The following is a 285692-nucleotide window of genomic DNA, read 5'->3' on the forward strand; positions in this document are numbered from 1 at the left end:
CGACGGTGAAACTTATAGTACTTAATTTTCTTAAAGTTAGATAATTGATGCTAGTATTGAGCTTGTTTTTAAAGAAAAAGAATAGAAAATTGAAAAGTCCACAGGGTTTGAAAAAAAATTACCTTTAAAAAGTTACTATAAATAAAAATAAAAATTAGAATTTTAGGTTCAGTACCTGGAGAAATATATATGCATAAAGAAGAAAACGAACTGTGCTAAAATTGACTAGTTATAACTCCGTTATTTTTGCGAATTAGACTTTGCAAATGTAAAGATTTTATTTTTGAAATTTACTTTCGATTTACAAGAATAACGAACGATCGATATTTTTCAACTTGTTACACGAGAAGCCCCCCTTAAAGATCAGTTTGCACCGTGGATAACGTCGGTGTCAAGTCAATTGGCTTTTCAAATTTAGTTTTGTAAATACTATGGAAGAATAATTGCTGTTATTTTGACGCCGACGTTACATTTAAGCGCTATTCGGATGCCCCAAAATCGAGCTTTTTCTACGACGAAATGTCGGTAATATCGTCAAGATATCGTTGAGCCGAATAAAAGTAACCGAGAAGAATGCAACGCATTAATTATAGGAAAATTATATAAAATTTATTTCTTTTTGTTACAACTTATCACGGATAACATATTTGCATATTTTGGCTGTGATCAATCCTTGGATAAATACTCTCTTGCTATAATTATATAATTTTCGAAAACTTATGGCACCCTGTGTAATTCCACCTATGGTGTTCAGATGAAACCGATACCCGGAACCCAAACCGTTTCAAACACCCTCGACAATCTCGACTAGAGGTTCGAGGTTCGAGATTCAACTTGATCCTACCTTCGATTCGAAGGAATATATTAAAATGACGAAAAGAAATTTAACACACAAATGGAATATTAACTAAAAAAAGTTTCATACTGCTAATCACCAGTAATAATATTTTGACAATTTATCTAGATACAGATTACAAATAAGCACGTATTTGGACGGATAATCATTAAAAAATACAAAACGTAACATCGAATACGGATTATAATTTTCTATGTAATAAAATACAAACAAAAAGCTCATGTCTCGTTGAAGATGTAATTAAAAAAAAAAAATACACACGCGTGTTGTATTTCTGATATATGATCTGCAACATATATTCAGAAATGTTTGCAAATAGAACGAAATTAAAGTTGAAATATGTACACTAATAGGTTGCCCAATAAGTTCAGAAAGAAATTAATATATTTTAAATAATTGTATTACAATTATTACGTTGCAACCTACCTCATTCGCTTGAATTCACCTTATCGATATCTTTATCGATAGCCATAATTCTAGGCGTTTCGAGCTTCAGCCTCGGCCCAAAATAACAAAATGGCAGAGTCGGGTAAAATGTAACACGATTACGTTTAATCACGCTGCAATCACGCGGTAATTACCGTATATTTGCGGTGTAATCATAATTGTAAATCTTTAAAGCGTGTGACAACTGTCTAATTAACGTGTAATTACCGCGTGATCAAGGCGTGATTACGGTGTAATTACGTGTCACGCTATCGTGACGAATATAATCAATCTACATTTTGCCCCACTCCTGTAATGTGATCCTTCGTTTGAAATTTAAATAATATGGTGTTCAACAATGTCTGCTACAAATGTCTTAAGAATGAATTCACCGGTAAACCTGATCGAAACACAAATTTCCTTTTCCTTCCTTATAGCGGCAAATAGAAATTAAAGGCTGCTTGAATCGTTGTCATCTAGTGCACATTCGTATATACCAGAGTTGGACAAATTTTATTCGCAAACTAAGAAAAATGTTAGATTTCTTTGTAAACGAACTTTCATTTACTTTTTAAGCATTTATCGCATTCTGGCGATCCGCGGGCAAAAGTTAGTTTACGAATAAATGTAATGTTTTTAATTATTATTCCCGAATAAATTTCGTCCAACTTTGATACATGCATGCACATACGCGTGCAAACCAGTATCAAATTATTCTTCATTGTTTATGTAATCTACGAATTTTTTACGTACTCTTTTTTTTTCAGCCATAACAATCGTTCATTTTCCGGTGCACTGTGTGACATTGATTCGTTCCATACTAAAGTAATTGTATGAAAAATGATAAATATATCAACGTTTTATCAACCGGTTCTAAACTTCTCGTTCGGCGTTATAAAGAAGCTTAAACAGTTCCACCGCGTTCCCTTAATGGTATTTAAGAAAATGTGTTAAATTTCAATTACGTGGAAGTATCGAACTCGATTATATTATAATCCAAAGTATTCATACGTACTTTGCGTTAATATTAAAGCTACGTGTAATTATCTTTTTTAAGAAGGAAGAAAAAATATGACGGAAACTATATTTGAATGATAACGTGCTCTAAAAGGAAAGCCCTCTTCCGTAATGTTCCTCATGCATTTGAATTAGTATAGAACAATCAGTTTCACAAACTGTGTAATTGTATTATACATTATAAATATCGTATTTTTTTAAAATAATTTCAATAAGTGAAACTTCGTATACATTTGTACCAATGATTATGGAAGTGGCCTAAGTTTTATTCCGTATTTATATGATGTAGATCAACGTAACGCGGATTAAGCGACAAATTCAATTATTTTTTTTCTGATTTTCTTTTTTTTTACACAGATCGCTTTCGTAATCGTTGGTACGTTTGCGTTCTACGTATATCGTAAACTCGAATTACATGAAATCAGCTGCTAGCTACCTGTATTTCTCAAAAATGTGAAAAAATGACAATTTCTCTACAATATTGCCTATTTTAAAGCACACAGCTTTTTCTCATTCTTATCTTCTCTTTCCTCCTATATTTCTTGCCTCATCTTTCCTCTCTTCTCTTTTCATGTCCTTTTTCACCTTTCCTCTCGAAACAATTATAAATTAAATATATATACGCTATGTTACGACTCGTGGCAGTATTATTCTTTCTTTTACATTATTATTACTCGTTTCTTTTTACAGCAAACCGGACAGTTTGCAAAGCAAATATCATGGGAGCTCGTACCAATCATTTAGTCTGAAAAAAGGAATCGGAGTTTACCTGTACCTTGTTAAACTAGCCCAATTATCCTAAATCGCGATACAAGGATGCGAGTTTCAAGTAATGTCCGACCAAATAGCAATCGTTTACGCGCTTGTACCATGCACAGTCAGTAACTTTAATATTCGAACAGATCGCTATTCTCATTTTCGCTTAATAATCTTGTCTACAATTAAAGCATCTCTTTTTATCCAACTTTCACGTTTGTAGCATAAAATAATGTCTGCTTCAGTGTTCTTCCTTATTGAAAGTAAAATAATCGTTTCTCAATTTTGCCCTTGTTTCTTTGGAAAATATTTGTGAAATATTTTTGAGTTTACGTCCTATCTTTACAATTTGTAAAGTGTTACTGTTTCATATTGAAACATAGTTAATTGATATCACAAACCCCACGAAGTTTCATGTACTAAATATAAATTCGATAAATAACGTTTATAATTTTATTAATCAGACTCGATGCTTTAACGCAATATACTCTTTATTATAAACAAAATTACAAAGAGACAAAGCGATAAATGCGAAGTGTTCGAATTATAAAATTACTCGCCGCGTTTAATCTCGATACCTTTTGCCGCGTGATTAAAATGATTAAAGCTGATTAAGAACAATCGACTACTAAAGATAACAACAGGATACCCTTATTTGCTAGAATTCAAATGGGCTGTAAGAACAGTATTTTCTAGAAAGAAAGTAGCACATTATTCGGATCGAAATGTAAATATAGGAATAAATGATTTTATAAGGTTACAATTTAAGATTCTACCGTATCATTTGGTCATAGTTTGTCAAGTATCGTAATGAAGTAGTAAGAGCATTTAGATGATAATAAGGTAGTATCGTCAAAGAAAGGGAGAGAGGAGAAAGAACCGGAAAAGACTCGAGGTTCCCGTAATGCGATAACAAAACTAGTGGCTCTGAGGTCAGCCTCTCATTAAAATTACTTCGGAAGGATGTCGAGCACAACGACCTAAGATCAACTGGTATCGTCTGGTTGCATCTCTTGATATTCTTCGCTCTCTCGGTGCACAAGGACATGAACGACTGTGGCGGCAGATTGTCGTCTAAGGAGCGCCGGCCTCGAGGGTGGCGCAGTATTCTCTGGACTAGGTTCTGTGACGAGTATGCTTACATCAGTAGATTCGATTGGCAGCGGAGCTGGTTCGGGAGTTGGTTGATGTTTCTTTCGAAGGCTACCGCAACGTCTGCTAAACACTTCTTTGATGTCACGATGTAAGGTGTTGAGGGAGAGTGTGGTAGCGCTCGGTGGGAGAGATCTGCGCTTGGTAGGAAGACTGAGAACTTCTTCGTCAGGATAACTTTCAACGGCATCTTGTCTGCCGAGGGTCGGTCCTGCGATCGATCTACGAATCACAATTATACAAATACAAACGTTCCGTAAACATGTCGGTGCGCAATAAAGCTGGATTGTAAATTGTTCATTTAATTGAAATTGAATTTGTATACAGGATGTTCGCGTATTCGCTAGCATTTTCTCGTTAATAATAGTTTTCTCTGGAACTAATTATCAGATGAAAATTAAAAAATTTTGACATAATTTGTAAATTTTCTGTATGAAGTTGATGTACTAGGTATGCACATTTAAACTAAAATTGTTGAATAATTTTGCTTTGAGACAATATATGCGACATAAAAGAGAAAGGTATCTTACGAATAAACTTCAAAACACAACTTTCTAGGCATATAATGCAAAAGCTAGAAGTACGTTGTCCAATAAAAGAGAAAAAGAAAGACTGGTCATTTGATGATTGAATTAGAATCTTTTGGATTAGCATTGAACGTATCGCGAACGTTTCTCGTTAAAATTGAGCATAAGAAAGAATGCAAACCTGGTGTGTAGATCGGAGGAAGTGGGGCTAGCAACGGAGGAACCGGCAAACGCTTGTTGTTCCGTAGTCGGTGAGGGACGGGATACGGTTAGAGCGGGAGGAAGCAGGTCCTCATGAGTACCGGTGGCGCCGGAGAGCAACAGCAAAGGCAAATTTGGAAAAAGCCATGCCGAGGCGGCACCTAGCTCGCTGAAATCGCTGGCGTCGCTGGTCCTCGAGGACTTGCGGCTACTGGCTCGACTACCTCTATGCACGTGTAGAAAAGCCGATACTTTGCCACTCCATCCACCCCCGCCCCTACCCTCATTCCCAACGCCAGGACTCGATGTTTGCGTCTGCGAATCTACTTCCTGAGCCATTCTTTCGCGTTCCTTCTTCGCTCTGAAAGTAACGGTCCTCGTTAGACGATCCTTGATAGTGTTAGACGCGCTAAAAAGTAAACACGTTCACTCACGCTATGTATTCTCTAATAGTGCTTTGTATCAATCTGGCTGCTTTGTCCTGACGCTTCCACATTCTTGTCGAAGAAACAATCTCGAGTTCTTTGCGAGTTGGAAATTGTTTCTTGAATTTTATGTCCATTTGTTCCTGTAACTTTCGGAAATCCTCGGACTCCTCGACATGCCCGAGAACGTGCTTGACAAGTGAGTGGAGAATGTCCAGACAATGAATCTTATTACCCTTTGCAATAGGAAGATTGAAGCTAACCAACGCCACCATGTTGGGCTTCGATATTCCTAATGGTGGGTCTAGGCTCGCTATGAAATCGCTCAACTGCGAAAAGTTTATAAATTGCGTTGCGTGCGGATCGTACCTAAGAACCATCATAATTTTACTCGTTAGAGAAACATTCTAATTAATACGCAGAGAAAAATGGAATGATATTATAGGACTTTTCAGTAAGAGCGACAGAACTTTCAATCGTTATAGCCATCATGTTCGTTATTCGCTTGTTCGAGTCACGTAACATTAAATTCAAGGATCGAAGCCTTCTAATCCTGATCAATAAAAAAAAATGATCGAATTTAATTCTCAGTCAATAATCGAGCAACCTTTGTACCCAAAAAAGTTACCTCTTGTTTTGTTTAAAATGAAGGCGTGACTGTGACAGTCACTGGTGAGCGTACCCATTCAATAATTTTATCTTTTCTTTCATCGTCTCACTAAGACGATGCAAAGATAAAGCAAAGAGCACCATATTATCTTTTGTAGTTTGCATTTTATTTGAATTCAAGTTTCTGTCACTGTTATTGGAAAACCCGTTATAAACAAGATGAATATAATTCTCACTTGGACCATCGGATGTAGAACATTTCTAAATCGTCTTCTACGATGCCAATTTCTTCCTCCTGATGGGCCTGATTAAAGTTCTCAAGAATAATGGCGATATACATGTTGATAACGATCATGTAACTGATTATGATGAAGGAAGTAAAGTAAGTTATTGCCAAGAGCGGGTATCCGCAATTTCCGTTCAGCTGCCGACTAGTAGGAGTTGGGTCGCAATCGGGTGGTTGCACCATGAGCGATTCCAATACATCGTTCCAACCAGCTGATGTCATTAATCGAAACAGTAATTGCATGCTTCTACCAAAAGTCTCAAAATTTACCTAAAGATAAAGAAAATAGGACGGAAAGTGCGAAAAAGTTGCGATCAGTATATTATGTTTCGGATAGTTGGCAGATAAAAAAAAATAGAACTTTAACGACAGAAGCATTAAACGTTCAAGTAATTCTTAGCGCTCACCATGTCATCGAGTGCACCTTGTTTTTTAACGTGGCCAAAGACCGACATGCCGATGATGGCATAAATAAAAGTAATCAGGGCTAAAAGGGCACCGATGTTGAACAGCGCTGGGAGACTGACGACCAGAGCGAAGAGCAGTTTGCGAATACCTTTTGCAGCTTTTATGAGCCTTAAGATTCTACCGATTCTGAACACTCTCACCACTCGCAGGAGCGTCGGGGACACTGGGAAGTCTACCATAATATCCTCCATTAATATTCCTAGAATTGAAGCCAGCACTAGGAGGAAGTCGAACAAATTCCAGGGCACCGTGAAATAATGATAACGGAGTCCTATTATCTTGACGATCGCTTCTAAGCCAAAAACAGTCGTGAAAAATGCATTGGACACTTCAAGGACGAAGAAAATTGGATGAGGTTGATCGTAATGCTCGATTCCCATTGTCAGCATGTTGAGAAATATCAAAATGAAAATTGCTATTTCGAATCTGGAAATATTGCAGTCGTTGATGGATTAGGTCGCGATCAAAATCGTATGGAGTGTAGGTACATTTAAATAATATTTTTTTTTTTTGTTTAATTATATAATCATTAAATAATATTTACTTAAGTAGACAGAATTTACATTTTTTTTGTAAAGATAGATTATTTGAAAAAATTTACCTGCGCGAATTCGATAGGTCGTAAAACATTGCAAGGATTTGGTTCATTGGACGCTTTATCACCTTTTGTGGCTTTTTACGGCCAAGCTTTTTCATGGCAGTGTAGTAGTGCTTTTGACTTTCGGTCAAAAACATTTCTAACACTCCACCTTCGTACTGAAATAAGGATAAATACGGGAAAAGGACTAAATATTTTGTTACGTGTTAGACGCTACATTAACACGTTCCATGCCACGTGGATCACCGACAGCTTTTATTCAAAGTTAGGCAAATTTTATTCGCGAATAACAAATACAAACTTTAGATCGTTTCGTAAACTAACTTCTACGTACGTTTTATTCATAAATTCATTTATAAATTCGAATCTATCGACGAGTTTTTTAACCCAATATTCAGATCAGCAAAGCCGTGGGCAAAAGTTAGTTTACGAGTGTATTAAACATTTTTATTCGTTATTCAAGAATAAAATATGTCCAACTCTGGTTCTCATTTACCATTTATCTAACAATTTCCCTAAGTGACTACACTGAGATCTTGTATATGTATATCTATAGATACAGGTGTCACGTTATTACATAGACACAAGCGAAAGTCAAGTGGATGTAGTAGGAGTAATTAGGTGGTAATACTCAGCAGCCCTGATTTAGGACGTTAACAACTATCTTATGATTGCCATATAAAAGAACAATGTTTAACCTAACGATGGAGTCTGCCTGCGTTGCAATATTCTATTATCTTATACTCTATTCCGAAAGCATTTAGAATCCTAAATTCATTTTCGTCCCTAGTAGCTTTCTGCCTTCACGTTGAAATGTATTTATAATAGGAATTTTAAAGCCTATGAAGCTTTTTACTCAACATTCCTACGAACTGAACAGAAAAGGTCCCAAGGTATCCAGGAAAGCCCATGCAACTGGAAAAAGCTGTATCTCTAAAACAACTAGAGATTCAACAAAATGGCATAAAGCAAAATTAAACGACATCGAATGATTTTATTCATTTTTATTCTTATTTTTATTTTATCGATGTATTTAAAAAATGCAACTGCGTCCTTTCATTAAATGGAATTTTATAATTTTGAATTTTGGTACTTATAAGGTACTTATGCCTCAAACCTAATAGTTAAACCATTACACTATTTTAAAATTTACTAATATAGCGATTAAGAATAATTATTCTCCCTTTAAAAGAGGATGCAATTGCATTTTTCAGATGCATCGATGCATAGAAGTTAATAAAATTAGGCTCAGTTTGTGCATCATTCGATGCCGTTTAATTTTGCCCCATGACATTTTTTTGTATTTCAAATCGTTTTGAAGATATAACTTTTTTCAGTTGCGTGGTAATACATATTTACGTTTGGCCCTCTTAGGGCCCCTGGTCGGTATTCGCGCCATCGCTTGCGCCTGCGCGTCACCATCTTGAATATACCCTCGGCGCAGTGGCGTCGTTACGCTGTGTCGGTCGAGGAAGTTCGTTATGTGAGAAATTAGTGTGTTCTTTCCCCTATATCATTAACATAACTGATTGTTTAAGTAACGTTTCTTTGTTTTGTATATTAAGTGAGTAATTTCTGTGAATTTCGTTCAAATATCGACACTAGAAGGCCAGGCGGACCAACACGACCCATTGGTAACTTTGCAAAGATACTTACTTGCATACCTATATTTTCTATATAAACGAATATTATAGTCTTGTACTTTCTGATTTTGTTTCTTCGTATGTTTACTTGTAGACGTATCGATTAATTATCGATTTAATTATGTTTTACGATTTATGCCCCTAGATGGACCAAATCATTTTATGGCGGAACCGGTGCAAGGTCAACGACAAACGTGACAACAAATCTTCTAAAAAGTGTAAGAAAACAGTACGTGGTAAGTGTTCCCAGCCTTTCTATTACGGTTTACAAGAAAATATGTAATTCGAATCTAATTTTCCACCTTCCTGTATGTCTCCATTTATTTTGGTAAGAATCTTATGTTTGTCCATCACACACTAATTAATATTCTCATTTTCGAGTTCTAAAATGTTCAGAATGTACGTAGAAAAAAATATCATAAGTAGAGACATTAAAAATGTTTAAAGAGTAATAAGGAACAGAAACATACGTCCAGGTCAAAATGCCTAGGAGGTCCTTCTACTGTTAAAATACATTATTTTGAGTTACTTTTATCCCTCCAGTTCTTGTATCCATTTTTTATGTATTTTATTATTATTAGCATTACAAGATAATTCCGTATTTTGTATAAAAAATATTACTTTTTTGTAGTAAGTATTCAAACGTTCCACCATGAACATTTAAACATTTGATTATATGCTTTATATTTCTCGTTACATTCTTAAATTGTGTAGTAGTTACAATCACACAATTAACTTTAATATTAACATTCTTGTCCTTGATTGGAAAAAAATACTGCAAATATGCTTTGCTTCTAAGAAAACCCTAAAAGAAAGAATTGACTGGGTTAGATTTAGAAATATGTTTCTAACGATTACAAGATACGATCGATCAGGATATTTCGCACAATACATTCCTGCAACATTCTGCCCACTTTTATTGCACTTTACAACACACACCGAACATATCACATAGGAAAACTTATCGTATATTGAGTCAATTAATCATACTGTATCTAAAATGATACATGCTTTGGGACCCCTACAATTGGGTATTATAATGTCAACATATGCAACTAACAGTAGCAAAAAGAAATTCATGCTTCAACTTAAACTCTATTTTGAAACTTCAGAGTTATAAAGTTCTAATAGGTACATATTGTGAAACAGTTCATATTGAAAGTAAACAAATGGATAAAAAATAACTATCCAACATACTAAAATAACATACAAACACACTTGGATAAAAAATACAGTGTGGAAATTACAATGGAACATCATATACACTAACATATACCAACACATAATAACTATGGCATACGTCATTCCACCAAACTACTCCATTTGTTATGCTAAACTTAGAAAATTTATAAAACTGAATAGTAAAAGTTAGACAGGCTTTGACAAAATTCTGAATGCGTTTAAATACTACTTTCTCATTATATCAGAGTGTTTGGATTTAAATGGTCAGACTTGAGGGCTGAAAGTAGGACCATAAAGTTTATTTAGAATATACTGTCCCTTAAAGTTACAAGATTTTGGAACAAATAACATTGAAATATCTGTTTTCATGATCGAAAATTACTAGTAAATTTCTAGTAAATTTGTTTATTAATTCTGTTATCAATAGATATAATGCTTGCCTCTTGGTTGGAGGCATTCTTTTATACCACTAAGTTGAATATAAGTTAAACAGATACATATTCCGACGTTATTTGTTCTTAAGTCTTGTAACTTTAAAACGACAATAAATTCTAAGTACATACTTCCAAAGGAAAAATTCATTTGTTATATGGTCCTACATGCATACTTCAATTCTGGTCATTAAATCTGAAACACATATACGCTTTCATGGAATCCAATTCAGACGAGTGTAATTCAATTACATTATATTTTAATTACTCTGCATTTTAATTACACTGATCATTAAAATAATCAGTAATTGAATTAACTGAAAAGTTTGAACTATGCCATCCAATTAGGGTGCAATTACGGCGTAATTGAAATACATTGTAATTAAGCCGCGTAATCGAAATACAATATAATCGAATTAGCACAATTCTGGTTCGAAACCTACGATAGCCGGATAGGCGATAGTGTAAATCGAGTGTATTTGCTGTGATTATATACCCTTAAGAGCTAATTTGGAAGCGCGGCTAATCGGTGTTCCACCCAACGTGAATCGTAAAGTCACATTGAAATTGTCATGGCACAGAACGTGTTAAGAACAATTTAGCCGAGTATAGTTTCTCAGACGGTTATTCATTCAACGCTTACCTTTTTCTTCAGCATGTTAAAGTTGTCTATAATTACTCCGATAAAGAGATTCAGTGTAAAAAACGAGCCGCAAACAATGAATATCACAAAGTAGAAATATGCACAAATGTTTGCTTCTCTCTGAGGTTGAAGGTCAACACCTCTTGCATCTACTGCGTCCTGCATCACCTCCATCCAGCCTTCGAAGGTGGCTACTTGAAACAGAGCCAGATAAGCTATTCCCACGTGATCAAACGTGATCTTACTATTCTCCCACGAGTAATTCGTCTTCAAGCAATCGTCCTTCGTGTTTATCACCTAAGAAGTTAATGTTAATGCGAATAAATCTTTCGGTTTCGTCGCTACGTTATTCACAAGACTCCACCGCGTCTTTTCTTTTAGCACAACATAGAAAAAAAGGACAAATTTCATCTTACCGATATATCTAATAATTCACCGTTTTCGTCAATGCATTTGAAAAACTTGCCGCCGAAAAATTGTACGCCCATAATAGAAAATATCAGCCAGAACACGAGACAGACGAGGAGCACGTTGAATATACTGGGTATTGCATACATCAACGCGTTCACTACGATCTAATAGAAACAAAAGCGATACTTTCTAGCTTTCAAACTTCCAACCAATCTACTTGCAGCGTACATTCTACAATCAGCTCGGACTCACCCTCATGCCTTGCCATCTCGATATTGCTCTTAATGGTCTCAGTGCCCGCAAAGTTCTTAGCGACCTTAACACTTTTAAGTTCTCGTTCTCTTCTATCAATAGGCTAAATGTTGATACCTGTTTAAGAAAATGAGCATTGCAATTACTAAACGAGTCCATACACCATTTTCTCGTACGAAATGTTTATATGCTGCTGAAATATTACAAGTACATCAGCGCAAATGCGTTTTCGAACTGTTTATCTACGAGTAAAAATTATATTATTATGTTGATGCATACGAAACATTGTTTTCCCCGATCTTTTTATTAACCGACCCTGTAACATCTATTTTGATCTACTCCATCATCGATTGTTTTCAACCATAGAAAAGAGGTGTAAGTATATTGTAAGACATGTACATTGAGCGCTAAAAATGTTTAAAATTAAAACATTAAAATCGTATTATCGATAGTCATGAATACTAGTGTTTGAAGAAAGTTATGCGAATGTTAGAACGGTTGGTTTGTAAAATTCAATGTGATTCTTCGCTTGAAAATTGATCAAGAGGAAGGCCAGAAAGTGTCTTAACAATTTTAAGGGGTATTATTGAAGAGAATTCACTATAAACAAGATAAATAGCGTCTCGATTGAAAGTAAGCCATTCATGCATTGTTTTTCGTTTGGCTCGAGTTGGAAAAACAAATGAAAGCTTAGATGAACGAAGATAACCAGCATGTTACTCAAATGAAACAAGCAAGATCCATTTTTAAAACGTGTCGTTACTTGTGACGAAGAATGAATTTTACACGATAATTGGAAACGATCGGGACAATGGCTCGATGAATGTGAAAAGTCAAAGCACATGCTTCGTCTAAAGAAGATAATGCTAACTGTTTGGTGGGCATTCAAGGGTCTTGTTCATCATCATTTTCTACCATCTGGGTCTGTAATTACTGGGCAGACTCTTACTGTAAAGGAACGGAAGAAATGCATTCAAAATTAATGGAAAAACAACCTGCATTGGTAAACAAATGGAAACCAATCTTGCTGAATCTGGAATATTCAAATTGATTAATCGTTGGACAAAACTGTTTCATTTGTAAAAACAACATTTCATATGCACCAACCTAATAGAAACATTATAGATTGAAAAAAGAAGAAAAACAATCCTGCATATTGCAAAGCACTTGAATTGTATCGTAAGTTGAATAGACAATAAATTCCAACACCGCAAAAATTTTAATTTATATCAGACCATCCATTAAGTTCTGTTGGGATGTTACAACCAGACAGAGGGTAATTCTAAAATAAGTAAAAAGAAAAAAGTAACATTTTTTCGTTTGATGTCTTGCCCTCCAGAAAATCGACATTGCAAATTTATGCGGTATAGTGGACGAAATTTCTATAAGAACACTATTGTTTTGAATAAAGAAAGTCAATTATTTTTATAATATAATTAAGCAATGGTTTGCATAAGGACAGTGTATTAAATTATTACAAAAAAGTAAAAAAATTATAATACTAGTAATTAGTATTTTTGTACGTCTTAATGTATATTGATTCTCTTGATAAAACTCTACATTTTTCTATTAAAAATTCGAAAACAATCATGCTTTGTTAGTTTTGTGTTAAATCTATATAATGATAGATGCTTCTATTGTTAGTTTCTCTCCTGCGATTAAAAATTTGTTCCCATAACATTGTTAAAGACGAATTATTTTAAGGATTAGAAACTTTATGTTTCGGTTTAAGTACTCACGCTTTTTATACTGCGGACAATGCCCCTGGCATTAGCGATGAAACAAAAGCGAATAAATACTACTATTCTTATTCAAATGTTGTACTCACCTCAGTTAATATTCCATGTTTTTGTTTAGAAACTGAGATCTCGCAACAGGGTACGACTTGGACTTGAACGCAAGTAGAAAAAGAGATCGATGGTCAGACGCGATAGCCAAAATTTAATTGTCGCAAAAATGAAGGTTCAAACGAAAAAATATTAATTCATTTCGATTTGCTTTTACACGTAGAATCACTCTATGCCCACTTGTACCTCTATCCTGTATATCAGAACGTTGAAAATGGTATGGAAAATATGCAGAATGCCTAATACAGTGATATGTAATGAAAGATCAATTATATTTTCAAGTTTACAAACGTTAAAATAGATAAGACATAGCTTTAGACTTTTTAGGGTAGAGGACCTCTCTTTAGAATTCTAAATTCCATTGTTTCTTTATTGCTGTCTATTATCTTTATCTCGTTTCAAGATTGGCCATCTGGGTATTCTATTTCCACTTGAGACAGTGGCGAATTTAACGAAGCGAGGATTCCTAACGTAATAAATTCAATAGACACTATAATAGAAGAATACGAAAATCTATTATGACTAAAAAAAAAGTGACGAATCGTCGAACTAGAGAATCGATTTTACATGGGAGAGAAGGGAGTCATCCCTTGTAAAGAAGATATTTTCGAACAAATAAAACGACAGTAGTTATCTTCTGGCCAGAAAAATAAGCTAAATCTCATTTCTGAATAGAACGAGTGTTCTCAAAAATAGGATTTAACTTATTCTTCTGGCTATGCTGTATCTAACAACGATGCTGAAGCATCCCTTCGACATAACTAGAACAAAACAAATTGCTTATTTGTCAATCCCACTGCTGACACCACTATCACTTCCCACCAGAGTTGGGCATCAATCGATTAATTTAATTGGAGTAATCGATCAACGGATGCGATTGAAAATTTAGTCGTCAGAAGTTGGTAGCGATTAATATTAGTCGGTTGATGGAATTAATCGCTCATATTATTATATATTAATTCGTCAATTGACGATCGAAGTAATCGTTAGTTAATACGATTAACGATTGACAAATGAATACCGTTTGATCAGTGAACAATTGACGATTAATATAGTTACAAACTGTGACTGATGTGATTGTCAATCGTTAAATCGATTGCGTTTTGCCTAACACTGCTTCCCACTGCTGACCTGAAAAACCATCACCTTTCCATAATTATTCTTTCCTGAGGGCAAGAGATGGTGCATGAATCTTTTCAGGCCACAGTCTTCTCAGAATTTGATTTCGTTGCTCGATATACGATACCCAGACCAACGTTTACATCAATTCTTAGCGAAGAAGTTAAGTAGTGGGGGCAAGAGGCTGGAGTAGGCCTTCCTGGCAATCAGCCAAGTCGAAAACCCCGACGAAACTGATGTTCTCCTATATCTGGATCATTGCCCCGGCAACAGTCTGGTGCGGAGAATTTCGGTGAAGTTGGCGGGCCTACTCTGGTCAAATCCACTCACCTCACCTCCACGCGGGGCCCCTGGGACCCTGAACCGTCTCGATCGGGTCAGGGTGCGAAAGAGTGAGTGGTCAAAAGAACACATGATGTTTACAGCCCGTGAAGTAGTCGATACAAATTCCTTTTTGCCAACTTTGTCCCAACCTATTCTTCGATGACTCAGAAACGAAGAAAGACGGCTTCTAGTGTTGGTATAATTTATTTAGTTTGTGATCACTATAGTGTACAAGTGCCATGTTCAGGAGAGGGACATTCAGGCAAAAATCAGCCGTCAATAATTATCCGAATGAGATTTTGAAAATATACATTTGTACAGCATTCTTTTGAAGTTGACGAAAAATCCATACACACGTATTTCTAGTATCATATACACACACATCACACTGAAAATTTCAGCTCAAAGACTTCGTTATTGTTCGAGTTATTTAAATTTTAGTGAGAATTATTTACACTACGTTGTATATTGGCATACAGTACATGCTGAATGTAAAAATATTTCGTCGGATCTACTATCCTATGTGAAACGCCTTTCAGTGATTTAGAAGTGTATTTCTATCATTTCTATAATAATTACTATATCGAAGAAACTAAATTAAGAAATATTATTTGGAAACATTAAATACTGCAACGGACTGCAATAGTAATGTTTCTTTGCGAAGTTCTAGTTGTGTTTTTCTAATTCAAGATTGTTCTTCTGGCGATACAATACTTGTTCTTTAACATTCAAGCATGAATATAAGAATGCAAGCATTATCAGAAACTACGATCTCTACATATTCTTGTGCTTCGGAAGAAGAAAAACAAAAACGTTTATTCGTGTACGAAGTGTGTTGACTGTGACCAAATTTCTTATACAGGGTGTTTGGCCACACCTGGGAAAAATTTCAATGAGAGATTTTAGAGGCCAAAATAAGACGAGAATCAAGAATATAAATTTCTTGACTGAGGCTTCGTTAAAAGGTTATTAAAAAATTAAATTAAAAAATTTCAAATAATTCTGAAAAAATTAATTTTCGTTGCGGAGGTCAATTACAACCATTTTTGGTGAATACACATGACCCCGAAATCCTACGCACTCTCGAAAAAAAAATTCAGCAAGGTGGACAAATTTCTCGGCGAAAAAAAAAAATTCAAATCGTTCTGAAAAAATTATTTTTAACTGTGAGGGTCAATTACAAACATTTTTGGTGAATAGACATACCCCTGAAATCCTACGCAGTTCCGAGAAAAAAAATCCTTACCGAAAATCTAATGTCTGACCATATATGACATTTTTCCCTGAAATTTCATACGAATGTTTAGAATATCATAACTTCTGAACGGATTGGACGATTTTAATGTTTCAAAATGCAAACAACGCGTCTTTTGGTGAAGAATATGTAGAAATTTTAAAAATATTCGAAAAGTTGTTCCTTAATCCTGTAAAGTGACAAAAACCCCATAAAGATGGTCCAATTTTCAAACGGCCATAACTCCTATAATAGTGAATTGATTTGATTGAAATTTTTTTCTGAAGTAGAGCTCATGGGTACCCACAAAAAAGTATTAAACAACATTTCTGTACAGCGCCAACCAAATTTATTAAAAATAAATGTTGGTGCCTAAATTTTTTGGCGAAAAAAAAATTTCAAATCGTTCTGAAAAAATTATTTTCGGTTGCAGGGGTCAATTACAATTATTTTTGGTGAATAGACATACCCCCGAAATCCTACGCCCTTTCGAGAAAAAAATTCGTGTAGATCGAACAATTTTTCGTCAAAATTAAAATATTTCAAATTGTTCTGGAAAAATTATTTTTAGCTACAGGGGTCGATTGCAATCATTTTTGGTGAACAGACATACCCCCGAAATTCTACGCATTTTCGAGAAAAAAATTCAGAAATGTGCCTAAATTTTTAGATGAAAAAAAAATTTCAAATCGTTCTGGAAAAATTATGTTCGGTTACGGGGGTCAATTACAATAATTTTTGGTCAATAGACATACCCTCGAAATCCTACGCATTTGCAAGAAAAAAATTCAGTAAGGGCGGAACTTTAAACGTTAATAACTTTGTAACGAATCCTCCATCAACAAATTGGTATTCTTGACTTTCGTCGTATTTTGGTCTCTAGAATCTCCCATTACTATTTTTCCCAGGGGTATCAAAAAATTGAAGTGCGTTGAATGTGACCAGATATCCTATACATTAATATTTAGACTTTGGATTTCTATACAATTGGAGAAGGGGATTAACGAATCAAATTCATTGTATATATTTTAACGTTTGCATTAATTCTAGTTATGGAAGCTGTGAATTTTTGCATGTTGGAGATTCGTAACTGGACTTGTAACAAAATTTGAATTTAATATACAATTTACAAAATTTTTTATGTACATATCGAAAGTAAAAACTAAATTTCATGCTACAAAACACGTACCAAGAGAATTAAAACAAACTTATGAACAACGTATTAGTGATATTAAAATTTTCATAACAATAAAAATTCTAATACCGAGCGAAGTTAAATACAAGTCTGTGCTTATTGATTGTTTCATAAAAAGTATCTTCAGCTATTTTTACAATATGAATAAATATGGTGTTTTGAATTTTTTTTTAAATATTCTGGATTCTCGAGTCTCGCAAACCCTTGAACGTCACGGGCACTAGACAATTGTCTTTTTTTTTATTTAGGTATATAATCTACCACTGCTCAGATTGCAAAACAGTGACAGACTTTTCAATTTATATTGTCATGAAAAGTTGATCCTAAGGAAAGTCCCATACATTTTTTAAAGCCTATAATAAATTTTAAAGCGAAAGGAAACACTACATCTACTATAGGGTTGTCCAAATTGAGTGTCAGATCTTTAAATTGACATAAAACAAATTATTCATTGATATAAAAATGGGCCTTATCACTGAAAATGATTTTCTTCTCAAAATTGACGACTTGTCTAAACTCCAAACAGACGCATGAAATAACTTCTTCCACACTGTTATGAATAGCAATTTCTTTAAATTTATCCACGATTACTTGGACCAAAACTAACAAACTCTAACAGAACTTGAACGTTTGTAATAATTTTTATCAATTTGTACACGTTGCTGTGCAGTGTAACGTTCCATGATGATTTGTTTACGTTTAAGAACGACATCTATGAAACAAAGAATAGTCAAACTATAATAGTGTTATCTATTGAAAGCTCTGACACTTAATCTGGGATAACTCTGTACTACTATTACATAAAGGAAACAGTGGCCGAAATAACGATACGAAAAATGCAATCGACGAAAACGAAAAATTCATGCGGCAACGATAGACGTAATATTCTTTTAACATCACATGCACTCGCATGTGCCTCTGCCCGCACATACACGTAAATACACACACGATCCACATCGATGCTGCTTGTTTGAACTTATGCTTCTACTTACGAAAACGATTATAAAATCCAAGATTGTCCAGAAACTGGTGAAGTATTTGCAGAAACCCAGAGCTAGCCACTTGAGTAGCATCTCGATACTGAAAAGCGCACAGAAGCCAAGATTGGTCCAATAGAGTATTCTCTTCAAAAAAGGATTGTCATCTAGGTAAATGTCTTCGAAACAGAGCGTTATGGAAGATGCAAAAATTAAAAATAAAATCATCCATTCGAATCCGGGCGTGTCGACGACCGATAGAATCATTGTGCGGATTTTTATCCACTTTTTGCCGATAGACGTTGCGACGCATTTATCGATGCAAGTACATCTGCACAAATAATACATAATTACGGTCATTAACTGATCGCGTGTACTCATAATTAGGACACTCGGGCTAAACGTTTGTCAATATTTTTATTGTCGTAGTTTCGTGAGAAGACACATTTTAAAGACTGAATCTTCTACTTCAACATTCCTGTATCGACCTCGAAGATCCTTCTATGCAAGAAAGCAAACGAGAAAACTAAGATGATTTCACTTTGGAAAATGCTTTTTTTAAGTAACTAAAACCACCATGAATTTGAAGATTAATACCTCCATTTTGCAACGACTCCTTTATAAAGTGTAGAATACACACATGACTTTCTTTCACGAAATCACAATATTCCAAACATTGAGAACGTTTACATTCTAGGATATCAGGTGTCCAGAATAGTTTTTGCCTTTTCTTATACGACAAATTCAAGGAACATATTTTTATTTTAAAATGAATTCATTCGACAAAATATAAATTACCTTCTATAACTCTTTTTCTAACAGTTTAGTAACTTATCAATGCCATTTTTATAAAATTCTTTTATTTTACCGGAAAAGACCTAGACACTTTGTTTCTTGTTTCTAGTATGGTTATTCATACTGTTGAGTAAGTGAAAATGTAGCAATACGATAACTTATACTGATTAATTTTCAATTATAGAAATCATTAGAATCGTGACCAACAGAAATTGGCAAGAACCTTTCTGGTCACCTAATACAAGTTTGCCACTCCAAATTAAACCTTTTGTAGATCAAATTCACCTTGTGCGTGACTCAAAAGCAAGGTAGGGTGAAGGTAGATATTATGAAACGAGATGAACCGAATTAGTTCATAAACGTGTGTAGGAAGGTATACTATAACTTCGACATCAAGTGATCAACGATTAACGAGGGAAAAGTATTTTAATGAATCTTACTAATCTATAATTTTACATTTCATTCAGAGAAAACGAGACCAAAAAATTGTCGAATGCATGAGTAGCTGCTAGAAGCAAGCCAGCATTTGAAAGGCGACCAATTGATACTGTTAGTGTTAAATATCTAAGTATTTTATGCTGTTTTTGTTTAACTATTATTCTACTATTACATTGGGTTAACAAAAAGGCTAATATGATCTGCAAAAGGGTTGATTCATAGTGCAAAACCAATGATGTTACGTGAGAACAAGTTAAACATGTCTTACTTTTGATAACACTGTCGTGGAAAGCAGTCTTGCGGTTCTTTTCGCCGATTGCTTCTTCCAAATCCCGGAAACGATCCCATGCCGTCTATGTATTTCCCTTTGCTGTCTCTTCTACCACCGACAGTGAGTTCATCGACGTAGCTAACAAGCGCGTGCCAAGGCCGATTCGGTACGCGATTCTCGTGTTTAAGAAAGTGTTCTTCTTGACGCAACATCGCAGTTTTCTCCTCCACGGGCGCTTTAGTCAAAGATGAATACTTGGTGTTTTCGAAATCCTGACCTTCCTCGGGATTACTTTCCTGCGATTCGGATTGCTTGTCTTTGATGGAGTTGCTGTCGTCAGACTCGTCGTCTTTCAGTTGAGATTGAGCGTACACGGGATCGTACGAAAAAACTGGTTGATTTAAACTCTCCTGGTAGGATCTATTGTAAACGTTGTCTTTTGGAAGGCTGAGCACAGTCTCTTGAATAGCGTACTTAGTCTCGTTGTCGGATCGATCCATCACCCGTCGTACTATCTTCTCCAGATGGTGATCTTTCCCTTTCGTCTTCCCGGTACCTTGGCCCATGCGCGAGCATTTGTTTTTTCGTATTATCGAACGAATACGATCGAACGATCTGGCGAGCTTCGAATCCTCGCCGACTTCCTCTTTCTTTTGTTTCAACTCTTCCGAGTTGAAGCTGTTGAGCAACAAGGCAAGGAAGAGATTCAGTACCATGAAGTTACCCATGACCAAAGCTGGCAGAAATATGGCGAAGCAAGTGCCCGGTCCGTCCTCCTCCTCGGCCCTCATGCAATCCCACAGCGGTTCGATCCATTCGCCGCACAGTATACGAAAGATCATCATGAACGAGTGAAAAAAATCGTTGAAGTTCCATCGTGGCACGGGATCCGGATAGAACTTGTCCAAGGTATAGTCTTTGCTGAATAATTGCATGCCGATCACGGCGAATATATAAATTACAATTACTAAGACTAGGGTGAGGTTCCCGAGAGCGCCGATCGTCGAGATGATTATGCTGAGTAGAACCTTCATCGTCGTCCAGGATTGCGCCAGCTTTAAGACTCGTAAAAGCCGTAGTCCGCGTATCACAGAGAGACCGTCTACCAACTCGAAGGCAAGATCTATTAGAGACGCCGATACTATTATCAAATCGAAATTGTTCCAACCGTTGGCAAAAAAGTCTTTGCTAAGCGCCAATAGCTTCAGCAAACATTCGAAGGTGAAGATACTGGTAAACACTTTATTGCCGATGTTGAGTGCCTGTCGTATCGATTCGCTCATTCCGTGATGCTCCATTGCCAAAAAACCGGTATTCAGGACGATGCAAAGTGTGATTGTCAACTCAAATAGCGGATCTCTCACTACCTAGATATGGACCACTCGTCAATCGAGAGTCGAGCATTTTACCCTTTCGCGCGCGCTACACTTCCGAAACAAAAAGATAACACTCTCGTACTGTCTTTAATTTCTCAGGTTGCAAGTACGATAATTTGACAATCTTTATCAATACGTGAACACTAGCTCCTGCAAATATGAAAATTACCCCGATTTCGTCTTCGGTAGTTCTCAACTCCCCCACGGATTCCTTTTGGCAGTCTAATGGAGCTTATGAACGTTTCCTGTGCTATGTTCTTCGGAGTAACTTTTTTAAATGCCAGGTGTTTGCAAAATTTCTTTCTTAAAAAGATATTGAGAATTTTTTTATTATTTTCTTTTAAGGTGTCTAAGTATGCTATCATTTTGTCTCTACATATCTATGCGTTTTGTATTTCTTGACTTTACTGAAATCAGGATAATTTTAATATTCGTACAATTTATTGTTCACGTATTCATGAAAATTTTCAAGTTGTCATGATCGTAGCCTGAAAGATGAAAAATGGCACGTGCGCGCCGAAAGCTTTTTATCAAGGATCCGTGTGTTTAGATTCATTATTCGTTAATGTTCGCGAGCTTCTCTATAAATGCAACGAATATCAAACCCGTTGCGGAAACTTCGCGTTTTCCTTTCGCGTACGCTTTTCTCTCGACGATACTTTCTCACTTCTCTTTGTATACTTACCTTGTACAGGGAATTTTGAAATCTCAACCAGCCCTCGTAATCTACGCAACACTGTATGCACTTTTCACAGTTCCTATCCGGAAGATCATCTGCGGACAAGTAAATCCGTAATAACGCGTTACGTCTGTATCATTTGCTCGGTTACAGTGACTGAAACATTACTGTTTTACCTAAAATAACAATGTGCGATAAATATTCTGGCGGCAGGGTGTACATTTGTTTCTTCGTTTTAACGCCGTTGCATTTAAGCACTCTAATTTCTCGAGTGGTCCCACTACCCAAGGAAACAGGAACGTTGATGGACGCTCGAAGATATCCGGAACGCGTTGTTATTGACTTTTCTCGTTCGCTATCGATATCTGCCTCGGTATCGATACCGTTTCTCACTGTGACTCTGCTATTAGGCTCGACGCCAATATCCGTATTATTGCTGATGGCCGTTTTTTCTTGCCAATCGGACCTCGATTCTTTGGTATCCCGTTTGTCGTGCTCGTCCATGGACGCGACGTCGTCGCCATCGTGGTCGTCAACCACTCCCGAGTCGTCTAACGATGACTGTTGATTACTGTTATTACTTGCCTGTCTAGAATGAAGCATTCCACGATTTGGCGCCAGTCTATGGACCGTGTTATTCTCTACTGTTCGGGGACTGACATTTTGTAGACATAAGTGAGATGGTCGAACGTTCGAATGCCTCGGGCTTGGACTTGGGCTCGGCGTCACCGATCTAACGCGTGAAATGTCAAAAGAATTCTGGAAGATCTTTCTCTTTATCGAAATAGTAATACACGGTTAACTTCTCACGATTCACGCCCCCCCTGATAAAACCTAACTTAGAGTACAAAAATTTTTAACCAACTTAACATACATGATATTAATATATATAACTCGTTTATAGTTTTTGCGACACTATTAATTGCTTGCACATTACAAGACGTTCATTTGAAAACTTTACGTCTGAATATCTCGAAAACAACGTACTTTCAGGGGAAATATTAAATACAAAGCCTCTTTAGTTTCGAGGGGAAAACACGACTATCCTATTATTTTTTATTTATAGAAGTTTATATGGTAAATAATAAAAAGCTTCATGTTCATAAGAACGTCTAAAAAATTCTAATTTATGGATTAGCAAAATATGTAGGTACACATCATGCAATATTGCATACATTAAGTCAATTAAAAATAGTCGAATGTATGTCGTGTTTAGACTTATTTTAATCAGAAGAACTGAAAAATTCTCTTTGTCAAGCAATGTTCGAGTTCAGTTCTACGAAAGATACATTACTCTGCACGCGTAATTGGCACTGTTGGGCCCCAAATCTTCTGACAATTAACCGTGCATTACTGTATTTCTTTTATAATTTTAAATACTTACCTGCTTGGAATAGAGCCACTTTTTTCTTGCCCCGCTGCGCCAGATCCAGCATTACTTCTTCCGCGTCTTCTTCTTCGCGTTTTTTTACGCGTATAACTGCTCAGGAGGACCCCTTTCCTCGCATCTAATTTCCTCTGCTTCTCTTTGGCAAGAGTCTTAACGTTGATTTTTGTCGGGTCGAAACTAAACGTCGAGTCTTCGCGATGGTCGGTTAAATCTTTCCTACGTTCCTACAGATTCGAAACAAGCTCAAAATAGCAGGAAAATATTAACGGTTACAGGCTAATGTTGGGCAAATTTTATTCACGAATAACGAATAAAAATGTTAGATTCGCTCGTAGACTAGCTTTGCTCTTTTGGTTACAGTGGTCACATACCTCGTTCGTGATTTCAGCTTCCTCTTCGTAGCTGAGTGCAACAACCGCGAGCATTAGGTTGATTAAATAAAACGAGCCAAAAAACACGACCACCGTGAAGAACGAGACGCTGATAGGTCCGCACGCCGACAATACCTACGAATCAGATACATTCCGTCAATATCGATCTATGGATCATGTGTAGGATGTAAATTAACGTATGATGAAAAAATTATTTTTGATTGCGGGGGTCAATTACAATCATTTTTTATGAATACACATACCCCCGAAATCCTACACATATTCGAAAAAAAAATTCAGGAAGGTGGACAAATTTTTCGGCAAAAAAAAAAATTTCAAATCGTTCTGAAAAAATTATTTTTAGTTGCGAGGGTCAATTACAAACATTTTTGGTGAATAGACATACCCCAAAAATCTTACGCACTTTCGAGAAAAAAATTCAGAAATGTGCCTAAATTTTTCAACGAAAAAAAAAATTTCAAATCGTTCTGGAAAAATTATGTTCGGTTGCGGGGGTCAATTACAACCATTTTTGGTGAATAGACATACCCCAAAATCCTACGCACTTTCGAGAAAAAAAATCCTTACCGAAAATCTAATGTCTGACCATATATGTCACTTTTCCCTGAAATTTCATAGGTATGTTTAAAAAATCATAACTTCTGAACGGATTAGAGGATTTCAATGTTTAAAAAAGCAAACAACGCGTATTTTGGTAAAGAATATGTAGAAATTCTAAAAATATTCGAAAAGTTGTTCCTTAACCCCGTAAAGTGACAAAAACCCCATAAAGATGGTCCAATTTTCAAACGGCCATAACTCCTACAATAGTGAATTGATTTGACTGAAATTTTTTTCTGAAGTAGAGCTCATGGGTACCTACGAAAAAGTACTAAACAACTTTTCCGTAGAGCGTCGAACAATTTTTAAGAAAAATCGACATGATTTTTAGAAGGAATTTTATATACTTTCAACTGCACGTATTATGTTTACATATAACAGTACATATACGAAGACTGTTGCTGAATAGAGCGTCAAGTTGTCGTACTTTGTGAACTACTTAAAGAATCCTAGACATTTGTCAATAACTGTCAATAGAGAGATGTTAAAGACAAGCTATTTCTGTATCTTCTATATTTTTCCAGTAAACATCCACTGAAACTTGAACGAAGAATACGGAAATAGCTTCGCCTAGGTTAAAATGACCAAGAAGCAAGACAGTGCCGTATTGTGAATCGCCAATATGTGTCGCGAGAATTGTTCAATAACTGTCGCATAGTTATATCTACCACTTCTTGGAACTAGTAGTTCGTAGCGAGGCTCGATGTTATCGTCGACACGCGAGCAATGCTGCATGTTACTAATGATTTGCCGAAGTAGAAAAGCAGAAGCTTTATATATTTTATTTTATTGTTAAAAAATTGCTTTGATCAAATCCACAGGATTCTTGGGATGAAAGTAATACCAAACGTGAACGTATTCAAATTATTTCGAATTAGACGAGGATGTGCGTGCGCGCTGAGCCGACTGAATTCAAATAACGCGCGCTGGATGACAACCCCATACATTTAAAGCCCTTATATTTTGGTAACAAAATCTCAGATTGTAAAATATTGAAGGAAAGAAATATCAAAGAAAATAACAAAAGATACTTTTAAAAATGTTAACTTAATCACTTTTCTTTGATGACATGATATTAAAAATAACATTCACGTTAATGATTATGTTCACAAGTTACTTGTATCTAAATGCATCGATGTCGAAAGATTTTTGGTCGAGATAGGTATGCATGAAACCGCGATAGAAATAGTATTAGATTTCACTTCGTTTAGTCAATAACTCCATGGCACTTATCAATGATTTATCATGTGTACAGGGTGTTTTACAACGTTTGGAATATATTTCAGTGGGGCATAAAAACAATGAGAAGTGCTCGTATAAACATGTGCCCCATTTAACTTTGTTCTCAAGTTATGGTTATTTCTGTGCTCCGGTAATTACACAAACTTACTTAATCACAAACTCTGCTACTACAACTGATACACCAAACCGTATACAATGGTCCATATTTCCTTGCTATCTCACGACCTTATTATTCCGTTGTACAAGTCAGTTTAGTTCAAGCTCTTGAGAAGAGCACTTGATAACTCATCAAGTTGCCGCGTGTTAAAAGAAATAGCAAATAAGTGTTCAAACCAGGAAGTGTCAGGCATGCATTTGGGACTGAAATCCATTTGGAAACAATTGTTTAATTGGTGCCCATTGCTGGAATACTTTGTCAACGCAAAAAATAAGACTGTCATCAATTTTTACTGGGAATCAAAATTTTTGAACAGCCTCTCAATAGTCAAAAGAAAGTATAAAATATTTCCATTTATAAACACGCTCAACTAAATTTAACTTAAATTAACTTACTTATTATATTACGTTTGTTATGTGTTCTATCAAACATGCATTTTTCAAAATTACTTTATTTCGTACTGTTTTATTACTTTGGTTTTCCTGGGCCGATTATCGGAACAAAGTCTGCCTGTTAGTTTAGATAATTGTTTAGTAAAAACGAGGTTAAATGAAGCACGTGTTTATTGGCCCCTTTCAATTGTTTTTATGTTCTCTGTCGAATACTACAAAAGAAGAGAATAGAATAGAAGAAATACCTTATTGTAGACATCTTCCCAGTAATCCAAAGTAATCAATTGAAACGTGGTAAGCATCGACCATAGAAAATTATCAAAGTTTGTATACCCGTGGTTTGGATTCGGGCCAACACAAAGACAAATGTAACTCTCGTTGCAGTGTCTGAAAGGTGAAGCATTCTCACGGTAAAATCGACATATCATTGATAACACTTGACCGTGATAAACGAAGTTTAGCGAACCTTGCGCCAGTTGCGTTACCACAAATTATTGGCTCTTCATCTTCGTCGAATGCCCAGTTGGATGAGTTCCAAGTCCACCTGTGGATGACAGAAGGTATCGGTTAATGCCTTGAAGCTCAACGAGGTGTCATTGTTCAGGTCGATAGACGCAAGTGCCGCACAAAATGTAAATACAAGTACCATGTAGGTACTTCCGTGGATGTTAACTAATACGTACTCTTTCCAATCGATTTGCGTATTATTAGATTCCATACTTTTTACACATTTATTTCGAAGTTCGCCCATGTAAACTTGCAGGGCGAAAAGCGCGAAAACCATAAGACAAAAGATTGTGAGCGTCATCACTTCGGCAAGTTGCTTAAAACTATGTAACAATGCGTTGATGATGGTCTTTAAACCTGAAAGAATATCAGTCACGATTACGTTAAATTTTTCGTACATACAGTGCTAGACATATACCTTACGAACATTTCTTAATTATTTTGGTTTATTTTAAATAAGATAGGAAAGATTACGGTCGTTTTTATGTTTTATTTAACAATATATTTTCGGTGAAAATGTAGTTATTCGCGAATTACAAATAAAAATTTTAGATCCATTCGTAGATCAGTTTCTGCCAGCGTCTTCGCACATCTCCGTACCAATTTTAAAATATGTCGATGAATTTTAATTTTAAGTTCATGAACGAATCTAAAATTTTTATTCGTTGTTCGTGAATAAAATTTATCCAACACTGTTCGTAAGTGTATGCCCATCACTGTAGATTGAATTAAAGAGCAATAATGTACTTGATACATTGTGTATCAAGTTTATATTACAGTTTATGGAAGAATTGTACACGTATTCCCTTTGTGATCTTACCAGGCATAATTGAAACGGTTTTGAGAGCCCTCAATACACGAAATGTTCTCAGCCCAGCTAGATTTCCTACTTCCATACCTATAGTAGCGTATCCGCTAGTGATCACCACAAAATCCAGCCAGTTCCATGGATTTCGCAGATACGTGTACTTATTTAGGACAAATCCCTTAGCTATTGATTTAATTACCATTTCGGCTGTGTATATAGCTAGGAATATATACCTGTAAATAAAATGAGAAGCATGGATGTCGTTTATTGCGGGTTCGCGTATCGCGATACTTACTCGGCTTCCTCGATGGTCTCCGTCATCGCGAGGAAGGCGCAATTTAATATTATCGTAGCCATTACCACATAATCGAAGTACTGATTCGTACTTAGGAAAATACAGTATCGTCTTATGGGATTCCACGGAGAAAATATGAACCAACTGCTTGTCGCTGTAAATCTATGGATGTAGTTTTTACGAAATCTCTTCGACACCACGCAAAACGTCTGAAACATACGAAATCGGAAGTATACAAGTCACAATTTTTTTCCGTCCAAAGCACATTTAGGCGCACTATAGTCTACGGCGAGTAAGATATACTTGTACAACTGGTAATGAAGGCTTACCTTGAAAACAATGTTGCCGTGTGCGAATATAACAATACACCAATTAAAAACCGGTAATAAACGAACGCTTTGTAAAAGATTTATATTAAAGGATCGGTGAACAACGGCCACAATTAAAGGAGGATGTTCGTCAAAAAGGAACACTATTTGTTGGTTCATTTTTAAATGATCCTACAGTCGTCGATAAATGCTCTCCGAACGTTAGGAAACAATTGCAACATATTAACACCCAAAATTTATCAGATCTACAATTCAGGGCTCGAAACTGTCGTGAAAAACTTTTATTCTAAGTAACTAAGTTACGAAGAACCTAAAAATCAGCTCTCGTATAGGTTCTATAATCGTTATTTTTTAGGTTCCACATAAGTTCTGAAACGGTTTTGAATCTATACAGTATAAATTATTAAACACAGAAAATTATTTTGTAAATAAATTTTCGTTAAAATAACGATTCATTTATGCAGTTCAAAGTATGGGAAAATTAATTTAAAATAATAAGCTCGACCTTCTATCTTAAATATTGTTTCATTTTTTATTTTATTATGTTTTAGTAAAATAAATTTCAATGCTGAAAACAGGTGTCCCACGCTAACCTGCGTTGATTGAATCGTTGATATTAATTGAATTAATTCATATAATTTAAACATTTTATTCTCCTGTTTCACTTTCCAGGGTCGAATATGTTTGATTATTTTTTTATGTAATACAAGCATACTGTGCATTTTCAATATTTTGAAATAATTTTTCAAAATCATCTTCTCCGATTTCAGTAGCAGTATCTGTATTTTAAATGTTCTGTTGTAAGTTTGTAGAATCACTGAATTTGTTAAGAGTAATAACGAGAAATAACTATATTATTGAATAATTTTGACTGTTGGTATCCCATATTATTTTTACTTTACGAATATCTTAAGAAGATATCGATATCGGAGACCTCCGAGAAGAGCAAATATTTACATTATGTAGATTCGAAACCATTTCAAAATCTCTATAAAACCTAAAAAATAACGGTTGTGGAACCTATATGGGAGCTGATGCAAGAATTTTAACTTAAATCGATATAGTCCGAAATTTAAGTTTTTTTTATAACAGTTATTCATAATAAAAATTCTTTGTAACTGTTTGAATAATCTAAACCTATATTCTAACAGTTTTCAAGGCCTGCTGCAAATTAATTCGATGCTTTAAGTTTACTCGAAATTCGGATTTTTCGGCCGCCGTTCTACTGTTTGAAAGTGTCAACCTTTAGCTAAAAAAAAACTCGTCATTATACTGCTGGAGAACGACATCACCCTTTTCCGACTTGCTTATGTATGTCAACTCCGAACTGTAGCGAGTATGAATGGTTTTCATTTTCCCTTTTGTATCATTAACCCCCGAAGTACGGCGCAACGTTCAATCTCAAACGGCGGGATAAAGCTTGCAATTTAAATTTTAATGATTTTTTAAGTAGTTACATCGCGCGAGAGATATTTTAAAAAATGGTAGATTTGAAATCTACACGGTCTTTAGGCGGTAAAAGTTGATTCGCGAACATGAAAATACAAGTTTTGGTGTCGACAACTAACGAAGGTATTAGTGCAAATATAATACACAGTACCGACGTCGTACTTGAAGGGTTAACAGATAACTCGCATAACTCCAACTCATTATACGTGGCCTCGTATGCGGTTTCGCAAATGTCGATTTTATGATAATTCGGAGACTTATTATTCGAGGAACGCTCGTGACTCAGATATATCACGAAAAATCTTCCCATATGTTCGTCTTTCCACAAAAAAAAAAAAAAAAGACATTTCTTTCGCTGCCGGCGCCAGGAAAAATGGCAACGACAAAACGATGAGTTATGCCTCGAACAGCTATTCCCTTGTCATCGGACACGTTCAGAATTGTCACTGCAGCCTCACTATGGATAAATCATCCGTTCGTTTGATCAAAAGTAGAGCGAGGCTCTACATCTTTCACTGTTCATTCTCAATGCTCACTTTGGATGAAATGCAGATGAAAGTAATATTTATACATTTCGCCGCGGATGATCATCCAAAGTAAAGAGACGTGAATTATACAGTGAAATTACAGGCTCGGAATGTGCGAATCGATGGAAAAGAATCACAACGTCCTTAGGTTTTGTAAACGATAAAGGAAAACTGCTGTATCGTATGAACGAAACGATAGTACACGTATAAATAAAAATATATTCCGTCGAATACTAACTTACAAATAACTGTTATACCTATTTAATAATTAGCAGATCAATCATTCGATTCAACTTGATTTAAGTTATTTCGCAGTAGCCATCGACAATTTTCAATAACATTCATGTCCGGTGACTTCACGGACCACGATAAAACCGATACATTTTGTAGATTAAAATAGATCTGGCCAATTCGTGAATTATCCTACAGCCTCAGAAATGCTTTCTGCATATTTATTGATTCGTTTTATCGAATATAAATAATTTTTACTCTTCGCTTTTCCAGCAATTAATCATGTTTCGTTTTATGAAAATATCCGACTGTGACCCATATCATTAAATTTTCACCGCCCATTACGCGTTGAATTTTTGATAATTTGTCGTTTCATGTATAGTGGAAGTAATAGCCAAAACCATCGGGACCATCAACATCGAATTTCTTTCCATAAACGTAAACGTTCTTCCTCATGTTGTGGCGTTCATGATGATTAATTTTTTATTTTTGTTCTTTTAATATTCTTAGATGATCGTAGCATGCAACAAACAATTGATATGCTTCGTGGTCTGATCAGAGATGGTGGTCTTTCACTTTTTTTCCAAGCCACGAATTTCTCACATTTTTTAATAAATTTTTTTTAAACATCTGCCAACTATTTCCAAAGTTTCTCGTATAGTTGAACTTTGTTTTCGTCCAAAATTTGTTCTATTTCGAATTTGTAATTTCACCCAGAGTTTCTTTTGTATGATTTCATTTTGCATCGTTTCATTCAAAGTACCAGAACTTTTAAAGAATTCATTACTTTGTTAAATATCTTTTTAAGATAAAAATCTAATAAAAGTGTTCCGTGAAAAAGTTTGTTCCCTTTTTGCTCAAATAAAAATTATAGGTTTCCATCAAAAGAAAAAAACCAAGTTACTCTCCGAATAAACTTGAAAGCGTCCAACGAATAAAAAATAAATGAGCAATGCAAGCAACTTTTATGTTTGATATTTTTACCAAAAGTGTATTGTTTTTCTCTGTTATTCATAAAACCTAGTAACATTGCGATTCTTCTCCATCGATCCGCACACTTTGAGATCACAAACTAACCATATTTTTTGTTGCAAATATAAAACTGTATATGCACTACTGAGATATTAACGATAACCGCATGTATGCTACCTTTTTGGCCGAGGGTGTAGTTTTCTTTTGTTCGATTCACTTCTTTACAGTTCACTTTGCAAGTATAACGATCGAATGGTGTATGATAAAGTAAATAGATGTTATCAACAACAATGGATCTTACGTTATACCAATATTACTCAGCAAATAATATTGCAAAAGGTTACCAAATTAAATGCTTGCGGTTTCACTGGACATTTGTTACAGTGGTTGAGCAGCTTTTTATCTGATAGAACACAAATAGTGAAATATTGTAGTCGTTTCTCTTGTAAAATAAATGTCAAACCGAGTGTAACCCAGAGATCACATCTTGGATCATTACTCATTACTCTTTTTATAAATGACATCTACACATATTTTGAACACAATCTAAAATTCCTTCGTACTGCCAATTATCATAGCCATTTACACATACAAGATAATCTAAACCATCTATATAAGCGGTGTATTCAAAATAAGTTATTTTTAAACGTGTGCAAATGTTTCGTAATCCGTTTCTCGCGTAAAAATAACGTTTCAATAGACGACTATATCCTTGAAGATTCTATATTATCATCTAGGAATAATGCCCACAAGCCTGGAATTTATTTCTCGTCCCAGCTCTCTTTCGAGGAATATATCATGCATATAACTGGCTCAACCTTTAGGATACTTGGCTTTATCGACATGGTTGCCAGGGATTTTAGGGATTCAAGTTTATCACGATGTCCGTAATGTACCTTCGATCGTTCTAAATTAGATCGCGGCTTTTAAAGTTGGTCTTCTTATTTTAATTGTCACGATTATACACTGATAAAGGTTCGATGTAGGTCCATGCGATTAGCTGCCCATTATATGGGGATTCCTTTGGCATTACTTATCCATGACTGCACAAGATGCAAATAAAACTGAATTTATGACCGCTTCGTATTCGCCGTATGAAATTTATTTTAATTTTTGTTTACAAGGTGTCCCGTAATATAAAAACAATAAAAAGAAGTTCGTATAAACGTGTATCCCGTTTGACTTTGTTTTTGAAATGTACCGAGTTCCTTTTTTTACTCTTTTTTATATCTATCGTGTCACAAAAACTCTATGCTAATTTGTGTCATCCAACCTATTCTAGTCGTTTTAAAAAATTCACTTCTCTAAATCTGATGGACAAATTTATTGCCTGATTCAACCTATACAGTATCAATTTAAAGTATAAACGAAGAAAAATTTTAATATATTAAACGTCTTATCAGTGCCTCGCATGTTTATGCATTTATGGGAAATTTTAAGTTTTCAAAGAACTACAGAATGCACTCAACGTGCAAAAATATAAGAAATACGTAAGATACGAATTATTGTATCTAGGGGTTAAGACAACCCTCTGGAAAGCTCCAATTTCTATTAATAAAAACATGAATTTGCATAAAGATCCGCAGTCTAATTATTATCTATAACGTCAAGCAATCTATTCGCGTTCGTATTAAAAGCTGGTTGTAACAAATAATCTTGGTCCAACACTTTTACACACGCTCAGTTTCAATATCGATAAACATGTGTGATTGCCACGAAGTCGGAATTTCATTACTCTCGTACATTAATACCTTGCACATCGAACACCGTTCGCGTGTTATGAAATTCTTTGTACGACTTTAAGAAAAAGCTATTGCAGGCCGATAGTTCTCCACGGCGGTGTACGTTACCTTTTTGAAGCAAGTTCTGTGTTAATCATGGTGAACGTACAGAGAAAAAGGGAACGAACCCGTTAAACGAACAATTATCGTTAAGTTATAACGTAATGGGAGAAAGGACTTACCTCGTCGTATATAAAGTTGTCGATTTCTTCGAGCGGCCTACCGTATAGTTCGGTCGGGAAGGGTTCATATTTGTTTGGAAGCACCGCGCCATCCTCGACGGACATCCGTCTCTTCGGTTGAAAGCCATAGTCCCTCACGAGCTGCACCGTTCTATTTTCCAACCTGTCGAGGCTCTCTTTTGTGAAGAGTTTCACCGTTTGCTTATTCCCGGTAGGCGTTTTAACAGCCGACTTGCTACCGTTCTCGATGTCACGCACAATCCTCTTATCGTGGATCTCACCGACGGTCGTTGTCCGCGGAGTACCGGGCAAATCTACTTGGATCTCGGCGCTACCCGAGTCACCGGTGCCGGAATCGGCCGACGTTCCAGCGGTCGCGATCAACGGCGGTCGTAGCCTCGCGACGTCCCTGGACCTCGAGGCACCCCCGTTCTGGGATTTCTCGAAGTTACCATCCGGTTCCGTGGACTCTTGGTACCGTCTCTGCCTGGAGGAGCTCGATCTGCACGACGCAGCGGCTATCTCCGACTCGGTGATCGCCGACTCGAATCTCTCGTCGGCGTTCAAACGATCCTCGTACGCCGTGAACTCGAGCTCGGCGTCCGAGACGGACGATCTTCCATGGCCGTGGCGCGTTTCCTCGGCGTACGACGCCAACGGATAACTGGGGAATATCGGCGACGGGGTCTCGGTGTTCTCGTACTCGTGCCCTATGTACTCCGGTGGGCTGAGACCCGCGTACGCCGGCAACGAGGATTTATCCGGCCCCGTGGGCGACGCGCCGCGGCACTCGCCGGTCTCGCTCGCGGGGGAAATGAGTATCGAAGCGGATGCCGAGCCAGCTTCCTGTCCCTTCTTACCGATAAAATCGCGGCTCGGAATCGACGCTCTGGCGTCGTCGGCGCCCGGGTCCATCCACGACGTCTCCTCGGTACGTGGAAACTCGAGAATAGATTCTCGTAGGGACCCGGCAATATGTCCAGCGCGTTCTTCCTGCTGCTGATGCTCCCTCGGGCAAGTCCTCTCGGCAGTCGGTGATCCATTGCGATCGCGTCTCGGGAACTCCTCGAATCTGGATCTGGGCTTGTAACGCGGTGACGCGGACGCCTCACCTCTTCTAGACGGTTGAGGTGTCTTCGAGATACCGATTCGAGAGCGATCGCGGAGCTCGAACTCCTCGGCGATGCCTGCGGGAAGGTTTAAACTTCGTTGGCTTCCAATTTCTCGCGGCGATCTTTCAAGAATATCTCGAGCTGGAGCACGGGATCGAGTGGTCTCTCCGGACGAGAACCGAACGAGCTCTTCTCTGGAGAGATTCGTTGCGTAAAGGCCCACCACTCGAGGTCGATTAGTGAAGCCATTGTCCTCGGAGCCGTTGCTCGGAGGGTTCGGAGAACCTTTACATCCCTCACGGCCACCTTGCGAAGGTATCATTGGAATCTTTGGTTCCTCGGCTTACCGAAATTTGTACCTTTCATCGTTGCGGCTCCAGTCAGAGCTTCTTTCCCTTGGTATTTCGCGCGAGAAATTCGACAGTCTGCGGCGTGTAAACCAGTTACTTCCTCTTTTCGACGTTGCGCGGCTTTGTTCCGAAATTCGTTAATACTGCGGTAAACAACGGAACACTGCGGTTCACCGGTGGTCCGATGCCCATGGTGCGTTCCACGCTCATGGATGATGCTTTGCGCTCGTAATTCGTTTGAAAATTTAAAGGATGTGACTGCTATTGACTGAGCGCAAGCGAATGTATGTCGCAGATACAGTATATAGATTCTTCTTTTTTCGTCGATGACGATCGTGTCGCTGTGACGCGTTTCACCCTCGAGCGGTAAGAAAGTCGGGAAGGAAAACGAAAACGAGAGAAACGGATAAATAGAAACGACAAACGAGGAGGAAATAAAAAAAAAAGAGAGAAAGGAGAAAAGAAAAACAGGCGACGAGAGAGAAAGGAAGAGTGTATAGTACGTTTAGAAAGAGTCGTGTGTGTTTATTCGATGTCTCTGTATATCGGACGTATCCCTAATCTGGCCTGTCCTGCAACAGCTCCTGAATATCGCTCACACACGATTCTGTGGCTAATCGCATCGCAGTATAAAAGTAGAGAACGACGTCGTATAAAAATGAACCGGATCAACGGAAAAGTCGCACGAAAACTGGTCGGTTTCTTGCTCGTCACTTTGTACAACACTCGCGAGCCATGGTTACAGCTTGTTTTCTCTAAAGGAATACGAGGGTCGCGATGTAGAAACGTGCGAGATGACAACGACGTCCCGATAAATGGTGCGAGGAGAACGAAAGAGATAGAGAAGAGAAGAAGGGTAGAAGTGGTGCGTGAGCGTGTGTACGGGGTTACGATGAGAAATAGAGCCTGAGCAAAGAGGAAAAGTAGCACGTATGTAAGCACAACGGGCACAGGAAACGGCAAGTAAAACGAAACTGACGGAATGGGGAAAGAGACCGTAGCCGTGGATAGAAAGCTGGAAAAGAGATAGACGGGAAACGGAAACGGAAACGAGGGAAAATAGAAAAAAGGAAGCCGTGGTACACCCTCGTGTTCCAATAAATTGTAACTCGAACAAGAGTGCAAAATCACGGACGTCTCCGACGAGAACCGTGACGATACTATGGACGAAGTCGATTCGTTTCGCGCGCGCGCGTATCGAACGGTCGAGGAAAACGGCTTTGAGGTCTCTCGTTCTCTGTATAAGCGAATTTATTCCAACACATTGAAACGTCCACGTACACACGCGCGTTCCGGGGTGATATTGCTGCCGTGAAACTAACTAGCCAGCCACCAACCTGCACGAATGTTCTTCATCGCCGTTCACGCTAACCCCCACCCCGGGCACAGCTGACTCCTGCACGTGATATCGTGGTCAGGGAACGTTGCAAATCCTTCTGTTGAGCCAACGTTCCCCTCGTGAGGCAATTTTACCGACGGAAACATGGTGATAATCGAACAGGTCCCTGGGAAAAGGGCGTACGTTACGAATGTTACAACTTTACTGCTCTGATCAGTACTATGTGATCTTCAGTCGATCGCGTTCTCCTTATTTAGGATTATTATTTACTTTTTAAAATAGACAAAAGTTGCCCCATCTCGCGAAGATCCTACTTGCCCGAAACTATTCACGATTAACATTTTTTGTTCGATTGTTCTTTGCCGATCTTTTATCCCGCCGTGGCAAGTATTATGTTCATCCGTTCCTCCATTGCTCGATTCTAAATATCGAATAAAATTTAAATTCCTCGTCTCGTACAACGATAACCACTGGTTTACGCGAAGATTACAAATTCCAAAAATGGAGCGTCCATCGGTCGAAGAATGTGGGTCAACAACGATGTTAATTGTTGCTCCCTATTCAGAAATGCGTAGGTACTTTGGTTCTTCATCGATTTTTAACCACGAATTTGCCGGCGATTATTTTTCCCGCCTTCCTCCCGCACGTTTGTGTATCTTTCAAAACGTCAGTTCTTGAAGGAAAGTAGAAATTGGACCGGAATAAGAGTAAAAAGTTTTCAACACTTTTTCGTAAATTCTAATGTAGCAAGTATTTATTTTTATATTTGTACTTAAATACTGATATATTACATTAATATCAAGATACGTTAAAAAGGAATGAAAATAAAAATAATACCTTTTTCTAGATTTTAATGTAGTACAATATTTATTTTTACATTAATACTTCGGTATTGGTATGTATTGTATTAATATCAAGATAGACGGAATCTCGATACTTGTAAAACAAATGATTACACTTATTGCTAGAGTGGTCCTTAGCTACGAATAATCGAAACTTTTTGGTTCAATCCCTCAACCTAAATATATAAACTCAGTCAGATAAGCCCGAAAGTTTAATCAGTGTATCGTTGAGGAAAAACCTGATTGCATTGCTCGAGAGGTAGGCATAAATCTATTGTATTCCATTTTTCATAAGAATGGAATATATTTTTAAATATTCCATCGTCTCTGCCACTCTTCTTCTGTGAATATATACCAGGAAACATTGATTCGTGCCGTAAGGGTGGAAATTTACTAACTTTAACACCAACCAAAACCTCGACCCCTTCGTGCTGGCGTCACTATTAGTACCGAAACTAGTAACTTTTGTGGCACGAATCATTGCCACTAGGTGGAAAACTATGAATGCGTAGGAGGCATTCAATTCCAATAGCTTTTGCACAGAACTGGGTGAATTTTATTCGCGATTAACGAATACAAATTTTACATTGAACATTTATGAATTAGAATTCCTAAACGGATCGTTTAAACTGACATCCAGACTAAATTGCAGATTAAATTTAGTTTTGAGATTAGATCTAGAAATTTATTCGTTACTCGTGAATAAAATTTGCTCGACTCCGCTTTTGCATTTAAAGCGCGTATTTTTAGATAATTTTAATAATTTCTGACTGGAGAACTATACAACCTTTTTCATCAGAATTTCTCGCATATGTATATTTATTGATATTTATGAAATACGTACAAATTTCTTCAAAGTAAAATATTAATAATTGACTATTCTGTATCTACTAAAACGTAGTGAAAAAAGAAATCAGATGGTTTCCATGGTTTCAGCCATTCTATGCATTTCAAATGAAAAATTAAAATAGGTTCTTAATTAGGACGAATTTAGTTATAGCAGGTACTAAAAGAAAAAAGAATCGATAATTAAAAAAATGACGACACTCTGAAACTTAATTATCAATTTTTTAATGATTCTTATTACTTTCACAGATTAAAAGTGTTTAAAATAAATAAAACATTTAAATAATAAAACCTTTTTATTATTTTCATGGACCAAACAAATATGAAACGCACAAAGAATTTAGACCAAACCATATTTCAAAAAACAAATTGATTTTTTCAGATTAGAATATATAGCCTTTGCAAGCAACTTCGTTCGCCTAATGTGAATGTCGGTTTAAAAAATCCGTTAATGGATTCTAATTTACAAATGAATCTAAAATTTATATTAGTCCTGATCGTGCATGCTACGATACTTCTTGAACGTAAATAATCGACATTTTTTAGGCCTGCCCCCCTCCCCTGCTCCCTAATCAATTAAATAACAGAAAAACGGGATTCATAATCTTTGGGGTAGCTTCAAATGGCTGCAAATCTATTGAAATCGTTCGAATACAGTGGCGGATCCAATGGAAGGGCGATGAAGGGGATTCCCCATCCAAGAATCGAAATCTTTACACGTTGACTGCTATGGCGGTTACTGATGATCGGCACTTTGAACGTACAACGCGTTGCAATATTGTTTACAAATAAAAAAAAACCCTAACACTTGTAAAATAACAGATATACCATTGAATCGTCGAATATTTCTGTTTCATTGTTTGAGGATATCTTTAGACATGACAAACTGACGTGGCAGTCAACGTGTTAATATATTTATTATTCATTTTATACTACATTCTATAAATTTTTCGAGCGTACACTTATATACATAAATAATTAACGCGTACTTAATTATTTAATCTACTGTTCAATATAAATATTAATAAATAAATTATAAACACGTTTCGAATCGTACCCAAGAAAGTTCAAAAATATATACTCTTATATGCTTCGCCCTTCCTTCTTCAGCGCAGCTTTTTGGACCGCCACTGACCGAAAGAGTATTAAAAGAGTGACTATACACCAGTAATTAAAAAAATATATTGATCGAGTAGATGAATAATTTTGTTATACCACGTAGCTTTTTTGCGTGTTAACCGTTCAAAAGGCGAAACAAACAAAATTCTACGCCTACGATGTAAAGACCACTCTAATATACATACATGTATACACTTGATATAAGCATCAATGATCATATACAAGTTTTTTGGTTTATGTTATAAAATAAGAAAAATATACTATCTAATTATTAATCGTTTTATTACATTTCGAAAATTCTCATATGTCGCACTTCGTGTCAGCCAAAATATATTAATATGTATGATGATAAAAAATTCTTAGCTTTCTTTTCGAGACAGAGAAGCCATACGAAAGAGTTTGTTCTATTTGAACTATCGTATATGATAGCATAGCTAATTCTTCTAATTTGTTAAGTGGTAAACTCATTAAAAAAAAAAGTTTTAAATAAAAATACATACACACACATATACGCATGAACATGTATTGCTTATTCAAAGAGTTTTATAAGGTGTAGTATATCCGAAATATCGACGATTTATAAAATGAAATTAATGGTCTTTTATATTCAAATATTAACTATGTTTATAAATCTTGCTCGTACGTCTAATGTATATGCCTTCATTTGATCTAGTGTATATTTGTTGATTATTTTAAACAACTACTCGATAATGAAACAAAAAAGTTATTTTCATTATGGACGCACGGTACATGTAGCATACCATAATCAGCTAAAAATGTTTCAGCTACATGATTCCACGCTTGTGATCGTTGAACTTTTTGTAAGATGTATCTAATTTTTCGATTGATACTACATCATTATAAAACACTTTTTCTATCATTTTCTGATACAGGATGTTTAAATATATGTGCCGTTCGTAATAATTACCAAACGATAGGAGATACGAGAAAATGCCGCAAGATTTTCATCGTTGCTCATTAACGCGAAAGAAAAATTTTCCCTGAAATTTTCAAAATCATACTAAGGACTACTTGTGTTTTTAAACGGAACGCTTTCTGTTACCTCAAAAGAACAGGTAAAAGTTTAATTTTTAAATTAAACTTAGTTAATAATGTTTATTGTACTAATTCGAATAGATCATGATGCGATCGAAAATTATAGAAATGGAGAAATTGTTGGAATGCGTAGAAATTACTTTCCGTGCTACTCGACTTACTTCATTTATATAATATGCTCGAAATATCCATCATCAACTTTCATCGACGCTTTGGCTGTGGGAAATTCTGATGCAAAAAGCATCGTATCTTCTACCTTTTAATAATCATTTCATTTTTTTATAGACTCTCTCTTTTTCTCTCTGAGCGCGAGCGCACGTGTGTGTGTGTAGACGAGCGCGTACGATTTATACGTATATACAATTTAATTAAACAATACGGAGTTAGGATCTTCATTGTCAAGCTGCTTTACGTGTCTCAATACATCCTTTTTCGTGATGACTCCCAGAAGTCGGCTATGAGAATAAATGAAACAATATAAATATAATTCACATATAAAAGAGACATCGATATACCGTAAAACCTCAATTAATGATCAGATTATATGTTTAATGGAATATTTCTATTGCTCATTATGGTTCAATAAAAATACAGAAATAATTATTAATAATAGTAGTTACTATTAAATAACATTAAGCAAGGTTTTACTGCAATAAAAAGATAAAAAATAGATACCCATTATGCGTGACGAGTGTCTGCCTCAATCCCAATTTTCTGAACATGTCGACAACAGTTTCCATAGGCGTCTGGTCCGTAATTGTAATCGGAGCCATATCAAGAATTCTCTTCAATTTCAGTGGCGGAGGAGAATGACTTTGAATGTTGTTTCCATTGGTGAATATGACCAACGATTGTCCGGTTATCTCTTCCGTCATACGTTTAGCGTTTGCAATCGCAAGATTCAAGTCTCTCCGCAATACAAAACCGACAAGATATTGCGATTCTTTTGAAACTATTACAGGGAAACCATTATGTTCCGTTTCCTTTAATAAATTTTCAACGTCTTCGACCGTCATTGAATCCTGAGTGAGCACATGAAGGGCCTCATTGCGCCTGGAGAAGGTTAATTGCGAATCAATTACGAACGGGAAGACAAGCATAGAACGCATACAGTGACAAGCAAAACTGAACACACTGTAAATACATAAATAATACAATCGAAATATACGATAATGCGCTTACTTAGGTTGCATGACATCGGCTGCAAGAGTTGTGTGTTGAACTTCGTCTTTGCTATCGAGAAACGGATATCCGTTCAAGGCGATGTGAGCATCGTAGATACCTTGTTTCCCAAGCGCGTCGCCGACCCATTTGCTCGCCATTGCGGCCGCCATTAAGGGCACGATGTATCTTACACCGCCAGTTAATTCGAACATTATCACGACGAGAGAGACAGTCATTCTAGTGACACCGCCAAGAACAGCCGCAGCGCCCACCATCGCGTATAAGCCAGGGGTTATACAATCTATACCAGTCGAACATTCTTCGCTGAACATCCAGATATGTGGATAATTGTATGCGAGTTGTTCCATTCCAATACCAACGATACGGCCCATTATTGCTCCCAAACAAAGCGAGGGAATAAATAATCCACAGGGTACTTTCATACCGAATGTGAATATTGTCATAACAAGTTTTAGTATTAACGCTAATACAAGAAGCCATATGGCCTTATAAACCCCGGGCCCCGCTGCTGCGATTTCAATTGCCGAGTTTACAGCGCTGAAGTTTCTATTATAATCGCTATGAGAAAAAAAGATGGAAGATTGCAGGATATTGTAATATTGTGGAATGCTAAAAAAACAAAACAAAGATCGTACGAACCATAATATATCCGCATTGGACACCCCGCACTGACTGAATAATAAATAAATTAGTTGACTCGTACTCATTCGTGTATATGGATTCGGATATCCGATGACGGCAGTCGCAACCGTCACTATCAAAACTTCGGTAACCGGATATTGACCTAACTTTGAAGTTTTACGATAACGACACCAAAACAGATTCGCCTTGATGAATAAAGTGGCAATCACTCCCTATAAAAAAAAATTAATAAAATAACAAGATTGAAATGTTCTTAAGCTACAAAGATTGACGAAAAGAAATACTTACGCCAATTACTCCGAGCATAACGAAGGGTATCAACTCAAAAAATATCCAAGGCTTGTTGTATTCAACGTAAAAAAGAACCGAATGCTCGTTACCAAAAGGATTTATCGATCGCAAAATGAAAGCGGCTATCAGAGCACAAAAAAACGACCGCCACAACGTCTTGAGAGGGAAATAATAGCTCACCTGTAAAACAATTGCTACATATTTGTGCACTAACAGATAATTTTTACTTGTTTCTGTTCCTCCTTTTCTAGATCCCTAAAGAAACTCTTTTCTTTAATCACTTACTTCTTCGAGGCTGAAAAGAACACCTCCGATCGGAGCACCGAAAGCTACCGAGACACCCGCAGCGGCGGCGGCTGATAAAATCTCTCTCTTCTTAGCTTCGTTTCTACCATATTTTGGAAATAGATAAGAAAATATATTTCCTATGCAACAAGCTATATGAACCATTGGTCCTTCCTTGCCCAAGTTTAAACCTGCTGAGACCGACAGAATCAAACCCACTGACTTAATTATCAATGTCCATTTTCCCAAATATCCACGAATAATAAATCCACTTAGAATCGTCTTAATCTAAAACACCGTTTTTCAAGTATAAGTAACAAATTAGTAGTCTTTACTTTCTCTTTTCTTTCTATATGTACCTCGGGAATACCAGAGCCACAAGCGTACGGAGCAAACATTCTTACTAACGAGGCAGAAAGGGAAGCAAACAGGAGTGCCCAAGCTATGTAAAACATGTACGAAATCATGTAAGGTCCTGCACCGTCTTTCGATTGGCTAAATACCTCGGGCCACGTCCGCCACTGAAACAGACAACGAAAATCGAAAATTCAAGCATCGAGAAACAGCAAAACGGAAAGAGAAAAAAAAGCACAAATCAATTGTGTACCTGAGAACAATTACCACCGTCGAAAGTTGTTTCATTGTAACTCCAACAACATTGTTCTTTATTCAGCCAAAAGGCTTGAGGGCATATACCAAACTTTAGATCGGTCATCCAAGAGGCTCCTATATCTATAATACCTGCCGCGACTCCTGTAAATAGACCAACAAATAAAACACAGAGCCATCCAGACCATGCATCATGTACCCTCTTGATTAAACGCCAAATGGAATCATGTTTTTTCTTCACGATATATCGATGGTGCATTCTATCGAGGGCAATATCTCGCTGCCAATCAATCGTGTGAAAGTCATCATATTGAGCGATCCCGAAAATATCATCGGAATCGACCGAAACTGAAAAAACAAAGAACCAAATATAATGAAGATGTTATTTAACGTTATTAACTTTATAAACTGTGTAAACCAAAATATAACTGACATAACTCACTGTGGGAGGAAGCATCATCGATACGAATACAGTGATCTGAGAGAACGGTATTCTCTCCATGGTTTGATCCTATGTTATTAACTTCAAGCATATCGTCGTCACTGCTTAAATTAGTATCGCGTCCAGCTGTTTGATTTCGCGACCGTGTATTCTCTACAAAATACACATCATCCGAGTTTTCCACCTGTAATTGACAAAAACAATTTATTATATACCATTTCTGACATTCTATGACTTAAACCTATTTAAACCTTGCCTTTGTATCAACTGATTGGTACGTTGTTAAAGGATTCTGATAATTCTGTGGTACTGTATTATTTAATAAATTTGTACCCTTCAATGGAAATTTCTCCATGGCATTGCAACCTATGGAATAAAATTGAATGTACACTTTTCACATATATATGATATATTTGAAATGAATGAAATTAAAATTTAACACGATCAAGATTAAATTCTGAAATGACTTCTTTTATTATATAAGATAAGATATGATTTAACAAAATTGTGCTTTGTTAAAATTTTTTATACATATATTGATAAAACTAATAACATAGGGATACTTATGGACTAATTTTGAAAAAAATGAATTATTTTCTAATATAATTACACCAACTAAAACTTTAGGAAGTACAATTGTCTCTGAGTTGCTCTCAAGCGTATTAAAACACTACTGTTCCATAAGGGATTATCTTGCTTTCAGTCTATGTTATGTGTGAGATTACAGTGATGAATAATTCATGTTAATATTAAATATATTTTTTTGTTGAATGTGCCATAATAATAATAGGACAATCGTTATAATTTTGATACAAAAATTTGTACAACTCAGAAAGATTTAATTACATTAATTGATATAAATTATATTAATCATGAATCCTAAGAATGGAAAGAAATATTACAATACACAGGAACTGGACCATTTATTAAATATCCAACACAAAGATTGCCAGCATAATATTACCATACTCTTATAATTCAGTTAATATATTTATGTTTCATTGCTGCAGTTGAAAAAGGGCAATAAACAATTATAAATATATACATAGGAAAATCCATTACTTCGAATAAGTTTGTGGAGAGGTTATCGACATCCACGTAAAGTGCGGGAAAAGGTTCTGGAAAGAAAGTTAAAAGGGAACAAATCTTTAAACAAAATATTAGAAATGTTTTAAATCTTGTTGTTACGCAAAACAAAATGATATTCATTTAATTGTATCCTTATGCGGTTAGGATTAATGCCATACTTTGCCACATTAAGATATTTCAGCTGCTGCTCGTACTTACCATCTTTTTAGTTGGTTTGGTTTTTAACTTCCCGTTCATTAAGTTCCTTTCCTTTTTTCGTCACCTCAACATTGAATCATACTATTTACGTCCTTCAAAGTGACAGATTTACCGAAAAAATACGAATATCTTTTTTCGACCACAGAGAAACTAGATCTGAATGAAACACTTGTCAAAGCACGTTCTTTCTCTCTTACTCACTTAGCTCACTTTCTTCCTTATTGAATTAAAATGTGTCATCAAGCGCCACCTTGCCGAATATCATCGAACAAATGATTTGTTTAAATTATTGCGAAATTTTTTTTAAATCAAACGTTAAATCAAACGAACCTACCGTCACGAAACAACGATGGAAAAACATGATCTCATCTTAACCAATTTTACGTCATAAAAAAAAAAGGTTCAAAAAATGTGAATGTTTTATAAGCATCTGTTCTTTGTAAAGATAATTTTTCAAATCCAGATATTTATTCATCGCTTAAACATATTATACAAAACAGAAACTATATTACGTTGATACTACATTTGATCGATTTGTGGAAATAAAATGTAAATGGTACATGGAAAGAATTTCAATCGGAATATTTAAAAAATTGGGAAAAGACATATTTCTCACGTCTCTTAGTTTAACCATACATTGATGAAAAATGAAAGTATAAAATATTACATATTCTATTCACTTATTTATATTAGATTAATGCGGATTTTAAATTTCGGTGTCTACATCTTTGAGCTCTTCTTTCGTTGTAACATTTGCAAAGCCTTGATACTTGATAGGATATGCCAATTGATTTCCTTTATTCCACGTGTAAAGTTCCTAAAAAGAAAAAGAAACAATATTTTTAATGAGCGTTCTCGAATTGATATTGTGATTTATTCGTGTTCTAAATTAAAACGGGATTTACTTTCGTCTTATGGTTGTAGCTGACTGCCGTGGTTTTGTGGTAAGGATTTGTGAACGATAAGTGAACAGGTATTGTAACGTTTTTATAGAGATCGAAGGCTAATCTGAAAAAATATACAACATTAAACAAGTTCGTTATTTTATTTATAAACTGTTCTTCATTTGCGTATTGATCCGCACCTTATTTTCATTGTTTCTTCGGTGACGCTATGAACGGCATAAAGTACTCCACCAGCAATAAACATTTCTCCAAATTTATGATTGTCGATACTAATATTCCATGCATATTGAATATTCATATTGATTGCATCTATTTTTAGCACTACCGTATTATTTGATGGCAATCCATATATTATCCATAAGCCTATTATCAAAAATAATCCATCGATTTGAATTTGTAAAAGAAAATATTTTTTAAACTTGATTATATAAAATTACCATTTTCATCGACATTAAAGTCAACGTAATTAAAATTATGATTCGGCGTATAGAGATAATTTTTTGTATTTACTAGTAACCCTGGTAGATGCAATTCGCATCGCGGAAACTCCTTATCACATATATGATCAGAAATGGAATGAAGATTGAAGCGAAAAATGGAAGATCGATTTATAGGATTGTAATAGAAAGATCTATTGTATACTATGTGCCCATTACCCTGTAAATTAATTAAATTTAATGTTCTGTGACGTAATTTTAAAAATATCGCAATGTACCTGAAATGCGTAGGGTAATGCAATGGGATATGAACTAGCATTTTTAAAATGATCTTTTGATTTGTACTCGTAAATAAAAGAAGTGTCATTCTTTCGAGTAACCCAAAGTTTATCGGGATAATTATCAGATCTCGATGACGCGTCGTGCATCCAACTTCCGTAATGATCATCCATCGTACCCTTTAATACAGGTTTCCCCAACGCTTCTATCACGCCATCTGCAACGTTAAAAAAACAATTATTAAACAACTTGTCAAATTCTACGGGTATTTGAATCGAAAAAATATTGACATATGTAGTTTACCTGCTAATCGCGATGAAAGACCAGTGAAATTGACGCCTTTCAGTGTTTGAACGTTTAGATATTCGGCAATATCTGTAAAGGTACACCTTAAAACAGGACAAGCCGTGCAAGTTTCACGCGGTGCACAAAGTTCCTCTAAATCAACGTGTTGCGGCGCAGGCTCTCCATACGAAACATGTTGTTCTTTTCGAATAATTAATCTTTCCATGCTATTTACATCGTCTGAAATTGTTCGATACCAGCTTTTATTAAGTAATTATTTTTAAAATATAAATATTAAAAGTGCGTAATAAGTATCCGACCATTGACCACAAACGAGCCCTTAGTGGTATCAATATCGTTTTTGGCAATGCAGTGGTAGGTACCATAATCCCCCGATGTTATTCTTGTAATCTTTAATCGCATTTTAAGCTAAAAATCATTAAATAAGATATACAAATACGTTGATCTATTATACATATGTATATTATCGGGTATTACCTTATATATGTCTCTTTTATCATAAACTTCTAGTCTGTATTTGTCGGACATTTTTAGGCGACGGCCATCCCCGCGTTCCCAGTAAACAATTGGTTCCGGAAATGCCTCGACCTCACATTCCAGAGTGGCAGTACTCTGACTACGCACAAGAATCATTTGATTGCGTATCCGAATAAAAGGTGGAACTAAAAAATAATTCTACCTTTATCTCGAACCGAAGATAAATAGATATAATGAAATGAAACGCGAGCGTGTCAGATTTAATATTTACATTTAACTTGAAGTTTGAATCTTTTGAATGCTCTAGGAGGAACTCCATTATCAGCGATGCAGGTGTATTCTCCCATGTGCTCTCTGTTCACTGCAGTGATATTAAATGTGTGCCCAATGATAGAAGTCACTGTATAATAAATTATATATTTTACGATTAAAATAACATTTATCAAAACGACTAGAAACAATCAAACGTATTTGGGAATACAGTATTATGGCTTTTATTACCATGCCAAGATCCTACAGGAATGACTGTACCATCGGTTCTAAACCATTGAACGACAGGCTGTGGCTTTCCGCTCGATGCGCATCTCAATCTTATATTGGTTCCCTCATAAACGGAAATTAATCCGGTAGAATTTAACGTTGCTGGTAACATTCTATCGTCTGAAAGATGTCATAAAAGAAAGTATTGTTTCAGGATAATATTTTCAAGGGGTTTATTTTTTAAAACTACTTACCCAAGATGGAAGGAGGAATTAATAAATCGTTTACATTATAGTCATTCATGTTCACCTTCCAGGCTGTTATCCCTGGCCTGCCATCTTGCCCTGGTAAGCCGGATCTACCAGGAGGACCCATTTCTCCTAAAGTTGTTCACATCAACAACGTATCTTTTTTTTCATCCATGCGCAATTAGAATGAGGGAATTTGAAATAAGGTTAAGTTACCGCGCAGTCCAGGTGGTCCTTGTGGTCCTATGTGACCTGGCCTTCCTAAAACAATAGTATATAGGGAGTTTCTTGTGAGACCCATTTTGTCTATGTACAACAGACATAAAGTAATGCAAAAAGGTTGTATTATTTTGGTTGAGTGCATACTTGTTACATTGTTTTTGTAACTGTTGTCTACCACCAAAGTACAGCAGTGCCCGCATAAGTGACCACGCTCGGGCCCGGTCGCGGTCATTTATATGGGCATGGTTACTTCTCAGAATTCAACGGAGATAAGGAAAGAGGATAAGTGCGAGTTAGATACAATAGCTAGTACCCGAAACCATATATACAATGTATCGATAGCGACCGGCGTTGAGTTACGCTCGACACGCTCGATGTTTTAAGCCGCTTGGCTTCTAAGAATTGGTAGAGATAACCACGGTCATTTAAGAGGGCACTACTGTAGGCTGTACATGTTATGAAACACCCTGTTGTAACAAATAATATTACAATCCTGAAGTATTAATATGTAGTTCATACCATCTGTGCCATTCCGCCCAGGCCGACCAGGAGATCCATTTAACCCTGGTTTACCATTTATTCCCGGAAGTCCATCTAAGCCACTGCGTCCAGGAATTCCATCAAGACCAGGTTCGCCTGGTACTCCATCTCTGCCATCAAAGCCATGAGATCCTACATCGCCTTTCGGCCCACGAGGTCCGGTTAAACCAGGCGGTCCTTTTGGACCAATCATTCCACGCAATCCTGGAAGACCTGGTTCTCCAGGTGCCCCCGGTAATCCTGGTGGACAATATTTCATTGAAGATCGACAAAAATTTTCAATTGCATCGACCTAAAATATATAATCCCTTTTATTAAAATTTTACTTCTTTTACGTTAACCCTTTCGATACTGACGATAAATCAAGCCACTCGTTAAAATTGAAAAATTCTACATCTTTCGTTTTCTGTAAGTAATAAGTTTACTTATTTTACAATAAATAAATAAATCAAAGATATTTTCATGAGAATAAATAAATTTATATTGAGAAGAAGAAAACATGAATCATAATATTCTTGGCTTTAAACCAAACAAATTTTTTGTAGGAAAAATAACAAAGATATTAGGATATTAGCTCGCCATATCGAAAGGATTAATTAATTAAAAGAAAGCAGAGAAAGTAACCTGCACACGTGTGTCCGCGTTTAGCCACACCCAATCGTGTTCCATGGGAGTGATTGGAGAAGAGGATAATCCTGACATTGCTATGGGAGGTAAAGTCACCCTTTTAGACTCTTTCAACATATCCTTTTCCTCCCAAATCTAAAAGATAAAAAAGAAGTACAAATATACAGCATATCTTTTGTTCAATGTATACAAATGGTATGTACTCTAGAAGTATCTGAAACTTTATTATCTTCAGTTACAGGCAATGCACTATTCCGTTTCCTCCGTATCAATTTTTCAATCTCTAAAATGTCATGGTCTTGCATGATATGAACATCAGTCTCCACGCGGGCCACGTAAGTGTAAAGATAAATAGACATAAAAAATTGTATTAAAAATTGGATCAGTATAAGGGTAAACAGACTCCATGGTTGCAATATCCAGTACGTCGATTTCATCGATATCTTCCTCTGCATGATTAATATTCACTGTGTCCCTAAAAATTAATACATTTATTCCTTTCATGAGAGATCTCAAAATTATTAAAACACTCACCAGAAAAAAAGTTTGTGTACCTAGAGAGATCTGTTTAGAGATTCTGAATCAATTCTCTGGAAAATTGATTTCTTTGGGGAGACTTTTGATTTGTCAAATCGATTCCTGTACGTCCGTTTTAAACGCGTATCGATCTTTTTAATCAAAAATCGATCATTGATTTATCCAGCCTCCCTTGGTCCGCATATCCACCGGCCGAGCAAGTCAACGAACGCTCGACGCGAATACACATTACGTATATAATCAGAGCGAGTAGGGAACAATGAGAATGAGTGGGATATAGTTAGCATTTTCAGCAAACGCTTGCGACTGCGTGGCTAAGCAGATACGCTGCCGTAAAACATAGATTTTGTTCATTCGCCATTATCTTCGAATTTCACATAAGTTTCGTTTTTCTTTCATTCTCTTTAAATTCCACAAGGATTTCTATCTTCTTTTTGTGATGCAAGCAAGTATTTTTTGCTGAAACTTTCGTCTTCTCCACATTAGATATTAACTCACTGTCAGTGTCGGCATTCTGACGATTTGACGGACATAGTCGATTTTTAGTACTCTTCCCCCCTTAAAAAAGTAGGTGGCAGTAAAGTCCTGCAGTCATCAGGATCCCAATTATTAAGATCCAATATCCTTCTTTATCCTTTTTGCGGTAAAATTATTTTTGCTGAACCTTTCAAATTTATTCACATTAGATATTAATCTACCGTCAGTACTCTAACAATTTGAAAAAAAAATAGAATTAAGTCCGTTTTTAAATACCAAGAAGAGAGTTGGCATTACATAAAAGATTGCGTTGTTGGATTGAAGTAACGTGTTTTGAAAATAAATAATATGTTTCTTTTGCATTTTTACTAATTTTTACGGTGATATTTTTACTTATAAGTAAGTTTTAAAGAGATAGTTGACAGAGATGTGGACTAGGTATTAACGTAATATGTATTTTTAGGAATATCTCTAAAGAGCAGGACGATTAGAAAGAAATCGTTCAAGAAGATGAATGGCAGAATGCCACCAAGTGACTTCTACGCAGAAATTAATGTCGATAAAAACTCGAAGTCAGTGCCTGAATAATAAAGAGACAATCAGGTCGTCCACATTCATTATTCTTGACAAACATAATTACAAGTGGGTGGTTGAAAAACGCACCCGAGACACAGAGATTTGCTAAACGTATATGCATCTACCTATGACTAAACTTAAAGGGACATTATTAACGCATTGGTAGTTGCTGGAAGCTAGATACGGAATAGGAATGAATAAGACTCTCATAAATAGTAATAATCAGTTTATTAACAAATTAAATAAGATATTACTACAACATAACGATATAAAAATCCTTAACGGTATACACGCAAAAGTCTGGTGACCTAGATGTCGCTATCTTAACCAGTGTAGTCATATACAATAAAGAGGATTAGATAGAATGGAAGGTAAAAAAGCGTGTACGAGTTTCAGTGCCCTCTGATGTGTCGGATACTTTAGAAGGTACATGAATACCACTTTGTCTAATCCTCTTTGATATACAAACACAGAAGCGTCAACGTTCGTTTCAGCTAGGGGAAATCTAAGAATACAAGGAAATCTCTCGACTCAAAAAATGATGCAAAAATTGTATCGTATTGTTTAGTTTCTTCATAAAACTAATTAGCTTTTAAAAAAACGTCTCAAGTAGAATTCAAATTTCCCCATCCCACATTTAGTTCCGACGCATCTCGCTTATGGCGCTGCAAACGGATCAGTAAAATCTCAAATCCTTTGCCCTTATATAGATGCAAAATGTAATAACCACAGAACGAAACAAACCTAACCTAAACCTATTTTCCATTTTACAGTAAAATTATTATATAAATCAATGTTTAATTGGGTAATAACTCATTTATTATGGTTATGTTATTCATATCTGAGCTGCTTAGAACAATTAGGATTGTTTTAATTATTGTTTGAAGTCAATCACTTTTATTATCCAGTTTAAACAGAAATTATGAGTTTGAATAATGTATGAAAGTGTTTAAAGAAATATACTTTCAAACAATTTAATATGATTTGCACTCTACAGAGGTATTCATAATTATCGAACTCAACATGATGTTTTTGCGTTTTTTATTATACTATACTGAAATATAACGAAGTTGCGATTATATATCTGAGAATTTTGTGATATTAGAAATGACTGGAAATCGCGGGAGGAGATTTAGAAAATATGGTTTTCCGATTAATTGCTTTATCAGTCAATGATCGACTGTTGTCTTAAACTTTTTATTGTTACCATGAGTATGCGTGATATTTACTGTATTTTAACATGTTTTTATATTTTATCCATTAGTTTCGTTTTAGTCGAAGCTTTTGTCGATATCGATTTTGTTCGCCACATGAAATTAAGGTTATCGCATGTTATCATAAATGACTTATCAAAAAAATAGATATAAAAATGAAAGTCCATAAAAGAAATTTAAATAAAATGATATTTACAAAAAGAAACTTGTTATTTATATCTTTGTAGCTTGATACTAATTATTTGAATACCTTTGTATTATTTTCGAATGTTAAGGTTTACATAGTTTTGTATAATTTCGCACAAAATTAAATTCACGTACTTTATATTCTGGAAGTTTGTTCTGTAAAGTGTTAACTATTTCTATATTCATTTTTAAATAGTATCGTGCTTATATTTAAACTGTTACGGACGGACATTTTGAAACAGATAATAGCAAACTATCGTGTATATAAACATTACTTTCTCCAATGTATAAGTTTCATTATAATTCATTTAACCGTTCCATGCTTATTAAGCAAATTAATTTTTATTAATTTGTGGCGATGAGTTTGTCAATAATCTATCAATTGTACGTGAAAAACGATAATAATGTTTTGTTCAATATATCGTGATATCCATCTGCAAAGGGGTTAAGTATAATTTTTGTTTGTTTATAACTGGCAAATAAAATTGTGGATAGAGTTAGTTGTAACTATTTTTAAATAACTTTGTTATTATTATTAACAACGAACATTTAAGAATAAATAATATCTTTGTTTATTAGAACACCCTTAAAAAAGTATATATCTAGCATCGAAAATGGTCACGCTACAGGATATTAGTATGCAGCTTATGAAACCAGCAAAAGATCTTGCTGATTGGAAATTTCCATTGTCGCAGGTATATAATGTTGCAATAATTACAAGTACAAAAGAACATCATTCTATTGTATTTTAGGTTTTAGAAGAATATTATGCATTATTAGAAGACCCGTGTAATATAAACTTTGGGGAAGCAGCACTCGTTCTCCAAAATTCAACTAACGTATACGTGCGCAGAATTGAATGTCTTTTGAATGAAATAGAAGTTCTAAAACAAATATTTTTTGTCTACGAGTAACTATTGCTCTTAACTACAGTTCAAACTGCACACGTTGTAGTTGATAATCCATGCGTATTTTTTATAGGGAAGAAGAAATAAAAAAGAGTAGAGAAAAGAGGGTTCCAAAAAAAGTGTATATTGATCTTGAGAATTTTGTTATTAGAGATTTAGAAGCACATGTAGGGAAGAACATAAATAAAAGAGATCAATTGCAAACACAAAAGAAGATTAAATTATTAAGTCACCGTTTTACTCAATTAGAAAACAATGTAGCTCAGTTGTGTAATCACTCCATTCATGTGTACGACGTGCTAGGGGAAATAATTGGAAAGAAATATGATTTTCGGTAAGCCGAAATTTGTTTCTTTTTTCTTTTTATTTTTTCATAACAGTTTACTTTTAATTTTAAGGTGCAACCAAGCTATAAATACGAGTGGAATGTTGGTGGATGAATTAACACCTTACGATTTTACTCGCGTGCACAGTTCTCGCGTACAAAAAGGAAGAAATTCTTTATCGTCATATTCTGAACCAAAAACACCTGGTACTGGAACATCAGGATACCAGTCCGCCACGTCGTTAAACGACAATGAATTTCTTACATCTATTCACGAAGAATTTGAAGAGGATCATGATTTTTCTTTGCAAATGGAAGACGATTTCGCGGCGAACGAATCCCATATCGTGGAAAAAGAAAACATAATAAATAGAGATCGTGGAATTCCTTTTGCTAACTCTAATATTTCACCGTTTATTGCCGAGAATGTTGCTTCCAAGAAACAGCATACACAAAATAACTTACCGCAAGATCCTGTAGATATTAATGATGTTAATTGTAAAGAAACCAATCAAACTAAAAGAAAGCATCAGAATGAAAATTCAGGGCAAACAACTCGAATTGAGGAATGTCCAAAGAATAAAAAATACAAAAAATGTGGAGCTACCGAACGAATGGCGAATGATAGCAAGCAGTCGCTAGATCGTATTTCTAAGGAAGATAAACTACGAATTGCTGAAATGGATAAATTAGACAGTATCCAATGGAAGGAAGGATTATTTGGCATGCAGAAAAAAGGGTACCTTTTAAAGTAATATTCGTGTTATCTTTGAAATAAGTGAAATTTTTGCATATATCGATATTTCTACTAGGAATCAATCGACGAAAATATCGATATGTTCTGTAGACGATGTAAATGAATTTGACTGGAAACCAATGCCGTTTATTCAGGGAATGAAAAGTGAATGTTTCGAGGATCCATCCGTTTTGAAGCTTCCAGAATACTTTTCTCTCTTAGAAACAAAATTTGGCTCAGTATGTATAAATAGTAATTTTTAATTTGTTTTCTACCTACAGGGTGAATCCAAACTTATTTTAATTCTAGAAGAAACGCAAGGTCGTGTCAAAAATATACAAACCAGAGTGTTTGACAAAGCTTATTTCATATGAAGCCGGATTACTTACGATTAAGGAAAAAGATTTCATTTTGCGAGCAAAGAAGCAATTTAAATGCTTGCACAAAAGTGAGTTAAGACGAATTATAGTAAAATATAACGTAGAAATACTTCAAAATACGTGTGTTTTTTTTATCAGAGGAATTGGAGGATTTTATAAAAAACTGTGACGATTGTTTAAATATAACAAGAAGAGATTATGATACTTCTGGACACAAAGCTACGAGAAATGTAATTCTCGATTTATTAGACTTTCGTATTGCTCAAAATCAAAACAATTTCATCGAAAATGATACCGAAGAGATTCCAAGCAGAAATTCTACGCCTAGCGACTTACAATTGCAATCTATTTCTCATAACTCACTCGATATCACTGAACAATCCCATAACTTATGCGATAGCTGGTATGAACCTTCAGTCTCGGAAATTGATGTGTCTTATTCGCTACCGGATTATCAGTCGTTGATCGAAGGTAAAATGAAAGAAATTTTCGAAGAATCTAACGTCGCAACCGAATTAGATCAAGCTGTTGCCAAGTGGCATGCCTCTCTGCAGTCGAAACTGTCCGAGGCTGAAATAAGGCCTACATTTCGAATTCACGACTACACTGCTCGTATAATGGGAACTCTACAGGCACTGGATCAAAAGAAGATCAATTTCGACAGCGTCGTTCGCGACAAACCTGCTTGCGAAGTAGCTAGATATTTTCTAGCTTCGTTGCAATTGGTACTGCTCGTTAAATTATAATTTATAATCGTTTGAAATTTGACACGAGGATTTACGAATATTCTGCTTTTACAGGCTAATACGTACGACGTGGAAATAGAAACAAAAAACAGTGATAGTAGTATAGAAATAACGTTACTCAGCGACGGAAAAGAAAGTGAGACATGTTGAAATTATCTTTGCTACCGGTGATACAGTTAATAAAATAATTTTTCAAATACTTGAAATACGTGTTATATATTTGTTTTTTTTTTATACAAAAGTCAATTCTGTACTAAAATATATCTGCTTTTAAGTATGGCTATATGGCCATTTAGGCCATCGACCAACGCCTTACCACGCTATGTCTTGGATAAAATCAAATAACTTCTACCTCAAACTTTCTTTCCTATCTTTGGCAATATAGTAGTTATCCAGGTGACTTGTCGTAAGTGCCCTGATAATTAATAATCTAATAAATAAAGCATTAAAAAAAAAACAACCGTATTAGGCTTACAAATGGTTAGGAAACACTTTGATATTTTTCAATTCGTTGATAAGGAACTGACAATCATGTTTATTTCTCTTGATAAAAGATCTTGCGAAATTCAAGATAATTACAAAGTTGAAATGTTCATTTAGAATATAAAAATAATAATCTTTAATTCTAGCTGTTAATTTAAATTTCAAATGGTTTCTTTTTATCTAATTTATATGAAAACCTTCGTTTCAATTTCATTAAAAGGATCTTAACTTTATTTAATCCTTTTCTTTTATAATTTGGCAATATGAAGCTTTTATAACTGGCAACGTGTAAACATCAAAGTATGTGACTATTCGTAATAAAGTTTGAAATAATATTTTAACAATGATTTAATGCTGTAATCAATTATAACGAGAAATGATGTATGTAAAAGTTTTCAATCAATACAATAATAAGCTACATATTCGACAATCACAACATTTCACGTTCAAAAGAATTGTGTCAGAAACGAATCTTCGTGTATCTCTTAATTAATCCACATAATAGGTCCACTGTAGTATTTTTTGGATCCCCCTTTGTTGTCCGAAACATTATAATTTTTCACACTTTATTCCCCTGCGACGATAGCAAGTGAAATTCAGAGAATTCGTTCATAAAAGAGAAGGTAAGCTTGGCTTTGAAGTACAGTTGTTTCATCGACTTCTGTTACTCTATAAAAGAAAGTAAATTTAGTGTAAAATCTACGTACGTACAGTACAATTTTATTTCGTTATCTTAATGCAAAGTTCTTTTTATCAATGGAAGACATTTGATTTGATTATTGCCGTAGAACATATCATATTATGTTCTCTCTTAAAATCTACAACTTTTGTAAATAACATTTTCCCGTATTGTTAGAAACATCGATGATATATACACTGTATAGTACTTCAGCTGAACAATTAAACTACTTGGTGACAAGCTCACAAGTATCTTAAATAGACCTGAACTATGTGACACACATCAATATGAGTGTGTTATTTGACACCCTTAAAGAAGGGGGTACAATTTTTATAATAAAAGAAAAATACATACCTAGAATCCGAAACATGATACCACTTTCCTGGTGGAGGTTCCACTGTAGACGACAGGTCTGCTGCTGCTTCTTCAGTTTCAGAATCGGAACTTGTAGATGACGAGCTTCCTTTCCGGTCCCCGGTATCATTCGATGGCAAAAAGGACCATCGAGGATCGTCTGACGCTAACGGTTGACGTGACTAAAAAAACAGAAACTTACAGTTTACAAAATGTAAAAACGTGATTGAATTTATAATTATTCACAGCACTGTGTATAGAAAGTATCTCCTGACTTTCGTATATACATGTTGCAACGATATTCTAGTTCACGTCTTTCACTAGACGTTTGCTTTCTATTGGCCATTTCTAGATATAATTTTTTAAAATATATCGTAATAATAATTAAAATAATTTATATTTTATATAAACAGCATATACGGATGTGTGTAGAATTTCACTTCCTAAAGAACTGTCAGAAACTCGTGAATATCCCAAACTTCTACTGGAGAAACTTAATTTTTCAATAGTTCGATATTTACCTTCACGTAAGCAACATAATGTCCTCCATGAATGGTTCCACTATGTTCAACGACACCGTATAACGCATACAGTCGTCCTTTTTTACGACTTTTGCAAACAGGTGCTAAATCCAGCATTATTGGAAATGAAACATGCCTGGTTACTTTCCGAAAATCAACTCGTTGCGCTTGAAACCGTTTCAGATGGAGTATTAAAATTGCCGGAACACGAGAAATAAGATATTGCTTTGTACTCGGAGTGCATATCATCTTACAGTTCTCTGTCACCTGAAACAATAATAAAATACTTCCACAATCTTATAGTTGAATATTTTAAAAATAGTACTTTGCACTGTATATGATATTAAAAAATATGTTTGCACTTTTTAAATTCATTTTATTAAAATATTTTAGACAAAAACAAAAATGTCTATTAACAAGAAATTGTATTATTATACTTCTAGACAAAATCAATATACCTTTCTCTCTCTGGCAGTACAAGCTTCACAGCTAACTTTATTATTACCACTCATTAATTCCAAAGCTGTAAATTGATTTAAGCAGGATTGAATCGAACACTCTCCCTCCTTAGTTGCATATCTACTATGAGACGGTTGCAAATTGCCAAGTTCTAATTTCGATATCCCGAGAGAAACACCATTGATTCCGTTGCAAGCCTCGTTTGAATATTCGATTGCTTTCCATTTTCCTTCCCTGTGTTCAAACAAATCATTACATTTGTAGCGAATTCCAATATTTATTTAAATAAAATAAAATAAAGGGATTTAATTTTTATTCTAAATTTTAGTTTATAATGTTGACATTGTTTATATTAACAAAACTTGTTCCTTAAAAAATTAAAATTTTTTAATATAAGAATGGACAGAGTTTTAATTTTGATTAAAACGCTAAATTATGTAATTGATATGGTAAAATAATGTTAAACAGTACCACTGAACCCAGGTGGCTTCCTCTTCATTATGGGTACTAGATTCAACTAAATTAAGCCTAGATATCGATCTTTCAATTTTTTCCGTATTTGTATCATTTTCAGGAACAAGAACAGGAATGCCAGAGCATTCTTCCGACGTAATCGCGTCGTAGCTGACTGTTGGTTCTTCCGAATTGGTTACATCCGAGTTCGTTGCTAAAGAAACAGGCAGAGGGAACTCGGTTTGAACCCCCATTTTATTTTCTAAACTCTCAGAACTATTTAGTCTATCCAAAACTTTGGTTTGCGATTCGTTTTTAATAAATTCGTCCGATGGATTTGGGCTGGGGGAAAGAATCAATCATCGAATTAAAGAAAATTATTTGACAGAGACAATAATTTCCTTTCGACTGTTATTCTTTTGTGTACCTGTGCAACGAGCCTGCATCGGGAGAGTCTTGAAGTTGCATCGAAGATAGATTATCTACTGGACTAAATTGCATGTAATTATTTAATATCGCTTCATTCATCGTGTCATCTATTTTCACTGGTTCAATCGAGGGAGAAGCAGGGCTTGCCAATGTTGACTGTTTCTCTGAACTATAACCAGATTCGCCGATTTCTGGAAGCAGAACTTCTGCTTCCACATTGTCTTCAACGTCCGCGTCACTTTCTTCTGTAAACAAAAATTCCTATCACCTTATTCAACATACATTTTTCATTACACTGTATACTTAGTATATAGTATAGTCATTAATCAATATTTTATATATTTTTATAACGACAGATCGAATAATGATTTTTGTTTCAGCGTACTTTACCTAATTTAAGTATACTGCCATTGTGTTCTTCGATAGTGTTGTTTCTATTAGACGTAAATTTTTTGTAGTCACACATTTCTTGCTTCTTATTTTTCTGATTTTTTCGAACAGGTTTCTTTTCCTTTTTTAATTGGTACTTTGAAGGTTCATATGAGATATTTTTATCGAAGATATCTTCAAAACCACTGCTTCTCCTTCTTAAATAAATATAAACGTAGCTAAATTATTCAGTTACAATTACTATTATTATACTAATTATACTTGTTTTCAAGATTATTGGGCGGTCAAAATTATTGAGGTACATTTACTTTTCTTTTCCTGTTGATCTATCTACACCACAGTTTGCCTGTGTTAAGTATGCTGATAAAATTTCATAGAAGTTTATTTGTATACATATACAGAGTGTTTGTCCATGAATATTCAAGTAAATATCTCGTAAATGGTTAAAGTTACAAAAAAGTTACAAAGCATGCCCCAAAGAATTAAATGATATTGTATTTCATCTGTAATGTCATCGAATGTACATGGAAATAGTACAAGTGGAATGTGCATAGAATCATTCTTATCCCCACCCCTTGAAACCGTCATGCACGACCTGGGTGCGTAGGATCAACTTCCGTTGGCATTGACCTAATCCAGATCCCCTAGGCACTGGCAGTACAAACCAATCCCTCTATGGGTGGCTGAAACCAATCCCTCTTCAGATTTGTTTTGGTATCTAAGCAACGGTCAGTCCCCACCCGACTCAACGGGAGATAGAGATAGACAAGCAGATTTAACAGGTGATTTAATTATTAATAATTGTTGTTCAATTATATCCTTCATTTCCTCGTACATTTAAAAGAAAAACTTACTTTAACGTTGGCGGCTGTGGTTTGTCAACCATCACTGGCAAACTGAGGTCTAAGAAAGGTTCTGTTCTCTGCGAAGAATGATGGCAGTCTAGACATTCCAGCATGGAGACCAAAACTCCACGAAAAACAAAATCCGGTCCAAGTAATCTTGCGCTAGCTTGATTTCCATAGAATTTCACACGAGACTTGAGGTTGTCTTCCACCCCTTCTGGATTTGTTTTTTCGGTTAAACCAACTTCCTTTAAAATTATACTCTGGTATCTCTAAAATATCAAAATAATTTTCACTCTCATTCATTAACATTAATAAACGGTACACCCTATGATTTGCATAAATGTAATCTTACCCTAAGATCCTCGTTTCGAACTAATTCTAAAAGGTGTCTAAGAAGTTCGTGTGAATCGTGTTGCCCGCCATCCATACATTGCATCGTTTTTTTCTTAAACGAATTTAACAACTCCGATGGGCGGTAAGATTGATTTCCATCAGAGCTTTGCATTTCCACGAGTGTCTTGTATAAAACTGAAGTGAAATTGCCCCAGCCTTCCAAAGTACCCTCTATGGGTGGCTGAAACCAATTTTATGATTTGAAAATTAATTTAAAAATGATTGTTTTCTATTTTGTAAAACTCTATTTGTAGAATTGTTCTCACAAGTTCGACTTCTTCTGAACTATTGGCAAGCTTGTGTTTCCCTCCTGGTAGAATAAATTTCTGTCCAGGAAGACGTAGATCGTTGAGAACTTTCACTAAGAAAGGTGTCTGCGCTAAACATTGTAGAACTGCATTGAAAAAACAAGTGTTTCCCAAATTCATTAAACCCTGGGACAATAAAAATGTGTACATTTTCTTAACATAAATTTCTTTTTCTTAAACGTACGTTCCATAGAAAATGAAACTCTAAAAATTGTTAACCCTTTGATTGCTAATTCATTTCTAAATCTTTCAAATTCGATAAGACTAGCAAAATAATTTTTCTTCTACCCTATATGTATACTAATCGTATAAAGAGCTAAAAAACAATTGCTATCAACATTAAGGATTCTTTTTTACAGAGGCATACTCTGAAGAATGGCATTTCAGAGGTTTCTGAGAAGGGAGCACATTAATTCTACTGGCCTTTCTTCGCTATTATTCCTCATAGAGTAAGTATCCTTATTCAAAGTAAAATAAAATAAGAGATTTAGAAGAGTAAAGAAGAGATTTTAATCTCTAAATCCATGATAGTTTCAGTTGCGTAACAAATCTATTAATATTTCGGGGACCGTTAGAATTAAAAAATTTGTTTAGAACGACACCCTCTTCTTTTCTTACTTGCTTCTTAGTGTAAATGGTTGGTTGAAAAGATTCAACCGAGGAATATGAAAGTAGAAAGTTTAATCTTTAGAATAATTTCATTGTTCACGAGATTATAGTAGTTTAAAGATTGATAATGTTTTAACAATTATTACCAGAGGTGTGCGGGATGCTCGGAACGGGACGAGTTGGGACGGGATCCCGGGCATTTTCGGAAAAATATCCGGAATTTCTGAAAATTTTAAGAATTGCCGTGTCAATATTCATTTTGTTAAATATCGTCGGTCTTGGAAGAGTTGTACGGCATGGTATTTTGTATCTCAGCTCAAAAATTACGTGAACATACTTTTGGTCTTGTTATTTGAGCCGAAGCTAATAACTTTCTTGAGGAATTAAACATCCCGATGAATTCAGTACCGTGTACCCGTGCGAAAGAACCCCCTTTTCTCGATACTGTGCCCATTACAGCTTTACCCTTAATAATGATCATCGAGTGTAAAATTCTCGAGCGGACACGTAGCACAACTATCACGAATTAAGAGCACGATACTCGATAAACAATTACAATACAGTCGATTCTAACAATACTTATTTCCAATTGTTATAGAACAAAATCAAAGCACCTGACAACACACGGTACGAGTTTTATTTTCAGCATCTGCGTGCGCTCACAGCAATCAAAAGATTAACATTCATATAAATAAAAGAATAAAAATATACATACCCCAACCTTACGACAGTTCAATAAAACTTTATCTTTTTGTACATCTGTATCTACAGTCTCTTTCTGGCACCGAGTTAACACCATGTTAGTCTGCGATAGATTACGTATTACCGTGGCAGACCGTTTTATAAATTCCACTGTTTCTTGAAGCTTCCTTCTAACAATTGAAAATATTCATTTAACGTACAATAATAATTAAGCTTACTCTATAATTGTTTAAAGCTTAAATTTTAAGATATAGTAAGGTGTTATTTGTATATTTAAACAGCCTACAACGTTTCAAAATCGTCTACATATTTTAAAATTGCGTTTATAAAAATTTTCAACTTCTTCAATTTCTAGCGTTTTTTTATATGTACACATGGTTGTTAAATGTACACATGGTTTGTAAATTACACAGAATGATGTAGCTACGCTTGAAAGTTTTATCTGTTGAAAAATACAAATAACTTTTTACATATGTATGGAATTTACATTGTACATCTTTGTATACGCACACATCTTTTTTACACATACCTACAGCCAATACTAATTTTTGTTTCACACTGAAAACACCAAACACTCCAATAAAGATTATCTACAACTATGCAATGACAGTCACTATGTGGTTTTTTATAATGTTCTAAAGCATGTCCACATTCCTCTTTTCCACAACCTTGGTGCCCACATTGTAAACAAATCAATGTCACAGAATTTACTGTGCAATCCTGAAACACATGTAGGTATAAATATTTTTTTTTTACCAAGTATCAATAACAGAGAATTAAGATTTAGCATGTTTGTGATATTAATACCTCTTCTTTATTTGTCGAGGACTGGCTTTTATTTTTCATACATGCTGAACATTCTATATTATTTTCCATTTTATTGACATATTTCTTAATTTTGTTAGAATTTACCCCCTTTACGATATGGGGGCATTTACTACCTGTAAAAAGAAAATCAATCTAATTGACTATCATTTTAAAAGTAGAGGCAGTTTGTTACTTAAATTATTATATAGAAATACTTATTCTGTTCCATTCAAAAATCTCTTTATAAGCTTTCTTCACTGCTAATAGTAATTAGAATGGAACAGAAAGCAAATTAAGATTTTTATTTTTTAATCATTGATGTCAAAGAGGAAATCATTTCTCCGGGGCTTTCAAGTTTCTATAATAATTATGACTATATGAGAATACATATAAATTAAAATTAATGTAACTTTCTGCTGATTGCACCCATAACTTCCTTCTTTCCTTGACTTTAATAACCAAATCTGATGGAATTTACAAAAGAAAATCTAAATTACATATTTGAAAGTATTTAAAAAAAGAGATGATTTATAAACTTTGAACAATAACAAATTATTCTTTCATGTATTAATGCTTTTTTTTAATGTAATGCTAGCAATATTTTAGTAAGCTGATACTATTGAAGGTAGTTAATTACATGTAGATGGAACAAAACATTAACAATAACTTAGACCACAATAAATGACTTTGTAATGATAACTTTAATCTTATTTTATAATAAAAATAAAGAAAATATAAAAAAACAAAGATCCTCATTTTTTAATACCACTTCATGTATACTTCGAATTAATTTTTAAAATAATATACCTGTAAAAAAAATTCATATTAATACAGAAATTTAATGTATCAAATGTTACCGATTATTATACTAAATTAGAATTTAATTCTAATGTGGTTCTAATATATCGTTCGCTACACTAATACGCAATTTTCAATATAATCGAAAGGGAAACAATTATTTTTAAGAGGAGCTCTCGGAAATGTGCTACCCTTAACTACAGATATAATATAAATAAGGTTTTAACGTGCTTCTTAAAGGAAGCAAATTCTAACCTGCATTACTAGATTCATCGCAAGAATCGGTAGACCCATCAATCATCTCACTGTTTGCATCTGGTTGACGGCTGCGTTTTTTGCTCATTTTCAATTATTACCAATATGTATCCAATTTAATTGCGATGACTCTCTTGCCTTGTAGGATTATCGAAATCCAAGAATTTAGTACATACACGAAAAAACAAGAAGTGATTTTATTCTACAAAATATTCCAAAAAATATTCGCATTATTCATACTAACCTACCAATATTCAAAAAACAACAATGCGCCTTATCATATTTATATTGTAATGCATTTACAAGTATTTTTAGAAATTACTAAATCCTATAATAATCATTTAAAATAATCTAGGGAAGAATACGAAATTAAAAAATTACTGACACAATTCTTATTGACTTAGTTTACATCGAGCGCGGCAGACGCGTACGTGTACCCACGGACAATGATTCGTGCCGTTGGAGGGGAAAGTCACTAGCGCCTGAGATGACTAGGGAGACCGCAAATAAACCTTATGCCGCAGGATTCATTTTCACGTGGCAACGGAAGTCATGACGATATGGTGACTAGAGGTTACCACTAATAATATACTAGATTAGATTAGCTGTCGAGATGTAAATTAAATAGTTACCGATTAACTGCTTGTTACATTACGGTCTCAAAAAGATTGAGCAATTAGTACAATTGTATCATTCATCGCAATCATTGTGCTAACTTCATAAATGCGCCCCAGACTGTAACTCCCAGTGTACATTTTGAAAATTGATTGTACTCGAAAATGAAATGTTTTATATGGACATACATTTTTTTACATATTAACTATTATAAATATAACTATTATAACTAGTATAAATATTAACAAACATCGTATAACTTTTTCAATTTGCTAAATTTACTAAATAAAGGTTTCGTTTTTATGCGAACCACCCTCGAGTCATTTTGAAAAGTTCTTAAATATTTGAAGGCACCGGAAATGACAAAAAAATACAGACGTCAAGATGGGTATTCAAATCTAATTAACAAATCATACGTATCGAAGTTTATCACGTTGATGGGCGTAAACAGTTGTTAACTAAATTACAGCGAATAAAAAGTATAAGAATTTTGAATAACAGATCGTTCGTAAAACAGCATCCATTTGTTCGAAAATTTTTGTTGAAATATCACGCTGGAAATTATTCACAATACTATCAGAATTGTGGAAGTTGGAAACACAGATAAAAATAATTTGTAACTAATAGATGTTAATGTTATATTTGGTAATGCTTTTATTTCTCTTGATTATTTGTTTATTATACTACACAATTTCTCGTTATCATTTTCGTACTATTGTACAGACATATTAAATCTTATCAATTGAAATGTTATTTTATTTTCATTTTCCTTCCCCTAAATTAAAAGTTCGAATATGACAATAGCTTAATAGAATTCTTTTATCTGGCAGTCAAAAGTTGAGTGATGAAAGGAGGATGCAAGAAGAAAATTTTAAAATTAATATGACCAATGAAAAAGAAAGAAAGATAGAAGATAAAAAGCAACATGAAGAAGTATTGCAATCACGAACAAATACAATGCTTGGACCTTGTGATATTTGCCATCTTACACTTGGAACCATGAAATCTAATTTTAATGAAAATGTTCCTTGTTCCAAAGGTCATACATTGTGTAAACAATGTATTCTGCGTTTTACGCCCCCATCAGGTTAATTAATGTACACTTTCACAATTATATTCTTCTTACATCATAGCTCTAAGAAGAATCAAAAGCATTATTAAGTAATTGCTTATAAATTTCTATTGATACCCATAATCCTTTCCGGGCGAAATTAATTGTTTTGCAACTTTAGAAAAAAATTTTGTTTAGACATTTACATGTTGCAGATACGAGTTGCATTCTTTGCCATTCGGAATCTCAACAATCTAACGTAAGTTTATCGCGAGAAAGCAATACCAGTTTGAATTCCATATGCAAGCAGTCAAGAACACAAATTCTACGACAGCAATCGGAACAATATGTTAATCATCAACGTGTACAGCAATGTACACCGTTTAATGTTAAGCAAGCATATACGAAATCATGGAATCAAAATTGTTTAACCGTAGTACCTAATAATGAGAAAAACGTTTTGGAATGTTATAATGTTCAGAATTCTGACGGGAGCTTTGATTATAAACAAATAAAAGATAAAAGTAATGCTCAAGAAGATAGAAACAAACATAACAGTAAAGAATGGCAACAATATAGTTATTCTAATTTATTTCAAAATGGAAATTCGGACTTGTACATGCCCGAAGCTAAAATTAATGGACAAATTACATCGGAATGCTCTCGTAGACCAATTCGTTGTCCGCGAATTGATTGTGCCATAAATGTAGCCTTTTCAGCATTAACGCATCATTTTATTTTCGATCATCCGGAAGTGCCAATTATAAACGTAGAACCAGGCATTAAGAGTACGCTCACCGTCAGTTTCAATGCATTATCTTTGGATACCAGTTTGTGCTTGGCTCTCCTTTTAGTTTCTGGTAAACTCCCGTGAGTATATATAAATATATAAATATTAACATAATGCAATATATTAAATTACACGCGTCAAAACTTCTCAGAAGTTTGTATGCCCACGTTGATGGCGTACGCAGACACAAATATGTATACGGCGATCGACCGCGAAGGGTTAACAGTTTCTGTTTTTTAAAACTATGTAATTAATTCAAATTTTTGCAATAAGAAATCCTGTTGCAAGACTGTTCAATGGTAATCAAATCAATCCAAAATTCCGAAATCGTTTACCATTACCAGTATTAGTCGCCCGACTACATTGTAGAGATCAACATCTATATGCTGATAAATTTGATAATAAAAAGAACTTTCGTGGAAAAGACATAATTATTGCTTGGGTTGCTGGATTGGACATTGGAAACGCGGGAGAAAAACTTCTATGTAGTATTCAGGTATATTGTTTCAATTAAAAACATTCAGTTAGACAAGTAATTATGTCTATGTACATTATATAAATGATATGCATGTAATAAAAAATGGGCTATTTCCACAACAGGCTGTGGATAAGATCGATGGCGATGGCTTGCGTTCCTTGGCGTACACAGGTCCAGTGAATTCGCTAAGAACAGCTCAGTGTCCTGAAGATATTTTTTTAACAGGTGATTGTATAGTTCTGCATGAAGGCCTCCTTAATCACATCACATCCGATTGCGCTACACTCAATGTTAATGTCACCGTACATTAAATATACTATAAAAATAGTGTAGATGTTTAAAATAAAATTTCAATATTTCTATTATGAGTGTTAGTATAACATACTCACACAGAGAAAAGTGTAATTGTCGTATTTCCACGCTTTTCGGCACTGTTTAAAATGTAGCATTATATAAAAGTACTTTGTTATTTGAATATATGCGTAAAATGTCAGATATACAAGATTATAGTTTGTATCATAAGCTTGTCATAGCAGGAGGACGCGCATACGCCTTCGGAATAAAACCGTATTTGCGGGTTTTGGGTGCATACGCCCACAGCCAACCATCTACCGTTTGATTTCCCAAATCTGCATATATCCAATCAGCCCTCCTCACAGATAAATCATCTGGCGCCTGCGCCTTATAATCGTAAAGTACAACTAATTCTGTACCATTTGTTTCGTCACGAAAATCTCGCAAACCTTTTTGTTGTAATGATTCGTTACCTGGCATTGAGTTACTGCCTTTTCCTTCAAATTAAATATTACAATAAATCAACACATGTTCAAACCAGGATTTACACAAAAACCAAATATAAATTAGACGTAATTGTGTATAATATGATATTCAATGGATATTTGGTAGAAGTCCCAAAATAAAAAGAGTAAATCTCACCTAAACTATGTGTCTCTGTAGATGTTGTAGCTGCAGTGGTAGTAGTGGTAGTTGTAGTAGTTGTTGCATAAGAATGAAGAACATGTCCTGGATACACAAATCCAGATGGCACAAAACCCTCATTACCATCGCAATGTCTAAGTACCCAAAACCAATCGGGATCATCTCTATTGAGAACAGTTACAAATTCTCCCCTTTCCACGCTAACATCATTTTCATCTCTGGCCACAAAAGTATAGAGTACAATGTATCTTCCTGCTGATGGGTCCTGTAATGCATATTACAAATATATTATACTGTATTTAAATTTAGAATTCTTCACTAAAGAATTTATTTAAAAAAAAATATGATTCACCGAGAGCGAAATTTAAAAACATTATTTGATTTTATATAACTTATATTACATACACACCTTAAAGAACGGATGTATATCTGCCTGAGAGGATATAGTTTGAATAGAATTTTGAGACTGTGTAATTTTAGATCGATTAACATTTACATCAGCAGTAGTAACATTACGAGCATAACTTTCACAATCTGATGCTGATCCAGTGTCAGTTTGTTGTGCATCTAATGTTTGTGAACGACCTGTACCAGCAAAATCACAATCAGTCTCGTTAGACCTTGGTAGTTTCTTTTTCACATTGTTCATTAGAGTAGCAAGTGTTAATTCAGCAAGCTGTGATGTGTAAGGTGCACAATACGAATGTGGAACAAAGCCTTCCATACATGTATCAGCTGCTATTACATACACCCAATCATTCTCTCTATATAAAACATTTACAACCTAAAACATGCAAAAAATAAACAAAACAACACCAAAAAAATGCAGTTTACATTCAACGTCAAACAGGATGAAAATTAAAGTTGAATAATAATTTGAACATGTATTATTCATAAATATGAAGCAAATACAAGAAGATAGAACAAAAACAAACATACAATGGGTTATTTACATTTTTTTTTTTTATATCATTCAAAATATTAAACAAAATATTGCTTACCTGGCCACGTTTTACTTGAAGTTCGTCATCAACGCAAGGTGTAAAGTCATGGACAATGACCATTTTACTATCTGGTGAAAGTCCATTTTCTTTTTCAATGCCTACTCTGACTAAAGTTTCAATACTAGCACTTCCTGTTATACGTCCAGGAGGTAATGGTACTTTAGTTCCCAAACCCAATCCTGTACTTCCTGCTCCAACACAATCTTTCTCCAAATTAAAATTATGAACTCCAGCTGTATCATAAATAATATATAATATTATTAATATATAATAATATAACAAATAATATATAATAGCAGTGCATTCTTAGCATATGTTCTAATATAAAAAATGAATTATTGTACGTAAACTTTTCAATAGAATTTTTTTAAAAACTCTGAGCTTTAAGCATTATATACAATTCAGAGAAACACTGTAAATTCAAGATAATCCATGAACATTAACTAACTATACCGAATGATATTATAACAATTTTAGAAAAATGGTATGTGCCTTATATGCATATACATATATATATGTAGACTTTATGGTAATCCAACATTATTTCAAAATTAATTTATTTAAGGCATATTATTCGATATTTTCTACTCACGTTTCTTTTTCTTTCCTCGCCGAATACGCACCGGACATAAAAAAGCCATTCTGTTTTTCTTAAAGTTTATTCAGAATTACATTTTCAGAACATGTATTGTTAAGTGTCAGAAAAGTACCGAAGCAAGCCGTACAACGAAAGTGCACATATTAAGCATATGAATGGAAATGACGAAAGCTTGTTGCGTTTAACAAGTAAATCCTACGTAAATGTTTAGGAAAATTTATTTCTACAAGCACAAATATGTTAAGAATATAACGGTAAAGTCTCGAACCAGAAACCTAATTAGTCTTTCGCTCTTCTAAAAGATTTTGGATGGAACTGGAATTCAGATACCCGTAGTCATGAATGCAACAGGTAGACGGCGCTTCAACAACATACGAATTTAATACAGATAAATAATAAATTGTTTATTGAACATAATTATTCACACGTATGTATAAGTTGTACAAAAATATCTAATCATCTTGTTAACTATTCGAAGTCATTTTTTCCCCCAAAGAAAAGAAACTATATTTTTAAATTTGAATTTTTAACATACAGCTTGATACCGCTATTTTTCATGTTACTATTTAAAGGTATACATTTAAAATTTATTATTTTTGCAAAAATGTGGATATTAAACCCCCAAATTGTTATAAGATTCGAGATTCGAGATTCCAAATCGTATGCCGTTGACTGCAGGTCGGATTTCACTTGTTCAAGAGCGAGAAGGCAAATGTGAGCTCTCTCTCGACTCCCACGAGACGGTTCGAAGTTACTTCGGGTAGGTTCGGAGAATCGAGAAAGAGGGCATGTCAGTTTGCCTTTGTCGGCTCTCCGAAACTCTACGAGTTCACGTAAGACGTAAGTACGCGTATCTGGCATCTCTGTCAATTATGACAGATCTGGCCACACTGCTGTCACGCGAGAATCGTTCGTTACTTTTTTACGCATAGTTCGGTACATCGATGTCAACGTTACTCACCGATGCGAACCGATCGTGCGTTCAACGTGGTCATTGACATCGTCACCGTCTTCGTCACCTTTGTTACGCCGCACAACGTATAAGATGTTTCAGGTTATAGATGTGGAACATTTCTAGCAAACGGACCGTTCACCGATCGGGGTGAGTTATACGTCATTCGATTCGTTTAATTCAGTATATTATTAATATGCATTTCATTATTTGCAGAAATTCGTTATTTTTGTTTAAACTTGTCGGAAAGTTGCAGTAAAAACGTAAGGTTAAGTATATTTTGACAGATTCACAAGTAGAAACAAATGGCTGTCGTTACTGTGTTCATGGTGTAAATTATAAATGCCAGGTAGTCAAATGCAAATTCGTTAAACATGTATGCATAAAAGTCATTTTTTTATGCACACACTATGCAGGAGTAGGTCAGGTAGACAGTATGTGCAGCATATAACTCACCCCGATTGGTGAATGGTCCGTTTACTAGGAGTATACCATAGATATATACATATATGTTTATTTGACACGTTTTAAATACAAGCTTTAAGTACAAGTTTAAGATTGTTAAAGAAGTTCCAGCGCTGGAGGGAAGGGAAAGGTGGAGCCTTGGATGGTACTGAGTGGTTCCTTTAGCAAGCAGCCAGTCGATTCATTGATTCATCATTGTTGTGTCTGGTTTGTTATCTATTAAGGAAGAAGGTGCCCATCACACCTTCATCATCGACGTCACGTCATCGTTTCTCTCTCAAAAAAAGAAAAGATCACTGAAACCGTATGTAAAACAGTAAAAAATTCCGCAGGTACTTGCAGACACGAATCTGCCGAATCTTGGTCGCCAGCAGCAGCAACAACAGCAACAACATAGGTGCCGATACGACACCGGCAGACAATTCTCGCAGGATCGTGAAAATCGGCAATGCAGATCCGCGCGAAACGAAAACTCGGAGGAGATATTCGTGTCGAATTTAGTGGACGGGGAGAGTTTGAGCTACAGTTTAGCGTTGATACACGGCCTCACGTCGACGCCGTGCAGCTCCATCACCGTACGGAACCAGATGAACCAGAGTTCCGAATGGCCGATCGTGGCCGGTGAATTTCGCGCCGTGGTGGAACTGTCACGGGGCCCGAACAAATTGGAATTGGAGGCTGCCGGGCAAACGAAAAAGCTGCTACTCGTCCACGAGCCCAGAGCCACCAAATTACGCGTGACGCCGGTCTACGTGATTTTCTCCGGCGACGACGGATACTTCCAAGGTCCGTGCGGGGAGGATCGTTCGCCGGAGAGCGCCGCGACCAGGATAGGGCTCGGTGCCCGTCTCCTGCAGGCCCTCACCGCGGAGAAATTAAGGGAGGCGGGTTACGGGAGAAAAACGTTTCAATTGGAACGGGACCTGGACGGTCCGGAATGCTTGGTCATGCACAGTACGCTCGACGTCGAGAGGGCGCGCGCGATGAATCAGTGGGAACTCTGGAAACTGATCGCGGTGGAATTGTTGACCGGCCCTTTGTGGTCGAAGGATCGAAAGTATCTAGCGATTCTCTCTTGCACGAGGTATCGTGGCGCGCCGATTCCGCCCACTTACGAGGACACTCTCGCGAGGACGCAAGGCCACGCGGCCCTCGGCGGCGGCGGTTTGGCGTTGTACGGCTCGGCTTGCCTGCACACGTGGCCCACCTGCACGGCGCAAGTGTTGCCGAGATTCCTTGACGCGACGGTCGTCGATACGGAACAGCTGATGGACGACAGTAATTACCGCGGCACGTACGGCGGCTGTCTAGCCACCACCCTCGGTTCGGTCCTCCACGAATTGTGTCACACGTTCGATCTCGGTCACACTCGCGAGGGAATAATGGGTCGGGGTTTCGACTACGTCAACCGGGTCTTCGTCAGCACGTCTGTTCTACGAAGAGATCCCCAGCACACGACGGTCGCGTTGAGCAGACCGCTCAGCGTGACGGTCACGGTGCAAGAACCGTTTCCTCCGTTGAACAGCCCCCGAAAGAGTTGTTCGCTCTCTCGAAGCCCTCCGCGATTACTCGGTAGAGTATCCACGCCCGCTAGTCCGGAACTTACGAGATCCTTCACGAAGATCCTCCTACAATCCGCGTCGGAACAAACTGCCTCTAATTCCCAGACAGACCGGACATTTTGGACGCCTTCGTGCGCGGCGTTCCTCGCTTATCATCGGTGGTTCAACAGCGAGATGGACTGCTTTCCCGCCCCGCAATATGATGATATCGAGTACGATGACAAAAGGTAAAATAATACTCTCCCCTATAAAATATAAATTGAAAGGTACATTCCAATTCCAACTGCACCCACCCTAGTGTGAGGTATTGTAAAATAGTTGCTGATAGTAGGATTAAATCAGACATAAAACATGTAGATAATAAGTATGTGACTCAAGACTCCAGACAATTGCTAAAGAATGAAAAAATCATCTTTTAACCTAATGATTATCTTGACTTGCGTCAGCTATTCCGAAACCAATTACGTAAGTCCGGGCTACGACTGTAAATCTTCCTGCTTTGTTCTTTTACATTTACTTGCTTTCGTTCCACGTTACTAGTAAGACGATAATACTTGTTTTTACGACAGGAACGTTGTACGATCACGTTTCGGAGTACGGGTGATAGAGCTTAGAGAAACATCGACGGAGACAGTGGTTGGGTCCCGGCAATTTCGGGGGTCACGACCGCCCTTGGAAGCGCTAGTTCCACCAGCTCCGCCACATTGTCTTGCCGCTTTGACTCTCGTCGCCGAGGATTCAGCAGGCAACGTACTTAAACACCCTCTTCCGACGACATTCTGAAGTTCCGTGCTTATCGTATTTTGTCACGGTTTTGAACCTTCGAACGAATATACGCAAACGTGCGCGATTGGTGCGTGTGTTAGAAAGATAGACGCATGCATAACCTCGTAAACCAGTCAGAGTTTTATACAATGTTACGAACCCCACATCTCAGAGATTATTATTATTATTACAATATCTTTTGTAAATATCATTCCGGTCGTAGCTTTCCGTGGAAAACCTAGATACATCGACTGAATTTGTACGTGTGACGGACGCATGTATGAACGTAGATAATAACCATTTAGTAAAAGAAGAAACGCTTTAGCTCTGGCATTGTAATCTGTTGCCAACGACTTTGTAAAAATGCGATCAAATTACAGAACAATGCAACTGCCAGATACACGTGTATGTACAGTGTAGGTATCATAGGATTTACTTTGGTAAATATTTCCAATCGACGAATATACTATTTACTAAGTATTGAGTTATTTGGAAGTTCATCCGCATGCGTTTATTCGACAAGTAGCGAACGAATTGAACTTGTCCGTAGAAAGTGTTCATGTTATTTTGAACAGGCATAAGTATCGTCCATTCAAAATGACGTTAGTCTAGCAATTATGTGATACTGATGGACTTCGACAATTGATACTCTGTGCGTGGCTATCTACTATGGAGTTCTGTGTTATAGAAGATGGATTCCAGTTTGAACATAAGTTGTAACATAGTTTTGTCACAAGTTCAATTTATTTAGTTTACTTATATCGTTTGTGCTTATAAATGATTTCATAAATTATTGTTATATCTATTATTGAGTTATTATTAAAATGTTAAAATTATACCTCAAGTCCTTTGGTGCTAAACCGCCCAAGTTTGTCGTGGAATAGTTCGTGTCGTCCACGCTAGATGGATTTCTCGACAAGCTTGGGTGTTTTAGCACCAGGGGGTTTGAGGTTGTGGGATTGTGCTGACTTGCTGCACGTGGTTCGTTTCCACGTATGATGCGCGTGCGTTCGTAGGCCCACCCCTACGACCACGGATATTAATATTTGAAATGACTGAACGCGTGTATATAACAACAACAACAATAACAAGTGTTCTTTATTCACGCTAGGCGTACAAGTCTTTGTTTAACAGGAGTTTTTACTCTGGATCTTTTGGAAGTGCTTCTTCGTGCAGTTCTTACAAAGCAGTGGTTTGAGTGTCCTTGCATTTTGGGGAGGACGCGCTTTCGCCCTGCTGCGCTGCGCGCGCAGCCTTACGGCGGATTCGCATTTAACGGGAACTGCTCCCCTATACTCTTGTGCGGACGAGACCATAAGTCTCGACCCCACAAGGTCGAAAATAAGCGCCATCTATCGTTGAAAATAACGAACTATTTCAAGACGAATTCTGGATCGGACTACTGGCGCCCATACCCATGCTGGCTATCCTAGTCTAAACGTGGTTAATTTTTAATAAAATGTGTATTTGAAATTCATAGAATTATACACGAACACAATTTTTATAGTTATTGGCAGTAGTGATACATTTTTAAATAAAAATTCTTAAAAAATGATTATTATTTAACGTTCCAATTGAAAGGACATATTTAAATTACAATGGAAGCAAACGAGGTTATAATAGAAAAAGTTATTTTAAATGGTAACGCTAATGAACAAATATTAAACGTTGAAGAAACTAACGATGTTCTAAATGTTACTAAAAATTTATCAACACCCGAAGAAAGTATAAATGACAATGAAATAATTTTAATTGGCGAAAAATCTGTAAACAAACTAACCTGCAATGAAGAAAGTAATATAAGTAAACAACAATATGAATCGTTTATGAATAGAAATTATAATAGAAGATTTATTAACAATGATGGTAACGGACAGGGTGTAAGTAATGATTTGCTAATTGAAAATTTAAAACAGAATGATGATGATATTTATATTGTACATGAAAATGATATAGCATTGTCAGTTAAATGTAAGGATATACAATACTTTTTTTTATAAAATTTATATTTACGGTCTTTAATTACAAAATATTAAATTCTATTAATCAATGTTAACAGCAAGCAACAAACTATGTTCTCTTGCTAATATTGCTATTGAATATGGAGATTCTGATTCAGAAACAGAAAGTACTTCTGACTTTAGTAAACGTGAGAATGGAAAGAACATTGTTTTTGAAGAAGTTCAGATGGAATCTTATAGATTAAACAATGGTATGTCATCAGGTGAAGAAAGCAATAGCGAAGATGATTCCATTAGCAGTGATTCTTCAATAATAATTGAATCAAACGAATCAGATAGCGATGACAGCACAAATAAGTAAGTGATTTACTTTCTTGTATCTTTATGTCTATTATATTAAAATTTTAAATAATTTTTGTATGTTTTCAGAAAAGGTAAAAAAAATAACACGAAAGGACCAAAAAATAATGAAATTAAAAGTGAATTAGATGATTTACCACCTATTGAAGATTTAACAATTAGTGTACCTGAAGTACTATGCGATCCATTGGGCAAGGTATCTGTTAATTCTTAGCTAATTATTTACTATTAGTAAATATATTTTATATCAGTGAAATATGATTTAGTATAATGGAACGAATAAAACTTCTAGATTGCATGGATGGTTGAACAATTGGTTGTTGTACGACCAAACTCTGGTAAACCAACATTAAATTTAGATACAATTTTATTTATCGAAAAAGGACAAAGAGCTCTAGGTAAAATATTTGATGTGTTTGGACAAGTCAGCGAACCACACTATTGTATAAGATTCAATAGCTTGGAACACATTCAGAAATGTGATATTAAAGTTGGAATGAATGTTTACTATTGCCCAAATACCGAGTATACATCCTTGGTTTTTTTACATGACTTAATGAAGTAAGACTAATTATAATTATCGCAATGTATTATAAAATCTAACAAACTCAACGCGTAACTTAGTGACTTATAATTATCGCAGAATTAAAGGTATCGATGCAAATGCAGATGAGCCTCCCGAATTTTCCGATGACGAAGAAGAACGGGCTTATTATGAAAAACAGAAAGTAAAACAAACATCTAATACAACCGAAACTGATATCCCTTTTAAACGAAAACGTGCTACAAGTAAGTTTTTTATAGAATACAAATGTTTAACATTGAATCTACGTAATATTTATACTTTTAGGTCCTACTGCTGGTTGGCAATCAAATCATCCATGGAATAGAAATACACAAAGACAGAGAAAAGTACATCATCCGCGAGGAGGAAAGAGACAATTTTCTCCCATGCAGACTGGAAACCAGTCACAAACTCCATGGGTACAACCGTATCAAAATAGTTGGCCATCCATTCCAAGAGGTTTACATTTAGGGAATAATGAACAATATGGATATGCGATGTATCCAGCTGCATTACAATCAATGCAATATATGAACCCTAATATAAATAGTATTAATCAAAATTTTTATAATTCGCAGAATTATTATAATGAAGATGGTATAGCAGTGCCTTTAAATCCTAGAATTCCTTTCAATACATCTCCAAGACTCTCTCTAGGGCATTGTCAAAATGGTCCAAATTTAAGATTTCGAAATGCCAATATGTCTTGGCAAGTACAATCTGCTCCGACAATGAACGTCCCATGGGTATCCTTACCACCACCGCCGCCACCCCCTCCTCCATCGTCTTCATCGCCATCATCATCAGGAAAAAATTGAACATTTGTCAAATTAATAAAACTACACTAAAAATATGATTTGAATAACTACATCTATATTAAAAACAATACAAACAATTAGTTAAATCTGTATCAAATTTTTAATTAAAGATTATATTTACATGCTTGAAACTAAAATGTTATTAATTTTGTAATCATAGTAGATAACAATTTGTACACAATTTAATATTAAATGCTATATAATTATACTACTCTACCAGGAATTTATTATCTTTGTATGCATTCATATTTGGTTGTTCTAATAGCTGATCAGCAGTTGCAATGTCATTATTAATAGCTTTAATTAATTCCTCTGAAAAAATAAAAGTATAATTTAATTAAAGAAAGTAAAACTTTCAACAATTTGTATTGAAGTATATTTACCTATAGAAGTAAAATTTTTTTCTGGTCGTATATAATCCAAGAAAATTGCTTTGATTTGTTTTCCGTAAAAATCGTTTTCAAATTTGTGAAGTAAATGCACTTCCTGTAATAATAATTTATAGATAACGTAAACATCGTTTAAAGTCATGAAGTATTAAATACTGAAAAATATATAGTGCATTCTATATTTTAATTCATACCACTGTTTTTTTTTTATTTTTGTAAAATGGATTCCAGCCAATACTTGCAACCATCTTATAAATTTTTCTATCTATAGAAGCCCATCCATAATAGACTCCAGTATTAAAATCACTAGGTAAAGCATCAATTACCTTATCTTCAAGATTTGCTATGAACAATTAATATTATTACTTACTTATATGTAACATTTACATTATTTGCAAATATCGTTAGACTTTAAATGAAACTTTTTAAATTTAAAATATTTCCCCGTTATTTTCAAAATAAATTGTGATACTTTTTTTTATTTTTTCGTCAGTAAATATCTCTATACAAATTGGTCGTTTGTTCCGTATAAGATACTAGATTCTCGTCAACAATGTTACATTAATTTTCATCTATTTTCTTTTAGTTGCCTGATCAAAATTTAAATTTCGTAACTTACCTGTTGGTACGCCTAAATCTTTGGAACCTCTGCCAAAACCTTTAACCACTAATCCAGAAACATAATACGGTAAATTTTTGACAGACATAATGTATCCTTAGTGTCACGTCAGACTTGTAACTACGATATAAGACACAAAGCCTGAATGTATAATCTAAAGAAGATAAAGAGTTGACAATAACACTTAGTATTAAGTGAGGTTCAATAATAGGTTTCTTGTTTACAATGATAACAAGTAGCGCATAAATTATTTAACTTTATTAGATAAGAGTTATACATAATGGACTCTCTAATATAGTACAGAAAATTTATCCTTAGATCTGGAAGTCATGTGTTATAACTGTGATAGCAATCCATAGCAAAGGTTATTGTAAAATTGTTTTTACTTATGTCTTACTTTGAATTAAATATTATATAATTTTATGTTTCCTTCGACAACAATAATTTTTAATTTGCGGAAGAAAAGTTCAAGAAACAAAATAATATATCCTCTTTACATATTATTTTTCCTTGCTTAGTTTATAGTCCTTATAATTCATGGCAGTCTTTGAATTTGATAAAGTAAATGTACCAATGACTGGCCGCTAATGTAAATGTAATTATTATTAAGCTATATACGCGAAGTTGACTCACTGGTTATAATTATTAATATTATTTAACCATTCAACTTCATGCCTCAAGAATTATTCCAGTAAATATATTGTTTAAGGCATTTTTAAAAATATTTCATACGTGGTGTTAAGATGTGCAGTGAGTTTTTGTAGATTCCTTAAGCTTTTGTTAAGGAGATAGAAGATAGTTATTAAGCAAATAATTATTATAATATTGGTAACGTCGCCGGATATGCGCCCTAGAGAGAACACGTGGTTACTTAAGATACGACTCTCATTGGTCAATTTATTCGCCCTCAAATTTGGTTTCGTAAAAACTGCAACAGTCGTATTACGAGTAGACCTTACACCTTACGGACTTTCGTGGCCCAATTTTTGGTGAATACACATATCCCCGAAATCCTATGCACTTTTGCAAAAATTCTTTACCGAAAATATAATGTATGGCAGTATATGCGTGAACTTCGCAGCCAACTGCTTCTCTCTGGTTTTAGAAACACATCGATGGTTCGCAATAATTTAGTTTAGGTCGGCTATACATATAATGGTCGAAGTATTACTAAAACAGTATTAGTTTTTACGACTTAGGTTAAGGTTGGGCTATAGTTCGCTCCATTGCCGAGCAGAGGGCCGCTTGCGGCCCGGAGCTACAATGATACCACTGATACTACCGTTTTAGTAGAATAAAATGTTTAATATTTTATATTAATGATAGTTACATTTTTTACCATTAAACAAAAGGTGTATTGATATTTGAATTTTTTCATTTTTAACTCTTTCAATATGATTTCCAATAGAATAGACACTCAAATTATTTATAAGCGAAAGTAGTAAAAATAATCATATACGGAATGTAAATTAACGAGGACACATAGCATGTCTACCTCCATCTACAGATAAAGTTACACCTGTAATAAAACTAGCATCATCACTTGCCAGGAATGCAATTGTTTTTGCAACTTCAGTAACATCTCCTGGTCTGCCAAGTGCATGAGTTTCTTTACTGTGCTCAAAAAATTTCTTCAATTGTTCATCTGACATACCACTACTTTTATGAAGATTTGTAACTACAACACCAGGATTCACAGCATTTACTCGAACCTAAGAAAATGAAAACCAAGAATTACTATATTTGTATAAAGATGATACTTTATTTTTATGTATATCACATACTTCCTTTGGTGCAAGATCAAGAGCACAACATCTTGTAAATTGATCAATTGCTGCTTTACTCATACAGTATGACAAAACATTTGGAAATGATCTTATTCCACAAACACTTGACACATTTACAATACTACCTTTAGTTTTCACTATATGTGGAACAGCCAACATTGTTAAATTGTATATGGAACGTACATTTATATTGAACATCCTATAACATTTATATATATATTGCTGTAATGTTTCTAAAATTCAATGTTTAAAAATAACAAATGTGTACCTATCATATTGCTCTATCGAAGTATCTTCTATGCTTCCAGTTTCCAATATACCAGCATTATTAACCAAAACATCTAATCTACCATATTGTTTAATGGTAGTGTTAATAATATTTTTCACATCATCTTCATTGGTTAATTCCCCAGTTACAACAAACGATTTACTAGGTTTACATTTTTCAACAGTTGCATTTAAATTTTCCAAATTACGTCCTGTTAATAATAACGACGCTCCATGTTGAGCAAAATGGATAGCTGTTGCCATTCCAATACCGGAGCTAGCTCCAGTTATTAACACAACTTTTCCTGCAAATGCCATCTGAAAGAGAAATATAATGGTTTTTAAAATTTGTATTGCAATTTTTTCAACACGATATGTGTAAGTAACATTGACATAATAAAGGATCAAATATAAATAAAAAATATTATTTTTTACTGTACTTTTAGTTATTACACTTTCTTTGTTATATAACGTTGAGACCGTTAGTCAAATCGAATTGTCTTTGCAGACTGGAAATTCCAGTTCAAATTTTATACAGTGTTATACCAATGAACGTGGTCACGTTGGTCACGTTGCGATTTGCGATTTTAATGTGCCTTGGACTTTAGAATGTTAACCACTTTACTGCAAATAGGTTATATCCAAAGATAAGATACATAAATTTGAATTTTTGGTGCTGATTTTGTAAAACTATCACCTTATTAAGAAAGAAGTAAATAAAAGGTATTCTAATAAATAATATATAACATTTATTTAAATTATCTACAAATATATAAAATATTGTGTTTAAATAGAAATTTTAAATAGTTTTACGACAATAATTTAAATTATGTTTTCGTCAAGTTCACACGTAGCGCTTCATGTAAATATTTTAAACTTAAATTCAACTTAATAATCCAAAAATAAAATAAAAATCCGTTAATGACAGCGAAAGATATAAAAAAAAACTTGAAATCTAATTTATTAAAACAAATAAATAAATGAACATGTCATTATTATGAAACTTATATTTTATCGGCATATATTGATCGTTAGCTTACTTTCCGAGACGACTGTATACATGTAATAAATATACATTTTATTGTGTCTAATTTGTCAACTTTATTTCTTCTAATTTATTTGTTACAATAGTTAAATATTCTTCAACTTTCTTCAAATGTATAAGAATGTTTTTATTATTACATTCTAGATCTTTAACTTTCTTTACTACTCCTTGAAGAGATAATTTTACACTTCCCATCAATGACCTTTGTTTTTTAATTTCTCTAGTGGAAGCACAATGTAAATTCATTTCTGCTAATACACAACATAATTGCAACACACTTTGAATTGATTCTTCTTGTTGTAACCATTTGGGATCTGAAACTGCAGCACGGTGTGCTTGCTGCAAGTATTGTACTGCTTTTTCATCATCAATATCCGTTTTTTTAAGAGCAGTAAGCTGACCATACATTCTCCAAATATGTGGATTATTAAGTATGGAGGAACTAATTCTTCCAAATAACTCTAAAGCTTTTGGAAGCAATCTTTGTGCAGGATTCCCATCCGAATCATTTATGTTATTTAATATAGCATGAGTTAATATATCAAGAACTTGCACATCTAAATGACGACTCTTCAGATCCAAAATACGATGATAACATCGAATTACCTATGAAAATTCAAAATTAGTATACTGTACGAAAAATTATTACGTGTACGTACCTCTGAAAAGTGGCCTAAATCAATGCTGACAACCATTAAATTATCCCAAACTTGCCAACTATCATAATTGCATTTTATAGCATCTTGAAGGGTTTTCCAAGCTCTTGTTTTATCACCAAGTTTTATATAAGCTTTTGCCAAGTTATTCCATGCCTCGAACGTCTATAATTATTTTATAAAATTATAAAATATTAGATATTCTGTATTAAAATTAGAAATAATACAAAGTTATACAAACTGATGGTTCCAAAGCACAGTAACGTCTATATGCTGTTGCTGCCAATTTCCAATTCTCTGTCTGCAAAACTGCAAATCCAAGCCTCATCCAAACGTTTTCTTGAATATTATTTAATTCAACTGATAATTTTAAATGTGGTATAGCCTCTTCGTACTAAAAACGATTTAATTGCACTACTGTGTAACAAATAAAAATTTGAATTTTGTATTGGTTACCTTTACACTTACATTTTTCTTTGCAAAGTAATACAGTCCCCAATGTCTCTGGGCTCTGCTACTTTTTTCATTAGATAATTTCCATGCTGTCTCATAATGATTTGGATCTTGGGTTGCATCACCAAGTAAACACCATAACAGAACAGTTGGTTTTTTAGATATCTCTTGATAAATTATTTCTGCTGCCTAGAATTAGTAACAAAATATTTATAAAATATCTATTTTGTGTGTATGTACACAAAAAACGTGATATAAATTAATAGATAACTGTACCTTATGTTTTAATTCCAATATATTGTAACATGTAATTACATCTTCCCATAGCTGAAGCTTTAAAAAAATATCTAAAGCTCCTTTAACCAATCCAAGACTTAGCATTAAATGTGCCCATGTTTGTTCCAAGACCCAAATAGGCTTAAGGCCACTTGCAAAAAACATATCCATTTTGTATGCAACAGAAACTTTTGTATTTTTTAATTCATGTATTAAATATTCCATCTGCATCATTGATCTTTCAACAGTTCTCTTATCAGCAGATTCCAATAAACAACGATTATAAAGAGCAGACATTTTTAAAGACCAAATTTTTGTATTGTCTATCACAACCTATTAAACAATTACTCTTAGTAATTTGGTAATATAAGAATCAAATAATTATAATACCTACAGTCAGATAAGGTTTAACTTCTTCATCTATTAATTTATCCTTTGGTAATGATAACTGCAATTGGACACTATTAAAGGTAAGATTTACATTAGAATGTATTTCTTCCTATAAGTATAATTTGATAAAAAAGCTAAACTATATTCTTACTATTTTGTTAATACAATAGCTTCCTCTACTCCACCTAATTGGGTATTATCTACATTTTCTGTAAATTCAATGCGTTCTAATCTAATTTCATCATTTAGATCAAGAGATTTTGGTACATTTTCACAATATCTTGAAGCAAATTGATCTTTTTTTAGATCTGTCTTTAAGTACAGTTGGGCCTTGTTTTCATCTTGATATTTTGTACGCTTACCTAGAGCACCTTCAAGGCTTAAACTTAATTTTGCTGTTTCCTGTGCAAGCTCAAGATATTTTTCTGAATTTTGAATTCTTCTATAATAAAAGTAAAACTGTGCTACTTCAATAAAAAACAGGGTTTTACAGTGGTTGTTTTTTAATATAGATAAATCCCTTATTCTATTAATTAATTGTTCTGTATCATTAAATATTGTCCCAGAACATTCATTCAACACATATTGATGTAAAAGATTTACTCTAAATAACCACCAAACACAACTCTTATAAGTGTTTTGCAATATTTCGTTTGAAAATATTATTTTGGAAAAATAAAGAAGCTCTGGCTTTTTTGTATTTTTATTGCATTCATCGTGCAAAGATAAATATTGAAGTGCACTCTTTTCCTGACTATTTAACCAATCAGTGTCTTCATTGTTTTGTAATCCTGTCCAATTACATTGTATAAAATACAGTAAAGAAGCTATGCCAGCACATAGCCAAGAATCATGCAAGGTAACATCTTCTTCTATGCTGTTATGTATCAGCTTGTAAAAATCAGTATTGTCACACGGTTTAACCAAATTTGAACATAATTCACTATTTATGACATCTTCATATCTCCCATTTAATATATTTTGTATGCAAAGTGGTATTTCAGACACTAAAATGAAGACAATTTTCAATAAAGGAAAATCTCCAAAAATATAAAAGATAGGATATAACCTAATGCTACACGTGAATGTATTCATAGTATTTAAAATCATTTTTTGCTTACCTTCATTTTTAACAAAATTTGTTAATAATAAAATTTCGATTTCTTCGTCCATTTTTTTCGTTGTATTTAACGTATTCATTGTTATGTGAAAAAAACATCGACATATAATTTACGTTCGTTAGTTCATACCTAATAAGAAACGCACGCTGCTAGAACTCATGATACGAATTTATGTATATGTAATATGTATAATATTGTTAAAATTGTCTCAATTAAATAATAATATATTCATAAAATATATGGTATAATTTTGTTTTTATATAAATGGACTTTTCAAAAATTAATGACAATTATTTACAAGTACCAAATAGACCAGTCCTTAAATATTGTCATAAGGAATAATTATATGAAGCTATTATTTCAATGTATTACAAAATAATACGACATTCAAAAAATACATGTATACTAATTATGCAGTGTTTACAATGTAGTATAGATTAGGTTAATAAATTCCTACATACATGTATTTGGTACTTAATCTATATATACATATAGAAAAAAGTTTTGACTTATGTTTTATTATTGTATATAATAAATATCTACAACAGATATTTGTTACAATTTTATTGAAGGGAAAAGAAAAAGACAAGTTTCAAGACACATATCTTATTAATTTGATAAAAATTGTATAAATTGCTTTTTATCAATAATACTTAAACTGTACTATAACATATACAAAATATATCAAATATAACTATTCTTTACAATTAATTAAGTATGTAATATATATTCTTGCTTATGCAATTCATAATTATTATTACATGTTACATGTTACAATATGATTCTTAAGAATCTGTGATCATTTACATGTGAATGTATAGTATATATCAAAAAATATGTTACAATCAACAAACGCATACATTAAATATATACTTGTAAGACTTAGTAATATTTTTTAATCCAAACGAAGGAAGTAATACATTTATTTTATTGTAGCTAGTTTTTTTAATACTGAAAGCTTTAAAAGAAAGAAAACACATTATCAATCAGATAATGCTTTCATTTTTAAATAAATATCTCCTATGATATTAAATAAATTAACTCGCAAATTGAACAGATGAGTAGAACTGATATGTATTAGCATAAAAAAATACATATCTTAAGAATGAAAGGCTTATCATAGCTAGCATACTTTTTAAGGTTTATGCTATCTATTTGACTCACTTTAAGAACGACTTAAAGCATAACAGTTCAAAAGCGAGGATTGAGTTGATTACTTATTTCTTACAAAATGTAGAAACATTTCAAAAGTTTAAGTCATTGTCATTACCATTATCATTAGATTCTTTTTTTGCAGCTATCAAAGTTTCCCATTGTGCTATCAGGGTGCTCCGACGTCGTGGATTAGGCTGTAAATAATTGAATGTCATTTAAATTAGTTACAATGTGCACTAAATAATTCTTTATATAGTGTTCATTTAAAAATTTTTTTCATTTTCTACAAATATGTTAATTTTCTAAAGTAAAAAAAAATACTGTCATATTTATCTTTTAATTATTGAACGTTTTTAAGATTATTTAAAGGTCAGTTTTCGCCGATTTGAATGATTTTCAAATATGTTATAAAGGATGAAATTTTGAATAACTAATTCCTCCGATAACATTTCCGGTCGATTTTAGTTTCTAAGGCATTAGCAAAATTCGTTTTATACTGTTGCATTGAATTCAATGTACTATACGTATTTACATTGCACTGTAAAACTATATACATCATCTACGTTTTTAAATATTTAAGAAGTTAACCATACGAGGTGAAAGGGTATGAAAAATAATGAACTTCAAACGTATTTTATTGTGATTTTCTGTTCATACAACAAAAATACACATGAAACGTGCAAAACTTTATAAATAATGTAATTGTTATTAATTTTAATATTATCATCATTTAATCACCGAAAAAGTAAAAAAATTTCGCCTGCATAACTTAATTTTCCATTCTCTAATTCGGGAGTAAGGGAGCTGAACAAAATTTTTCATTTTATTAAATATATTTTTAACATATAGTCTGATAAAAAAATGTCTCATTTAAAAGTTTCTTCTTCTTTCCCGTAGAATAAGAATCTGTAAATAAAAATACAGGCTTCTATTTAAAAAAGCAAAGTTGACCTTCGAATAACCTTGGAAACGCTCAACAAATATAAAATTGATTGGACAATTGTGTTTCTCCCTTGAAACTGAAAACGTTTTGTATTTAACATTTTCCTCCAAAATGTGTTATTATCGAGGTAATTAGACGTAAAGTTTTCAAATGAACATCCTTATACGCCGTACAATTCCGTTTAACATTAGATCGTAACAATTTAGTAGAATAGTAATTATCGATATCTGTAGATTAGGTACATTACGAATACATTTAGATAATATTAGTGTTAATTCTAGAAAATATTAATACCTTATGTTTTCCTTTGCTCTCTTTCTCTATTTCATCTTCGTTTAACGTATTAGATGAAGTACCGCTTCGTAACGAACTCGAACCATCATAAATATCAGAATCATTGTCATTTCCAATGTCCAAAAGATTCGGTTGAGACTTTGCCAACATCTGCGATCGCATTAATCTATAAATCCAATTCGTTACGTATTATTTTACATGTATATAATTTATTTCAGTACGTATACACATCCATATTAACATAGTGATTTACCTCGACCGTATTTGATCCAGTAATGTTCAATTGGAACCAAAATTCATATTAGAAACATCGTTAACGTAAAATAAAACACTAAAATAATTATTTGATTTTAATAGTCGATAGAGTTGATGTAATTTTTAAATCAGACCTCAACAATGACATTACTCCATGCCATACATTTATCATATTTTATTTTAAATAACAATATAAAATATACCAATGAATTGAATTCGTAATTCCTCGATGTAAAATGGAATATGAAAATTATTGTCTTTTTTTTTAATAGTAAATGGAACGAATACGACTATCGTTGGTTATATTGAAACAAAAGAAAAAAGTAATTGTATATTTAAGAAAGTAAATTCCCACCTAAGTTCATTTTCTCGCTCTTTCATTTCGTGTAGCTCCTTCTGAATTTTTTCTTCTACGGGTACGTATCCTTTTCTAATCGGGGGTTTCTTGGGCTCGTCGTCCGGTTCAAGTTGGATGTCCGGACTTCTGTTGAAGGTCTTGATGCTCAACGGGTTGAGCGCGATGGCGGGTGTCGTGGTCGGCATCAGTACATCGTTCACGGGAGATTTTGGTTTATAAATTTTCCCACGAGTGGCGAGAAACCTGTGCATCAGCCCCTTCTGGCTGGGCGTTGTCGCAAAACGCAAAGGCGTCGGCGTGGTGCGGCTGGATATCACTCCGTTCGTCATCTTTGGCGTTAAGGATGGCGTCAACGGTGTTAGACTGACCGTTTCCAGGATCTGCGGCGTGGACGTTGTCCTCTTCAATTTACCCGATGCTAAAGCTTGCGGCATGCGTCTCACCTGTCACACGATCATTTTTTAACAACCCCATTGAATTTATTATTACCTGACATATTGTATTTTCGATGAGAAATTTTTTCAAGTACGAAATAAATATATCGCGAGGCTTGGTGTCAACAGAGTCACCTGATGTGATATCTTACACCGAAATAGTAATCTTGAATTTAATTTGAAATCTATTCAAACAAATCAAGGATTATTTCATCGTGCTATTCTTGGAATATTTTTACGATAAAGAAAGTACGAAACAACCTTTGTATCTGTAACTGCGCTATTATTATAGTACAGATAGACTGGGCGGGAACTGCATTTTTAACTATCATGTATTATCAGTTACAATGGCCGTCACGAGCCAAAGGCTGTTACGTGGAAAACAGTATCATATTTGCTTTAACATATCAGCAGATAAGATATTTTCATCGAAAAGTCATATTATGAAAACCACGCACAACGGCCAAAATAAATTTATATTCCTCGGGTTTGTTTAGCGAACGTAATATTTTATTTGCAGCGAAACGCTTAGAAGTATTCCTATATTGTGCTCGACAATTGCGTAGCGACAGAATATTTTTATTTTTAAATACAAAGGCACTTTAGTTTCAATTGTTCAGTACATTTTAATGAACAAGAGAATATTAAATATTATAACGCGAACACGTCCATCGTTACTAAAAAAGAAACGAAGAAAACGCAGCTATTTTGGATCTAAATGTTCAACAAAGAATTCTTGTTACGCGTCTAACGAGATTGTGTATGTGGGTCGCGACACTCGAGGAGTCATTAATTCAGTAACTACGTATAATCGTCCTCGTCGTTCATGGGCATGCACGCCATCCGATGCATTTCGTTCCTATAAGGTATACGTAGGCACGACAGCCGTTTACTTTTTCTTTCTTGCGTTCAACGACCTTGAGCATGGCCGACATGAATATATACATGTTTACGTGCACGGTGCGTGTAAGTATTTACGACGAGGTTCAAATGTACCTTGGAATCCACCGTCTCGTGGGATGTGGTCTTAATGCTACCCACGTTTCGTAACTCGTGCTCCCTCTCCGTGACCTCTTCGATCTCCTTTTGTATTCTGTCCGTCGCCTTCTTCAGCTGCTCCAACCTGTGCTCCGCCTTTGTATGCAACAAAATGGAATCGAAGTTAACAGTAAATGTTTATTTACTGTATTTCTCTAAACATCACGATCACAATGTCACTGAACGAGAACCCAACGTAAATTATAATTTTAAACTTATCAATTCTTCCTACTTAACACTCGATGATACGGAAGAAAGTGAATGGTATTTCTTCACTGACCGACTGGTTCTTAATCTAGCTTTATCAATTAATATCACAACCGATAGCAATTCTTAGATTCTGAACTGTGTCACTATAAACGCGAACGCGTAGTAACAATGTGTTCATAGGTAAATAGAGACGTTTAAATCGAAATATTGTAGCATTTTCAATCAGGAATAGCGAGTCAAATATTTTTGGTTGATAAACAGATGTGAGGATGACACTACTTATTCTGAAATGGATGCAGTTTTGCTATTTTATCACAGCTTCAAACGTTCGGAGACGATCGAGCTTAGCTATGGTACGCATGGTCACGGGATCTTTCGATCGCACACACGCGGATCTAAGTACATACATCGACGTTCGGATGACCGAAAAGGAGGATAGAAGACTTTCGTGGCTGACAGAAGGAAGCAAGCTTGCTCAGGTGTTTCGTTCGCACTTCCGCGTAGGAACCGAATATTACTGAAACGGGTTCTCGAAGGGTTTCCAGTTGAGCAGCTGTAGTTGGTCAGCAGTCAGGAATGTTATTCATTGAAAACTGAACAGCAACTAGCGTGGCTGCTTAACTGTACCCGTGCCTGTTTCCTTTCTAAAAAAAATGGGCCACAGATCTTTCTGCCCCTCTTTTCTTCTGCCAATGTAACCCCCCGGGTTTCCGTTTACGCCGATGGTCGACTCGAAATTCCTGCCATGATGATGTACTCAATTTCGACCAGAGATTACGGAATTTTCAGGTCGAGGTTGCCAATGATAAACGGTAAAAATATGCGGATTTATTCGCGGGCAAAAATTCTTTTCTCGTCCTCGTTGAACTGTACGACATCCCCCCCGTAAAGATCGCACCTGGTAATTTGGAAAACAAACTAACTTCGTGAAAAGATCAATTTCTCACCAGTTCGAGTTAAGAGGAAACTCTTATTCGTTACGAACATGATAGATAGTTTGGTAGTTCTCTGAAGAAACCTTGTTGGAACGACCGTGTATCCCATTTCGGTCGTCTCGATGACCGTGATCATGACCATGATCGAAACGTATCGATCTCGACTCCCTGCTTATATGCACGAGACCTTCAAACGCGATAATTATGCGGTTCGAATTCAATAGACATTCGTTTGTTGACAATTTATTAGAGTATCATGGAGCTCCGTATTATAATTGATTACAGATACTTAAAAAAAAAGTGTATCGGTTCCCCTTTACAAACGCGTACGATTGCACGCGAGAGCAGAGTCAAAGTCATCCGGGCGTTCTAACGATCGCAGTGCAACCGAGAAGGTGGTGGTTCCGCGTTTAAAAATAAATAAAAAATATAATATCCTAATATTCGAGTTGTCGACATTGGAAATAGAACTTTCCGCGAGAATATTCCTGCGCGAAAATCACGTACAAACTGATTTAAATAGCCGTCTAACCAGTCTTTCGAGAGCACCAGTACGGCGGCACGTGTGAATTCGCGTATTTTTCATTCGAACGAAGGAAAGATCGAAATGCTCCGGAGGCACTTTTTCAAACGCGTTACGCCGTTTGGTACAGCGACGGTGGATAATTAGAAACGGTGTTTCCTCGAGTGATCGTAGGTCTCGTTTACGTATCTGCGTCCAGTTATTATCTAGAAGTACCGTCGATCGTTTCGAACCGTGATTTACATCGGACGAGCATAAATATTGATAGAACGATATACCTGTCTGGCGAACGGTACACGCGCGTATGTGCACGCGCACTTACCTCCATTTTCATCGTTGCCAGCGAGATTTCGCGCAGAGGATCGAACACGAACTGAACCTATTATCGGATACGTCCACCGATACGAATCGTCGAACTTCGTGCACAATTTCGGTTCGTTTATCTGATCGTGGACGCGAGCGGCTAATATCCGTATGTATTATCATGCCGCGTAGTTACGTCACTCGTCGAATCACTATCGTCTCGCGTGCGCCACGCTGGGAAGAGTGATGCTCGATCGGGATTCCCTACCCGCGAGTTTGTCGCCGAAAAATCAAACGCCCAAACCGACGAGACGACGGGCACGTTCTCTGGCTCGAGATCCCCTTTTCCCTCTCGGGACGTGAAACGGTTCGAGCACTTCGCCCTGTCCCTCTGATCGATCCCCGTCGAGGCGATTTCAACAGTTCCGCGCCAGGTAGTATCTTAAGCGATTCGCGGAATGCGAGAGACCGTGAATCGTTCACGTTTACCGCGACCAGACTCCGGTTTTGGAATACCTGAACCAGATCGTTCGCGACTCGCGGTCGGTGCCTATGCGACACGCACAAACGTCGATCGAAGGACTCGTTTTCGAAACACGACACCTCGAAATCTCGACGTGCATTTACTGTTCCCCGATTAGGCGAGTGTTCCTGTAATTTTTGAGAGCCGCGAGCTTATAATCGAGACGCGGTCGGAGTCCACTCGACGACTGCCATTTTACCTGCGTGACCTTGTTGTTCCCCGGCCGTTCTCCGAACAAAAGCAACAGAGCCGACGACACCGCGATGTATCCGACAGTAGTCTGCCCCTTTGCACCTATCCTGTAATAATAAAAGTATCTCGTAACAGGTCTGATAGTACTTGTCGATTGTTTCGATGTATAATTACGTTTAAATACCTTTCCATTCGAATATAAATCTACCTTTGCCTGGTACGTACGTGGTATTAAAAACCAGTCATCTTTGAATAGGTACAGGCAGTGTGTTTTGAGTCACCAGCATATTGGAATTAAAAATTTTTATCAAGATTTAATTACCCAGTACTTTTCATTAAAGTATCTTTTAAAATGTTGAGATGAACACCTACTTATGTCTGATGCCAACTGGAGGCTTTTGCTGTCAAAAGTTCATTTAATGGAAAACTCTTAATGACTCTTAGGAATCAACACTCTCCGATGGATAGCTCCATCGTAATTTCTGCAAAAAGAATATGATTTCTTCTATGTCATTCTGGACTTGTATTTGGAAATTTTAAAAAAAAGTTACTGTGCAAAACAGTGTACATATTGTCTTCGTTATAAATTGTTTCCATAGGCTCGTAATTTTATAATTTATACAGTGGATCTAGAAAACATTCGTCCGGTAATTATTATTGAATCTTACATGACAAAAAAGATGATATATAATTCATTATTTTCAATAATATTTTCTGTTTGTTAACTTGTTTAAAATTGCGCGAAAAATTACAGTTTCCATTTCGATTTTACCGCATAATTGAGCATGTATCGCAACACGCGCGCCATCTGTATCCTATCGCTATTATATTTTTAAAACAAACAAATTTTTCTACACATTTTGCGCAAATTTGCAAGGTATATATGATCCAAGATTTTATTGTTCGTCTGACAAAGGAAATCTACTCTAAAATGGCATAAGAATTTTTTCATTCTATGCTTATCTTTTACTTTTTATAAGTGAACGGTTAGATATTCTTAATGGAAGCATTATTGTCATTGGTTACTTCTTGTTAAAAATACTGTATTTAATAACAATTAACCAATAAGGGTTTGTTTCGAATATACATGAATATACATGTAAATTGAAAGTTTGATCTTTATTTCTGATCTTTGATGAATATACAAGTCCACAATTGATCATACACATGAATACATGCATGTATAGACACACGTTCTATGTATTGTAAAAATCTCGGGCATGTAACAATTATAAACTGTATGAACCTAAATGTTTTAATTTTATTGCAATTTTTATTATATGCGGATACTGATAGACGTACTCATTCTATTATGTAATTGTTAAATTGTGTTTACATGTATCGTACATATAATTAAAAAATTCAATTTTATCTCAGTGGCCAACATTACGAAAAAACTTTCATGGAAATGATGAGTGAGAAACAATTTTCTCCAGTCAGTAGTAAGCATTCAAACTTTCTAATTTAGATATGTTTATTAGGTTATTTCATATGTTTAAAAATATAAAATCATAATTCAAATTGAACTTGTATTATAGAATCTCTGTCTGCAAAAACAGCTCAAGGAAAAAATTTGGTAGGTTCTGCGCGACATGTGCGAGATTTAGCTGCTGACATTCATGCAAATATACAACAGTGGAATGAAACTCATTTACAAGGAGTGTCATTACTAAAAGATATAACATTGGAGAAACAGGATGAATCGTATTCTCAGACTCTTCAAGAGTTATGTGATAATTTGGAACATGTTTGCGATAAACTGGTAATAGTATTTTCATATTTAAAATAAATAAAATACAGAAAGAAATTTATTTATAGGAGACCATTGTGGAAAATCTTGCCAAGATCGCACATCACATGAAAATAACAATATCTTTAGAGAAAAATATGGACAAATTATTTACAACATGGCCAGTAGCAACATTTGGTACAAATAATTATATTTCATAAATGAAAAGCAATATATATTAAATATATTTTATAATTGATTGATTTGTCTACTTTAAAAGGATTCATTGAAATTAATACATAAACACATAATCACTTATGTTGAATATGTAAATTCTTTTAGGAGAAGTAGCAGAACTAATATACAATGCATATTCTCAGGAGATTAAAGTAAAGCGTAAAATTCTTGAAGATGTAGCACATCATTATACGGAATCTTGGAAAATGCTATTCCTTGCTACTTGGGTACATCAGCCATTGTTGCCATTAAATCTAACAACAGTTTTGGAAGCATTATTGATAGAAACTGGACACAGATAGTTATAATTATTGTTGATACATATTTTGGTAAGTATTTTTCCATTTTAAAAATGATTTGATGTTTATGATTATGTTTTTGTATTATGCAATAACTTAAAACTATTGAAATAAAACAAAGATTGATAGAATGTTCATTTATTTGTGGTTGTTCAAATACCATTTGTATAATTTCACAAAAACGGAAAAAAAAAGTATGGAATTAGTGTGTGTATGTGTGTTGACTTACAATATATACATACATATATTCATAGTGAACAATGAAATTTTGTTTACAATTGGTACCTGAGATCACAAAGAAATATTAATATAGACAAATACAAAGGTACTATAAATTTCTTTGCAAATGCAGATTCTAGAAAATGTATCTTATACAAGAAACAAGAAACCAAACCTGCAAAATTAATATGCATTGAGATTAGTATAGTTAGTTTAATGGTTACTGGTATTATTAATGTTTAATTATATCAATAACTTCTTATACATGTATAATACATATTTACAGATAAATACAAAATTAATCATTTTTGCTGTACATAAATGCTATAACAATGTGGATGGAATTATTTTCTTGATGTTTAAAGTTAATATTCTATATGAAGCCTGTAAACAATCCACTTTAATTCATACATAGTTACTTTTAATTTTCAAGGTTATTGCATTTTCATTTTTCCAATACTTTTTTTTACAGCTATATTGAAATTATTAAATAGAATGTAATTATAATTTCACTATTATTCTTCAATCTGTGGATCCACTATAATTAAATGGTACCTTGTTAAGAAATTAATGCATTCTTAAATATAAAAAGATAAAATTAAATAACAAAGTAATTTGTGCACGGTCATCTTATCTGTAGCACTGTAACTGAACAAGTCACGATAATATATTTCTAATTGACTGTATGACTAATCTATGCAAACTTACATTTACAAAAAAACTTATATCTTTATATTTCATAATATTCAATGTATAATTCTACCAAGTCTAGTTTCTTATTTTCTGGTTTAATAATGTACCATTATAAGTTTCTTTTTCAAGAAACGAATCTGAAATTGAAACTAATAGTTACACTATGTGTATAATTATAAAGACTGTTTACCAAAAAACAAAGAATACTGATGTATCCCAATAAAAATTTCTTTTATACTGAATCAAACAGGGAAGTTAAGGTTATGTACTCCTTTATATAACAATCTTACATTTCTTAAACTTAGTATGACCTTCTCGCATACGAAATATACATTGTATGTAATAAATATAATAAAAACAGTCTTATTTACATACACATACCAGAATATAAGATATTATATTACTTTACTATTGATACTTTTCATTCAAATATGGAAATTGTAATACATTGATTGCGATACTGTCAAAAATTCTATAAAAAAATATCTACACCATTGTGTAATTATATGCATACAATTTTAAATAATTGTATAAGTTCAGTATTTTTATACACTATACACATTATTTCAACTTGTTTAGGAACATGTTGCTTACAAGCATCCAAGAATCAACTTCTGGTATTTCTATTAAACTCTTCGCTTAATGCATCAAAATCGAGATCTGTATCTAAATTTGAATTATTTGGTATTAAATTGTTTTCTAAAATATTATCTGGCATGATGTTTTTTAATCGTTCGGAAACTAGTTCATCAACTAAATTTGATTGATCTACTAGATGCAATTGTTCAACTAATTTTTCATCAATTAATAAGTTTTTATCTATCACTCCACTTGTATTTAAAATATCTAAATGTGCAATATGATCGTAGTGAGCTATTTTTGACATGTCTAAATTTTCTGCACTACCAAATATGCTAGTATCACAATTATTGGAAATTATTGGTACTGTATCCTGAAGTATAGGTATGCTATCTGAAATTTTACAACCAGAAGTAGCAGGCATTATCTTACAAGAACCTGTATCTAATGGTGCTGATTGGGTTTTAGCACAACTTATATCTGAAGAGGTCATAGGAATTATTTTAGACACCAGTTTTTGGAATCCTTTAGCAAAGTTCTGAGATCCATTCTCCAAGTTACTCAAGCCATTTTGCATTTTTTCAAAATTTGGAGTATCTTGTTTTGGATAAGTTCCCATAGCACCGTTTTCTAGCTTAACAAAACCCTGTTCCGTTGGTTCCAATTTTATGAAAGCTTGCTCTATATGCTCTAACTTAGATTGATCGTAATTATCATCAACTTTACAAAAATTTGACGATCTTAAACTATTTCCTAGTTTCGCAAATCTTTCTTTGTGAGGCTCTGTATTTTGATAACTTGAAACTTTTGGCGAATTAATATTCACCTTTTGGAATCCAGGATTATCTGAAATTTGGCTTTGAATCTCTGGATTCGAAATTAAAAGTTTTGAAACATTGTTCGATTTATTATTCTCTGTATTATTTGAAGGACTGGGATTTTTTCGCATTAATGTTAAAGCTGACAACACTTCTGGACAAGTAGGATTTGTTACTGGATCAGTTCTTCTATCAGTTAAAAAGTCTGAGACACTGAGATCTGAACTTTCTGAAAAACCACTAGACATTCGTTCTTCTAGATTTTCTTTAGTATCTTCAGAATGATCTGTTTTTTGGAGTTTAAAAGGAGGTTCTCCAGTATCATATGTGCTGCAAGCAGGAGTTTCAACCTTTTTCAGAGCATCACTGTTAATCCTATATACACCAGGATTAAGACCTAAAGCATCACAAAGTGATTCTTCACTGATGTCGATTAAATCCTTATTTGATTCTTCATTATTATTTGCGATTGTTAATATATTTCCAGCTTTTTCCCGTATTTTACCCATTAATTTTTTTAATTCGTCCAAAAAATTTCTTACATTATTTTCTGATTTTAGTACTAATAAATCAAATAATGACTGTGCGTTAAGTACTGGTTTTGCAGCTATTTTTATTATTTCGAGATCTTCACAGACAGAAATTGCTTCTCTTAATTTTATTTGACGTCTTTCTGACTTAGCTTCTGGCGTGACATAAGCCCATGGGCCTCGCTTTTTCCCTTTACGTTTCAAGGGATCTTGTCCTGTACTTTGCTTTAATTCAGGTTCAGGTGTTGGAGGAGGTAATTGCTCAGGACTCCCATGATCAGGGTGCATTTCAAAATGTCTTGCCATACGAGTACGTCCTAAATAGATTTTATTACACGTAGGACACCTAAAGTGATCTGATATTTTTCTTTTTGGTACTTCTAATCCTGTTAATAATTCTTTAGGTGATTCTTCTTCTTCAAGTTTATCGTTATTAGTATTATAATCACTATAACCACCATCTGAATCATCTAAATCAGGTTGTAGGAAATCCAGATGATGTAAATGTTTGTAATCTCGCACCATGTGTCTAGGGGGTCGAGAAAGTCTACCAGAACGTGTTCTAGCTACAACTTTTTTCCTTTCATCCTGAAGAAAATGTTAACGTGTTAAAATATTAAGACAATTATAGTTTGGTAAAAAAAATTAACTACCTTTAATTCTTCCTGTTCTTCATCAGGAATCGGTGGTGGTTTAGGTGGAAGTAGAGAAGGTCTAATAGCACTTTTTTTGGGTCTACCTCTTTTTCCGCCGCGATTCTTTAACAAGTTCCCCGGATTTCTAAGTCGCAAATCCAGTTCTTCGGGAAATACAACTCTGAATACATATATGGATTAAAATTTAGGTACAAGATTTGTGATAAATGACAAGTGTATACAGGTACCAACCTATACACAACTTTTTCATTCGAGGCAGCTGCTTCTTGACTACGTTGTTGCAAAACATGAGCAATTTGCTTTAATTGTGTTGGTGTCAAACGTTGCATACTAGAATAAATATAAATGATATCAGGAAACGAAACAAGTACTCAAAATATTATACATACATGGATATATTATACTTACCTATGAAAGGTTTGACCTTGTTGAACTATTTGTATTGGATTTTCGCTAGAACCTAATGGTTTAGATGCATCTGTAGACTCATTTATTAGTGCTGTAGATTTAACAGGAGCACTTCTAGTTTTTTTATGCGCTTTAAGATTTGTGCCATTTACTACAAGATTAAGTTTTTGTTTAATAGTTTCATTTTGTACTGATTTGGCACAATCAACCGTACTATTTTGTTGGGTTACAAGTGTTTTTTGTGAATTATGTAAGATATTAGAAACATTTTGAGCTGCAATAGTTACACTTTGTTTAGTCGAATTATTAAATGCTATTTTAGCTTGAGGTTTTAAGATAGATATGGGCATTGAAGACATTTGAGTTGGTTTTAAGATCGATGTAGAACTTGTTGCTGCTTTTAAATCTTGAGTTTTAATAATCGACGTAGTTCTAACTACAACCGGTGAATTAGAACTAATTGTAGTTTTTGGTATTCCAGTTGTTGGTATTGTCTTCCTGCCAATTGTGGCTTTTGTTTTAAGTAACTGAGAAGGAATTTGTACTGATTTTAGAAGTTGTGCAGGAATGGCTGCTGCTACACTGGTATTAGTTAAAATTTGATTAGACTTTGAAACTACATTTGATGCACCTTTTAGCACCGGAGTTAAAAATTGTTGAATATTTCCTCTCTGGAGAGGCTGCGATGTTTTCACAATCGGTGACAAACGTATTTGCGAAGTAACAAGATTTTGTGTTGCTCCTGATGTGGTATTTACTATAGCATTAGTAATATGAGCTGCATTGACAGACTGATTCTGTATTTCACAAGCACTTGTTAAAATCTGAGAAGTATTTAACAGTTGTGCGGACATACCACTGGTATTTAACAACTGAGCCGTTATAGGGGTAGCTTTTATTATTTGCGACGATAAATTATTTAATATTGCAGCTTTTGACAATAACACAGAATTAGGATTTGAACTAGTATTGAGCGAATGTATACTATGAATAGGACTAACTGTTGCGTTAGTAAGTCTGCTCGAACCTTGAAGCAATCTAATGTTTTTAGTTGGTTTTAGTATAGTTTGTGCAGGTTTTATAATAAATTGTGAAGATGGTAAAATCACAGGTAGTTTTTGTAAGATTTGCGCCTGAGAATTAGGTACTGTATTAAGATTTTGTGCTATACTATTGTCGATAGTATATTGCAAATCATTTTCATGGATGTTCTTAACATGTGCAACATCTGCTTTTATCGCGTGTACCTTTGTTTGTTCCAAAATTATTGTCTGTGTACCTGAGTTTTGTTGAATTAGATTATTTTGATGTTGAATTATTTGTTGAGAATTGTGGTTTTGGTTATTCAGGTTTATTTCTTCTAACGATAAATCATTTTCAACTACATGATTTTGAAGCTGTTCGTGCTCGGAAACCTTTTGCAAATGCCATTCTTGGAAATCAATACATTCTGTTTTAATCAAATCATTATCATTACATTTTTGTACTTCTTCTGGGTGATAGTTCAATTGATCAATGGTTATAGAGTTCTGAGGAGATAATGAATTTTGATGGTCTATACTAATGTTATTTTTCGTAGAAATATTTTCTTGCGTATGTAAAGTGGCATTATCTTGATCATGTTGATACATAACCTCTTCGTTCGAGTTTACCTCGAAGGTTAGACCTAAGGCTGCTGCTTGTTCCGGTGTCAAATGAATGGTTTCAGAATCGTTGTCGTCGTTTTGTAAGAATGCGACAAATTCATTGTCGTGATCGTCATCGTCAACAACTTGCTGAAATGCTTGTTGAAGAAGATCGGAAGCTCCAGTAGAGGATGCATCGTTTGTAAACACAGTAGAATTCGAAATTTGTGCCATATTCCAACTTTTTATAACTCCGTGGCTTATGAAATATAATTACACAACAGTAGTACTCACTTTTATGCTTTAAAATGACATTTTAATAATTATATTCTCAGAAAATCATTTTACAATTCGCGTTTATTTCATTTCACTGTACACGTTTTTCGCGCAAACAGAAACACATGATGTACGTGAAGTTTGTCACAGTGCAGCAAAGAAAATGGCGACAGAGCGCCATTATTGTATAGTTGCATTAGTTGCATAGTTGGTAATTCGCATTTCTGTCTACTTTCATCGCATCGTTCATTCAATAATACGATTCGATATAGTATGTAGTATGTAGTTACATATAACGAAATTATAGATCTCGTTGCAATACATCTCTATATATACATTTAGTTTCTGTTATAGAAACATTTAATGTTAAGAGTAAAATTATAATATATAAAAGAATAGAATTTTCTTCATAATACAAATTTGTAAACATTATTTGATTGTGCATCGCAAATATTTATGATTGGCTGTTTCGGGTACTGAAATCATAGAAAGTGAATATTTATTTTTATATGTCAACTTAATCGTATTTAGTGTAATCGTCACCCACATTGATATTGTATCAAACAACAGTTGTGCATCATTTATTACGGTTCTACGTAATTATAAACAAAGATATGTTTCGTTTGTATTGATTGTTGCTTACTATTAATACATACTTTTTTAAATGTGTAGTACACTATAATATTGTGAAAGTTTATGGATATAAAATCTATCTTAAAACAAAGGCACTTTAAATAAATAAAATATCTTAAGTAATACGAATATGGTAAGTATAACAATGACTCAAACTGTTGTATTGATAACTGATGTCATGTTATATGCTGATAAATTGTTCTCGAGCAAATAATATTTTATTTTAATCATTTTATTATTTAAATTTATTCTATTTAATATACATTATTCTACCAAAATTTCTCACTTATATTTATTACTATTTTCTACCATGTTGTACGTGTAGGAAAACATTAAAATATATGTTTCATAATAAGGTGTTGCATTTTTATTTCAAGGTACAATTACGTACATATAGAAATTAATAATTTGTACAAACTAGATTTTGAATTAATTTCAAATGCATATAACATGCTGTATTATTTATATTATTAAGAATTTGATTATTATAGGATGATGATGATCAATATCAAAGTGGCTATGATGTAGGTTCATTTCCTAAAGATTTTGGATATGCACCATTTGATGGAGAAACGGAAGGATCAATGGATCCTTTAGCAGGAGAACAAAAACCTAGGATACTTTTAATGGGTCTTCGAAGGTACTCACTTCAATTTTCAATGTGTTTTCATTTTGTCTGTGTTATCGATTGCTTGAAATTAATGCTCATTCCAGGAGTGGGAAATCATCAATACAAAAAGTAGTTTTTCATAAGATGTCACCAAATGAAACATTGTTCTTGGAAAGCACAAATAAGATTATTAAAGACGACATAAGTAACTCTAGTTTTGTTCAGTTTCAAATTTGGGACTTTCCAGGGCAAATTGACTTCTTTGATCCCACTTTTGACAGTGACATGATATTCGGTGGTTGTGGAGCATTGGTTTTTGTTATCGATGCTCAAGATGATTACATGGAAGCACTTAATAAACTCCATTTAACAGTTACAAAAGCATACAAAGTTAATCAAGCAATAAAATTTGAAGTGTTTATACACAAAGTTGATGGTTTATCCGATGATTGTAAAATGGAAACACAAAGGGATATACATACTAGAGCAAATGATGACCTTGCAGATTCTGGTAAACAAAAGATATATCATTGAAAATAATGAAATACTTTTGTATCATTTGTAATGAATATATAAATATGTGTATGTATTTTTTAGGATGTGATCAAATACATCTAAGTTTTCATCTGACATCTATATATGATCATAGTATATTCGAGGCATTTAGCAAAGTTGTTCAGAAATTGATACCACAGTTACCAACTCTAGAAAATTTACTTAACATACTTATATCAGTAAGAAAAGAAAATATATTTATTTATTTATTTTATTTTTTCATACCATAAATTGTAGATTGTTTTGCAGAATTCTGCGATTGAAAAAGCATTCTTATTTGACGTAGTATCTAAGATTTATATTGCCACTGATAGCTCTCCTGTAGATATGCAAAGTTATGAACTTTGTTGTGATATGATTGATGTTGTTATTGATGTATCTTGTATATATGGGTATGTTTCATTCAAATCTCTCTATGCAAGCATTATATATTTACATTATGATATAATTAACTTTATAAATTAATTTTAGTTTGAGAGAGGATCTAGAGGCTGCAGCATTTGACAGTCAAAGTTCCAGTCTGATTAAACTAAATAATGGAACAATTTTATACTTGCGAGAAGTTAATAAATTTTTAGCTCTAGTATGTATATTACGAGAAGATAATTTTGACAGACAAGGTAACATACTTTTCTAGAAAAAGTGTGTAAATGTATATAATGATGATATTATACATGAATGCTGATTTTTACAAAAATTTTTTGTAGGTGTAATTGACTACAACTTTCTTTGCTTTCGTAAAGCTATACAACAAGTGTTTGAATTACGTAATAAGGCTCTAGCTTCTACAAATGTTAATAATCATTCAATCTCGCCCGTTAACGAAACTTCAAACGCCTCTACGGTATCGCAAAGTGGAACCATGGGTCAGAATGGTACTGTTGTAATTGCACAGAGTTAATTTCTTTATACAATGTTTAGAATTTTTATTTAAACCTTACATAAACAGTAAGGCTTTTATCACAGATATTTTTCCATTTTTATTTACATGTTGGTAATAATGTGTTGCATAATCATGTTATTCATAACTTAATTTCATACATATTTAGTTAAATGCAAAATGTAATTATTTTATTACCTAATACCAATTTTTGTAATAAATTTATATTAAATAGATAATGTAAATGTATATATGTTGTTACTATCTGCTAAAATAAGAATTAATGCAATTATTAACTGATTCTCGGCATGAAACATTTGTATTTTTTTTTCAATTCCATATTATATAACATTAAATTAATCATTATCAATCAATATTTATTCGACATTTTCTGTATGTCAGTATAATTTTTTGTAACTTACATTATATAGAATTTATTTATATTTTAGTTCTATTAAATAATAATTATTATACTTCAGAGGTATCATCATCATTATCATCATCACCATCATCAATATTATTATTATTTCCAATAATGTCTTCCATTTCGCGGTGTAAGATATATGGGGACAAATTAAATGTAACGATATTTTCTTCCAGTTGGTACCACCGTATATACGAAAATGTTTGTTCGTATTCATTTAGACTAATTTCGTTAGGTAAAGAATTTAAACTGAAAAAATTTTAATTTTATTTATTCAATAAATATTTCACAATAAATTTTGTCTTTATCGACGTGAAATGAAAACTTATCAGTTTATCATAGCAAATTTTAACGATGTTTAGTGAAGTCGTATAATATAAGTGTTTGTACCTGCTTCTGTACCAATCCGTTTTGTGTATCAGTTTTGGAATAGGAATAGGTAAGCCTGATGGAGGTAAATGTTGATATGCTAGCTCAATTAGTAAACTGTGACTAAAATTATTGAACGAACAAATAGCTGCATCATCCTCTATGTACACATCTCGCATATTAAATTGATATCGTAACATTAATTCATCTGGAAGGAATTTATAGGAAATGGATAGAATTTTAAAATGGAGGGAATAAATCGAGAGAATCGATTTTTAAATGGTGGAAATAAATCGAGAGAGAATCGATTTTTATTCTACGATATAAATTCAATTTATAACGTATTTAACAAAATATTCAACAGTACAGTTTTTACATACAATATAAGTTTTATCTATAAAACACTTGATAAACTTATACAAATTATCTTATAAATTTGGATATTTGTAAAATTGAAAGGTATGGACATGATTTGTTAAAAAGAATTTAGTACAAATGATTGCAAAGCATTAGTGAAGACAACATTGTTCTTATTAATGAATAGTTACTGGTATTACAGTTTTTTAAAATGTACTATTCTTTAAAAAAAAAAAGTATAAATAAATATAATAATAATCCATATGCACGAAATGATAAAGGTATAAATTACATCATGCTCAGTCTCTACAAAATTATTTCTTTCCGTGTAGCGTTAATTAATAATAATGATACAAAAAGATTTCTAGAAGTAACATAATTTGTTGCAATGTTATTCCTTATAGATACAGGCATTATTATTGGTTTAAGAAATGTAATATGAGAATGCATTAGTATTAAACACACGACATACTCCAGTTAAATTCTGAGCTTAAGCCAGTCACTGTGAACAAAGTAATTTAAAAAAAAACGTGTTAAATTAAAGGACAATGTTAATTGACATGCTATTATGTAAATTTCTGGTACTATTAGTAAGAATTTTTAAAACTACTGAAATGATGAAAATTATTATTTCACGAATAAATAATTATTTAGTAATTTTATAATTCATTATGTTTCTGGTTTCGAAGTTATTTTACTAAGTTTAGGAATATCAGATTGAAATATATTGTACAATGCGGTTAAGAGAATTTCTGACTTACAGTAATTTGCATCTTTATTTTGTATTGCATTGTGCAATGCTAAAGCAAGATATGTGTGATACTTGGTGTAACTGCTTTCTAATACTTCCAACTCTTCACTAATAAACATTAATTTCTTGTAATTCCATCGAGATCGAATGTGACTGCACATTTCAATTAGCTGAAAGATACACATATAAATTAATATATTTGTACAAAAAAAAATGATAAAATTAAATATGCATACATACGTTGTTTACAGTTGCCATTAAATCATCATACTCTGTTGTGAGTAAACAGTGTTCATGAACTTTTCGTAAATATTCATTGTGAACTGAAATTACAATTGTATTAGAAAAGAAAATATTTTATATCCACATATACATCTATTGTACCATACATTGCAAATCCATTGTACCTGATATGATCGCGTCAAGACTATCAGCTTGCATCAACGATTTTTCTAATACGAGGCTCAAATTTTGTAGTACCTGGCCTGATAAGTATGTGTGTATCGAACAAATTGCATGTAATAAAGAAAATCGCAAGCTTTCAATGCGCCTTATATGAAATTGTTCCAATTTATTTCTTTTACACGTTAATTTTGAACCTTCCAAATCTATAAAAAAGACAATTATTTATAATATATTAGTAGAAGCGACGAGTTGAACGTTTTCCAACATTCCTTACCACTGAATCTTAAATTGTTCAATGTCCACAAAGCCCATTTTAACCTTAACTGAAATCTAAATATCTCATTATATTTTATGAAAGTCTCTTCATTGAATATAATATTCATAGGCCAACCTATTGCATAGTGTAATGTTATATTATCCACGGCCACTAATACTTCATTTGTATTAGTACTAGAAACTGTAACAGACCAACGTGAACTCGAATCTGGCCACCATTGAGAAAGTATTTCCTCGAGCATACACGACAAGAAGTAAGAATTACTCCACATTTGATTAGATTCGATCTATTAAAAGAAATTTAATATAAAATATGTATAATATAAACTTTATGGGAGAAAGTAACACACCGTTCAGAATATTTTATATTATACCTCCGTGAACAATTTTTGATAGAATTTGCTCATGATGTGTCCAGCTTCCATCATATAAACAGATCTCATTAATGTTAAATGTAACTCTAATTTATATTCTTCCGACATTATATGTTTAACTAGCTTACTAGCGTTATTATATCGCGAAACTAAAATATCTGCTAAAATACTTTCTAGTATTTTTCTAAATGGCAAAATATAATTCGATACTTTTTCGAGCCTGAAAATTTATATTTTATGTTTGAAAAAGAATATTATTTGTGCGGGATCTTAATTTTATAATGAAAATACCTTTCAAACAAATTATTAATATCTACTTTAGTAATCTTAACATTGGAACAGCAAGCATCAACGGTATCTTGTTTCAATAACTGAGGAGAAATGTAGCCTTCTAAAGCTTTCAATAGAAATGGATTATTGAATTCAGTTAATTTCTCTATGATATTCTTCTCCACATCTTCATCGTTCTCATCATCCATTACTACATTTTCTTGAAATATAGGTGATTCTTCTTGTAATTCACATGTACTATATTTCGAAATTTCCATTTCCAATTTGGTGTAAAATTCATCCACCAAAGTTCTTCTTATTTCTGTAAAGTGTACTTTATTAAATGTTTTAATTCATAACAATGGTATGTAAATTAAGAATAAACATATTGCATACCGCTACGTTCACTGTTTATTTGCCATATGTCCGTAATGCGATCAAAAGATACTAATAACTCGATACTTTGGCCCATATGCTGCACTTTTTTTATTAAAAACTGCATTATCGGATCTGCTAAACATATACTGTCCAAAGGTCTTAAAGAAAATGCTCCATATTGTTCATTATTTTCTGGAACTGCATTGTTTGAAAACCTGAGATGAAAAATAGTTACGATCTACAATCACATTATTTTATATTCAAATATCTATACCTGACAATTATAAATTCCTCCCTCCAATCTTCGAATCGACCGTCGCTTAACCATGTGTCAATTATATTTAAATAAACAGTAAGACTAGATAAATATAAACTGGCACAAATATTCGTTCTTTTTCGATTGTGCGATTTCTGCATCTCAAAATACAAAGACGACAATAACTTGGATGCACATTTCCAATTTGAATGAGCTCTCCAATTACATATGGCTTTTTTATGAACTTCGTATAAAATTTTTATACTGTACAAATGTTTTTTTAGAAGTGTCGATAAGGACAGAAACGTAAAACAATTATCTAAAAACAAAATAATTAGCTACAAAATTATAAAATTTTATTAATTTTAGAAAAAATTTTTTTTATACCTTGTTTCATGAGATTCTTTTCGATATCAAGTATTTTATTTTTAAATTTTATTAAATGTTGCCCAAGTGCTGCATTATATGCCTCATAAGTCAAAGGTGGCTTATTATAGAAATCATCCTGTTCCGAATATAGATCATTTCCAAATTTCTCGATATCGCGTATCATAGAAAAATATTCGCAAAATGGTAGAAGAATGCTATTAAAAGCAACCTAAAATTTTCTAACAATAATATTTTTGAATTTCTTTATATTCAAAACATACATATCACGGATATAAAATGTATATCTTATTAAACTCACAGTAGTTAAGCTAGGTATGGATACATTAGGGCGAATAGAATAATACTCTGAATCTTCATTTTGTTGAAACACTACCATGTGTGTTTGAACATAAAACATCCATAATAATTCTCTGCAGACTAAATATTCGCTAAGAGTTCCAAACGAATAGAAATCTGTCTCTGTCGCTTTATGCCTATTTGATATAAATATATGTATAATATAATATATCATGGTATAATGTCTTTATAAAAAAGAAATATCTACCAAATTTCACAAAGGTATGCATCGCAAAATTTACTCTTGACTGGATATTTCCACCAGTCTAATTCATTCCACCATGTATTTTGAACATTTGACATCAACCAATTTCTAGATTTAAGTTCTTCATTTAAAGCCAGAGATAATTTACTTAATTCTGTTTTAGTGCATGGTATGCATAACGCTCTATCTAAATTGGTATTGGTTATAGGTGTTTGAAAATTCATACTCATGTCAGGAGAATCTTCTGCATCATCTGACCATTCCTGTTAAAAATAATATTTAAAATCTATGTAAACATGACATAGCGTTGATCGAAAGTAGAGAATTAAAGATACTTACGCTTTCACTATCGCTTTTATAATCGTCAAAAAACTTCTCTTGACCATCTTTCAAATACTCTGCCCAATCAATTTCCTCTGTAACTTCATTTTCATTTTCACCTGTCGCGTTAAAAGTACATTCTCCGCGCGTTAACTTTAAACATTCCAAATCTGATTTACAAGTTTCCTTAGATAATTCCAACAATAAAGTTAATAAATACCATTGTAAATCATATTGTGGATGTTGTTCAAACTCGAAACTAGATAAAAATGTATTTACAAGTTCTTCAAATTTTTTTGCTACATTATACTTTCCATGAATTGAAAATTTTGTAATCAAAGAGTTAATAGATTCTTTTGTGGTATTACTATTGACAGACAGATATCGATGATGTTTAATGATCGTTGTACAAAAACGTTCGCAAACGTGAAATCCTTCTTCATTTTGCTATAATTACACGAATAATTATTACACATGCAGTATTTACTAAAATTATTGATAAAATAATATTTATAATTTTAATAAATCAATCATTCAATTAACTTAAAGTAAACGTTACCTCGAATGATGTTATTGTTGTTATCAATTGCTTTATATCATTATGAATATCATTTAATGTTTTTGTACTCATATTTGCTTAATTCATTAGCAGTAGAAAATTGTTATGACACTGAAATACATAATAAATTAAACATAGAGTACAAATTTATCGTTGAAAGTAGTCGAAATTTTTAAAAATTCTAACCCTTTAACGAACTCTTCATTCAATACGAGAAAGACGCTCTTAAACGTTGTTAATATTTTCCTGGTGTGTGATTTCGAATTTACGGACAACAATATAAAAACGCATATTTTGTTATAACAAAATCAGATTTAAATTCTCTATAAGGAAGGATAAACTCGGGTACAATAGTATGTATGCACATCATTTCTTATACATTCAAGCTCTATATTGAATTAGATCCATACACTCTGTTGCTTTTCATAGTATCAAATAATAAAAAGTGATAAAATATGATTCTTTTTGTTAGTAAGATTATACATATTAAAAAGAATCTTTATACACGACATGGACCTAATTCGTAAAATAAATATTATTAATTAACGGAAATATTGTTATAAATTAATGAAATGTTCTTTATTTAAATTTGTACATAATTTCTAATTGACGAGTGACTTTGCATCAATTTACAAACAGTATCATGTATAGTTAAATATTAATTTAAAAAGTACTATTTTTCCTCAGTAGTTCCTTATTTTGCCGAGTTGTCTTAAACGTTTTTACGGGAATTATTGTTTATTTATTAATAGAGGAATAAAATAAAACAGAAAGGATACTAGGGCGTACAATTAATAAATTATCATGTTGCAAAATTTATTTTGATAAAAACGTAAAGTAAGATTACAATTAATTAAGTATAAATGAGGAAGTGATTATTTGAAGTTTTGATATATGTATAAAGATATGTTGCATTGTTGTAATGTTGCATGACATAAATTTTCTCTTGATAATTATGATGGAAGACTACATAACTCAGTTAAGTAATGAAATTTTTAAATAAACATGAAGACCAGAAATATGTACCATAATAAAAACCATATTTTGGTCCCATTGTAGGGAGAACCAAAGATCTTATGGAATGCATTAACATCTTATACATTAGTGGTAATTATTTTATGTTTACAATATTTTCATAAAAAAGATTTAGTTTAAATACAATCAGAGGACAAGTATATACTTTGTTTTCACTATGAAGTTTTACAACTTCGTACGATCTACTATCATTTAAAAAATATACAAATAATTGCTTTAAAGTATTTAGATACATCCCCTGATATTGTACCTGTTTCTTTATTTTTGTACAATAAAAGCGATGCGAGTTAAACTACATTCGAAATTTAAGTTATACAATAATATCGTAACGAACAGATTAAATTTTGTAAAATTGACTTCAATGGAAGAATTGTTATCTGAGCATTTAATTTAATATACTTAAAATTCCTGAGGATTGATGTTTGAATAACAGAATGATGATACACTTCAGCTGCAAATAAAAAAAGTATTCTTGATACTATGGCAATGACACTATATTATTATTGTACATTAATATGAAGTTGTTAAACATAATAATTTAATATAAAAAAAAAAAAGTATCGAACTATTTTAAATAATACATGATGTATGATGTGCATACTTTTCTGGGAAAGAATTGGGTTCTGTAATTACAGTTCATCCTTCTCATCTAGGTTTATATCGCTAAGATCTATTTCTTCTTCTTGCGGTGGTTCGGCGTCCTTGCCATCCCATGGTGTTGTTTCAAGGATTTCAGGTAATTGAGAACCTTTCAAAGGAGCTGTGCCTCCCCGTCCATAGCTCAAATCTCGTAAGAATTCATTTATACCATCATAAGAGAAGCTTCCTTTTAATAATGAGTATTTCATTTTTTTAATATTTACAACTGCTAATGCAGGATAGCCAAAACCTCCTATTTCTAATGCTTCTTCGATGTGAGGCTGAGCGCCAGCTTCAGCCCAAACCCATCTATTAAAGCAAAGGAGAAGATGTTTTTACAATCTAATACCGGAAATACACTGCTGTTCGTGAACAGCTCGCGAACTGTTCTCTCCAGTGTTTATTCAGCATAAAGAGTCTAAAAAATTAGGAACACCTATTAAATTTACTAAATAATGACTAGACTTTATACATACCCCCACATCTTCTGTTTATATTTTTCTCCAAGGTTGTTTAATGTTTTCAAATACTGATTTCTACAATCTGACTGACAATCTAAGATATGTGGTAAAACAGATACAACACACAGAGGCTTATCTTCGCACGCGTCTCTTAAATTTTTTTCATTTACAATTTGAGCTACTTCCGGTGCCGGTATATTTTCTGCTAGTTTCTCCAGTGCCCAACTTACAATATCACTGCTTGTGCGATCACCATCGTATTCTTGCACGGAATCAAAAGATTTTTTGCCAGGTGCAAAGTATTTGATGGTAGGGTATCCCTTTATTTTGTACTGACTAGCCTATAAAATTAATATTTCGTTAAATATGTACAAATATTAATGCAGCAATTTTTTTTATGCAATCTGTCAAGATAAAGCACTTACTTTAACTCCATTTATAGTAGCATCAATAGCACCTAATTTGACTTTTCCTTTCAGTTCTGTAGCTGCTGATGCCCAAATGGGAGCTAAGTTTTTACAATGGCCACACCAGGGTGCATAAAACTCAACTAACCACAGATCATCCGAATTCATTACCAATTTCTCAAAATTTTCATCTGTTAATTCGACGACATCTTTGGAATCTTTAGACTATAATAAAAAGAAAGTTTTGTATTATTGATGTGTAGTTTCCTTTTATACTAGTTACACTTCATACATCATCACACTTACCTTAGAATCTCCACTGCTTTTTTTACCACCCAAAGCTCTCCGTGCTTTTTTACTGACTGCGTTTATAGCGGTGTCAACAATTCCAGCTGCAGTCCTCGGTCCATTGTAATCTTCCGGTTTATTATCAACACCAAAAATTTTAAGTGTTGGAAAACCTTGGATTCCATACTTTGATCCAAGGGATTTATGTTCATCTGCATTTACTGCACCAACTTTTACAACACCCTATTAAAAATGTATAGTTGGTATAAAAAATTGACTAAAAAAAAAAATAACAAAGAGGAGGAAATAAACAATAACTATTCAAGTACAAAAATTACCTTTAAAGCAGTAGCAGCTTTATCATATTCAGCTGTTAACTGTTGACAATGTCCACACCATGGTGCATAAAATTCCACAATCCAAACATTATCACTGTTTGATACTAAACTGTCAAAATTGTTTGGTCTGAGATCTATAACATCTGAATTGGAGGAATACAAACAATGGGATCCAGTAACCAATATCAAGAGACCTAAATGAAACAAATAGAACAAATATTAAATTGCACGTAAGTAGTATCTGAGAAAAATATTTAAGTCCATAAAATCAAATAATACGATGACAAAAAAAAGCATTACAAAAGTATACATCTGCCGGTCAGGATATAATAATAGAAAGACATGAGAGAATTATCAACTATTAACTTAGAGAACTTACCTAGTAAAGCTTGCATTTTTCTCAACAAAGAACCGATAAATTTACAACCTTTTTAGAAAAACATTCACTGAAAATTCGCTTCTAAATAAGAAATCTAATCAAATACGAGTTGTACAGTTCAATCGTTCTATGTTCTATCCACTACCCCACTCTTTATAATCACATACAACTTTTCGTGGACCGTTTTGATTGGTTCTCTATAATCAACAGTCATACGCATGGACCTGAAGGATAGTGCACTCTACCGTTGGTTGAAACTACAGACGGAAGGGGAAATAACCCTAAAAGATCTTTCAATCATTTTACTATGATCTACTAGTTGCTCTATCTATGACAAGTTAGTGACTTTGTCATAGTTTGTACAGTTCTAGTGACTAGAGAATGATGCCTAGAAACATAGGTGGCTTTGTTAAGCTAGGGAATTGTCCTAGCGTACTAGTTAGCCGTTATCCTATGTGTTGCAAGTCTAGTGTCGCGTATAAATGTCGAATATAATATTTGATGATGTTTAAAAGCGGTTTCCACAATCTAATTATTTGCTATCTGGTAACTAACTATACGCAACGCGATGACGAAGGGTTAAAGTGGGGGAAACATACGCCACGCGGACGTTACACTAGCAACGATATATCTTATGGTGTGAAAATAGCCATGGAATAGAGAGACTTTAAGATTCTATAGGCAGCAACATTTGAAGGATTTTTTATATTGCAATGATATTTATATCAAATAACATTACGATACGGGCTGTATAGTTGGGAAGGAGTTTAAGAACCTGAAACAAAAAATAAGAGTTAATTATTAAACCCTGAAACTAATCATGCGTTTTAATTTTAGTCACGAAACCTCTTTGCCTTTGTTAGCCTGTAAGAATATTAAGGGGCTTCAAAAGAGCTCGACGTGTTAAGAAATTGCTGCAGTAATCCACAGGCGCGAAATTCCTGTTGGTTCAGAATTTCCCTATTATAACGCACATTTGAAATATCTAGTAATTTTATATTAAGTCTATGTTTGGTTCCCCTGGGTATATTTGTTGCGGCTTTTACAGGTTTTTATAAGTAACGAACGTTGCTAACTCTGTTCAACGAGTTTGTGTTCAACGATCGAAAAGGTATTCGAAGATAATTTTTCATGTTAAAAAAAAATCGTTTTTAGTATACGTATGGATTTATTGTGACAAGTTGTATCCATAAATATAATTTGCATTATATTTTCCTTCACTTCGTTCTTGTTACATAAAGATTAAGCTGAATAACTTTTCGTGTCGTCATTATATTCGTGACTGTTAACTCTACTTCAAAAAATATTAAGCATCTATCATTTGTTGTATCATTTGTAAATATATTTTGTTTCAATTAATAATTTTTAAGTAATAATTAATAAGCGTATGAAGATATATAAATTTGTATCTTTGTAAAACGAAAAATGCGTCGTATTTAATAAATAGCAAATTATGTCGTTTTAAATACTGCATGTTTATTTTACAAGATAGAAGCACAAGTTTATCGTTCTCCTTGTTTTATTGTTTAAGGACGTAAATATATATACTTATACGAAATACTTTCAAATAATGTAGGTTACTTATAGTACAATGAATCTAATGTAAATAGATGACTTAACAATTATAAATTAAGAGATTTTAAGTTTTACTTTTTAGACACAATGTCAAGAGCACACACGGTTTTTAATGGAACAGCTGACAACTTTTATGACCCAAATATTAGTTGGGACATTAACAAAAAGATGCATGTGCCAGAAAGTATTCGTGTATGCGATGACTGCACAGAGGGAGAAGTAATTGGTACAAATGGATCAGAATGGAATCAAGTTGCAGCAGAAAAATTTGATATGCATGTTCCAGATAGGATTTTAGTTGTTGGTAAATATATGACTTTTTGACATTTATTTCTACATTATAACTATTAATTTGAATTAACAAAAGTATTGGTGCATTTGGTTGATCGATTGAACAGTTGATTCCATAAAGTAAATGCCCATGAGCACCCAAGATTTGTGTTTATTTAATAGATTAAAAACTGTTTCTGCATAGCATGTAATTTGCATCAAAGACATCCATTGCATTAATAACTTTGATATAATTGAATTTATGCAGGACAAGGTCAACATATTGGAACAAGAGCACCACCTAGAGAAATTACATTGGAAAATGCTATCTTGCCATCTGACCCAGACACAGTTAGATTGCAAGTAAATATCTACTTTTTAACATGTATATATATTTAACCTAAATATTTAAAAATATTCAAAAATATTAAACGTGAGATAATATATCGATCTTTCATATTTTTCGTAGACTCCTCCACGAATTTTGACACTGGATAATCACTATTTTCCGGCAGTCGATGAAGACGAACCAAATACTTGTCCGACGGAATTTAAGGATCCGGTACCTTTTAGAGCTCATAACCAATATTCCACGGAAACACAAATAGTTAGACACGCTAGGTACCAATGTTTATAAATATACTTGAATGTGGTATACTTCTTTGGAAAAATACGTGTATTCTTTTTGTTTTAGAGAACAAACGCCATCATTTAATACGCTCGATGTTTCTCATCAATCTAGCGAAGAAATACAGCATTTACGTCGGCAAGTAGGGAAATTAAATCGTCGAGTAATGGCTATTGAGTTGGATATGTTACAACGTCAACAAAAAAACAAAATTATATATGCAGTAACATTAACATACTTCATTCTAAAAGCTTTGTCTTGGTTAACAAGAAATTGAATTTGTGTCAAATAAATATGATAGGTGAACATCTTGTGTAAAAAATGGTTCTGCTAAACCATATAAATGCAGGATGCTCTGTAAGAGTCTTACTCCAAGAGAAAATTTTGAATCAAAGACTCTACCGTGGATGCATGAATTTATGATGATGTTCAAAATGAATGTATCATATATGTTCAAGATCAAATTATTAATGCTATTTATGTAAAAGTATTGTAATCAAATTTTCAAATACTTAACTTTACAAAGCACAACATTTATTATTTTTTTGTCTGGTGACATGATAAATTAGGATATTTATCTTTTTAATTTAATATAACCAAAGATTGAACATATACGATACTAGTTTTTTAAAGTAATTGCATTCAACATTTAAATAATATATTTGTAAAGTATATATTGCATTATCAACTAAGAACTAGAACACAATCTTTTTCGATGTTCAATTAAAGATATATTTTATGTAAATGTTATTGCTTAGTAATTAAAACCATTAAGAAATATTAGATATAGCAATAACATTGTAACAGATAGTTGTAAATTTCTAAGAGTAAGACATACAATGTTGCGATCTATTCATTTTGATTTTTATAATTTTCTTAATTACTGTATAAATAGGAATAATACAGTAAAGTGATACATTGAGTAAATTGTTAAAACTGATTATTATAAATACTTAGAATTTTTCGTGGCTTGATACTTTTTGTGGCCATACGTATTCTTGTCTATTTATATAAGTACTCTTACGAAAAATACATAATAAAGGTATACAAGTTTTCTTCTATTGATCCATAACATATTTTGATGAAGTATTTACGATTTATATAATCCAAATTTTCATGTCCTCGCTCCTGTTCATGTCCAGTACTTAAGATTCGAATAACGCAAAAAAAAGACCGATTCTTTATTCTCGAGAAAAAAATTCCTTACCGAAAATCTAAGTGCCCAAATTTTTCGACGAAAAAGAAAATTTCAAATCGTTCTGGAGAAATTATTTTCGGTTGCGGGGGTCAATTACAATTATTTTTGGTGAATAGACATATCCCCGAAATCTTGCGCATTTTCGAGAAAAAAATTCAGTACGGGCGGAATATTAAACGTTAATAACTCTTTAACGAAGTCTCAATCAACAAATTGGCATTCTTGATTTTCGTCTTACTTTGACCACCAGAATCTCCCATTAAAATTATGTGTAGTATAGTATATCTCCAATAACGATATATCGATCATATTTCCATTTATACCGGATCAAATGGACGTTCGAGACAAAATAAGGGAAACTAAAAGTGAAATAATAGTTACCCGATTGTGCTCGTTCTTGTCGAGCGAAGGTAAGAAGTGTCAATTACAGAATGCAGTTCACTGCAGTACAATTTCATAGTGAAAATGAATTGAAAAGACAACGCACGGAATCCGTAATTAATGTCACGTTGCTCTTTTGACGCGTGAAACAAAGAACGACTATTTTGAAATGGATCTTGTTACAGCGAGTTCGCAGTCAGTACACAGGGATTAAAGCAATTTTCAATTCTCCCGTTTACGCTTAACGTTTGGCTGAGCCTTTGTGCAAACGGAGGGTCGCGAAAGCTCATTGAAATTCATTAAAATCCTCGTTTCATCTATCCACCCTTACGGGCTGCAATAATCGATTTCTTAATCATCGTTCTGGTTTGATCCGAATTCAATAACATCCTTTATGACGCAACAATAGAACCGTATTTTTTAATCTCGATTGTAGAACAGATAAAAGTTAAAATATAACCTCGTCCGATCTCTACGACAATCAACATTGAACAACTACCAAGCACTTCACCGAATACATTTGGTTCTGTACAACGCAAATGGTCACACGAGCGAGCCTACCGAAAGAAGCCGAAGAGATAATTTAGAGATTGCCTCGAAACCCGTTCTGCCTCGCGGACGATGTATCCGATTACATACGAAACAGAACCAGCGGGAGACAGTAGAAAATTAGGCACGGGTTCATCTGTCATTTTAAACAAGACGGCAGAAAGACGCTATTAATTTTGTCACCCGACGTTCCCCGTTTGACTCACGAATTACAGGAGTCGTTTGCGAGACGATATCTCACGGTTTGATGAACGATTTCCGAGAAAACAAAAACTTACAGCGTCGCGTTCGTCCCTTCCCCTGGTTGAGGTTCCGTTGCCCCGCCAACGATGGACGAATCTTCAGAAATAGCAGGACCAAGGAATCGGGTAACCTTCGTGGAAAAAAGGGGCGGCGAGAGAGCTTTATGGCGTTACCGCTTCGCGGCGATGAAACAACGAACAATAACATCGTGTATCAATCAGTTTATTGTGCTCGTAAACGCCCGCGATTTGTACATTATATATGTAGTTTCTCGACCACGTCGCCTCTTCTTCGCTATGTACATAGATTTCGGCAAGTCGAGCGTGCGTCGAGGGCACTCTTTATTTATAGGTAACGCGCATGTATATGTATACTGGATCGCTGGAGAGAAATGCCCTCTGCATGGAAAATACAGACTTAGCGGTCAGAATTTTTGGCAACGATTATCTCACTATTGGCAATACCAAAGTAAACGAACAACAGATAAACAATAAAAACCGACGTGCAGCGTATTTATTTGCGACGTTTATTCGATCGACAACAATTTCTTTGAGGTTATAAATAAAAATATCGAAGTTTCGATGATCGATCAACGTTTGTCAACGAATAAAAAAGAGAGTGTAGGCTACTACTCGGGTGGTATGTACTTTTATTTACTTTTTATGGAAAGTTTAAGATCGAATAAGAAACGTATGCAATTTAAAATCGTGAAAAGATGTGGAGTACGTATTGTATAACAATTTCCATTCTCTTTAGCTTGAAACTTTCTAGCTGAATCGAGCATACGTATTACACTCGGTCAGGTACGTTCCAAGTTTTACGGTAATAGCATTACTGCTGTAAAAACGTATTTTACGATCGAAAAAAGCGGATTCCTCTCACGTTCTTGCAGATATCGGTTAGGGGCATTCCTCGCAGCTCGTTGCAGTAAGTATGCATGTAAATATGTACAAAAATACAAAAAGGGATATTGGCACACTCGAAACACTCGCGTGGCAAGCGAAACGCGTATCGCATCGTTCGAAATTCATCAAGGGGACTTTCTACACCGTACCGTGTAACTGAATTAAATCGAAATCGCAGTTTACGATGACACAGGGAGTTTGGCAGCTGTTTTTTTATTCCTTGGAAAATATTCGACTATCTTCTACGGATAAATTGCGAACACGTGTCCATTCCGTGGACTATTCGATTCAGTCTTAACGTTTAAAGTGGGAACAGGTCGTACGATATATGCGTCGATCTCTACTGTTACACTTTACTGCCCTCTATTACAAATATTAATACGCGTCATATACCCGCGTCTACTCGAAGTCTCGTTAGACAAGCCTAGCATTTGCAAATTGCATGCGATATTTACTCGACATTTCTCGACAAATTTAAACATTAATCTTTTAAGTACTACTGTTTATATACATATGCTCCCGGCGTGTTCGCATCAATTCTCTCTTCCCACGATTCAATATAGCTTGGAAACGCCATGGGGATGCGATGCCACGCGTTTTTCTAGCGATTAAACGTATCTAGTTAACTGCGTGTGAAAATCCTGAAGGCAGACGATCAATTGGCTGAACGTTGGCCTCTCGTCGGCGGACATCGCCCAGCAATAAGCCATCACCGCGAACAGCTCGTCGGGACAATTGATTGGCTGTGCCAATCTGTATCCATCACGGAGATACGAAGCCATTTCGAAAGCATCCACCTCCACGTACGGTTGCTGAGCCAACGTCATCAGTTCCCATAACAACACACCGAATGCCCACTGAAAACACAACCGAAAATAAAAACGCGTTTTGAAATATCCGAAATATCTCTGTTACATAGATCTGGGGTAACCAAGAAGAAGGCGCCATAGAGTTTTTTAAGTGGATTGCTGGTTACTCTTTTTTTTTCGAAATTAAGGACTACATTTTTCAAATATTTAAATACTGCAAAAATATTTTTCTCTCTCGGTTTGTTTTTTATTAAATATCTTTCTCTGTTACATAGGTCTGGAGTAACCAAGAAGAAGACGCCATAGAGTTTTTTAAGTGGATTGCTGGTTACTCCTTTTTTTTCGAAATGAAGGACTACGTCTTTCAAATATTTAAATACTGCAAAAATATTTTTCTCTCTGGGTTTGTTTTTTTTCCAATCCAAAAAATATAATGAATGTAACAATATAGCAGCGTTAAGATGATGCACTTACCACATCGGAAGCAGTGCTGAACGTTTTATTGAGCAAGCTTTCAATCGCTAGCCACTTGATCGGACGATTTTCGTTGTCGCCGAGACAATGATAATCTTGCGGGAACAGATCTCTGGCCAGGGCGTTGTCCGTGATTTGAACCCTCAGATCATCGTCGACGCTAATAAAAGTTAACATTCGTTCATCAACACACGTCTCCCGAGCGATCCGGGCTGCGATATAAACGTCAAACACAGGGAGGCACGAGAGGCACGCACAATAAGCGTAGCCCGATCTAAATTTGTCGACTGATTCGCTCTGGCGATGCAAAAAGTCGCGCAAAAAGGGAAAGTTCCTGCTAGGAGCCACGTTGAAGCAATCTCCGCGAAACGAAACAGTAGCAAAGCCAGTAATTAAATAGGTCCCGAGTCGGTCGTATTTATGGCTAATTAATGTTCACGGCCAATTGAACCCGTAACAAAACGTAACGACCTTAGGTTTACGACGCCTCCACTAAAATATTCGCTGCGTTAAAATATTCAGCTGTACATCCTGCAAAAGGTGCCTCGTACAGGAGTCGAAAAAGAAACATTTGCAATGGAATTTAATTAAATTATTAATCCAATAAAAAAGTTTCCACTTTAAAGAGCTACGCTTGTTTAGGGAGTATTTGTTCTATAATTATTTCATTAAAAGTTCTCGCGGCCGCGCAGAGATCCGTGGTTTCGAACAATTAGGAATAAAAATATTTAAATAATTCTAGGTAGGTACTTACACGCAATTTCTGGCGGCCAAGTCTCTGTGTACCAGTCTCTTTCTGTGAAGATACTGTACCCCTTTAGCAGCCTGAAGGGCCATTTCCACGACTTCTTGCGTGGTGAGAGCCCTCGGTGGCCCCTCGCTGCTCAACTTGCACCTCAGCAAGAACCTCTTCATGTTCCTGTAGCCGGTGTGTGGATACAAAAGGAACGGAGCGCTTCTGTCCTCGATGGAAACACCCAAAACGGGGAGCAGTACCGGATGACTTAAACCGTACAACGCTAAACCCTCTCGCAAGAGAAGAGCAACCTTTAACAACAAAATTTAAGAGCCCGTTCAAACAGTGAAGAGTATAACGATAATAATGATGATGGACATCGTTTAAGAATTGGAACAGCCAGAACAATGTTTCGATTCCAATCAACTCGCATAAAGATATGGTAAAGATAAGAACAACAAACGAGGTAAAGAAGAGTCTCCATCGGTGTCGACGCATTAATTTTTATAACGCGTTACGTAAAGTACAATAAGTTAATTATACGCATTGTTGCTCTAAAAATGTTGAACAATACCCTCCGTAGTGCAAATGAACCTATTACGGTGAGCGTATAAGACGAGACAGGAAACGTGAAGAGCGTGTAATTATTATATGGCGATGTTGCGACAAATTAATTGTAAGCCGATTCAGATGCGCCGCGTAATGTAATCAGTAATTATTGCAGAAGCTTCCTTAATTGGGAGGCAAAGTAAAAATTACTTACCTGCGATTGTGATGCATGTTCAGCAGCAGTTTTCACTAGGACATCCCTCGGGGAAGTCGCGCCTTCCTCGTGATAACTGCCTCTGTACACGCGACCGAATGTGCCTTCCATTTCGATGCTGAGAAGGCGTACCCTGCATCTGTAACAAGTGCGGAACAAGATTACCACGAGATTCGTGACGTTCAGCAACGATCGAACCGACAATTATTCTGTACAAACTTTCAGAGTCTGTTTTACGAAATTACACGAGGAGGCCCAACCGATCGCCTAATTATCGGAACGGGTTAACGTACCCAAAATTTTTTACGAATTACAGTCAAACTTGGTTGTAACTTTACAACGGCGGCCATATTATTGCGGAAATTCTTTAATCTTTTATGCACGATTTGCATTTTACCTCAGCCTATAAATAAGACGATATGAATACCGTAGGAAAATTTATACGTTCTTTTTCTTCGCGAGTCGGAGCAGAACAAAAATAGAACCCCGAGATATGTTACGAGTGCCTTTGAGAGCAGCAGGCGTTCATTTGATAATTCTCTAGTCGATCGATCGTTGAACGATTTCTTCGCCGCGTTCAGCGTACTTAAACACGTAGGATGTCAAGATTTCTTTTTTGTTCTGCTTGCAGAACGATCCACTTAACCTGGAAAACACGAGGCAGGTTCTGGATAGGTAAGGGACAACTGCGGATAAAAGCACGGGTTCTTTTCAAACGTGTAAGGTATAAAATAGCGCCGAGAAAATACGGCAATGTTCTTAAATTAATTTTGATAAACGATCGTTCTCTTGCAGGTTGGTTTCCAATAAGTGTTTAAATTGGAAAGAAAATAATAAGTAAAATTTGAAGAACCTTTGAACCGTGATTTCCTGGATTCTTTCGTGCAATTCTCGGCTAGGTCGATCGTCCAATCGTCTGTAAGTGGAAGTGGAAGTCGCGGATGCTGGAGGAGGTGTTTCGGAAGACAAAAATGTTTGTGCAGGTCCGACTCCTGTGCTTCTTTCCACGCTGCACGCGGAACTAAGTCCTCTCGATTCCCTGCAACGATAAAAATAACAATGTTCTTAACAAAACTGAATATTAACGTTGTTAAAGAAGAATATTAAATTAGAACAAATATAAATGTACGTCTTTAAAAATTTCGATATAATATTGTCTCTGAACATCGAAGAACTAATTATTTACCGTATTAGAGTGTTAGGTGAATTAAGGAAAGGTGACTTACTGAAGAGGATCACGATGTCTCCTGGCTTTTTTATCGCGTACATAGTAAGCGATAACCAGAACGAAAATGGCAGCAATGAAGGCGCAAGCGCAACCGATGGCAGCGTAGAACACTTGTCCGCTCGAAGTGGAACCGGAAGCAGCGACGAGAACCTCTTCTGCTCCTACGTTGCTCTTATCCTTCAGGCATATTTTCTTCCTCCTGAAGTCCAAGCTGGTCGTGTTCCGTCTCGATAAAGAGACATTTATTCGAAGGCTCAGATCGACTTCCGCGTCGTAGAGGCCGCAGTGCAACGACAAGGCCCAAGTTTGGAGACCACCGACCGGGATTTCGCCAGCTTGAGATATATTTAGGGAACTGGTCAACGCCGACGGATTGCTGATGTCCACCGACATCGCGTATGGCAACTGGAAACATACGACGCGTTCGTAATTCGTTCTGCAACTTCGTTATTTGCCGCCATCTTAAGTTTCATCGACTTCAGACTGTGTAACCCTCAGTCAAACGACAGGGAGGTACCAGAATCGAATTTTATATAAGAGTAAGAACATTCTTGATGTTTACAACAGCTGATGGGTATAAAAAAATATATATACATACATCAGAGATGCAAATAACCGAGAAGTCCTGATGCAGATAGAAACAGTAGTTGGCGCGAACGCGTGGAGAAGAAAGATGAAGGGTGCCACGGACGGTGGAAAGGTATTTTTTTCAGAGCACGTAACCGACGTAGAACTGGTAGGACGAAAAACAAATGGAACAAAGTCGAAGGACGTAAGGGACGAAGTTGCTACTGCTCGCTCGTAATCACGCGAGCGTTGAACCTTCCTATAATCTGAAACGTAGCGTTCTCGGAAGACAATTTGCGCCCAACGGAGGGCAAAGTGAATCCAGAGGACCGCGGGCAAGAGAATCCCGAAGGAACACGGAGTGGAAGAAGCGAACGGAGGAGAAACCGGCAGAGGAGGCGAGATATTCGATGGAAGAAGGAAAGAATAGACCAAAGAAAGAGAAGACTAAAGAGGGAGAGCTCACAGCTGATTACCAGCTCGCAATGATGATCGGTTCCCAACTAGCCGCGGAGAAGACACCTCGTCAACCTGCCTGGGCTTGTCGCTACCACGCTACTCCGCCGCCATGGCTGCCAACGTTGCGGTCTTTTATGACCGCGAGCAGCAAACTACGCGCTGACAATGAATGCCTTTGTAAACCGGCTAACCGTTCGATTTAAACTGTCAGGAATTTTTACGATTCCCTTTTCTTTCCTGCCACCGAACAGCTTGTAGGCTGTCTAGGATTTTGCGGGCAACTCGCCAGACGTCCGCGTCGCGTGAATCTCTGCGGACGTACCATAATGGATTCTTTTGACGGAATTTCAGGGAAAGCACGAAATCCTTGTCAACTAAAAAACTACTGGAGCAGAGAAACTAGAACACCGTAATTTTCAACCTTCTTCGTTTCCTAAGGCAAATGATATTTTGAAAGAAAGCTTAAACATTTAATAGAAATGTAAATTCTATTTTAATTATTCATACTGAATATTTCATAATCCAAATGTGATTTAAATTACTTGAAGAAAAAATAATGGTATTATTTGAAACAGTGTTTCAATGTTGTTTCAGAAGTATGGTTCCAGTGATATTTGTTTCCCCGCTCTGTACAGTGTATCGATTCGAAAGTACGCAACGAATTCGCCGAAGGGAAGAATCCGTGTAGTTCGAGAGTGGTCTGTTTGATTGACAGGTAGCCGGTTCGCCTAAGTAGCGTTCGGGACACTCGGTTTTGTCGCGGAGGTGACGGATGTCTCGACGCTGGTCATCAGTCTCCAGCTTTCCGTCCCTCTTTCTTCCTCTTCCTTCCAACGAGACAGCTCGGAGAAGTGGCTGGACCACTTTGTCCTACTCTCGGTCCTGTCCTTTTTTTCTGCACATCGTCGACGAGTCAATCCGACACCGTGCCGCATTCTACCAACTTTTCGCCGCCAGTTTGTCACAGTACCGTAATCGTGAACAGGTACGTATCGACGGTTTTACTCGATTCGTCGACAGAGTCGGGGAAAAATATTCGTCGAACAACAGACGACCAACAATTCACTCGTGAACTGTTTATTCGATCGAAAAATTAAATTTGTTAATATTTTTAAAGAAACAGGTGATTCGATTAGAGCTATAATCATCGAATGTATCCAAGAGTCTAATAATAAATTATTACGTACGAGATACACGCTGACCTATGCTAAGAGAAATTAATTTCACAGGAAAGAGTTACAGCAATTTTACTGCGCGGCTCCTATTATTACTACAACATTGCATGCTAAATTACATTTCTCATAAAGTACTCTCCTCGTTCGTTTCAACCGTCCCACTCGCTGTCAGCACAATATTAACTTGAACGGTACGACTCGGTTAATAAATCGCAAGAGATCCGCGATTCGTTATTGAAAATTCTCTCGAGAATAGTTCACGGTAGGAAAATTTTAAACCATTCAAAAGAAAGATGAGTCCTCGTCGAGACGGAAGCCGCTTGGTAAATTCGTTTCGATGGAGTGTCGAATACGGAGGGAAATATGCGCCACTGGCATCGTGCCGAGAACCCAATGGATGACAAAGTTAAATAAAATATATAAATATAAAGTAACGTCTTCGATCAAGTCAAAGCATTATTTACATCGATATAATTAATAAGCAGACTGCGGATCTTCTTTATGCAAATTCATATCAGAGCTTTGCAGAGGGTTGTTTCCTAAATACAATAATTATCTTACTTTAAGTGTTTCTCATATTTTTGCATATAAATCCACTATTAATAAGTCTAAGTATGAATTTAAATCCACTATGCTACGACATCGCTGAGTAAGAAATTACGCGTTTGAAGCTAGTTATTCGCGAATAAAATTTCCTCGGCACTGTGTTTGCCTATCGTGTATACCCAGTGACTCGAAGAAAGGGGCGGACGAAGGGACACGCCTCGAAAGTACGCGGAAGAAAAGGGAACAAGGATCGGGGAAAATGGTTGCTCGGTGTCCGTCGAAGCTTGAAACGTGCTCGCGGAGGATTCATCCGGGCGAAAGAGTTTCCCCGTCTGCGATATCGCGCCAAGACGACGCGGATTCCTTCGTTAACGAGCGAATTCACCTTTCTTTCGAGCCCGTGGTGACTTTGATCCGGCAACCAGCGGAGAAATCAAAGAAACGTAAATGAGAAATAAAGCACGCGGAAGACGTTTCGAGTGCGCGACGGGCGTGTCTCTTTTCCATTACCGTTTCGCGTTTCCTTCGGGTCTCGCGTTTTTTCTTTTGATTTTTTTCTCAAATCCTCTCTTCCCTCTGACGATTTACATCGAAGAGAACCGCGCCTCTTTGTAAAACTTACCGGTCTGCCCGCGAGATTTTCCCAAGTGAAATGCAGCTTGTGAACCTGCGCCGGCACCGGCACGACAAATTTAATTGCGTACTCGTTTATGACGCCCTCCCTCACGTAAAACAATTCCGCCTGGAGACCTGAAACAAAAGACAAGAGTTTCTTCTTTTACAAGAAAGTCGCCAACGTTTCGCGGTTAATATTCTACCCGGATAGGGTGCTGCGAGTCGACCAGGGCAATGCAACGGTATCGTTCGATCGACGATCTCGGATTCTGACGAGACCTGGCGCGGAGATAGAGGCGTTCGAAGGAAACTACCCTCCGACTTAAATGAAAATTAAGATCCTAAGAGTAAGTTTGAAACGAAACTACATCTCGTAGAGACGTCTAACAGTATTTCAAAGGTAAAAATTAGTACCTCGTTCGTCGAGACGCCGTTGAGTTAGAGTGGCGGAAGAAAGTTCGCGCGTTAATCAGATAACGGAGGAGAAATGGAAGGTGGGTCGCAGCCGCTGGAAAACGAACGAGAAAGATTGCTTCTAATCAGCGATAGATAAAGAGCGAAAGAAACGAGCCTTTCGAGTAGTTAGTGTCAAAGCTATCTCCGAAGGGACGCGTGAAGCAATGTCTCGAGAGCAATCGACTGGTCGGATACGAATACAAATCGTGTGAACCAAAGCGAAACGAGAGAGTTTCTCCTGGCAACGATTTACGAAGCGACGGAGGCAGAAAGAAGGTGGTTTCAACAAAGTCGAACATTACGATGCGTGGCCATTTTCATCGATACATTTTTTAACCTGACGGTTAAAATTCCACCGAAGTTTTTTAAATGCCATTTCGTAGGGGTGGCGAACGTTCGAACGACTGGATGTTCACGAACACCGTGGCAATTCGATGTTACGCTACCAAGTAATCCCCTGGCAGAGTTCACTTTCAGGAGCCGCAAGGTCACGTGGACGAACCGGCGAAGGTGGAGGATGAAACGAGAAGAAAAAAAAAGAAAATAGAAACGAGGGAGGGAAAGATCGCGCGGAAGGGAAGAGGAGGCGAGCCCACGTCGTGTACTCCCTTCGAGGGCCTATGCTCGTTGTATCAGATAGGACGGTTAACGAGGCACGAGTTGGATTTTTAAGTCACCCGAAGACAATGTGCCATGGCCCCACAATCGTGTCTTTGCTTTTGGTCCTTCTCCTTCGTTCGCCATCCCCCCAGCCCTCTTGGTTCCATCGGCCTTCGGCCTTTACCGGTTTTCTGCATCAGATATCGTATACCCACGACCTCAGCGCTGCCCGTTCCTTCAACCACGAGAACCTCTCTTCGCCTTCCCTCCTGGGGACCCGGAGCACCGTCTGTCGTAAAAAAGACGCCGAATACACCGTAGGATCCACTCGGAAAATAATTACGCCCCGATCGTTGGAACCACGCTGGTATTATCGCCACTAAAAATCGAAACCCTCGTCCCTCCGTGAACAAGACACTTTTATAGATGTTACCCGGGTATTGATGATCCTGACTTTTGTCGGGAGTCACTGAGTCATTGGGAGACGGAAGTTTCTCCGTTTCGACGAGCTGGAAAAGGTACCACCCGAACAATATCGGTTTAAGATTACGACGCAGTCCTGCTGGTACATTCATTCCAAATAATGGCTGACCTATTTGAATAACTTCTTCGAAAAGCAGCGTAGTCTCCACTATTCGACAAACTTGCAACAACAGAACACGTTCTTGAATATCGGTCTACGCTCGTGTGGGAAGAGAGAAAAGAAAACGAGGTATACAAGTAGACCTTACACCTACACCTTACATTCGTGGCTTAATCTGGCTGCCAAATTAAAATATTTCAAATCGTTCGAAATCCTACGCACTTTTGAGAAAAAAAATCTTTATCCAATTTATCCGGCATCTTTGTTTTTCTGCCACTGCTCCAGTCCCGACTATGTCGGATAATTAGATTTTTACTGTATCCGACTGTTGCACATCGTTTGTTGTTCGAGGGCCAGTTGGGTACACGTTGATCTATATTTGGAGGAGGATGTTTCCTCACAAACATCGAAATGTGATTAAACTTCGTAAGTTATTTGTATGTACAAGGGCAAATTATGGTCGGTGATTCCTAGAATTGGAGGTGGCAGTTATCCAGGAATGGACGCCATCCACGCCATCGCCGCCAAGAGTCGACGGGTGGCGGTTTACGACTTCCTCTTGATCAAGCAGACTTTTTAAGTTCACCTGGACGTTTCATAATCGACTGAAACTAACTTTTACGCGAATAACACAAGGGTGGCTATCCTCGAACGACATCAATCGACCTGCACGTCGTAAACACAAACGTTGTCGTAGTTCGTGTTCACCGCTTGGTAACCTAGCCGCGATCTCGTTACCAGCTTACGCGCCCTTAACGTCCTTATCTAGTCAGGGTTGTAGTTGGATCTTCTTTCACGCATTTATGCGGGAGCCTCGCATGTAGGCGACCGAGGGGTGGCCGTACACCAAAGATCCTTTGATGTCTGGTACGCTCATAGCGGGCCAAAGTGCAAGCAAGAGCGGCAAAGGGAAAAGAAAAAGATGAAGGAGGCTGCAGAAAGAGAGAGAGCCCTTTCAACGAAGGCGTCGACACTCGACAACGAGTGCCAGACACAATTGTCACGAGGGGTTCTACGGCACTTCGAACCTTTCCTCTTGGAACATGTACGATCTCTAACTACAGAGACCTCTATAGTCGGTTAAAAATCACCTGGACGCGCACGGCCACTTGTCAAATCGTTCGAAAAGGACTTGCACCGTTAGGACGACTCCTGCCATTTCGTTCTGTTGGTTAAGTGTCTGCTCGACAGCGGGCTAGCCAATTGCTATAGAAAGCTTCTATACCACCGAGCGGACAGTTGATTTTGTTCCCGCTGTAGCTGAACTCTCGCTGTTACGGAACCCTACCGCCTGCTGACACCCGGAAAACGTGCGAGACCAAAGATAAGGTACTAAGGAAACTCAGGCTACCCTGGCGGCTCGGTGAGCCTTACACACAGGTATCGATCAACGTCTAAGGGATGAGACAAACGTATGAAAGCCCTCACCGTCGCAAATTCTGACGTGCATTTTTCCTCTATTCTTTCGAGCCCTTTGATGCGCTTACCAAGTACGCTCCAAAGGGGTCGGCTACTTTGCCAGAACAAAACGGGGAGTACATTTTATTGCCTCGTGGTAGATTCCAAACGCTATACGGGGTATGCTTCTTTTTTTTTTTAAATAAAAAATTGTAATGGACTATTGCTTCTTGACAAAGTTTATCAAAAGATAAGACATATACGAGACTTCTTAGACGGATAGAATCGCAAGTAAATAATATTTACGAGTTCTGCAACTTTGAAGAGCGTGGGCGATGGTGAAAAATAATCTCGAGCCGCGTCCACGACAAGGTGTATTTAAAAACAGCAGCGACGACGTTCACGGGGAACATCTAAGGCGTTCTAACGTGTGCCTGACAAAAGACCAGGGGGGGAAAAAAGTGGTCCGGACAATGGTTCGAGATAAAGACGGAAAGCGTGCACGTATCTTCGATTGCTTGAGGCGCGAAACAGCCGGCAAAATTTCGCAGGCCACCGGTGTCCCCCGCTGTCAAAATACGGTATAGAAGCGAGTTGACGAGCGAAGCTCCAAGAGTCGCCGTATAAAGAGGGAGCCTGAAAAAAAGGGCCCGCTGAATTGCAGCAGGCTGGCTGCGGGGGCCCCGTCGAGTCCTCTGTCCCCCGTGCTCCGGGGGACCCCAAGGCTTTGGGTCAGAAACCCAACACCTTCCCAGCGTAAAACCCACGGTACGCTTATAACGAGATCTTCCCGTGGCGAGGGCTTTAGAAAGAAATGACGGCGGGCGGCGGGGGCAAGAGGGACCCGCACAGAAAAAGGAAAAGGCAGAAGGGTGAATTGCAGCTCGAAGGAACGGAAAATATTGGATTTAAACATCACGACGCCCGTGCACAATAAACCCGCTCCGATTTCTCTTCGATCCCTGCGCGACTCCGAAACACACCAGCCTCGAGGCCGTAAAATGGATCAGGTTCGATCCGATTATCGTTCGTCTCCTAAAAAATATATAAATTACAATATACAGGGTGCTACCGAACTAGTAGTACAAGTGGAAATGGGGTGAATCTAGATGAAAAAATAAGTCGAAAATGTGAAGTAACATCTTTTTGGAGACGTGTCTTGCATCGTTAAATGTTTATAAAACTTGGATGTTTAATATCTTCGAAAATTGTCAATCAGGTTGTTTGTTAGTTTCCTGGATTCTGTCAGCAAGAAGAAGTATTTTCGAAGCGTCAGCGAACGGCTGGGCTCCGGACAAACTTCGTACCGAAGACGTGTACGTACGTGCGAAACTCCGAAGTACCAGTTTCTCAGAGCCAGCATGGCCGGACGCGACTAACGATTTACGGAGAAGTTCATCGCGGATCTACGATGAGTGTTTTCTACGGAAACTTGAACTCGCCAGGCTGATCCAAAAATGATCCGCGAGATGAGGTTAACGACCAGATCAGGCAGCTGGTTCTCGCCGATACCTCGACACGCAGCCTCGGGAGATCTAATAACGTATCCACGTACGCTCGTACTAACGAGTTCGCATTTATATGTGCAAGTGTACGGTCTGTTGCGTGTGTGGAAACGCGTGCTGCTGGCTGCAGCACGGGATATTTTTCATTTACTCGCCCGGCGCGTACGAACAACGTGGGCGTGCGTATATACCCGGGTCCACGTATGCAAACATCCATATATCGCCACAGTCTCACCCACGTGTGAGCTCAGGGCTGTACCCGTACACCTACAGGCTGCGTGTGTCCCGGTTGTTGCGATCTTTTTCAATTGGCTGTGAAAACTTTCGCGCCATTCGGCCGCAGTTAGGCTCGATATTGTTGAGGTTGGAAACAGCGACGGGCGTTCCAATCTTTGTCTCGGGAGATTCGAAACTTCCGAGACCGAAGTTTTCGAATACTTGGTGCGTTAGTCGATACTCGAAGGGCTCGATTGGTCTTGAAAGTTTCGAAAACTCGCCGGGTCTCGAAAGTTGTAACCAGTCTGTTTTGCATGAAGCTCTCGTTAATTTTAGTTTTCATAGACGATGGCTGAATCGCAAGTTTCGTTAATTTTGTACCCAACGCTTGGAGGTCTACTTAAGTCTGACAATGCATGATGTGCGTGTCGAGAAGCAACCATCTCGAGAGGAACGATCTCGAACCGAACGAGCGATCGTTCTTGCCATTTGTACGCAAGTTCAAACTCAAACGGTGACATTCGAGCGTATACTTTTCGCTACCCCACCCTGTATAATACAGAAGGCTAACTGCTTAGCATATATCGAACGAATACGTGGGTTCTTCCTCCGCCAACGGGGGTCTCTCTTGAATAACCCATAAGTCCTGGTCAAGTCCTGGACGTCGTTCGTACTCTCTCCTTTCCTTCAAACTTTATCTTCCTCCGTTATTGCCAGGCCCGATTCTCCGTCTCTCTTCTCCCTCGCGGGCCATAGGTCACATCCAGGAAGGCGTAACTTCGCGCGACACCAGTTATAATTCACTCCGGAGGATCGTACGTGAGAAGAAGGAAAGAGAAACCGGACGGAAAGAAAGAAAAAAAAAGAAACGAGCCAAAGCGCGCGCCCGGTTATTTCGTCGTTTCGGGGATACTTTTTCAAGTCTTTCCGAAATCCAACCGTCTGCTTTACAACCCCTCGCCAGCGGAAGGATTAAGGAAACTTTCCTGTCGGGGCGTTTCGTTACGATTTCGTTGAAATCCTCGACATCCTCCACTGTCGATCGTAAAGATTCGTCGGGTTACACGGTTCAACTTTCGACGCACCCTTCAGCAATTTTTCAGCAATTTCCTCGGCCCGTTACTCGTGCTTCGACTCGTGAAAAATTTTATTCCAACAGGGGAATGGTTGTCGTCACTTCGACGCAATACAATGTTGATGTTGCTGCGTATAAAATTTCAGAAATTCCCCGAACTGACAAATCTTGTTTCCTTTCTATCAAATTACAAATTTTATCCTCGTCAATTTCAGAATACCGACAACCTAATAAAAATTCACGTAACTTGGCGAGACACGAGTAAACGATACTGCAAAGCGTCAAGCCGATGCATCGGATAGTTATTCTTTTATGAAATTCCAACCGTGCCCTTCTTTTTTCTCCTTTCGGGCTAAACCACACCCTCGAATCTGATTCATTGTCCAACGATGGGCTATCTGCGTTATAGGTAAACCAGGGTCCCCGTTTATTTATCGAGGGTGGAGGGCCAGCGAAACGGGAAGCAAAAGCAAACCTGGCGACGGTTCCGAGTCGTGATTCCTGGCATCGGGAGTTAAAATAATATTGTTCCCGGCCCCGTGCACCCTCGAAACGCGATTTCGTATTCTGTATCGCCCGGTAGCGATAGTAAAGGCCTACAGCACGAAGACTGACAGATGGGTGGGCTGATTGAGACGTTGTCGCCGCTGTCGAGGGGACATATGGCACCCGAGCCAGCAATCAGGACTCGGACGCGAAGAGGATTACGCGACGACTGAATTTATCGTGACGTCGAATCGAACGTGTCCTTTCGTTTGCGGCGCGTTCGTGCCCCGCGATCGACAGCCCTCGTTAAGAAGGATTCCCTAGGAAATCGGCTTCAAAGAACCGGCTATACCGATCCTCTCGGATCCGTTGCAAACCGTCTTTCTCTCGGATTTAATCTTCCGAGCTGTCGGGCTCGCCACGTCGCGCGACCGGTCCTTTTATTTTCGAATTATGTAAGGGAATAATTCCTTCGAGCCGTTTGGCTTCGCTAAGAATCGTTCTTAGAAAACGAGCGCGATTGGTACGGTGCGTTTAAATTAAAGTTTTCTTTTCAGTTTTTTTTTCACAAAGAATTAAAAGTTGTATCGTAGTAGACTTTTAGGGGCACGATGGGAGACCCTTAAACTGTAGTAAAATATCCAAAGACGTTGCATTTTATTATTGAGACAATAAGGTGCTAAACCTGCCCAAGCCTTTGATCGCAAATTGCGAAACGGAATTAGTAATCCCGTAACGAATGTGGTTCGCGAAATAACAATTACCAATCTTCGCTCTTTTTCTGCGCGCTGCGGAGGCCACGACTGGCGCGCAAATGCATCCTGAATTCCAGGAAAAGAACTGACCTACAAGTACCTCGCGTACCACGACGACCTGGAACCGCTCTCCGTGTGTCTCTGGAGAGATCAATCTTCCGTCAGGAGTCCCACCGGCAATACGAAGGGTTTGTCATGTGCGATTTATCACCAGAGGCTACCAAGGGATGAGACGGTTCCCTGTACAAGGACGTACTCCGGACAAGAAGAACGAAGGACATCGAACACAAAAAGGCAGTGCAACCCCTGCTGCGGGGATCCCGAGGACCCCGGATGAGATGGCATATCTATGGTCCGAAGGCTTCGAATTTTTAAACGAGTCTCACCACGTGTTCCTTTCCCTGGCGCCGATGCCACGATAATTCGAGAGACAAGTTCGGAATTCCGTCTGCTGTCAGGAACATGACAAAGAACAAGACGGGCCACTCGAAACGCAAAAACGCAGTCGCGCTGGTAAGCGTCGACGCGTCTCATTCCGTTTCCGTTACGGTCACAGCGCGATTTTTGCGTCGAAATTTTATTCACACATCGAAGAATAAAGATCGAGCATTAGTTTTGTTAAAGTCAGAAATAAAAATTTGAAACTCTACGAACGAGTAAATACAGTGACCACAACGTAAATTCGAGGACCTGTGTCCACTTCTGGGTCCCAGTTGTCAGGAAATGTTTATGGCCCAAAGAGTTCGAGTTCTAGTTTGCCGAGTCACCCCGTCTAAGGGCCAATGCTTCAAAGTCGGTTAGAAAAATGTTTTCTCCCGCCGCGAGAGCATAGTTGGTATTGGGTCGAGCGTTATTTACGAATGTATATATGTAAAGGAAGATGTATTCTCTGGGTGGATCCGATCACGATCTCCTATTGAATCAAGGGATGGACCCCGTAAGTACTACAAGTGCGCGCCATGTTTTTTTCCCCGCAGAGGATTCAGAAGGAACGACGACTCATCTTCGAGAAGCAGATGCTCGTTAAGATCCTGTCACTCAGAACTCGCTATGTGGAAACCAAAACAGACGCAGGAACGGGGATTAAAAGATTCTTTGGATGGATAACGCCGAGGAATTGATGAATATTCTCGTTAACGACCGTAGAAAAACTAGGCGAATAGACAAAGTAGAAGGACGATGGTTTGTTATTAACAATTGTTAAGTACCAATTGTGATACCGCAATTATATAAATTATGTATATGACATCTCGAGTCATAAATGGGAGCTTCGTAGAGGATTGTCTCAACTCCTAAATATAATAATTCGTATTTTACTTTAAGTATTTCTTATATTTTTGCATATTAAGTGCTTTCTGTAGTTTGTCGAGAATTACAATTTCCCATAAATGCATAAACATCCGCAGTCTAGTCATAAATATCGCTACTATTTCATTATTCATGAAAATGAATAATAGTTCGGACCTGTTCTTTAATCCTCTTCGGTAAAACACACGAATTATCTCTAATGTAAACATATACAAGGTAAAAAAAAATAAAAAATATATTATGCATTCGAGCAGTGCAACGATAATCTCCAATAACACACGCAGACATATGTTAAGAGCATAGTACAGAAATAGGTCTCTTCGAAATGTATTTTTTTCATGATAGCTCTTGACAGGAAGGAGATATCTCTAGAGGGCTCCGGGAAAGTAGGGTGCAACATTTTCACCCTCGTGATTACACACTTCTGAAGCCTCAGGAGGAATACGCGAGTTCCATTCGATCTACGATGCTTTCTATCTTTATTACAAAGCGTGCTGCGTATTACCGTGGATCTCTTTTCGCCGATGAGCTCGTTCTTCGAAAAAAGTTACGTCGCGTATCGAAAGTTTGCAAAGTATCGTTGCGAAATTTTCATCGTTCGTTCGGTAGAAATAAAAGACGCGAGGAAAGGGCCGTGTCTCTGGTTCTCCGTTGGAAGAAAATCCACGGGGGTCCCGGCGTCTCTTCCGACGGCTCTTTATGTAAATGTCCGACCAACACATCCCGCGGAGTGTCCCTGGCACGTAAGCCGAACGAAACGAGCCGACGCACACCAGCGAAAACTTAAGGCGCGGATCTTAACGAGGAGTCGAAGATTGATGCGGACAACGGTGCAGCATCCGTCCGCCGGCCCATCTTGAAACCGTACACGAGAATCTTCGCGGCCTTTCCCTCGTAACGCATCGCTCTCTGTCACTCCTTGCATCGACAGATACGATCTCGCAATATTTTTCTCTATATCTGCCCACTCTTATCTTTATCGTAATTTTTTTTTTCTCCTCCCCCTAACCTCACCGTCCCCCGTGTCTATTCGCGCAATTTTCTCCCGTACGATGAAACCCAGGAACACCGTGATTATCCCGGAGTTTCCTGGGAATTTAATGCACCGCGTCGCTGGCTGAATTATAGACCGATTTACCGTCCTCTCGCGATTCGTACGTTTCGCGGCAAACGGACGGCGGAGGCCTAATGTTTCGCTAGTCCGTCGTTCGCTACGCCACTGTGCGTGCATAAACGTTTTCACGGAGCCCCGGCGGGACCTTTGAGGCCGCCCCACTCCTCCTGGTAACATCAAGATGGGCCTGTCAGGCCCTAACTAGCTAAGGTCGGACCCCGAGCCCGAACTCACACGAGCAACACACCGCCTCCGGCGGGAGATTGTCCGAGTGCACATTACTTTCGTGTTTTGACGCGGACTTCTGACGGATGTTGCTCGTGTGGATCATCGCGGTTTGACGTTTTCCTGATTGGACGTATTAATTTTACAACGAGCCTCGTTTCTATTCCCGTACGCGAATTCGTTGGGCCGACGAATCGGCGATACGAGAAATTTAGACATTTTACCCTAAACTATGGCGTTGCATGTACAATAATTGAAGGTATTCAGAAACAAACCAACAAAGCTTCCAGCTAATGGCTTAGCGTTCAAATGTCTCTGTGGTTGGAGTTGCTTAGGTACTTAAGAGTTTTGGAGTAGGAGCGAGAATAATAGAAGGGAGCATTGTGTGAGATGTACTGTAGCATGAATCAGAATTTGTCGACAAAGGGACTAGAATGGCTAGAATGACTAGATTTGAAAAGCTAAATTAGTAAAAGAATATTTGGATCCTGCAGTAAGGATTAGAAGGATAAGATGTGGGTCGATCAGGTTCAGTTAACTCCGGGAATGTCTCGAAAAATGACTATATCGCATCCTTTATATCCTATAAATACGTCGAAGATTTTTAATGCTCCTAATTGTAATTTTCTCGATATATTGTGCTTTATTTCTGTTGTTAGTAGCACTACGCGTTTCCGCCGTTGTGCTATAATTACGCGTAAACGCATACGTAGCGAACTTCTTGCTAATCTTCATCTTTACGGAAGAATCAAATAATAAGGAACGGAATACTCGGGACGCGGTCTGTTCGAAGAACACAGGGTGGTACAAACGTAGATTTCAGGGCTTCAGGGACACTCTAGTACTCGCCTAATTGGGAGCAATCACGTTTATACTGTTGCACTATTGCAATTAACCACGGAGCATAATAAATTAATCACGAAACAGAGATACGAGGCAGGTTTCGTTACCGCAGGACTTATCGCAGCCAGTGTCGTTAAAAGTTATTATTCGACGTAAATATTAACGACGCTCAATAAAGGGAATGTTACCCTGGCATAAAGATAGCGTCGTTTCAACCGTCGACACGCGATAAATTATTAATCACGCCGGGGATAGAATTTTTCTTAATTACAAAGTATCTAACCAGTCGGGAGTCTCGTGATTCGCTCGGCGATTCGAAGAGCGAGAAATTAGAGAAATAGGAATGCGCCTTGGCATCGATGGAATTCGAAGTTATCTTATCCGACGCGAACGCTACACAATACCGATGCAGTAGCATATAGTTTCAGATAAGTATAAAAGACTCAATCGAAGTGGAGAACAAAACTGTGACAAAAAGCTTCAGACATAAATTCTTTTTCTTTAAAACTCGCGTGCACTTCGGTGCAGGGGTGGGTATATATTGGTGAAGTTACAAAATCGTTTTGAACGGTCTCGAAGCCGTCGCTAGCTTGGGTTACCGAATACTCTGGGTTTGAAAAAAAGTCGATAACCACGGTGTCAAATCTTACACGATTTAACACGGAATGGTCTGTAAGCGAAGACGGGAAACCTTATAGTAAATAACGAAATTGGAGAGCTGGTTCTTCCAGGAAGCGTGTGAGAGTGCAGCCTCGAAAAAGCCGTGGGGTCCATATGGAGAGCGACCCAAGAGACCCTCCGAAATCGGTATCAGGAGCTCTATCTACGAAGGTCTGTAGCGGTAGCGTGGCCATCCGACTAAAATGAGAAAGTAACGAAAAAGAACAACGGGGACGGAGCCCGGGTCTCGTAGAAAAATAAAACCAAGACTATTGATTATTCGGTGTCTAAACAAACTAGAACCTGGTCTTGGGGCCCGGCACCCCGTGCCGTATCCGCTTAACAAGGACCTCGTTATAACATTTTATTATATCCCGGCGTATATTGCTACGCCCCGTGTTATCCGACGAACCTTCTTCCACGTCCAACGTTTCTTCCCCGTCACGCACTACGTTATCGCGAAATGGCGACGAAACACAGTCGTACGGATAAGAGCAGGTCAGAAAACAGCACGCCATGCAGTAACGTTTTCACACTCGCGGTGATTTGCATGGGAACTACTCTTGTATCTCGGCGTTGCTTTCTGTAACGGTGGTTTCTAAATTTTGCAAGAGGCGTTCCTTTCGACCAACATTATTCTCAACGTAAAACAACCGAGTGAAAACCTCAGACGGGATTGTACCGTTCGACGATGCTCGCTTTCAACGAACAACTACCCCCTCGAGAAACACGGCACCAAATATCGGCGGTAGATTCTAAGAACGGCTCGTTTCCAGCGCAATTAATGACGCCATCTCTAAATAGCTGGCCGTGCAATACGATTCTTTTCGCTCGTTCTATTCTATTCGGCCCCGACGCTAAATACAATACGATTTCGCGCGAAGCTCTTGACGCGACCATGATCAAGTTAACCGTGGGGTTTGAGGGGGGTGGCGAGAAGGAGGTAGAGAAGCAGGAGGAGGAGGAGGGGTGCACGTACAGATGCATATGAAATGCGTGTCGTCGACCGTGGAACAAGGCGCAAAGTGCGCGCCTGAAAACGCGCAATCCCACGCGCGAGCGCGTTCCCCGCAAGGGCGAATCGACGATTCGCGGTGGTTCAGGTGTCGTCGGAACATACGTCTCTCTTTCTCGCTCTCAGCCCCTTTGCATCACGCGGCGATGCAAGGCAACCAGCCGAACGGTTTTCGCGGATCAACGAGCCGAGAGCGAATTATCCACCGCCGTGGAAGTTATGGCGGAAATATTGGAAAGTTCGCGGCGTCGAGTGGCTTTTATCCGTTTCCGGTACACCGAGTCCTCCGCAACAGCCACGACGACGATTCCTGGCTTAGCAGCCTGGCTACAAATGAAAACCCGGCCTCGCGCCGCGGGGTAGGAAAGGAAAACGAACGGAACAAGTCTATCCCCGGGCGTATCGTCGCACGGATTTGTCGGGTTGTCTAAAATCAACGACGTTAGAGACCCTTCCGTGGTTTTAATGGGTCGCTGAACCTCGCTACGGACGACGTGCGCAATCGGTCGCGTTTTGATTGGACAATTGCGGCACAATGGTGTCCGCCATTGCTGTTCGACAGGCTCGGGCAAATTGTGTTCGCGAACAGCGTTTGCAAAGTACGAGAGACAAATGCTCTGGTTTAGATATTATTAAAATAAGGATGGTCGTACTTTTAGAATTGTTAATTGTCACCTCTGTTTGGAGGAGCAGGTATCCAGGTGAACGAGGTCAAAGACAAAAGCTAATTTACATGGCCGAACTCATCGAGGTATCGAAACTCCTGAGTACGACTTTCCTTCGAAGACAAAGGCGGATTTTCCAACGAGTCTTCGATTTAGCTTACAAGGTAAAAGATACTCGAGTGGCTACGGAACAATGCGCCAGAGTTCATTTCAGCTAAGGAGAGGCCATCTGGTAGCCTAGATTTGAATCCCTTGGATTATAAACTGTAATCGGGATTGAAGAACGTGGTCTGCAAGGCTCTTTATTGAAGCTTAAGTAGCTAGAAAAGTAGCTTTTTAAATAACGTGGGAGACGTTCGAGTGCTAGTTGCAACTCTATTCTTTCTAACATCGAAGTACCTACTCATCGGTACACTTTCGAACCTTGATCCAAAACTAGCTCATGGCGAACAAGTAGTGCGCAAATATAACGAATAAGGTAACAGTACTCGCAGACGTAAGTTATCTGAAATACATAGAAAACCCAAATTATTAGGTTTAAATTCGACTACGAATAAAAAAAGATAATGTAACATGCTAGTGAGATAGTCATAATTAATTTCAACGAAAGGCAATAATTCAAAATAGCAAAATACAATATACCTAATTGTACAAACGCTATGTACAATTTAGAATTGCATGGAGTCAGTAGGGGCAACATAAGTCATCCTAGAGTTAATACGTATTCGAATCATCATCCATAACAAGTTCGCAAAGGTAATGGGTTTGCCATATGAATGGTGTATAGTAATAATTATTTGTTAACTAGCTCGAACCTCGGCACTACGAGCCTTTGACGCAAGCAATTCTTCACTGTTCGGTGCTCAATTATAATGCTGAGCACTACTACCCTAATGGACTTCCGATCGATGGTTAGGCTTTCAACGAGGTCATATACACAGATGCATTCGTTGAGATGATCGAATTGAAAAATCGTTTTTGATCGAATCGGAGATATTCGAATTAATTGTACAAGTTTGATCGTCAAAGGTACAAGAATGTATAGGATAAACGCGAAGCAATAATCTTTTTAGATTTTGCAGTTTTATCGATACCAGATAGCAGGATTTTAAACGTTATAAATTTCAAGTAGATACTCTGTATAAATAACACGTAATAAATCAAGATAATTATTGCGCGAGCTTTACTTTAATCTTTGCTCGTTTTGACCTACGCAAACTGTTTGTTTCGGAGTCGTGAAATTCTGATTATTGATGAATAACAACAATAATAAATGTACTTTATAACGAATGTATACGAAAGAAAAATTCATATAATCCAGATAAAAAATAATATTACAAACTCAATCGTCGACTCATCCATAGGAATTATGTTTGCTCGACCAAACAAATGTAACCTTTGATACATCATTCACGGTTAAGAAAAAAAGGTTACCCTCTTAAAACGTTCGAACTGATAAAAAGCATGACAGCCGAGAAACGCACAACGATCTAGTATAAGCGTAAAAGCGACCGTGAAAGAATTGCCTACTTTCGCTTACCCATTAGTTTCCGCACTTCTGCTTGGCTGAGGAAGAGGTTGAAGTAACTTGCACCTGGCCGCACGAGGACGGACAGCAACACTGCCAATTTCAAGAGCATCGTGTCCACCACGTGCTTAACCGGTTGTACGTACGAGCACCCGTAAACACGCGTTACGTTACGCTACGGACAACGTTAAAGTCTTCTAACTCGATTCATGGTCCGCGGGTTATCGCAAATTGCCAACAATTTCACGGGCGTAGTCACACGTGACAGCGTGTTACTCCGTTACCGTATTCACAGTCGAATGAAAATAAGCCCCGACGGATACTGCTCAGCCTCTTCCAACCGATCGGATCTTTTGACAGTTCGTCGCATGAAAAATCGCGTTCAATCGTGTAACGGCACTCTGCCCGGATTATTGCGATTGGAACGCGTTAACGAGACGGTACGACAGCGGTCGTTTGCTCGATAGACAGCGCGTGAAGCGAACGACGAAAACGTTGAACGGAAAACAGATGACGCGAAGTGGCAAGAATGCACGCACTAAGGAGCGCGCAACATACCTGCTTCGCGAAAGCCACAACCAGTTGTGTGCTCCGACCGCCATGGGTCGACTGAGGTCGACGCAGACTCGCCGCGCCGAAACTAACCGAGTTCGGCCGAACGTGGCCGAGGTCCACCCACGAGAGTCCGCTCGTTGCAGGCGTCGCACGGATCGGATGGCCTCGGTGTTTCGAAGCGTCGAGCCGAGGGGATAATTAAAATTGCGATTCGCAAACATGCCGTTGAGATTTACGAGGGGGCACAATCAAGCGGCATTTTCGGAGATACCAAACTACTCCCTGCTGGTGTCGCGAAGCAGGCCCAGGTAAACGTTACGCGCTGTCTGTCTGACAAAATCGGAGCAGCAAAACCGTTGCCCGGGAATTAGATGCAGCCCGCGCTTTTGTTTCGTTTACTCGGATGGTACTTGTTGCATTTTCTCGTCGTACACGCGCGACCGTTACGAACTTATTTGTTTTTTAACCCTTCGCGGCCAGCTCAGTTTTGATATTTCGTTCCAGCAGGCCCACTCTCGATTCAACTAATTTCGCTTACGAGCGGAGATTCTAACCGCCGTATAACCTCAACCGTAACCCGGTTAACCAAAGCTGGTTACAGTAACCTATAGTAACCCAAGAGAGAACGGCTCCCAAGTCATACAAAGAACAGGTTAACCTGTTCAGAACTGGTTGCCTAACTCAAAAGACAGAAGTAAGTATACGCATAGACGAGGTCATTGCAAATTGTACTTTTAAGAGCGGATTAATCGTAGTAGCGTAACTTTCCGTAAAGAGTGGATTAAGCGGGTTAATCAGGTCATCGTGCATTGGTTAACCCGGTTACGCGGGTACGATACTGAGAACCGAACCGGGTTTGAGGTTAGAATATCTTCTTACGAGATAAGTACTTTTTATTTATTATTATTTTTTTACCCACAGGCTACAACTTGGGAGGTGCATTCCTTTTACTTAACGTGCCGTAAGACGTATAAAGGGAACGTAGTATGCAGAAAAGAGATTTCGAATGGACGCCGGGGAAGAAAGATAAAAGGATCAGTAATTTTTAGTGGCTTCACTTTCCTAGCAAATAAACGATACTCTAAAGAAAATCGAAACTGCATCGCGGAGCATCCTCGTATTTAATCGGCCGTACAGTTTACTATAATTTCCCCCTCGTTCTTTACATAATTCAAGATCTATTATGGACGAGAACGCCCACGTAGCCTTTACGAATCGCGTCTCTCTTTTTTCATCGTTTCTCTGGTCTATCAGAACCCGGTTGATTACCAAACGTCGTTATTACGGTCCAAGGATTGAAAAGGGACAACGGATATTCCGAAGGGACAGAGAAAGGATGAGCGAAGAAGGAGAGGGGGGCAGGACTCGTTTTGCAAATTCGCGGTTGATTGAAAACCTCACGAGCAGCAACAAAAAAAATTCGAGGTAACTCAGGACGAGGAGAAAAACATCGAGGGTGATTACTCTGTTGTACAAGGTGAATTGCGAGAAGGATTGCTCGGACACGTTCATCTACGAGCCCAATCTCTCACTATTGCCGGTTGGTAGCTGCCTCCAAGAAGAGCGAATTCGTTCGATCATTTCACCCTACCGTTCCCTCTACTCTCTTGGTCTGTTCAGGTGCTCGTCATGCGCCCATCAACTTAATCTCGACGATTATATGGTTAGCTTCATTACTATTTTATATTTTATCGATATCGCTCGAGGGATCCCGCGTACAGAACTTCGATACTGGAACACGATGTACAGGTATTTATCGATGAATATCTCGTAACTGTTACCAACTTATCGCTTGTCGAGCTCGAAGGGGATACATTTTTGAGAAATGGTTCGATAAACTCTTTGAATTGTGTCGAGCTTACTGTACCTTGAAAACGACAACTGTTTTAACGATGGTTTTTTCGTCCGTTTTAATTTGACTAGTACTATCCCTTAAAAGGATTATCAGTAACTTATTCGCTTATTATATATTTGATCGGTTAGGATCGAATGCGAATTTTAAAATCGTAAAGATTTTTCTGTGGATATTCTTGGTCGCTGAACGCGTCATGAATGCAATGCACAACGCAAAGCGTATATACCACCGTAGTGTGGTAGATATGGTAGAAAGGACCGCCATAGCTTGTGCCTGGAAGCTCCCATTTAATCTAGAGCAAATACGGGGCGCTTCGCTTAAATCAAGACAGAGTCAAGAAGAGAGAACAGTTTCCTTTGTCGGGTCTAATCTGGACAAACAGTCGTATATCACGACGGTGTCGTCCAGATTCTTGTTTTATCCGCATTTATCCTAGCAGCGGCTACCGAACAATTTACAGGAACCGGAAGTATATTCAAAAGATTTCCTCTAAGTTAAAAAAAAAACAAAAAAGGTTTGTTTTAATAAAAATATACGTTTATACGTTTCTAAAGAGTTGTTAGTTCTATTTTATTATTTGAACAAAATTTTGCCTATCTTTGCTCCGTACTCTTGATATTCGCAATATGCTATTTCGGTAGACAACTCTCCGTTGACATTTAGCTCCATCATATACCATTAACTTCCCACGTGTGTCGATTACACCTTTCCCTGAAATCTAGTCTGTTCGATAATCGCGTAATAATAGATCATTACAGGAATACAGGGTGTACTTTAACGCGTGAGATTAAAAACAATCAAAAAAACTTAAAATAAATGTAGATTCGTGTTCGCTTTCACAAAAAGTTGTCTGAAATCCGTCGAATTGACATGTTTCTGAAAGCTAGCGTTTATGGAAATGCATACGTACGTACACTGTATTTCACAAATTTAATAACATGTATGTACGTCCAGCATACATTTTTCACACTTGCTCGCGAACAGGGCCAAATAGAGCACGCATTTGTACGAACTTTCATCGTTGTTTCTGCATCTTCAGTCGACCGTTACAGTGGGTTCCACGTGCTAGGATACACCCTGTATAACAACGCGACTTCTTCAATAGAACGTCGTTCCGGCCACGAAAGCTTTGACGCGCGATCGGCGAAACCTCGAAAAATGCGCGCACGTACCGGGTGTACGGAAAGGAGAAAACGTTTGCTCCTTGTCCCGTGAAAGGAGAAAAACTCTGCGGGCACTGTCACACGAGGTTTTCGCCTTTGAAATGCTTTCTTTGCTCGATCGTGGCGCGGCCTCCAATTAACGCTTTTCCCCGCTGTCAAAAGAACCGACGTCGCGCTGCAAGTGAATTAAACCGTGCTCCGTTTGCCACCGCCTTTTACAACATTTATAAACGGGAACCGTACGCACGGTTTTCCTTGCGCTCCGCGGCCGATGCCGATTACGCCGTCTCTATTCTTACTCGTTCCATCCACTCGCACGAGCATTGAATCCGTCCGAATGCAAAAACGGCACCGTCCGACTTCGGATAGTAACGTTAGGTTTAATTACAATTAATGAGACAGAAACGTTTGTACGTTTCATTCGCGTTTTGTGCGCTACTTCTTCCCTCCTACGACCCGCGCACCGTTGCTTGACTTTTTGATATTCGCGGGCCTTTAATTCCTTTGAGGGTTTCTTTTCCACTGTTAATGGCTTTAATTGAGTGGTTTCAAATGGCAGAGGCATTTGTTCAAAGCTACGATTTAGTTGGATCGTAAGATAGACGAGGCGAAATCTGCGTCTCGCGCGAAACGCTTCAAGTGGAAGGGTTTAGTTGAGTTAATTAATTTTAAACACGCGACTTGATTTAATGCATCTTTTTTTTAAAGATTACAGCGACGTGGCTTCTATCGTGCCGCGTTCCTCTCTTTTTTAGCTCGTTGGAATAGCAAACGTTCGTCGTGAGATATAAATTCATAGTTCCATTGCAGTTCGTAAATAATTTCATTATTATACGCACGATAGGCGATAGATCGCAAAACATGTGTGTACGAATTTCTTCGAGGGGGTTGCTCTTAATCCTTGAAAGTTTCACGATTTACGCGCCGTAAGAGTAGTTTAAAGTTCGATCGATTCGAGTTCAGCCGATCTCACGATGGTGAAAAGGGATGAAAGTAGAAATTGCAGTAGACGAAGTATATAAAAGGCGAGTATGAAAATAAAAAGATATAGATAAAAGGAGCTGGCTGCACGTTGGACTAACAAGACTCAGGACTCAGGGGCTATTATCATAATTGTGGGTTGCAGGCAGCGGCTGTGCCCACAAACCAGAATGCCTCTTGTCTCATCTACCTTCGTTTTCTCCTTCTTTCTCCTGGTCTTCTTCCTCCATCTTCTCCTCCCTTTCGTCTTCTTCTTCCACCACTTCTTCGTCCAGTCTCTTTACTCAAACCCTCGTACTCTCGCATTTTGCGCGTCTCTTCGCTGGTCTTTTGCACGTGCTAGAGACAAATGAATCGACCCCGAAGGCATTTAACTTCCACGCTGCGTATTTCCATTTAGATTAAAAAGCTTATACGATATTTTAAGGATTCCCGAACGAAATAAGACGGGACTCGTCCTTGCGCTCTATGTTTCTAGACGAGGGCAAGTTTTGTTCGTAGAGGAAGCTCGGCATATTTCGAATATCAGTTTGTTTAAGGGGTAACAACACTGTAAATACTAAAAAATAGGAACGTCTGTAAACGAGTACACTCAAATTTTGTATGTACTTTAATCATGATTTGAATTAACGTTTTCTTATTTTTCGGATTACTTCGATAATGTTAAAATCATTTTATTATTCCAGTATGTAGAATTACCAATCGCGTTACATATACAGGATGTTCGACCAACCCTGGGAAAAATTTTAACGAAAGATTCTAGAGGCCAAAATAAGACGAAAATCAAGAATATCAATTTGTTGATTGAGGCTTCGTTAAAAAGTTATTAAAAAATTAAATTCAAAAATTTCAAATCATTCAAATCGTTCCGAAAAAATTATTTTCCGCTGCGAGGGTCAAATACAATCATTTTTGGCGAATACACATACCTCCGAAATCCTTCGTACTTTCGAGAAAAAAATTCAGGAAGATGTGAAATTTTTCGACAAAATTAACAAATTTCAAATCGTTCTAAAAAAATTATTTTTTATTGCGGGGGTCAATTATAATCATTTTTGGTGAATAGACATACTCCCGAAATCGTACGCACTTTTGAGAAAAAAATTCCTTATCAAAAATATAATTTCTGGCTACAAAAGGTTCCTCAAAATTTCATGTATATCTTTAAAACAGCATAACTCCTGGACAGATTGAAGAATTTTAACTTCAAAATTCAAAATTCAAACAACGAAAAAATACATTGGATGTATGTCTACAGGCGGAACTTTAAACATTAATAACTTTTAAACGAAGCCTCAATTAACAAATTGGTATTCTTAATTTTCGTCTCATTTTGGCTTCTAGAATCGCCCATTAAAATTTGTCCCAGAGGTGGCCGAACACCTTGTATGGTGCATTCTTCTAACACCGAATGTTGTAGTTCATGGCAATATTGGTGGCTCTGTGTTCTTTGCAATAAAGGAAACGACGCCACAGCAATATCTTTAGGATCGTCGAGTGGACTGCAAATGCATATGTATATATAGTACCAGAGTCTATTCGGAAACAATGCTAAAATCCAAGATGTAATGTCTGTCGGCCAACGTTCCATTCTCTCGTATCTTTACTTTCCTTGATTACATGGCGGACTTTAAGGTCCTTCAAAACCCACCACGTGCATTTTGGCTTTCATCCTAAGAAATGGCGCGGTAATACGTACGCGAAAATCGACGTCGAACGTCGGGGGTGCAATTCTTCGAAACGAACCTTTCCTGACGAAATTGCGGGGTATATATTTTAGACTTTCAAGTTTCTCATTACTTAGACCCTCACCTGGGCATCGAGCTATCAAATATAATATATTTTTCATTTTCAACAAAATAGAATTTCGAAACATGTTGCAAAAATGATACGCGTGAACGAGAGTGGACCTTAAGCAACGCGTCCCACTTAACATGGTCATCGTAAATATCTCTGTTGCTTTGGATGATACGAAAAAATATTTAAAGAGAAAGTTGCCCGGCTCGAGAGAGCATACACGACTATAGGGCAAATTATTTTCTCAAAGATAGAACGTAGGTCGAAAATCTTACGGATTCGGTTGATATTCTGATCTACGCGTTTAGAACAGGGCGATAGCTGCTCGCGAGCGATCAGAAACAGGATCCATAACTCTAAGATAACAAGGCATTACTCTTTTTCGTCTCGGGCTTTATTTTAAACTTCCAAGGGCCGCGGATGTTTCGTTCGGGCAACGCATGTGCCTGGATTTTCTGTTCAATCTTTCGGTATCTATCATACTTCACCTTGCATCTTTTAAGTGGCGTGGCTAAATTGTTTCTTTTCTCTTTTTTCTTTTACATTTCTTCTCGTGTGTTCTCTCAACGAGAGATGCCAGGGGCGTGTATGTTTGTTTATCCTCGGTGTACCCTATTATTAGGGACCGGTGCTCCTCGAAAACCGAATGGCCCACGCGGATATTTGGGCCTCGAGAGACGATCGAGCATCCCCTGTCCTCTCTCTCTCTTCGATCCTACCCGTTGCTTCGTTCTCTCTCGTCCACCGTCAGTTTCCAGCTTTGTTCGTCGCGTAAGAACAGTTCCAGCCGAAAAGGATAGCCGAATAAATTCGAGAGGGGGGTTGGGATTCCCGGTTCTCTCCATAGCGGGGCCCTTTTGCCAGCCTATCTGGATCCTGATTTAGATTCCACCGCGTTTTAATTTATCGTCAGCGATCGTGCCGATTATAGAAACGCTACTTCTCCGAGGAAAAAAACGTTTCTCGCCGCCCGCGATCAGCTAATTCTCACCTTTTCGATGTCCTCGACCATCGATATTATTCGCTGTCTACTGTTTATTCATGTACCATGCGCCGTGGGAGAAATCTATCAATTAAGAATAATCGTACGCTGTCCCCGACAGAGGATATTTATACGTCTCCCCCCTATTTTTTACGCGATCTCGCTTTCATGGGGACGATTCGTGGGATCTTTCGTCTCTTCTCGACGGACAATGCGACGCTGATGACATATCCTGCAGGTCCCGCGATTGAATGGTGTCTGTTTGTACAGACGGCACGTGACACAACAGCGTTAGGGACAGCCATAACGCACGGCCACACCCTATCGCGTTATTTGTTTAATTTAACAGTATTGTGGCGCGGTGTTTTCGTTGCTCGATGCTCGATTTACTTCGCCCGTGACTGTTTCCTGCATTTTTAACATGGGAGAGCGTAACGACCAGGGTGAAAGTAATTTTCTTAACTGCCTTTACCATTGACCCCTAATAGCAGCCTCGTGTGAAAATCACTGTACGTTTTCATGGGTTTGCTCTATTGTCGTGACGTATGCAACGTTTCGTTGTTCATACGCGAAGTAAAATTAATGTGTTATTAACCCTGGAGAGGCAAACGAGAAAGAATCGTCGAGTCCACCGGTCAGAAAGTCTCGTGTGAAATATTTTTTGAAAATTATTCACTGTCGTTTATGCATTTAGGATTTATGTTTAACCCTCGGTTGGTATCGTTGGATCACACACGATCCCCATAGCTGTTTCAATTATTTCTAGTTTTTGTTCAAGGATACTAATAAATAATAAAAATGAAAAGTAGCAAAATACAGTGGCAAATTTTAAAGAACTTAATTGATAACGTAGTGTATAAATTTGATAACTCTTTTTTATGTAACCCTATATACATATTGATACACATCGCGACATCTGATGGCATTCCGAGAACACGTTGGCGACGCATATTTAGAAACTAGTGGCACAGACATAACTAATTGAGTAATGTAAAAGCACAGACGAGGTATACGAGTAGACCTTTCACCACAGACGAGATATATGAATAGACTTTTCACCTTATGGACTTTCGCGGCCGAATCTGACTGCCATACCGACCTGAAAATTCGGAGGTGACTTTAGCGGCCTCTTCTCATGGATGGCGGTCAGTTAAGAAACTAGGCACTGAATTAGTATTGATGGGCAGCCAGCTGTAATGTGTGCGTAAATACATGTGAGTTGACTATGGGAGGGATTAAAAAAGACAGTGCAGTATTATCAGACGGCAGATCCGTGACCAAAGGGAACTGCCCCACCACTTACGCACATTAATCCCAACCACCTTGTATATGAGTTCTGGCGTTTCGTATCTTTTCGAGGATTCGAGAAAGGCGGCGAATGTCAGTCTATCCTTCTTGCTCTTAACACAGCCGAAATTCGATCTCGCATAATCTCGAGCCGAGATTCTCGACTGCCCAGGCATTTTTGACTTTCCGACCTATGTAGGCGTATACAATGTATAAGCAAAATACCATAATGAAACAAAAATTTCAAAAATTTTTTTTACGGAAATACACGTTTTAGGACCCCTTGATCATATTTTAACTATTAAAGAAAAGACATTTTTTTACTATGCTTATGGACGTGCGTTCATATATTTATACTATTAATACTATTGGGTCTAAACAATTGAATAAATTTCACTGTAATTTTAAATTTTTAAATCTGAAAATATTTGAGAATACTGTCCTATTTGTCCTCTTTGTTTAGCAATTTAAAAAAACGATAACTCATATAAATCAATCATATGAAAATGAATGGAAGTTGAGACCGCCCCTACTGAAAATGAAAGACTGCAAAATTTTTCTTCTTTCAATGAAGGAAACTCTTTTGCTTAATCTTTTTCGAAGGCTTAATATTTTTTCACCTAATATGATTGTACTTGACCCCTGCAAGCAAACATACTTGTTTCAGAAGAAAGTGAAATTTTTTTTTTTGGTCGAAAATCTCTGAGCCTCCTCCTGTCGATTTTTCTGAAAAATTCGATTTTCATTTTTGACAAATTTTTTGGACGATTTACACATAAATAGTCTAGTACGTCACTATAGGTATCCATGGGACGTATTTCAAGCTCAGATTCAAAAAATAAAATGAAAAATTAAAGATCGACTGAACCCGAAATATGGTCTATGAATTGATAATTACGTTTACAGATATCATAATTGGTGTCGATTAGACGTGTAAGAAAACGCACGAAACTGACTCGACTTTTTTCGCGATTCCGGCAGAATGTCTAGTAGAGACGCGTTAATATTACATGAAAGCACCAACAAAGATTAACGGTGAGTACTACGAACGATGCGGGACATTCAAATGACAATAATTAAAAATTACAGTACCTAATTAGACGCGAAACTGTTAACGCACTTATCGCCCCACTTTCCAGACGAAGAATGACGAACAGGATCGGACACGTCTCCCGCGCGAGGAGTGGGGAGTGGGGAGTGGGGTGAGGGAGTCACGTACACCGTCTCGATTCTCGATGTATACTTTGAAGGAAAGATTAAGCCATATATTTCGAATAACATTGATGATATAGATATTTAGGATCTGTGGCTGTAAAATAAATATAAACAAATATCAGAGAAACAATTAATTACTTAATTGACGTTATATTCTTGTGACGTCAGAATGCAAGCTTCTGATTGGCTCTGCTTGAACTTTGAATATCGACCTGTTATTGGATGCACTAGTTACTAGATCGATTCAAATATATTAATTCTAATCATAGAAATATATAATGTGTTAATATTAATTTTCACCTGAATTTCAATCGGTTTCTTATATAAATGTTCCTTTTGTGTGTAGTATATTTTCTAAAGTTATTTGTCTCAATTTTCACTAGATCTACATAAAAGCCTATCGTGATTCTGTGACGATACCATTGGGTAATCTGTTGTGCGGGCAGATGTCAGCAGCAATAATTTTTTCGTGACACACGGATTAAGGACACAGACAAGGGATCGTGTAGACGTGTAAACAACACAGTATCCCGTGCCACGCGACCAGAGAGTCACGAGCCCTGCTTGAAGGTGAAGTTGAGAGCCCGGCGACCAAAGATATAAACACAGACCGATCGAGTTTCCAAAGCACAAGCGTCTCGAAGCACCGACCCTGGAATAAAATTACTTTTAAGAAATATTTTAGACTAGACATGAAATAGTTGCAGACGAGTAACAGGTTAGAATATACATTTAGTCAAACATTGTGAATATTAATGTTTTTGTGTATTCTATACATAAACTACAAAATTTACATGAAAAGCATTGATTAATTTTTCGATCAAACATTAATATATTTACATGTCATTAAGTAGATATTTCGATCGACTTGATTACCCATGAATAGTATAATACATCGATATGTCATTTTTAAGAGACACTATCGAATTAATCGAATGTATCGATGTTCTAGCAGAGCCAATGACAAGCTTGCATTCTGACGTCACAAGAATATAACGTCAATTAAGTAATTAATTGTTTATCTGATATCTTTTTATATGTATTTTGCAGCCACAAATCCTAAATATATTCAGTTCTTCGAGATATAAGGTTTAACCTTTATTTCGAAGATACACATCAAGAGTCGAGACGGACTACGTGACTCCCTCACCCCACTCCCCGCCCCACTCCCCACTCCTCGCGCGGGAGACGTGTCCGATCCAGTTCGTCATTCTTCGTCTGGAAAGTGGTGTGAGAAGTGCGTTGACAGCTGCGCGTCTAATTAGGTACGTATTTTTTATTTTTAACCATTTCTATTCTCTTCGTCATTCTCCATCGATGCAATTATACAATATTAATAAGTGCATATTAACAAATTTGTGTTTTATTTCTATAAGAGCCCGTAATTACAATTCAAACACATAAGACGCTCAACTACGGTCAAACGTATTTTTCATTTTTAATCGGTTCTCTTCTTTTCGTCATTATCCATCGATGCATTTATCCAATATTAATAAGTGACTGTTAACAAATTTGTGTTTTATTTCTGTGGCAGCTCGTAATTACAATTCAACCACATGAGACTCTCAACTGCGGCCAAACTACGGTCACGCTACAGACGCGACGCCATAATGCTTTGAGAGTTTGTGAACACGTTTCGACAAGAAACCTGTATCTATACGAAAAAGAGTATTTGGCGATGCTCACGTGCGAAAAATGTAAGTATCCTTTGTATTTTGTTCCGAGTACGCTTAAAAAAAATTGTTTGATTTAAATTTGCCATCAAGTTTTCAAATACGGTAGAAACCTTTCGTAAAAACATTTACTCTTTCCTTCTAAAGGATCCTGACATCTCATCATCGTACTTGTGGATCCAGAGAAATTCGACGATGATCTCGCTGCTGACCTTGATGCTGACTTCATTTCTAACGTCGCTGATGACTTCGCTGATGACTCCTACTAGGCGACATCGTTGCCCGGGTGCTTGAATTCTACAGTTGGTGAGTCGCATGCTATTTTGTTTCCTCTGGTCCCTAACCATGTTGTAGGATAAAATATCCGAATCAATACGGGTGACCAGTTGTATACTTGGTATTTTTGACGAGTTAAGTGACCGCGGGTATGAAAAATACCCATGAATTATATTTTGTTAGTGCAGGCTAGGGTCTTCTTGCACTCGCGTTTTTTAATGTTATCAATAAATATTACACAATATGATTATTACACAATTTTGATAAAATATATGAAATATGTTCATTATCTTTATATGAATTAAATAATTGAGTAGAATATGAATTAATATAATGTGAAAACATTATATTAATCGTATGATTGAGTAAAATATCTTACATCATTAATATAATTATTAAATATTCGTTTTATTAATTAATACATCATACGATGTATTTTATGTGCAAGAAGGCGTTTCGCGACTGGTCGATTTTGAACTCAAAGGAACATGCATGTTAATTTTATTTTTTTTTAAATTTACTTTGACGACAGAATCGACCAAGGTTAATTGCATATTTTAAATAATAATTTAACAAATTTATTTCAACTTGCAAAGTAAATTATTTTATCATGAAATCTTTATTAAAGTCTTACATTTTGAACAATTAAATTTCAGTCACAAATTTTTCTTGAATAATAATGTCTTTCAATATTAACGTACTCTGTTGTTGATATATTACATATAACAAGTCGAGTCATTTTAACTGAGAATAGATACCGTTTAGTTAATTATTAATAACCAGTTGTTTTAGTCAGGATTTTCAGGATACTTTCCCGTGTTCGTTGCCTAAGTTCATGCACATGCCCAAGTGTTATTTGCACGAGCGAAGGCAACGGGGCACGATGACTTAGTTTGTAACATTTATAATAATAACTTATCCGTGCGACTGACAATGCTAGTGTCTCGTGCACGATGCACTGTCCACATATGTGTGTTTGTGGTTAGGTTGTGGAAGTGCATCGTATCAAAAGTTCATCATAATTCAGATACAGAATTTTTTGACATTAGATTCATAACAATCACAATAATAATATTAAACTTATAGTTATTATTTACTTGGCAATTGTTCGTATTGCATACACGTCAATGATATTGTTAAATGCATAATGAATTAGCTTTTCAATCTTATATAATCATATATGTATAGAGTATATTTTAATAAAGACTATATCAGATATATTAAAATGTTTTACATAAATAATAAAAGTACGCAATGGGCACTAGCTTTGTCAGTCGATTCCAGAAATGGTACGTACCTTTAGAGTATGAATGAGGTTGTGTCCGGGTGTCGGAGGAACCCCGGGGAGTCCTCTCTAGTTTAGGTCGCGCCCGGACATTCAGAATGAGAACCGTGGAGTGTTTGTTTGAGAGACTGAGTTTTGCATTTTTTTAAATATAGGGTTAGGTAGGTAGGTAACTTATTCTCTGGTGTGTGTGTTTAAACCTAAGTAGGCAGGGTCAGGGCAGGACTGTCCACATTAGTAATTCGGGTAGGCGCGTTTTCGCGTGGCAGTTCTGTTCCTGTAGTTACGATTTCGAGAGTAGAAATCTTGCTGATTCAAACGGTGCACTTGTGCTGTTTGTTTCGGCTTTATTTTCGACTCCTTGAATCGCGCGACTCTTAAAGTCGCTCTCTCGCGCTCGCGGTCGGGATCAGGTCCCTTTCGAAACGTTCGTCCCGCTCGAGATTCACCACGTATGCTCTTGCAACAATTCGTATATTGTTGGAAGACTACGTATTGCACAAAATCTCGAGCCCGGTCTTTCGTAAGTTTCAGGCATCGGCAGGACCGCCGAAGAAAGAAAAGGCCCTGACAAACTGTCTCAAGAGTGGGCTGCAACAAATGGCTTTTCATCTTCATCCTCGGATGAGAATGGAAAGTCATTCCTGTTACTACTTTGTCACTTAACTCGTCTGTAGTTGTAGTTAGTTTATTTTTCTGACTCGCTCACGTATGCATGTACCTGATGGTACATAATTGCACCATACATGCCAGCCATCCCTCCCCATAACTCGCGGTTATGATATACATAGAGTTGCGAATATCCAATAATCGCGTTTGCTTGTAGAGTTGCGAATCACTGTTTTTCGCGTTTCCTTTTCAGGGTAGTGTTGCGCCTTGACACGATACGCGATTGGTTTTTTGCAAACTTAGGTACCGAATGTTTGCTTAAAAATAGCGTTGCGAATTATTGATAAACGTGATTGCTCGTAGAGTTGCGTAATACTATTTTTCGCGTTTGATTTTCAGGGTAGTGTTGCGAACAATCACGATTCGCGTTGCTTTTTTACTCTTTTATATATATAATAATGGATGTCAACCGCGTTTGTAATTTTCACGTTATAAATTAGCGTTGCGATCTTGATTAATCGTCCGATTTTTTATTTAGCGTTGCGATATTTTCAATGCCCAAATTCTACCCCAATTGTAGTACTAGTAGTAGTTAGTTTATTTTGTGGCCAGTACATGTCTATGTACATGTACCAATAGCCCCTGATTAAAGTTAGAGTTGCGAATAATATACAATGTTCGCGTTTGCTCGTAGAGTTGCGAACAAATATTTATCGCGTTGATGTATTAGTGCTGCGAATAAATACGATTCGTGATTGTCTTTACGCAAACCTAGGAACCGGGCGTTTGCTTTAAAAATAGCGTTGCGAATTTTTAGTAAACGCGATTGCGAATTAGAGTTGCGAATTACTATTTTTCGCGTTTGCTTTTCAGGGTAGTGTTGCGAATAATTACCATTCGCGGGTTGCTTTTATTCTTACAAGTCGCGTTTGGAATTTTTTCTATTATAAATTAGCGTTGCGATTGTTGATTTATCGCGTTGTTGCCCCGTAGTGTTGCGATATTTAAAACGTCTAACTTCATCCCCATATGTGCCACTCTATTGTAGTTTGAAGTAGCTTGATGTAGTTAGTTTCTTTGTACAATTTTATTTATTGTCTGATTTATGTTTCAGGGAAACATCGTGGGATTAATCAAGACACCAAGAAGAAATATTTTTTCATATTTATTTGTTTTATATGAGTTATATATTTTATTGGATATGAGTTTTTGTTTCAGGAAAACATCGTGGGAGTGACGAAGACACCAAGAAGAAAATATTTCCTCATATTTCCTCATGTTTCTACAGATTGCGTTAGAATATAAGTACAAATGTATATAGATTATAAGATAAAAAAGCGTTCTCCTGCCGTTTATTAAATATTACCGAAACGTGTGCGTAAATTTAAGTGGGAATGATTAATATTAAGATACATATTAGTATTCGAATATGCAAGGTCCATACGTGCAGTTGCACATTTCTGGTTGGATCTTCAGGATCCTTTCTTCGTTTTGTACGAGTGTCTTGTTAGGCACTGTCATAATGCAAGTATTTATTTAAGAAGGAACAATTAATAATAAAGTACATATCGATAATTTAGTAATCAGGATTCATACGTGCAGTTGCACATTCCAATTTCGTTTCTAGAAAACATGCGATGGATTATTTCACATGTATCAACATTTTGTTAGGTTTTTGATCTCTTCATCGGTCAGAGTTCGTGCGTGCAGTTGCACATTTCAATTTCGTTTTTAGAAAACATGTGTATCAACTCACATGTATTGACATTTAGTTAGGTTCTTCGTCTCTTGATTGGGCAGTTCTTTTAAGAACTCTCCTTTTCTAGCTCGTTTCTAACTTTTCGATAGCTTCTCCCTTAGATAGGTATTCGAATTCCTCGCCAAAGGAAGGGTGGTTGGGGCGAGGCTAGGGTGGGTCTCCAGTCGCAGCAACCTCCACGTGGTGAGACCCGGGTCATATTATTTACTACGTAATTAATATAATTATTAATTACATAGCAAATAATATGAGCTAATGGCTGCGTTCTTCTTCTAGTTCCACATACCTTCTTCGTCCTGGTGTGCGGTCTAATAACACTGATTTCGAGTCGCAAATACGTTTTTGCCGAGTTAGTTTTTAAATAAATAATATATTATAATTTAAAATAAAAAATAGAGGATTTGCGGTGTATTTATCAATGAGATCCTTACGTATTTTAATAATTTTGAAATCTTTAAATAATCTCAATCGATTGGTTATTCCAATGAAATTAATCGATCGATGCTCAATTCTGGACCATACAACTTTCATTCCGTTAAAAAATAATAAAATTTATGTAATTTTATTTTCTGTCTCGCTTCCTCTTGTGTTAATTTCTAAATCTGTTGATAACGTTGCGAGTGACACGAAAATGGTAATGGGGTCCCGGGACCCCAGAAACTCGGGCTGAAAAATTACATTAGGTGAAAGATCTACTCTTATACCTCGTCTGTGATTTTAGCGTAGATATTCGATTCTTCGACCAAAAATGAATATTCCACGCGAAAGGGTATCAAAAACGATTATTTGTACAACACATGCTATAGAGCATTACTTTAACTATTGCCTGATGTTAATTAATAATTGTTGCAAACAATAGGTATGAAAATTTCATAATGATTTCGTAGCCTAGCTGTAAAATGCGTAAAGGAAGAAAGATTGGGTAACGTATCGTACTGTCTCTTTATTGGCAACACGTGTAATAAACGCGTTAGACATATTATTTTTTCATAACAAAAATAATTACAATTAGAAATCGCACAAAATGCATCGTATCAAATCGATGTAAACGACAGTCCATGATACGCTCATGCGTTTGCACATTTACACAATTGGTTATTACAAACGTTTTGCCTTCAATTTTGCAAATTACATTTATGAAAAATCTTCGATAAGAAATTCTACGATTCATCGGTGCTTTTATGTTTCAATGATTTTCATCAGATGTGGTTGAACTGTTGTTAACGTTACCTTTCGAGAAATCTGCGATTTCTTCGATACCAACGCGATAAAGTATCTTCAATTTTACTTTTTTTGTTTCATAAAGTTAATAGACGAAACATTTTACCAACGGTAAAACATGAAAACCTGGCGTAGTATAAAATTGTTGAGTCGGATATTTCTTATTTCCACGCGCGAATGAGATATGCATTAAATATTATACAATCAATTGTAATACATATACTTGCAATTATCGTATCTATTATAAATATCAGTTCACGATAGAGATCGTTCGATCATCTCGATACACTGTTTCCTTTACACAAGCAACGACGATGCACAGGCGTCGCACAGGCGAAGCAACAATTTATCTGGTCATGGTAACAATTATGCATTATCGCAAATTTTAATTCATTTGCTCTTACGTAAAGGTTTCTTTTTATAAGAAGTAATTTCTTTGATCTTTCTTCGATGCTTGGATTGGTCTGCAATTCCAAACTAAAACGTTACGATAGAAGCTAAAGTCTAAGACTACGTAAATTGGAATTCTTTAGTATAAAAATGGTAATGGATCGTTTCGAAAACGTTAGATTAATATACAAGGAAACTTAACAGTATCAAGTATACCGAAAGTCTCTAACACCAAATTTCTTGAAGATAAATTCATTGAATGGTAAATTTAGGACGAAACACGGTATTGTTTCTATCAACAATAGATTATTAAATTACTTCTTATATACAAACCAATTATGTTGCATAAATACGAAGAATATAAAAATGCGGGGTAGTTTTCTTTATCTTAAACATCGATTATTATCATCTGTGATAAATACACTCCTTTGAGGTTAATTGACGATCGGTAAATACCAGGATTATAAAACACTGTTACACCAGTTGAAATCACATTCAGATCGGATAATAGAGGGGCGATATGGTCTTATAATTACAATTAATTCTGGTAGTCTTTCCTTTGATCCATCGTTCAGCAACAGCTATTAGTTTCTACAATGATATTACTGGGAGAGTGCTTAAGTGCTTGATCAATATTACAACCAAAATTTAACAAAACGACCATGTCAGGTGAGAAAGTGGCTTACAAAGAGCGTCGAAAAGGACTACAAGTGCACTTGCCCATTATGTTTCGTAGCTGGTAGGTACGTGTCGTTTTCTCGAGAAAACGAGCATAGTATATTTTTCTTTGATTCTCGATAAGATATTAAAAACATTAGCAATTCTGGCAGTGAGTGGCTCTTACATCAAGTACCCTATTTATTACGAACCGTATAAAGGTAACTGTACAATTTTAAACAATTTTTGATATCCGTAAAGTCTCCCTCGTGTTTCGTCCACTTTATATTTTAGTGCTTCAACAATAGTGAATAAGTGTACCTTTCACGAAATTACCACCCTACGAATAAAATACCATTTTCTCCTCGACGGTGAACAACCCATGCTACGGAATAAAAATATCAAATAAATAACCCCTTAGCTAGTCCACGTAAAAACAATATAGACACAGTTATTAAATACATCCAACTATGTGCTAAGGTATCTTGAATAACTTTCCAGCGAAAAGAATGTCTATAAAGAGCCGACATCCATTGCCAAGCTTTATCTTCGTAAAAGCTAAGTCTTATCGTTGGACTGCGGATCTTTATGCGAATTCATATTTTTATTAATAGAATCGATGAAATCAGAGCTTCGTAGATGGTCGTCTCGACCCCCCAAATATAATAATTCGTATCTTACTTTAAGCATTTCCTATTTTTTTGAATAGCAAGTGCGTTCTGTATTAAAATTTCCCACAAATGCACAAACATCCGCAGTCGATTTACTATCAACGACGCTTGATTTCTTCTCAACTGACTAGCAGACACAATCATCATCGTGCTCTCTATATTACTTCCATTATAATTACACATTCAACAATACATATCGCTATGCTTCTCTAAGAGCCAGGATTCCATCCAGACTGTAGCCTCGCGAAACAAGATCGTCTCTAGTCTTCTTACAAACGAACTTAACGGAACGCAGGGTTAGTTTTTACGCCTCGATTATAGGATTGATCGTTGCCGGTGTGGTGGGCGCTTCGTGTGGGGTGGTGTCGTTCAACATTAACGTCGTGGTGGGCTCTTCTCGCGAATTCTGATCGGCTCTTCTGCCTCCTGGGGGGATGTACGTCCACCAGGCAAGGAAGAAGAAAAGCAGGGAAGCCGCCTTGCCGATGAAAGCTAGTGCGAGCATGTACCTGAAAGAAACGCCATAGTTAGGTTCATCAGCGTCGCCCAAAAAATTGTTTAGAACGATAGGAAAGTATTCGAAATCATTACTTGGTATACAAGGGTGTTCAGCCACCCTTGGGAAAAATTTTAATGGGATATTCTAGAGGCAAGCATATCAATTTCTTGATTGACGTTTCGTTAAAAAATTATTAAAAAATTAAATTCAAAAATTTCAAATCATTCAGAAAAAATTATTTTTGGTTGTGGGGGTCGATTACAATCATTTTTGGTGAACAGACACACCCCCGAAATCCTACGCATTTTCGAGAAAAAAATTCAGTAGGTGAATAAATTCTTCGACTAAAAAAAAATTTCGAATCGTTCTGAAAAAATTATTTTCGGGTGTAAGGGTCAAATACAATCATTTTTGGTCAACAGACATACCTCCGAAATCCTACGCATTTTCGAGAAAAAAATTCAGTAGGTGGACAAATTTTTCGGTTAAAAAAAAAAATTTCGAATCGTTCTGAAAAAATTATTTTTTAGTTGCAGGGGTCGATTACAATTATTTTTGGTGAATAGACACACCCTCGAAATCCTGCGCACTTTCGAGAAAAAAATTCAGTACGAGCGGAACTTTAGACGATAAAATGGTATTTTTGATTTTCGTCTTATTTTGGCCTCTAGAATCTCCCATTTAAATTTTTTCTAGGATTGGTCGAATATTCTGTGTAAACGACTGAACAAGTAAATGAAAAATTGTTTCCAAAATTAAATTTTGAAACAAGTATTTCGTAATAGTTACTTTACACTGTAAATAGTAATTCTGATACGTTCGTGTGATTTGTTGCTGCTTTTGTGATAGAAAAATTGTGCTCCATTTTACGAATCGAACAATTTTTTTAGTTTATGAAGATGGTTTCCGAAATATGATTTTGAAATATTTAACGATGCTAGAAATTCGAACCTGCTCATGTATAGATTGTCGTAAACGAGACAGGCGCCCCTGCCCTCGCAGGTTTCGTTCCATAAAATACACGTGTCGTCTATGAGAGCACCAAACACCATGGGGGCAGGTATGGTGCCCAGGATCCTCACTTTGATCCACTGTATGCCCAAGGCGAACGATCTTTGGTCGTCTCGAACGACTCGAAGCGTCGCTGAGAGCGCGGGCATCGTGCAAAGAAACGTTATGAACATATTGCAGAAAGCTAGGGCGATGAAGGGCCACAAATAAGAGCAGGCCGTGTTGCAGGTCGTGTTGATCGCCTCGTAGCTGATTATGGCGTCCCCCGCGGTCATGTTCAACGATGGCGCTCGTATGCAAGTGCAATCCGAGTATACCTGCGATAGAAATATTCGTAATGGCCAAGTGATCTATGGTAGTACGTCGATTATTCAATTTACGCGAAAAAACAAAGTTCCAATTATTCCTTTCGAAACGAACATTAGAACAGTGTTTATTTTCGAGATTTTAGCTTCCTAGTGCTGTGGGATGGGTGGTCCGTTTCTAAATGGAAAATTTCTCGAATTCAATGGAGAATCTAATAAATTTATTAGATATGGAAAATAAAAATTTCTAAATTTTTCGATTTTTCAGAGGTAGATGTATTCGTCTCAATATGCACTGCGGTTAATATGCAATAAATGAAAGGAAAGAAATAAATAATTTGTCCGTATCAGCAGAAATATTTCAACGTGCAGGATAAAATAAGAATTCTATATATAGCCGAGTTACTGAGTAATTAGTCGACACGTTAATCGCACGACACAAACGACAAAATATTTAAATGTGGAGTTAATGTTAAGTTTCCGCTATAATTTGCAACACGTACGTTGCTTTTTAGTTCATAATGAATGCAGGCCTTCATGGAATAATCGGTTGCACTTTGCCTAGGGCAATTAATCGGATTATTCCGCGAAACAAGTAAGAATGGAAATTGTACTGACTTCGACGTCGTTTATCTGCGTTTCTTGATAACATCCCGCGTGACACGGAGAATAGTACGTGATCCCATCTACTCCGCATATTGGATTGAACTCCGACCTCGAGCAACCGCAGCCATTATTGCACGCGTCGTCCAGCGAGAAAGATTTTCTGAAAATCATCGATCGGATGAAAATTTAATCGTTCGATAGTTATCTGTAATTCCAATTAAAGTTCCAATCATACGATGAATGAAAACAATTTGTCAGACATTGTATTTTGGAAGATCTGCTCGTATTTTATGAAACGTTTCGTTATTTTTTAACGACTACGACAGTGACGTACTTTGTTTGGTCGGAATAGGGCACCGTGACTCCGGCAAAGTTCAAATTCGGACAGTTGAGAACGAAGCACAAAGTGAAAGCGATGCAAGAGGCGGTGGCCAGGAGGCAGAATTTCAAAATGCCAGAGCAGGGCAAATTGAATCGTTTTATGAGATAACCGCCGAGAAACGTACCGCCGCCGCCCGCCGGGACCGTAACCAGACCTGAAAACGAAAAAGTTTCGTTACGAGTCGCCCGCGTGCGCGTATTTCGTCGGTTTCGTAATTTCCGCGAGCTTCCGTTCGAATATTAGTCGAGAGTAAACATTTCGCGGAACGAGTGTAAAACAAAACCCTCGGGAACCGATTCGTTCGTCTCTCTCTGATTCTCGTTTGACGAGAATACTATATTTGTTGCTATATTCCATCAATATCGATAAACAACGAATAAAGATCTACAGGTCCCAGACAAAATTATATTTCCTGTATAAATAATCGTTTTAAGCGTCAATTGATTTTTGTCTGCGGTCCAAAGGGTTTGTTTTATTTTTATTGTTGGTATAAATTTAGTGTTTTTATTTTGGAGACACGTACACCGTGTACCGGTTTAAAAAATCACGAGGACACGGTAACAAATCGTTGGGTCGATATTTACCGTAAAAAAGAAACAAATGAGGCGTTTCGGTTTCCGGGGGGGAGCAGGTAAAAAATGGCCGGCGATCACGCGCGCCAGAAGAGGCGGCACGTTTGATTGATCGTAACAGAACGTTTCAATATTATTCACCCATTAGTAACGCGGCCGAGCTAGCGCTGACGTTGAATTGATTTTCGATCAGCTTGGGCAGGAACGCCGCGAATCCGGCGATAAGCAATCCTTCACTGGCACCTGCCAAATTCAACATGAAAAATCCCGGATTGCCGAGCAGATCGCTTAGGGCGCGCGGCAGCTCGCGTATTTTCGAAAACGCCTCGCCCGTCTCGCTCGTAGACGACTGTTTCGGTTTCTCGTGCGCCTCCGACACCCTCTCCTTGGCCAGCTCCTCGGAACCTGGTGGAAAAATCCGGTTAACGTCGCGAAATAAACACAAATATGGCCGAAAATAGTTTTAAATACCAGGCAACGCTGCTGGGAACGCCAGGATCGGTATAGCGATTATGAAACTCATCACAGCGGCTGCTAGGAAGCCTATCCACCATGCACCCACCCACACGTTGCTGTCCGGTGTCAAACCAATCCTGAAATTTAGTTTTGCGGAAACGTTCCATAAACCTGTTCCTTTTCTATTTTATTTTTATTTCGTACGATAGAAAATATTTCAATGTTTAATTCGACTATTTCTGTCTATAATGTTCTTCCTCGGAGCCTCTCTTAAAGCGCGGCTGATATTAAACGGAAGTTGGAAAACTGGGGCGTACATCGCGCGTAAATACAAGGGCGGGGAAGAATTTAAACAAAAAACGCAATTATCCCGAAACGGCAGCGACGAACTTCCGGGGCCGCAACTGGGCGATTTCCCCCCTCTCTCTCTCTCTCTCTCTCTCTCTCTACGTGTTTTCTTTTTTTTTTTAATCGCGCTCCGAAATCCTCCCGTCGAAGCTCGCGCAACTTTTCCGACTAATTTCTCGCTCCGAGTACACCCGGAAACCCCCTTTTACACGCGTTCCGCGCCGATATTCGGTCAGCACTGGGTTATATCTTCCGATCCTAAACTAAAAACCAGGTTTTGTTTTTCAATCGGCCATGTGACGCTAAAATACACTCTCCTGTAATTTTAAAAATAAATATGCATACCATACGGGTTCGTCTAGCTGGAAATTAATGAATAAAACAAACCCAAATATATCGAACTGAGTTACCTAGTTCCTAGTGTTCGCTTTAAAAATCATTATTAATGTTTTCAGAAATAAATCCAAAATGTATTTTGACGATCCTGGCCGATTTAGTAATGTTCAACTTACGAATCACGTACGAAGTTCACTTTAAGAATCATTATTGCCGTATTCAGAAATAAATCCTAAATGCAACGTCGTATCTTGACGATCTTGAACGGTTTAACAATGTTCAACTTACGAATCACGGTCTCAGGTTCACTTTAAGAGTCATTACTAGTGCATTCAGAAATAAATCCAAAACGCAACGATCTTGAACGGTTTAACAATGTTCAACTTACGAATCACGGCCTCAGGTTCACTTTAAGAATCATTATTACTACATTCGTAAACGAGTTTGGAAAATTTGATCGTTATCGGTGAAATATAAAATAGTTTCGATCCCTCTGTTCGGTGAACTCCGGTAATATCCGAGCGTCGCGAAGACGACGACGACGACGACGAGGGTCGTCGGGACGCTGGCCGCGCGGGAGTCCCATCTCGGTGGGAAACTGGAAAGCGAGACCGCGGAAAAGCGAGAAAAGCACTTCGGGAGGAGCTCTCGCGGCGGGCTGGTAGCATCTGCCGCCGCCTCCTCCGCGAAACTTTTCATTTGCCTGCGAAATTAAACGCCGCCACATATACGGCGACCTACTCAAACGCGCGCAGACCGAACTAGCCGCGACGCGAACGGTTTCCAGGGAAATGTAATTGCGACCCACGGTTACGTTATTGGTCTCGACGAAGTGGTTCGTCTTTCGCTGCTCGCGAAACCGAAGAGGGACGTTATTTGAAGATATATCGAGTCGCCATCAAAATTCCGTTCACGCGAAAATGATTAAAAAATATTGCTCGCCATATACACTTAGAGGTATAATCAAAGGCGACGGAGAACGGGGCCACTCGAAACTTTGGGACACCCTTCGATTTCTTGTGGGTGGACGTATAGATATCTAAGAGGAATTTTTATTGCATCGATCGATGCATTTTGATATTCCATACAAGAAAGTTTTAACCTGTTTACGTTAAAAAATCATTAGTTTAGGTGATATTTTAATTTTAATGTTGTCCTCTCGCTTGATGCCTAGCTTTGTTTACAATTTTGTTCAACGGCGTTATATGATTAAAATATCTCCAGAATTAATAATCTTTTCAAGGTGCGATGTTCCGATAAAAAGTGTATTGATCCTTATCGGAGGCTAATTTCAAATTTAGACGCAGAAGGACGCTTCATCGATCGACGCGGCAGATATTCCTAACAGAGAGTTTATGTAACTAGCTTGTTTTTTCGCATCGACCTTAGGTTCGCCCCGGGCAGTGGGCGTAGCAGGGTTTTTTCGCGGGAAAACTCCCGGCCAAGAAGAAGAGGTGATTGATTGCTCGGAAACGGCTGACTAACCGAGCGATCATCTCTTAGCCGACTTAACTGCATTCGGTATACAAAGGATCGACGCTCGACCCTCTTTTTCGTCCGTTTCGTTTTAACTATCGCTGTCGTAATTGATTTTCGAGCTCGAATTCGAAACAATTCGATACTCCGCGAGACTACGAAAAGAATACAGCACGAAGTGAAACGTACACACGTAACTGAAAACATTGATACACGTAAACGCAAATGGAAGATAAAATTTGAATATTAACGATCGATAAAATATGTATTTACGTAACGAAGCGTACGAACGCGTTCTTCTGTTTCAACACTTCGCGACATATCGTTCTCGTACGCTCTTAATAATCCGTATATTCTACTTTAAATTATTTTATTTTTTCCTGTCGGATTACTTTTATATTTTTCCCGGAAGGGGATGAAAATGGTCGTAAACTCGTAGCGTTTGCAGAGCGTCGCGAAAAAGCTTCCCGGACACTTGTAGACGAGCAAAGGGGAGGATGTTTTTCCGAAGCAACTTTTCCAAGGGGAGAGTCGCGAAATTCTAAATTTGCTGTCCGCTCAGATACCTCGCGACCGTGGCGCGGTCGAGCGTGAAACGCGAAGGGAGGTCCTTTCGACTTTTAATTTCAGTCTCCTTCGAACCACTTCTTGCTCCTCCGTCGTTCCCCCTCTTTTTCTTTTTTTTCTTTCACCTTTTGTCTTTTCCGATGTAGGCTGTTACCATAATAATTTCTTCGCTTCTCGAGCTTTAAAGGAGACGGTGCCTGATTTATTAATCGCGGAAAAAATGAGAGTTCCCCAGGAAATCATTACTCCGAATCGATTCGAGGCCCCTGACGTTTTAGCGAAACTTAACGAGAGGGGCGAGAAGGGCTACGAGCGAAACTTCGTAGAGATTTCATATTTTAATAGACACGATATATGTATACGGAATTATATTTTCAAAATGTTTCTTTGACTTTTTATTGAAACTACTTCTGGATCGTTAAGGGTTAAATTTCGATAAATTTCTCCGTGCAATTTGTCACGTTGAAAACATAAAAAATTGAATTCCAAATAAAAGAGTATTATTTGCAAGGAAAATAAGCAATATAAATAACTGGAAAACTCGGCGGAGCCGTGGAACGAGGACGAAACAGCGGTCGGAATCGATATTCGGCAATTTTTTAAATTCTAGGAAAGAACGGATGCCCGAAATACTTTTGCGCGGCCGACGGATCGATTTACCGCGGACGTTCGTATATCTTCGCGCGAAAAACAAAAAAAAAAGAGAGAAAAGAGACGGATAGCCAGCACGACAAACGATTAATTCGATTCTCACGTGCATCGTGGCGGAGTGACTCAACGAAAGGGCTGGGGAGACGAGTAGACAAATGGAACTTGATTGTGCTCCAAGTGTCGGGGGATGAAGTGACAGTTTTGAAGGGTAACATCGGCGTCGTCGTCAAACATTGGTTCACCGCTTGACATTTTCCACGCGGGGTACGTGTATACCACGTCCACGGGGTTACATGCACTATTAATCCCCGGCCCATTATACGCTCTAATGGCCCCTCCGGGATATTTTCAACGGGGCGTATTACGCGTCGAAGACGCGGCCACGAAGATTTTGTAAAACGAACTTCCGTCGAGCGAAATACGTGGGAATTTATTCGAGCAACCCATCGACATCCGCGTTATTATCGATTACGACCGAGGCTTCGAAACTCGTTCGAGCAGGATGATTCCGGGCGACGCGGAGTGCTACGTAACCCTAGATCGGACTTGGGTACTTTGGTTCTCTTTTGTAACAAGAAAGCAGTCATTTTCGATCTCGAACGTTAAAAGAATGGATACGGTCCATATGATGATCAAATTTGTAAATTTGACTTAACTGTAGATAATTAACGATGTACGCAAGCAGTGCTCGAAGGGTTGAAAACTAGCGGAGAAATAAAGACGAATTCGAAGGTCCCGGATAACTGTACTACGTGAGTCACGGTCGTGTCGGGCGTTGGACGCCTCGAAAGCTGTACGCTTTCATTACGGCGTATCACGGCGCGAAGAGTTCATAGTCGTCGAATACCGATGGGGAATGACGCGTAATGGGCGCGTCGACGGAATTTGTCGCCCCTCGTTGCCGCCGTTAAACGCGTTTCCCGCTTTTTTCCCGTGGCCGTCGCAAGGGGGAACGTTTAGCGCGCGTCACAGTGACTTTATTAAATTCTCGCGAGGATTTATCGGCTGTTTGCACCGATCCTGTCCGACAATACGCGCGCACGCCATACGCGAACACCGGTGAACAGGTACGCGGAAACGCGTGCGCTTCCACGGGAATAACCGACATCCGGAGTTATGCAAATACGAGTATCCACGTATGGTCGGTTCGCCTCGAGCATTCCGGCTGCGTCCACAATGGCTCTCGAATTTTCAGCATCAAACAAATGGGATCCCAGCCCGTTCGATCTTCGAAATTGCCATACTTCTTTAACAGTATCGTATATTAACAACCTTAAAAATAATATTTCGAGCAACGTGTTATCTCGTTTCGTGATCGTTTGATTTTTTCGATGGATTTACGTTATCCAGTTCGAGGAATTAAATTAATTTGTACTTCAAATAACGAAATACTAATAACTTTTTTATCTCTGCATGTCAGAGGGATTTTCTCACGTAAATACATAAATAAATTTGCTTCGGAAATGTGCCATCTATCACGAAATTTTTCTACGGGCAATGCAATTGTGTGAATCGAATAATCGAATAACCAATATGGTGGCTATGGTGACCGATGCAACCACGTGACTCGAACAACTGCATAACAAACATGATGGCTACGACGTCTGAAAGTTCTATGACTCTCATTAGAAAACTCCATATAAGTTTTATTCGTATCAAAGATAAAATGAATTTAAATAGATTTAACGACTAATTCAGTTTTCCCCATTTCGCGGGGAAGACGATCGAACGTGGCTCCGGTGATGTTTCAGCCATGCAGGTTTCGTTCCGCGCGTAAATTCAGAATCGCGGGATCCGGGAATTAATCGCCAGGCGCGAGCAGAGCCCGGGTGAAAAATGTCCGGATGAAAATTTTCGCGAAACGGCGTCGGGGCGGCGGGCTACGTGGAAACAGGATTTTCATGCCTCGTCGGGATCTTCTTTTAAACGCTTTACGAGTAACGGCAGGGAGAGATCGAGTTAACGGCGGAGACGGGTTGTGCAGGCCGTATCGGATTTTTATAATCTATTTTTGCCGTTTCACGGCCTTGAAAGGACGCCTCGCGAGGAAAAAGGCACATCGCGTCGGAGACGACGGAAAATGTTGTTGGACGTTGCAACGCGTTTGCCAAGCTTAATTACCTGCTTCTTGTCTCCGAGACGCTAATGAGCAAACCGATGTCAGTGTTCCTCTCTCCTCGTCTACGCGCGCCGGTGCAACTTGATTGGTCTCGGCCAATGGCTAACCTTTCCGCGAGGAAAATTCTTACCAAGAAAATTCTTACGAGAAAACATCTTTACGAAACCTTGCACGATCATTTATCGAACCGGTTATTTTCAAACTAATTCGGATATTCTAAATTCCACTTTTTTCGAAACATGCTTGATTATTAACGCTACGAAAAAACATTGATGGAAACTCACTCTGTCGCGTCCACCGTGATGAAGTCCGTGTACAGCTTCAACAATTCGCCCCCGACCACGTAGCCTAACGCTGGCCCTATTATGGCCATTGTGTAGAAAATTCCTGAACAGAAAACACATACAGGTGTTTTTAAACCTGTTAAAATATTTCTAAAATTTTTAATCAGTTTTTTAGTCAGTAAACAGTTTCTAATTACAAATGAAAAATTTCCGTAACCCGTTAATTGTTTTCGTTCGAGACATTTTCTAATCGACTCGATGTCTTTCCCTCCGCGAACGAAACACGTGGCAATTGAAACGGTGGTTAATGGGAATTTTTTTTCACCGGTTCTAATTACAATTCTCTCGCAGTCGAATGCTCGCGTGGAACGACGGTTAGACAGACTGTTTCTTACCTACGTACACGGACGACATCTTTTTCGATACGTTCTCGTCGAGGTACGTAACTCCGAGCGTATAAAAAGGAGCGGAGCCCGCGCCGTGCAGAAGTTGAGCCACGAGAAAGATAGTTAAGTACAACCCGCTGTAAGGCTCCTGGTCCGTTTGGCCCGCGGACCCGTTGCAGGAGACCTGAATGGCGGAAACACGCAAGCAAATTGAGAGTAATTTAATTAGCGAGATAGAAAACACGCGAAATTTACTCGCCCGTAACACCGACTTCTTCCTTCCGATACACGACACCGTTCTAATTAAGAAGAAGCGAACAACAACTCGAAAAGACAATTGTTACACTTTTAATTAATTACTCAACCTTGAATTTAAACATTTCGATCCACCAAATTTTAGAACTACCATCTATCGATAGCAGACGTTTGTTTTTTAAGGGCAACGTCCAACAAATTCGGAAATCACATCCACTTTGGGTTGCCAAGTTCGAGTAATTGGTTTCCAAGTAAATTTACACAGTTTGTTCCAGAGCTTAAAGTCAGTAGAAGTTGGTATTCGACCCAAAGCGATGTTGCGGTAGGTTCAGGGTTAACCACCGGTAGGATTAGGGTAATTGCTCACCGATCGAGACGAAGTGTTGGTCACCCTCTGGCATATGTTCTCCGACTGCTGGCCACCTCTGTAAGGTCCAGCGATGTAATGCGGGGACGCGAACAGCAGACTTCCTATACCTAAGACTAGAACTCCTACGCCTATGTACCTGCGGCAGAAAGCTTCGTTGCTAATTCATCGTCGTTTCGATGAAACGGCTTCTCCCGCCGCTTTATAAATATTCATACAATCGCTTCGAGATTGCACGAGTCTTTCCGAGTGTCATTGATCGCCGAACAGGGATCGAACTCTCGAGGAAGGTGCACCAGACCCGAAAGCGTCCAAGCGACGAAATGGAAATTAACGTCCGACTCGGGCGCCAATCTTGACGCCCAAATTAATATTTACAATTTTTTCAAAGGGCTCGGCAAATGGACCCTTTCGATCTGTTTCCTCTATCTACATTTTGCGTTTTGTTTCTAGTTGGGTAAAAAAGTCATTGATAACATGCTTTTGGGAAGTATTGTGCTCGTGTGAAAAGAAGGCTAAGCTTGTTAACATTCCCATTCTGGTGCCTGTTTAATACTACTGCACGCATTGGCCATTGGTCTGATCAATAATGGGATGTCAACACAGCTTCTTTTCACTCGAACACACTAGTTTAAGCGATCATAGTTTCGTTTGTTTCCTACTGGAGTAAAAAATGGAAATAAACACAGTGGCCCAGATAGTTTCGTGTCACTCGCGGGGAATAAAACTTGTTGCTTTGTTTAGGAGTTGTGTGCAAACCTTGGTTTCGATGCTTTCGAACGTCCACCTAGGTAGCTGACCGGGACCAGCAGAAGGAAACTGGCTATGTCGTATCCACCCGCTATTAGACCGGTCTGGGACGACCTTAATCCGAATCTCCTCTCTATCGTGGTGATAACAACGTTTACGAAACCGTTCACCACCATTCCTGAAACAAAGCACGCTTGAGCGATTCTTTTTTTGGCGGAACACGTGATAAAGACGCGATAATATAAGATGTTGCAGCGTTGAAGTTTGCTCGGAATTGAGATTAAGCATACACACGAATATCTGATGGAGTTTTCGTTTGATAAACAAATATTTACGACGCGTATAATGATCTTGTGGCTTAAGAAACGCGATAAGATTTCAATTTTGCAATTTTTTACCACGATCGTCAGTCTTATTTGCACTCGTACGCAGAAGGCTTGGAATTATTCCGTGCTGATCCGTTAATATTCTCGACGGTCATCGATCTCGAGCGAACAATACGGTTCGTAAGAGCGTTTAATCGATAACAGAGAGAGCACGGGTTCCCAAATAATATCTCGTCCACGGACGCAAACATCGTCGATCCGGAATACTACGAAGGCCCGCGTGTTCGCCAAAGCAAATCCGCGTGCTGCGTGTAAATGAATCAGAAGGGTAAACTAATTCAATTACGGCACCCCTCCTGCGAACGGTGTCCGCTCACCCTTCGAAGAAATCGCTCTCCCGAACCGAAAATCTATTAAACACTTTTTCTTTCTCACGAGCATACAGGGTGCTCGGCCACTCCTGGGAAAAATTTTAATGGATGATACTAGAGGTCAAAATAAGACGAAAATCAAGAATAGCGATCTGTCGATGAAGGCTTCGTTAAGAAGTTATTAACGTTTAAAGTTTCGCCCGTACTGAATTTTTTTTCTCGAAAATGCGCAGGAATTCGGGGGTATGTGTAATGACCGAAAATGATTGTTATTGACCCCCGGAACCGAAAATAATTTTTTTAGAACGATTTGAAATTTTTTTTTCGCCGAAAAATTTCTGCGCCTACTCGAATTTTTTTCTCGAAAGCGCGTAAGAATTCGACAGTATGTCTATTCACATAAAATGATTGTAATTGACCCCTGCAGCTAAAAATAATTTTTTTACGTTGATTTGAAACTTTTCAATTTCTCCGGAAAATTTCAACACCTACCTGAATTTTTTTCTCGAAAATGAACAGGATTTCGGGAGTATGTGTATTCACCAAAAATAATTGTAATTGACCCTCGCATTTAAAAATAATTTTTTCAGTCAAGAAATTGATATTCTTTATTTTCGTCTTATTTTGGCCTCTAGAATCTCCCATTAAAATTTTTCCCAGCGGTGGTCGAACACCCTGTATGCACAGATTGATCGTTTCTGAATCGAACCACGGGCGTCCATTCGAAACGAAACGACCCAGTCTCTCGAAGCTGGAGAAAAGAATTCAGAAAATTGGACGATCTCGTCCCGACGACGAGGAATAAGCAACCTCCTCTTCTTAAGCAATGGGAGGGAGCTTGTTAACCAATATTCGTCGAATTGACGCGCTCGCGGCGGACAAGGAGCCCTGGGCTTAAGTGTCGCTGTATCCGGTGGCTGTCTACCCGGTAAATTAACCACCTTCGTTTCCCATTGTACCGCTAATAGGAGAATTTTAATTAAAGCCGGGGGCCGGGTCTGCTCGTCGCGGACAATTCGTTTCTCCAGCTGGCGGGGTTGGCCAACCCCGGGCCACGGGCTCCTCTCGGCCTCTCCACACGTGAATCTCTGCAAAGCTACACGCACATAACCGACCGACCATACGCGCGTCTCGTACAAACTTATTCTCGACTTGTACAGAGACGATTGCCGGGGCTCCATTGTCCGGCAATTTGTTCAATCCCATTGGCCGCGGAGAAGGCACGGACCTCCGCAGGACGATTTCTTTTGTCGCGGGGACCGGCGTTAAAGAAGGGGGCACGAACGCAAACTTGCTGCAACTCGACTCAGCCGGTTCCTCTGCGCGCCCTTTTCTCTCGATTGCACCCTTTACCTCGCGACACACACGCGCCTCGTCGATCCAGTTTCCTTTCGATCGCCCGCTACCCCTCCGACGCGCGTCAACCTCCTGCCACCGGCTCCGGAAAACTCGATTTCCGGTTATCGTCGGTCACCGTCCCTCTGTCACTCACCCACCCCCGCTCTGAAAGCTTCGAAATTGCATTCGAACGCGCGGCTATTAGTAACGCCAAACGACGATATCGGGACTCGATCGCGCACCTTCGATTATGCCGAAAACTCAACGTCAGGGTTTCAAGCACCCCGACACTGTTTACGGTCCCTGTCGCGCATTCGATCGACCCTTCGTAATCGATTAGGGCCCCCTCGAGGATTTTTTTCTGGTTTTGGAACTCCCAATGCGGGGAGAAATTCACAACTTCGAGGAGAAATAAGTGGATTCACCTTTCACCCCCTTTTTTCCTTAGCATTCGGATTTTCGAACGTGGGAAAAATTACAAATTCACAACTCCGCGAGGAAATAAATTCGCCTCCCTTCCCCTTATTCTTTAAATTCGGATTTTCGAATGTGAGAAAGATTTAACGGCGCGAAGAAATAAGTGGATGCACCCCCTTTTTGCGAGATCGTGGTGAAATTTATGCGACGTACCTTGTATAGCACCTGTCCAACAGAGCCAGAAAAGTGCCCATTTCGCAGTTCGAAATCGTTGAAGGTACGTGGGCCTGAACCAGAACCATCCGCACTTGAGGTTATCCGTCGTCCCGTCCGACTCCTTCGGCGCTTCTGGCTTTATTTCCGGTTTCCTCGGCCCATCCCCGAACTGTTCCGGAAAACTAGACAGGGTCTCGTGCATGTCCGGCACCCCCGACTGTAAATCACAACGATACCGTCAAAGTCGAATCACGTAAATTAACGTAGAACCATCACGGTGACATCGTCGACAAAAGAATATGTTGCACGATGCATCAACAAAGACTGTTTAAACTATCCAAGTTCTTCCACGTTACAAACTTTCCGCGTAGGAATATAGAAACGAGGACGATCCGAGATTCTCGGAACTAATTTCAATTATTAAATATTCATATTTCGTACGAGCAACCGATATTCTCGCAATAAACCGCTTTATTTACGTACTATCAGAACTTGACGTTCGAAGCTGTCTGCTTTGCGTTCCCTACGAAAATCAACAAATTGCAGGATTCAGGTCAATCTTTAGTTTTAAAATAGTTTGAAAGATTTTATAATTTCACCAATAAATATATTTTCAGGGTTCGATCACGGTTTCTATAACCAATTACATTACTCGCTTCGAGCTAAATACAACACGAATTTCGCTATTCTAAGATATCTAGAATCATAAATCTAAAATCGGACGACATCCGTCGATTCCATCTTAAAATAAACACCGAAGTCGATACCACTTACGCTGAACGCAAGTTTGTCCCTCATCTTTCGTTTTCGATTAAGAGTATCCCAGGAATAAGAAGGACCGAATTCCGTTTCTCGAATTCGCTATCGGTTGTGGACCGATGGCGCCATCCTCGACGCTCCTCGGCCCGATCAGCGACTCGCTTTACACGAATTTCCAAGAGCTTCCACGAACGACGCGTGTGACAATCGCGGTTCCGTCGAGCGTGTCGCGTTCCAAGAGATTCATTTTCATTGCGAGGCGAAAGCGACCGCTCCAGAGACCGGAACTTCCGGCACGCGGTTACTCTCGCTCGTTCTCCAAAGCCCAGAAACGGAAGTCGCGAGCTTCCGATCCCGACGCCAGAGAATGCTAACGCCCTGCAAGTGTTTCAGCCTGGATAACGAATATTATTGTCCTCCGTCGTTCTCCGTCGATTCAATCGCTTCTTCTCGAGGCGGCACGATCCCGACTCGATTTAAGATTCTCGGTGGAGGTTCTTGGACCCTCGACGCCGTCCCTCGAAGCGATCTTTCCGCCAGACATCCGCTTTAGCAGAGAACTTCTTCCTTGGCGAGCCCTTCCGCTACGCCATTTTTATGAGAATTAATTTCGCGTTCAAGATTCCTCGACAGGTTAGTCGGTTCGAGTACTTTAACGTACAATTTGTTTATTTTGAACTCACGATGGAATTAATTAAATTTAATGTTTCGTATGTGTTTCACGATCGGTGTATCGTTATTGCTCTTGTGATGCAATTAATCGCGTTATTTGTTTGCAGAATATTACGATAATTTCGTAGCTCTTTGTCTGGATCATTATCATCGATCATATTTAAATTACGCGGGGCAATAAACTCCGTAGCACGCGATCAAGTAAAATAACGTTAGATATTTTTCACGGGCGTTGCACGTGTGAACAAATTCAAACAAAATTGAACAGCATACGTTTGAGAAAATACTGGACTTAATCCTGCATTTCACTTATGTTTTCCACGACATTTAACTACGAACATTATTTAGATTCTCGATCAAGTTCAGGATGACTCGAAACACATTGTAACATCGAAATCCTCGAATTAACCGACCCGACGAGAAATCATTCGCACGATTAACGTAAATTTCTTCGATCAGGAGCTCTCCAATTTACCTCGATGCTGGACTTTTTCTAGAAAATTTCTTTCTATCGTTCATCGAGCGTCTTAGGTTTCGGCGTCGGTTTCCGGTCCGCGCGGGATTCCCGTCGAACGCGCGTCGTGACGCGGAATTCTCTTCTCGCTGTCGACGCGCATCGTATAAATCCTTCGAGCGGTGTATCGTTTTCCGAACGAACAGCTCGCGGCTGCCCGACTTCGCCTCGTATGAAATATTCAACGCGACGCAGGATTTACAATATCACGTGAATTTATAATTCTCGCGCGTACCATCGATCCTCCCTATCTCGACATAATCAATCACGACGCGTTCGAGCCTCTCGAACGGGAAACAACAAACAGATTTCCCGTCGATGAGCTAAAAGAAAGATCGACACATCCCATCCGGTCCGTCTCCGGGCACAGATTTCCTTCGACGAACACACACGCGAGACGAAATAATCGAAAGACACGTCGTTTCGTGCGTCCCGCGTCGATCGAGAATCTCGAGACGCTCGATAGATCGCGACCCCAACGAGCACCGATTAACGCCGCGTGTCACACGCGACTGAGGATCGCGAGCTCGTGCTCTCGGACTTTTCCCCGCGAGTTAAAACGCCGTACATGCTACTACCGCCACTACTCCGTTACGACAGACATCCTCTGTCCTTCTCCCTCCTTCCCCAGCAATCTAGTTCTCCCACCCCTTCCCTCTCTCTCTCACCAGGGTAAACCGTATCGTCCGTCTCTCTCGCTCTCGACACTTTTACCACCGCGCCGCCGTTCGTCCCGCTTTCTCCCACCTTGCCGTCCCCCTTCCACGTCGGTCCTTCTGTTCTCTGTCTACCTTTTCCACCCCCTCCGGGAGGGGGAGGCGGTGCTCCGCCAACGGCGCACCGTAAACCCGCCGCTACTAGCTGTTGCTTCTCTCGGCCACCGAAAAAACACAGCTCGGTGGCCGCATCCGATAAGACTCATTAATTCCCCGGTTAATCGCTCCAGATACGATTATAAACGCTTCCACGAGGCGTTTCTCGCGGTATAGACGATAGCCACCGCGAAGGCTGTTTCGCGACTCGGTTTAATCGGTCGTTTCGGGGCAGACACGCCGGGGCGTTTTTGTTCACCGTTCTTCTTCCCGCGAGTTTGATCGCAGGACGCCTTTGTTCCAGCATTCCGGTTGGTGGACTACGCGACAGAGACGGAGTTCTTTCATCTGCGTCGCCTTGATTACGGGGCTGCTCGCCTCCGGGACTTTTCGTCTATTTACGCGATACACTTCGCGCGAAAACCCCTCCTATCGGACGGTCCGGAGGGTTGGGACCGCTCGAATCGGTCAACGAATCTTCGACAGTAATTTGCATCCTTCGTAGTCGGGCTTTTATTTGCGTTGACTGGGAACAGGATATGGCAGGGGGGAAAAATTGCTTCTCGTTCCAAAAATCATTGGTTTTAAGTTGTACTTTCGTAAATTTGGGCCTGTGGCTTGGAAACTCGTGAGAAGGGGACACGTTTCGTGCGGGGTCTGCTAGTGGACTCATCAGTAAGGTTCTAGCAGGCCCTGCCTTAGACGACTGGAATATTGAAAAGTCGTTCAAGGAATGTATATGTATATAGCAACCGAGGGGTCGGTCGAGCGCTTGTGAGAGCGCGACCCCTCTGGTGGCGAGCATGGGAGGCCTGTTCGACCTAGATGACCCCTAGATGACTCCTAGAATACCCCTAGAGAATCTTATAGTTTCGTGAAAATTTTTCCTCCAGTTTGTATCCAGCTAATTCTCAGTTAACTTTGAAAGACCATTATTTAATTTAACTAAGCAATTAAGAGTTTCAGTCTCCAAAGAAGTGAAACTTGTTCGAGGAACTTTTTTTTCCGTTATTAAGTTGAAGAACGAGTAATTCTAAATAATGAGCAAGAGTTCAGATTGGATTTAGTCGAAGTTTTGTTGGAAGATTAAATTGGCGAAAAGATGTAATATTCAAATTCCTTAGGAACCAGTCGGTAAATAATTGAGGTGATTCGACAAAAGGATCTATTATTGGATATTCGAATGGTCATCTAAGTATAAGCAAATCTAGTATTGAAATTACACGAAATTTAAATTAAGTAATTCCAGTATTAGAACCAAATCGATAGAGTACGATAGAGCAGAGTTGGATCCAAATTTTATCGTTTAACACGATTAGTTCTTGTTAAGCGTAATTAAATAGGAATCGTGTCACAAAATTCGATCATTACACTTTTTAAAACAATTAGAAAATAACGAGAAAAGAATGCCATATATTTGGCATTTTATTTGAACTCACACCTGTCTCTGTGCGTGTTACGTTCGCGACTGAGAAAATTGTGGCTCGTATCTGGATTGGAAAACGTGACTCTTCCGCTGGAACGGAGCATCTCGATCATTTATAAAACAGACAGTTAAACGTCCATCGTATCCAGTGTCGCGTAAATTGCCTTTCTCGGCGAACAGGAAGCTCGTCCTTTGACCGTGGCGGAACAAGCTATCGCAAACTGAAGTAAAGGGATAAGGTGCAACTCCCATTCCAGAGAACAGCAGAAGAACCGATACAGACTCGAAGCTATTTTCCAGCTTCGCCGTGTAACGAGTTTCTTAATGCCTCGTATCGAGAAATACATTTGTCTTCCGGCGTTCCATTAACGAGCCACGTTGCCCGCTCCGGCACCGCCAGCATCCGCACGCGTCGTTCGTCGATGTTTAAAGCATTCGATGGCAAAATAAACGAAACACGGACGATACAGGGTCGCGGTTAAAGCCTGACTCACACCACCCCTCCACACGTCTCTAAAATACTCCCAATTTTCCACTCGAGAGCTAAGAAAAATTTCACGATACTATACCAAACAAAAGATAAAAACCAATTGCCTGAAAATAGAATCTCGTAGAAAATTTCATGGATCTGATACTCAGTGTATTAAAGGGGATGTTGGAAGGTGGGGGTTGAAATTCTCGAGCTCATCTTTTAAGGGATCTAATTTTTTTAAATCATTGAGAGATAGTGTGAACGAACCTTAACGGTGGGAGGCGCGCGAAAAACAACGTGGGAAACGAGGCAGCGGAGGAAATATTTTATAGAGACTTCCGGGGGACCGCGAAATATCTCATATTTCAAGACGAGGTAGGTCAGGTCTGGTATCAACCGTGGAGGACGTGTTTCGAATTTATGACGGTAATAACCTAAGTATGCAGGCTCGAAAGGTTTCGAATAAATCATGCTGATAATATTGGTGGTTAGGAAGACCCGCCTGGGGACGCAAATGACGCAACGAACGGGTCCAAGAGATCGATAGCGAATTCTGGTTTAATGAAGTGCGATACACGGACGTCCGGTGGAAACAGATCCGATCTACTTCTAAAGGGTGCAATTAACGATCAATTTACAAGATATACATAATTAGAAGAATATTCCGTTGCGAGGTACGTTCGGTACTTTTCACCGAACAGAGTTTAATTACGATCGACAGTTCGTTGGTTGTTCCGTTTGTGCCGCGAATATTTTAAATTTATAAAAAAGGTTCCGTTTTTATTTTCGTATAACGGAAACCATCATGAGTCAGTGACCCAAATTAAATTCGACTCGATAAGGATCAGTCAACGTCGTCGAACAGTTTATTAGTGGTAGGTTTAATTGCAACGGGCGTTAATGTTTAACAGTTTCCAGGCGCGGAAAAAGGGTGGAATTGCACGGGAGAATGGCTGGCGAAGAAACGTTTCGCGGGGTGGGTCTCTGTGGTATAATTACAGGTTAAGAGGGGCATTTATCGGCGAAAAGGTGTGGTGCATTTGGAATTCCTTCAAGTGCAACGTGCTTGTACCGCGACGATAACGTGCCTCCAGCCAGTGTAATTAAAGTCTTCCTATTAGGGCCACTTCCTCTGGCAGATACACCGAGTCGTTTGTGCCCCCAACGTTTTCTCAAATATCCACTTCCCGAGTTGACGCCCACGCGGCCGCGATCGTGTTTTCAGTGGAAGATCCCGTCTGGAGATACGCGGCAACGATTCTACGGTCAAGGAATGTACATTTAAATAGCCGCTTCTCGTGCATTACGAATGCTTTTTATTTCTTTCGTCGCGAAGCTCCTTTCCTCTGCAACTGATTTTGGGGATAGAAAGAAACTTACGTAATACATCAATCTTGCTTTGGAATTTATTTTTATCAACGTGGTACAATAGTAGAGGCGAAGACCAATTAAATGACCGTACGAGAACAGAAAATAGAACAGTTCGTTTATTAAAATTGAACAGAGGAAACGTAGCCAGCGAACGTTTCATTTAAATAAGCCCAACTGTTTGAATCGATAAAGTAGCGACAAACGCTGGTCCTTTTGTCCCTCCATTATTACACGTAACTAAACAGTCCTAAACATACATCCTTTCGTATCGAACCTCCCCATCTAATTTCTGAAATATCCGCGAACGGCGGATACGCCGGCTGCCAGCCACGTTGAAACAAATATTCCGTGGTCGGGGGGGGGGGTCGAAATAAAATTACAAATCCCTTCGTGAAACGTATTTCGCGACAGAGTTCGTCGACGAGCAAACAGAGGTCCCCGGGGCTCGACCGAAGGCGTCCGCGACGCGTAAATTAAACGTCGCGTTCGTTAAACGGACATCGGGGAACGATTCGTTCGACGCCGGGCGGCGATAATCGACGACAAGAAGCCGAAATAAAGGAAACGAGAGGTTGAAAAATATTGAAAAAAAATGCAATACACGGGGTGCATCGACGCGTACACGCGCGTTACACAATGGAACCGGCGTCGCCCGGAGTCCCGGGTTCGTTTGCCCAACGCAAACGTGGATCATGCGCTTGAAAAGCGGAGAGGGATAAATACCCTTTCGGGGCAGACCGACGTGGCACACGTTTCGCCGGCCACGCGACCGCCTCGACATAAATTTCGTGGATTTAATAAAGATCCATGGCTTCCGCTTTCGGGGGTCCGTCAGCTGGCAGTGGTTGCTTCGCCCGCCAGACACAATTTTTCCCCCGCCCACCCCACTCGGCCGACAAGCGTGCGTGGCCAGCCACAGGCGTCGATTTTCCTTCCCCAAATTTCGATCGTTTCGAAATCTGACCGAAACACTCACGCGGTCGAATCGATCCGCCATGGTGGTTTCTGAACTTTTGAAATTGCGTCTCGATCGAAAGAAAAATTGTTTACAATTTTTTCCACCCCCCCAATATCAATGTATCAACTGTAGGAAAATATTTAAGTTGTTTAATCCCTGTTGCACCCTTTAGAAAATTCTGCCTGTGAAATTGCACCGATTAGGCTCGGTCGACGCCTATGCGGAGGGTTAAACAACGGCGCGTGTCACGGTCCTACATCCGTGGGTGGCCCATCCTGAATGTTTAGAGGAAGTTTTCAATAACTTCCTATTGAATTTATTAACACCTACGAAAGTGTTGCAGGGGCACGAGGCGCTTAGGCTGCGAGAAAGAAAAATATTGTTTCGATCGTTTCCCATGGATGCCGACGAGTCGTGCGTTTCACGTTCACTGTTTAATTTCTTCAAATCTGTATAGCTCGAGTAAAGAATCGTTTTCGGACGAGGGATTTGTCAATCTCGCTTTCCAAAAATAGTACACTCGTGGATCGTTCCAACGCCCCAATTGTTGGCCAACTTCATTCATATTTCGGAGCTGAATATTTCTAGCACTAAAATAGGTATTCGATAACTCCATTTAAGTGGTTCATTGTTTATTAAACTACAGTCAACTCTCCCGTATCGCGGTTAATTCGTTCAGAAATCGAGACACTTTTTGAACTTAATAAAAGAATCAATATCGTAGTGAAACGGTCCTGAACTTCGACCTACTTCCAAAACCATGTAATGGGAATACTATTTCGAACTTCTCCACCTGCAAGGGAAATTAACAAATCTACGCTCTAATAATTGAAACGATTCATTCGAAGAAAATCGATATCGACTAGGAAAATGAAACGCGCGTGTAGGGGGCCTGACGACACGGAACGCTGTATCGAGGGTCAAGCGCGACGTTTTAACGAGGAACCGTTGCAAGATTCCCCCGCAAAGGCTCGCCAGCGTTCTTTTCGCGATCGATGTTGGTCACGGGCTTAATTATGCGAGTGCAATACCTTCGGGACCGCCATCTTTCTTTCTTCGCGGTCGAGACGGATGAGACCGGGGAAAACGTCGACGCAACAGCAGCTCGTGCAAAATATTTCACGATCGTCGAGTGCAGAGTGACTCGCCGAGGACCAACCGCTAGATTCTTACGCGTCGTTGTAATGGAATACATTTTTGCACTTCCCTCGACTTCCTCTCTTCGCCGTCGTTCGTTTCTCCTGGCTTTCGGTCGCACTCAGCGGCTCGCTCGGTTCGAAATGAAAACGAGCCTCAAAAGACCTTTGTACGCGCTTCCGTCACGTTCGATATTCGTGCGTTCTTTTATGCCGTCACGTTTTCCGTTCCGTGAGGATTTCTCCGCGCCGGGAAAGAAACGGCCCGGCACGTTTTTCAGACGAGCATCGACCGAGTCACGTTTGCCCAAATCTCTTTCTTTTTTACTCGACGATATTTTCTTTTTCGTCGAAAACTGCTCCGCAAACTCTGCGCTGAAATCCGAGCGACAAACTGGTACTGGTAATGGTAATGTTTTGGGCCCAGAAATTAATTTTATTAACAGTCAAATTGAATTTTTAGTGGGAAAGTAATTTCGTTGACTGGTTGGGAAAGAGTTGGGACAGATCGTGTAGATTTTAGTGAAATTGGACCATCAGTCTAGCAGTCGTTGCCAGAAGTATTTAATATAGCTGCACATATTTATCACGACTTTTGTCTTAGATTTCAAACAGTACGCGTATAAATTTAATATTCGAATCGGACGAAGGTTCCGCAGAACACAACTCCTAATTAATCTCGTATACTTAGTCATAGTCACCGACGGCATTACGTGCACGGCACGGTCCATAGTTCATACTGCATCATAGTCCTTTAAGACTCTCTTAAAGTGTAGCTCTAAATCATGCACAAGACAGACGCGTGCAACCACAATTAATCTCCGTGCAGCCGCTGGATTAACTTCCCGAATATGCGAGCTATAAAAATGTTTGGGCGAAAATTTCGAAATATCACAATTATTAAGCAATCTGGATAAACATGAAACAGCAACTGATCTAGCATTTTCTTAAAAGGTGTTCTTTGATAGAAACAAGTCCGCCATTGGAATTCTGGATCAGCAATAAACTCCTCAAGTTCTCCAAAAGCCCCGGAAATGTTCAACGTAGAACCGCGAAACACATTACGCGCGCAAATACGCGATCGGTAAACAATTCGTCGCGTTCCTCTCGAAAGCAACGCCGAGTTCCCCGGGTCTGTAAATTCGATCGAAAATTTCCCATTGGAATTGGTCCAACGGAGTAAACGGTTTTTGTCCGCGGAACTTGTTCGCGCGATCGCTAATTACAGTTTTGAATTCCACGGTTTCGTATAATTCGCATAATGCGGGGGAAGGGTGGCGGCCGGGCGGGAAATCGGCGTAAAACCATCGACGGGACAGCAGGGTTCGCGTAAAAGTTACGCGACAACTTTTCCCGGGTTTCGCGCAAGTGGCCACCCGACGCGCTCGTAACCGGTGCATTCCTAACGACTCCATTCAGAAGTAACTCGATTTGCGGGGGACCGGTATAAAGCGAATACGTCAAACAGCTTGTTAATCCGGATTAAATGGCGGCCGACCGTGAAGCGGCGTTTCTCGCAAAACCCGTTGCCAATTATTTAGTCGGCCGTTTCTCTTGAATCGCTCGTTCGCGACTCCGGTCCCGGTCCTGTTTCCCGTCCTCTGTCGTTTCATCGACGAGGCTGCCCGGCCTAACGAATCCCGCGACTAGTCCCTATCCCTGCCCATCCCTTGTCTCCTCTCCCTTTGCCCACCCCCATCGGTGCTCGCCTCTTTCTCTCACCGGGAGCAACACAACCCGGTACGCTACTTGTCGTTGCTCCTTTCAAAGGAAAAAAACCCGACAACGGAGGGGAAAAATGCAGGAACGCGGCCCGATTGATTGGGATTTTGCGGTCGATCGTGATTAATGAGCGCCACCCGTGGGCGCTCTTCCCTTTCGTTTGTCTTTTCTTCTATTTTTCCTTTTTTTTTTTTCTGTCCTCTGTGTGTCTTTTATATTTTATTTCCACGACACTCTCTCACTCTCCCCGTCACGGGGCTCGTGTCCTTTGTGCGGGAGGAATTCGACAACGGTGTTTGTTCCGCGACGCCGAGGAGTTTCGGTTTCGCAGGCAGATCCGATTTCCGGGATTGATATCCACGGAAAATGGAAGCCTCGTTGGGAATTTCTGCGAATGGTGTTACCGGGAACGTTACGGTTAAGGGGATGGTTTACTATAGACATTTTCAAAACATCGATTTCTTTTCTATTTCCGTTGTTGTCGTAGGAAGAAATAGGCGAGATAGCAGGAGGATATTGAATGGTCGGTCGAGTACTTGCGAGAAAGTTAAAAGTTGAGCGTAGCCCTCCGGCGGTGAGTTGATATTTCAAGTTCCAGTTGATCGATCGGTATCAAAAGGAGAAAATCTTCAGCATAGACATTAGCGTAAATTATTTTCTTCTTATACCACAAATATTGGAAGTAAAGAATGTTTATTAATGAAAAGAACGTTGCGATAGTTCGAAGGGATAGAAGGGGTTTTACTAGAAGCTTTGCATTTTATTTTTTCAGTATTTAAACGGTGTTTTCGTCGTAAATTATCATTGGTTCGGAACGCGAGCTCGATAATAGTTCATTTCCGTGATTGCGGGCGTCGTGGTCAACACAGACGGATTCGATCAGATTGCAATTTCGAAATGCGGTCTGCGGACTTGTTGCGTCAACAATTGGAAGGAGTACGATATTACCTGGCTAACCGATCGCAAATCGGATCCTGTTTATTTGCGAATGGAAGGCAGTCGTTCTTTTCGATCAGAAACCAACGCACTTATCCGGGGGCGAAAGATAGAAGGACGATGGTTTTAAAAAAATTTTAAAGACGTTGTAGTTGAATGGGTTGAACTTTCCATTAAAAAAATTCGAATAATAACCTAAACGAGACGCGCGAAGGGACCATCGCGACGTCCCCATTTCGCGGTTGGAAACCCGATGATTAGGCCGGGTGAATAGCAATCCGGAGAAACGAGATCATTCACCGGGGGCGAAAGACGGACCGACGGAAACCCCGAAATACCCGGGAACGCAATTTTTTCCGGAATCCTTGGAGGGAACGCGGAATATGGGACGAGAATTTTCGAGCGATCCACATATTTTTACTCTCCGTGTCCCGTCTCGTTTCCCCTCCCCCTTCTCCCGGCCATTGTTATCGCTGCCTTCGGTGCTATCAGCCGCGAATGAGACGGTTTTGTAGAACTGTTCGTTACCCACGATGGTGGTCGTGCGCGGTTAATGCCCGCGGGCCACGATTGTGCCGCAATTACGAGGAGTAGCGGTACGCCATCACGAAGATGTCGAAGAGAAAAATAATGGTTAGAAGAGAAGGGAGGGTGGGGAGACAGGAGTGGCGGGCTGGAGGACGCGCATTGTCGAAATTAATGGGCCGCGGTCGAAAATCCGTGGGAACGATTAAAGTACTTCCCCCCCGCGAGCGAGCGTCAATCGTTTCGAACTTTTCTCGGTCGTTCGAACTTCCGTTTCAACCCTTTCGAGATGTTCGAATTTTCAAATTTACCGCCATTCTTGCCGCGCTTGGCCGCCGCGCCGTAACGTTCGTTTCAAACGTTCAAAACGACTTTTTTGAGAAACTCTTTTTCCAGAATATTCTGTTTTTCCACTAATTTGCTCGAATACAGACCCTTGTGTATCTCAATGTACGCAAAAAGCACTGTTACAGCGTACGAATACGAGCGGGGGTAACAGTGTATTTTTCAAATAATAAATTTCACGCGAAGGAACCATTTTCTGGAATCTAGTAGACTAGAAACGCATCGAAGACGACGAGAGCCGCTTTCAACGACATTCTGGGGCTCCCTTTGGGCGAAAACCGGGTTCCCGGATCCCCGGCGCGAACAAAGGAGGGCTCCGGTTAGCTTGAAACGAGTTTACGTTGCGCGTGCATTGTGCGAGGCATTCGAGTCGGACCCCGGAATACACGTTGCCAAAGAATTCGGCTTGACTTTTATCCGGGGGCCACTTTTACCGGGGCGAAAATTTTTTCCGTAAACATCGTCGTCGATTCTTCTTATCGTCGAACTTTTTCCCTGTGTGCTTTCCTCGCCGTGCCCCCGGTAATCGAGGCAGCTTAAGAGCATTGTGTGCACAAAGAAAAGGGTGTTTCTTATTGAAACGTTACCGTATACACCGCCGACCTTATTCACGGGGTCGACTCCACAGGGTGTCGTGGAATCTTTCGATCCAGTGAATTAAAAATCTGGTTGCAATTTTTGCGCGATTATTTATATTCAGACAACTTTCAATCGTGTTAGTTTTGCACGGTGACAACATAGGTGTATTTACTTGAATCGTTGTCTCATTTATATTCGTAAAAAAATTACTGAATAATAGAAAAAGTTTAGTGTTTGATCCCTGACCATTACCAGAATCTATCTACGTACGTCACCTAAGCGAACGATCGAGTTTTCAGAATTTTTTATTTAAGAGAATAATTAGGATTAACGAGAGTTAGCAGTCTCGTTCGACGGGTGGTTTCGAATGCGCCGTGGTCGCGGGGGAAATTCTTTTCAAAGTTCATCGCGAGTGCTTTTTCGCGTGATTACGCTAAGAATGATACACGGCAACCGGCGAGTTTAAAATATCGCTTAGGTGGCTCTCCCGAGGAACTTTTCGCGGATTTTTTTCCCCCGGGCTCCGAGGTTCATTTTAATCTCGCGACTGATAAGCCAGGAGTTTTGCCAACAAAGCAACGCTGCATCCTTTCATGCGCTAGCTCGTGGGAATAAACAACTGCAATATCTTAGAGCGTTTTACCTATCCCCCTCCTCACTGTTTGCCTTTGCGGAAATTTGCATTCAGTCCCGTTTAAATTTACATAAGTACATGTAAGCTGAGGCCACTTCATGACTCCGGCTAAAAATTACGTCGAGAACGTCACCGAGTCTCGAATTCTTACCTGTTAAATTTATCGTCGAAACGATAACTGTTCGCGTATTTGATTTTTAGATTAAACCACGCGGTGCAATAATTACCATTTATAGTGTGGTTCGAGTTCGAAGGGGAAAGAAAATGACGTACGTATTTAATTAGCTTCCACGCGATCGTCGTAATGGCTTGATTGTTTTAGTCGAAACAATTAAAGATTGCATCTAAAGGGAGGAGGAATTGGCTGAGCATGGGGCACCCTTCTCCCGGCACCGACTGTTCCAAACGTTTAAATTACTCCCACGACATTGTCTCGTTTGTTTGAAATCCAATTATCTCAAATTTCGACTTCCCGAAGTAGACCAACTTTGCTCCTTATACAGTATAATGGATCCACCGGCATCGTCGATGCATTCGTTCCAATCCGGATAGATTCATTTTACAACTTTTCGCGCGATAAAACCCGACTTACTGTTCCATCACGGGGAACCATTATTAAAATACAAGATTATGGAATTATGTCTGTTGCAAACGCATTTAGCGCTGAATTATGTATTGGTTAATGTTAATGTCCCTGGCAAAATAATTAATTCTATAATCGCGAAAATTACTGACAATAACCCTATTAAAATTAACGTTTATTGAATTAGTACACTGTTTGCGACTTACTGCGGTTTCGGGTGCGACGTACGCAAAATTGTCGATCCCAGCCATGGTTCACCTGCAAAATAAAGTCATCTGTGATTCCAAAAAGTAGAGAAGGTTGTGACGACGGCCATATATTGATTTCATTAGCCAGAAATAATAAAGTAAATTCGTACAGACGCTTGTACCAAAATAACTTTGGAATCATCTTCATTTTTATCGTTCCAATAATTTCTACTTCCAGCTAGCAAAATATTTCACAACGAGACGTTACTTGCTATTTTTAAACACTTCTCTAATATTTTACGAATCGTTCAAATCGAGAAGATTCGTTCTCGTTTTCGATTTTGCTGTCGCGTCGTCTCTGCGACGCGAAATTAAATTCGCTGCATTCTCGAACCGTAAGACAACGGTCGACAAGTGCGAATGAACCATAATGGAATTGATAACAATCAAAGTAACAAGGTAATAGGTGTCCCGGTTAAATTCTTATGCACGCCCTGCGGAATGTCTTCGGGCGAAGTGTCTTTGGATGACCTTGAGGGGTTCATAGTCTTCGCGAGAAGCTGCTGCTCGGCAATAATACGCTCGAAAATGGAGTACTATTTTAAAATATTCAAATATTTGTGTTAACAGCGAGAAAAATAAAGTACTCGTTTAGGTTGCTGGTCTCGTGACGAAATTTGTCCCTTTTTATTTTGGTATCTGTGAAACCTAGTCTCAAGAGTAAGATTAAATCAATGCAAATTAAATTAAGTTTAGGGGAACGATGAGGTGGGATTAAAAAAATTTGGTAATCTAGTTTGACGTTTAAACTGAATTTATTCGATTATTGTGAGGATTTCGTAGTTTCTATGGTCGGTGGTGGCGATGGTGACCCAGTGGGGATGAAAAATTGTGGTCCATCGGTTTTTCCGTTGGCGGTCACGTGCCACAAATCGAACGCGAGAGTCCTCGACCGGGGACATCTTTAAGTTCAACACGATTTCCCCATTAGCGATCTTTCCCGTCGTTTTCGCGTGATTGCGCGCAGCCGAGCTCCCAGCCGTTCCTCGACGGGACCTTTTTAATTTCCTCCAATTTCAATATCGTTTCCATCGGAGTCCATCGCCGAGCCGACCGTCGTTTATTAGTTGTTTTCTCCATTCCGTTCGATTGATCGCGAATTAACAGAGTGAAACGCAACGATGGTCGTTCGAAATGAATTGGATCGAGTATACAGAACGGTACGCTTAAAATCATCCCCCGAATTTGCACGAACATTATTACTTTCAATGTAAACCAAAGATAATCATTCGTTCAAATTTTCAAAAAATAACGATCGTATTAATTTCGATAGCCATAATCCATACGTACTCTTTTTTTTTTTAATTTTGTAACAGCACCGACTGCTTGGTCTTTGGCTGTTGTTTTCATGTATTATGTAATGTTATTTTTCTGCCTTTGTTTCTTTTTCATTTATATTTTCTCTGTTATATTCGTTATTCTGCAGAATGTCAGTATTTTTCTCATGTTGTTTATATCATTGTTTAGTGCTTGGTGTAGTGACCTTTTCATTTCTAATCTGTTCATTAGTCTGTTGTGGGGTGGACAGTCTTCTATTATGTATTTAATTGAAATTGTTGTTTTACATATCGGGAGAAATCATTTTTCTGCTTCGTTCTGGAAATAACAAAGCTTCGAAACAAGATAATGAGCACATCGAGAAACTTTCGCTTTCTCCCCGCGATGCTATAGCGAGAATACGTTTCCGCGGTCGTTGGGTTATCGCGTAACGATGTGAACATACAGAAAGCAATTGTGCATATCAGAGGACCGCAAACCAACGTGTGGGCGTTCCGTTTGCCAGCAAGCGTATCATTTCTTTCTCGAGCGTAATTACACGTGCACGAGCATTTATTAACGATGTCTTGTTTCCCCCCCCTCGTAGCAGAAATACAAATTATTTCTAACGTTGTCCACTCGCCTGTTGAAGCTCGTATCGTTGCGATCTATGGTTTCGAAACTCATTAACATAACAGCGCACGCGGTGAAAACTATTTATTATCAGGCAACAAGTTTCTAATAAAACTAAAAACTGAGGAACGAGCGTATGAACTGTCGGGCAGATTTATATTTTGATCGATACGATCTCATTATATCAGCTCATTATCAATTCATTCGTTAATACGTTAATGCTGTTTAATTTTCATGAGTGGCAATTATCGACGCGAGCTCGATATTCACTCGCTGCTTCGCGTCTTTAATTTTTCCATTTCCTCCCCCATCATTCCCACAGCCTCGACACATTCTACGATCCGTTGACTTCCCTTATTATTTTTAATTATCTTTTTATTGTACGAAGCCTAGTTTATTCATTTCAATAGTAAATTCTCAAACACACACGGTGACTAAGAATTAAATTTAAAAAAAGATTCTCGATCACTAGAATTCTCACATCGACTAATCCAGTGATTTAAGAGGCCCAATGAGATGTAAAGTATTATTTTAAATAGAAACGAGAATAAATAAAATGAAATTGTCCGGAAACAGAAATGGCTAATAAGAAGCTGCTTTATCTCCGGGCGTCGAGCGAATCGGCCCTATAAAACTGTATCTGCAGTGGCTGTCCGGTATTTTGGTCCTTTTATCATCGAAGGAAGGAAGAGCCGCGTGGATTCGTGCTTTATCGCGAACGTGGAACGCCATTCGATCCGCAGGAGCAGCATGCGCGCCTTGCTGACAGGACACTTTATTTATCGCCGCCCGTTGCACTCGTATCCTTGCGTTCTGATATTTTTTTTTTTTTTTTACGATTGCGTGCGTGGAACACGCGCCGCGGAAAATATCAAGCGCGACACCGACGTTACGTTTTAAAAGGTTTTCGAATTGGAGTTTCCGCCAGAGCGCTGCTTAATTCCGATTACCCGGCGTACCCAATTACTCCGAACTTCCGTTATTTATTCGTTACCGATGCTACATATTTTTCACCACGATATTTCGACATATTCGAGACACAGTTTCTACCAAAACATTCCAGACTTTCTTCGCCTTTGTATCAAATCGTACTTCAATATTTTTTTTTTCTTTCTAAATAAAAGCAAACGGAACTGCTCCTATTTAAAATTTAGAATCGCAATTAAAGTGGTCCCGCGTTCTTTCTTTGACAGTAAACAAACGGTATTTTCCAGGTTTCTTTGTACCAAGCTGTTTATTGTTCCCTGACTGTTCTTAAGGCGAGGCAAAAACGCGGTGCTAATTGGATTCCGTGTCATTTCGACGGGATTGTTTAAAGAACCTTTTCGTTATTTTCGAGTCTCTCGGTACCACCCACGCTGACGCGTCACGAACAAGGGGGAAACCTGGCGTTCAGACGGGCCATAATCCGCGCAGGTGCACGTGGCGAGCACTTGAGACATTTGTTTTAATTTCCCGTAAATCGTGACACATGGTACATTCGTTTCGACATTTTTTTTCTTTCTCCCCCTGGCACAGTAAACCAGATTTACTCCCACGAACGACTGTCGTACATTTTTCCGGCGTCTCGCCTTCCACTCCCCTCCGAAGGAGGAGCGGGGGTGGCTCTTTCGTTTCAAGCCTTTAACGCTGGAATTTGTATCGTTCGAATTTTAGATCGGACTTTCGTTCGCTCGCGGAACAAAATATGAACCGTTCCTTTATCGTATCGTTAATTAAACTAGCTCGAAACGCGTGCTCGTATAATTCCGCGATAAAGACGAAATTTTATTCACCTCGCGCTAGCAACGTTCGCTGCTCCGCGAAAATTAACCGACTGATGAAACGAGTGCGAATATTTCGCGTTACGCAAGGTTCGTTATCGCGGAATTGCATCACTGTAAACTTGACACTCTTGTTGAACGATTGTTACAAAATCGTTCTCGAATGCTCTACGGTGTTTGTTTGACGATTATGCTTTGTCGAAACTCTCGGAATAAATTTAAACTTTCCATCGACTCAGCTTCTTTCTTAACACTCGATTTACGGGCATTGGTCGCACGTATATTTCTTGACACCTTTCATGTCGACGATTACCTTGCAATACGATTTTTCTTTTAATTAGAATATGTATTCTAATCAAATTCAACATAAGTTGTTAAAAAATAATATTTACGCGTTCTGTAATTTTAAATATGGAATCAGACACCCGTCAAATTCACGGCTGCCGTAAATCTAGTGTTAATAATCACGAAGATTAGCGAGAAGTAACTTGGAGAATATACAGAGCGTTATCAATCGAGAAAGAAAGTAAAACTGTCGATGATTTCGTCTCTGGTACCAAGTGGTAATACCAAACTATAAAACTAAATGAAATTTTTATTTTAAAATATCGGTTTGGGTATTCGAATAATGTTCTTACCGCAGACACGTGCTTCCAACCGATTTCACGCGAGGAATCTCGCCGATCAAGGTCCAAAGTTATCGTGGATCGTGGATTATCGCGTTCAGCTGGATCCACGGGAGCGACGTCGAAAACTTCACCGCCCCTACGCCTCGACGGTGTTTTCCAGGGTGCTCGTTAAGGCGACAGGCGAACGCGACTGAAATTTCCGCGGCGATATTTAATTATATCACACGACCGCCACGAGTGAAATTGCACCGTTAATTAATTCGCGTCCGTCGGCCGACGTTTCTTCTCGTTCTTTCTCCCGCTACTAATTAACGGGGCGACAGCCACGAAGACGTTCGTAATTGGCGGTTTAGAGACACGGTTTTCGTTGTCCGACTGGCCATCGTAAACATAGGCTGAGAAACCTCAATTACCTGGACATATAGCGACGACTATTTACAGCTTTTGAATTTTTTTGGGTGCATATTTATTTTACAATACTTAGATTCGTAGAGTTGATTATCATTTTTATATACTCCCAAAAAGAAACTTTGTTTTCTTATGAAATTTTGTCCTCATTTATCTTTACCAAATGTTGTTTTTAAAATTAGTTATCTGTCACCCTATAATTCAAAGACTCGTGAATCTCACTGTTTTCCCGCCAATTTTACGCCCAGTCCCGCCGAAGCGCGATCGAATCGACCCGTTCGTCCATCCTTGTTCGAACGATTCACGTAATCGTTAAAGAGTCCTCTGTTTACCGGTTCAGAAAAATCTCTCCCCAGGTAAGAATCGAGCGTGTCGTAACTCCGGTAAAAACGAAGGCCGCTGAAACCGGTTTTCGAACGCCCTTTTACCAACCTCGTCGCAGCCGCGTTGAATTTGGGAATCGATTTCGTGTCGAAGTCTCGTACGAGATCGCGATCACCGCAATTTAAATTTCGCCTGTGTCATTACTCAACGACTGACGTGTGTCTAAGTAGTACACAATCGATTGTAAACTTGTAATGCACCAGACTTTCTGTAATTAAGACCCCCGTGGACACGTTCTCGTCTAATCTTTACACTGTTTCGAAATCGGTGTATCGAGTGGACAGTAAGAATTATCAGAATCGTAGACGCTTATCATCATTCCTCGAACAGAGGCTTCTGTTTCATTATAGAGACACTTCGAAACGTGTATTTATCGTATCGATTGGTAAAATCCCCCATAATCTCGGACAGATATTTTGCAGGAACGTTCATTCACTGTTTCGACGGTGTTGCTCGTAACAAACGTTAGAGATTATCGTTTATCAGAAACACGATTCCTCACGAGTCTTTAAGCGAAACTAGTTGTTTAAAGGCGAGTATCACGATTCTTTACACTTGTCGAGATCAATGTCGCGTCGTACGATATTTAATAGGTTTTTTAAGTAACTGTAGCCGGTGCGTTTCGAGTTAACGCTAACTCGCGCTCGAACCGACAGTGCTCCACGAACTGGCTAAAGTCGCCGACTGGAACAGGTGGAGCGGGGCTGTTCGCATAAGTATACAATCGCTAACGACACTTTCAAGGTACCCTCTGGTGCTTGGTTGGTCTTCCAAACATTTCTGCCGGCAACCTGTGGACTGGGAACAGTTTGGAGTCCAACTAAAAACAATAAACGACCATTCAAAGTAACTTACTTTTAATTTTTATTGGAAATATAGATACAGTATTCCTGGGATAAATTGTGCAAATTTTTGTGCAAATTTTCCCACGCTGTTGAGTGTTCACATTTAAATAATTGCGTAAATAAACAGAGAAATGTATATTTATTGCCTTTGGGATAATACTCCTTGAAAGGATTAAAATGATCAGTATAAAATAATGGTAGCTGAATAATAAAATAATCAACGATTACGTAAAGTATCTTATTTCACAATCTGTCGCTAAAGTAGGAGTAATTATTCAACTAATCACGTTTAATAACTGATTCGCACAGTACCTTGCAATCCCATAACAATAACAATAAATACGCGAACTATACGTGTCTTATCTTGTACATTTCACGCGTTTCGATTGCAACGATAAACGTCTAGCAGCGACAGATAACGCTTTAATTACAAAATAACGATGATAAACTGCAATTATTTTTATTGCAGAATCCAAGCACATTTTCCAACGCTTTTATCGGTATACACACGAGTGCAATTATAAATTGTGAATTTATTGTGTTGAATTTCTACGGTGAGGCAACAGAGTATTATTGTACAGGCATACTATAATCACTATACGACGGATTCGGATACATTTCGTCGTTGTTTCCAATGTTGGAACGCGAATTACATTTAGAAAGTACAAATTCGAACTATCAAGAGAGATAGCTACTGTGTGCGAGAGATAAACCAGAAACGTGATTATAACCTTATAATCTACAAACATTACTATCTGTAATAAGAACAGTTGCAGCTTAAATACTAAAGAATTAAATGTCTCGTGTGAGACAATGTTTGACAAAGTGGGAAGAAAATTTCAAATAGAGAAAGATGCTGATTATCAAAGTCAACGATGGCTCGTTTGACAAGTTTCTTACGTAAACTTCCGAAAAAGATGATTTAGAAAATCCGAAAATGATGTTAGTCGACTGCGTGCATAAGTAATGTTTGTTTCCAAGGAAAAAGACTTCTCATTTACTAAATGTCAAGAATCACGAAGGATTGAATTGTCTAACAGCTACTTAATTACTCTCACAACGACGCAAGAACGTAATTCTAGACTCTTATATGGCGAATTTTAATTAAAGGTTCGAGCAATTAGTCGAGTACGCTTCGTTGCAAAACATTAAGATTTCTCACGGATTTAGAATCTCACGATCGTGCAAAGTTCTCCAAATCGTTCACTTTTTAGTAACGATTATAAAATTTTAGATCGATCATCGTGCGAAATTTTTTAAAAAACATTCACTCCGACTAACTATAAATTTAGTTTAATACGGGCGTGGGTAAATTGACTATCAAAGTTTTCTCCAAACTATGCTTTATGCCGCGCTCCATTATTCATTCGGGCGTCTTTATGCATTATTCAAACAAGATCCCGCGAGCAAATTAATTACGATCGTTTTTCAAAACCGTTTAAAGTTTATAAACCTTTGGGCGGCAAAAATGCGAACACGGATCGTAATTTAAATTCAACATTGTAAATCGATCGCGTTGGCGCGAAGAAAATCTTTCAAGCTTCCTAAAAAGACGACGCTTTTTGGAAAAATATTTTCCCCCCGGAATAATTTAAATCGCGTAGAAGTATACAACGTAGAACACGAACAAAGCGACAACGAGCAGCTAAGGGCACACCTGAAACCAATCGAGTCACCTCCAGATCATGCAAGTGTTGTCTTTGCTCGCCGTGATAACCGTATCGCCATTGTACGAAAATGCACAACTGAAAACGTCGTCGGTGTGGCCGTCGAGCGTTTGCACGCAGCCTCCGTCTTCTATGGACCACAATTTCGACGTTTTGTCCGACGAGGAAGTCAGCAGATGTTGACCGTTCGGACTGAAACACACTAAACGAATTTTTGGGTTAGCACGATACTATTTAAAATAGTACAAAAAATTGTCGAAAGCAGGAATCACTGTCTATTACACAGGGGTGTTCGCGGTTAGAAACTCGTGAGAATCATAGTAAGTTGGTTGAGGATTGTATACATATACAGCAACCAAGGGGTCGGTCGAGCGCTTGTGAGAACGCGACCCCTCTGGTGGCGAGCGTGGGAGGCGACGCCACACGTGTACCAGCGTTCGAGGAAGTTGTAATATATTTTCTTAGTAATATTAGAACGCATCTTAATTTTTTTTTAATCAAATATTTAAACGACTGCCCTTCCAATACCTTTCGACACTTCGTCCCGATGTCCTTCCGCGATGGTCAGCTGTTGGAAAGCACTGGTCACGTCCCAAACGCGCGCCGTGCCGTCGCTGCTCGCGGTTGCCAACTTTTTCCCATTGTTGTCGAAGGTCAGATCCAGGACCTCGTCGTCGTGACCCCGCAGAGTGGCCAAACAGGAATACATCCTCGTGTCCCAGACTTTGGCGGTCTTGTCTATCGACGACGACGCGATCAACGAGCAATCGAAGTTGTAAATGCAATTGGACAGCTCGGATCGATGGCCGATCAACACGCTCGTTCGACTGAAAGAAAGGATATAGGATAACATACTCCCAGCGATTTATTGGAGATTCTCGAACTATCGATAAATCGCCACAACGTTTGGGAATATGTTCTTCTATGTTACAATTATTTCGATCAAGAGCTTAACGACACACGGAGTGTTGGCTGAGAAATTATTGTTTTAAGACCACACGAGGGTTTGCACGTACGCGTATGTCCTCGTGTCCCAGATACTGACAGTACCGTCGAAGGAGCCTGTGATGATTTGATTCCCATCGTTGTTGAAGTGCAGAGCTATTACTTCCGCTGTATGGCCCTTCAACGTCCCCTCTTCGTCGCCTATTCGTTTCCATTGAAATTTCAAAATTAATCATTCGTACGAATCGTAATGCAGATTTATCATACAAGCTTTGATTTATAACTTGTAGCTATGATCAATTTTTTAATTAAATTTTTGTATTCGAAGCAAACTTCTTTGGTCTACTAGAACCATGGTGACAGACAAGGTATCTATGAATAGTAATCGTGTTTTTGAGCGAAAATTCACCTGTTCCTAAGTGAAAGATTTTAGACATTGAGTCCAGGGAACCTGTGGCCACTTTGCTATGCGTGGGCGAGAATTTAGCGACAACGACCTCGGCATCGTGACCCCACATGGTGGTCAAGCAGTGTCCTGTGCGGGAGCACCAAATCCTAGCAGTTTTGTCGAACGAACCGGTTATAATTTTGTCTCTGAAAAAATTATTAAACAAACAAAAATTTAAATATGTAACTCGTTCTGGAAGTCTGAATATTACTCTCCTTCTTCTCAATATTTATTAGCGCGCGTTATCTTGTATTTTGTAGGGGAAAGAAACAACAAAATTCCCATTTGAGAAAATTGTTTCGTGCCATAAACGAGACTCACGAAGTTGGGTTGTTGAAGGACACGGCGTAGACCACATTCTTATGGCCTTCGAGAGTAAAAAGCTCCGTTCCACTGTCAATGTCCCAAACTTTACACGTCCGGTCGTAGCTGCCCGTCAGGCATCTGCGGGAAAAGTTTATTCAACGTGGCAAACGTCTAGCAACGAGAAGACACGAGCACGAGAATAGCATTCAGAATGGCGTTGTACTTTAACAAATCTTATTTTCATAAATTCCAAACATGCTGATAAATTAAACGAGAATTTATCTTCAAATTAAAGATACTCGTATCGTGGAAGCTATACATTAATTGTACAAAATAAGCAGAAGCTCCTAGAAATGACTCGGTTCGTCTTTCGAGCAAACTTGCAAAGTTTGGCCACCCATCCTGGACCTACTGTGCAGCCACTGCGCGGGACAGTTGCAATTAAATTTAGAACTCGAAGAATCTTAATCGCGAGTACCTTTTACCTAGTTTATCGAACGCGATGTTCGTGAGGGGCAGAAGATGGGTCTGCAGGGTTTTGTATCTGTAGTAACGCTTGGCGTTCGCGTCGCAAACTATGGCTTGCAGCTTCTGCAGGGTCTCCACTAACTGGTCCATTACACTTTCGGTTATTACGGGCTCTGTCTTCTTTATGCTCTCCGCTAATGCTCTTACGTCCGTTCTGCAAAACGACGCTCAAGTTGCAGCGCTCTTCTCCGAACGATCGTACCGTGATTTTTCGAAAAGGGTTATTTGTTCGTTTAGAGGGGGAAGGGGAAATCAATTTGTCTTTTTTGTAGATTTCAGTAACTGGGCTGATCGATAACTGTGTTCCTAGCGAGGGTACTAAGACTGTATATATGCAAAGTTAATATTTAAATAGCTAAAGCATGAATGGAAAGAAGGTAGTAGCCACGTAAACGCTAGAAAATAATTGTGCAAGAGGATAGAGGAGGATTAGACGAATTGTAAAATGTAATTACTCGACTGTCAGATCCAGGAGATCGATGATCTTCGTCTTGACGACGCCGCCCTGCGTGTACTCCAAGGCCAGGCCTGAAAACGAGAAACGGTGGTGTAATCGCGTTAATTCCCGGGTCGAGGATTCGGTTTTCGCGGTACCCGGTGGGAAGTAACGAAGCAAAAACTTGAGCAGCTTCATGTGGACGTTCCAATTACGGGCGCGTTCGGTGTTTCGGACGGGGTGGGCCGATCGCCGGGGCCCCCGGAATTTAATTATAAAACGTAATCTACGCGGCACGCGAATTACGCGAATTGCAGAGGTTGGCGTTATCCGCGGCTGACAGTGCAGCAATCCGCATCTGTCGGTTAGGCGAGTCGAACTGCCTCTGACGTGTAATTGCGAAAACAACCGAGCCGCGGTGCAATGCGTTACCAAGGCGCGTTTGGTCGATTATCCACCCGTTCTAGGCCAGAGAATCGCTATCAATGGCCACCGTGTTGCGAGAAAATTCATCAAGGTCTCGTCAGCCTCCATCGTGATTGCAAATCGTGACTAAATCCATTTTTATACTATGTTTGACTAATATAGGGCCACGGACAAGGTATACCTTTCACCTTATGGGCTTTCGTGGCCCAATCTGACTGCCATACCGACCTGAAAATTCTCAGGTGATTTTAGCGTCCTCTTATCATGGATGGCGGTCAATTGAGAAACTATTCACTGAATTAGTATTGATAGGCAAAGAGCTGTAGTTTTGTGTAAATACATATAAGTTGACTATAGAAGGGATTACAATTCATTTCTAAATCTGTTGGTAACATAACATAATGGCTAACCAAACACTTGCCTAACTATAAATCTATATTCGTTTATTATATCAAGACAGAATTCTAAATTCGCAGCCATTAGCTCGGTGTCACCTACGAAGAATAACTTTTCTATCGTGGGTGACACCGATTACCAGGTCTCACCACGAGGAGGTTGCTGCGAGTGGAGACCCGAAGGGAGATAGATGGAATCAAAGTTCCATCGATCTCCCTTTTAGCTAAGCTTAGCTAGATTACTAAACTAGAGAGATAGAAGGAAGCAATGTTCCTTCGATCTTCTAGTTTAGTTGTACCAAGTAATTATTTTGTTTAAAAAGGGGTGAAGCTATATTGTGGGATACGCGACACGACGCGATGCTGAACCGTGCAGCAGATCTTCGGATCGAATCAACACTGCCCTTGGTAGATTGATTTCTATTTCTAGAAATCGATCCATCATGGGCAGGCGACTAGATCTTTCGGACAAACTGGACGGCCGACCACTTGTTTCAATCGATGAAACAGCGGTGATCGAAGCGAAAAACGAGAGAACGAGTCGAGAGAAGCTACTTGTTACATAATTACTTGGCAATATTGGGAGACGCACGCAATAGAGACTTAAAATTAACGTCGAAACTCAAGTCTAGTCAAGTTGAAACTAAAATTCGGACGATAGAAGGAAACAAAGTTCCTTGGATGTTCTGATTCAGTTGTACCAAGCAATTATTTGGTTAAAAAGAGGGACGAAGTTAATTTGAGGGGCACGCGAAGCGACGCGACGCGACGCTGAACCGTGCAGCGGATCCGAGGATCGAACCTACTGCCCTTGCTAACTAGATCTCTATGGGATAATGGACGGCTGCGACTCCGAATCTAAGGTCTCCATTGCTCCAACGCAACCCGCCGGGAGCCCGAAGGACCCGACTCAAGTTGTCTGACAAAGAGAGAGTACCTCTGTTTCAGTGTCGACTTCCGCTGGAAGGTATGCGTTTCCGCAGGATACGGAAACTCCACACCTTCCAGCAGAGTACCATTTTCCCTGGATCGAGCTACCAAGGGAAGGCGATTAGATCTTTCGGACCAGATACACGGCCGATCACATGTTTCAATCGATGAAACAGCGGTGATCGAAGCTAGGTACGAGGGAACGAGCGAGGGAGAAGCTACTTATTGAATAATTGCTTGGTAAGACGCGGAGACACGTATAATAAAGAAATCGTCGACGTTAATTTTAAGATTCGCGACGAAGCTTAAGGCTAACCATCTTAGAATTAAAAGTCCCTCGGCGGTTGCGGCGTCCTCCCTCGATGTCCTTGCGATTAATCCAAATTTGAACTGAAATCAAAACTAATATTTATATTAGTGAGATATGGTAAGAAATTGAATAAACACTTAAAAATGATCTATCACCTAGCTAAAGAAAATTGAACAGAGTATTTTGGAAATTGTTACAAGAATTTAAGCTGAAAGGCAAAAATAAAAATCTTATATTAATCAGTGTCATCGAAACAAATATGGTATATGTATCGACAACATGTCATACATATCGAAACGAACATTCTTATACTCATCAGTACCATCGAAACGAATATGATACATGCATCGACCCAATGTCATACATATCAAAACGAACATTCGTAATAATGAAAGAAACTTGGATCGACACCCCAAGTTGAATCAACACCAAACAATCAAACGAAATGGAAGAATCAAACAAAGTACCTCCGCAGAATATTACGAGAATTCGAGCGAGAACGTAGAAATAAAAATTCTCGAAATTGTATAGAAACAAATATAGTGTATGATTGAAAACAATATTACATTATTATATCCCTGCAATATTATACATATCAAAGCAATAACATAAATTCGACAAACAATGTAAAAGTAGAAAGAGAGAAAAGGAACATTCATAATAACCAAATAAAATCGGATAGATAAATAAAGTAGAATTCACATAAAACAAATAAAAAAAAATAATAAAATATAAATAAGAGGAGTGGACTTACTACTTGTTGTCAGTACATAGGATAGTTACCACTGGGCCAGCTGTAAAGTAAGAAAATATTCATATTATAGCAACTTCAGTTAGACAAGCAAGGCAAAATCAGGTCATTGAAGCGAAATTGGTATCAAACGATAGAATAGAAGAGGAGAGAGAATTTTTGAACAGTTCTTACCGTTGGTCATCACCGTCCGGCACTGGTCAGTAGTGGTCAGCAGTGGTCAGTAGTGGCAGGAGCGCTAGCCAGAACTGGTCAGTAGTGGTCAGTAGTGGTCAGTAGTGGTCAGCGCTGGCTAGTAGTGGTCTGCAGTGGCCAGCGGAGGTCAGCAGTCGTCCCAGGCCCACTTTTGGCGACTTGTACACTCCCGAATTCGCGACGCGACTGAAGTATTCTTCGCAGTGGCCCTGCTTATATGTCCAAGGGGATGAAAGGGTGGGGAGACTAGCCAGAGCCAAAGCCAAAGCCAAACTTAACAGTTAAGACTGCCTTGTTCTCGCCTATTAGTACTCGTCTTCAGGTCTACTCGTATACCTGGTTTGTGGTTTCAGTATCAGTTTTTCTCTATTTGAGTGCGTAGGTGCTTTACATTCAGCCCTTTGGCACCACCAAAAACCTGTACGGCTCGAATCAATATCGTGTCACCTTTCAATTCGTGTTGGAAATATTTCGATGTTAATAGGAATACAGAATAGTAGAGGAGATCGACAGTCGAAGCAGAAGAGAAAAAGGATCAGGTGCGAGAAAGACAAATGATAAGTCCATCGACTCAGAGTGTATGCTTCTATTTGATAAACTTCAAAATTAACAGCAGCATAGGAAGATGTAAGAGTTGTTTCTTACAATGTTAGGAAGCCATTGACGTAAGAATATAAATCCTTGGAATTAATATTAATGTTCTACATTATTCAACGTCGGTGATTGGATCGAACATAGTTCTCAGACTCGCCATCTTTACTCGAAGAATACATTGTAAAATAATTGTTGCGTGATATTTATTTCCATAAAATACCATGAAATAAGGATCGTTTTATGCTTTATTCGTGGTTTCACGGAAGCATAGAATTATATAACTCTGATTTTTCGTGTCACACAAAATGGCGTCCCTTGGGCGCCCTTACCATTTCCGTGTCGCTACCAACATTATCGGTTTTGCCTAGAATACGACACTCGTCCTCCTAGCGTTTAGAATATAGACTAATAACGATTAAGAAACAATCAATGAACAAATCACAGGAGCGACTCTAAAAAAAGACTACTTTTGAAGTCAGTCACTCTCCTTTCAAACTTATTCGTAAGTTCATTACGATTGTGGAAATACTTTTAAATCACATTAATAAAACATTAAACGTTTGCGTGATGTGCCGTTGCACGTCGAAAAGTTTCCTATTGCCCCAATAGAAATATCGTTATATAATTATTCATATTCATACTTGTCGATGCGTAACGTATAGAGAAATTTATTGCGTTTCGAAAAGAAATTCGATATCTTTCGACGCGAAACGGGAGAAGACTTTACTCGTAAAATATTTCTATCTACATCACAAGCTAGTAAAACTTGTAGCTGCAGCTTGTAACCCTTACAGTGTAACTGAATTTTTTCTCGAAATTCTGAATTTGTACGACATAAGATCGACATCCTTTCGATCGTTTTGATCGATGCGGGAATTTTCAATAGCGGGGAAAATGAGATCGAGCCTCCAGTTAAAAAGTATTAAAATTTATTTCACACGTGAAACATCAGTATAAAAACTCATTTAGCCACTGGATATGTTAGAAAAGTAGTGCTGTGTAATAAAGCTCTGTGTTGGGTTCAATGCGCGCCAGCATCGATTGATACTTCTTCACCATCCATGTCTGCCGTATCCGCTGGAAAGTCCACCACCGTATCCTCCGGAAATTCCACCACCGTATCCTCCAGAGCCTCCTAGACTGTGCCCACCGTATCCTCCAGAAACTCCACTACTGTATCCTACGCTGTGCCCTCCGGAAATTCCACCGTAGCTTCCGCCTCCAAGGGAGGAACTCGACAGTCCTGTGGTTAAAATAACGTTTCACTAACGCTTCTAACAAAATCGTCCCGATAGTCGGTCGCGATCGCTATAGTTTACGACGGTCATAGATACTTAAAGACAACCGCATATTATGTCACCTTTCGGTTACATAGCTAAGGAGTTGCATTCTGAGGCAAAAATCGAATCTCTCGTGCACCGATATTATGAAATTCACGTGACCGTCTATGCTTCGTGGCATGGCGGTACAAAAGATAGAGGAAACAAAAGAAACCTTTGCAGGCGTTGAAAATGTTTGTTACGTTACCTCCTCCATAGCTGCCATGACCGCCGCCATAACCGCCGCCATAACCGCCTCCAGAACTCAATCCGTAACTGATTCCTCTTTTCTCGATATTCTTCTCTTCCTGGCCGTAGATGGGGCACGCCAGGGCCACGACAACGATAGCGATCTAAGAAGAAAATATTAACAGTCACTCCTTTCGTTATTCGTCGTTAACGCCGTAACTGCCTTGTACAATTTATAACGAGAAAATTATATTGAATTAGTCAAAGTACGTTCTGTTAGAGGTTCTCTCGAGGAACAATTACGTGCAACGAGCACAATTCTAATATCGATATGGTATATTACATATTGCTATTGTCGAAGAATTACCGACAAAAGTCAAGCAAAAATGGAGTCACGGTGCAGTCGAGCACAAGTACAAGTTTAGACAGACCGAGGCCACTTACTACGAATTTCATGGTTGTTAATGCAGCGATGTACGGTTCACGAATGAAACTGATGCAGTAACTACAGAATACACCCCCTTTTATACTACCCGGAGTCTTTTCTTGCGGCAAAACGGATCGCGCGTGTGTTCGTGTCACACAATCGCAGGGTTTACGCACCTTTCTAAAAGCAGTACTACCTGCGTCGTTCTTGTCGCAAATATACTTCATTTTCTGTTTGTTACGAGATCACGCGAGGATATCGAATACGACGGGGGCCCGTCGAGCGGGTTGGAAAAGAAACAGGTCAATCGTGAAGATTAACGATAGATAGGAAACGAAATCGTTATTCGCGTCCAAAGCAACGGGTGTTGTTTGTCTTTTTCCTGATTTTGAAATCGAAATAAAAAAAAACGGCATACACGATGAAGAAACGGCCCGCGAAAATCCCTTACGCGTACGAAATTTCTAAACGAGGACGTTCCTAAGTGTTACGTCTTCGTTTCTGTTTTTCTGATTCGCTGACACGTGGTTTCGCGTCGCCGGCTGACCTGTATCGTATTCGTGGTTAGCCATCGATGGTATCGGGATACGTCGAAAGCCGAGGTGTCCCCGTCGATCTTCCCGTATTCTTGCGGAAAGGATTTTTTCGATCCGCCATCCGGGTCGCTCATCCCGCCGTGACGTCGCATCGCGGAGATTTCGACGTCGGGCGAGAGGGGAGCCGTGATCTCGTCACTGTTCTACGCGCATCTCGAATTTCATAGCGAAACTTTCACCGTTAGGGGACGGTTTTCGGTTGCAGCGTTACGTAAAAATACGAATCCGCATTTTTACGTACCGTTTGCGACGCACTTCCTCGTCCAGCAGCACTGGGTCACTCGGCTCCCACCCATAAGCGCCGATATCTTCGTAGCAAACGGACGCCATTTTCGTTTAGAATCCCCAGAACGCGTAGACGTTTCAATATTTATAGAAATTGTTATTAGAAACTACATTCCGTTGTTGGAATATATTCGCAGGAAAGAGGGGAGAAATTTTATTCTTTATCTTATTATTGTATAGATTTATAATTTCAAGCATGAATACACGTATGCTTTTACCGTTTGATCCCATCCTCGATTACACTCTGGGAACAGCGTAAAAGACAAAATGATTTTACGCGCGAGTTAATCCGTTGAACTCGTTAGCAATTAATGATGTAATACTGTGTTTTTTCAAACATATCGTTCCACTATTATTTACACATTTTGTTCGAATTCGTTGTCGATTACCTACTGAATCAGTGTGCCGGAAAAAATGATTCACGGGATACTTTCGCGATCGGTGACGCAGTAGTATTTTTCATTAAACGAAAACCCCTTTATTACTGGACCGAGAGACAGGAGAGATCATTTTATTTGAGAAATAATGTGTTTCTCTTTTCCTCTGAAAGTTTGAGGACACCCCTGCTAACGGATACGTGGACCCCTGAGGATCCACGGGCCATAAACGCCGATCTAGACTTGGCAAACGACGCCGATGAAAAAGTAAACGTTAATATCACTATTATATAATAGAACGCAATCAAAGCTGGTGAATAAATTTCTTGCGAATTAAATCGTGGTTATTGCTAAACGCTCGTTGGGAAAGGCACAAATATGGCAAAGGGGGTTATTGTGCAACGATTACCGATTATTGGGTTGCACCCCACATTTGATCGTTAGATCGACAGTCGATAGCTGATAAGCGGCTAACTTCGAAATTGCGATCACGCGCTGGAACGAGCCGAGCCGCCTAAAGCCTGATAAATTACTGACACGTTTTACGTTCATTGACCATAGTGATGTGTAGCCTTTTGGGATCTGTGATAGTTCTTCTTAATAAAGTATACTGATCACAATTACCTACATATACAGTCACGGACAAATAGTTAAATACACTACGTACTTCCATCTTAACATGTGTTATATTTGCATAGAACGTAATGGGGTTTCTATAGATCCAAAAAACAAAGTTGTTTTTGAAAATCGTATTTCAAATTATTAGTTTTGCGCCATAATGCATTGCACTTGCATTTAAGAGAAATGAGTTTTTATCAATTATTTCATTATGATTATATACAAAGTAGTTTTATTTAACAACTACATATAACTATAACCAATCGAATATTACTGAGAACATATTTTTATAACTATCAGGAGCTAAACGTACTACAAAAATTTCATGAAACATTTTAATTTTGAATAGAAATAGAATGAGTATTATTTGAGTACTTTTAAAATATAGGGTTAAACCGCCATATTGGTTGTGAATGTTAAAACCAATATGGCGTCAGTGTTCATCGAAACTTTGAGCAGTACAGATGTATTATATTAGCATGCTACGCTAGGACGATGATACGGCAACAAGGGCAGAAGCTTCGGAAAAGTGGAAAATAGTATCGAAACATGTTTGCAAAGCCTGGATTATCTTTTATGGTAAGTTCAGAATGTTCAGAACTGTTCGCACACTGTTTGAAAACCGTATCCATATTGGAGTTTGCGAACTGTTCGATATTGACTTTGCTCGATCGGTTAAGAATTGAAACGTTAAAAAATATGTCTGTACAAGATTTATTGGTGGGTATCAGCTGTATATTTTATAATACAAACAAATAGAATACATTGAAAATGTTTAGAATTTTCGCTTACAATATCACTGTATATCGCTCTACCGATAAATTTCTTTCGTTTACTATTGATCGACTAAGTCTTCGCTTTCTAACAATTTATTTGCATTCGGAAGAAAATACAGTTAAAAGTATTCGTTTGAAAATGTAAAGAAGAAAATTAAATTTTTGCGTCATTTGTTAAATAGTTTCAACTTTATTTTCAAACGTTAAATTGTGTTATCGGTTTAAACGAATGTAGAAACTGTGTAGTTTAGAAATGCTCGAAGGATGGCGCGATATAGTCAAGTATGTATTGTGTAAGGTTTTTAGGTTATGTTGAACATTGTCTTAACTATCTTTCAAGTTAAATTCGTAATTGCGGTTTTTTAATAAATTTATTTCAAAGATACGTTGATTATCTATTAATCGATTAAACAAATTGATCTGATCATTTTTAGAAATCTTGACAGTTTAAATTATTATGTTTTGTAACATATACTCCACCAGTTTATTATTTCCTTCTGGATTTTATATAAACAGTATACGTTCACCATGTGTTCGAAATGTGTCACTAGCAAGTGTTATACTTCAGAAGATAAAATCCAAAACAGGAAATACAATATCGTCAAACAATGATACTAGAGAAATCAATATAGACGTATTACATACTGAAAGTGATAAAACAGAAAGTGTATCAAACCAGAAGACATCAAAACATTGTGAAGACATTAATAAAGCGAACAAGCAAGATCCTAAGGAAAGGAACAAGATACCAGATAGAGTTATTGCAGACAATAGGCTGTTTGAGAAATTAATAAACGAAACGGAAGAAAAATATGTACAATCGATGCCCGAGCAAACAAAAAGTAAAGACCAATCTACAGAACATTCACAAATATTGAATGTATCAAAGGCAAGTGAAATAAAATATTTTCATACACCCAAGACAAAGGATGTGAAAAATGACAAAGTTACAGATAACGAAACCGATACAAGTAATAAACTTGGTGACACAGAATTACAAAATACATTAGTAGAAAGTCTGTGCCAAAGTACAAACAATAGTCAATGTGTAATTTCAAACAATACACTGGATAATATAATTTCATTTCCTATCATGCCTTCAGATACGTATAAGAATCTTCGTATAAGATATAAAGAAAAATATGATATACATGAACTGTTCGTATCCAATATTCTTAATCAAACCCTTCCCTTTGGAAGAAAAATGCTTACAAAAATGAGAAAAGAAGAAACGATAAGGAGGCATCACTACGAGACAGATGCTCTCGAAAATGAGGAAATAAAGAACGATAAGGAGGGTAAGTTGGCATCACTACAAGACAGATTGTAAAGGTGTTATATTAGCTTAATTTACGACCAACCGATTCGATCTGGTTATTTATACATGTTCCTTTGCTATTTCTTTAGAGGCATCAAATAATCGTAAACTACTTAACTTCTGTATAGCACAGTATTTATTGCAAAAACAAATTGACACGGCAATGCCTCATACAGTCAAATTAGCGAATATGAGCCTGAAACCTTTTTTGAATAAGCTAAAATCTATTCAAGAAACTAATTTTATTGTAAGGCATCCGAATTTCCAGTACCATGCGAACATTCACTGCATTGCTTGGTATAGGTAAAACAGAAATTATCCTTTCCATCATAAGGGAAACTCATTGTGTTTGCTTGTGATACAGTATCCTTTGATTTCAGTGTTTTTTAATCTGTTATTTTTAAAAACGTATTTAGAGGTAGATTGAGCATATTCCAATGGATAACAGCGTATAATAGGAAGACAAAGTTATATATGCTGCACGATGCACCCGTGAAACTAGCTGCTTCAATTGGTGCTGTGAACGCTTCCAATTTAAATCCATACGTGGTAATTACTACGATCAAATTTATTCTCTCGTTGAATTTAATTATTCAGCCACCCGACAATCTGTTAATTAGATGTAAATAATATAACGATGAACGGCATCATGAATGCGTTTACAGATCGATAGGGGATACGTTGTGGTCGGTTACTTAGACGGTTATCCTGCAACCGTTCATCATTTGTACGGCGATGTGTTGCAAAGGTTTTGGGTGGAATGGTTGGAAAGATTATGTGTATTTAACGCCAATTTGGGTATAAAGGATGTTCCATTTTCTATAGAGTAACAATTATTTAAAAAGAAACACAATGAAGTACATGCGTATTTAATATGTCATCGAGAAGCGAACAAATTTTTGTTCTCGGTATATGTATATGAAATATTACTGTTGAATAAATAATTTTGGTTGAAAAAAAAACATGGTAGTTACCCACCTAACCTTTCGGTTAACATATAGCAATTATAACTTGGCGCCGACAGCCCTTCGTAGAACGCGACATTACCCAACTCCCTGTTACAGGGCCTTATAAGCGGCATACGCAACCCTTCGCAACGCCCTTGGGAACCGTAAACTAATGGTGAAGCTATGTAGCGGAAACGTATCTTTCGTTGCGTTTCCCTGTATTTGAATTTCGGAATAATTCTTAAGCATTCGGATTAGCGACGGTGCACAACACATGGCGAAAGTTAACGCCGAGAAACGCTGATGAACGAGTTTAAAACTAAATAACGCAATCCCCTTATATTCCTATTTAAATGCAGAACGAAATAGCCACGAGGGGGGGGGGCAAAGTATTTAAATTTTATTTACAGGCGCGAAATATAAATTCATTCGAAAATAAAAATTTTCATTATTATTTAACGAATAATGGACGCAGGGTTGCGTATATTTTATTCGTTGTTCGAAACTTTCGTCCGGATATGAATTTTACTCGTCCCTTAAATACGAAGTTAACAACAGAATTCTGAAGTATTTCAACGAGAACTATGAAGAGAATTCCGCGGTTTATGTATTTCCTTCGAGATAAGACAATTTCACGAAAATCTTAAGGTAAAGTTTCCATTCGTTTCCAACGGAACGCTAGATTCCTCCGCGTTTATCGCAATAGCAGGTTTCCGGTGTGAAACTTGACAAAATGTAATAAAGGATCATTCCACGGCGTGGTATATCACAAAGTTTCAGGCCGCGTTTTCATTATTTATGTTTTATATCTAGGGAAGTAGCGTCTTGGGAATCCTGAAGAAAGATGATCATATTTTCGGATTAGACGTTTAGCGAGCGTCGAGCGCGAGAGACGATTCTAAATCTTTCAGCTAATCCTCGCTAATCCTCTCGTAACAGGGACATATTTCCATTGCTCGGTCAACCCCTGGCATTGAACCACCCTCTTTCAGCGGGATGAGTTATGAAAACGATAACTTTTACAGTGAGCAACCCTCGCGGTTGCGTTGGTTGAGAAACCCACGTACAACGACTGAGAATATTAATGAATTTATACGAAATCATCTTAAAAAAGGAATATAACCTCTCATGGTGGTTTTATAGTAATGATTCTCAAAATGAACATCGATCCGGGGTTGGCACGTTCATCTTTCGTACAGCGGAGGTGAAATTCGACACCAGCGATTCACGCCTCACTGGCTTCAGAATAGAAATGTTCGATTCTCGAATCACGTCTGAGGTTCAGTTTAAGAATCATTGCTGTATCGCTACAGAGATTAGCGATTCGACTCGAGCATGCAGTTTCGTCGTATTGTTACAAACGTAAGACTGTACTCGTATATGCACCGTTGAGAAATTAACGATCGTTCGATTCCACCCCATCAGTTAGGGGGTTAATTACGACGGCGCTCGTAATAAGTGAAAGTCGTTCGTGGAACGATAAAATTTCCTCGCTCGACTCGGGACGGTTTCACGGTTAAATTACCCGGAAGTGGCCGGTTGGATAGGTAATAAAATCATAGTCACGCGATACGTTTCTATTCATTCCCTGTTTTTCGCGGCCATCGAAATAAATCCACGCCGAACGTCGTCCCGGGGCAAGCCCGTTTCCCCGATTACGAGTGGGTGGCGTCGCATTTATCGTCTCCCGGCACGACTGGCGTTCTTAAAGGGGAGGAATTTTTTAATGACTACACCCCGACGGTCCATCGCTAATGTTCGCCACTTTTCTCCTCGATATTGTTCGCGGATTCATCCCCAGCAGTTATCTGAGAACGAACCACCGAAAGAACAAAAATACCATTTTCATATCTTCCCATCTATAACTGTGAAATTAGTTTAATCGTATTGGAAAAAAATACACCCTCGATAACTTCCTCGTTCAGCGAACATTAGCGAGGGAGTACTGTTGTTGGATTTCAGTAGAATTGACAACACTTTATTTAAGAAGATTAAATACTAGACTCTTTCTTCTCGTTCTTCAATATTGCAAGCTTTTATATGTTGTTGCTGGAGATAGGTAGAGGTAGAAACGATGGTCAAGGGACAGTGTGATTCAGGAAGGATAATGTTTGTGATGTGATTGAGTGGTGTTTGTATGGTCGTGTTGGTCATCCAACACTGTATTTTATATTCTTACTCTTCGTTTGTACGTATCATTTTTGTTACAAATGTACAGATGCAAGAGTAAGAAAAGAACGTGTGCTCGCAAGAAAACAATTAGAGAAAGAGGAATAAGAAGATAGACGGTGTAATAAGAATTACAAATGTGGACCAATGTGAGAAAACTATGTAAACCTGGAAAAGTTGGTGTAATAGGACCTAAGGCGTGGTTCCACGCACCCAAATAGAACCCAATCTGGAATGTTAACGGAGAGGCCGACGGGGTCAGCCCCATTAATACCCGGTTGAGTGTGAAGCGGAACTTTTCTCTTCCCGGGTCGTAATAACGCCGCGGCCAGCGGTCTAAGCGACTGAAAGGGCCGGTTTTCCCGTCGACGAACGCCACCCCCTCCTCCCCCGTCGGTGCCTGGAAACTGGAGCACGTCTGGAATTAAGAAGTTTTCATCGTGCCTTTCAATGCTCTTCCTCGAATCTTCCGTCCGCGCGTTTACCGAGAACGACGCCTACGACGCGGCCACTCGAGTCATCTTCCCTCGACGAGGGAAACTTTATAAATACGGACGGAGTTCGTCGATCGAGAAGAAGGGGGAGAGGGTGGAGGCTGGATGATAGGAGACTGGCAAAGCCGACAATGGCACCGAAGAGCCACTACGCCATCGAGCACAGAGGACCACGATGGCCACTCGAGGGTCGTATGCCCGAATTAATCCTTTTCGAGCGCCAGCAACTTCGTCGCGCATGAATTATTGATCGTCCAGCGCCACGCTACATTTACCGTCCGATGATAGTTAATAATCTGACGGCCAGCCTACAAAGGACCGAATTACTGGCCAGATGGAAAGCCTCCGATCGTCCAGACTCGCGCCCCGACGCGACATGGTGTTAAACTGTTTGCACGTTGTTTGGAGATGCGTCTAAGAAGTCACGTATAAATCATCCGATTTTTAGTTTCATTTTGTTTCGAGCTGTTTGCACGTTCCTTGCACAGGGCGGGTTACCATAATATTCCCATCTACGTTTACGTCGTATTGTTACGCGTAGCGTAAAATACTTCAGACGAAGTCGAACGGTCTTAAGGGGTAGAACCACTGTAAATACCTGAAATAAAGCTTTTTTTGGCGATTTTTTTTGTTGGATTGGAGAAATAAGAGGATAATAATATTCAAGAATGTTATCAACCATGTCGTTGAGTGTTTATAAAAAGAATATTTATTCAAATATAGTGCCTCAAATTCAACACGCCTCGCGAGAATGGCTCCAGCGTCGTCATTTTCCACTATTTTTAAATAAATATGTTTTTGTTTTAACACTTAACAACATGGTTAATAATATTCTTGAATATCATTATCCTCTTACATTTTCCATCCATCAAAAAAAAATCGCCAAAAAAAGCTTTATTTCAGGTTTTTACAATGATCTTAATCCTTAAGAGAGAGCACATTTCGATGATGCTAGTTTTTTTTTTAGGTCACTCGAAACACTTTAGTATTCTTCGCGAAAAAGTATTAACCCATTTACGTAAAAAGATAATCTGTTTAGGGAATATTTGAATTTCAATGTCGTAACTTAACATTTCCGTTCATGGTTGTTTCTTTTAGGGAGTTTTATTTACCCGTGACATTTACGGCGATAATTTGTTAACACCCTGTGCATTATCGTTTCGTCCGTGTTGCTGCACGAGCGTCGAAAATTATCGGACGTCGTTCTCGCCCGTTTCACGCCGGTCTACTCCTCTTGCACGGTGCATAATTTAGAGGAAGCATCGCAGCGTCTCATTAGGGACTGCAGCTCGTTCAAATTTATTATTAGCCGATCATCGATTGGATTATTTAGCGTGGGTGTTGCTCGAAGGAGGCTATTACGCGCCGCGATGAATATTAGCGGATTAAACGAACGCGACGCTAACAAGCGTTTCGCCCTTTGTTCGAGCGACCGTCGACGTTTACAAAGGCTCGCTCTTTTTCGAGGCTTCTAATAAATTTAATGATTTAAAATTGATAAAAAGCTACGATACGTCGTAAATAGCAATTTGTCAGCTTGAGCTTGATAAATCGAGCAGCGCAGGAAGAACGGTTTTAATCCACGGAATGTTGGTCCCTTCGTTTCTGATAAATATATCGCTCGCTTTGGAAACATTCTTTTGCTACCTTGAAAATCATTCCCCGTCGGGGCTTACCAATGTTGCCGGTGGTTTAAAATCAATATCTAAATATCAATCGCGTTAATGTTTCCGCTTCAACGAATCGAAAAGCCCATCGGGCAAAAGTTGTTACACGATGAATGGTAATTCGTTAAACCGGACAATCAGGTTGCTCGTGTTTTAGTAAATTCAAAAATTCGGTTGTCGGAAGTCGTTATACACTGAATGGCGATTCATTAAACCCGACAATCGGGTTGCTCTCGTTTCGATAAATCTAAAAAACCGTTTGCCAAAAGTTATTATACGCTGTATGGCGATTCATCAAATTTCGAACAACCATACACGCGATTTTTCACGAACTATGCTGAAACTTTCGACATCCGACGCGTCGATAAGACGAACTTCCGGACGTCTCTTCATTACGTGCCCGTGTTCTTGAGTGGTCTCTTGTTATAGGTCGCTGAACTCCGCTTTAAAGTGCTTCTTACGCTATAGGATTTTGTATTTTTACACGCAGTTTCACGGAACACTCGTAAATATTTAAAGAACACTATTTCCATCCAACAAAATAACTTTTACAGACTAGTCGAAGTCATCGACTCTTCGGGAATAAACTGTTCCGTTTATTTTTCGAACGAAAATTCAAACCAACATTGACACATGACATATGTACTATATCCGTATCGTTGGTAAATGTAATTACGAATTTATTGACAATATTAGTGGTTATATCGACGGTGCAATATCTAAAATAACTTGAAAGCGACGCGTCCAGAGGGATTAAAACCGACAATTCCATTTATACTCGAAATCGGTAATCGCAAAGAGTGCTCCGCGCGTTTTTTTACATATTTTTTTTTCGACCAAAAGAATCTTTTCTCGACGAACAGAGGCGAGGTACTTTACCGTTCCGTTTCTAGGTGGCTCACCCAGTATGCACCGGCTTTACGGAGCTTTTCGAGCAATTTGATAGCGTGCTGCATTTTACAAAGAAAGCTCCCAGCGTCCGTGTATATCGCGAAATCGGCTAGATCCGCGGCGAGCTAGAAAATATAACCCTGAACAGGGGGGAAGGGGGGGGGGCGACGTACTTTAAATTTCTCGATGCCACTTCGCGTTGGTTGTTCCCGTGCAGTGGATTCCGTTGCACGGCTGAAACGTCGAAAGAGCGCGGAGAAATCGTATTTCCTTTCTTTCCGCCGTTTCGCGCTTCGCATCCCCCGCGCTTTTATATATCACGGGTCCTTCTCTACCGTTCTATCCGCCATCCTCTGTCTCTGTATTAATAAACGGCCGACGACGTTTCCGTAAATATTTGCTCGCGGAGCGATACCGAAGCGAAAAACGTCGCCTCAAAGAGGAAGAAGGAATCTTTGGCTGTTCGCGTTTCATTATTTATCGATACCCAGCGACCAGCGCCTGGCGCTGAATTATTAACGCAGCCTCGGGTTGCGAACGTCTCTCGATTTTCGAGGCGACCAGTTTCGCCGCGATCTCGGTCAACGCGGGATGGAAAATGGAAAAATTACGGGTCGTTACCCTCCCCCCCGGGGCACGAAGATTAATTCGCCGGAAGTGTGCCGTAGGTCGTTCAGCGAGTTTTGAGGATCGAAGAAACGCGAGGCCCCTGCCCACGAGAACCATTTATTCCGTTCTCTTGGACCGTTCACAATTGCGTCAACAGGAAACGCTACTGGGAAGCGGTTGTTCCACTTCTTTCAAAGGCGAATCTATTCTACGAAATGGCACAATCGCATTGTCCGACCTCTTGGAATTGCATCCTAGGCGACTGCAGATTACGTTAGCAAAATGTCGGTTTCGATAATGACTCACGGAGCAAAAGTAAATTGCACGGGAAGCAAATGTCCCAATTAATGGGTATTAAAATGTCACATTATTCTCTGTTTATTACATTTTTTACAAACTATCCTCCAAAGTTTCAACCCCTAATATTGATAATTTTTCGAGTGGTTTATGGTCTTCGAAAAAATAAAGAAATCAATTTTGTTGTCTGTATTCTCAACGTTTCTGAAAAGACGAAACTATTTTCATTCCGAATTCGCAGTTATAGTGCCTGTATTTTAGTCGTAGGGAGCTGTCAAGGTAACTACAGGGCCATTTCGCTATTAAACGTTATGCCAAAGTTTCTCGAGAGAATTCTCGCTGCAGAATTACCACCCTTCGTGGCTAATGTGACCCGCGAAGAGCAACATAGCTTTCGTCATAAACGAATCGTGGTTACCTTTCTTCGTTTTCCTCCAGCATTTCGACTGTTCTCGAAATCAAGGTGATGTTGGGTGAGACCCCAATTACCGTGACCGGAATAAATAATTAATTTCGTAGAAGTTATGAAAGTAACGTGATGTAGGTATTTAAATTCTAACCCAAATTCTAAATTAACATATTAGGTAAAATTGCATCCCTCGAATAGAGTACGATTCAGTCACAGAATTTGGGAATTCGTTTCACATTTTCAAAAAATACTTAAATAGTATCAAAAAAATTTATTCACGAACAAGAATGATAGTCGATTCTGCGATCCCAAGTATTGCAAAATAAATTACAATACACCCACCAAAGAAGTTTAAACTGAAATTCGAATAAATACAATGCAGACGGAGTATTATTACGATTACCATTTCGTGATTTTTGCCGGTCCGTTGCGCAGCGATCCGAACGCTTGTAACAGCGGCGCCCGAAGGGTCGAAACAACCCTCGGCGCTTCGATTTCCAAGCCGCCCGTTCGCCGCAGCCGCGGCCATCGCGAGATGGACAAATTGCGGGTCGTTACCCCGGCGAAGATTAATTCGCGGGAAGAGTTTCGCCGATGAATTTCCGTCTGAGCGACGCCATTTCCTCCGGCGAACCGGGTCAAGAGAGTCGATCCCCTCCCGCGAGGGATCCAGCCAGACAGAATCGATGGTGGCGTTCGATAGTCGGTCGAAGCTCTCGATCGATTATCGCGGAACGGCTCGCGGGGAATTCCGTGCGACTGCCATTCCACGGAAGGGGTTTCGACGAAAAAAAAATAAAAGGAGGAAGAAACCGGGGAAAACGCTCGATTTCACAGTCATTGGCTCGCGAAAACGCGACTGCGGGGCAGTCATGTGCGTTGGAACGTGCACACGTGACCCGGGAACCGCGCGCAAGTGCCCCGTTTACGTGTGCACTCTGCACGCCCCCGCCCCAAACGCGGATGCGCTTGCAATTCGCGCGCTTTTTCCGGTGCGCACGCGGGACCCTGACCGTTTCTTTCGAACTCGCTAAACTTCGAGCCAACCCTCAAGGCAATAAGCATCGCCGGTGACACTCGAAGGGTCCGTAGTAGGGACTGGAAACGTCCATTATTACGAATTTTTAGCTTAACGCGCTTTGCAGTTTCTGTTAACCCCCATCTTGACGCGAGCACATAAAACGGACACGCAATGGTGATCTCGTTTACGAGTCGTTACGATGATGATATTGCAACTCGTTCGAAACCAGTTCGAGGCATTTTAATTTCGAGCAGTCTGTTACTTTCTCCTCCCCCTAATTAGTTGTCCGTTTCTCGGCGTAAACGAGGATTTTGTCGCAGGTGGAAGTATAGTACGAAGCAAATAATTATAGAATTGTTTGTTCACGTCTGTTCATACATTGAAAGTTACAAGTTAAACTGGGTAATATACCACATGGAGAATTAGCTTCTCTTAATAATTTCTTCTCTCTAATTTGTGGTGATGCTTCCTGCGCTCGCAAATAGAAGGCTACGTTCTTGCCTCTCTCACAAGTGCCCAACCAGACTTACTCTAATTACGCTAATAGCCTGTACATCGTATCGGATATTGAAATTAATGGAACAAAGATTATTCGTCGAATCAAATTTGTCTCGAACGGTGGATATCGAATCGATCTGCTATCAAAACTCCGGACCCCCGATCTTCCACCCCCGGTAAGTGGGTCTCTCCGGTTAGAGAGGTCCACGGTTCTCCTTGCAAAGTCTCCTCGGGGTTCCTCGAAGGACCGTCCGGAAGAGGAACTGGTCGTAGCCCACGAAAAGGGCAAGTGGCGGGGAAGGGGCGGGTGGGTGGACGGGTGTATCGCACGCACGACGTGGCAGGAGCCAGGGAGAGCCTTCTCGGTTAAATGAGGCTAACTCTCACCCTCTCGCGGCTCCCGTTTCCCTCCGTTTCTCGTACTCTCTCTCGGTCCGTCCCGTGCACACCCACGCACCCACACGCATACAGCCTCCCTCCGGCGTCTCTCTGTTCGAGTCGAACTCGGTATGTCGAGCTGGGCGCGGCCCCGCACCGACCGAAATCGATTTTGGAAAGACGAAGAGCGAGGGGCGGCACGAGTCGCGCGGGAGGGAGAAAGACGCGATACAGATTACGGGGGGAGGACGAGATGCCGCATGGCCGGGCTTCTTCCTCTGATCTCGCCGTATCGGAAGGGGTGTCCCTCTTTCGCCCGATGAGAGGTCGCAGGAGGCGAGCAGAGTCGCGCTCTCTCCTCTCTCTCTCTCTGCCGATGGTTTAGGCGAAGGCTTACGAGAGCCGAGGCTTCAGCGTTCCGCGAACGGGCAGACAAGCAGGGCTGTTTTAATCATTAAGGTGCTCGTACGGCTGCTCTCGCAGCTGGTATCTTTGATCTACGTTCGTCGCGCGCTACGGAGCTACTTACAAGGAGCCGGTAACGAGAGAGTCGCGAACGAAGGAGGCGCGGAGCTAACTCGATAACTGCGACATTTTACGTGCCGTTGCGTGCACCGAGCACACCTGCACCCGGAGAGTGGCCCGTCCCCAAAGAACCAGGGGGGGCTAATAACGCCGGAAACACCCGACGGAATCCCGGGGAGGAACCACGCAGTTGATCCGCGCGAACGTGAAAGTTTCGCGACGCCCGGAGTTTGCGCGCCCCGACGTTTTCATCGACGCTCCGAAACGCTCGGGTTTGATACGCGTTATTAATTCAATGTCGACCGTGCGTTTCGCGAATTAACCGGCCCGCTCGTTTCATTCGTCGTTGTCGATGGGGCCCAATCCAATCACGTACTCGTTAATAGCGATACGCGTGTCTGTTTTCGAGCCTCCCTCGTACCGAACATTTCCGCCAGCCTTGGTATTCGCAATTTTTTTTACCAGAGAAATACTGTAGCGTACGCGAACGTCGGTGTGTATTTTCAATATGCGACACGATAGATATTGTATTAATTAAGGGACGGTGCGCGTTTCAGTTTAAGGGATGATTCTTCCGTGGAAGTCGCGAGATTTAGCAATTTTCAGGAATTTTTCTCAACGCGAATGTTACGCTTTATTTTGGGATTCTTTTTTGTAGTTTGTTTAGGTATAGTTTGTACGTTTATATTTTTTAGACAGTTTTAGGTAATTGTTTTTTAGCGATATGTTGATCGCAATAAACACATGTTTGAGAGTCGCGTCTTGCTGGGTGTAGACGATTGGAGCTTCCAGGTTTTTATTTTATATAAATAAAAATATAATTTTGGTACTGAGGCGTACGTCTCAGGATTACTGTAATAAAATTAGACATTTGAGGGGATAACATTAAATAGACCACCCAGCGTTTGTCTATCATATTTATCGTTGTTTGCGACAGTTCTGTACCTGTAACCCCAAAATCCACGACGGCTTTACGCCAAATCGCGACGTCAAATTTACGCGTGTAACTGCAAATTGTTATATCCAAAATTATTACTTTTTTTCAATATACGCGTTCGTTTCGATAATACTTAAAAATCCCATAAATAGGACTCGAATTTTTAAGCTGTAAGAATAAGTTCTTTTAAATCTTGGGTATGCTGGTTTCCAATCGTCCAAGTACAAAGTTTCGTTTTCGTGGACAATTTGAGGGGTTTGGTACGCGATAGTCAACACGTTATCTTAATAAAATTCCACGTATATTGGCAATAAATAATACTTGCAGATTCTACGACTTTAAGTATGCAACGCGACAGCCGTAAAGTTGACGTGTTCCGTAAATTTAATATTAACGAGTACGTGGCCCTGTCGGTATCGGTCGTAGTGTCCACGGTACTCGGAGTTTATCGATTCCCGACGAATACGTAATGCAGATTGCGGAAGGCGCCGCACGTACGGATTTTCCCTGATCTTGTGTATCAGCCGGGGGTGGCCTTTTTCAGCGGGAGGACTCTGTCGGGGTCGAATCAACCCTCCCTCCTCCCTTGAGAGCGCGGAATCCGCTCGTACGAGAACACGCGGCGGCAGCCTCACGTACGAACGTTTCCCGGCAAGAGCGCAATGAGCAGGATAGGACGATTGAATTTTGCCCGGGGGTCGAGCCTTCGTTCGAGGATTAGGCTTTAAGCCGGCACTTGCACGTATTCGCTTATTGGAGATTCAATTTTCTTGTCAGAAGCCGATCCAATGTTTTTTGCCGTTTTTATTCCCCGTTCTCCCCCCTTTTTCTTGCTTTTTTAATGCGATACGCGGAAACGCTGCAAGCAGGAACTCGGGCCTCGAATCTCGATTCTTCTCTAACGATCGGCTAATTCGGACATCGATAGCTTAACGATATTTAGCATCGTCGACGTCGGATACGGACGCGATTCGAATAAAATCTGACGCTCGTTCGTATTAAAACGTGGAAGGTTTCAGATCTCGTTGAAGTTTCGTTTAATAAAAATACAGCGATGATTCGTAAGTTGAACATTTCTGACCCTCCCAATTGGCGCTGGTGTCGAATTTCTTCTCTGCCGAGACGATCGTTTTAAGAATCATTACTGCAAAGCAAAGAGAAAGGACAACAGTGAACACAGTTGGAAGAACGTTTAAACAAGAGAAATTTTATTGCGTGATATTCTGGTGGTACGGTCGAGTGGATGTACCGGTTACTATTTTTCACTTTTCAACTAATTACAACCGGTTAAAACAAATAGCACCACCGTCAATATTTGCGAACACAGACCCAAGTAGAAACGATGAACGATGACCAAACACGGCCAAAATTAATTTGCTCGAAACCCGAAATCTCGCGCAAATAAATTTCGTTTCATTAATTTCCATTTATTTATTAACGCAGATTACTTTAGAAAAGCTTGTTTCAACGTTTCGCTTCTCTCGTTCCTTTAACGACGAAGGAATCCCGGTCCAATACGGTTCCATTATCGCGAAATAAGAGGATCGTTCGCGCGAACAAGCGATGTCACATCGCGAAGTTAGAAATAACGTTATCCCCTCGGAGGATTCAGCGCAGAGATCGAGAAAGTTTGATCGAATTTCTCGCGGGAAACTGCAGAATGAGTTTCCGGCCGCGACAGGTGACGTCGAAAACCGTATTTGAAAATAACCACCGGCTTCCGGGCGGCGTGCACCGCGGGTCAGTTGTTACGATCACAACAGCCACCTGATAGAACCGGACGAAAACGTGTCCCGATACGGGATAAAGGAAGCTTTGGCCGGGCAACACTGGGTATTGATCCTTTTCACCAGAACGCCGAACACCGTACGCGCCTTTTCACCGAGAAGTATTTAAGGAAAATCACACGGAAGATCACTGTTCCGTTCCTATTCGAGCCAATTACGTACGCGGTATAACTTTTCACTTTTCTGTCGCTCCATTTAAGTTTGATTCTTTTTTTACACGATTTCAAAGTTACACGATTTATTCAATATCACGCTATGGGATCACAATTAGCTGATAACTTGAAACAACGTACAGAAAAATGTCATTTGGTGTTTATATACAGGGTGTTCAGCCACCAATGGGAAAAATTTTAATGGGAGATTCTAGCGACCAAAATAAGACGAAAATCAAGAATACCAATTTGTTGATGGAGGCTTCGTTACAAAAGTTATTAATGTTTAAAGTTCCGCTCGTTCTGAATTTTTTTCTAGAAAATGGGTAGGATTTCGGGGGTATGTCTATTGACCAAAAACGATTGTAATTGACCCCCGCGACCGAAAATAATTTTTTTTAGAACGATTTCAAATTTTTTTTTCCTCGAAAAATGTCATATCTTCTCGAATTTGTTTCTAGAAAATGAGTAGGATTTCGTGGGTATGTCTATTCACCAAAAATGATTGTAATTGACCCCTACAATCAAAAATAATTTTTTTAGAACGATCTGAAAATTTTTTTTTCCCTCGAAAAATTTCATACCTTCTCGAATTTTTTTCTCGAAAGTGCGTAAGATTTCGTGGGTATGTCTATAGACCAAAAATGATTGTAATTGACTTCTGCAATCAAAAATAATTTTTTTAGAACGATTTGAAATTTGTTAATTTCGCCGAAAAATTTCTTCGCCTATTCGAATTTTTTTCTCGAAAGTGCGTAGGATTTTGGGGATATGTCTATTCACCAAAAATGATTTTAATCGACCCTCGTAGCCAAAAATAATTTTTTCAGAATGATTTGAATTAATTTAATTTTGTTAATAACTTTTTAACGAAGCCTCAATCAAAAACTTGATATTCTTGATTTTCCTCTTATTTTGGCCTCTAAAATCTCTCATTAAAATTTTTCGCAGACGTTTTTTCCTTATATATTTTTCACATTTTTCTTATATTACAATATCTTTGTTTCTGTACATCCTTGAAGTACAAAAGGGATTATAACCCTCAAATATTTGGAAGCTTGCATGGCTAGTTTGAAAAAATTATTTAAAAAACAATTAAAACGAAACATAGGAGACGTTGAAAGCGAACATATACCAATTTGAGACTCATTCAGGGAAGATCGACTCCGAGAGAAATTCGCGGTCTCCGTAAATAGTTTCATCGAGATATTCGAGAAGTAGTTTCGCGATTTTTGGACGACAAAGCAGACGTTGGACCCCGAAACGTCCAAAGTTGGCCGAGCCCGGGGAAACGGGTGCGTTTGGGTGGCTGGTGTCCCGTAATCAGCGGACTGCCGACGGTCCCCTTTATGAGAAACGTGTCTGGCATAAAATATCCACCGCGGTAATTAGATTGTTGCGCCTACATATCTGTCTACCGCGGTAAGTAAGCTGTCGTCGGATTACGTCGGGATATCTGGCCTCATTCGGAATCAATTCACGTGGTGGTACCCTAATTTGAGCCTGATTCGTTTCACGGATACACCCTATTCCCACCGATCCACTTCCTCACGCTTAATCCCCGATGCATTCCTCAAAACCCCCAGAAATATTCCCAGTTATCGTCGAGCTTTGTAATTATCCTCTTCGAACCGGAAACACTCTAAAAAAAAAAATATTTCCATATATCGAACAAACTCTTTCTGTTATTTTTGTATTTTATTGGTACAATCTATGTTCAAAAACAAAAAAATGAACGTTCCATCGTCGAGAAGAGACGGAGCGACCAAAACCACGTCGAGTAATTACATATTTCCGACACGCGACGCGATAACGAAGTGTAAATTGGCGCCAAATTTCAAAGCGCGTCGTAACAAAGAGCTCTCGCCGCAGTCTTTTTAACGCGAGCGTCCGCAGGAGTTGCCAGGACGCCGGAACGAGCAAAAATCGTTAAGATTCCGTTGGCGTCGCGCGGTTGGTACATCAGAGTCGGTGGCTCTCTTTGTTGGTACGCGTCCAAAGGAGCCGAGGGGATCGATAGCCGCTCTCAATTTTCGTCTCTCTTTTCACGAGTGTGTTTCTGCGGCAACGAGCGAACAGAAACGCGGGCGGCGGCGTAATTCGGTATGTTTTAGGATCGGGGGTCAGGCCGTAAAGTTCCTAGGGACAGCCATAAAATCAGCCGCAAAACCGCTCTCTCGGTGTTGGTTGCGCGAGGGCAACGAAAACCGAAACACGTGCACGTCCCTGGCCCTCTTTTTCGTTTACTCTTTAATTTCATCGCCGTTTATATGAAACTGGCCCGCTCGCGGGTCCGTTCGCGCACCAGAGTCAATATTCAGCCTCGCGAGAGCATAAATTATCCGTACGTGGCCCGTAGTCGAGCTCTACCGATCGAAACCGGTCACGTTCGGTCGTCGAAACACGCAAACGCCTTGCCGATAATGCGTCTTAAATTTCGTCAAACAGGGGTTCAAACCGTTGCGGTTCGATACTCGAGATTCAACGGGATTGTGATTGCATTATTCCGAGAGCACATCCTGTTGCACGGGCGACGGATACGCTTCTCTAATTCGACAGACGGTGGCTGCTAATTCGATAAACGAAGCAAGCAATGCGTAGACGCTGTTTAATGACGTTCCACTGAAAGCAGGCTTTCGCGGGAATTATGTAAATATTTTAGCGTAACGATCCCCGCTAGTTACAGTACACTGTTATTAATTAAATTCTTCATTGAATAGCAGAATACGAAACCGTTATTGCGTGGTAAATTCGTATCGTTATCTACCCGTCTCTTATTACATTTTCGAGTAAGTTATTTTAGATTTCGAGGACGCTATGATCACGGTAGAAGGCACTGAAACAGAGGATATCGCGTTATGCAAATACGAGTTTGGGGTGGTTTGTTGTTGGAAGAGGCGAGTGAGATAGGGGCATTTGATGGTCGGTCGAGCACTTGCGAGAAAGGCAAGAGCATAGCCCTCTGCTGGCGAGTGCAGGAATCCTCTACTTTTTCACCAAGTTCAAATTTGTTATTTCCCGTTCCACGCACAAATTTTCGTTAGAAACTATTCAAAGAAACGATTTTGTGGCGGACAATAGGCCCCCGGAATAATTTGCGTGCTCCGTAGTGAAAACTGTGCTGACCCAGGCGACTCGGGGCGTTCCCGAATAGGCGAGACTCTTTTGCCTGCCATAAACTACGCAATAAACGTTTGCTCTTTGTGCACGGCCGATTACGATCCGCTGGAACGTCACCTCTGACCGCGACCGACGCCTTTGTCGCCCGGGCGCCGTCAAAACACGGCGTCGAGGAACGATCAATTTCACGGCGTTCCGCATCGAGCGGGACACGTTCACGAAACACCCGTGATATTGATTATTTTTTTTTTGGTTCCCTCGATCGAGGAGAATCACCCCGAGGGATTTCGTCGCGCGGAAGGGGATCGACACCCAAGTAGTCGACGGTACTTCATTAATCACTCGTTCGGCCGGCGGCGTGCCTCGCCGTTATCGCGCGCATTTTTCTCCGCGACGAAAGGTACACACTCACGGTCGACGTTCCGTCGCGTGGGCGTCGCGCGCTGGGCACAAATTCGGAAAAACCCGATGAAGAATGGGCCACCGGTAACGCTTCGTCATTTCCCAAGCGGGGAAAACTACAAAAACTTGCGATTTTCGATCGGGGAAGTTATCGATATTGAAAATTTGTCGAAAGGAAATATCTTTACTTCAACTATCGATTCGATGGAACGATTTACAGATTACTAATGCGCTGGATCACTCTCCGCGACGATCGCTTAATTAATGATTATGTACTATGGCCACTTTCGGTAATCAATTACAGTGATCATCAGAATGTATTTGATGGCTGCCCGACTCTCGGTGAATAAATATTGTCAGGAGGTGATCGATTAAATAATTGTCGTTGGGGTACAGGTGATTGCATATATCTGTCTATTTAAAAAAGAAATTACTCGACTGGATTTCTGAAGATTGACAGTAATTTTCTACGAGGGAACGAATAAACATTTATTTCTAAATTTAATTGCTAGATTCTTGTCTATCTAGAAAATCTTGTTTATCCAGACCCGTTTTAATAGCTCCACCCTGTATGTTTCAGAGCAGCCAGGGCCAGAGTGCGTGGTTTTTGCAAAGCAGGTGACAGGGGCACAAAGGCAACAGCCGCGAGGGCTGGCAAGAGTTGGTTCGGGGAACAATAATTAGATCGCCCGCAGAGGAAGCGCGATGAAGAGGATGGGGGAGGCCCAGCAGAGATAATTAGGTAATTGGTCTACCTATATCTGCGATCGATCCGCGGGACAGGTCGAGTAATTTAATTTTAATCGAGGCATTCGTTGCATCGAGCATCGGGTTCACGAGCGGGAACTTTTCCGCGCGTTTTTCCGCCGTCGAAGTGGCTTCGCGAATAATTCGATGGAAAGCGGATTCCAGGAAGTGGCTCGATGTCGGAGTTACTTGAAAACGATCCTTGAGACGCATGGCAATGAGAATAAATTATTTTCCTGGATCCTAGTTCCCCTGTAATCTGGCGCGACTCTCTCTCTCTCTCTCTCTCTCTCTCTCTTTCTCTTTCTCTCTCTCTGTTCCCTTGTAATTTATCGCTACGTTTCGTGTACTTCCATTTGTTTGATGCATAGTCTCATTTGAGATTCATCTATTTCAAGCATAATTTATTCCGCTGCCTGAGCAATTTTCTCTCGATTCCACCTTCTGTAATTTATTTAGTTCGGTTTCATTAACTATCCAGTTTGTACGACGACTATTTCCCGGAATTTCTTTCTCAAGTACGGAGGAACGGGTTTCAAATAGTGCTTTTTACATTTTGGAATACTTTATTTATTCGTTTACGGGCGAAAGAGTCACTGATTTACAAAAATTATCATATTTGTCGTAAAGTTTGGCCCTAGCAGAGCACACTGAATTAATGAAAAATGGAACGATTATTTTGCAACCCAGGAATGAAAATGGACCCTCGAACTTTAGTATCGTAATTAGTCAGGCAACGCGGAAGCTTCGGAGGCCGAAGTATTCGTGGCTGGGTCCTCGATCGACCAACGACGTAAGGCAACGCGAATAGCGTTTGAAACTCGTTCGTCTTCTCGACGATAGAACTTTGATTACTCAAAGCATTCGACGTTCGAAATCAAGACACTTTTGCTAACGAGACACCGAACTTGGAACGTAATTTTCAGAGGGTCTTCGAGTCCCCGGTTCTAATGAATTTTAAAAGACGTTTCTTATAGCTTCTCTATCGTAAAAGTCTCTTTTAGAAACTTGTTTAAGTGGCAAAAAGGAGGGACAGCCGCGCGGATGAAAATATCTCGGTCGTCGAGCAAACGATGGACGAATCGAGATAAAAGAAATACAGAAAAACATTTCGACTCCGAGAAAGGAACAATATCGATCGATTCCAAAGTCCAGCGATCCTCTTCCCTTCCGGAACGAGAACAGCAAAGACCGCGTTTGTAGCTCGAACACGGAGGTCGAAGATTTCGCGTTTACCGCGCCTAAATCCCGACGAATCGGACAGGAAGATGTCTTATTCGCGGAGGGCGTTGTAAAATACAGGGCAGAGAATCGGCTTTCCCGTAAAATTCCGCTTCTGTCGGTTGGCTGTGGTTCCACCTTGCCGGAACGGATATGGTATTACCGGGCGCGCGGCCTTATGATCACGTACGCTTCCCGAAAATACGACGTCTGAAAGGATTTCGCGCGCGTACACACACGTACGCGCACCTAGTAAACAGCGGAGGGAAACGGGCGGACCGTGGCTCTTTCCAAGAATGGAAGGAAATCCGGCTAAGTCTCCGAGTCGAGCGCGACTGAGTTTAAAGTTTAAAGTTATCCGGGGACCGAGCCTCGGCCTTCCTCGAACCTCGTAACGGGACGCGCGGAACGAGGACACGTGCACTCGATACGTCCATAGAACTGCACGGAAACAGGCCAAGAGAGACCATAGAGAGAGAGAGAGAGAGGAGCGTGAAGGGTAGTACAGTTTAATCCGTGGTTCAACGTGCGCGGCTTGTCGAGTTCGAGCCCGCTAATGGAAGGTTAAGCCAGCTGATCCTGAGCTAACTTTGTACACCTTATCGAGCAAGGAGCTGATCGAACTGCTCTCGTTTACCTTCAGCCACCTCGAACCACCCTTTAACCCCACACTTCTCATCGATCAAACAGGTGTTTGTCTAAGGAATTTACGACATCGATCCGGCACCGTCGTCCCCGTCCCGTGTAATTGCACTTTTCTGGGATCCGTTCTCCCCGATCCAGGTACATCGACGGTCCCGCGGACCGTTTAACCCGGCACCGGGAAAGACTTTACGCCCGGGGACGGCTCGATCCCGTTTTCAATCCACTTTTCCCGCTAACGGCGACGAAAAAGAACTCGAAAAGGTTTAACGGCCACCCCCTCCGGCCACCACGCCGCTAACTCCTATCGATTTCCTTTTGTTCGTCGCGACGCCGGAAGGATTTAACCGTGGAAGATTCTTATCTGACTTCAATCTTTCCTTGTAATGAACCGGATCCGGGGATAAAGGGATCCGCGAGACTTCGCGGAAGGAATTTTTATTCCGATTTCTACGTCCCGAATATTCGACCCATTTGAACGCCGTCGATTCCTCGCGATCTTCGTCCCATCGGGTGATTTCTGCTTGAAAAATGTGGAATTATATTTATTTCGAGCTTGGTGATACGAGTCGAGATCATTCGTAACGCTTAGAGTCTTTTGTTTTATTAGATCTACCAAACTCGGACATATTTGTCCTATATTTTTTTTCGTCTGTATATAACGTTCAGAGACACCCTGTACATTTAAAGCGCAGTAGAAGGAGTCGAAACTGTGCAATAAAATTAAATACTCGTCGAGAGCACGCGTTCGATCGAGTTTTGGCTACCGCGTCTGACTATCGCTCGATATTACTACTTAAAAGTAGTTATTTCTACGTCAGACCGTCTCAGGAACCAGATAATTCATACCAGAGTCGAATGAATTCTCTTCAAACATTTTTTTTTTTATTATTGCACCACTAAATTTACAATCAATTTCATTGGGAAATTTTTAAAGAATTTTCAAACATTAACATTGAAAATGTCTATACTATCGTTTTAAATTACGAAGCTGGTTTTAGACCGAATTTGAGTGTTAATCGTGCGAATAAAGTCTGCCCATACTCTGATTTCTACTGTTTTTGTAAACCGGTAGTATAGCGGGTGAGAAACAGTTATCGAGCAGAGCGAGGCAGGCCCGAGAAGTGGCGGAGGCTTACGTTCGATTGAATTTTAAGCGCGGACGCTTCGGCGACGTCGTTTCCCCGGACTGATAAACGAGTTTGACCCCGGCGATAAATTTCTCCTCGGATGCAGGTGTACCCGAACTGCCGTCGCGACGTTGTAGCAATTTGTGAACGTACGGGGCCAAGTTTCCCTTCCATCGGTCGCAAAGGCGCCTTGTGTTTTCGAGCGTTAGGACTTTCGCGCGCGATTTAGGTGAGCCGATTTAATGTACATACCCGGGGATACGCGAGCGTCGCGACGCCGGGGCACGCGCTGGCTGCCACCGGAGTGGTAAACTCGCCATTCGAGACCAACGATCCGCGAAACTTTGCGAGACTAATCGCGCGTATATCGTTTTGCCTTTCTCGCTTTTGATACCGTATCGACTCGAAATGCCCAGGGCTCCCCTTGATTTTGCCCCGAAGAATAGGCCATCCGAACGAAAAGGAGGCCAACCTCGACGTCTTATCGCCCCTCTATCTCTCACATATGTATTCCGTGACCGTTAAGTTATGTCGCGCGACGCACAAACGAAAATCAAAACTCGGATGTCCCCCATCCCGATTTCAATTTCGCTTATAACGGAAAATCTGTCGCGGGAAATTTGTTATACGCTTCGAATTTTGCACCCAGACATCCACTGATTATTGTTAAAAGTCAAACGCCCCGCGTTTTTTTATTTTTATTTTACGAACTTTCCCTGAGAGATCGCGAGACCATTTATAAGTAATTGCCATTGTTTTCTATATCTTTAAGCCATCTTTCGATGGTGGGGCGAGTACTTGCGAGAAAGATGCATCTACGGTGTCTCCCTCTACTGGCGAGTACTGGAGAGATCACAAATGGCGTTGCGTATTGATAAAGTCGTATACGAGGAACTGAATCAAAATCTGGTCGATTTACACGCAAAGTCTGAAGAGACAAGCACTTTACGTTCGCTTTATATTCGCTTCTTTTGGCTTGGAGCGATAGTAGGACGCTTCAGAGATGCTTTGGACGCATTACAGCGAACACGCGAGCCATAGAAAACGTTTGGCGGGCGTCCAGTACCGTGGACACGCTGCAGAAAGCACCTGGTGGTCGTGTAATATATCGTGCACTCTATCGAAAGTGCCACGATCCGGAAGTTCTAACTACACTCTGTGCATTTAGATTATTATATGCGATGTTTATTGACCGGTCGAGTTACGAACTTCGCGACAGCGAACCCCGCGTTGCAATAAATATTTTATCACCGAATTTTCGATGTTCCTTCCCCGTTACGAATTAGAGCCCGTTTTGCTTGGAAATTTTTCTCGTCGCGTCGATTTTACTGGACCGACTATCAATTACATTATCGTAAACAAAAAAATTGTCGGTCTCAGTTCTTCCCCCGGACCGCGTCCAATCCATTTACCGTTGGTTCCGCGGTGCACGTAATACCCTGCCACACGACGTCGTGTTTACGCGGTATTTGAACAAGAGGCCGGCGCTCGATACATTTTCCAATTAAAAGCCAATATTTCTGTACGGTATCGTAATGTGGCCGCGCCACGTTTCACCGATACAGCCCTCCACGTCGTCGTCGCCCCGTTTAATACACGTTGTGCTCTCAGTCGTTCCATTAAACCAGTGGCGCACAAAGTCCGGACCATCCATTAACTTTATTCGACTCGTGAAATAAAGTTAAAAGGGAATTCCGCCAACGTAAGACCTTTTCGATGACCTTACGTTTCCCTCCAGGTTTATTTGCCAACGTGAAACTACAGTCCTCCACTTCGTGGCGAGTCGAGTCGTATCTCGAGAATATTCAGAAATTAATTTATCGAAATGTCTGTCTACATTCGATGCAAGAATTTTCTTCCAGCTACCCCTGAAGGTGCTTTAAAAATAAAATAATTAACCTTGAATAAACTAAGATAAAAGAAGCGTCCGACGTAGGCTATCTTCGGTCTCCATCTTTCCTTATCACTTTCCTTTCTATCGCCGTTAACCATCGTCCCACCCTTTCATCCGCCCTAATCTCTACCGTCGTTTCCTCTCTTGCATGGCTACTTCGCAATACCTGGCAATATCTTCCGTCAGATAAAGTCTTAGAGACGAGGAGAAACCTCGAAAGAGACTTGGAAGCATCCCCAGAGTTTTAAAATCTCGCGAATTTAGGAATTCGAATCATTCGACCCTCGCTGGATCCAAGCGTTCCGGAGTTTTGAAAGCTCTCGAATGCAAGAATTCGACCCATTTCTCTTGAACCCTTGCCGCACGTTTATTTTCTTTGGCCTACTGGCGAGAGAGGTTGCGCACCCCTGGCATTAAACTCACCGGGGCAAAGTAGCTCGCGGAGGTTTCGCGGAGGGCGAAAACTTGGCGGTCGAAGTCCGCGTAGCTCGGGTTAAATAACAAAGCGAAGAAGCCTGGAGGGTTGTAACAGGAAACTCGCATTAGCCGCGAGCGTTCCTCGGGGTCGGTCACGGCTCGTTTCTTTCGCGAGTCCCGGATGCGTCATAGTCATCGAATGACGGATAAGAAGTAACAGAAAAGGGGGAAGAAAGCGTAACGAAGCGGGTACAAGGCTGCCGGGACGCTATTTAATTTGTATCGTGGGGGGGGGGGGGGATGTTGCGCGTTCTACTACCCTATTAGGCGAGAATGGCCCGCGCGATTTATGCCCGGCGTGATTATCTTCGAGATAAAACCAGATAACCGACGGAATTTCTGGGATCGGTGCCGTATGGAGGACGGATCGAATTTATCACCCATCGACCTACTTGGTCGTCGAGAACGGGGGTGGCTTTTCGGGCACGGTTCCATCGAAGGAAACCGGGTTTCGCGATCGTCGCATGTCCCCTTTAAATGCGCGCGTAGACGCTATGAAAACGTCGTCGGATCCGTAAGATGGCGTCTCAGAATGCGGACGCAACTTTGGGGGTGGTTTCTCTGCGTCACCGTAACGTAAACATTTAACAGGGTCGTGTAAACATTTATGCTTGATTTTATCGCCGTCTTATAGACGCTTTTAGTGCTTGGGCAATGTTCTTATGTAAAGAGAAGTTGCGGAATGGGACGGTTTATTGTAGCACGCGTACGTGAGAACGTGTCTTTGTCGCCTGAACGATTACATAAATCGATAGCATAGAAATGTACAATTTCAATGTTTGAACAAAAATAGTATAGAAATTGGACTCCTAAAAGAGTGGGCCCATCGTTTGTTTCTTTTATACCCCTGCAAGAACGTTAGAAAATAAATGTAGGACTTTAACCCTCGAAGTCTCGTGCAAAGAATTCTTTCCATGGCTGAACAAGTTTGCCCCGTGAGATTCTTTTTCTACGACAATTAATAAGGGAAATATTCAGGCGATACCAGCGTGCCAAAGGGTGCTTCCGTAAATTAATAAATAAAAGAACGCCCCGTTGCTTTGTATCGGCAGAAGAACGCCCTTAAACAACAATTTTTCCTTCCATTGGCTGCGCGGGCTCTCCCGACCCTTGGATGTTCGATAACTTGAAAATTAATTGAGCGCACGCGTTTAAACGAATCACAGAGAGTAACTTTCCTCGCCCCCTTTCCCTGTCTGGCACCGCCCTTCGATTCTTGCTCGTCTCCGTAGGGCAGATAGTTACACAGCGATTAAGGTTGTTCGACTCGGCGCAATTAAGGAGATTCTACCGGCGTCGCTAATTGAGAATAATGGGAACCGCGGCACCGTCGAACTCATAACGCATAGAGGGAAACGGATCGGGGTATCATCGACGGGAAGGACGCGCGAAGAAGTCGGCCGGAAGTCACTCGACGCTCGATTATTGGGCCGAGAGTTGGCAAGCGTGTCTCGAATGCGGTAACTTTCGAAGAGCGGATTACGCGGGTCGCCCGAAGGATACGAAACTTTTGTAATTGTTCTATCGATCTCCTTCGTCCCTGTTCCCTCTCGTGGCCCACGGAAATAAATGTTTCTCGCGGCGGAAGCGATCGAGCGCACGCAGCTTCCCGAAATTAACACTAAATCTACCGACAAACGACCTCTCATTGTCTGCTTTATCAGCCATCGTACTCATAGTGTCTGAATTATATGTATAGAATGTTTCGAAGTTCATTCGTAAACTTTCTGTTTTGTGTAGCATATTTTTTTTTGAAGCGTGCATTTTAAAAATCTGTATAAAAATATTCAATAATTTTTATGTACGTCAAAATGGTTTATTTTTCATTGGATAGGGCATAAAACGCCTTTGAAAACGAATTTTGTTTCATAAATAATCCAGTTTCATCGTACACCGGTCGTATAATCAATTTGGGTATGTAGCATCAAAGTAAATTGCAAAATAGACATAGAAGACAGCGTAAAAAATAATAATTGTTATGTGCATCGAATAGGGGTTGAAATTCCCTTTAAAATGAACGTTCAAAAAAGTCGATAGCATAATTAGTTCCGGAGATATAAGGGTTCGAAGTTTGTTTACGTTTCATTGTTGACATCGGCGCGAGGCGAATGAACTCGCGCACGTGAAATACTACGACTTCCTGGTCACGTGACTGTCTCGACTCACGCGTGAGAGAGAGGCCCGACGCGACGCGTCAGACGGAGACAGACATAGTCGAATTAAAAAAAATTACCCCCTTACATAAATTACGATATCTCGAAAACGAAAAGTCGGATCATCAAAAACCAAAAGCCATTTTAAAGGGGAGGCTTTGCCGCTTCTAACAATGGCTCAATTATGGATGAAACATTAATAGCTTCGGAACTGCGCGTGTGTAAAGTTTAACTATTTTTCATTATATGTAATTTGACAGGTCGTGGTAGATTTAGTGTTAAACGATTAGGTATGTCCGGAGAGACGCTCCTTGTTCTCATTTAAAGGGAACAACAATAGGCAACGAAGCACGGAGAGTATTTTTTTTTCTTTAATAAGAAACGACGAAGTCCGGGTGGCAATCGGAGGAAGAAAAGAGATCGGTATCCTGGAGAAGTAATTTCAGGGAGAAAAGGGTCCGAGAAGAAAGGAACGGGGATTCGGATTTTTTCTTGGCGGAATGAATTGTTAATATATTAACAATACACGCTTTTACGAGTAGCGCTGGTCGTGGAATATTGCAGGAATGAAAGTTACTCTCTGTGTTTGTGTATTTATCGAAAAGTGTTATTTTTTCGAGTTTCCGTAAATGGAAGATTCTCTCGAAGTGTTTTACTTGAAGGGGAAAATATAAAAGGAGAAAATGTTGATTTTCTCAACCGTCCTTGAAAGGAACGTCGTTGAGAACGAACCGAGAAGTAGATACCCAGGGAGTGCTGATATTTTTTTAACATAATTTGCAGAGCTTTTGTAGATTCACGCGACAATCGGAGATGGAAAAGCGCGCGGATCCGTTATTCTTACGACGCGTATTTTAGATAGAAAATAGAGCAAGTCGTGGCTGGAATTACAAATTGTTAACATAAAAATTGTTTAGCCGAACGAACATGACATTATAATATACCTTCCTGCGTCCGACTGCTTATAGATAACCGAGAGTTTGCAACTGATCGCGAGTTCATTCAACTGTTTATAAGCCAGACTTACTCCACTCGACTGCGATAAACAACGGTCGATATCTCGCGAACTGTTTCGCTGACTCCAGCGTAAACATTGTTTCGCTCGTGTACGAATCGTATCAATTCGAAGCGATTCAGTTCCTCTTATAAAGATTGTGTACCGAAGCTTAACATCGCGATTCTACGAACTCGAGGCGCACATGCAGTCAACGGTGCAGATAAGGTGTTTAATATCACATCGATAGTGCTGCAATAAGGTTGTCGTAAACCGATCTTAAATACGTGTTCCTGACACGAGAACAATCTCTGAATACGATATGCGTGTGCATTTCTTTCGTTGCTATCGCTGCAATGGCGTAGTCTATCGCAGAGATTCTCAAGGTACTTTTGATTTATTTTGAGGCGCGAAACACCCCTTTTACGAACTTTCTGTTTTCCCTTACTGTGCACCCTCGATAGAAAATCTAAAGGAATCGATACTCGTGAGCGAGATCTCGATATCTCGGAGCATCGTAGGCGGTGCTCTAGTTTTATGCGTTCGCTATCGCGAGCCTAAAGCCGACTAACACGAGATGACCGAGTCGGCGTCCAGAAGGGAGGAGAAAAAAGCTCGGAAAAGGGGACCCGTGGGCGCGTATCACCTTTATGCTCGGTAGGCTCGCGAGTTATTTATTTTTATGGGGTTTCTCTCTTTCTACCGTTATCCGGGGGTTCGCTTTTCTTGGCGAGGCCGAGGTCCTCGAGGATTCGAAGCGGCAGCGACCCCACGCACGCGAGGAAACGAGCGAAAGAGAGGAAACGCAACGTGGCCCGCCGCGGCGCGGCGTTTCCACCGCCGGGAGACCCTTCGATGGGAAACCTTGTGCCCGCTTAATGGCGTTACGGGGTTGCCATGGCGACGAAACCCCATGGAACACCCGCCAACGGCACCTACGACCGCCGCGCCCGCTGGAAAGCCCATTTATTCTGGAAAAACATTATAAGAACGAGGAGAGAGCCACGCACTTGCATCAGTGTCTATGCAAGCAGTACGGCTTGGCTCTCCACGGTCAGCGACCACCCCCAACCCCGCTGGAAGGAGCCAACCCCTCGCGTACGGATTTTGCCAGCCGGCGAGAAAAGTGCCGCTAGATGTCGGAAATCACGCGAGATTAGCCGCGCGTGGCTCGCCTAACGCGATAAAGAACTCTTATTTTTTCAGGTTACGTTATTTCTCACGCTCTTTTAACATTTTCAATTCAACTTTCGTATAATTGGTTTAAATACGTACGGTTTCACTACCCCGTCACATGAATTTCTACACTATTAATGGCGATTCATAAATGGAAAGATACTTGTTTGTCCCTACCAAATGGGGTGTTTGTTACATCTATTTGCAAAGTAGTTTCTTTTTAATATTAAGGGGCCAATTACAAAACTGATAGGAAGGTATGATAAAATCAAGAGCACGTTCTTCGCCTATCTGACCTGACACAACCATCGACAAATTTTATTTCTAATTTATTCATACGAGTATATCGACCCTTAAATTTCTCGGTGTACGAAAAAATGGGCCTATATCAGCTTCAAAAACAACACTATTATAGCGTACGAACACGAGTGGATTTCTTCCAAATTATTTAAATAACATATACAGTATGGATACAATGTTTGGAAGGCAACAATTTTTATATTTTTATACCTATACTTATCATACCGCCCATTAAACATTGTTGAGAAGCTGCAGACCTCGTAGTACACGAGCGACGAAACTTTGCACCCGAGAACAAATAAATGAAACGAAGACTGTGCCCCGACGAAAAATAGTTGATCGCGTGTGTCCATCGTGTCCGGTATCTCGGGTGTGGATCGAAGACGTGCTCGGGCTCGACCCATTTTCTGGAATCACCCTGTATAAAGCTCGACCGGATAGTTGGAGAAACGGTGGGGGTAACTTTGCGACGAGCTGATAGACGGTACCGTATTTCTTTCGTTCGCCCATCGTGGAGGACCCACGGAGGGTGATACTTTTCCGAGGGGGGTGTGTATCGCGTCGTCGGGGGGCCATTTGGCCATTTAAACGGAGGGGAGGGATGAAGGGGTGACGTGGAGGAAGACTGCAAATAGACCGAACCCGGGTCCGGGCGTTCGAGTGACATCGTAATAATAATTTCATGGCTGCGAGGGGCGGAATCGATACGGGCGCGGCGCGTGTAATCGAGGAAGCCGCTTATCCGCCCTGTTGCGAAACAATAATCCGACAAATAATTGGTCGATAGGTGTTACGGGCTGTCCGGTCAATCTCTCCGGGCCCGGGCTATAATTCGGCCGTCGAATCGCGTTACAATCGCGATTAAACGTCTATTAGCGCCGTCGTGATGCCTGTCAGCGTTGTATCCGTCGACATAATGGATTAAACTAGATTCCGACAATGGAGACGAAAGAATGGAACGGCCTCGGTTCTGGGAACTGGACCAACTGGCGCCAAAACACGTGCGTGTGCATCCAACGCGCACTGTTCTCCCGCCCTTTATTAACCGTTGAATTAGCAAATGGGGGACAAATTCGCGGCAAATGTATCTGGGTCAAGGAAAACTCCCCGTCCCATTAACTTGGTAAAAAAAGGTTTTGCACAGAAGCCTAGCTAACTAGTAGCAAAACGTCTACTTGCCTGGGTAGTGGTACTAGGAACTAACTATAACCCCACACATCGTACGGTTCTCATTTCTAAATCCTAAAGTGCTGTATAGGAGTGGATAATTAACAATCGTCCATTTCGTCAAGAAATTGTTACATTCCGGGGTGTGGAATTGAATTCAACGCTTCATTCAAGCGTACTGTGCTTACTGTGTTGACATCCCCACTCCAGTACCATATATTGGCTGTAGTACTAAAGATACTAGAGTGGGGATGTCAACGTTATACAAAAAAGTCTCTAGCTTTCGAAGTAGTTCTCGAATGTTCTTTCTAGGACAATTGATGGAAAGAACTGAAGAAGGGGTAGTACAAAGTTCCTCAGTGACTGAATGTACAAATCGAAAATATCGATGTCTATGATTAAGGATGATACGCGTTTACACGAGATTACGCCGCCAACGGATTTACGATGCCACACTAGATAGATGTACCAAATATGTTATTTACAAAAGATTGCGTCGGAAATTAATGGGCATCCAGCGAAATTGTAAATATCTTGCTATTTATTTATACCGAGATAGGAAGTAACCGTGTGAAAACATTTGGCTCCGGTTTTTTGGTAAATATAAGGCACGATTTATTTCATTCGAGCGCAACGGAAAACACCGTTCTTTTTTTAAATTTGCTACGTGGAGGTTTCGTGACATTAGAATTAATTACGTTGTATGGATGTTTTATATTCGTTTAAATAAAGGACGAGGCGCCTGAAATGGATTACCCGACGCGTAGAGAGCTTGCACCAAAGCCAGGTCTATTTGATCTATTTGTCACAGATGTTCTTCGCGTTCGTGTATCCTCTCAGGCTTGTCTGTACGCCGACGACACGCAAATATTGTATATCTTTAGACATCTGCATTCATACCGTTACTCGTGGACGCGAACCAGACATAGTTGGAATTTCAAATTGGTTTCCTCGCATTTTACGTATGCACATATCTACGGTGTTTTGATTAATATTTCACAGAATATTGTATTTTTAGGTCATATTGTGCCGGGCGACTGTCCGAAGGCGGATGAATACAAGTTCGTTTTGAATTTTCTTACAAACGAGCGAACGTGGTACCTCTGTATTCTTTATATAACAGAATATTATTATTGTGATTATTCTCTTTATTATAGCTAACTCGATCTCGACTTCGACTTCAGATAAGCGAACAGCATTCAAGATTTAGGACTTATAGAGCGTTATAGAGGATATTCAATGTGACAGAGCGTTTGTTGAAACGTGTTTGACATTCTTCCGATGAAAAGTCAATCGATAGGTTCTGTGAATACGACTCCAAAATATCTTCCAAAATAGTACCACATTTATCGAGCTATAAAACAGGATTCTGACGATGAAAACGCAGAATGTGTCTGCAACGTAAACTGATACACTCAGAATCGACGAAGGAGACAAAGACTGCATCCTATTGGGAAACGTTCTGTTTTCGCCAATCCCCCCTCGGTGTTCCGAATAGGCTTATCCGTTTTCACGATTGCACGGTAAACAAAAACGCAGTTGTTTTTTGTCGCGCTGTTCGTAAGTGGCTGGAGGCACGGGGCGTTGAAAAACAATGCTCTGCAAAATTGTTCGGGCCAGACCGCCGCCGCGGCTCGCCGCAAAAACCCTTTGCGGATAACTCGCGCGTCAAAACACCGAGCAATTAACCCTCGAGGGGATTTAAAAGCAGGGGGCCATCGGCCCCGGTTCCCCGCTTATGCGTCCCGAGGGGGGGTTAGCCAAGGGTCCCCTGGCCGTGGGTTCCTGCGCAACCGCAAGGGAATTACTAAGGATTACATGAAAATTCTATTATCGTCTTACCGTTGTGCTTTATATCCCGGACCGGATGAAATCGGGCCAACGTCACCAATCTATTCTGCGTCAAAGTATTTTACGACGACGCCAAAAACGACGGATTCGATCCCGATGTGCAAGGGCGCGAAAGATTATGGGGCACTTCTATCTTTCCAGCTTCATTTTCGAGGGTGGATTTTTCAAGATAACAGCGTAATAATTATTGATAGACCTTCGCTCCACTTTTTGAATCTGTTCAAATTTTAGTGTTCCTAACTCTTTATATTTGCAATTTTTGTGTAAGTTTCAAATCGACGTCATTTCGTTTCGATCGTGTTTGTTAGGAGATAATTTCCTGTGAATGACATCGGTGGTGATTTGGTTGAGGAGTGAGGAGAATACTGTGTGTATCGAAAAGACAAAGGAGTCAGGCAGAACAAAAGAGACTGGGAAGAAAGAAAGAGTATCACATATTTCTTAAGGGTTTAGTTAAGTATTTTTTTGTAGGTTATTATAAATAAATCAGTTATTTTAAGAAAGAAATACGAAATTAAAATTATAATATTACGAGGAGATGGACGCTAGTAAAAATTCAGTTTCCCTACCGTGACATTTCTGAAATTGAAATCACCGATGTTAAGCTTCCACGAATTTCTTATTTGAATAAAAATATCGACCAGGGAATGAACTCCCGAATCTTTTTCAATTTAATTTCAATTTATAATGAATCGAGCAACATTTAGCTTCCGACTGAATACGCTCCGAGCTGCCTGACCAAAGAATTGATTAAATCGTTCGTGGAAGCTTTTTTGTTTAAATTATTCCCCGGTGCGTGTTCGATCGAACGAAACGTTACGAGTAAAAATTCCGATTCCACGAACGTCGGTTCTCCAGGTCCCGGTGGCTCGTCGGAAGAGTGTCGGGGATCGCGTTGCGGGTCGTGTAAGTCACGTAATTGGTGATAATAAATTAATAGCGCGGCGCCGTTCGTCACGTAGACAGGACGCTCTTGTATGCACCGACGCGTACACATACTCAAGCCCGTAAGGGTGCGGTCCAGGCGGTCGCGCGAGCTCTCGCCGCAGCCAATTACCGTTCCCTCATTAATCCGTTTAATTGCGGATTACGCGAAAAGTCTGTTATAGCCTTACGACACGCGTCACGGGTTTCGACGTGCCGGCGTCGACGTAATTCCGGCCGGAACCGGACGACGCTGCCCTCTGCAACCTAAATTTTTCCATTCGTGAAATAAATTATGCAACAGTCAGCGAACGTTAGATGAAGATAGGTAAATGCCCGTCGGATTAACATTTAGTTGCAAACAAACGCGTGGAATTTCCAACTCGCGATGCACGCTGGAAAGTGCAACGTTTGTGCATTAGCATTCGCGTGGATTTATTTATGGCACGAAACCTCAAAGTCACCGGTGAGTTACGAGGGGTTAATCCCGGAGAGGTGGGAGGAGGGCGAAACTCGCCGAGCACGCTAAACGGTCGGGAAATCTTAACAGGTGCGCCATTTATTGTTATCTCGATTAACAGGTATGTCAACTAAATTTACAAATCCTTTAAAATCCATCGGTTCTCTTTGTTGGATATATTTTTAGACTATTAGATATTAACACTAGATCTACCGACAATTATTGTACCAAAGAAATTGAAACGATAGATACGCGAAGAAATATATAATGCAATGGAAATAAGTGTTTATATACTCTCTTATAGAAAATTACGATAAATTTTCAAAAATTCAGTCGAGTAAATTATTTACAAGTTTTATTAGAAATTACGAATGGGTCATTTTGACTGGTTTGGTAGTTCTGGTGTTAAATGTTACGACACGTCTCGTAAATAGTCGATATGGTTCTGCAAAGGCACATTAAAATCGAAGTCGAAGGTCATTCTAAAAAATTTTCAATATATCACAGATCGTTCCCAAAGTCTCCATTAAAATCTGATTAGAGCGAGATCGTTAAGGGGTTGAACGATCTAACTTCGAAACTTCGAATGTTTATTTTTCTCACTTAAAATGTACGCTTCGTTTAGGGGTTGAAAAAGGCTGTCGTAGGGGATTAACGGGACGCCCGATGGCGCGTAGGATTTCAAGGGTGGACGTTATCGGGGACAGGATCGCGGCACGCGACGTCATTTCCGTGAAAAGAAATACGATCAGAAATTAGTCCGGGTAGCATCGAGCCCCGTTCGTTTTCACAAACTGTTACCTCGTCGCGGATTTCGGGCCGCAATAAACGCCGGCTGACACGCGTCCCTGACCTGCCCGAGGTGTCGCTAAACCACCGTATTTTCCGACAATTACCCCGCGATACACACGGACAGGGGCGTAGAAGCGCGCGCGTGTGCCCTGTAATATTCAACGCGACGATCGGCGCCCAGGGCTCTTCGTTGAGTGTGGCGAACGATCGGTGGTTGGTCAGCCGCGTGGCCGGCTTGCCACAACCAATTACCGCTCTCTCATTAACTCTGCGATAATCATCATCGAGCGTCGTGTCTCTGTCGCGCGACCGCCGTTGTTCTCCGACTTCGACGACCTCCTCTCCCTCTGTGTTTCGCCCTTGTCCCTCTCCCCCCCTCTCTCTCTCGTGGGGCGAGCGCATAATTGCTCGTGAAAAAGGGCGCTCGACAGTCAAAGTACGATGAATTGCACGTATCGGTGAACGCGCATCGTTGAAGGCACTCGTACTTTGCGCTCGCAATAATCACAAGCCGAAAGCGGAAAGTGCTGAATCCCCCACGGTTATTCCACGCACGATCCTCGGGAACCTCGATAAAATATCGTTACTACCACGCCATTTTAATTTTCCGACTGTATCCCCACTTTTATTTCACGCACTTTCCTTTGGTGGATTTGGAAAGTATTCTAGGTTCATTTTTAATTCATATTTTTAGTCAAAGTAATTTTTGGTCGTTGCTTTTTATGTAACTTTAAAGTCATTTTTCAAGGTAGTTGTTGCAATTTCATATGAGAAAATGGCGTGTGTCGTTCGTACACGTCGGGATATTTAATAATCGGTCGAGTACTTGTGAGAGAAAAAGGTCGAGCGTAGCCCTCTATTGGCGACTGGGAGAAGCGATATTCTGTCGCAACATTGCATAATCTCGATAGTACTGGAAAATCATTTGATCCTTAAGTTTCAATTCTCTGAAGAAAAATTGAATTACTAATATTGTGTATTTTTAATTAAATATTGTAAAAGATATTTAATTTTGAATAAATCTCGCAGCGGCTTCTGCTCGACCATCCACGAGTTTCAGCCTCGAGGAACAGGAAACGGAAGTCTTAAGACCAGCGGTCTCGAGTAATTCTAAGCGCGACGAAGCCGGGATCGAAGGGGTTTTAATTAAAGAAATTAAGCTATTTATTGGGAAGTTGAGGAGCCCTGTTCCTCTTGGTCGGCCCTTCGACCCGTTGCGTCTTGTAGCTCGCACCTTCCGCCCTCCCCCCTCCAGTCGCGAGTCGAGAACAAAGGCGACCCCGAGCCAAGCGTCCCTCCGACGGGTCCGCTCCTCTTTCTGGCTCCTTAACGAGGCTAATTGCTCGAGAACTCCATCGGCTCGCGAAAGCATCGAAACAGCCGATACCCGGCCGAGGGCGAAACTTCGGCGACAGGGAAAAACAACGACGCGATTTTACGGGAGGGCCGATTTTCGAGTGTTCGTTAAACATGGACTCCGTTTAAATATCCCGGGGTCCAGCTCGTTTAGTCTGCTTATCTGACCGCTAATAGTATTGCAACTCTGGATTAAGCGAGTCGACAAGCGCAACATATAAAAAGACGATTCTTCTTAGCATGCAAGTCTAAATTTCTATCTAACAAACAGCAAAAGTCTCTGACATCGGAGGCGAAATTCGATACTCTCGCTTCGCGCTTAAAAAATAGAAATGTGCAACTTTCGAATTTTTTCAGGGTTCATTTTAACCCCTTACCCTCGATTTTTTTTTCGTGAGCTCAAAATTTAAACAAAACTGCCCAGTCTTCGCGCCATGTTGCACGTGATGTTTACATTCGATCGGAATATCTGTCCACGAGTCTCACGCGTGGTCGTAGAGCAAAGGGTTAAGAATCATTACTCTTCTATGGTACTTTGGCTCCGACAGAATAAAAAAACCGTCGTTCCTCGATATTGTTCATTAATTTACAACACCCTGTCAAGTGTCAACCTTCCCTCTCGATAGGGCAGTGGCCCTAAAACCACGAGTCTCTCTCGACTCCCATTTGAGTCTCGCAGGTTGCTAAAGAGGTCGGTTGAAAAAAAATAAAAAACAAACCAGAGACCGGGGGTTTCGTTTCCCCGAGCGTAAGCAAGCGTGAAGAGGACCGTCAAAACGTATATAAACGCGGTAGAGGGTGGGGGGGAATGGTCGTGGACACGGGTCGCGCACAGCGTGCCTATTGTGTGAAAAAATCAAAGCAGACGTCGAGTCGTCCGGTTCGTTACGCCAGTAATTTCTCCGACGTTGAAAGGAGGGTGCGACTGTATACAAAACGCAGCTACGCCTCTGATATCGGGAACGTGACCAGCCTCGTCTTTCCAAGTCTAAACAACCGGCGAGAACCACTCACGCAAGCACTTCACCATCGATCCCCATCGGCGGAACCGATGACGCCATCCTCGAGACTCGACGCTTATCGTCCTTTCGATAAACTTTCCTCCCGGCTCGAATATGCCACGAGGCTCCTCGCCCGTTTCGTTTCGTGACGGTTAAACCAAATATATCGACCGCGACGAAACATCGGATCCGTCGCGGGTCCCGTTTGGCACCGATCGACAGTTTATTTTGACGTGGACGCCACGCGAGGTTCCAAACGCGACAGATTTATGAGAATCCTTAACCCTTCGTCTTTCGCGAACGCTTCCAAGGAACAGTCGATCCGAGATATGGCCAAGTATCGACCGGAGTTCTCGAGGAACTCGTAAAAAATTCAACGTGTTTTCTTTCGCTTTGAAGCGAGTGGAAGGTACGATGATCCTAAACGACGACACCGTGTCTGGCGGAGGCGCTAAATTATAGCGTGTCCGCGGAGGGCGGATCGGAAGAACAATACAAATCGATCGATTCCTGTTCTCCCGTGCCGTGCGTTAGAGTTTAGGATGACGTGTCCGGCGCGTGTAATATATCGCGTTCTTTGTGACCTCGGGATGACGAAGCTAAGCTTTGGTCGTCGACCGACAGCAGGCTCGAGGCTCGAGAGAAAAGTGCTCGTAACAATGGTGGAGAAACCTGTGTACTTTGCAGAGGAAAATGCGGTAAAAAAATATTAGATTTTCTCGAGACTCTTCGCGAGATGGAAAAACTCGAATTACGTGAAAAAATTCAACTAGAAACTGTTAATCCAATTATTTAAAAATGCGCAACCGTACTGAAATTTTCTCGATATTCGAAAATCTGGTATTGCTTTATTGGAGGACCCTTTGCGAATAAACAAATTCCAATAGCGTGGATCCTCGAACCTTGAGTCCTCTTTGCTTATTTAAAAATCCACGAAACGAGGTCGAAAGTTGACCCCCGATGTACACTATTTTGCAAAATGCAATTATTTAAAAATATACAACCGAATTGAAATCTCTAAATTTTCTCAATATTGCTTTATTGGATGACCCTTTACGGATCAAAAAATTTCAATGGCGTGGAGTCGAGTCCTGTTCGCGAAGATCGGTTTATCCGTACGCGAGGGATCGAGGCGTATTTACGAGCAGGAGTCCCGGGATCGGGCGCGTTTCCCTTCAAAGTTCCCGCGAGACCCGCGTGACAGATAGAAGTCGGTCGAACAAAGTAGGAAAGGCGTTAGTACGAAATTAAGGGTCGTCCGGGGCCGTTCGATAAAAGGGACGACGGAGTCTCTTGAGGCGTATATAGTCGAGGAAGATCCTTCGTGGACGAGTCCTGTACGAGCGTGTATCATCGACACGTGGCGTCGTGTCTACGCGTTCCACCCCCTCCCGTTGCATACCTCCTCGACTTTCCCTTTCTCGGTCATGTATATTCCATTCGCCGTTGCACGCACCCCATAAAAGGAAAACACGCTCCTCGCCGCTATTATACGACTTTTTCTTGCCGCAATAAAGCCCGCGTTACTCGTTATGCGCGAGTACGAATAGCTGCGTTTGTTCGTGGCTGCCAGAAATTTCAATATAACGGGACGAACGAAATTCTTCGCCGCGGTCGAAGCCGTGTGTCTTTTATCCTGTACAGCGTGGCAATTGTTCCCCGGTGTGGATCTTTTATTAAATAAAAATTGCTTCAACCGTACCTTCGGGAGATTCGTTTTTGAGATCGAATTCGAACCGTTTATTAAAGGTACAGCGTTAATCACTTATTGTTTCCTTCGCGTCCTAGAGTTTGTAATAGAGAGAGGTGCATATGGAGCGAAGATGAATTCACAATGCAATCCCAAATGAATCGCTGAAACGCTAAAAGCGGCCCTACGACGCGGCGAACGCGTTCATTAAGTATTCATGAGGCTCTCTTTATGGATACGTTTTCAGACCCGCGACCAAACGGTTTTTCACAAATATACGCTTAAACGGGACGCATCGCTGTATCGAGACGCGTTTCGAATGCTAACTGTCGCGCGATGGCTCGAATTGCTTAAACTTCGTACCGAAATATCGGACCGTTGTCTTGGGATTCAAATATATCCGTGTATTAATAAGAGAAAGATCGTTGACTTAAGACTCCGAAATAAACGGCACTATAAATTTCAAGTTCTGTAGTTTTCAATTACTTGGAAATATTCTCCGGAGTGGTAGAAGATCTTATGAATTTAGTCTGACAGCCAATGGGTTAATAATGTAAAAGATTAAAATTTATTCTGTAAATTTTAACGTGTATTTAATTCGTTCGGGGAATCTGCAACGACGAATGGGTAAATAGCTTCTTTTTTTTTTAAAGAAACTCAGTTTGGAAAGTTGTGTGAGCGACTGAAACGCACGGCTTATTAACTCGCGAATGCAGATCTATCCTCCCGATATTAAAGAAACAGTACGATGTCTCGTTAAAGTAGTCTGAGCTTCAACTTCGCGAACGTCATTTCCCCTTAATTGGTAAATCCGTTTCGATATTCCTATTTAAATGAATAATATCGACTCCAATGAATAATTTCCCCTTAATCTCCACGGAGACGAGCTATTTTATTTCAAATAAATGAAAAATTTAAACCGATATTCGCCCGTAATATCCATCGATGTTGCGACAATGTTATCCCGTCGCATACAGAGTGTTTCTTCCGACCAAAAATTAAATATTTTATTCGCCAGCAATATAAACTAACCTGAACATAAAAAGACATAAATATATCAGAATAAAATCAGAAGGTCTCGCACGATTTATAATACTTTCAATGCGAGGCTGTATAAGGATATCTCCCATTAAACGTCGACCAAATGGTTCATGCATATTCCAGGTGCGTTAGGGTAAGAGCATTACGTAGTAGTTTGAGTATTATCGGATAAGGAAAATCCTCAGATAGGCGTGACAAGAATCCCAGCCAGAGATCAATCGCGAAGAATAGTGGTCCAATACACTATTAATATAAAACCATAAATATGAAATAATTCTACCAGTTACAACAGGTACATCTCGTGTCATTAATTCTGTAAATATCGTGACTTAATTTTCAATGGCCACCCCGGAGCGATGGTATGGCGCCGTTAGGAGCTCGATGACCGTTTTTGCGAAGATTCTGCGTGGAACGGTTCGCGCGACGTTTAGGCTCCAGAAGTTCGACCCTAAAGCCGCAGATTGATGCGTCGAATTATATTTGTCGCGCGGCGCAGCTGCTGTCTAAATTATACGGTACATTTAGCCGAGCAACCCCTGGCAGGCTGCGTCCTCCGCGAGTGGCCACGCGGGTCCCTCCCGTTGGCTTTGATGTACTCCGTGGCTCATGGGAGTCGATGAATTTTATTCCACCTTTGCGGTTGTCCGAAGGCCGGGCGCAACGGCTCCGTGATCGATGACGCGACCGGGAGTCCATTTTAATAACTGTCAGATTACAAGCGAGCCGCCAGCCATGGGGATGAAACGTTAATAGGGTGCAACGTGGCCCGTGAACTTGTCAGACGCTCCTGACGACGACTCTGTTCACTTTCCAATCATCATCTCGTTCGCCCCGGCGATAGAATCCTTAGTAATTAATTTTCTTAACGCCTGGGCACGCCATCTTGATCCCTAGGGGACCAACAGTCTCAAACTTAGCAGTTTAACTTGAAATTATTTTCCTCGTTTAGTCATTTTACCTTCGTAACTTCATAATAAGAGTAACGTATAATTTTTCTTAATGCGTGGGGACGCCATCTTGGCCCCTAGGGGAACCACAGTGTCAAACTAAACACTTAAAAATTTTAACTTGAAATTATTTTCTATGTTCAGTCACTTTCCTCCATTTTTGTCATTATTTGCATCCAAATGATTTTTTTTAATGTGGGCGCCATCTTGGTCTCTGGGGACCCACAGTATCAACCATAGCACCTTAAAAATTTTAACTTGAGATTATCTTCTATGTTCAGTGATTTTTCCTCCGTAACGTGATATCAGGAGCAGTATAATTTGCGTTAATTATTATTTCCGCTGTTATTTGCAAATATTAAGGGTCACCTTTTGGTCGAAATCAACTCCTAGCGTTTTGGTCTCGGTTTATAGCGACACTGCCTTCTAATTAGGCGTCGCACAATTGTAAAATGGTGGTCGTTGGACCGACCGACCAACAGGACGATGAACAAACAAAGCATATTCTACGGCCGCGATAAATTTACGATGCGTGCAACGCGGTTACATCGCGTGTGTTCCGAAACGTTTGAAATTGGAGCCAGTTTGTTTTCTGCATGCAATAACAGCGTATGATTTCGCGGAGTTTTGTGTTTTTTAAATACACAACAGACTTCTATGGCGTACACGAATCAGCAATATTTAAAGAAGGTTGCACATTATTTATTTATCGATCTGAAATTCGAAGAGCTTGAGAAACTGGTAATAAAGTACACTATTGGTGTCGATATATTAATCTCTTTGGAGTTTGATAATTCGTTCAATTCCTAGCAATCGTTACTTGCGTCGTAGTAGTTCGAAGTAATATTTTTTAAATAATGTTGTGCAAAGGGCAAGTAAAGGAAAGGCAAAGATGAGGAGGTCGAACGAAACGAAAAGATGGATATGCAAGCGGAGTAAGATAAAGTGTTGCGTAGGAAATGACGCGGGATAAGGCGAAAGCGTGATTTTGTATGAGGCAGGGGATGCAAGTATAGAGTAGGATATATCACTGACAGACAGAGGAGAATGTATCCGAGGTGTACATACACTCTGTACAAATGATTCTGTCTATACCAGCACAGACACACGAAAGACGCAAGGATTGGTAGAATCCACGTCGTCAATCTGATTCTGCCAATCGAAAGTCTCCAGTGGTACTATGGATAGAATCATTTGAATCGAGTGTGCCCCTGAGAGGCATTCTTCTCAGCTACGAATGGTACATACGTGTCGCGTATCGGGTACATTTTTCAGTAACCGGATGGCAAACATTACTTTTCAGACTTTTAACATCCTTCGATAACCCCCATCTATTAGCCAGAAAAATTGTATATTCAATAGCTTCAAGAGATTTTTTACCAAGAAGAATCACCAAAATCTTTCTACTTCTTTTTTTTATAATTAATGGAGGTAGAATTTTCGATTTTTTGGGGGATCTTTCATTAGCTTTTCCCTCTCCATTTTAGGGTTAATTTAAAAGGATTCCACAATAATGACGCAATAAATTTGAACGAGCATAGTTTTATTCATCGAAAGGACACGGTGTTGTAGTGGAACGTAATTGGTTTGGGAATAACGGCAGATCATAGATCACCATGCTTGGAATCGTGTTTTGCAGATATTACTTGGTAAGTGAGCGTTTTGAAACGGTGCAATATTCCACACAAAATCGATCACTTGTTGCTGCCGATATCAGGGATTTAGGTGAAATTGCAATACGATATAGAGCGTGTAAAATTATTCTGATTATTATAAATTTGTTGATTTCATACCCGTTCGAAAAATACGGACTAAATTTCGCAATGTTCACGATTGAATGAAAATTAAAACCACCGTGGTAAATTCTTCCTTTTCGTTTCAAGATTTACGAACCTTTGGAACTTCCATCCCCGGAGTAAATAATTTAAAAAAAAAAGGACTGTATAAATTTGACCGAAGTACACGATCTAGCCCCCGAAATATTTTAATATTCTTTCTGCACGCTGCTCCGAACGCCATTCAGCCGTACGACCGTAATGTCAAAAGTCGATCCATCAACCGTGATGGATGTACTTCCTGGAAGCTTTTCAACCATCGGCTCGCCAAAGCGCAGTTCAATCTTTCTCCCGTTGCAATTTTAAGAAAATCGCGGCACACTTCAGGCGCAAATTTAAATATTAAAAACGATGGTCCGACGCGCATTGCGAAATATTCGCGAACAAAGTCCCGTTCTTTTCGCGCTGTATGCGCAAAGTCGCCAGAAAGAATGCATTTGACAAATTGCTGGCAGTTAAATGTAACGGGAAGGGATTAAAGGAGTCAGTTAGGTGTTCTTAACGCGGAATGCTCGTAGAATGGGAACCAGTTCCTAGGAAAAGCGAAGAGGATGATATATATAGTTTAACGGGTATCGTATTTTACTTGGTTTATTACTCTTATTATTATTATATTTCATCCAGGGAACAACAGCGCCGGGACGTTGCGAGCAAACGATTTGAAAAATTCGCCTCGTTGAAACTTCACCGGCGTCCTTCCATTATTCAATTTCCGTGGCCCTTGAATCTGGTGGCCCGTGGAGGACCGTGGCCAAATATTTCCTTCGTTTCTTCTTGAATCGTTTATCTTCCGGCGAAACGTCCCGGGATGCCCCCCCCTCCTCTCGTTTGGTATCCATTATAAAGTATAATTTCCCATTGAAGGCGCAGACCGTTTTGCGTGTATTCGGGTAAATGCCTCCTATTCGGGAGGCGAACGCGATTATTGGTAAACTTGTAAACGCCATCGCGGCCGGGAGATTTGAATAACGCGCGGTTACGGGTAATCCGATCTCGACGCAGATTTTTATGGGATTCGTTAACACGGTTTCGAAATTGTATCGCTGGGAAATTCTGATAATAAATTGCGCGCAAATTCACACGCACACGGCTGGAAATTAATTGGACGTTCCGATTTCGCGTGGAACGCGCCATTTGACACTGTTATTAATCCTGGGGAATGCTTAACAACCTCTTTGGTTACTCCACGTTGTGAAATTCATACTGCAACCTATTAATCGAGAATTCCAACAGTTCTTTCTTTCCCAATTTACATACTTATAGTATATGTAAGAATAGAAGAAGGTTAGTCGAGCACTTGCGAGAGAGCTAAGAGCGTAGCCATCTGGTGGCTTGAAATTGACATCACTATCACAAGACTTCCGAAGGCACAAAACTATCTAAAATTTAATTCCGGATATCGCGTAGGTCGTGAAAATTTTTACAAATGGCGATCCACTCGAAAGTGCCTAGGCAATCGTGTAAATTTTTTTATTCGTTATTCAGCAAACGTTGAAACGGAATTAACGACTGTAAAAATTCGTTTGGTATTTTCCCAGGGAAGTTTAAAAATAGTTTTAGGGTTTTCAACACATGACTAAAGCGAGCCTTAGGTTTTGGGAGGGGGTGGGTGTGAATTTTGCAGGGTAGTCTGACGACCGTAGTCTACGCGTTAATTAAATCCAGAGGCTTCGACCGAGGCAGATTCGGGGCTATTCACGGTAACGTATTCATGGACCGACGTTGTGATTACGCGCGACACGCGCACACACGGCACGACGCGATTAAAAATTCAGCGTCAAGTGGGGTTGTGGGTGGGGGGATGATCCTCGTTTTCCTAGTAGGTCAGACCCGTGGCGGCGATTACGTCGGGGCTTAAAGGCGACCGAACGTGACTCGATTCTCCTCGCTTCGTAGACACGGTTCGCCATAAAGAGGGTACGTATGCTGGCTGACATCCTGTTTGAGTGGACGTGGCAGCCCAAGAACGAAATTCTAAAGGATTATGGTGTCGTACCGTGCGAATGTCACTCGGCGATTTTTCCTACAATTGTTTGTACACCTCCCGTTCATTTAACCCTTCACCCTTCGTGCAGGACATCCATACTTTCGGTACTAATACCGCAAAACTTTGCCAGTTGACATCAACTGAAGACACTATCGTCATCAAATATAGAAAATTCTCTCGTGGAACTTTTTCTTTGGCTCTTTAAAAAATCACTGAAATTGAAATTTAAATGTCAAACTTTATGTCGCAGGAGATCGAAAGTTGCATCGTACCGGAAGGGTTAAATAATTATAGAACGTGTGGGGTTGTTTCGACCCTCCCCGGACTCTGGGTGACCCACGTGAACTCTTTCTTCGTGAGTCGTGAAGTTTTGACTTCTGATAAATAATTTTATCCGTCAAAGGTGTCAGGAAACGCCCTTTTTTGATAAATAAAAAATTGACAAAACACGATAACGCGAACGTTCGATCGGAAATCGATAGACGCGCTTACTAAGAGGCCATATTACTATTCTTTAGATTTTGCATTAACGGAAAAATTCCGATAATTACACGAATAATCGCCTCCCCTAATGGGAATCTTTCATTAAAGTCCTTCGACCCGGGAGAACAATAGCCGGATAAAGTTGAACAATAACCGTGTCTCTCGCGTATTCCGCGATCTCGATATTTACAGTCCGTATCGGCGTCACGCGGCTGTAAAAAAGGACGACTGTTTGCTCGATCCGGGACACGGTATTCGTTCATTTGCTGTATTTTATTAGCTACCGCTTTGGTTCCGCCAGATTTGCTCGTTCGATTCGATCTGGGAATCGAATCTACCCTGCCTTCCGTCTTGTCCCGACCAGGGGTTGCAACGAGCCGCCATAGTATCCTAAAATGAACAAAATTCACGGAACAACGACCAAAAATTACAAATCTATTCTTTAAATAAATCCAGTAACGAGTTTCAACCGTTGGACGAATTAAAATTTCCACCGCTCGGTCGATAAGCGAGAAATAAATTACTAGGAACAAAATCGTGGGAATACGTGTGGGTTGTTAGAAATACAGGAAGTGCTGGAAATGGTTGAATTTTTAACAAGACAAGGGTTGCAAGAAGCTGTCTAGTTTCCCGAGTTGGGCAAAATTCACGGAACGATGATTAAAAATGTCAAATCTATCCAAGGAATTTCAACCCTTGGAGGAATTAAAATTTCCACCGTTCGATCGATAAGCGTGGAACAAATTGATAGGCGCTGGGAACAATTCCAGGGACAAAACGGTGGGTATACGTGTTGTTGGTGATACAGGAAGAGCTGGTAAATCGCGTTTAATTTTTAACACGGCGGCTTGCACTTGGCGGCGTCGGCGCTTGATACGGTGGAAGCAAAACTACGAGTGGTCGATCGCGAATGCTCGGCTACCGCGGCGTTCGCCGACCTCGACGGAATATTATATACGGCACCGTTCGGGCCTATGAATTATGCATATTTTCCGCGATATGAGTGGCTGAGCGATGGGGTGGCACGTAGCTTTGACAGGCTGTAAATTAAAGACGAAAAACGCGCCCATGGTTTTACCGTCGCGAGTCCCGCGGACGGTGACGAAGAAAGGGACAGTCCTCGAGCTCGAGACGACGAAACCCGTGCTCCAGGGGGTGGAAACGCCATCTCGAGGGTTTGGGGAACCATTCGCAAATTATGTTATGCTAAATCCTCCTGATTTCAACCCCTACCGGCTTGTCATTTATCGTCACGTTACGGGAGATACCGCTCCGGAAATATTACACCGCAATTTCCACCCACCCTTAAAAGAAAACAGAACGAAGGGAGTAATTACCGAGGAAAATTACCATTTCTCAAATAAAATTAACGAAATTAATTTTTATTTTGGGACTGAATATTGTTTAAATGTTGGACATTTTTGTATCGGACACCGGGAGTATTGGACTTATTTTTTATCGGAATTTAAGGGGTGCCTCGAGAAGAGAAGTCGTCGCCCAGGAGGTAAAAAAGAATCGATTTTTCTTGTTCACCGCTTCCCGGGAAGTATGAAGTCTTGAAAGCATTATTCTGTTAAAATTATGGTGGAATTCTATAAAGTGGCGATGCCATGGAACTTTGAAACCGAACACTGTACAAAGGGATTCTGAAAACTGGGACGAGCGGCTCCATTGTACGCGGACATATTAAAAATGACGGATGACAAAGTTGAATCCCCCTCCAATGGGAGACTGTCTTTTGATTATATAATCTCCCTTTGTGCAATATGCACTTGCGAAACGAAACAATGTTTTCAAAGATACATACATTCGGAGCATCCAGTAAAAATCAATTTTTTCAACGCTCCCTTAGTATTCATCTGCTTGTCAAAATCTTACGTTTATGTACTACTTAAACAGAATTTGACATTCCAAAATATTCACCTTGTTTTGTCAAAAAAATAAAATTTTAATATACTTCCAATAGCACCACCCCCATTTTAAGAGCGGTGTTTTTACCCTACCAAGAATTCTGCTACCACGAAATTAAATTCTGCGACTCAAAGAATCTTCAGACACGCGGTAATTAATTTTCAACAATATACAAGCCAGCTTGATCAAAAAAATGAATTTTAATAACACCACCCATCATTGTAGGAATGCTTTTATTCAACCAAGAGTTCTGCACTTAAAAATTAAATTCTGCGACTCAAAGAATCTTCAGACACACGGTAATTAATTTTCAACAATATACAAGCAAGCTTGGTCAAAAAAATTAATTTTAATAACACCATCCATCATTGTAGAAGGAATGCTTTTATTCAACCAAGAGTTCTGCACTTAAATATTAAATTCTGCGACTCAAAGAATCTTCAGACACACGGTAATTAATTTTCAACAATATACAAGCAAGCTTGGTCAAAAAAATTAATTTTAATAACACCATCCATCATTGTAGAAGGAATGCTTTTATTGAACCAAGAGTTCTGCACTTAAATATTAAATTCTGCGACTCAAAGAATCTTCAGACAGTTTTTGCGATCGAAACGGGTATTTTTCGTAGTATATTTCGAAGGGTGGCGTGGTTCTTACGCGAGGGGTGGTCGCGTCGTGGATCGGTCGGTGCACAAACAGCCGGCATAAAAATGGACCGTGAAAAAAAAGTCGAAAGGGGAAAAGCGTAAAATCGAATGTAGGAGGTTTCAGGCCCTCCCCCCCGTTCGACGTGCTCTGTCCACCCGGTGTGCAAATCGTCGCTGAGCTGTGTGGGAGGCTCACGTGCACGCGCATATCGATGTCGACAGGCGCAAAGTGCGAATCGTGCGATACGAGAAAACACGAATATCCGTTTCCAATTTGACAAACAGCCCCCGAGGTCGTTTCCCAAATTTCCCGTGCTCCGTTCGAGCCGCGCGATTTTCCAATCTGTCCGGCCCGATGGGAAAAAGAAACTTTCGAAAGAGAATTTTTTATTCCCGTAAAACCGATACCACGCTCACGTCTTGAAATTTTTCATTTCGTCTTCCTCGAGATCCTCCCATCGTCGATAATTCTTTTCTTTTACCAAGCAATCTAAAGGTGCGTTCAGGTTGCTTCTACATTTTTGAAAAATTTTAAACATTGTTTATTAATTTTGTTGAGTGAATTCGACTCTCCTGACTGCTCTCATCTATCCTGTATTTTTTTATTTTAATTCTGTTTCATATTCAGGGGCGAGACCAACGCTTAAACCCGTTTGGATTCATTTTCTTTAACATCCAAGGAGAGTTTTCTGTTGTATCGTTAGCTCGATGAAAGTCGTACGATTGTATTTGACAGAAAGTTGATGTAAACGTGGTTTTAGGTGTCTCGATCGACGCGTCTGGACCCGCCCTAACAGTAAAGTCGGTCTTCGACAAAAGAACGGAGAGATACGCCACGGAAATTGTGTATCGGAAGGGCTGCCCGAGTATTTCGCAGGAACAATGCGATACCGGTGAATGGTTGTTGCCAATGCCTTTGTTTGTCCGGAGCAACGATCGCGATTCGCGTCAGAACACTTGAACCAATAACGCGGTGAATATAAAGCGCGTAATATCGCCGGTGTTCCAGGGAATACTTAACGTAATAACGCATCATTAAATGCTAATTAGTCCGCCCGGGGCTGCGCTCAGCGTTCGGCCATTCCGCGTCCACCTTTCGATCGTCCTTTTGCCGTCGTTAATTCCGACTCGCCCGGTGTGTTATTTCGCCTACCGTCTCTGTTACACAACCAGAGAATCGATCTATTATACGAGCAACGACGATGGAATCCGCGTTCTCGAAAATACGTATTGGCAGTCCACGACCCCGTAACTGGAACGGTAACCGCGGCTCGCTGACACGGATATGAAACTTATTTCCAAACCGGGGAACGATTCATAATTCAACCCCTTCTCGAGATCTAATTCGATCGACTATAAATTTTTAAATTACGGCTAAGAATTTTGGGAGTCAAAGTCCATGCAATATTTATAATTATGAGTTTTGGTTCGCGATGGTTTAGAACAACTTGTTTTAAGGTTTGCAGACTTTTTCAATTTGTGCTGATGGTTACATTGGAATACGATTTTTTTTCTATTAGAATGTAGATTACATCGATTAGATTGAATATAAATTGCTAAGTGGATCGCTTTTGTAAATCTAGAGTTAAATATGGCGGTGCTTAAAATGAATGTGAAATATTTTCATTTTGGAAGTGACAGTGCCATTTTATTCACCCTCTGAATTTTTATTCAATTAGCCTAATGCGAGAAACGCTACAGATGGCAACTATGCAGTTTCAATCTATAAATGGACGCATTTCAGGCTATTTTCACCGCGTAGAAAGAAGGTCCTTAGAATCTCTCGCATAGAAACGCGTTGACGAAGGAGACGGCCATTTCTAGATTAACTTCTTATATGTACTTTCGACTACCGAATGGATTTGTAAATCCATGGTTGGGTTCTATAAAAATAGACCATGATAAATTAAATTTCATCATAATTTACCGTTTTACTGCGCTGGAAATCGGTACGTAATCTTCTGCCAGCGTTCGAACGAAAGTGAAGCGATAATTGGTTTCACCAGGGATCGTCGAAGAAAACGTTAGGCTAAAGAATCCACATGTACGTGCTCGTCGGATACGTTGTTTCGGATTGATTAAGCAATTTCGTTCCGGGAATGGTATGCGCCGATAACGAGACTGGGTAATAAGCAGGGTCCCCCGTAATCGATATCGCCGGTTGCGTCTGTCAAATTTACCCTTCCGCGGCCTGAAATCGGCTGTAATTCCACTTCGTGAAATCCCCCCCCGACCCCCCTCCGCGGCCGTGGACCAAACAATGCGGAACCATATTGGCCGATATCGCGAATCATTGCGTCGATTGAAACGCACACGGACAAACGTAATAAATACGAGGGGGTCAATGGCGCGCACGGCGATCTAAAAATCGAGGGCTGGTGCACGCCTTTTCGCTCTCGTTCACGCGACATTTCCCAATAGTCGGCGATTAGGCGACTTTTCCAGATATACGTGAACCGGTGGTAATCCTGGCTCGATAGTTTCTTTACCGGTTGAGTATCGTTTCGAAAGGAGGCGGGAAAATTCTTTGCAACGAATTAAAATTATCTTTAGGGGGATGTAAACTCGTTCGTTTTATTGAATCGTTTAAATAGGAACGCTTTTACTGATGTTTGAGGCCGGATGGAATCGTGGGACGCTAAAAAGATTTTTTTTATCGATCGAGTGTTATTTCGAAAGGTGACGGGAAAATTCTTTGCAACGAATTGGAATTGTTTTTAGGGGAGAGTGATATGAAAATCATTGTGATTATCAAATTTTGAAAATGGGAGAAATAAATTTAGAGAAACTAGTTTTGAAACGCATCGAAAGAATAATAAATATATAGGTATAGATAGACGTAATTAATTGCGTAGAATGTTCTAAAAGGTAGAACGTTTGGAGGGTTTTTAGAAACGGATGGGGAAATTCAACCGGTGCTTCCTCTTTCGCAGCGTTAATTGCAGCCAGCAACGTTTGTATCAAGCAATAAAGCGAATCGTTCTCGCCGACACACGTAAGGTGTACAAATTAACATGTCGCGTAGCTAACGATTCGTAGCTGTAATTGGCGAAACGATAGTTTCATTAAGACTGTAACGATAACGGCGAAGGAACGCTCGAGAGCTTCCATTGCTCGCTTTAACGTCCTAATTAGACGCGATAACAGCGCGAACAGACGAAACCGGCGCATTATGCTCACGGAATTGATCCATATTTCATCGGAGGAATCTCTGCCGTTGATATATAGCTTCGTGCCCCGAGATCGCGCGACGTGCCGTCAACAAATTAAACAATGACATCAACGGTTATCGCTGAACGGCGTCTGTTATTTGTTTAAATCGTGAGATCGTACCGCGACAGACGATAGATAATCCGTTCATCGGAGAACGAAATCGTTCCGCTCCGAGAACCAACGATCGCGTCATCTTTTAAACAAAATCGCTCCTTATCTCGCGTTAAACGAACCGTGTGTCTCGTTCATAAGACGCACGGTGGAGTGTTTCGTCTGGAAAGCTGGCCAAAATTATTTAAAAATGTCGTCAAATATACTTTACTTCCTTGCACCGAAAATCGAAATTCAGAGACGGGTCAAAGTGAACCCAGATATAGGCTACCAAATTTACATTTATTTTAGTATCGTCACTATTCTTCTTCAAGGGATTCAGTAGTCTCTGGACTATTTTAAAATTTATTTGACGTTGATAAAAAAAAAATCATTTTAAAGCTTGGACCTTCTACAAAGTACAGTTTAAATCGGTGTACAGGGGGTAAAAATCGCAGGACATTTACTAAGGTTAGGGTAACTTCTAAAATATTGACAATTTTTTTACGGAAAAAATTGTGGATATTCCTCAAACATGGATCCAAATATATGCGTTCAAACTGAATACAAAAATTCTAAAAGTATTCTAGAATACACTACCCACCTTAAGGCGTCGACTTCCAGACCAAAACATTGATTCCAGACAATTGTAAACAACCTAAATTAAAATTTATCTCAGCGTCTATTTTTGTAACTCTTTCCTTTAACATTCCACAGCTTGAGAATGAATTGTCTGAGTTCCAAAAGTCTGATCCACTCGCGTACGGACGTAGCGGTCAAAGCGTTAAGTAAAATGGTCAAAATCGACTTTTGTCCGGCTTCTCGAGTACGCCACCGTGCAACGGAGCGTTTGGACATCGGTTCCGTGACCCGTCTCGCGAAAATACAAAGCGAAAGACACGCGGTGAGCTCGGATACGCGATGAATCGTTCCGTGCGAGGTAACCTCCGGGGCAAGTCGACTTAAACGCGCCGCTCACGGTGCACCGATTTTCCCCCGGTGCGTGAACGCGGTCGAAGGATCCCGGAAAGCCTGGAGAACGCACCGGGGTCCAAACATATGCGCGCCAGGATAAATCCAGCAGATGGAATCGGCGCGGAACGTTACACATTCGCAGGAGCACCGTGCCGATCCTAATCCGATTACACGGCCCATTGAAGTCAGAAGTGCGATCTTTTAAAAGGGGCTAACGTAATGCGCTTGTTAAACGCCGCCCCGTAGAGAAGGAAAATCGATATTTTCCGCGATGCTCCCTCCCTGGACAGGACGATACACGTTGCCAACAACCCCTCTGGGCTCTACGGGCCTATGTGCCTGTGTAACTATACCGCCACGGCCAGCCGGTAGATAATCTGGCAGGAACCTCGTTACCCTCGTATCGCGGAATTACCGGGAGTCCTCGAATTTCCACCATCGAGGATCACGCGGTCGCGTACAACCCTCTTCGACCCCCTTGGACTCCGAAACGGAGATCCTATCTCGCGCTTTCAATACGGCTCGTCCGCGACAAGGGTCGAGAATCTTCCTTTGGACGCTCCGAAACAAAGCCCATCTGCCACGAGAATGTACAAAGAACTCCGTTCCATCGATCCCCGTTTTTAAATCAACCCTTCCATTCTCGAGGCTTCCCTTTGGATGGGCGGGGTGTATTCTAAGATTTGATCGATACCGTGCAATGCAGAAAGTCCGGGTACACGAGATTCCGGAGTTTCTTGTTTCGACAGAAATTCGTGTGAAATTCTTAGCTTGGGCCCCAAAGATTCTTAAAAAGTTTTTATGGTGCTGCGTGATGTCTCGTTTTGGGTCTACCAGTCGAGTCGGTCGAGGGCTTGCGAGAAAGAGCGCGGCCTTCTGGTGGCCAGCGTGGCAAGTATCGTTCCAAGATTGCATAAAGCATTCTGCCATACAATATACTGTTGTCAACAGCAAAATCATCTGATTTGAATTATTTATTTGCACACCAGATAGAATCATTAAACAGGGTGATTATTTAAAAAAAAAAGACAGAACAGAGAAAAAGGACTGTCCTCTGAAACAAAAGATTTATAATATTCATCGACATGCAGAAAGTGTGTTTCAGAGTGGTTGAATTTTATCAAAATGCGACTTGGGAACCGAGACGACGCCCTCGTCCATCGGGGACGCTAAACCCGAACGCGTCGGGGCAGACTCGCCGGAGCCAGGTCGCGTCTCGGTTTGTTTCGTTGCGTAAACTCGCCCCGCGAGACGTTGTCGTCGTCGAATACACAATTGCCCGTCAGCCTCGAACGCGTGATTCACGAGAATAATTTACAACGGGGGAAAGAATCGCGCGAAAGTAGCCTACGAATCATCCCCAACTGTCGCTGTTCCGCCGCCACCGTCTCGACCTCTTACTCGAATTAAAGTCGATTTAATCGAACCGCCGCGCGAACAACGCAGTCGATTTTAATACAGAAATGGACAGCCAATACACTGGTAGAGCAATAATTACATTACAACCGAGCGAGAACCGGCGCGCAGGCTCATAATTCAAGAACCCATTGGCCATCTATTTAGACGTCCACGGACGACGGGGTGGCCCTTTATTTAAGTGCACCCCCGGCGTTCGTCCATCCGCGACCGATCGACAGATATCGAGGTCGAACGCTCGATAAACTCGTTTTATCCTACTTCGACGTCGTTCGATCGAACCGATACCGAGAAACTTTTTCCGATCCACGTTTCGAAACGGTCCCAGTTACGACGGATACGTAATTTCTACGATCCATTACGTCGAATACAAACAAGCTCGTGCATTAGCCTCCCCTCCAACGACTATTGCTAATTGCGACGAACGCTGACGCCGCGAGTTCGGTTTCGGGAAGAAATCGTCGCACCCTCCCGCGAGAAAATCCGCGGAAGACGTCGCGAGGTTGGGGGAGGGATCTAGTTCCAAGGAGAAGCGACAAAAAGCTCGTTTATTTTCCATGGCGAACGCCGTGGTCCGGCTCCTGGTCTCCTGGCAACCGTGCACCGACCGGCTGGACCAGTTCCAAGGACGACGATCTGGGTTAACGTCGCGAAATTGTGCCGGCTTCGCGTCTTCGCCGCGCCCGACGAATCGCCTTTAAAGCTTCACCGGCGAATCGATACCCGTGACATCCGGCGACACGCCGCGAAACGATCTCGCCTCTTGTATCTGGTGCACCCCGGTCTCCTCCGGACGCTCCGAAGTCCTCGGAGTTAATTTTAGGGGGTAAATAGATCAATACCCACGGATACCTCCGACACTCTCGTATTCTGTTCCGTCCGGAACGAGTTTCATTTACTTTGGGGTGCATTGTATCTTGCGGACCGACGCGTCAATCCACCCCCTCGCCTCCTACTTCTTTGAGAATCCTCCGTCGTACCAGTCTATAGCGCGATTTACAAGAGAATAAACCTGGTCGATTTGAGGAGGTCCATAGGTTGGAGCTTTTATGATATTAAATTGTATTCTAGTGTATATGAAACTATGGGGTGTTTGAGTCATCATCTCTTTGGATTCCTAACCATTTAGAGAGTAGGAGTCCTCGAAATTCTTAATAATTTTGAAAATTACACTATGACTTGTTAAGTGTTCGTTGGGAATTAGTTTTATTTTCTTTGGGGTACATTGTATCTTGATGATCGATACATAAATCCACCCCTTGGTCTCCTACTTCTTTGAGAATCCTCCGTCGTACCAGTCTATAGCGCGATTTACAAGAGAATAAACCTGGTCGATTTGAGGAGGTCCATAGGTTGGAGCTTTTATGATATTAAATTGTATTCTAGTGTATATGAAACTATGGGGTGTTTGAGTCATCATCTCTTTGGATTCCTAACCATTTAGAGAGTAGGAGTCCTCGAAATTCTTAATAATTTTGAAAATTACACTATGACTTGTTAAGTGTTCGTTGGGAATTAGTTTTATTTTCTTTGGGGTACATTGTATCTTGATGATCGATACATAAATCCACCCCTTGGTCTCCTACTTCTTTGAGAATCCTCCGTCGTACCAGTCTATAGCGCGATTTACAAGAGAATAAACCTGGTCGATTTGAGGAGGTCCATAGGTTGGAGCTTTTATGATATTAAATTGTATTCTAGTGTATATGAAACTATGGGGTGTTTGAGTCATCATCTCTTTGGTTAAAATCATTTAGAGAGTAGGAGCCCTCGAAATTCTTAATAATTTTGAAAATTACACTATGACTTGTTAAGTGTTCGTTGGGAATTAGTTTTATTTTCTTTGGGGTACATTGTATCTTGATGATCGATACATAAATCCACCCCTTGGTCTCCTACTTCTTTGAGAATCCTCCGTCGTACCAGTCTATAGCGCGATTTACAAGAGAATAGACCTGGTCGATTTGAGGAGGTCCATAGGTTGGAGCTTTTATGATATTGAAATTTATTGTAGTGTATATGAAACTATGGGGTGTTTGAGTCATCATCTCTTTGGATTCGTAATCATTTAGAGAGTAGGAGTCCTCGAAATTCTTAATAATTTTGAAAACGACACTGTGACTTGTTAATGACTTTGTTCGTCCTGAATTAGTTTCATTTACTTATTATTTTTGGGTGCATTGTATCTTGTGTACCCATCCCCTACCTTCTACTTCCTTGAGAATCCTCCGTCGTCCCAATCTATAGCACGATTTACAAGAGAATCGACCCGATCGATTGGACGAGTGCCATAGGTTATAGCTTTACAATTTTGAGGATTTCAGAGATATTGGAACATATTGTAGCGTGCATGAAACTATAGGATGTCTGAAGAATACGAACCCTCGAAGTTTGCAGTGTTTACTAATTTTGAAAACAACTCCGCGACTCGTTTAATCGAATAATCTGTATTGCAATTTTTCGGTGCATATTCCCAACATTTTCCCTCGTATTGGCGCCTGACGTGCGTTAATTACAAATTATCTCGTCCACGTCGTATTCAGTGTTCCGAATTTGGGGTCGATTCCTTGTTTATGAGCAAACGGTTAAATAGGGTCGGTGATTAGGTTTCGATAGTGCTTGATCCGACGGGTAGTCGTTGTCCAACGGAACGAGGGGGGGTAAATTCACCCTATCTGGATGTGCGGGAAGTCTCCCAAGTCGATTCTTTCTTTGGCCAGACAACGGCTTTCGTAACCCGAATCACGGGTCAAACTTCTTGGACTGTCGTGGCACGTCCACCCTTATTCCGAAACCCGAGGAACGCTCACAGATGCAGTATTCCGGTCTCAGTTCGCAGTAAATGCGCTCACGAAACCTATTCGCCGCCGTTCCAAACCGAATAGCAAATAAAATTCTGCCCTCTTACAATTATACGTCGATGTTTAAACCCTCGTCGGTCGTTTATCTCTCACGGCGGATGCTAAAACGGTAACCAATTTCAGGATTAAATTTAAACGTAGCTGGAAGCAGGTTTTACACAATGATACCGGGCTGCAAATAGCGTCGAAAAACGGGAGCTGAAATACCTACAAAAATATCTACGGTTCGACGTCGGGCAAATCTGACTTTCAAATCGAAGTTAACTCGTGTTCGCGGAAGAAAATAAACTTAATATTCCTCTCGTTTCGAGCAATGGTTTTATTTATCTCATTTAATTATCGAGACGATTTCGACCATTATTCTCGACCTCTTCGGTGATACAATAGACTACGATTATCCGTGAAAAAGCTGCATTAAAATTGGATAATTGCAGGAAAGAGGTCAGACAAAATCCGAGATCTTTTAATTAAATACGGTCGTTAGACTGCGCGTAATAAATGCCAGAATTAAACAAGGAATTGTGAATTGTATTTATGCGGATTAATTAAAATATTCGTAACAGAAAATACATGAGTTACGTTGCTCGAAAGGTAGTGTTTCCTAGAACCCTTGAAACGTCTGTTCTTTTATAGGTTTTGTTAATTAAAACGAACGATTCAATTAAGCGGGGCGTGATTAAATTTTACAAGAACAAAACACACCCCTTTTTCTTCTCCCGATGATTAAAAGCATCGAACGAAGCGTTGCTTATAATTGGTTGGAGGAATATTGAAATATCGTTTGACCTGAAGTCGATTGTTTCTAATACTTTTCGATTGTATCGCAATTTTTATCGAAACCAGAACACAACCGATCGATGAAGAATTTTACGATCCCTTATCGTGAACATTAAATTGTCCATTCTCAAGCTCGAACGCCGAGCTCCGAAACTTAGCCTTTGAGGCTGAGCCTTAAAGCTTCGAAGACTTCATACATCATTAATGCGGAGTACGTGGCATCGTCGTCGTGTATCGAACTACTCGTACGACGTGCAACCCCACAACTTGGAAAATACCCCCATGGGAGAACTATCCCAGCCTCTTCTTCCACCACTGTTCACGTGAAATTAGTTTACCCTTAAAGGTCACTTTTCTATTCCATTTTAATTTTAATCCCACGGCCTCGTATATTTCCATAAATTCGTTGCATCCCGCCAGCCATGGAAAAATATCGTCGAACACTCCGGGGGGGGGAGCTTCCTAGCTGTAACAATATTCGAGTCGTCGGTGGATTTAAATATTTCATTCCCGTGCAAAGTTTTCTACTCTATATCTTGAGTCAACTTTGCTACTATATTATTTACGAGGAGATCTAATGCAAAATATATGCGAAAGAATTGTTGGTAAAAGGAAAGCAGCGGATGGAAATTTTTATAAAACTGAAGTTCTGTTAAAAGAGAAGAAATTTATTATAATTTGTCTATATTTCTAGTAAATGCTGATGTACTACGAAAACGAAATAAAATGGTGTCCATTATTTCTGCATTGATCCTGCTGTTGTTCCATCCACGCTAATTCCTACCCTCAATTTTGCAACGCCAGCTTCCATTTTGTTCTCATTATTTTTCTTCACAACTGGATCAGATTTAGAGAAACAATCTTCCAATAATTTTGGTGTGCAAAGTGTCGGTTCCGGGCAGGTACAAGTCACAGAAGAGTCTCTTCTCTTCCTCCGTTGTTTCACTTTCCATTTCCGCGAGGCAAATCCGACAGGTGTTCACCCGGAAAAATCGCGGAGCAGTTCGACTCTCTCCGTCGACCTGGTTCGCCTGTTCCTTAAAATATCCCTTACGAAGGATAGACCGTGTGCACGTAAGTTCTCGTGCTTTACGGCTGTGGAACGGGCGTGCTCTGGCCGGGCGATTCGTCAATTAGTAAGTTACGAGCGACGTCTCAAGTTTACGTGGGTCCCCGCGCGGCTTATCGGCCGCTACGAAACGGACGAGGAATAAATCTCCTCTAACCCCTTTCGGGGTCCTCCGCGAAACGTTCGAGCCAAACTTCTGACTTCCGGCCGTCGGGAAATGTTTATGCTGTCGTGGACGCGACGCCGGACGGGAGGTAAGGAAAGAAAACGGAACGGAAAAGGGTGGCGTCCAGGGGGGAGGGGAAAAGGCGTGGAAGGCGTACCACGCCGCAGACAATGGAGCCCTTTTACGGTAAAAAGCAGTTACTGTCTGCGTTTGAAACTTTTCCCCTTAGAAAAATATCACCTTCCTGCGTCCGGGAGACCAAATAAATGTAGCCAGCGTCCCTTGCCTTCTTCTTCCTCGTGGTCCCAGCCACAGAGATTCTCTCAGTCTTTTCATCTGCCTAAAGGTACCATTACGGTCGAGATAAAGTCTAATAAATGTAACCAATAGAAGCGTTTAGGATCGTGTATTTATCGTTGGTTCATATCAGGGAACGTTTGGTAAATCTAAATTCGAAGCTCGGTGTTTCAATCCAGAGCAATAGTCTCGCTTATACCCTTTTGATTGAGAGTGAAAGTAAACAGTTGAGATTTCAATCCAAGCACTATTTGGTCCTGTCTCTTGGTCACTCCTGGATCTTCACCAGACCACACTACTGACCATCGTTGACCATAGAATACCAAATAACCCATTGCAACCATCGCGAAGTGAAAGATTCTTCTCGCAAGGATCACGTCGACGCGATGCTGTGCTTACCGAAATTGGCTCAAATCACCAACATAATATCGAACTGGAACAAAACTTTCGAAACTCGTGCAAACAAAAACCACACGGGACGCTACTTTATCCCGGAATGCTCTCCCGGACCGTCCATCCTCCCTCCGTCCGATTTTCCAGCCCAGCCAGCGCAACCTATCGATTCGTTTCGCGTATTATTTCGGTATTCCCGGCGAGGCCTCAATGAAGACGGTTTGCTTTTTCAAGTATCCGTCGTATTCCGCGCACGTTCGTTCATCGATCGCCGCGGCGCGTTCCGTCTGTGCGCCGCGACCGATGTTTCGATGAAATTTTTCCGCGGAACGGGGGGGGGGAACCGGAACCAGCGAATTGCGTGTTAAAAATGGAACCGACGATAGGGCGGGAATGTGCTCGGGATATTGCTCGAAGCGGGGCGAGAGAGACGAGATGACAGAGGACGTCTCGAAGACGTAAGGTGGAACAGGGGGCGGGAAGATGGAGGAGCGTGAGCAGAAGAGCAATCGAGAGTGACAGATCGAATAGTAGCTCCTGATAAAGCGTGCAGTTTTCGGCAGGAATTTTACCGGTATCAAAGGGATTCCGGATCTCTTCTGACTGTGACAAAGCTGCTCTCGCGTTCGAACGGGTTTTCTTCGGGGCGAGAACCCTTTGAGGCGGCCGGGCCAGCCACGGATCTCTCGCGTTTCGCCGCGGTCGGGCTTAAAATATTCACGAGGAAAGACGATAACGGCTTTTCTTTCCGACGGAGATACGTGTACAACCTCGAGAAGTGTTTTCCTTTCGATATTTCGAGCCTCCTCGCGGGCTCTCCTACAGACAAACGAAAAATAATATTATATTATAGATCCCCCGAAACGCTTCTTCCGGCGCTTTAGTGATTTTAATGAACGGGAACCTCGGTTTTATTATCGTGTAATTATACAAATTTTTAAAATGTCGCGTAAGAAAATTGGAGAATATAAAATAGATCCGAGTAAATTGAGAACGACCGAGTAAAAATAACACGAATACTGATGAGACACGCTGAATTAACTCGTGCACTTCTAATAATAAGGGAAAATGCTCCAAAATGGTCAAACTGTAAATCTCAGTACTAGGACATAATGAAACTTATCGATTTTAGTTAACTTTAATTAACATGTTTTAAAATAAATAAAAAATTTCTTCCACCCATAAGGATTTCGAGAAGAATAAGTACGCATGTTTTACGTCGACGGTTTGGGGTATAACCCTACAGACTGCTTGATTATACAGAAAATAAAGTGAATTGGAACGTGAAATCCCAAACGCATTTAATTGTACATAACTTTGTATTACTCGGAAACTTCAGCAACAAGCGTAGTTTATTGTGCAACGACTCGAACTTTATTCGACTGTACGAAAGACAAAGGTCGAGGGTCGCAGGGCGTGCACTCCGGGCGAGCATTGAACGCGTATAGACGTTACTTTATAATCAAATGCATTAAACGTGCAGTACTTGGCAAACAGTATTTCCCATAAATATTTTTAATATGTACATGATACGATATCGATCCGGAGAGAGATTTTAATGGAAGAACGAACGACGTATCGTCTACCGGAACAAATATAATAAATTCTAACAAACGTACTCTATGCACGTATTTTTTAATAAAACGGGAGACGAGTTTGTCGAATGCCGCGAACGGTGCATAATAATCGAACGCGTTTTATTAACGTTTAAAAAAAAAAATATGATAAATCCTGATTAAAAAGTACGTTTCATCCCCCTCCCCCATCAGTGATTTGCATCTTTCGTTGGCTGTAAACGACGAACAATTCCACGGAACGTCGCGAACACGCTTCTCGAATAAACAAGAATCGGTCCTTCGTTCCCCAAAGTCGTTTGCTTGTTCGCAATCGCACTTCTCCCTAATTACTCTCTTAACTTCTTTCCGGGCCAGTGCTTTCCTTCCCTTTGCTCTCTTTTCCAGCCTCGTCTCCTCCTCCTCCTCCCATCGTTTACCTTTGCACCATAAACAATCGCTATTTCACTTTTCACGCAACATTCACCCTGTCGCTTGCTCCATTCAACTAACGATCACTCTAACGCACCCTCTGCCACCCTCGTTCTCCTATTAGATTGACAAAAGTCCTCTCCGATATTGAATCGTACCGAGCAGGACAATATATCTCGAGAAGCGTTCGTTCCATCGACGATGTACTTTTCCTTATTACTCATCGCCGTGCACATCTTTCTATGGAAAGAACACGTTTTTGTAAACTACGTGACTTAACTCACTTGGTACTTGTTTCCGTAATCTTCAATACACACATCCTATTCAATTTCAAATTGTTTCAATTTCACGGTGAAAAATCCTGTCATCTATGTGACGTTCGAATTTCAAAGCATGAATTGTGAATAATGAAATACATAGAACCATCTTCTGGTGATACTTCAACGGGAATTATCATCCACGAGCTATTAAATACACGTTAAAAGAATTTATCGAACATTCATCGAACAAATTGTAAAGCTGTAATTAATTAACGGGGAAAGAAATATTGGAAAACGCTACACTATCGATTATAAAAGCAACGTGGTTTCAATCGGGACTTCCAAGACAATGTCTGGAAACTTCGCGAAATCGATGCATCGAACGTGGAAACTCCGACAAAATGGCCACGTAGATCGCCAGATATGTCACTGCTGAATTACTATTTTTGGGGAGCTATAAAGCAGAAAGTTTTTACACCTACGAGTTTGAATCGCCTACGAATACACGTACGAGAGTTTCCGTAAACGGTATTTTACATTTCTGCGTCCGTTGCACGCGAGAACGTCGAGAAACCCACAAATAATCCGACGATCTTGTCGAATTTTGGCAGATAGCAACTTCGCTCTGTCATATATTTTAACGTTATCAATTTATGCCGAATTTTATGATTCATTTAAGGGATCAAGGAAACATTATTTTCGTTAACATCTTTTATTATAAAAAAACAATACAAACTTCGTTACAATGTCTTTTACACACAAAGTTACTGCATCTTCCACATTTCAGTGAACTTTTATTATCAGTTTTATCCCATAAACAGCATTCTACTCGAGACGATATATTCGTCTTTCTCTGGACAGTATTACATTACGTTGCCAAGACGCAACGACAAAACAGATTTCTGCATCACAGCAGAATTCGAAGCTCACCAACTAACAATTCATATTTATGGCAATGATAGAAGAATCTGATTCACTTTATGATGACTCACTCCTTTGTTCGAGTTTAGTTACGAAGCATTTCATTCTGGTTATTAGTCTCTATCATTCGATTACGTCTCGTCTACTTAGGGGCAGAAAAGACCCAAGGATATGCGACTACATTTATTACTAACATACTGATCAGAGATAGTAGGCTCTTAATATGATATCCAGAGAACAGAAACAAACATATAGAAAGAGTAAACGTTCTCAAAGAGGTAAGAATACGTTGGGTCAAAAAGGAACGAAGGATCTTATATGTAACTATATTTATTACTGATGTAATGTTTGATCAGAGACAATAGACTTTTAATATCGTGTCAACATATAGAAAGAGTAAAAGTTCTTAAAGAGGTAAGAACACGTTGGGACAAAAAGGATCCAGATACCAGTTCTAGGGTTAAATCCATCAACGTGAGAGCTTTCGATAAAAATATATCTAACTAACGTATACAATTCAGATGCAAAAAACCTAATGATAGAGGGAGGGGTGAGGGGGTCAAATTTCAACCTAGAGGAGAAGCGAGGGCAAACGTAGCCCCCCAAAATAAAATGATTCTGATTCGAGAAAATGGAAATCGATTTTCCTGGGTGGGGGGGTTACTGGACTCGTCTTTTAAATTCGCTCGTAAGGTTAACAAGTTCCCGGGGAATTTGATCGCGCTGGATCCCGCGGGACGGCGTCGTCGTCGCGCGTCCGAGCGGATTGAAACGGATTCGTCGTTAGCATCCAAGTGGCTTTCGATTCGGGTTTGGGGGATGTTCGTTCGAATTCCAGGCTGTTGGCCTCCGCGACACGATTCTCGCAGAGGGCACGCACAGAGAGCCGGGGTGGTTTTTCCTCGCGCGGATTCCTCCCGGCGACGACGTCCCCCGGCGTCGCGCCTGCGTCTCGACGCTCCCCGTACCCCTCCCCCTACGTCCCTACTATCCCGGTTTTCCCTCCCGCGTTCGATCGCCCCTTTTCTCTCGGTTCACCGACGACGACGGACGCCCCGTCCTTGTTCCCGACGACGCGAAACCCTTTTGAACGCCGGCGCCCGCCTGGCTGCCTGCCCGCCAGGCGCCGGCAGACCTGCTCCAATACGCGTCCAGGGACACCAGAGTAGCCAGACGAGGACGCAACGGGGAACGAGCATCGGGTTCATCATTCATTTTCTAACTCGATGCGACCTTTCCGCCGTTCCCCGTCCCGTATCCCACGGACTTTCTTACCTCCTTCTCGTTTTTCCACACCAAAACGACCGGTTTCTTTCAGGTGGACGCACCGAGAGCTCGCCTCGAAGATGCTTGGCCAAAAGTCCCTTTTCGACAATTTTACTCAACACCAACAATTCATTCTCAAGCTGAAAAATGTTAAAGGAATTTGTATAGGATTCGCGAATCTTAGAGGGATTACGAAAATAGGTACTGAGACAAATTTTAATTTATGTGGTTCACAGTTGTATGAAATCAATGTTTATGGCAGTCGATGCGTTAAAGGGGGTAGTTTACTGTAGAATGCAATTTTGTTTTTTTTTTGGAATTTTTTTGGAGACACGGTGAAATATTTTTGTATTAAGTTTGCAGGCATATATTTAGATCTATGTTTGAGGAATATCCACAATTTTTTTCATGGAAAAATATTCAGTATTGTAAAAGTTACGGTAATTTTAGCGAAGGTCCTCCGAAAAAGGTGCTTCTCCATAGTCGTCGTGTATACCCCTCTGCAAGGGCGATTTTTACCCTTTGTATCCCGACTTAAACTGTAGTTTGAATCTCGTAGGTTCGAAAAGTAGAAGTACAAGACGAGATATACGGGCAGACCTTACACCTTATGGACTTTCGTGGCCCAATTCGATTTCCATACAGGGGATGAAATTAAAAAATTTCAAATCATTCCAAAAAAATTATTTTCGATTGCGGGGGTCAATTACAATTAATTTTGGTCAATAGACATACCTTCGAAATCCTACCCGCTTTCGAGAAAAAAATTCGAGTAGGTGTGAAATTTTTCAACGAAAAAAAAACATTCCAAATCCTTCTGGAAAAATTATTTTCGGTTGCAGGGGTCAATTACAACCATTTTTTGTGAATAGACATACCCCCGAATTCCTATCCACTTTCGAGAAAAAAATTCGAATAGGTGGACAAATTTCCGGCGAAATTAAAAAATTTCAAATCGTTCCAAAAAAATTATTTTCGATTGCAAGGGCCAATTTCAATTATTTTTGGTCAATAGACATACCTTCGAAATCCTACCCACTTTCGAGAAAAAAATTCGAGTATTTGCTGAAATTTTTCAACGAAATTAAAAAGTCTCAAATCATCCTGAAATAATTATTTTTAGCTAGGGGAGTTATTTACAATAATTTTTGGTGAATACACATACCCTCGAAATCCAACGCATTTTCGAGAAAAAAATTTTTTACCGAAAATCTAACGTATGGCCAGAAATGTTACCTCGTCGACATTAGACAAATTTTCAAGAAATCATGGCAATTTAAATATCGTTCATATTTTGAAACAGTCCGCGTAAATCTTTTATTTGTCACAGGAACGTAGTGCAAAAATGTTTTCATCGAGTATCTTCGTGAATAGGGCACTGATCATACGGGTGGCTGAAACGTAGCAAACACGGAATAACAGGGCACTGATTTGCTATCGTTAACGTTGAATCTACGGAACGAGAGAGCCGTGCACAACATACGTGTAATTCAGCGTTCGTTAGACAGTCGTTTTCTATGTTATATCTTATCTCAGGAAACAGTGTGCTCTAGAAAATTCTTTAAGCGCGCAGTGACTCATAAATAATGTCTTAGAAAACGATTAATTACGCGTACGAAATTCCGAAGAATAGCGTGTGTTCAAACATTAAGACGACGATACCAAAGATAACAACCGTTTCATGGATTTTAACGATGTCGTAATTTCTGAATATTAGCAACGACAGAAATATATTCGATGAAACTTTGAACGAATACAGATCTGTTCAACTTGAGAAATAGCCTTCCTTTCTATTAATTTTTTCTTCATCTCGGATGTAGATTTAATTTGCCTATTGTACGTTCTAAAAATCTCTCGACCCAGTTCTATCGATTCACGGGAGGCAGGTTGAACATATTGGTGGACGTTTCTCACCTGTCGTGACGTACAAGCTGTTAAATAGTTAATCGGTTAAAGAAGCAGGGTGTACTGCGTTTCACTGACTGAATTAGAAGACTGGAGATAAATAAGTAATCGTTTGAAACCCCGGAAGCTCGGTGGAGGAGAAACTTAAATATTCGCTGCTCGAAATAATTAAAGAATCGCGTCTGTAATTTCAGCCACAGGTAAGAAGTACCGTACAAAATAATTTTTATCGACTCCGTAACTTATTTACGAGTACAATCCGGAAGCATTTAAAGTACTGTGAATATACAAAAATATTAATTCCTTCCTAGTTTCTGTAATAAAAACTTAAATAACTTGTAAAATCGTTTTACGAGATGAAGATCTTGTCAAAGATGTCTTCAAAGTAATATTTCCTGTCGTATCTCTATAATTTCACTCGCACCAACCTGTCGCGCCATTCTATTAATGCACGATCCAACTCGTTACCAATTACACATATATCTGTCCCAATTCACCGTACGTCCAACTTTCCCGCCTCCTCCTACACGTCAGCGGTCTATTATAATTCCATTCCATCCGATGTACGAAATCTCCCTAACCCATATCTCGGATAAACGTACTCCTGGAGCCTCTATCGTGTTATACTTCTCTCAGTGTCGTCGCCATCTCATCGTTCCATTGTTTCTTTCCTCGATCAAACCCTGGACCCGACGGTAACTTGCATGTACTGTGCAGAGACGAGAAGTTGTCTGGAAGATTTCATTGGCCATCGTATAACCTCTCGTACAAAGTCAGGAAAGCTGGTCCGTACGAAGGAGATTATTCCATATATGATCAGACTCGACAACTGTTCGTCTCGGTGCAATACCATGACTCTTTAAATTATTATACATAAATTTGCAGACGAGTATTCGTCCAAAACTGCTTGGAAAAAAATTGTTAATTGTTAAATTTGCATCTGAAGGGGTTAATTTTCCAACGAGTATTTCGCTGTGAAATCGATCGAGGTTTCGAATAAAAGATTGACGGGTATTTTCGACTGTCGAAATGGCGATTTGTACAGCAGTTCCCACATCACGGTTCGTGCGTTTTTGCCCGTTTCCAGTTTTATTCCTCGCGTGGCAATTCTTTCCGACGGTGTACTTCGGGACGCGAACACAATACGCCGTTGCGTCGACGCTGGGATTTTTTAATTCCGCGAATTGCTCCGTTAGATGTAAAACACTTTACCTCCGCCCTCGCAATTTTCAATCGCGTCGTAATTAAATTCCCCCCTCTGGCCTGTCCTCTCGATTCAAGATCCGAACGCTCCTTTATTTTTTTTATCTCTGTCTCCTTCTAGGAGAGCATTTTGCAAAACCAAAGTTAAACACGTTAAAAAACACACACGCATAAATATCGTAAAAGGGACGGTAGGCTCCACGAAATGTTTTCAATTTCATAAATAAACAACGAGCGCGAAACTAGGAAGCTATCGCTGCTGGTGAACATTATAAACGAGCCATTCTTGAATTAAATATGATTTATACGTCGGTGGTATTGTTCCGGCGAAAGCTGATCCTTTAATATCCCCAGTTTTTCGATACACTTAAATAAACAAATTTATTTCCGTTCCCGTGCATCGCTATAGTGGACCGATTACTACCGTTAACGCTCGTTCGTAAATATTCTTTATCGAACGCCGTTTCTGCTTTTATATTTTTTTTTTTTTTCTCTTTCCGTCGCTACCGAAATAGTTGTATTTACATTTCGCGGGTAAATATCGTTTTCGTCGAAATTGAAGTTGGTTTACCGGCGCACATATTTTTTCGCAAAATCCAAACTTTTCTTCCTGCTGGTCCTTCCGACGGTTTGCGGTTACCGCTATCCCGATTTAATGGATTTCACGTTAAAATACCACTAGACAGCACACACGCTCTCTCTCAATACAAATTCCGAGCTCACCAAATGCTCCTCCAGCTTCGAAACAGCTACGAATCGAATCAAGATCGGCAATAATTCATCCCGAAAGACGCCAAGGGCAACGTGTCGGTAGTTTCTCGTTATTCGTGACGTTTGTTCGTAAATTGCAAAGAGTAACCGAACCTTTGAATGGGCTCGAGGCGGCGGACGAATTTTTTCAATTACGCGAATTAACTCGTAACCCACGTTGGCGGACTTTGAAATGGCGGTCGAGTTTTCTATCGGGCTTTAATTAAACCACTCCCGGCGGGTTACCCGGCTCAAGATCCGAACGTTCAGGGTCCGTTCGTGGAATTTCTCTCAAGAGTTTCGCGGCAAGCACCGAAAACAAGAGACCGCTTCTGGATACAAGGCGTTTTTCATCCAATTTCTTGCCAGCGCGGCCCTTTCAAGATTGATCTCGGAAATGATTTATCTCGTACTCTCCACCATCTGTTTCCCCCTCCCCTCCACCCCGTAGCTTTTTACCCGTCGATGTTTTCCATTCGTTCGCGCGCGAATATTGGATAACTTTCGCCGGACGTTTCGCGTTCCCGCCCGGAAATACGATTTTTACACGTTGATTTTATGCGTTTCGAAATTTTAACCCCCGGTCTTTGATTCGCCACGAGCTGTTCGCCGCACAATATTTCTCGAGCCGCACGACGTAGAACGCGTTATTAGAATTCTGTGGACTCACGAGATTAGGTTCGATAACGCCATAGTAGCCGTGCTTCGTGTTTGTTAACCTTCGACGGATAAAGTCCTATAGACTCTGTTCATTTCGGAATAAAATTGTAATTTGTCAAATATCGAGATAACTATACGCGAACGAGACCGACGTCGACGAATTCCTATTCACACGGCGCGCGACGATCCGCCATGATGATTCACGGTTGGTTGTAACTGTCTTGGATTTATTTCTTCTCGTCGCTTCCTTCGCGCCTTCACTCGTCCATCACCACGGGGGATGTTGTATTTGCTGTCAACGGCAAAAATAACATTATTCCACCTCTCGATCTCCTTTCGAACCTGCTCCTTTGCATACCGAACTTTTTCCATATTATTCGCTGCATTAATACATGTTCCGCCATTTCTCCGTACGAATTTGATGTATTGGATTTTGTTTATTTTCATCGTACAGTAAATTAACCCTTCTCCAACAGCGATTTCATTGCACTATTACCTAACAATTTTTTCGAGAACTCCTCAGAAAAAAATGAAAGAGGAAAAAGTTTTTCATTACGATCGATAGGTCAGTGTATATCAATTTTACATATTTATATTATTTATCGAGAAACGACCAAGACAAGGTTATAGAAGATCGAGGATAAAAGTTTACCAAATAAATTAATTATTAAACGATGGCAAAGATTTTCTTCGAGAGTCTGACGTAGTTAAAAAATAATATCCCCCGAAAAGGGTAAGGTTCGACGACCGGTAAGGCGTGAAACTCATCCTCGAAACGTCAGTGGTTTCGAGTGGGTTTCTTTTATTTAGAAAAACACACCACGCCGCGTCCCTTCCCACGAGAGTTGTTCAAATAAACCCGCGGATCCCCCCGGCGGTTTACGTACTCGCGGTGAGCGTCTTTCACGATGGCGGAAAACGTGTCGTTGGCCCCCGTCGACCGCGGGAAAAGACCGAGAAAAGGGTCCCGGGCTCGAACGTGTTTGTCGTTTGTCATTGGCCTGTTTACACCCGAATGAATTACGCCGCGGCGGAATTTTCTTGCGCGTGTACCCGTTGGAAAAGGCACCACGGTGCTCTTGTTTGCTTTCGTTGCATCGGGTGAGAGGCCGGAGTTCGTTCGTTTCGTCACGGATGCCAAACAGATACAGCCGCGCAAACAACGCCCGTTCTCGTAATTAAAGTCCGAGGTAAACGCACCAAGAGACGTTAATCTACGGTTTCGCGGTGTCCGTCGGTCCCGAAACGGCTCGAAAGAGGCACGATTCAATGGTTTTCCCGCTTCGGGGACTCCGCAAACACCGAAAGTGGATCTCGAAAGTGGGTACGCCAAAGTGTCTGGACGTTCTTCGCGATATCAGAGGCTTCCGGGTCGAAAGCTACCGCGTTCCCTCTTCGGGGCTCGCAAACGGGGATTTACTTCCACGATTTTATTTTTCTCCTCCGATTTCGTTCCGTTTCGTTTCTCATCGTCGCGCGTTGCGACGACAGCGATTAATAAACCGTTATCTCCCTCTTTCTGGGAAGTTCGTCGATTCGTAGCCGCGCGAACGCGAAGGTGGAACGGGGACAGACAGAGGGAGAAGCAAATAAAAAGACGGTCCAAGACGCGATGCTGAACGATCCTCGAGATGCTTGTATCCTCCGTCGACGAGGGCGGCCGTTATTAAACACTTAAATCTTCCTCGATGGATGGAAAAAAGCGATGCGAAGAGCCGGCAAGAAGAATAAACAAAAATGAATGAAGACGATGGAGGGGTGGGGGCGGTAGGTTGCGAAGGGATAAGTAAATTTATGAGAAACAACTGATGCGCTGTTCCGAGCTCTCGAGAACGACTCTCTCTCTGCTTACCGAATTAAACGTTTCTCGACTATCTCCGTTCATTCACGACGAGAACGTCGAAAGCGTGCTACAATTCGGACAGATCCCCGTTTGTTGTTCCTACGATAGGAAGAGGAATTCTCTATTTAAAATATCGAGAATTTTATTTACGAGGGGTCAGAGAGCATATATGGTTCCTTTGCCAGTATAAAACACTCTAGGATATCAGAAAACATATATTTAATCTCCTCCTCCATCGTAGTAAAATGTGCTCTAATTAAATCTTCTTTTTCGAGCATTTACGAGAGAGGTAAGAGCGTGGCCATCTGGTGGCGAGCACGAAGAAGCATCTCATAAATATCAGGTGCATACTTCGCGCGTGCAGTTAGTAAGGCGATACGCGCCTAGGTTACGAAGTTACGAGGGGGTAGGTTTAACGAATCAATCGATACGTTGTAAATTATTCGATAGGTTTCAGACCGGAGCTTAAAATTGTCTTGAACTTATCGTGTAACGTTTCAATTAACGGGGCTGGAATTATTTAGAAGCGACGCGCTAGATCGGCGGCTGGTTTTCCAGGGGTTGGAAAAGCTCGACGCGAGGCTGGCGTCTGCACGTATCGGATTCTGTCAGCGCAAAGCTCGCTGCTTCGTCATGCGAATAGCGATGTACACAAGGCATTATCGCGCGTTTCATTACGCCTGGAACTATCGTGACAGCGATATTTGCACGGCTTTGAAACGTATACCTGCCCCATTAATCTTGGCGATCCTCGAGAATCGTCGTCGCACCGCTGAAAGTGAACCGCTCCGATGTCTAGTGCCATAAAACGCGGCCGAGGCCCTTAAGGGGGAAACGACGGTGTAGCCCGTACGTGATAAAGTACGGGAAACCGAGTACTTCTGTCCTCGTATACGCGAGACGATCGTTTAAATTACTAATTCTTTGGTTACGCCGCGATAACGCCGTTAATTGCCATCGAAGGGACCACGGCGTCGTCTCGCGTACCGTTTTCCAGCTTCTGTACCCAGTTTCCGTTGGAAATGTAAATCCCTTATCACGCGGTCCTCTGTTTGCCTGATAATACCCGACACGAATTTGATTAAACGTTAACACGCTCTCGACGTGTGCTAACAGGTCGCCGGAACGCACACTATCGCTCGCAGGTATTTGCCCACTTAGTGTTTTCAGCATATGTCAAGGCAGCGACGCTTTTCGAAGATAAAATCGTGTGTTTTTAAACGCTAGTGGCCGTGGATAAACCGCGCACGCGTTGTAAAAATTTAACGATTCATAAGAAAACCACGCAGCGAGAGTAATTGATATTACCACTCCGAATTGTACGAAAAAACATTGGAGATTCTTTCGAGAGGTGCTTTCTACGTAATGAAATTAATTTGAAAATATGCTTTCCATACTTAATGACGTGGACCGGTATCTGCGTAAAATAATACACAAATGGTTTTTACACTCGTTTCATATTTTTGCATGCTGCACCGACGTAATCGAAAAATGCAGTGCGATAACAAATGATCTTGAAACCCGTGAAGTTGATTGAGATGCCGGAAATCCTCGTAGGATTAAGAAAGTCATTAAAAGATGTTCCCACAGTTTTATTAAGCTGTACGTAGCATCAAGGTTTACCTCGTCACAAAACTTAATTACAGATCGGTTGATGAACAGCGAGAAACTGATTAGTAATCCAACCATTACGGAGACGCCATTTTGACGCGAGTCAGAATTTCGTTCCTTCGAATGTCTGCGTTTGTTACTACGGTTTAAGTCCATGTGCTCGTATTATAAACGATTTTTACGTCTCAAAATGGACCCGGGCTCCGGCTGTGCGAGAGTTAAGGATTTATGAAACTCTCCAGTCGTAAAAAGTGTACTCTGATACGGCATATACGTATAGGGGCGTGTGCATTAAGAGGTTAAATATTGTCCGTGCGTAATAATCCTAAATTCGGTTGGCATTCGGTGACCCGGGAAAAAGTCCGAAACATTCGCCGTTGAATATTCAGTAGGAAAAGGGGAACAACGTCCGAGGATGTCGCGTTGTCGTAGAGGCGTATAAAAATGCAAGGATGCGCGTAAAATAGAGGTAAAAAAAGAGGAGAGAAAGAACCGGGAGGAAGAATCGGTTGATCTCGCGGTTCCCCGCGAGATCGTGGCTTTCCCACTCGTTGGCTCGTTCGTACCTGCGTGCCCGAATGGCGCACCGGTGACGCCCGAGCTCGGCCGAACCGGGCCGAAGGCCGAGCCGAGCGCGTACGAGCTACTCCCCGCCACAGTCTGAAATCGGCTAGCGTGACGATACGACGTGCGCGGCGAGGTTCGTTTTAAATGATAATAGAATCCGATGCATTGTAACGTTTTTCCTCGATCGGTTACGTCGATTTGAATCGAGCGACTACCGCGGACCGAGTGGTGGTGTCAGTGAGGAGAGATTTTGTGAAAAGAGAGGAACGATCCAGCGAGACCGTCGCGTCCAGTGCAAGAAGAGGATCCCCCCCTGTCACGATGGCAGCCCAGGAGCATCCGGCTGCTGCTACCGTCGCATTCCTCCTATTGTTCCCGTTAATAGGTGAGTGTCGACGATCCGTAATACGTAAAATCCGTTGCGAAACGGGCCGATACCGACACGTGCACATTCCCACGAAGTTCTTGCGCTTTCGTCGGAGCCGGAGTCACCGCGGTATTCCGAGTGGCACGCGATCGCTCAGCAGGTGGTTAACCAACGCGCAGCGCCGTGGAATTTCATCGAAATGTCCGACGCGGCACGGATCCTGTCGTACCCGACGCGATCTACACCGTCGAATCGAAATCTCTGCGAATTTCGTAGCGGAAGAGATCGGGGCTCCGAGGTAACGGAGATAGATTCTAACTGCGCTCGCGGTTTGAACGTGTTCGAACGTACGAACACTTAACCTCTCGAAATCCATGTTTTCACGGCTGTAGCGAACTCGCGTCGGCGGATACCGACACGGAAACTACGACGCGTGATTGTCTCGACGGAAAGTAGTTTCTCTCGTAGTTTGTACAAGGTTAATTGTACCGACTCCGTTCTGGGTTAAAAAGTTTCGAACTTTATCCGATACGTGCAAGTACTATTTACTTTTCTATTTAGCTCCGAGGGGTAAAAAATAACAGAGTATTTTTACTTGCACTGGTATATATACTGGTTATAGGAAAGTCTTTGATTCGCTATAATAATACAAAGTTTTCCATTTGGTAGATCGAGTTTGGCACACTGAAGAACTAAAATACTTTCATTCCCAGTCTCTTCTGTGATCCAATTCATATTTCACTTCATCCAGGTGGTTTTGATGGAAGATTTGAAGAAACAGGAGTTCGAAAGGTCCCGGTTTTGGCTGTGCAAGGCCTGCAGTATAGTTTCTCGGAAGGAATTCAAATGGGTCCGACGGTGGCGACGCCGGGACCGCAACCGATTTCGTTTTCGCGACGTCCCAACCGTCGTTGCATCCCGTCCAGGCGGTTTTTCGTTCGCGTGACTGTTGGTCCCGTCGGTGAATAACGTTTTCGGGTTGCACCTGTGATGTTCACAAGTGGCCACAGATGCGCGTAGGGGCAGGGAAGGGGAGGTTCATCAACTCGGCGTCGGCAACGATGTCAAAATGCGAGACGCGATAACGTAAATGAAAGAGAGATAATATCGGCGCGTAATCTATCGGGTATGAGTCACTATACCGTGCGTGCAGGAATGTGTTGCAAAAAGAAGAAAAGCCTCGGCTAAGTACGCGCTGCAGAAGTTGGATCCAAGTTACTGTCTTCTTTAAATTGCACGCGAAACGGTCGGAGTCCGTTTCTAACAATTCGAGCCCATAGTTTTAATCGTTGCCATCGACTTTTGGTAAATTTTTGGATGTGAATGTAAATGTTCTCTCGCGATTCGAAAGACATAGAAAATTTATGGCAGACACTCGAGACCGAACGGATAAAATCTTAATTAAAATTACGTATCCAAGGCTAAGTGAGAGGTTACCGAACCTCGCCGAGTATATAATTAAGGCTAAAGGCAGACGTACGGAATATTCATTATTTCATTAGATCGTTATGAAACAACAAACTATTTCATCGAAAATGTTTGATTTTCCACGTAACTTCTAATTTGAATTTCTACTTTCGGGGATTCCTCGTTTCGTAATAATTTACTTTCTAAAACACGGTCCAAATACTTGAAAATACTTCTGGTACATAATGCCCCCTCTGCCATTTTTATTACGCAAGGTTGCGCAAAATCTATTTCTGCTCGGTAAACGAATTTCTTCCAAATATGGATTTTATTTGTCGCCTCGAAGTAACGAACTGCTCTAGATTTTTTGGCAGGACCAACCGACCTTCTTTTGCCAAGCGACGAACGATCGTTGAATTTGCAAAACTCTTCTACGGATATTTTTATGGATATTTTCATTCCATCGACGAAGCGACGGTAGCGACGAATTCACTCGTTCGCGTTAATTCAAAATGGCGGGGAGTAGAGGCTGAGTTTACCGTCCAATTTATTTATTAAATTTCCTGCTGTTTACACTTGCACTTAACAATTTATCTGCACCGGCGAGAAGATGACTCGCGAACTTACGAACTTTGCTCTTGCGAGAACCATCGTTTAATCGTTTCTGAAAATAAAATTTCAACTTTGAGAGTGCTCGCGGTACCTATCTTTGGTTCGTGTTTGAAAATTTGTATCCAGATAAGAATCTTTCGTACAATACACTTTTTCTTCTGTGATCCCGCGGGACGCGATTCGAGAAATCCCGGAAGTGGGTGTACAGATAACAATTAGCCCAGTAATCTCTCCGCATAGTCAGGTGTAGCTGTTAAAAATGAAAGAGACGTTGTAGAGGGGCCTAAGCAAAGTCCCCAAACCACCTGAACAAACGATCGTCTTGCGCGTGTACGGACGCCTAAGTGCACCTTGCGCGGAGTCGGCTTGCCTCCAACAATGACCTGACCTCCAAGGGACCGTAGGACCCTGCCAAGAGGGGAATCGGGTAAACGTTACCTGAAAGTCAGGCTCCGTTGCGTTGCTTTTGTATTCCCGGATCGCTTTCCGTGAAATTGCACCGACCGCGGCCTCGGTGCGTCCCCGAAATACCTGTTCGAATGCCTCGTGCAAATTGTCGGTCGGAAGGAAGACTAGTTCTCCCTTTCGTTTTCGATCGTCCATTTATGATCCAGCTCCGCGAGACGTCGTTCGGCGATCCTCGTCTCCCTTTAACCGCTTCTCGTCGTCTCCTCTGCCATTCCGTGGCTCCGCAGTCCGGTTTCGTCGAGTCGCCGTGCTCCGTTGTTTTTCTCTTTTTCGTCTCGTTGTCCCTTCGCTTCTACAAGCGTGGTTGCTCGCTCACCGGTTGTAATTTATAAATGGCCGTCGCGGCTAGCTGAAGAGAGACGGGAAAGGTACCGTTTCAGTGGACCGTTTCACTTTCGAAGCGGCCACAGTCGCTCCACTACTACATTGTGGGTGTGCTAACCACGAGTGTTACTGTTTAGAGGCGGGGGGAAACCAGAAGCATTATTTTTAAATCGAAAATATTTCCTGGCAGAGAGATTTTCTGATGTAATAAGCGTTTTGAATCTTTGCGATCTTATACGCGAGCTTTCGTTTGTTCATACATCGGATTATTGGACTTTTCGCTGTGGAATTAGAAAAATTGATTCTCAAGTTGAGACGTTGAGGGGAAGAATGAATTTTTATGCAGTTTACGATGGTTTGAAATCAAAATTTTAGTCCCGCTGAATATGTTGTATGGTCTTGATCTGCCAGTGGATGTATTAGTTAAATAATTTTATTATAAAAAGCAAGTATCCTACGAGCAACCCTGAGACCTGCTCCCTCTCTCTTCATCGGGTTGGCTTCCAAGAAAGGCGTTAGTCGTAACTTCCTTTGGAAATTTATTTGTCATTGTTCCGGGGCTCGAGCTATGACTTACGCCCGCCAGAATATGCAGCGGGCATTCTTTTCGAGGTGCTTTCTTGGGACACAAAGCAGGATCGGTTCCAGGGAGAAAGTGTAGCAAACGACAATGCTGCGCGTCCGAGCGTGAACGGAGAAAGAAACGATGCACGGACTAAATAGGGACACTCGATTCTGGGGTCGATTTTCAAACGAAACGACAATTAAAACAATCTGATTAATCACAACATTTCACATATTATATCTATATTTAGGCCATTACAAATTTAAAAAAGTAAACAAAAACTATATTATATAATCGCTATTTATTATTCATACAATAACAAGTTTACTATTAAGGATAGTAAAAGACTCTTTAGCACAAAAAGAAGTAATATGCAAGGATAATAATCAATGTAAAATGTACTTTTGGTGTGTAAACGCAGTCGTAGAAAATTGATTCAGAATCGAAGGTCCCCCTATAGTGTTGAATGGCGGTCGCGAGATTCCAGGCGCGATCACCTCGAGAAAGGTTGGAGAAAATGCGTGGACGAAGTCTATCGGCAGGCGAATAGAAACGATCAGCTGTCTGGAAGATGAATTATCCGTGGCTGACCTTTTCTCGTTTCTGTTGTAAACGCGAGGCTCGCGTCGTAGATCCTCTTTTTCCCCGAGGCTCGTCACACGCTCTGCACGAACGCACGCGGGGGTCATCGATCCCTTTTTTCTTTTCGTTGCATTGTTGCGTGGTGACCCGTCCTTATGGACCGTGCATTCCCCGGCCATTAAAGTTCCTTTCTCGTGCTTTACCATTATCTGCGGTGCATAAATATAACGAAACAGTCGTTAGCGTCCTTTTGGACTCGTTCGAACTCTTGGGACTCTTGGGACTCTTGGGACTTCGTGGCTAAACGGTAGGCGGAGGCGGGCTACACGGACACACGTAACTTTCTGACCGAGAAATAATCAATTTGGAGCCCCGATCCCCGTACGCTGACCAGATAAAATCGATGGAGTATCTGCGTTTCTTTTTTTTTGGGCCACTGGAGGACTCAATACTACGCGCGGTTTCTACCTGAAACGACCACCCGGTAGAGATCAGGCGAAATTCGATAAAAATTAGACGCGTGGATGTTTGCACTGTTCGAGGGGTGAAAACAACCTTCGAAGATTCAACCTTCTTACCCAATCTTGATAATAAATAATATGAATATACAAGGCTTGAATTTTTGTAAATTTCTTCTTTCAAAAATCAAGTTCACTGTTCTCTGCCTCGAGTATAAAAATATCATTATATGTTCTCTCGTAAAAAAAGGGAAATTAATCAGAAATTCCAAGGATCGCTTGCGCGTACAGAAGTAGAAAGAATTTTATTAAACCTGTATCTCGAATAGATTTGAAAACATTGGGGGTTGAGAGTTTTGGAGGGTCGTATCGTCCCTCGAACTTACCTAAAAAGAACACATATGTATCCCTCGCTTTGATCCGGCCCAGAAGCTCGCGAAATTTCATCGCGATCGAAGGGGGGGTGGTTACGGTTTCCCGCGAGTATCCCGGAAGGGTTGACGCGCTCGCCGAAAAATGTCCGGCATGATTCAGAACGTCGGAGGAAAAGGCGGACGGGAACCGAGCAACCGGTGAGAATGAGGGGGAAAACAGTTCTGCCGTGCTAGGAGACCCTTGATTATGGTTATTGCGTGGCCAGGGCGAAAAAATATTCCGGTGAAACCGAGGAACTGCGTTGGGCGCCGCTTAATGAGCCCTGTCGGTTTCTTCGCCGTCGTTTTTTAACTAATACGCTCGACGTCGTCGTAAAAAAAAAGCGACCTTTCCCGGAGGGGTGGAAAAACAGGGACAGAGGGCTGCCAACAGTCGGGGAAAATAAACGGAGAAAAGAAGGAGCGGGCGCGCTTTGCATTTCCGCGTCCGATAATTAGCGATTTTTTCGGCGGGGAAATGAAAAACAAATATAAAGCGCGCGCGCTGGCACGGTCTAGTTTGCACAACGCTCTCCGATGGAATAACCCGGGAAATTGTGAGAGCCAACCCGTCCACACCCACCCCACACCCCCGCGTATGAAATAGAAACGATCACTGGTTTCGCCGCTCGAGTTTTCGAGTTAGAATTTCGTCGTGTTCGCCGCGCGCGTGTTCCTCCCGTCGAATCCCTCCATTACGTCGGACCAATCGAATTGCTCGTCTTAGGGGCGCGCCGGGCCACGAACGACCGAGAGATACAGCTTGTTTTAGCATCGGGAAGTTGTGCACCCATTATCGTGCAGCTTGTTCGACTAACAATGCCCGAGGGCACTCTCGCCCGGTGTTTTCGTTGAGCGTTCTCGATAATACACGGCCCATTGTGGCCTACACGACGAGTTTGTATTTCTCGCGTCTCCGGGTGTCGCGGCTTCCTGCCAGACGCCGAGATAGCGTTGTTTGCTTTTACCGTACCTTTTGCGTTTTAAAATCGTACGCAGCCTCGACCGACATACCTCCACCATCACCGGTGGAACGATCTTTGCGATATTTTGTTCGCCGGCAGAGTTAGGGAAAAAGTTCATTTAACTTTTTTGCGTACAATTTGATCGTCTACAAAATTCATTTAACCTGTTTTGCAAAATAATTAGAAACAAAGAATCTATAGACGGGGGAAAATCGGGAACCAACAGCGATATCTTTTTGCCCAATTTTTGCAATATTTTGTTCGTTGGCTGTGTTATGGAAAAAGTTTATTTAACTTTTTTGCGTACAATTTGTCCGTCTACAAAATTCATTTAACACGTTTTGCAAAATAATTAGAAACAACGAATCTATAGATAGGGGAAAATTGGGAACCAAAAGCGATATCTTTTTGCCCAATTTTTGCGATATTTTGTTCGTCAACAGAGTTACAGGAAAAGTTCATTTAACTTTTTTGCATACAATTTGATCCTCTACAAAATTCATTTAATCCGTTTTGCAAAATAATTTGAAACGACGAATCTATAGACGGGGGAAAATCGAGAACCAACAGCGATATATTTTTGCCCAATTTTTGCGATATTTTGTTCGTTGGGTGAGTTAGGGAAAAAGTTTACTTAACATTTAACACGTTTTGCAAAATATTTACGAACGAGAAAACTATGGACAGATGACGGGGAACCAGAATGACCAAAATAGGCAATATTTTCTGACACGCGATAATATTGAGGAAAAATTGGTCACCTCGTTGTTCCTGGTAGTTTGCGATAAAATTATGCTTATTACGAATCGAACACCTGCGCGTCATCCGTGGTGACTCGCGGATATACGTGACGCAGCGAGTCGTGAAACGGTGTATTCAGGCGTAGGAAGTTTTCGAGTGTGTAGAGGAGCTACGTCACGTGGGATATCAGGGAAACTTATCATTAAGGGACATGCAATTTCCTTGACAATGTTTTCCGCGTGAATTAGCTGACATTGTTTATAACACTTTGATATCCAAGCCCATGGAACCATGGGTAAAAGATAAAATGCACTTTTATCGGTTATGTACAGTCTGTAATTCTTTAGAATAATTCAAGAGGGTCTCGATTATTCCATATTCAAAGTTTTTCACTTTAAGAGAATTTAAAAATCTTTCGAAGTATAATTTCGTTATTTCACAAATAATTTTGTTGACTTCGCGATGTAGAATTGCTTTCCATACCTCCATTAAAGGCGATGTAAAATGAAACTCGTCGTAGCTTAAAAATTGCTTTATCGTTAAATATATGCAGAGTGTTTGCATCGTACCATTATTACTTTTTAGTCGGTGATTAATTAACCCGGGATCCAAACGTAAAATATATAATTAGCATAAAGTGCGCGCGTAAATATTTTAAACGGTTCTTCGTATCCAGCCGGGGAGATTCCGCCCGGTTATTATATTTTAATTAAAATCGTATGAAATGTTTGAAAACGTTGGAAATAAACAAGGACGCGCACGGTCTATAACGACTCCGAACATTGATAGGAAAATTTATAACATTTCAAAACCTCGCGCGTTTACGGTCGCTCGGGAAATATTACTATATTCCGTGGGCTTTTATCTCCGCTGTTCGCGTTTATCAAAAGTAATGCCTGAAACCGTAATTACGGGAGTGTTAAAACGACGAAAGTCAGACGTTCCCGTTGAAAATCAATCTTAATTACCCCGGGGACCGATAACGGTAATTAATTCGGTATTGTAACAAGCTACGTATAATTACACTGTTCCATTGGACGTGGCACGAACTGCATCAACGGGCTTTGAAGACTTCGCGAACCGAAGCACAGAGACAGAATTCCCGGAGCTCTGGGCGTAAGGTTCGCGAATTCCAGCGCGCTTTAATAAAGAGGCAAACGATAATTTCCGTGTCGTTAGCCGTCGACTACTTAACGAGCCGCTTCGACTGACGGAGACACGTTTTTAATTACGATTTCTGATATCCATAATCGATATTTCGCCCCGTGGGGGGAGGAGGAGGTCGAATATGCGCGTTCGACCGCGAGGAATGTTCAATTCGCGCGTCCCGAACATTAATCAAGCACCGCGGACGTCAGACGAACCCGGGAAGCACAGCCGGGTATATCGCGTACGAAATCGTCCAAGAGAAATAATTTTCACCTGTTGTTCCCTGTCACGGAACAACAGATGAGTCTCGAGAACCTCTATCGCTTTATCTTATCGCCACCGATAATCCAGATAATACTTAATCAATGAACACCAACGTTACATAGGAGTTCGTATTTTAGATTTCAAGCTGGTTTATTAGTTCAAGCTAGTTACGCGCAACTCTATCAACATCTGCTCTGTGTATTCGTACACTTTTTGTTCCTTATAGATTTTCCCCCCATTTATTTCTATTGAATATGTTTCGTTTATTACAAACTGTGGATATGTTTACTTGTATTTAAAGTAGTTTTTTATTTTTAATTTTTTAATATTAACGAGCAAGCAATACCCAATTAGAAACCCCATAGAGAGGTATAATAATATTATCGAGTACAACAAATTAGTGATAACGTATTTTTTTCCGGGAGCGGTCACCCATCCTAGACTGCACACGCCGCCCACCCAATGCAGCTGCACTTTGGAGATCGAGCGGTGACCAGTGCATCCAACGCTGCACTATTGTTGACAAGTTTCATTTTTAATTTATTCATATAAAAACCTTCAAATATTATGTACTTATACCACAAGAATCAAATTTCTTTTCCTTTATAGCGAATAACCTTAATAATACGAGTAACTGTATGTAATTAAGAGAATCAATATTTTCTCGAGATCGTGAAAAATGTTTCGATGGATTTGAAAAGTGGAAGTTAATCGAAATGTAAAGGAGCTTCTTTAACGAGTCCTTGGGACATGTTTCCGTGGACGAATGGCGTTCTATCGGTCCCACGATCGTAGGAGTTTATCTCGCCATGCGAAACGGCGTCCTCTTTCTTACGCCAGCTACGAAGATTCTTGGATCACGTTCCTTCGTAATCTTCCGGCGCGCTGGCTCGTGTAATTTTTTCTTCCAATGAAAGCGCAAGGTCGATGCCACGACGTTGAGTAACACGCGAGAATTGTTGACCTAGAGAGGGAACCGAGAAGAGAAAACCTCGTTGGGTCCACGTGGACGCGAGTAATAATTAAGCGCCGGAATATCACGGAAACTATCGACGAACGCCAGAAACTGAAATGTCGAATTTTTTTTAAATCGACCCTCGAAGGAACGCGTCCTCGAGGATGAAAAGACTATGTTCCCAAGTGGCACTCCAAAATTCGAGCATTCTTGCGCCAGTCGACGGGGTCAAAGGGACCATAAATTAGGAGTTCGACCACCCTGGAGCTCCGGTGGTACGCTTTTCGTCCGACTCTCTCCGTCCTTTTTCGGAGACTTCTCACTTAACACCCTTTCTTTGACCTGCTTAATGCACACCACCTGTCGAGATCCCTTTCTATAGTTTCGCCAAATAGTCCATCCTTGACTAATCACTCTCAATTCTTCTCTCCTTACCCAGGCAGTACCTCAGACCTTTTTATAACCCGTTGTTCAAGCCTTTCTTACTCCACTGTTAAAATATATTTAATTCTTGCATTCTTCGCTGTTTACACGGGATCAATTTCTATTTAATTATTAACGAATTTAATATGCAAAAATATAAGACATATAAATTAGACAAAGCTCCTATTTTATTAATATTCCAAGAGACAAACGTACCAAAAAAATAAAATATCAACTCTGTCGAGATCCCTTTTTATAGTTTCGCCAAATAGTCTCCATCCTTGACTAATCACTCTCAATGCTTCTCTCCTTACCCAGGCAGTGCCTCAGACCTTTTTATAACCCGTTGTACGAGCGTTTCTTACTCCACTGTTAAAATATATTTAATTCTTGCATTCTTCGCTGTTTACACGGGATCAAATTCTATTTAATTATTAACGAATTTAATATGCAAAAATATAAGACATATAAATTAGACAAAGCTCCTATTTTATTAATATTCCAAGAGGCAAATGTACTAAGAAAATAAAGTACTCTGTCGGAATAATAGTGTTTCCAATAAACGTTGAGTCACCGCTGGAGATTGTTGCTGGAAATATTTAACTCCCGGGATCCGCGTCTCCGCGAGCAGTCTTCGTTATTTTCAATTGTCTCCTAAATACGCGCAGAGTTCCCGTTTCCGGATGCTACGTCACCGTCAGCGAACAATGTTAACCGTGAATCGCGGCGGAGCAAAACGCGTCTGCACGCGTCTCCATTCCGCGTCTCGCGCTTCGAACTATTAAGTTTCTAAATGAAAGTTGAATGCGTCGCGCTTCCCTTTAAAGGACTTATTCACCGGCGAACGAGAAAGTACGATGCTCTCCGCTCCATTATCCGTGGCACGCATCCGGCGAATGAATGGAAACGATGATAGTTCGTGTGTGTTGCCCCCCTTTCGAAATAAAAGCTCGATTCGATCGTTTTAACGAAACTTCTTCGACTTCGGTGCTTCATAAATTTTGCGTAAAATAAAAATAGACCGTCAGAAGTAATTACGGGCAATCTACATGAACGTGGTCGCGAAAAATGATCAGAGAATTGCGTACAGCTTGGGTTCGTTACACGTACTTTTTCGAGATTTAATATCACGATCCAATTTAGCGTTTAAACACTGTAACAGTTTCTCCCCGCGTAAAAAGCGGGTTCGCACGCCGCCTGTGCTCCATTATTTATAGATTTTCTACCTCGTACTCGTCGAAACGCGATTACAACCGCAATCGTTCGGTCTGGTTTCGCGGGAAAGCGAAAACATTCCCATGCGGAAGACGAGAAACACCTTTGATTATTTGTGTTTCTGCGCCGCGGTTCGTGGCAATCCCGAGTGTGCGAGTTGTTAACCGAGGATTCGGTGACGTCACCGAACGTAGGATTAACTAGCTAAATACTTGACGTGAATTAAGCCGACGCCCACCCACGGCTCGCTGGAGGGGCCAGAGCCACTCACTAAAATAACACTCGCTGTTATTTAATCACGGGAATCTAGAGTATCGGGGATGATGGTTTCTCCTCTCGGGAAGAAGACTGACCCTTTGTGTTCTCGTTGAGTTGGATTTCCAATCGGGCTGAACTCTCGAGAAACGAACAGCAAAACCGTGAAATTATTATTTATTCACCGCGTGGGACAATTATCACATCGATCTTAAATTCTAAAATTTAAATTTTGATCTTCGGACTTCGATTTTCTGTGGTATATTTTCTGTTACATTCGAGTATTATTGTATAAATAATATTGAGAGCTACGATTGTAAATTGTAGTCGGATTTTTGAACGAGGAAATTTTTAAAAATTCAAGGCTTATTGCTTATCAATAGAAAATATGTAGTATATAGGGTGTTCGGCAACCCCTGGAAAAAGCTTTAGTAAGAGATTCTAGAGGCCAAAATAAGACGAAAATCAAGGATACTAATTTGTTGATTGAGACTTCGTTAAAAAACTATTAACGTTTAAAGTTCCGCCCGTACTGAATTTTTTTGTAGTAAGTGGGTAGGATTTAGGGAGTATGTCTATTCATCAAAAATGCTTGTAATTGATCCCTGTAACTAAATATAATTTATTTAATGCGATTTGAAATTTTTTAATTTCGTCTAAAAATTTCAGTACATACTCGATTTTTTTTCTCGAAAATGGTTAGAATTTCGAGGGTATGTCTGTTGACCAAAAATGATTGTAATCGACACCTGGAATCGAAAATAATTTTTCCAGAAAGATTTGGAATGTTTTTTTTTCGCTGAAAAATTT

General features: G+C 39.5%; 23 protein-coding genes across 42 annotated transcripts; 8 read left to right on the forward strand and 15 right to left on the reverse strand.

Annotated features, from left to right (window-relative positions):
• Positions 1-231: 231 nt before the first annotated feature.
• Positions 232-34838, reverse strand: LOC122402125 (sodium channel protein 60E-like). Of its 3 annotated transcripts, XM_043404695.1 has the most exons (22): positions 33393-34838; positions 27922-28130; positions 27639-27859; positions 26995-27175; positions 26778-26855; positions 26557-26698; positions 23900-24034; positions 23523-23752; positions 22522-22871; positions 22315-22449; positions 22145-22233; positions 20081-21450; positions 18595-18910; positions 11884-12000; positions 11637-11795; positions 11221-11517; positions 7325-7479; positions 6663-7149; positions 6206-6525; positions 5370-5729; positions 4916-5296; positions 232-4429 (listed from the first exon to the last, which is right to left on the reverse strand). In XM_043404695.1, exons 1-22 carry the CDS (start codon positions 34824-34826, stop codon positions 4042-4044), a joined length of 7554 nt encoding a protein of 2517 aa, XP_043260630.1. In that variant the 5' UTR covers positions 34827-34838; the 3' UTR covers positions 232-4041. The 3 variants fall into 3 exon arrangements, with proteins under 3 accessions (XP_043260630.1, XP_043260621.1, XP_043260638.1); XM_043404686.1 differs by having other exon boundaries at positions 22315-22871; XM_043404703.1 differs by lacking the exon at positions 33393-34838 and adding an exon at positions 28251-28346 and having other exon boundaries at positions 22315-22871.
• A 2245-nt stretch (positions 34839-37083) lies between these two features.
• Positions 37084-45035, reverse strand: LOC122402335 (H(+)/Cl(-) exchange transporter 5). Of its 3 annotated transcripts, XM_043405046.1 has the most exons (12): positions 44798-45035; positions 44573-44628; positions 43767-43876; positions 43502-43694; positions 43067-43416; positions 42819-42980; positions 42460-42747; positions 42172-42354; positions 41881-42095; positions 41239-41799; positions 40732-41109; positions 37084-40511 (listed from the first exon to the last, which is right to left on the reverse strand). In XM_043405046.1, exons 3-12 carry the CDS (start codon positions 43863-43865, stop codon positions 40421-40423), a joined length of 2520 nt encoding a protein of 839 aa, XP_043260981.1. In that variant the 5' UTR covers positions 43866-43876; positions 44573-44628; positions 44798-45035; the 3' UTR covers positions 37084-40420. The 3 variants fall into 3 exon arrangements, with proteins under 3 accessions (XP_043260981.1, XP_043260989.1, XP_043260975.1); XM_043405054.1 differs by lacking the exon at positions 44573-44628 and having other exon boundaries at positions 43511-43694; XM_043405040.1 differs by lacking the exon at positions 44573-44628.
• A 383-nt stretch (positions 45036-45418) lies between these two features.
• On the reverse strand, positions 45419-50319 carry LOC122402365. The gene is made up of 16 exons (XM_043405086.1): positions 49873-50319; positions 49522-49793; positions 49316-49453; positions 48671-48983; positions 48146-48190; positions 47936-48061; positions 47703-47861; positions 47473-47601; positions 47202-47386; positions 47024-47132; positions 46722-46943; positions 46418-46635; positions 46140-46359; positions 45882-46065; positions 45703-45805; positions 45419-45614 (listed from the first exon to the last, which is right to left on the reverse strand). The coding sequence occupies exons 2-16, from the start codon at positions 49771-49773 to the stop codon at positions 45504-45506; spliced, it is 2514 nt and encodes an 837-aa protein (XP_043261021.1). The 5' UTR covers positions 49774-49793; positions 49873-50319; the 3' UTR covers positions 45419-45503.
• A 2234-nt stretch (positions 50320-52553) lies between these two features.
• Positions 52554-55968, forward strand: LOC122402395. Its single transcript, XM_043405144.1, has 9 exons — positions 52554-52752; positions 52888-53003; positions 53061-53218; positions 53290-53550; positions 53615-54280; positions 54354-54516; positions 54587-54725; positions 54796-55382; positions 55458-55968. Exons 2-9 carry the CDS (start codon positions 52923-52925, stop codon positions 55551-55553), a joined length of 2151 nt encoding a protein of 716 aa, XP_043261079.1. The 5' UTR covers positions 52554-52752; positions 52888-52922; the 3' UTR covers positions 55554-55968.
• A 73-nt stretch (positions 55969-56041) lies between these two features.
• On the reverse strand, positions 56042-64289 carry LOC122402289 (ubiquitin carboxyl-terminal hydrolase 16). 4 transcript variants are annotated; one of them, XM_043404958.1, is made up of 15 exons: positions 64140-64289; positions 63892-64029; positions 62839-62972; positions 62561-62751; positions 62045-62201; positions 60679-60846; positions 60372-60593; positions 60026-60288; positions 59172-59368; positions 58780-59026; positions 58371-58694; positions 57899-58133; positions 57441-57707; positions 56920-57101; positions 56042-56555 (listed from the first exon to the last, which is right to left on the reverse strand). In XM_043404958.1, exons 2-15 carry the CDS (start codon positions 63977-63979, stop codon positions 56483-56485), a joined length of 2748 nt encoding a protein of 915 aa, XP_043260893.1. In that variant the 5' UTR covers positions 63980-64029; positions 64140-64289; the 3' UTR covers positions 56042-56482. The 4 variants fall into 4 exon arrangements, with proteins under 4 accessions (XP_043260893.1, XP_043260912.1, XP_043260902.1 ...); XM_043404977.1 differs by having other exon boundaries at positions 59172-59359; positions 64136-64289; XM_043404967.1 differs by having other exon boundaries at positions 59172-59365; positions 64136-64289.
• A 154-nt stretch (positions 64290-64443) lies between these two features.
• Positions 64444-67201, forward strand: LOC122400765. The gene is made up of 5 exons (XM_043402403.1): positions 64444-64454; positions 65337-65593; positions 65773-66427; positions 66621-66843; positions 66948-67201. The coding sequence occupies exons 1-5, from the start codon at positions 64444-64446 to the stop codon at positions 67134-67136; spliced, it is 1335 nt and encodes a 444-aa protein (XP_043258338.1). The 3' UTR covers positions 67137-67201.
• On the reverse strand, positions 66791-69607 carry LOC122402570 (SH3 domain-containing protein Dlish). Its single transcript, XM_043405492.1, has 6 exons — positions 69361-69607; positions 68766-69001; positions 68174-68548; positions 67762-68029; positions 67215-67616; positions 66791-67141 (listed from the first exon to the last, which is right to left on the reverse strand). Exons 1-5 carry the CDS (start codon positions 69407-69409, stop codon positions 67342-67344), a joined length of 1203 nt encoding a protein of 400 aa, XP_043261427.1. The 5' UTR covers positions 69410-69607; the 3' UTR covers positions 66791-67141; positions 67215-67341.
• Positions 69608-70216: 609 nt separating this feature from the next.
• LOC122402455 (putative zinc metalloproteinase YIL108W) lies at positions 70217-73761 on the forward strand. Of its 4 annotated transcripts, XM_043405265.1 has the most exons (4): positions 70217-70468; positions 70535-70990; positions 71116-72572; positions 72915-73761. In XM_043405265.1, exons 3-4 carry the CDS (start codon positions 71371-71373, stop codon positions 73126-73128), a joined length of 1416 nt encoding a protein of 471 aa, XP_043261200.1. In that variant the 5' UTR covers positions 70217-70468; positions 70535-70990; positions 71116-71370; the 3' UTR covers positions 73129-73761. The 4 variants fall into 4 exon arrangements, with proteins under 4 accessions (XP_043261200.1, XP_043261191.1, XP_043261211.1 ...); XM_043405256.1 differs by having other exon boundaries at positions 70535-72572; XM_043405276.1 differs by having other exon boundaries at positions 70606-72572.
• Positions 73762-74538: 777 nt separating this feature from the next.
• LOC122402448 (H/ACA ribonucleoprotein complex non-core subunit NAF1) lies at positions 74539-76883 on the forward strand. Its single transcript, XM_043405236.1, has 6 exons — positions 74539-75081; positions 75170-75428; positions 75501-75627; positions 75724-75992; positions 76075-76220; positions 76282-76883. The coding sequence occupies exons 1-6, from the start codon at positions 74709-74711 to the stop codon at positions 76812-76814; spliced, it is 1707 nt and encodes a 568-aa protein (XP_043261171.1). The 5' UTR covers positions 74539-74708; the 3' UTR covers positions 76815-76883.
• Positions 76884-76985: 102 nt separating this feature from the next.
• LOC122402830 (riboflavin kinase) lies at positions 76986-77954 on the reverse strand. Its single transcript, XM_043405953.1, has 4 exons — positions 77823-77954; positions 77398-77546; positions 77198-77300; positions 76986-77126 (listed from the first exon to the last, which is right to left on the reverse strand). The coding sequence occupies exons 1-4, from the start codon at positions 77908-77910 to the stop codon at positions 77023-77025; spliced, it is 444 nt and encodes a 147-aa protein (XP_043261888.1). The 5' UTR covers positions 77911-77954; the 3' UTR covers positions 76986-77022.
• A 489-nt stretch (positions 77955-78443) lies between these two features.
• LOC122402275 (3-oxoacyl-[acyl-carrier-protein] reductase FabG-like) lies at positions 78444-83955 on the reverse strand. 2 transcript variants are annotated; one of them, XM_043404927.1, is made up of 11 exons: positions 83818-83955; positions 82848-83703; positions 82701-82767; positions 82307-82639; positions 82046-82219; positions 81819-81971; positions 81581-81742; positions 81200-81527; positions 79878-80181; positions 79607-79808; positions 78444-79534 (listed from the first exon to the last, which is right to left on the reverse strand). In XM_043404927.1, exons 1-11 carry the CDS (start codon positions 83894-83896, stop codon positions 79292-79294), a joined length of 2901 nt encoding a protein of 966 aa, XP_043260862.1. In that variant the 5' UTR covers positions 83897-83955; the 3' UTR covers positions 78444-79291. The 2 variants fall into 2 exon arrangements, with proteins under 2 accessions (XP_043260862.1, XP_043260870.1); XM_043404935.1 differs by lacking the exons at positions 81200-81527; positions 81581-81742; positions 81819-81971; ... (3 more) ...; positions 82848-83703; positions 83818-83955 and adding an exon at positions 80317-80479 and having other exon boundaries at positions 78475-79534; positions 79878-80194.
• Positions 83956-84770: 815 nt separating this feature from the next.
• LOC122402689 lies at positions 84771-90963 on the reverse strand. 4 transcript variants are annotated; one of them, XM_043405683.1, is made up of 5 exons: positions 90285-90963; positions 88253-88390; positions 86820-87265; positions 86210-86375; positions 84771-85166 (listed from the first exon to the last, which is right to left on the reverse strand). In XM_043405683.1, exons 1-5 carry the CDS (start codon positions 90294-90296, stop codon positions 85062-85064), a joined length of 867 nt encoding a protein of 288 aa, XP_043261618.1. In that variant the 5' UTR covers positions 90297-90963; the 3' UTR covers positions 84771-85061. The 4 variants fall into 4 exon arrangements, with proteins under 4 accessions (XP_043261618.1, XP_043261639.1, XP_043261647.1 ...); XM_043405694.1 differs by lacking the exon at positions 84771-85166 and adding an exon at positions 85714-85878; XM_043405704.1 differs by lacking the exons at positions 88253-88390; positions 90285-90963 and adding an exon at positions 87518-87787 and having other exon boundaries at positions 84774-85166.
• Positions 90964-92172: 1209 nt separating this feature from the next.
• LOC122400773 lies at positions 92173-93097 on the forward strand. The gene is made up of 4 exons (XM_043402416.1): positions 92173-92422; positions 92519-92638; positions 92799-92907; positions 93052-93097. The coding sequence occupies exons 1-4, from the start codon at positions 92383-92385 to the stop codon at positions 93095-93097; spliced, it is 315 nt and encodes a 104-aa protein (XP_043258351.1). The 5' UTR covers positions 92173-92382.
• A 1661-nt stretch (positions 93098-94758) lies between these two features.
• On the reverse strand, positions 94759-99139 carry LOC122402175. Its single transcript, XM_043404773.1, has 4 exons — positions 97149-99139; positions 96972-97070; positions 96738-96900; positions 94759-96672 (listed from the first exon to the last, which is right to left on the reverse strand). Exons 1-4 carry the CDS (start codon positions 99005-99007, stop codon positions 94765-94767), a joined length of 4029 nt encoding a protein of 1342 aa, XP_043260708.1. The 5' UTR covers positions 99008-99139; the 3' UTR covers positions 94759-94764.
• Positions 99140-99407: 268 nt separating this feature from the next.
• On the forward strand, positions 99408-101833 carry LOC122402579 (ras-related GTP-binding protein D). 2 transcript variants are annotated; one of them, XM_043405511.1, is made up of 7 exons: positions 99408-99540; positions 100174-100322; positions 100397-100803; positions 100890-101026; positions 101097-101239; positions 101319-101467; positions 101555-101833. In XM_043405511.1, the coding sequence occupies exons 2-7, from the start codon at positions 100267-100269 to the stop codon at positions 101746-101748; spliced, it is 1086 nt and encodes a 361-aa protein (XP_043261446.1). In that variant the 5' UTR covers positions 99408-99540; positions 100174-100266; the 3' UTR covers positions 101749-101833. The 2 variants fall into 2 exon arrangements, with proteins under 2 accessions (XP_043261446.1, XP_043261440.1); XM_043405505.1 differs by lacking the exon at positions 99408-99540 and adding an exon at positions 99567-99815 and having other exon boundaries at positions 101555-101832.
• Positions 101834-103124: 1291 nt separating this feature from the next.
• LOC122402238 (gamma-tubulin complex component 5) lies at positions 103125-107738 on the reverse strand. 2 transcript variants are annotated; one of them, XM_043404872.1, is made up of 15 exons: positions 107585-107738; positions 107399-107509; positions 106858-107286; positions 106522-106781; positions 106276-106450; positions 105975-106185; positions 105606-105906; positions 105350-105546; positions 104975-105275; positions 104684-104903; positions 104308-104596; positions 104036-104236; positions 103869-103951; positions 103639-103798; positions 103125-103379 (listed from the first exon to the last, which is right to left on the reverse strand). In XM_043404872.1, exons 2-15 carry the CDS (start codon positions 107468-107470, stop codon positions 103333-103335), a joined length of 2946 nt encoding a protein of 981 aa, XP_043260807.1. In that variant the 5' UTR covers positions 107471-107509; positions 107585-107738; the 3' UTR covers positions 103125-103332. The 2 variants fall into 2 exon arrangements, with proteins under 2 accessions (XP_043260807.1, XP_043260800.1); XM_043404865.1 differs by having other exon boundaries at positions 103125-103798.
• A 514-nt stretch (positions 107739-108252) lies between these two features.
• LOC122402569 (protein disulfide-isomerase A6 homolog) lies at positions 108253-111087 on the reverse strand. The gene is made up of 7 exons (XM_043405477.1): positions 110946-111087; positions 110567-110760; positions 110247-110471; positions 109959-110165; positions 109549-109874; positions 109035-109381; positions 108253-108884 (listed from the first exon to the last, which is right to left on the reverse strand). The coding sequence occupies exons 1-6, from the start codon at positions 110959-110961 to the stop codon at positions 109063-109065; spliced, it is 1287 nt and encodes a 428-aa protein (XP_043261412.1). The 5' UTR covers positions 110962-111087; the 3' UTR covers positions 108253-108884; positions 109035-109062.
• Positions 111088-111983: 896 nt separating this feature from the next.
• On the forward strand, positions 111984-114002 carry LOC122402748 (transport and Golgi organization protein 11). 3 transcript variants are annotated; one of them, XM_043405803.1, is made up of 5 exons: positions 111984-112056; positions 112603-112824; positions 113059-113153; positions 113260-113411; positions 113485-114002. In XM_043405803.1, the coding sequence occupies exons 2-5, from the start codon at positions 112608-112610 to the stop codon at positions 113693-113695; spliced, it is 675 nt and encodes a 224-aa protein (XP_043261738.1). In that variant the 5' UTR covers positions 111984-112056; positions 112603-112607; the 3' UTR covers positions 113696-114002. The 3 variants fall into 3 exon arrangements, with proteins under 3 accessions (XP_043261738.1, XP_043261729.1, XP_043261747.1); XM_043405794.1 differs by having other exon boundaries at positions 111985-112056; positions 112590-112824; XM_043405812.1 differs by lacking the exon at positions 111984-112056 and adding an exon at positions 112167-112280.
• A 2000-nt stretch (positions 114003-116002) lies between these two features.
• LOC122402471 (tyrosine-protein kinase Drl) lies at positions 116003-139064 on the reverse strand. Its single transcript, XM_043405290.1, has 8 exons — positions 138511-139064; positions 124074-124201; positions 120703-121109; positions 120330-120515; positions 119477-119615; positions 118732-119024; positions 117978-118137; positions 116003-117551 (listed from the first exon to the last, which is right to left on the reverse strand). Exons 1-8 carry the CDS (start codon positions 138608-138610, stop codon positions 117303-117305), a joined length of 1662 nt encoding a protein of 553 aa, XP_043261225.1. The 5' UTR covers positions 138611-139064; the 3' UTR covers positions 116003-117302.
• A 15815-nt stretch (positions 139065-154879) lies between these two features.
• Positions 154880-189077, reverse strand: LOC122402385 (solute carrier organic anion transporter family member 4A1). 2 transcript variants are annotated; one of them, XM_043405121.1, is made up of 13 exons: positions 188896-189077; positions 184563-184614; positions 170910-171129; positions 168254-168422; positions 167495-167633; positions 166882-167056; positions 166487-166589; positions 160721-160842; positions 160391-160654; positions 159630-159831; positions 159308-159455; positions 158325-158701; positions 154880-157383 (listed from the first exon to the last, which is right to left on the reverse strand). In XM_043405121.1, the coding sequence occupies exons 2-13, from the start codon at positions 184605-184607 to the stop codon at positions 157179-157181; spliced, it is 2169 nt and encodes a 722-aa protein (XP_043261056.1). In that variant the 5' UTR covers positions 184608-184614; positions 188896-189077; the 3' UTR covers positions 154880-157178. The 2 variants fall into 2 exon arrangements, with proteins under 2 accessions (XP_043261056.1, XP_043261065.1); XM_043405130.1 differs by lacking the exons at positions 184563-184614; positions 188896-189077 and adding exons at positions 171687-172255; positions 172819-173472.
• Positions 189078-192195: 3118 nt separating this feature from the next.
• Positions 192196-195051, reverse strand: LOC122402640 (dynein assembly factor with WDR repeat domains 1-like). The gene is made up of 8 exons (XM_043405602.1): positions 195012-195051; positions 194873-194945; positions 194368-194571; positions 193905-194027; positions 193545-193729; positions 193207-193336; positions 192719-193017; positions 192196-192392 (listed from the first exon to the last, which is right to left on the reverse strand). Exons 1-8 carry the CDS (start codon positions 195049-195051, stop codon positions 192196-192198), a joined length of 1251 nt encoding a protein of 416 aa, XP_043261537.1.
• Positions 195052-199506: 4455 nt separating this feature from the next.
• LOC122400783 (ctenidin-1-like) lies at positions 199507-200439 on the reverse strand. The gene is made up of 3 exons (XM_043402445.1): positions 200407-200439; positions 199982-200126; positions 199507-199697 (listed from the first exon to the last, which is right to left on the reverse strand). Exons 1-3 carry the CDS (start codon positions 200416-200418, stop codon positions 199507-199509), a joined length of 348 nt encoding a protein of 115 aa, XP_043258380.1. The 5' UTR covers positions 200419-200439.
• Positions 200440-203375: 2936 nt separating this feature from the next.
• LOC122402564 lies at positions 203376-205241 on the forward strand. The gene is made up of 4 exons (XM_043405462.1): positions 203376-204339; positions 204449-204662; positions 204776-204908; positions 205025-205241. Exons 1-4 carry the CDS (start codon positions 203499-203501, stop codon positions 205187-205189), a joined length of 1353 nt encoding a protein of 450 aa, XP_043261397.1. The 5' UTR covers positions 203376-203498; the 3' UTR covers positions 205190-205241.
• The last annotated feature ends 80451 nt before the right edge of the window (positions 205242-285692 follow it).

Source organism: Colletes gigas, unplaced genomic scaffold (assembly GCF_013123115.1).
Source record: "Colletes gigas isolate AHSC1104 unplaced genomic scaffold, ASM1312311v1 Colletes_gigas_Sc00002, whole genome shotgun sequence".
Taxonomy (NCBI): Eukaryota; Metazoa; Arthropoda; class Insecta; order Hymenoptera; family Colletidae; genus Colletes; species Colletes gigas.

What these genes read in the sequence shown, in the direction of transcription:
- LOC122402125 (XM_043404686.1), bottom strand. Translation starts at nt 34,826, where the DNA reads ATGATACCTTCGCAAGGTGGCCGTGAGGGATGTAAAGGTTCTCCGAAC. An exon ending in ACGCAAATCGATTGGAAAGA is followed by an intron (nt 26,856 to 26,994) that starts GTACGTATTAGT and finishes TGTCATCCACAG; the next exon opens with GTGGACTTGGAACTCATCCA. An exon ending in TTCTACATCCGATGGTCCAA is followed by an intron (nt 5,730 to 6,205) that starts GTGAGAATTATA and finishes GATGGTTCTTAG; the next exon opens with GTACGATCCGCACGCAACGC.
- LOC122402335 (XM_043405040.1), bottom strand. Translation starts at nt 43,865, where the DNA reads ATGGAGAAATTTCCATTGAAGGGTACAAATTTATTAAATAATACAGTA. An exon ending in ACGGTGGTAATTGTTCTCAG is followed by an intron (nt 42,981 to 43,066) that starts GTACACAATTGA and finishes TGTCTGTTTCAG; the next exon opens with TGGCGGACGTGGCCCGAGGT. An exon ending in ACACTCGTCACGCATAATGG is followed by an intron (nt 40,512 to 40,731) that starts GTATCTATTTTT and finishes TTATTCTCATAG; the next exon opens with CCGACTTCTGGGAGTCATCA.
- LOC122402365 (XM_043405086.1), bottom strand. Translation starts at nt 49,773, where the DNA reads ATGCAGAGGAAGATATCGATGAAATCGACGTACTGGATATTGCAACCA. An exon ending in GGGCTCGTTTGTGGTCAATG is followed by an intron (nt 46,944 to 47,023) that starts GTCGGATACTTA and finishes GAACAATTTCAG; the next exon opens with ACGATGTAAATAGCATGGAA. An exon ending in GCTACAACCATAAGACGAAA is followed by an intron (nt 45,615 to 45,702) that starts GTAAATCCCGTT and finishes TTTTCTTTTTAG; the next exon opens with GAACTTTACACGTGGAATAA.
- LOC122402395 (XM_043405144.1), top strand. Translation starts at nt 52,923, where the DNA reads ATGGTCACGCTACAGGATATTAGTATGCAGCTTATGAAACCAGCAAAA. An exon ending in ATTTAAATGCTTGCACAAAA is followed by an intron (nt 54,726 to 54,795) that starts GTGAGTTAAGAC and finishes TTTTTTTATCAG; the next exon opens with AGGAATTGGAGGATTTTATA. An exon ending in TTCTAGCTTCGTTGCAATTG is followed by an intron (nt 55,383 to 55,457) that starts GTACTGCTCGTT and finishes CTGCTTTTACAG; the next exon opens with GCTAATACGTACGACGTGGA.
- LOC122402289 (XM_043404958.1), bottom strand. Translation starts at nt 63,979, where the DNA reads ATGAGCAAAAAACGCAGCCGTCAACCAGATGCAAACAGTGAGATGATT. An exon ending in CGATGAATCTAGTAATGCAG is followed by an intron (nt 62,973 to 63,891) that starts GTTAGAATTTGC and finishes TTCTTTTTACAG; the next exon opens with GTAGTAAATGCCCCCATATC. An exon ending in TGGCAGTATACTTAAATTAG is followed by an intron (nt 59,027 to 59,171) that starts GTAAAGTACGCT and finishes TTTTGTTTACAG; the next exon opens with AAGAAAGTGACGCGGACGTT.
- LOC122400765 (XM_043402403.1), top strand. An exon ending in GCGTTTTACGCCCCCATCAG is followed by an intron (nt 65,594 to 65,772) that starts GTTAATTAATGT and finishes TACATGTTGCAG; the next exon opens with ATACGAGTTGCATTCTTTGC. An exon ending in AACTTCTATGTAGTATTCAG is followed by an intron (nt 66,844 to 66,947) that starts GTATATTGTTTC and finishes TTTCCACAACAG; the next exon opens with GCTGTGGATAAGATCGATGG.
- LOC122402570 (XM_043405492.1), bottom strand. Translation starts at nt 69,409, where the DNA reads ATGGCTTTTTTATGTCCGGTGCGTATTCGGCGAGGAAAGAAAAAGAAA. An exon ending in TTCAAGTAAAACGTGGCCAG is followed by an intron (nt 68,549 to 68,765) that starts GTAAGCAATATT and finishes TGCATGTTTTAG; the next exon opens with GTTGTAAATGTTTTATATAG. An exon ending in TACAGAGACACATAGTTTAG is followed by an intron (nt 67,617 to 67,761) that starts GTGAGATTTACT and finishes TTTAATTTGAAG; the next exon opens with GAAAAGGCAGTAACTCAATG.
- LOC122402455 (XM_043405249.1), top strand. An exon ending in ATCGAGTACGATGACAAAAG is followed by an intron (nt 72,573 to 72,914) that starts GTAAAATAATAC and finishes TTTTTACGACAG; the next exon opens with GAACGTTGTACGATCACGTT.
- LOC122402448 (XM_043405236.1), top strand. Translation starts at nt 74,709, where the DNA reads ATGGAAGCAAACGAGGTTATAATAGAAAAAGTTATTTTAAATGGTAAC. An exon ending in AGCGATGACAGCACAAATAA is followed by an intron (nt 75,429 to 75,500) that starts GTAAGTGATTTA and finishes GTATGTTTTCAG; the next exon opens with AAAAGGTAAAAAAAATAACA. An exon ending in TTTTTACATGACTTAATGAA is followed by an intron (nt 75,993 to 76,074) that starts GTAAGACTAATT and finishes TAATTATCGCAG; the next exon opens with AATTAAAGGTATCGATGCAA.
- LOC122402830 (XM_043405953.1), bottom strand. Translation starts at nt 77,910, where the DNA reads ATGTCTGTCAAAAATTTACCGTATTATGTTTCTGGATTAGTGGTTAAA. An exon ending in AAAATAAAAAAAAAACAGTG is followed by an intron (nt 77,301 to 77,397) that starts GTATGAATTAAA and finishes TTATTATTACAG; the next exon opens with GAAGTGCATTTACTTCACAA. An exon ending in AAAAAATTTTACTTCTATAG is followed by an intron (nt 77,127 to 77,197) that starts GTAAATATACTT and finishes TTATTTTTTCAG; the next exon opens with AGGAATTAATTAAAGCTATT.
- LOC122402275 (XM_043404927.1), bottom strand. Translation starts at nt 83,896, where the DNA reads ATGAATACGTTAAATACAACGAAAAAAATGGACGAAGAAATCGAAATT. An exon ending in GCTATTGTATTAACAAAATA is followed by an intron (nt 82,768 to 82,847) that starts GTAAGAATATAG and finishes TACCTTTAATAG; the next exon opens with TGTCCAATTGCAGTTATCAT. An exon ending in ACAAGAAGAATCAATTCAAA is followed by an intron (nt 80,182 to 81,199) that starts GTGTGTTGCAAT and finishes TGGCATTTGCAG; the next exon opens with GAAAAGTTGTGTTAATAACT.
- LOC122402689 (XM_043405683.1), bottom strand. An exon ending in ACGAGACGGTGGATTCCAAG is followed by an intron (nt 87,266 to 88,252) that starts GTACATTTGAAC and finishes ATCGTGTGACAG; the next exon opens with GTGAGACGCATGCCGCAAGC. An exon ending in AGAGCAAAGGAAAACATAAG is followed by an intron (nt 85,167 to 86,209) that starts GTATTAATATTT and finishes AATTATTTACAG; the next exon opens with CCTAATCCACGACGTCGGAG.
- LOC122400773 (XM_043402416.1), top strand. Translation starts at nt 92,383, where the DNA reads ATGGAAATGATGAGTGAGAAACAATTTTCTCCAGTCAGTA. An exon ending in GAATGAAACTCATTTACAAG is followed by an intron (nt 92,639 to 92,798) that starts GAGTGTCATTAC and finishes ATTTATTTATAG; the next exon opens with GAGACCATTGTGGAAAATCT. An exon ending in ATGGCCAGTAGCAACATTTG is followed by an intron (nt 92,908 to 93,051) that starts GTACAAATAATT and finishes AAATTCTTTTAG; the next exon opens with GAGAAGTAGCAGAACTAATA.
- LOC122402175 (XM_043404773.1), bottom strand. Translation starts at nt 99,007, where the DNA reads ATGGCACAAATTTCGAATTCTACTGTGTTTACAAACGATGCATCCTCT. An exon ending in CAAGGTCAAACCTTTCATAG is followed by an intron (nt 97,071 to 97,148) that starts GTAAGTATAATA and finishes TATTTATTCTAG; the next exon opens with TATGCAACGTTTGACACCAA. An exon ending in AAGAACAGGAAGAATTAAAG is followed by an intron (nt 96,673 to 96,737) that starts GTAGTTAATTTT and finishes CATTTTCTTCAG; the next exon opens with GATGAAAGGAAAAAAGTTGT.
- LOC122402579 (XM_043405505.1), top strand. An exon ending in CTTTTAATGGGTCTTCGAAG is followed by an intron (nt 100,323 to 100,396) that starts GTACTCACTTCA and finishes TGCTCATTCCAG; the next exon opens with GAGTGGGAAATCATCAATAC. An exon ending in GATGTATCTTGTATATATGG is followed by an intron (nt 101,240 to 101,318) that starts GTATGTTTCATT and finishes AATTAATTTTAG; the next exon opens with TTTGAGAGAGGATCTAGAGG.
- LOC122402238 (XM_043404865.1), bottom strand. Translation starts at nt 107,470, where the DNA reads ATGAGTACAAAAACATTAAATGATATTCATAATGATATAAAGCAATTG. An exon ending in AAAGAATCTCATGAAACAAG is followed by an intron (nt 105,907 to 105,974) that starts GTATAAAAAAAA and finishes TTTTGTTTTTAG; the next exon opens with ATAATTGTTTTACGTTTCTG. An exon ending in ATCAAAAATTGTTCACGGAG is followed by an intron (nt 104,597 to 104,683) that starts GTATAATATAAA and finishes TTCTTTTAATAG; the next exon opens with ATCGAATCTAATCAAATGTG.
- LOC122402569 (XM_043405477.1), bottom strand. An exon ending in AAGCTGCTACTGCTTTAAAG is followed by an intron (nt 110,472 to 110,566) that starts GTAATTTTTGTA and finishes CATTTTTAATAG; the next exon opens with GGTGTTGTAAAAGTTGGTGC. An exon ending in AAAGCAGTGGAGATTCTAAG is followed by an intron (nt 110,166 to 110,246) that starts GTAAGTGTGATG and finishes TTTTTATTATAG; the next exon opens with TCTAAAGATTCCAAAGATGT.
- LOC122402748 (XM_043405803.1), top strand. Translation starts at nt 112,608, where the DNA reads ATGTCAAGAGCACACACGGTTTTTAATGGAACAGCTGACAACTTTTAT. An exon ending in AGATAGGATTTTAGTTGTTG is followed by an intron (nt 112,825 to 113,058) that starts GTAAATATATGA and finishes GAATTTATGCAG; the next exon opens with GACAAGGTCAACATATTGGA. An exon ending in CAAATAGTTAGACACGCTAG is followed by an intron (nt 113,412 to 113,484) that starts GTACCAATGTTT and finishes TTTTTGTTTTAG; the next exon opens with AGAACAAACGCCATCATTTA.
- LOC122402471 (XM_043405290.1), bottom strand. Translation starts at nt 138,610, where the DNA reads ATGCTCTTGAAATTGGCAGTGTTGCTGTCCGTCCTCGTGCGGCCAGGT. An exon ending in AAAATCTCGCGGGCAGACCG is followed by an intron (nt 121,110 to 124,073) that starts GTAAGTTTTACA and finishes GTATGTTTCCAG; the next exon opens with TTGCCATACGCGATGTCGGT. An exon ending in CAGGAAATCACGGTTCAAAG is followed by an intron (nt 119,616 to 120,329) that starts GTTCTTCAAATT and finishes CACTTGTTACAG; the next exon opens with ATGCAGGGTACGCCTTCTCA.
- LOC122402385 (XM_043405121.1), bottom strand. Translation starts at nt 184,607, where the DNA reads ATGGCTGGGATCGACAATTTTGCGTACGTCGCACCCGAAACCGCA. An exon ending in TTGGACAGGTGCTATACAAG is followed by an intron (nt 168,423 to 170,909) that starts GTACGTCGCATA and finishes GCTTTGTTTCAG; the next exon opens with GAATGGTGGTGAACGGTTTC. An exon ending in GATGTCGTCCGTGTACGTAG is followed by an intron (nt 166,590 to 166,881) that starts GTAAGAAACAGT and finishes TTTTCTGTTCAG; the next exon opens with GAATTTTCTACACAATGGCC.
- LOC122402640 (XM_043405602.1), bottom strand. Translation starts at nt 195,051, where the DNA reads ATGAAGCTGCTCAAGTTTTTGCTTCGTTACTTCCCACCGG. An exon ending in CTCCTGGATCTGACAGTCGA is followed by an intron (nt 194,572 to 194,872) that starts GTAATTACATTT and finishes GTCGTTTTGCAG; the next exon opens with AACGGACGTAAGAGCATTAG. An exon ending in TTCGATAAACTAGGTAAAAG is followed by an intron (nt 194,028 to 194,367) that starts GTACTCGCGATT and finishes CTTTTCCCGCAG; the next exon opens with ATGCCTGACGGGCAGCTACG.
- LOC122400783 (XM_043402445.1), bottom strand. An exon ending in TCATGGCAGCTATGGAGGAG is followed by an intron (nt 199,698 to 199,981) that starts GTAACGTAACAA and finishes TTTTAACCACAG; the next exon opens with GACTGTCGAGTTCCTCCCTT.
- LOC122402564 (XM_043405462.1), top strand. Translation starts at nt 203,499, where the DNA reads ATGTTTTGTAACATATACTCCACCAGTTTATTATTTCCTTCTGGATTT. An exon ending in CACTGCATTGCTTGGTATAG is followed by an intron (nt 204,663 to 204,775) that starts GTAAAACAGAAA and finishes AAACGTATTTAG; the next exon opens with AGGTAGATTGAGCATATTCC. An exon ending in CCAATTTAAATCCATACGTG is followed by an intron (nt 204,909 to 205,024) that starts GTAATTACTACG and finishes ATGCGTTTACAG; the next exon opens with ATCGATAGGGGATACGTTGT.